This window comes from Dama dama, chromosome 29 (genome assembly GCF_033118175.1).
Source record: "Dama dama isolate Ldn47 chromosome 29, ASM3311817v1, whole genome shotgun sequence".
NCBI classification, from domain to species: Eukaryota; Metazoa; Chordata; class Mammalia; order Artiodactyla; family Cervidae; genus Dama; species Dama dama.
Genome location: NC_083709.1, coordinates 36,829,842 through 37,078,581, shown reverse-complemented (window position 1 = coordinate 37,078,581; position 248,740 = coordinate 36,829,842). Strand labels below are relative to the sequence as shown.

General features: G+C 44.9%; 1 long non-coding RNA gene across 2 annotated transcripts; it reads left to right on the top strand.

Moving 5' to 3' along the window:
* The first annotated feature begins 7,200 nt into the window (after nt 1-7,200).
* LOC133048405 (uncharacterized) lies at nt 7,201-147,511 on the top strand. Of its 2 annotated transcripts, none has more exons than XR_009691033.1 (6): nt 7,201-7,305; nt 8,420-8,488; nt 105,861-105,886; nt 107,474-107,566; nt 109,723-109,868; nt 146,779-147,511. It is a non-coding gene; the product is annotated as an uncharacterized LOC133048405 (long non-coding RNA). The 2 variants fall into 2 exon arrangements; XR_009691034.1 differs by lacking the exon at nt 7,201-7,305 and adding an exon at nt 8,199-8,317.
* The last annotated feature ends 101,229 nt before the right edge of the window (nt 147,512-248,740 follow it).

The following is a 248,740-nucleotide window of genomic DNA, read 5'->3' as shown; positions in this document are numbered from 1 at the left end:
GGACCGCCCTTCTTCCAGGACTGCCTACTGCACACCTGCAGCTCAGCTTCTCTTGTCTCAGAGCTGTGCTGTCGGTGATTCATTCCACCCTGGAGCCTCCCAGAGGCCAGGCCCGGGGAGAGACTGTGCAGAGAGTGTGTAGGGGGACTGTGCTCCATCTCTGCCATTCCCCAGCGAGGACTCCCCAGTGAGGAGGATGGAAAACACTGTCTTGCATGAATAATACACCTTCCTCTTTTTGAAGAGCTCAGAGCACCTAGCAGACAGGATGCTCTTCACCCTCAACCACTCCCTGAGGCTAAATCAGGTTTTGATTTACCCCTCCCTGCCTTTTTTTTCTTAAATAGATGAGGAAATGACAGCACAGAGCAATTGGTCCCTGGGAGTGAGTTGTGTTGGGGTAACAGGAAGCAGACCGGGAAGAGCTGATTTGGTAAGAGTCCTTTATAGAGGCAGAAATTCTCTCAGCTAACCCTATGCTCAGTCAGCACAGACACATGAAAGGGATCCCAATCATTTAAAAAGCTCCGGTCTACGTAATAGCTTACCCCAGATGCTGGTCAATGCACAGGGCTTTTTTGTCTGTTTTAACTCACAGGAGGGTTCCCTTCTAAGAGGACACTTCTAGGTCACATAGAAATAAAATTGAAACCACACCTAAGAATTGTAAAGACCACAAAGAGAACTGTGTATTCAAACTTCAGTTCTGTTGAGCTCAGGAAATGAAGGCAAAAATTCCCTGTCCCCAAATTTTTCTGCCAAATGAATGAAACAAGAAGGGAGACCCAGGAGTTTCTCTGTGGTAGACTCCCTGTTAGGTAGTGGTGACTAACCTCTAATTCTCTTTGGCCTTTATTGTTGTGCAAATTCTTACTAACCTTGTAGCTGCCCCCAATTGAGACTCAGTGGTAAAGAATCTGCCTGCCAAGTAGGAGATGTGTGTTCAGTTTCTGGGTCGGGAAGATCCCCTGGAAAAGGAAATGGCAACCTACTCCAGTATTCTTGCCTAGAGAAAGCAATGGACAGAGGAGCCTGGCAGGCTACACTCCATACGGTCAAAGAGTTGGACACAACTGAGCAACTAAACAACAAGTCTTTCCTTCACCATGCTACAGCAAAAATGATCTGTTACAAAACCAAACTCTTGTCATGTCATTCCTGGACTTAAAGCACTCTGTGGCATCCCATAGTCTTCAAAATAAAATTCAAACTCCTTAACATAGCATGAAAGACCCCTATCTGTCCCACCAGATGTCGGAAACAGCCTGCTACTTTTTATACTTGAGCTTATTAATTCATTCAAGACATCAGACTGTCATGGACTGGGTGTTGGATGTGTTAGTCTCTCAGTCATCTCTGACTCTGTGACCCAGTGGACTGTAGCCCACCAGGCTCCTCTGTCCATAGGATTCTCCAGCAAGAATACTAGAATGGGTTGCCATTCCCTTCTTTAGGGTATCTTCCCAACCCAGGGATTGAACCCAGGTCTCCTGCATTGCAGGCAGATTCTTTGATTAAGGACTTAATATTTTTCAGTAGGTTTGCCAGGCCCTGGAAATGTACTACTACACCTGGTAGAGCCTAGAACATGATCTGACCAAGACTCAAGGAATCCACCCCCAGCCCCAGAACTTACTTCTCTCTGCCCATAAATCCCTCCTCTTCTACCAGCTAGGTTTTTAGCTTCATGAATTTTCTTCATTTCTCCCAAATGCCTCTGTTGAATTTTCTGATAGCCTGTGGTGCTGTAATTGGGTACTTAGCTGTTTTCCCCCTTTGTGTATGAGATATTTGAGGACAGGAACTTTGTCTTGTTCATAGCACCTCACATAGGGCCCAGCTCATGGTAGGTGACTCTAGGGGTCATGGTTCCACAGCCACACTGGTTCTGGCCAATGTAGGGTGGTGTAGGGGCCCTGGAAGAGAAACCTCTAAACACACTGTCCCTTGTTTTCTCCTTGGTGTCATATCTAGACATGACGCCTGGCACTGCTGCAGCCGTCTTGCTGTCCAAGTGGCACTAGCTTTAGAAAGAAGCCAGTAATGAGGGCAGCAGGGCAGAGAGTTGCAAGTAACCTCAGCCTGGGATCCTCCTACATCTGGACCTGAAGTTATGTAAATAGCAAATTCCTCATGGTTTAAGCCATCTGATTCAAGGTCTTTTCTTTCCTTCTCCTTTTTCTTTTCCCTCCTTCATGTTCTTTTTCTTTTAGCTTTTATTTTTTGCTGCCCACATCTTTCTAACTGATTTGTGACTCAGTACCTGTCTTCGGTTGGGCTGGCAGTAGAGGACCTAGCCACCGAGTCCAGCTGACAGCATCTGCAATTAATTGTATTTATTTAAAGGTCTTATTTTCCCTGCTAAACTATAGATTCTTCTGAGGGGAGGAAGTGATTTTGTCTCATATTGTCCTATTATTCTCTTCTTTGAAGGATCTACCTAATGCCTATTACGTAATACAGAGTTCCAAAAATATTGAGTCAAACTGAATTGAACTGGCATCTTCAAATACTTTTTTCTCCTTTTTCTTAACCCTCAATATATCACTTATCTTTATACCACATAATTTAGTATTTTGTGCTATACGGTGGTTCTTACATTGACTTCCATTGAAAGTCTTGCACTCCCCATGAAGATGTTAAGGTTCTGGACAACAGCATCTGAGTCTCATCTCGTTATTTCTTTGATATCCCTTGTGGTTCGCATTTGTAGGGCTCATAGAGGCATCTAACAACTTCCTGATGAACTAATGCTCTGAAACCTTGCAAACATTACATCCTACCAAGATTTTCAGTTATGCACTCTTTCATGTTTGTTTCGGTTCCTTGATGGCAAAAGTTGTCACCATTTTTGCTAGACACCCTATAGACATAGAGTACCTTCTCGTCTTTCCCATGTGCATACAGGTGACATCAAATAAAGCCTTTGTGACTAATGGAGGAGAATATTAAAGTATTGTCTCCCCGCAGATCACAATTCCACAAAGCGATTTTGGTGAACTTAAACCTCTCAAGGACTTTTGTGGCGGAAGTGGAACTAATGTTCAGAATATTGTTTGGGATGGAGTGCTGTTTTTGGAAGTGACACCACACACTGATCACCTTGTTTAGCCGTTAAGCCTGCTTTGCTGTTAACTGTAGGTAGTTACAGAGCCTAGTTTTCTTTCTCATCTCCAAGACATTTCTATTTTTGAAGCTCTACTTCTTAGGTATGTCCCTCTGGATTTCTAAAGAAGTCTATAGTCACAATTACTGCTTGTTGAAAGGACACTTGGCACCCTGTTTTTTATCCCTTAGAAGGTCCTCTGACAAGATGCTCCAATTGACTGTTTTTCACACATTTTCCCATGACTGAGATTCAACAATACAACTCAGCAGTTTAAATTATTTAAACAAGCTCCCAACAAATAAAAAATCAGGGAGAGGTAAACATAGGCACCTGTACATTCTTATTTTTCAATGCCTCTTTGAACATCGCTTTCCCTCTCTTGGTGATGGATTTTGACTCTGGTTATAATAACAGTATCTCTTAGAGAAAATATTTTAAAAACCCTAAAACCAAGAGAAAGCAGGAATTAAGAATTGACAAATTTGTCCTCATTTCCCCCTCCTTATTTTATATATCTGAGTGGTTTTGCTCTTAGATCTGATGAACAAGTTTTCTTTTTGAAGAATGGTCATGCGTTCTTTGGGTTATTTAGTTTCCAGCCAGGTATGTGAAGGTGGTAATAAATTATATGTGTGCTTAGGTGTCAGGAGCATCCATAGTATAATTGAGGGGATGCCAGAGAGCAGGGCTTTTAATTTAATCTCCTGTGTCAAGTACTGTACAGTTCAGTTCAGTCGCTCAGTCGTGTCTGACTCTTTGCAGCCCCATGGACTGCAGCACTCCAGGCCTCCCTGTCCATCACCAACTCCTGGAGTTTACTCAAACTCATGTCCATTGAGTCGGTGATGCCATCCAGCCATCTCATCCTCTGTCATCCCCTTCTCCTCCTGCCTTCAATCTTTCCTAACATCAGGGTCTTTTCAAATGAATCAGTTCTTTGCATCAGGTGGCCAAACGATTGGAGCTTCAGCTTCAGCATCAGTCCTTCCAAAGAATATTCAGGACTAATTTCCTTTAGGATGGACTGGTTGGATCTCCTTGCAGTCCAAGGGACTCTCAAGAGTCTTCTCCCACACCACAGTTCAAAAGCATCAATTCTTTGGTGCTCAGCTTTCTTTATAGTCCAAGTCTCACATCCATACATGACTACTGGCTTTGACTAGATGGACCTTTGTTGGCAAAGTAGTGTCTCTCCTTTTTAATATACTGTCTAGGTTGGTCATAACTTTTCTTCCAAGGAGCAAGCACCTTTTAATTTCATGACTGCAATCACCATCTGCAGGGATTTTGGAACCCCCAAAAATAGTCTCTCGCTGTTTCCACTGTTTCCCCATCTATTTGCCATAAAGTGATGGGACTGGATGCCATGATCTTAGTTTTATGAAAGTTGAGTTTTAAGCCAACTTTTTCACACTTCTCTTTCACTTTCATCAAGAGGCTCTTTAGTTCTTTGCTTTCGGCCGTAAGTGTGGTGTCATCTGCATATCTGAGGTTATTGATATTTCTCCTGGCAACCTTGATTCTAGCTTGTGCTTCCTACAGCCCAGCGTTTCTCATGATGTACTCTGCATATAAGTTAAATAAGCAGGGTGACAATATACACCCTTGACGTACTCCTTTCCCTATTTGAAACCAGTCTGTTGTTCCATGTCTAGTTCTGAATGTTGCTTCCTGACCTGCATACAGATTTCTCAAGAGGCAGGTCAGGTGGTCTGGTATTCCCATCTCTTTAAGAATTTTCCACAGTTTATTGTGATCCACACAGTCAAAGGCTTTGGCATAGTCAATAAAGCAGAAGTAGATGTTTTTCTGGAATTCTTGCTTTTTTGATGATACAGTGGATGTTGGCAATTTGATCTCTGGTTCCTCTGCGTTTTCTAAATCCAGGTTGAATATCTGGAAATTCACAGTTCACGAACTGTTGAAGCCTGGCTTGGAGAATTTTGAGCATTACTTTACTGGTGTGTGAGATGAGTGCAATTATGTGGTAGTTTGAGCATTCTTTGGCATTGCCTTTCTTTGGGATTGGAATGAAAACTGACCTTTTCCAGTCCGTGGCCACTGCTGAGTTTTCCAAATTTGCTGTACAACCGATGGAAATAGCTTAAGGAAACTTGACATGTGAGACAGTGTGTTACATGCCCTAGGGGATAAAAGATATGTCAGACATATTCAAACCCTACAGGTATACTATAAGCAATCAAAAAAGGGGGGAAAAAAACCTTTTTTTTCAAAAATGGAAAAATTGTAGTATGTAAGTAATTCACTGCCATAAAATTAAGTTAGAGATAGATTTAGTGTAGAGACTGAAATGTCTAATTCTCCATCTGTCATTACAGAGATAGACACTATGAAGAGTTTTGTTGAGACTTTCAGAATTTTTATGTGTATAGTATAATACATGTGTATAGAAACGTGTATTTTTATGCAGTGGGATCATATTATATATATTGTTCTTTAACCTCTGTCAGTGCATATAATTATCTTTGCTTTATTTCTCACTGGCTGTGTACTATTCCATTGTATGTGTGTATCACACTGCCTCATATTGACAGTGGGACCCAGTTCTCTGAGCTTTTTACATTGAAGTATAGTTGATTTATGTTGTTGTTCAATCAGTCATGTCTGACTCTTTGTGACCCAGTGAACTGCAGTATGCCAGACTTCCCTGTTTTAGGTGTACAACCTAGTGATTCAATATATTCATAGATTATACTTATTTAAAGTTATCATAAAATAATAACTGTATTCCTCTGTGATGTACAATATGTCCTTGTTGCTTTCTCTGAGATATTTTTTACCCCATTAGAAACAGTGTTGTAGTAAATATCCTTGTTCATTTATTTATTTATTACACTTGTTAAACCAACTTCTTAGGAAGATCAGGGGAGATTTCAGAGAAGTGGAACTTTATTAGAGCCTGGAGGATGGTGTGGCATGAGCAAGGATGGAAACCACAAGATGTAGTCTGGGGTCTGTGAATAGATGTCTTTGGGTGAGGTGTAGATTTTGTGGTTTCCATCTTGGGCAATTGACTCACGATAAAAAGTTAAGATGAAGGGGGAGTTTGCAAAAGAACATGAAGTTCCTACAGTTTAGATGTTTTGAGTTTGCAGTGATGCCATGATGAAATGCCTAAGAAACATTAGATGTGGGAATGGAGGGTGTCAGGTAGATGGGAATCACCAGAGAGGAGGAGGCATCGGTTTCCAGGAAGCACTGGGAAAGCCATGGCACACAAAAGAGACATCATGAAGGATGGTTCAGCAGGGCTGGGGGACCGACTGGATGTGACGGAAGTCAGGAGGCCCTGTTTCCTTATCTAAAATTTGGGGGACGACAATTTCTGTCCCTCACGGTTAGTATGAGCACTAAGCGAAATAACAGGCAAACTTTTCGTAAGTAACAGTTACTCCTGTAATACCATTTCATTAGGTTATGAACTTTCTCTGTAGTCCCCCAAATAATGGTCATCCCAGCAGGGCTCTAGGAGTTGTTCGTTTATGGAACGAAGAGGGTGGATTACAATGACCTTTTCAGGGAGCAACTGTGAAGTCACCGAAGGGGGTTGGCTATGTTTTCCCAGTGATTCAGTGGAAACTTAAGAGTTTAACTTAAGAGTCACCTCCAAAGATGTGAATCTGGTCTAAATACTTTGGGGCACTTTCACATCTGTGGTTACTGAGTTAAATTTTCCCTTTTATCTATTTCAACACCTCCTATCCCACCCCACTCCCCATCAAATTACAGAGATTTGTTTTTGCTTTTAGAGCAGAAAGGAAGGATGGGAAGACACATTCCAAATATTTAGTTAGTTTCAAAAGTATGTGTTATTCAAAGCACCTTCAAGTACTAGGTTTCTTGAAATAAGAAACTCTATCATCTCTCTCTGCTGTGTTCCCTTGGCAGGAACAGTAACCATCTACTTCAAGTGCAAAACACTCAGCTCTTTGCAGGGAAAGAATAACAGTGTGAGAGTTGGGAGAGGGGAATTCCAGGCTCAGCTCTCCTCATCCAGGTGGGAAGACTTCTCTGGGCCTCATGATTCTGATCAGTAAAATGAGAGGGCTGAACAGGAAGCCTTTAGTGCCTTATTGGTAAGAAAGCACAACCTCTGGTTCACAGATCCCTTGTGAGGTTGATGGGGCAGTAGCATGAGCCTTGTTTTGCAGACTTGGAAATGGGAAACCCAAGAGGTAAGTGACTTGGCTAAGCAGAATGTGATTTCCCTCCTCAGAGATGAGACCAGAGCCAGTGTCTGCCAGCTGGTTTCTAGCGGCAAACACTGTCTTCTGAAAAACTCTGCCTTTGATTGGGATGGAGGCTTCTAGAAGGTCAGGGATCTGCTTCCTTCATGTGGAAATCACCTCCCATCCCTTGGCAGCCCCCATTATTTCTTCCCTTCCCACTCCCACTTTACACTCTTTATTCCAGCCTGAACTACTTTGAGTTCTTCATATGGCCCCACTTCCTCTCACGTCCTGCTCTTTGCATAAACTGGGTATATTTTTCTCTTCTCTGGGAAAACTTTTCTCCCCATGAACCTTTTTCCCTAGTTAACTCCTCGTCTTTTAGGCTTTTGTTCTGTCCTTGTCTCTTTCAGATAGCTTTCCCCAACTCTCCCTCCTAGCTATGTTGGAGATACTTTCTCTGAACTTTTCTAATCATTGTGATGATAGTATTTACCACTCTGCAAGGTAAGTGCCTGTTAACTTACCAAAGTATATGAAAAATATACTTGATGGTTGTCCCCAGATTTCAATGGCTTCAACCAGGTAAAAGCTTTTCTTTCATGTAACAAAAAATGTAGAAATATGCTCTCCAGAGTCAACGTGGTAGCTTAACAGTCAACAGGGACCAGATCCTTAAAGCTTTGTGCTTCAGTGTCCTTAATGTTGCCTCATGGTTCCAAGATGGCTGTTGGAATGCAAGCCATCACATCCATGAGAGGGGCAGGAAACAGGAAATATCTACCAGATGAGTCAGCCCCATTTATGAAACTTTCCTATAAGCTCTACCAGAAGTCATCTACTTGCCTATCCTAGGTTGGTAAATATAGTTTGTCAGTATCCTGAAAAACACTGGATGCTCTTGGGAAGCTACAGGAGAGAGGAGCTGTTTGGTAAACAATCTGCATTTCTGTCATCTAAACTACTCAAGATGTGGTAGGCCATCCATGTCAGTCTGTGAGCAGACAAGTGAGAAAATGTAAGAATTTATGAACTTTTATAACAGCTTGACATTGACATGATGTGGTATCTATCCACAATTATAGGCAGTAAAACAGTAACATTTGGTTCTTTCCCACAGAGTTTGAGAAGCCCTACCTGCCACAGGTCCTCTGTCTTCCCCACAAGACTGCAGGCATCAAGAGGGCAGGTAAGCTTTGCTCTCTGTTTTGTTCATGGGTCCTGCTGCTATAACACCTAATGAAGAGGTGGTTTACAAACCTGTGAGTCTGGATGATGCCAGAAACTCGGCCTCTGCACTGATGCTGAATTCAATCTTGAAGACAGAGTTTGGGATGAAATAGAAAAGAACAGGAAAAAAAAATGCTTTATTGCTTTGCCAGGCAAAGGGGCACACAGTGGGCTCCTGCCCTTGAAAACTGTGTGTACCTACCCAGGAGGATTTTTTGAGGAGTTTTATAGCAGTAGTTCAAGGGTAAGGTTGCTGATAAGATTAGGGTGTGTGAAGGTCCTGCACTCCCTTAATCTGGTCTCAGGTCACCTTAGTGATGAGCTGCTCTGGTTCCTTTAATCTAGTCTCAGGTGGTCTTCTGTGGCATGAAGACTGCTGATATCTTCCATTTATAGAAAGTTAATTCTATGAAGAACTTAAAAACATTGTTATGTGTATCATTTGAGGCTGAACAAGAACCCTGCCCCAATACTGCACTACTGTTTCTTGGCTTCTCCTCCCTGGACTCTGCATCCCCTCCCTTCCTGGATTAGCAACTGTTCAAATCTGTGCTTTGAAACTCAGGGAAGGTCATGGAGGCTGGAGTCTGTTCCCTATAAGAAATGGGGGTACACACAACAGCTTCTATACCCAGGAGCCCCACAGGGTCCTGGTGAGCTTCAAGGTTAAGCACTGATTACATTTGTCACCATCTGGTTCTTGCTCAGCTCACCTGCTCAGATGTGTCTGAATTTCTCTCCTCTTCCGTGTCCCTTCACGATCTCATGTTCTTGCTTCTCTCTTGCCCTACTGTCTGTATCTCTATGATCCCTCTTTCTCTTCCAACTCTTGAATATGCCAACTCAGCCCTGAGCCTTCCACTTCTCTCTCTCTACACCTTCTCCCTCTGGGCTTACCTACTTCATCAGCTTTCCTGCTCCTACAGGAGAAAGACCTCCAGATCTTGGCCTCAGGCTGAACTCTCTCTTGGCCCCTGGTATCTTCCAGGTGCTTGCTGGAGTACCTCCAAAACTGAAGTCTCTCTTCTCCTAAGTTAGGCTGACTTCCTGACTCTTTCCCCAGAAACCAGTGGGATTTGACGAAGACCCAAGAGAGGCCAAGCCTTGGGAACGGATAAATCTAAACAGTTGGGAGAGATAGGATGTGCTTCTACATATGAGCAAAGGAGGCTCCCCACGCTTAGACCAGGCCCAGAGGGGCCCCTCCTGCAGGGCTCTGGGAAAGTGGTGCAGGCCTTGCTCATGAAACTACAATGCTTTCTGTATTGGAGAGGGAGGTGTGATTGAAGATACTTCCTCCCTCAAGGATGACCCTTCATCACAGTGAGCAATTGCTCTTCTCTAATTAAGTGCAAAGCCCACCCACTGTGAACTTACTCCCCAGATCTGTCCAGGACTGCCCTGGCCTTCTCAGCTTGCTTCACAATCAATAGCTCTAGAAAAAAGGAAGCTTTATTCACTGAAATCGCAGATCAATGAGACAAGATTTGCATATGAGCTGAGTATATAAATCCTGGGCTGAGGTAATAATTTTTTTTTCACCTGCTATCTCCTTATTTTCCCTCCCTTTCTGTTTTCTCAGTTCATTCTCCTTTCAGCTCTTTTGTCCTTCTCTTCACTGATAATATCTTTTCCTTAAAGACTCCTACTTTTCCCCACCCCACTCCTATGCACTTCCCCCAGGCCCTGTGTGATGATTATCTGTGAATTTGCCACCTTCCACCCAACCCTGAGGGCAGAGATACTAGTTCCCTCTGGGTCTCCAGAGTGATGGCTTTCCTGATAGCTCAGTTGGTAAAGAATCTGCCTGCAATGCAGGAGACCCCAATTCAATTCATGGGTCAGGAAGATCCTCAGGAGAAGGGATAGGCTATCCACTCCAATATTCTTGGGCTTCCCTTGCAGCTCAGCTGGTAAAAAATCCACCTGCAATGTGGGAGACCTGGGTTTGATCCCTGGGTTGGGAAGATACCCTGGAGAAGGGAAAGGCTACCCACTCTAGTGTTCTGGCCTGGAGAATTCCATGGACTACAGTCCATGGGGTTGCAAATAGTCAGACACGACTGAGCGGCTTTCACTTTCACTTCTCCAGAGTGAGCTGGGCATGGGGGTTTGGGGGCTGCCTCATGGCCTATGCTCAGCACTGTTCTTTGAACCCATAAGTCTGTTTATTGAACAACCTCTCCTGTTCCTCTCTTTCTCCATTCTTTCCTCTTCTATCTCCCAGCTTCTTCTCCTTTCATTCATCTTCCTTAAGAGGAAGATTCCTAGTAGGTACCTTGACAAGGAGGAGCTAGTTTGTGTCACCATGGTTGGGACTTCCCTGTCCCAGAGGCCAAGGGGTCACCTAGGACAGTTGGGGATCATTTTCCTACCTGGCAGTGTTCCCCAATATGCTCCCTTACTCCCAGGGGACTTGAAAAACCTGAAGAGTATTTGTGCCCTTCTCTTGCCTGAAGGCTTTGAAAGCTTCTCTTAGACAGAGAGGCGGAAATGGTATGATGGAAACCCCAAAAACCTGATCCCAATGAGTCTCTCCAGAAGATAGTGCCCATAGGATTCTTGGGTTTCTATTTTCTGTCTTGACTAAGAAGTTGTAATGTGTGCACTCTTTCAAAACAGATACAGCTTTTGACTTTATTTTTGCCAGTTTAATCATGTTTTGTTGTAACTTTCTTTTCTTTCCTCTGGGATATCAAAAACTTGCATTGGCACATTTGGGGGTCCTCTTCTCGGTGTGATACTTATATATAGAGGTAAGTGATTGTTTGAATAAAAATTGGCATGGGTAACTGCCAACACAACTTCCTGCAGTGTTAGAGACAAGTCCAGATTGAAACGGAACCTGGGGTCCCGTCTTGTATGCTAGCTGCTTAAGATCAGAGGCTCCAGTGCTTGTGACTCACGACAGTGCTGGCCACTGACATTCCTGTAGTGTGTCACTAACAATGTGCCTCCATGTAGGATCTCATTTGAATCTTGTGTCAGTGCTCCTAAGGTCAGTTGTAATCACCTACATTGTCGGTGAGTGAGTTGAAGGTCAAATGTTATGTACTGAATAACTTGCCTGCAGTTCCATGGCCAGGAAGCACTTCCTAAGGCTCAAACCCACTTTTTGCTGCTAAATTCCTTGTTCTTCCCACTGAGCCACATGGTCCAGGTATGAGCTCTGCTCTAGGGTGATGAGCGTCATGGGATTCATGGGATGGTTCTTGACTGCCACTGCCCTTGCTGTCAATGTGAGAAATAGCTCCTGATGAAGTTCACTTTTCCTGGGAGAGAAGGAAGGTGAGTGATGTGCAAATAGCTGAACTTCCTTGCTCCAGTTTCCAGAAAATGCTGCCAGGGCCCATGGATAGGACCACTTTAAATCCTTCCCAGTCTCTCCTCTTCCTGTGCATACCTTCTCTTCCTTGCAGCCTCTCAGTACTGCCTTCCTTCTGCCTCCGGCTCTCTGGGCACCCCAAAGCCTATTAATACCCATTGTTGCAGTCAAAAATATTGTGCAGTTACTCTCCTGTCCCAACCTTTGCTGAGAAAGATTCTGGTTAATTAACATTGATTGCAATCCACCACTGCAAGTAAAAATCGATCGCTAGGGTCCCTAATTTGAATGTACTTCTCTCTCCTTATCTCTGGTGAGAAAAAGAGAGGCAGAGAGGGTGAGAAAGGGAAGAGGGGGAGAGGACAGAGGGTATTTCTTAAGCAGTCCAATTTCCAGGGTCCCTGGTGAGGGACATTAGTGATGCTGCTGGTCTTTAGATCTTGCCCACTCGCCTTCAGCGTGGCCATTTTTCAGTGTGACGTCTAATTGCCACAAATAGTCACTGTGCCCATTTGGGCCTTGTTCATAGCTCCCTACTTTATTGAGAGAGGAGTGCTAGTATTGATTCTGGATGGCCAGGGAGAGCACCAGAGAATATTAGTAAGGAGCGGAGAGAACACAGTACATAAACTTTTATGACACGATGTCAAGCTGGATTGTGAAGACATAAATGAAAAGGACAGCATGCTCTGTAATTACCGCAAGCACACGTCTTCTGTCTGCTGGGGAAGGCGGCCCAGGCTGGCTGGGGCAAATTGCAGAGGGGGATGAACTGTCCAGCTCACAAAAACAGTGGCCCGTAGTGGTTGCTCCTCATGCTTGAGAAAGAATATATGGAATGAAAAAAAAAAAAAGCCCTTCTTGTTGTGTGTGGCAGTGTGGTCCTGAGAAAATTGTGTGGGTTCTGATGTCAAGTTTGTCACTGACTTTGGCCATGTGACAGAGGGTTATTCACTTAACCTTCTGAGCCCCAATTCCCTACAGGGTAAAAAAGAGGTAATTATAACTACTTTGCAGGGATGATGTAAAGATTAAATGAGATAATGCATGCAAACATTTTGCATGGTATTGGAAAATAGCAGGCTCTCAGCATAGTTGGACTTTCCTGGTGGCTCAGCTGGTAAAGAATCTGCCTGCAGTGTGGGAGACTTGGGTTTGATCCCTGGTTGGGAAGAACCCCTGGAGAAGGGAACGGCTACCCACTCCAATATTCTGGCCTAGGGAATTCCATGAACTATATAGTCCATGGGGTCGCAAAGAGTCAAACATGACTGAGTGACTTTCACTTCCACTTTCACTTCTTTCAGCAGATAGTAGATATAATCATCATTATTCATTTTTGATTCAATAAATATTTATGGAATATTTGCCCTGTGCCAGCACTATGCTTGATGCCAGAGGTAGATGGGCACCCCAGGCTCATGGATCACACAGTTCTATGGGTGAGACAGACATTAATTAATTATCAACCCAATATGTTAGAAGCTGGGAAGAAGGCCATAGTGCTACATGACAAGGTGAGATTGAGGGCAGGAGGAGAAGGGGATGACAGAGGATGAGATGATTGGATGGCATCACCAACTCAATGGATATGAGTTTAAGCAAACACTGAGAGATAGTGGAGGACAGGGAAGCCTGGCATGCTACAGTCCATGGGGCTGCAGATTCGGACACCACTTAGACTGAACAACAATAACTCCTATTCCTGCCTTTTCAACACTCACATTTATTTGTTTATTATCTGTCTCACTCACTGAGAACAGGGACTTGGTTTGTTTGATTCTCTGCTCTGTCTCCATTGCCTAGAAGCACGAATGACATAGTGAGTGGGCACTCAGCAAATATTTACTAAGCCAATGAATAGCTATATACCCAGGATTCAGAGCAAGAATTTTGTACCTGACTTTTAAGAGCTTATAGTCAAATGAGGTACAGAGGAAATGCATAGTATTTAAGACTCAGTGAAACCATTATCAAGTTTAGTTACAAAATCACAATGGAATGTGTACCTAGAAAACTCTCTGCCTGGACACTGGCATCACATACCAGCATGGGCTGGTGACACAGATGTCACACGGTCAGTATTTAGTGAGGAGTAAGGAAAGGCAATGGACAAATAATGTAAGTGGTTGTCCCTTCTGAGGTTTGTGGCTGTGTTCACCCAGTGTGAGTAGTTAGTCAGGGTAGGTTGACTTGTTTAGCCAACAATGCCCAATCTCAGCAGTGAGGTCAGCACAGGGATTCCACTCCACCAATTATTCAGGACCCAGGCTCTGCTGGTCGGGTCTTGGGTGCCCCAGTGGAGCCTCCTTGTCCAGTTGGCTGGTGACTCACTGCAGCAGCCTGGAGCCTGCCAGGGAGCTGGCTCTGGCTCACGTTGTGTTGGTGAGACGTCACGCAGCCGATGCAGGGCGGACTGGGGAGTTCAGACAAGTGGTGTGTCCAGGAAGGGGAGCTGGTGGGCACCCTTGGTCTCTACCGCCATGAGTTCAGCAAACTCATGGAGACCCAACTGTGTGCCAAACAGCGGGTTCCAACATGGCCAGACCCCAGAGCCCTCCAAGAGAATGCCATCTAGTGGGCAAAACACTGAACAAAATCACCAACGGCAGGTCTTAATAAGAGCCATAGTAGAGGGACAGCAAGTACAATAGCAATGCAGAGGAAGGAAGGAGTTATTCCATACCAATTATGGGGCAGTTGCAATGGGCACAGTTAGACTGGAAAGGAAGTTAGGCCTGTAATCCCTGGGGTGGTGAGATAGCTACTCTACACCGTAGACTTGTGTTCCCCTCCCGTGGTACAGGCTGGTGACAGGTAAGCAGCTGTCCAGGGTGTCCATTTCACAGATCTCCTGGTGAGGTTTCACTAGCTCTGAACAGTGAAGTGTCAATCAAAAGGACAATGTTTACTTCTGGGTCAAGTCGGGAAGGAAAGAGGTGTTCTTTCTCCATCTACTTGTTCTCCACCCGCTGGCCAAACGTTGATACTGAGTTACCTTGTAAGCCTCATTTGGGGAGGCAGGGCTTCTAAATGACTGAGGAACAACCTCCCTTTAACACCCTGATTCGTTGGAATTACCCTGGAAAGTATGTGAATGAGAAAGAAAAATGTTATTGAGTTTAAAAATGTTATATATTTTGGAAACCAGTGCAATAGTTTCCTACCAGCTTAAAAATGCACCAGTCCTGTCTTCCAGCAGTTCTACTCCTAGGGATTTACCTAGGAGAAATGAAAACATATGTCCACAAAAAGACCTGTGCTAGAGTATTTATAGCAACTTTATTTGTAATAGCCAAACACTGCAAACAGTCCAAGTATCTGCCTGCAGGTGATTGGATAAAAACATTGTATATTGCATATTCATATATGGAATACTCTTTGACAATAATTAGTAGGTAAAGAATCAATTACCAGAATACTCAACCACCTGTGTCAATATTGAAAACATTATGTTGGGGAGAAGGAGTGGGACACGAAAGAGTACATGCTGTGTGATTCCTCTGTGTAAAGTTCAAAGCAGACGAACTAATTTGTGGTGACAGAAATTAGGATAGTAGTTTCCTCTGGGAGAGAGAATTGGCTAGAAGGGGACATGAGGGAACATTCTGAGATATGGAAATGTTAAGATTTGAAACACTGAATGATAGCGTACATTTATCCAAAGTCATCAGTTGGTACCCTGAAGATCTATGCATTTCATTGTATATAAATTTTACTTTAATGTTAACCAAGCAAAAAAAAAAAGTGTTCAGGCAAAATGAATGGATAATTTTGATTAAAGTGCGGGGTTCTAGATGGAGGGATAAGGGTAGAATACAGTAGTATTAGTACTTAGTATAGAATGCTAAGTAGTATTCTAAGACTGGTAAACAGCTGGGCTTCCCTGGTTGCTTAGATGGTAAAGAGTCTGTCTGCAATGCAGGAGACCTGGATTTGATCCCTGGGTTGGGATGATTCCCTGGAGAAGGAAATGGCAACCCACTCCAGTATCCTTGCCTGGAGAATCCCATGGACAGAGGAGCCTGGCAGACTATAGTCCATGGGGCTGCAAAAGAGCCGGACACGACCAAGGAACCAACACTTTCACTTTTCACTCACAGTAGCATGTAAGACTGGTCTACATTTTGGTCATCTAATGCCGAAGGAGTTGGATTTTATTACCTAAACAATAGGGTGCCACCCCAGGCTTTTGAGTAGTAGAGAAACAAGCTCACATGCAAGTTTTAGGAATGTAAGTGCTGTCGTGTGGAGAGGGAAGGGCAGTATGAGTAAGACGACTAGTCGCCTTAGGAGCCAGGGCCCCGTGAGTTATACGCAGAGTGGAATTTCCCTCTGCACGTATGCAGTGGCCAGTCCAGGGAGCCGGCCCGGGATCTAGTAGCTGTGTTGGCCAAAGGTCGAATTGTGAAACAAACAGTTTCTTTCATGCAGAGAATATTTTAATCCCTAGGACTCTTTAGTAAGATCAGGCCATGTGTTTTGATTGGAAATGATTTCTATTATTAGTTACTATTACTACTCTTGGACTGTTGAATGCCAAGGCTTGGGAGGAGCTGGGCAAGACCCAGAGAAAGAAATAGTCTGTGAAGTTTGCATTTTCCAGAGCTCAGCAGACAGGCCCTCAGCCTTGCAGCTAGTCATTTTACACTCATTCACCCACACCTCGGGCTGTGTCCTTCAGTTTGCATCAGAGATCAAGAACCTGGAAGCGGTGATGGTAGAGCCACAGGGCAGAGTTTCAGAGGTGAACAGCTACTTAGACCCATACTCAGCAGTTCATGTGTTCCTCAAAAATCCTAGGAAAGACTGTGGCAGAAGTGCCCCCATGCCATCCTGAATTGTCACCTCGATGAGCCTCCCATATCTCTTGAGGGTCCAGAAAAGATGAAAGAACTACCAAGTCAGCTCAAAAAAACTCTTGTTTATTAAGTCAAACATTGCATAGGTATTTTCTGAGTGTTGACTCTGTGTGGGCGATGGGACGTGGAAGTAGGTGAGATACGCGGGGCTCTTCACCTCTTCTGACTCCTTCCTATCACCCAGCAGCATCTCCATTTCAAGTATTTTCCATGACAGTCTTGAATGTATGTATTTAGGTCCTTTTCATCAGAGATGATTCATGAAATAGCAAACCAAATGTGGCCTTATTTTAGTACCATTGTCAGATTTTTCTCTTAAACACCTCTAGGAATCGGAACAACAAATCCTTTGTCAGTCTCTGAAGCAGAGTCTCAGAAGTAGTCATTGTAGTTGGACACACCAGGTGCTCAGTAAGTGCTGAAACTGTGCCTAACCAGGGACTCTCTGGAAGGTAAACCAGGTAGCTGCTTCCCAGGGTCCCAGTCATCCTGGCTGTGATGCCCCAGGGGGCTCCCATCCATGCTGACTGGGGGTGTCCAGCAATTTCATGGTATGAGTGCCCAGTGAATTGTTGCAGTGTTTGCAATCTCATGGTGCCAGGGGTCTTTCAGTGGTCTTTGGGGTGGGAGTGGCCCTCATGTAGTCTGCCAGCTGTCCTGAATGCGCAATGCTCATCAGCTTAGTAGTTCTTCAGGGGGTCCTTGCTTTGCCCTGAACAGCAGAGGCTTGGACATGAGGAATCAATCTTCCTGGAAGCTGCAGATGGTCAGCCTTCCTTCCAGACTCCCCTGGAGGCAGGACTGATTACCAAAGAAAACTGGCTTTCTCTGCCAGGGAGGCCTGTGTTCCCACTCTCGGCAAGTCTGTGGACCTCAGAACCTTTGCCACACGTGGACCTTTGCCGGGAAGAGACAGCAAAGCAGAAAAAAAAAAAAATTCTGGAGGCAGAGAGGCCTAGGTTTGCATTCTGGCTGTACTGTTTACAGGAGGTGAGACCTAGTCTATTACTCCAGTCCTCAGTTTTCTCATCAATAGGTGGAGGTAATAATAGTGATGACTTGTATTAGAGTAAGTAGTACTGGGAACCATGACCAACAACCTTAAATATCAGTGTCCTACCACGAGAAAAGTTTATTTCTCATTCAGGCACAGTCTAACGTGGATGGTTTTGACAGATGGCTCTCCTGGATCGCGCCTCTATGAGAATGGATTCAGAAGTCAAGATTCTCTCCATTGCCTACCTCTCCTCTTCTAGGGACGTGAAGTCCTGTGTCTCCAGCATTGGGACAGAGAGAGAGAGAGCCAACAACTTTAATAAGATAATCCAAAACAAAAACTGTCAGTACCTTTGCTCACAAAATGTGCAGAAATACAAGAGGCCAATGAATCATCTCCCCAAAGTTGGCAGCTTGAAATTGACCTCGATGGGAGTATTTACATCTCAGAAATCAGCAGATGCTACAACTGAGGACCATTCCCCAACTGGCTGTTAAACATTTCCGGAAGCATCCCTGGTCCCCTTCAGCTCTGAGTTAGATGGGCATCCTGAGGGCTGACCATCTTCCTCAAACACTTCGTGTCAAATGATGTTTGAGAAAGAAGTGATCCTATTCTTGAGTCTGTGCAGAAAAGCAGGTCCTGAGAAGCAAAGAGAACAAAGTATGGCCTCTACCAGGAGTCACATTCTGTTCATAGCCTCTGGAGGCTGCAGGCCTATCACTAAGCCATACTTTATCTCAGTGACAAAACCCAGAGCTGTGTCCATGGCATCTCACCTTCTGAACCCTGGAAGCAACACTTGCAAAAGCCATGGGCTCTCTGCCTGAGCTGTCAAACCTGCCTCATTGTCCTCCTGTCTTGACTGCTACCCCAGCGGTCTCCAGGCCAGCAGAACTGAGAGCTTTTCAGCAGTTGGGAAGCTCAGCAAAAGGCTCTCCTTTACAGCATCCCCCATAAAGAAGAGCTGTCTTTTAAAGATAATTATGGGTCCTGCAATACATGCACCTATGCACATTCCCTGTCTCCTAATGCTCACATTTCCTACTCTTGCCATTTTCTTTTCTGAGACCTCTGGGAGCCATTAACAGGGTTTTCCTGCTCCCCAGGATTTGCAGGAGAATGCAGATGGGCCCAGAGCGGCCTCAGTGACGTCTAGAAGGATGTGATAGAATTTGCTACTGGAACACTTGCTTTTCTTACCTGTGGCGAACATTCGTCACCACTCCCCAAAATAGTACAGGCAGAACCAAGGCTTCTGGGTCTCTGGGCTGGCCTTGGCCTGGGCCTGTGTGTGCTGGGTAGAGAGGGCTGGGGTTAGTTTCACTCACCGTTCCAGTGGAGGAAAGGCAAGGTTCAGTGCCTTTTGGTTTGTTTTCACAAACTCAGTGGGACCACCTCCATCCCTACTACCACCCAGTTTGCAATTAGACCCTCCCCAGACCCTGGAACACAGCCTCAGGCAGCCACAAGCTCCAAATGGCAGTGGATGAATGGCCAAGCCTGCAGTGATGTCAACGGCCTGTGCTGAGGCCAAGGAAAATATGCGGGGGCCCGGGATGGCTTCATCCCTGGGCTTGTTGTAATGCAGCTGCGAGTCGTAAGTTTTCCATCTGAGCAGACAGAGTATGGTATATCTGAATTAGACTCAGAACCTAGCATGCCGTCTCCGGAAGCCTTGCCCCCTCCCTTGACTCCTCATTCTCCTTGAAGAATCACAATTCTCCAAGCAAGTGGAGCTTGAAGGGGCTAGAGATGGAATGTGAGGTAGCTAGAACTGTCGGTAATTTGGAGATTTGGGGGAAGAAACCTTGAAGTCCACAAGTCATGGCAATGTGGGGTGGGAGTAGAGGCAGTGAGCAGGCAGGGCCATGGGGTGGAAGAGACAGAATTCTGGAATTCTTGACATGCAGCTGAGAGCAGACACGGCTGTTTTGATCATTCAAGCTCCTATGCCTACTTCTTCCTGATTTATATAAGTCGTTCCAAGTTGTAGTTCCTGTTTTGAAGGGGCAGAGGCTTGAGTGGCTTAAAATCATTGTTCCAATCTTTTGCTTGCCGCTCCCCATGAAGACACAGCCAGCGGGACTCTGAGCACCCTGTTCCTCCTTCAGGCTGCTGGTGGTGGAGCCATCTCCATGGTCAGTAATTCTCCTTTTGAATCTGCATCACACAGATGCAGCCCCAGGGGGACCATCCTTAAGTACCCAAGCGATGCATTTTATGGATCAAATGACAAGTGGAAACCGAATTGTTTTTCAGAGTCCAGCAAGGCCTTGGAGCCTGGGAGCAGTTTAGCATGACTCCCTGGCTGCCCCCTCCCCCTCCTCCTCCCAGTTGCCTCCTCCTCCCCCAAGTCTCTGAATTGCCCCAGCAGAGTAGAGGTTGAAGAAAGTAGGGTCTGTATGGCCTGACAGCCTGATGGGCTGCAGGGCCTTTCCTCCCCCACGCTGACCGGGGCTGGCTGGACACAGCCAGCCATCACCAGGATCACTGCCTCCCCCTTTCCTGCTATAACCCCACCATCACCGACACTTGGCTCTCCTTTTATGACTGTGTTTATACAGCAAACATACTTCGGAAAAAGGAAGAACCCTCCCGTGGCTGCTGGCCATTCCACCTTGTGGTTGCAGAAGCAAAGCAGGGCTGGGCCTGATCTCTGGATGCCACAGTGTCCTCCCCAGGGTCCTGGGGTGCTCTGAGACAGTTGGGCCTTTGACGCACATCTCCATCCCCTCTTCTGGGTCACCTGCCACCATGAGATGATGCTGGGGCTTTAAGTGTCCTGGGGAAGGTTCAAAGCTGAGCCACAAAGCTGGAGACCCATCTGTGTTTGTACCTGTAATACCTATTTGCTTCCCTGACCGAGAAGAATAACCTAGGAGCTTCCAGCTCCTGAGAACATAGTAAGTGCTCCCCAGACTTTGGCTCTTGTCATTCATTATCAAGGCTGTGCTGGGTATTGTCTGGGTGCTTTGTGTGTTTTTTCTAATCTTTATGCCATCTTAGCAGGAAAAGTACCATTAGCTTCATGTTAGAAGTTTGACTCAGAAAAGTTAAGTAACTTGCTCAAGGTAACAGAGCTAGGCAATGTTAGAGGCAGTCTAACTCTGAAGTCTAGGCTCATTATAGGAAAGCCTGCAGCCTCCTCATATTTTTTCTCATGCATGCATGCTAACTTGCCTCAGTCATGTCCAACCCTTAGTGACCCCATGGACTGTAGCCCGCCAGGCTCCTCTGTCCATGGGATTCTCCAGGCAAGAACATTGGAGTGGGTTGCCATTTCCTTCTCCAGGGGATCTTCTCAACCTAGGGATCGAACCCGCGTCTCCTGAAGCTCCTGCATTGTAGGCACATTCTTTACCACTGAGCCACTGGAGAAGCCCAATATATGTTTTTTCTGTCCTCTGTTTTTTCTCTGTCTTGATGGACTGCACAGGGGCTGACCACTCAATCCTCAGGGTCCACGAGCCCTTGGCCTCTCCTTGGAGAGCAGATGCCTTCATCCTGTGTACTCGCCTCCGGGACTGTTTAAAGAACCCCTGCTGGTTTCTGAGCAGCAGAGCTGTGATGAGTGGTGGTCTGTTGGCCAAATGCCCTTTCCAGCTCTCCTCATGGACTTGTTGAAAATTCAGCTCAGTCAGGGTGGGGTTGACTTGGGCCTCAGAGGGTTGCCTCCCAGGAGAGGCCTTCCCACGGAAGCGACTGTATCTCCACGTCCTTCCCACCTGTACTGGATGGTGAGACCCATTTGGCCTAGGGAGGCTCAGCAGGCCAAGCTCCAATAGCTGAGGACGTTGGGGAGATGGCCAGTGAGTGAAGGGGCCAAGGTCACACAGTTGGGCCCTGAGGAGTGGATCTGAGAAGGCAGGCAGCATGGAGGGCTGGGGTCCACCTGGAGAGTCCATCTAGGACCTCAGAAACCATGGCCACTGCAGCCACTGGGGTTCCAGGTTTAGTGGTCCTCTAAGAAGCAGAGGAAGAGAGAGAAGTCTGTGATCCCAAGATCTGTGGGAAGAAGGAGACATCTCTCACCATTCATTACCAACATTCTCTCTTTCATGGTGTGGTCTTCAGTTTGGCCAAAGCTGTGTGTGTATCTGTGTGTCTGTGTGTCTGTGCAAAGACCATTACATGCTCAGAGCTCAACCTCCTATGTCTAGAGTGTGGCTAGGAACTCTCCAACATAGAACCTGTGGCATTGTTTGGTGGGAGCTAGCCAGGGCACCCCACAAATCTGTAGTGGAATAAAAGAATGACTGTGTGAGTGAGTCCATGAGTGACTCAATGAACAGATGAGATGGGAGACCTGTGCTGGGCTCTTTTGCTTGTCCTTATCCTTTCTCTCTGTATACAAATTCCACATGCTACCTCGATTTCTACTTCCTCAATGAACACAATTTGGATCAACCTATCAACAACCCTCAGATATAGTATCCAGGGTCATTACCAAGGTGAATACTCTCTCCACGGCCTCTTCCAGGCAGTCTCGAGCGAGCACTGAACTGAATCAGGAGTCCCACACTTGAGCTCTGACTTGGTTCCCAGTTAACTGTGTGGCTTTAAGTAGAACTCCTGCCTTTTCCAGGCATTAGCCGCTGCCTCTGCCAAAGGAGGGTGGCCTAGGTGGTCTAGGGGCCATCAAAGTATGGTTCTCTGTATGGCCTTTGAGTGAGCCATAGCCAACACACCCTTGGCCTTTGGTGCAAGAACCACAGTCACTGAAAACCATACACTCCTTTGAGGCTTCAGCTTAATTATCAAGTATCTGAAGCTTGAACCTAGTCTTCCTATTCATGGAAAAGAGGCATTGAGGGAGCCTAGCACAGTGCCTTCAGGCTGGCAAACAGGTCTGTCTTTGGAGTTGTAACAGAGAGCGAGGGAAGAGGGATGGGGATGTGAGAGGAAGAAGGCCCAGGCTGGAGGGCAGTTACAGGGCAAGGCTCCTCTCAGAAAGGCAAGGAGAGACCAAAGCAGGCAGGGTCACTGAGGAACGTCAGGTGCCAGAAGAATGTGGCTCTTCTGGGCTCGGGGACAGAGAACAACAGGCTTTTCAGTGCTGCAGCATTCTCCTCTCTCCCCCTCTCCTCCCGTAAACACCACCCCTGCGAGGAAGGGGGCAAAAGGTGAGCTGGGAGTTTCTCTATCCTGTGTCAGTGGCTCTGGACCGAGTTGATGATTCAGATGATTTAGTGATGATAAAAGAGTCAGTGAGACTCTGGAAGAAAAGCACAGCTTACCAAAAAGCCTCGCAGGGAGTCTAGGTCAGTTAGGGAACAGCATCTGAAAGTAGAAAGGCCATGAGTAACCTGCAGACTGGGCTGCAGGCCTGGCATTTGCAGGTGCAGCTACCAAGGAGCCTGAGTCACAAATCATCTCCCTGGTGAGGGCTGAGGAGCTGTGAGAAGGGCAGGGGAAGAGGGGCTAGGTATGCCAGGGCTGAGGAGCCTAGCCTCCGCCCCGCAAACAGCAGATGTCCAGGCGACACCTCTCCCGGAGTGGGTGCTACCTAAATTGTATGCTTCAGTGCTGACAAGCAGATCTTCTGTTTTCCCTAATCCCCAACTCCTAATAACCTTCCCACAGGCACCTGGAGTTCTGTCCAGGTGTGGAAAGCTTTATCACTTAGGGAATTAATGATCATAAGAGAAAACTCTTCTTGAGCACAAACTGTGCCAGGAACTACACTCAGTACTTTGTAGATACTGTGTTAGTCAGGCTTCTCCAGAGAAACAGAACAAATAGATCTATCCATCCATCCTTTCATCCATCTGTCTATATCCATCTGTCCCTCCATCCATTCATCTAGAGGTGGGGAGAGAGAAAGATTTATTTTAAGGAATTGGCTCACACAGTTGTAGGGTCTGTCAGGCACGTTGGCAGGCTGGAAACCCAAGGAAGAGTTAATGTCACAGTTGTGAGCTCAAAGGCAGTCTGGGGGCACAATTCCTTCCTTTTCTGGGGATCCTCAGTCTTTTCTTGTAAGACCTTCAACTCATTGGATCAGGCCCACCCACATTTTAGAGGGTAATCTGCTTGACTCAAAATCTATTGATTTAATCTGCTTGGCTCAAAATCTACTTGGTCCTAGTGCTTGACCAAGTCACTGGGCATTATGGCCTAACCAAGTTGCCACATAAAATAAACCATCACACATACTTTATTTCTTTAATTCTCTGTGTGTGGATAGGTGCTAGAATTATTTTAAATCTTGTAACCAGGTTAAGCACAAATTTTGTTTTCCTTTATCCTCATTTATAGGCCTAAAGGAGATTAAAGGAAGTTAACAAGTCACCAAAAATAACACATCTAGTAGGCAACAGTCAGGATTCATGTTCAGGACTGTTTGATTCTAGAGCCTACCCCCAGCCACTATACTGCACTGCCTTCCTGCTTTGGCTCCCAAAGTGTTTGTTTAAAACTACCTATGTTTGGGAGGTGTGTCATGTTAAATAATGACCAGTGACTCTCTTGTTCATTCCCCTTTTAAATATTTGGGAGTATCTATGATAAGTAGGACATGCTAGTGAATCAGGCTGGTCAATCATCTCTTACCCATGGGGTCAGGAGTTTTTGACCTTTCCTATTGAGAGCAGCATCACTTGACTAGCATTAAGGGGGATGCCCAGCATTGGGGGTGGTGCTGCCTGCACACTTGTAGTTTCTCTTTTCTTTTATATTCCACTACAAAAGTACTTTCATTCCCAGAGCATTGCCTCTCTGAGACTCTTTACAAGGCCATACACCTCCTGCCTTCCCTGTCCAGAGTCAAGGCCCCATTGCTGCCCTCCTGCCTATGCTTGGAAGCCTGGGCATCCTTCTTCTAACTCCTAATCAAAGGTAAGGAGAGAAAAAGAGAAACTTAAATTCCCATGATGAGCCTTGAGAAATGATGGATTTAAACTGGAAAGCAAAACTTGTTTCCAGCTTCAGGCCCCCTAGAGAAGGATAAAGAGCCCAAGAAAATGAGGCAAGAAAGAAATCATCTGCCCTGTCTCTGTCTGCCAGCCTCCCCCTCACATGGCTCCTTCTCCCCAGGGTCTCTGGTCTCTTCCCCCTTGGCTTCCACCTTCTGTGTTGACCTGGATGAAAAGGGTCAATGAAATGACCACCCTGATTCCTATCAACTGAAGTCCCTCAGCCCATACATACACAGGAGACCAGTGGCTTTGCTCACTACAAATCATGATCCTGACAAGCTGCTCACCAAAAGTCAAGTACGCAGCAACTGTTGAGACTCCCACACTCTCTCTGCCATGGAGGAATTTGCCTAATAAATTTCCTTTCCACTGTGTGAGGGAGAAAGGGAAGAGAGAAGCCGGCCAGCTTGGACAGGAAGCCCTGAATGCTGACGGTGCGGCGTTTGCTGCTTTGTTGGGTCTCCCTTGTTCAGCACCAGCCACTGGCCCTTATTCAGCATCTGCTCCCTGGTAGTGCCCCACACTGGTTGATGGAAGAGAAGAAAGGCAGACAGATGTTGCTGCTCAGGTTTCAGAGTTTTAGGACCCACTGGCTCCCCGAGATTCTAATACCACAGGTGTTTCTCAACCCAAGCCAAGAAGGTCAAGTTACAGCAGGAGACAGAACCTCATTATGGGCAGAGATATGGTGGGGTGTGGGCCTCTCGAAGTAGCTACTTAAGTCTAAGTAAATCAATTGACTGGTCTTATCTTCTGCATAGAAACCTGAATTTCCTTTCCATTTTCTTTATCAGAGAACTTATTTGATAGCATTTTATCTGAATAATGATGTCTCCAGGAGGATCTCTCTGATCATAAGATCCACTCTCCTTACTCTTACTCATAAGGGTAAGGCAAACATAGAACCATTAGAAGATTCCCCTAGTGGCCAGCTATCTCATTGCCATGAGCTGGTTACAACGTGGAAGAGTATTTTGCCCTGTGAATGCCTATTAAGAAAGGTAGTTACACATACTCTCTCCACTCGTGTGGGAGGAAAATGCAGAAGAAAGTGTCTTTCAAAACAACTATTTGCTAAAGAAAATGGTGTGAGCAGTAAGGCTGACACACGAACCAGGGCCACCAAATTTTCTAGCCCCGCAACATATGGGTTACAATGGAGGATAGCAGGAAACTCATAATTTCCACTGATATTTGGAAAAGAAGGCTATTTTCTATCTCATGGATACTAATTGCACATTTTTAGGTCTTTCACTTCTTTCCTACCTTCCTCTCTCTTTCCTTCTCCCCTTCCTTCCTTCTTTTCTCCCTTACTTCCTTCCTTCTGCTTTCATTTCCTTGGTGAAAATAGAACAATATCACCATGAAATAGAACAATGCATAAAATAGAACAAATAGAAAATAGAACAATGCAATGAAATAAGTAAGACTGAAAAGATCACTAGCTTCCCTGGTGACTCAGTGGTAAAGGACCTGCTTGGCAATGCAGGGTTAGGAAGATCCCCTGGAGAAGGAAATGGCACCCCACCCCGGTATTGTTGTCTGGGAAGTCCCATGGATAGAGGATCCTGGCCGGCTGCAGTCCACGGGATCACAGAAGAGTTGGACAAGACTTAACGACTAAGCAACATCAAAGCAAAACCACTTAGAGTAGGTCTGGAATTTATGCTGGAATCTTCATGTTATAGGACTACATCACTGGCCTTGAAATGGGTTGAATTGGCTTATCTTTGAGTGTGAGTCTGAGAAACAGAATTTTAAAGCTGAATGCATCCCATATAAAACTATGTAGTCCAATTCCCTTTTCTTCTAACAAACAAGGCAGCCAAGGCCAGAGAAGTTAAGATTCTTGAAAATCATTGCACAGATAAGATAAGACCAATCCTGAATTCTGAGTTTGGAGAAATAGAGTCAATTGCACCTTAAGACTGAGGAGGAGGCCTTCTTTCTCCTGGTGGAGCATGAAAACCTTTTGAGGGCCATCACCATCCTCATAAACTCACCTCCTTTCGTGGCTGCTGCCTTTTCCCTTCACCTTTCTGTCCCTCGGACTCTAGTCTCCTCTAAAAACAGAGGATCGGGAGGTCTTCTGTCTTTTGCACATGTCTCCAAAGGCATGCTATCTTGTGAGATTCTTAGCAGGAGAAGAAAACTTGAACTTGGAGAACCTCTGACATATTTTATCCTTCCTTTGAAAAATGTCTTGATGCCAGCTCAAACTGGTAAAGAGGCAAACATCAGAGAAGGCTCACCCTTAGAGATACTGGGCGTTGCTCTGTGTCATCATTTTTCAGAGCTGAAAATGATTATTAATAGATAGAGGATTTAGGCTAGCTAGGCTAAAAGGGTGACATGAAGTCTACATTTATCCTCCCCTTTTCTCCTGGGAGCCCAGAAACTCCCCCTTGTGCTCTCAGATCCCTATGGGATGATCCTGGTATCCTGGTTTGGTATCCTGGTTCTGTGACTTTATTGCAGTGTTCCCACAGTGAGATTCTGAGAGAAAAGGATAATCACACAAAATGGATTCATTTGAAAATCAAACATACAGGACAGTGGTGATCATCCTGCCTTGAAATGGAAGTTCACTTATAATCTTAATCATCATCATGGGACTCAGTATAAACAGATTTAAGCCTTCCTTGTAACCCGCATTCTCGTTTTTACACTGCAGTAGCAGAAAATTTTTCAAAACTTAAATCCAGTCATGTCATTCTCTTGCTCAAAAACTTCCAGCAGCTCCCCTTCATTCTCAGAGTAAAATTCAAAGTTCTCAGCATGACCTAAAGGGCCCTACATGACCTGGTGCTTGCTACTTCTGTGGCTTCACTTCCTATCATCTGTCCTTCACTCTGTTCTAACTACATTGGCACATTTGTTTCTCTAATTCACAAAACAGGTTCTGCCTCAGGGCCTTTGAACTTGTTTTATCTTCCTAGTTTATTTTCTGGGCAAATAGCCCTGTATTTAACTCTTGATTCATTCCTGTTTCTATTCAGAGGGGCTCCCTTGACTGCCCTGTAATGCCCCACCCGTCATTTTCCATTACCTCATCTTTTCCCTTTATAAACAGCTGTTTTTGTTGTTTATTCCCGGTCTCCTTCATTCAAATATAGATATCATGAGTCTAGTAACTTTCTCTGTATTTCTAGACATGTACCTAGCACATGGTAGGCATTCAATAAATATTTGTAGAAGAAAGGAATGAAAAAAAGAAAGGAATGAATGCCTTGTATTTAGTGTTCACGTATATTTATATCTCTCTCTCTGTTTTTGTTCCAAGCACGCACACATACATCACATACCACAAATCAAACGTACACTAAGCACAAAACACTTAGGCAGGAGGTCATTTCAAACTCATTAAGCATTAATTGAACACCCTCTTAGGGCAAAGTCCTCTGCCAGGTACAGGAATGAGAGGAAAGTCCTAGGAAAAGAAACAAAATAATCTCTCTCTCCAGCAAAAGGCCACTAAAGCTATTTTACTTCTTGCAATTATAACACAAAACTTACATGAGAAATTATTTGTTTATACTCAAATATCTGAAATTTTACTTGGTTTTTAAGCATATCACTCCTTTTGGTTTTTCCTTTTTGTGTCATCCTGTCTTTGAGTTTATAATCTTTCTTTTACACTGAGTTGTGATTTTGGAATTCTCTATGAGGAATAATCCCAGTGCTGAGATCACACAATTAATTTTTCAAAATGAGATTAAGAAACTCTGCATTCTGGATGGGAGACCCTGTCTGGTGATTAGTTGCCTGGAAGAGCTTGTTACAAGCCAAATAGAAGGAGCTGTCATCCTGTTGATGGTTTCCAGGGACTGAGGCTCCAGGACCTGCAGTAATTTCATTTGTCATCATTGCAAAGCCAGAGAGTCACGTGAACCACCAAAGCCTGCAGCAAAGGAAGTTCACTTGCCAACTGTCCTCAGGAATCGGAACACAAGATAGACATGGCAACTGCTGGAAGTGAATTATATCCAGCAGTTATATTATCATTGTCATGAAAAATAGAGGCAGTGAGTTTGGATCTACTTGTAATAATTTCCGAACTCCAGGCAAAGACTTTTAGTGATGAAGATATCTTTAGAAATCATGATGTTAGCTCCTTTCCTTGTCATTATGAAAACAGGCTCCAAGAAAGCTTTGGTCAGCAGTAGGGCTGGACTGGAGGAAAGAAAGGAGAGTCATCTTACCAGCATGCTGTGTGAAAGGAGAAAAAGTACCTGCTTGAAGATTCAGCAGTATCCCAAGGGTATAAAAGTACAGGTGATGCTGAGTCAGTCAACAGAGTCAGTGAGCAGTGCAGGGCATCATGACCCCAGTGGCAGGCAGGGCTGCACTCTTCTGCTCAGTCTGTCCATCTGTTGATTCATGGAAACACCTCAGCTGATAACTGGGGATAAAAGGAAAGGACTTCAAGTGCCCAGGAAAGGGATTAGCAAAAGCTGCCAACCCTCACAGCCCAGACAAACTGAAATTATGTTGTAGGAACAAATAATACCCATGCTCAGTGACTTAAAACCATGAAGGTTTGTTCCTTGCTCACAGTAGTGGTGTTCGTCACTCAGTCTTGTCTGATTCTTTGAGATCTCATGGACTGTAGCCCCCCAGACTCCTCTGTCCATGGGATTCTCCAGGCAAGAACACTGGAGTGGGTTGCCTTTCCCTTCTCCAGGAGATCTTCCCAACCCAGGGACTAAGCCCAGGTCTCCCACATTGCAGGCAGATTCTTCACCATCTGGGCCACCAGGGAAGCCCTCCAGGCTCATACTATGTATGTGTTACACATCAGCCACAGGCTTAGCTGGTTGTGGTCATTCAAGGGCTGAGTTGCCAGTCTCCCTGCTTGAGAGAACAGAAGGCTCTGGCAGTCTTGTGCTCATAATGAAATGCTCCACTGTAGAAGTGACCCACAGACATTCCGCTTGCAAGTCACTGGCCAGTGCTAGTTATCCCAGCACCTGCACAAGAGAAAGTACAATCCTACTGATTGGGTAGGTTGAGGGCTGAGAACTGGAAACACTTGGTGAATAACATTAATGACTTGTGCAACCTCTTGTAGGTCCTGCGGGGTGCTCAGGAGTAAAGAGGAGAGGGTTGTCTTAGTCAGGGCTGGAAATCCAGGGGAGTTTGGGAGAATGAGGGGGAGAATAAGAAATGGAGGGGCCACAGCAGAAACCCAAGATTTGAGACCAAGTTTGCAAAGTGGAGGTGGGGGGCCCGAGGTGGTGGCAGCTCAGTGGCCATGCCTAGCCCAGGGCTGTCCCTGGGGTTTGGGTCTGGATGGTGACTAACTCACTTTCAGAGCCATCCTCTCCCAGTAGGAGACTGAGGTCAGGAGATATTCTTTCCTACAATCCTGAGTGGTTGTAGGTCCTCCAGGCCTTGCAGGAGGAGCCTGTCAGAAGACGTACTTGGGAGGGAGCCAGGGAAGGGAGGCAGTGGCTGACATCTGGCTCTTATCTCCCCCTGACTTAGAAAATGCCTTTATTTTCAAGGACTGTCATTCTAAGTCCTAACACCCATGAGAATAGACACAAGGAAGAATTTTCTGAAGCTTTTGAAATTCCCAGATGAGTTCCAAGGGAGGGAGAAGACTTTTGTTTGCTTAAGACTCCACAGCAGTATTTTTTTGCAGTATGTAGTTCAAGGCCACCTGCATCTGAATCATGGGGGAGCTTGTCAAAGACGAGGTTCCCTGGGCTTCTCCTCAAACTCACTGAATCATGACTCGTGAGGCTGGAGCCCAGAAAGTTGTGTTTTTGACATGTTCCCCTGATACAAATTAAAGTTGGAAAACCATTGCCTTAAAAAGGAATCAAATTGCCGTTGGAATGGCACAGGTTGGTCTTCCCTAGAAACAGAAACGGAAACCCTTCTAGTCCAGTGGTCATGTTTTCCAGGGCTGCAGTGTAAAGATTCCAGTAGATTTCACTAATTAGTCCTGTTTTCTGGTTCATAACCGTATTCTGGCTTCAACCTCTAAAACTGCTTCAACTTTCCCCAGCATTTGCTGAAGTCTGAGCACCCAGTTGCTGCAATGGGAACGACAGGTGGCTGGGCCTATGGGGTAGGGGGGTCTGCTCTCCGCAGGAGACAATTACATGCTCTGAAAAGGACAACCATGGCTTGTCCTAGGCAACAGAGGGGAACTCTTGTCAGCATTTTGAAAAGCTGGCGCCATGCTTGAAAGGGGCTGACGGGAGCCACTGATGGGTCTGGCTGCAAAACAATTGCTTATGAGGAGGATCGGTGTCAACTTTGAAGTGAGCCATGCTCGAATTAGCACCGACGTGGTAACAAGCAGAATGAGCGCAGCTGAAATGACATATTTAGTCAGGAGAGAAGCCTGTGTTTAAGGGAAGGACTCTTTCACAGGAAACAGTGTGTGAGACTTGGATGAGATGCTTCTGGCTCCTTGTTTGTCTGCCTTTAAGAAGCTTCAGCAAAGTTCGGACAGAACTGAGTGGCTCATTCCCCCAACTGAGTGACATGTGTATCTTCTGTATTTACGTAGTGGATGGAGCCTGCCCTTTCTGGATCGTGGTATGGGTTCCATCATTCATGCCCTGCATGTCCCTAGGAGTCCTGGAGCTCCTGTTTGCTCCAGAGTCTCCAAAGGTGGGATTCATGCCTTCCCCCACTGACTGAGGGGTCTCTACAGAGCGCCATGGAGGAAATGAACCATGGTTGCTGCACCTGGGAAAATTGGGTCCATTGTCCCCTCCTCCTTGGGGGTTGTCTCCCTCAGATGTATTTGCAGAGAGTGATGGTGTTGTTTTTGGAGGTGATGGTGGGCTGAGAGGGGGTTTCCAGGTGGCACTAGTGGTAAAGAACCGACCTGCCAATGCAGGAGACGTAAGATGTATGTTCAATCCCTGGGTTGGGAAGATCCCCTGCAGGAGGACTTGGCCACCCACTCCAGTATTCTTACCTGGAGAATCCAATGGACAGAGGAGCCTGGCAGGCTACAGTCCCTGAGGTTGAAAAGAGTTGGACATGACTGAAGCAACTTAGCACGCATGCACGCATGTGGAGGGAGAGGAGTGAGGGGTGATGTCACCTCTTCCCAGTCTCTGCAACTTTTCCTCCTTCTGTGGCTTTTTGCTCTGCCATGAGCTACACTCACAAACTCCTCTAAATTCCTGTCTCTTCACAGAGCCTTCTTGTGCATAGCAGTCATGGCCAAACTAAGTTCTTGGACCAGGTCTTTTCCTCTCAAGCTCTGGGTGGAAGGTGGAAAATGGGGCATGAAGTAGGGTATTCTTTCAACTATACCTTCATAAGCCTTTACTTTCTCAACTTCCCCATATATAAAACATAGGAATAATACCTCCCTTTAAAGATAAAATACAATCTCTAAGAAGCCTAGTCCAATATCTGGCAAAAAGTCAGCACATGATACATACTTATTGACTTTAATTGGGCTATTTTGATTAATATTACAAATGATATTATGATAATGACTTCCTATTTGGGAGTGGCATTGATTCAGGCTCCTACATCAGTCACATTACAGATGTCACAAAAGGCGGGATTTTTATTCTGTCTGTGGCATATAAAACAAACAACTCTACTTGTCTTCATTTAGGTGAAGTGTTTTTTGCCTCTTTTCTCTTAAAAGCATTCTTTAACAGAGCCCAAAGTGCACAGTTGGAATACAGTGTTCAGTTTATAATTGAAATCATTATTAGCTCAATTGAAATTGAAATCATTATTAGCTCTCTGGACTTGTAGAGACTAGTTACTTCTCCACCAGGTTCTCTCCATCTGGAAGATGGGGATAGTGTTCATTTTCCTGATGGTCATTTGTCAGTTGTGTTATAAAGATGAATAAAAGAAAATCCTTCAAACATTTTCAGTTCTTAACAATAACAACAAAAGTTGCCATAGCAACCCGAAGCATTAGTTGAGGTTTCAGTTCATCGTTGGAAAAGTCTCTCAAAAACTAGCTTCCATGTGGGGGAAAAAAGAGAGACATCATGTTACACTCACTCATTCAGGTAGCCCTTGGCACCTTTCATACAGATCAGGAATCACTTCCGGAAGGTTATAGAGTGCCTGTGCGAAGAGCAAGTTGCAGCAGAGAAACAGCTTAGCACAGCTCCTCACAGCTCAGCCATCTGGCTGCCCTGCTCTCCACCACCCTTCTGTCGCTCACCTGGTGGAGCGCCTGCCCGGGGACGGCAGGGGGCGGCCTTGCAGATCCAAGGCCAGGCTGCTCAGCTGCAGCAAGCGCAGCAGTCCAGCCACGAGACCAGAGAGTCCATTAATTGGCTAATTTTGCTTATAATGTTTGGTCACTGCCTGGCAGGCCCCACTGTCTCTCGGGTGGTTTGGGGCTCATTTGGAAAAACAGCCTGGCTTGGAATTGTTTTTTTGAATGGCTTGTGGCATCTTCTAATGGTGCCCTTTGCTCCACTCCCTAGTCTAGATCAAGTCTTCTGGTCCTAGGCTACCCGGCAAAGCCTGGTGTGAAGGTGAATCCCACTGCGTCTCTCAAAATGTCTGCTCTTTCTTAACTGAAGGTTCTCTGGTTTTGGGTGAAGGAGAATGGCTGGGAACTCTAAGCTACCTTGGGAATCCTCTTCAGACTAGACTCTTTAATCCAGCATGTCACTATCCCAGGGAAGTCCTGGGTTTCTCAAGTCATCCTACGTTTCCAGCAGCAAAGGAAATGAAGCCCCCAGGTGTTTGCTACAGTCAGGACTTCAGAATTTTCCTCCTGAGTTGTGTATGTGTGTGTTGTCTGTGTCTCCGTGTGTGTTCCTAAGGCATTTTTTGGTTCTTTGTGAAAATTTCCTAGAAATGGCTGAATGAGGCTGAGCCCGTCACTCCACCCTTCATTTGATGTTTTGCTTCAGTGCCAGTTACCCCTAGATGGTTTTTCTATTTTCTTAGCATTTTGTCTCTCAAACTTCTTACAGGCCTTAGAAACATGTTCTTTCCAACACAACTTCATCCCTAAACCCTACCCTTAAATTCTTCTTCCTTTAGACCTAGAGAGGGACCAAGTCTCCTATTATTGACTTCAAAGTCCTTAAGAACTTCATAGTCCTATCTTTCCCCTTCTTCTCCTTCTAAGAAATTAGTGTCACCACTTTATCTTTCTAGTCTTGTGCTGGAAATGGCTTTTTATTTCTTACAGTGTGCCTACCTTCTGCTTTTATCCATCAAAGATGTTCTGAAATCCCATCTCCTTCCTAGTGACCATTCTGCCCATTGGAGGGATGTTGGTGACTTATCTCAACACCCAGTGCACATGCATCCTTTTGTCTTTTCGGGTCCCTCAGCTTTCACATAATGAAAATTCCTTAATTTTCCTGTTTGCCTAATGCCTGCCCCTCAGTGTGTGACTTGCCAGCATCTCAGGTTTTCAGTAGGCCGAGTCCTGTCAGATGTTTTCTTTACCTAACCTCGTTCCCTAGCCCCTGTGGCTCCAGGTACTTGGGGTAATTTAATTTTCTTGCACAGTGATGAGGAGCTCTGGTTTACAAATGGCAAAATGAGGTGCAAATAGATTCCTTGGAACAAATGAGTGACTTGATTAGACGTGGAGTTAATCTTCCAGCTCATGAGTCATTTGGCCACGGTCCCCAGAGCTCCGCATTTCTTTCAGATCCCTCTCTGTGTGCAGAAAAGAGAGGGGCCATTTTTTTTAGTCTCTGTTCTGCTCCATTTCCCCTACCAGTTGGTGGACATTTTATAAATGCTGTTTGATGCAAATGAAAACCTCACATTACAAAGAGCAACAACATTTGAACCTTTATCTAATTCTTAAACTTCTAATAAGCTCTCAGAATGTGACTTGTTTTTCTGAGGGAAATAATTTAGTTAACAGTCCGTTACGGTTCTTCTCAAGGATAAGATAGTTTCATTGAAACCCAGTTCTTTTTGAAGTTATCCTTTTTAGTGAAATTGTTTAACTCTGGAGCTGGTGTGGGTATATGAGAGTGATATGTGTATGTATGTGTGATATGTTTGCGCTATGAGGTGTCTGTGATGTGTATGTACATATGTATGCTGTGTTTATGCTATGTATGTAAATATGCTATGCATGTAAATGTACGCTGTGTATACATGTGACATCCTTGTGCTGTGTGTGTGTGTACATGTGATGTATCTGTACTTTGAGGTGTCTGTGTGTTTATGTGTGATGTATTTGTGGAATCTGTGTGTGTGATGTATTTGTGCTGTGTGTGTGTGTGTGTGTGGTGTGTGTGCATGTACACATGTATGCTGTGTTTGTGCTACATATGTAAATGTGTGTGTACATGTGACATCCTTGTGCTGTGTGTGTGTACATGTGATGTGTTTGTACTTTGAGGTATCTGTGTGTGTGTATGTGTGATGTATTTGTGGAATCTTGTGTGTGTGATATGTGCTTTGTGTGTGTGTGTGTGTACTTTGTGTGCATATACACATGTATGCTGTGTTTGTGCTATGTATGTGTGTGTACATATGATGTGCTTGTGCTGTGGGGTGTCTGTATGCTGTGGGGTGTGTTGTGATGTGTTTGTACTATGTATTTGTGTGCTGTGTGTGTATGTGTGTGTGTGTGTGCGCTATGTGTATATGTACATATGTATGCTGTGTTTGTGCTATGTATGTAAATGCGTGTGTGTATGTGATGTGTGTACACGTGATGTGCTTGTGCTGTGGGGTGTCTGTGTATGCTGTGGGGTGTGTATGTGTGTGCTGTGTGTGTATGTACATATGTATGCTGAACTTCTGCTATGTATGTAAATGTGTATATGTGATGTGTGTACATGTGATGTGCTTGTGCTGTGGGGTGTCTGTGTATGCTGTGGGATGTGTTGGGATGTGTTTGTGCTGGGTGTGTATGTGTGTGCTGGGTGTGTATGTGTGTGCTGGGTGTGTGTGTACATATGTATGCTGAACGTCTGCTATGTATGTAAATGTGATATGGGTACATGTGATGTGCTTGTGCTGTGGGGTGTCTGTATGCTGTGGGGTGTGTTGGGATGTGTTTGTGCTGGGTGTGTATGTGTGTGCTGGGTGTGTATGTACATATGTATGCTGTGTTTGTGCTGTGTATGTAAATGTGTGTGTATGTGATGTGTGTACACGTGATGTGCTTGTGCTGTGGGGTGTCTGTGTATGCTGTGGGGTGTGTTGGGATGTGTGTGTGCTGGGTGTGTATGTGTGTGCTGGGTGTGTATGTACATATGTATGCTGAACTTCTGCTGTGTATGTAAATGTGATGTGTGTACACATGATGTGCTTGTGCTGTGGGGTGTCTGTGTATGCTGTGGGGTATGTTGGGATGTGTGTGTGCTGGGTGTGTATGTGTGTGCTGGGTGTGTATGTACATATGTATGCTGAACTTCTGCTATGTATGTAAATGTGATGTGGGTACATGTGATGTGCTTGTGCAGTGTGTGTTGGTGTGTATGTGTGATACATTTGTGCTGTTGGTGTGCACGTGTGTTGGGGGTTCCTGGTGAGGAGAACACAGCTCCAGGCATCTTGGAGGGAATGTTTGTAACTGAATTTGAAGTTAAGAGCTTTTCCTGGAGCTCAAGTTTCATGAAAACCCAAAGCATGGGCCAAATTCAGCAATAGGCTGATTTGCGGTTGTGACCCTTGAGGACCGGGCAAATCTGATAGTTCATCAGGATTGGTTTCTGGGGGAGCCCAGGTCAGTGTGTGGGAGAGAATCTGTGTCCAATTAGGACTTGATGGGTGAGAAGGGTTTGTTGGTGATCTGAAGAACAATTTAGGGTTCCTCTGAAGGGAAGCCACACAGGCCTGCACAGACAGACAGACACCATACCTGGGTTTTGGAAGATTTGCCTGTGAGGAACTGTCCCAACTACTTTTCAGATGGATGGCTTCTGGCTTAAAGAACTGCACTTAAAAATAAAGACATTTTCTGTGGTAAGATATTCAGAAACCAGAAGCAAAGGAGAGAGTGCACTGCACCCGCCCTGGGCTTCGGCAGCCCCCCTGTTCCTCCTCTGACTAGACCCTTCTGGGAAGAAGGGTGCTCGTCACAAGCTCTCACTTTGGAATTCCAACTTTAAAGAAACATTTCTGACACATAAATAAATTTGCAGACGCCGTATCTGGAAAAGCCTGGTGTGCCTTTCCAATTATTGAGTACAGACAACACTCATGCCTGCTTTGCTCCAGAGGTTCTTTTTACAGAAAATAATTATATCTGCTTATGTGTCTTGTCACTAGTTAAATCATTGTGTTAAAGCAAGACAAATGTATTCCTTGCATGAGGAAAAAGCATAAGTGAGTTATTTTGAAAATTTGATTGTGAGATGTATCTGGAGAGAGAGTGAGAATATGAAAGAATGGCGTTGAATGTCCATCTGTGTCCTGCAAACCCCAGCTTCCTGAACTAAGCTTCTTGTGTTTGCTGATAAATGATGCTCGAAAGAATTAGGCAATTGCTACTTTTTTGAAAGATCATGAAAAGTAACACAAAACCAAAGCAAAAGTAAAAAGCCAATAGGTGAAAAGAATGAAAAATCATTTCCAGGTAGTAGTTGGCTAAGGTATATGAAGAATAACATCTTTCTCTCTCATGTCCAGCAGTGTTTATCTCTTTGTTTTGACTCTGACCTCAGTTTTCCACATCTAGTGTGACAGGTGGCAAGAAGGCTGAATTCTTCAACATGGGTGACATCGTAAAGCAAGTTTCAGTTCCATGGTAGAAGTTTAGAAGAGCTTTTTCTTATACCAGAGGGAAGATAAGGAGGGGGGGCGGAAAGTGCCTCTGTCTCTGCATCCACTCAGGCAGAATGTGCCTTTAGAAACAGAAATCCTGTGTGTCTGGAAATAATTGAGACTGCACAAGATATATAAATCAATAAGAGAAAACAAATAAGCAATCCAGATAGCAACTGAGAAACAGATTAACATAAAATAATATAATTTGGTGACACGTTGGCTTCTGCCTTCTTTACAGGTAATGAAAACACATGTTTGTATAGTCTGGTTTCCAGGACATTCCTTTAAAGTATCTTCTAAAACCTTATCTTATCTCTGGCTCACTCCCTGCTTAACATTGGTCTGATGTCTGGGATAAGAATGGGGATGCTCCGGAGAACCAAAAAGCGGTATGTTAACCATACAGTGTTCAAAACTGCTCATCGGATGCAGTGTGTGCATATTTCGCAGTGCAGAGCAGAAAGGCTGGACGGAGGGCCTTTATGTTGTCTGATAATGCAGCTCTTTGAAACATTGCTGGCAGACTTTCTTCACATCATGTCACACAAGACAAGAAACGGGACAGGCCCTCTCTGCTTCTTGATTCATCGACCTGCCATACAATACAACAAACCAGCTTTTTCAAGGCCCCCTGAATGAAGGCCTGTGCCTGCAAGGGAAATTTAATTGGATTTCTTTATGGGTTGCAACAATCCAATGAAAAATTATGTAAGAATGGTATGATTCAGTTTCAGCATGCACTTGAATAATAATAATTTTTTTATTTATAACAAGAATTCTTTAAAAAATAAAAAGAAGAATTTTTAAATGAAAACACCCTGAAATAGCACTTTTCAGCTCAACGAGACCAGGCAGCCCAACTGTATCTGCAGCAGCTTGTGTTGTGTGGATGTTTGTGTCATTGTCCCAGCTCAGAAAATGATTTTAAATGCATAGATTACATTCAGAATGGAGTCAGAGCCTTTCAAAAGCACTTGGTTTGGCTTTCTGGAAGAATAATGTTGTCTTTAACAATGTCCCCTGCTTTGAACCCAAGTGTTCTTTATGAATCCTGGAGAGGAAGAAAATGGCCATCTCTCCATGCCTTCTTTGGAACATCTATGTGACAATTGAAGATTAAGTCTTCTGTAGTGTTTTGACATCTTCAGATTGGTTGAAACTGCACTGAAGATTATTTCTTTTCCTCCTCCTGGAAGTGGGCAAGTGGCTAGTATCTGCCTAAAATGCCTTCCTTGATATCCCTCCTATTTTCATGGTCACTGGGTACCCTTTTTGCTACTTGGGCAACATAAGGAGCTAAAAGCACCTCCTTGCACCCACCTCCATCCATAAATAGCCACATGGTTGAAATACAAGGTGGCAGATCACTTAGGCTTATTTCCTTTGTGACTGCAGCTGTCTCTTCATTTATTTGTTCTCTTTTATTCATCAAAAACCATGCTCTTCTCACTTCCTGTAATATACCTCTTTCACCTGGTTTACCTGGGAAACCCATATTCATCCCAAGACTGGGAGCCAATGTGTCCTCTGAAAGGCTCCTTATGATCCTTCACCCATTCCAAAATCAGCACCCTTCCCCCCTGTGCTTCTTCTGCTCCTTGTGCCTCTCCAGTGCAGTTCATACCACATCGTCGTAACTGTGGCTCACAGATTGGGCTCCCACACTAGACAAAGAGCTGAACACAAGAGCCACCGGCCATATTTATCATTGTCTCCTCAATAACTGATACAGTGCCCAGCACCAAACAGAAATTTAATAAATGGTTCTTCAGTGTATGAGGCTTCCCTGGTGGCTCAGATGCTAAAGAGCCTACCCACAATGTGGGAGACCCAGGTTCGATCCCTGGGTTGGCAAGATCCCCTGGAGTTGGAAATGGTTATGCACTGCAGTATTCTTGCCTGGAAAATCCCATGGACAGAGGAGCCTGGTGGGCTATAGTCCATGTGGTCGCAAAGAGTCGGACAGTACTAAGCGACTAACACTTTTTTCAGTGTATGAATGAATTGGTAAGTGCGTAAATAAAATGAAATGTCAGTAGCCCACATATACCTGCCCAATCAAAAAGAGAATCTATTTTTCTGAAGACACTACATTAAAATGCAGGATTTGATACTTTTGAATCAGGGCTCTTTGCTGAATTTCTTTAGAAATGTCTGAAATGTCTGAAACATCATACTCATTTATGTAGAAATGATGTGCCTAAAAACTGTACAGTGGAAAGTAAAGCTTTTTAAATACATATATAAATTGGTTGAGCAGGGTGGCCCCGTAACCAATCACTTGGTATTTGCATGATGTTTCATAATAATAATAGTATCTGACATTAGCATGTGCTTTACAGTTTTCAAAGTATTTTAAGATTCTTGTTCTTGCATTTATTCAGCAAATAACTACTGAAGGCTGCTTTGTTGTAATTGCTCTGACAGTGTGCTATGTGGAGCAAAATAGGCCTCATGGTGCTTACCATCTAGTGGAGGAAGAAGATGTGAAGCGAATCATTGAACAGATGATTTTAACAAAGACTATTATGCATTAGGATGGAATATTAAGAGAGTATCTGGTATGTCTTATGTTACTTGAGTTTTATACTTTTGTGAAGATTGAAGATCATTTTGTATAGTGTCATGTGTCACATTAAGCAAGAATGGATAGAGTTTACAGTGGCTAGCAAGTATGGAAGCAAGAGTAGAATCCAGTTGTACTTCCAAGTGGGAGCAGGCATTGAGAATTGCTGGAGGCTGAGTCACATAAGTTACTGGCCTGGGGCCCTCCAGAGATGTCTCCACTGAGGTAGAGGAAAGAGTTCCCAGCTTTGTGAATGGGAAGGAATTGGAGGCCAGAAAGTAGCTCTTATGGGAGTGTAGCACACCTGGGAGGCTTGGTTGGTCGGATGTGTGTGTGTATGTGTGTGTGTGTGTGTGTGTGTGTGTGTGTGTGGTTGAGATGGCTGGCGTTGGAGGGAACTGTGTTCATAACATCTTCTAGCTCCTGTGATGGAGTGATAATGGTCTCCATTTTAGCGCTTATTAGATGCAAGGTATTTACATACCTTAATCTCCATTTTACAGACCAAAAGGCAGAAAAGCATGAAAGAGCTTAGAAAAAGTAAGGAACCTTCCCGTGACCACAGAGGTAGAAGGCGATGGGACTGGGATTTGAACTCAGGTCTTGTTGCTGTCACCTATTCTGTGTCTACTTCCTGATCCTCAGATCTCACAGTTTTGTAAATTTGGCGGTTGCTGTCAAAAGAACTTTTCCATCATCTTTGCTATTACACTGGAGCATAGATGTTAAAGGATTCCCAGAACAAGTAGGTTGGCTGATTTTAAACTGTAAAGATTCAAAAATGGTAAGAATCTTCCACCCATGCAGTCTCGTACACACACACACACACCCACCCACCCACGCACGCACACATGCACACACACACACACCCTGCTCTGGAGATTGTCCTTACAACTCCACTATCTTTCCACCAAGGAGAGACTTCAAATGTGTTTGGAGCCTCTCCGACCTCAGTGGGATGCACATGTGTGCATCAGGAGACAGCATTTGGCTAGTGGAGAAGAAATGAACTGTCGCCATCAGTGACCGTGGAGGGAAATCTTGAACCAAGAGTCTCTTTTTACCATGGGAAGTAGCTTTGTTGGTAACAGTCCTAATCTTCTTTTTCAGTGGGTGAGCAGGGTAATGACACTTCTGGCTGAGGCTCATGGGGAAGTGTGGCACGTGGGGGAATAGTCAAGCATTCAAGGGGAGGAAATGTAATCACAGGAGCCATAAAACCACTGCCATTCAACCCCACTCCAACAGCCCCAGCCCCTCACATTTCAGCCACTCGTAACTTTACGACAAATTCTGCTTTGGGTATAAAATTTTCCAAGTTCAGTCTCTGCTCCCTGAGGGTCAGCTTTTTATGGGAAATTTGTGCTAAATCAGCATAGCTCTGTTCAAGTTGGAGAAATACAAGATATGATATGCTTTCCCTTCGCCAGCTTGAAAGAGACGACCAGCAGGGAGTGTCCCCTGAGGTCACCGTCTCAGGGATATCTCTCGTTTCTGAAAGTTCCGGGCTTGGATATGATCTCAGCCATGATGAGAAACAGCCTTGCCAATTTTCAGAGATGTCCGAATCAATGACAGAGCCAACAAATGGATATTGCCAGGGAACAGGGGCAGATGTGAGAGAAATTGGGAGGTAGTAACAAATGAACAGAGAGATTTTATAACACAGAAAATGTTAATTGAAAGGGCTGTCTCTGATGAAAAATAAAACTTTGAGGTTTAAATAGAGAAACATCCTGCAAGAACGCACCCATCTGTGCGCCAAAGCTTGTCTTTCAGTTGGGTATCTAATGTCTCCTGAGGATGTACCTGGTGTCAGACTCCACTTAAAGCCACTGGCATCATGTCCACTTGTTCTCAGCACGAACCTGTGTGGCAGAAATTCCTGTCCCCATTTTACAGGTGAGGAAACATTATTCATTTATTCAGCCAATAAATACGTTGGAGAGTTTAACATCGTTAAAAGCAGCAAACCAGACCACAGGTTTCCTCTCTCAAGAAGGTCCCATTCTCACAGGGCAGGGCAGAGAGAGACAACAGTTACATGTCAAGAAGCGATCAGAGCAGTGAGCAAAGGTAAAGCAGGATGTGCGCTGCCACTAGGGGCCAGGACCAGGCTCGCTGGTGAGGTGGCGCGTAAGCCGGGCCCTGAGGATGGTATTCTTGGTGGCTGGAGCATGAGGACAAGGGCAAAGGGGAGAAGAAAGGAAGGTAGAGAGTTTGTCAAGGGCAAGATCGCACAGGGCTCTGCGGGTCCCTGGAAGGTTTTAGCTTTTATTCTATTGGGTTGGCCAAAGAAAGCTCACTTGGGTTTTGCTATAACATCTTACAGGAAAAAACCCAAATGAACTTTGTGGCCAACTCAGTGATGCAGAATCAAGGCCCTGGAGGGTGTGAAGCTGGAGTTCACGTTCAGCTGCCGTAGGAATGGAACGAGATGCAAGTCTCGTCCTCTCAGGTGATATCCAGAGGTGGGAAGCCCAGGGTTGTCAGAGTGGCCATGTGAGGGTGGACATCACTGCACCAGTAGGCAGGGCTGAGAAGCAGTGAGCTGTCCCCGTCTTTCAATGCTTAGTCTGGACGTTATATGTGTTGCATCTGCTCATGGCACACGGACTCCAGCCTAGCTTCAGGGACACACCAGCTGCTATGGAGGTGGAAGATGCAGTCTTTACCCATTATTCAGATACATTTTGGAGAGTCTATTATTAGAGGAAGAAAGGGAGAATGGGTATTGGGAGGCAGCTGAGAGTCTGTCAGAGAAGGTTTTAAGTGGAGAAGTAGTGTAATCTGATGTATGTTTTTAAGAGACTGCTCTAAACACTGTCTTGAAAAAAAATCACCTGGAGGACCAGGGGTTGAAGTAAAGAAACTAGTTAGGAAGTGATTTTAATAATCTAGGTAATGAATAATGGCACAGGCTGGGGTGGCAGAAATGAAGATGGTGAGAAGCCTATAGATTCTGGATGTATTTCAAAGTAAAGCTAGAAAGATTTATTTTTTAATTAAAAAGTTTTATTGAAGTATAGTTGATGTATAATATTATGCAAGTTACAGGTGTACAATCTAGTGATTCAAAATTTTTAAAGTTTATACTCCATTTATAGTTATTACAAAATATTGGCAATATTTCCTGTGTTGTACAATGTATCCTTATAAGCTTATTTTATACATAATATTAAAAGTTTGTACCTCCTTAGAAAAATTTCTTTAAATTTTTATGGATAAAAGTATGAGATGTGATAAAAACAAAAAGAAGTCAAAGATGACGCCGAAAATTTTTGATGGTTTTGCGTACTGAAAAAATGGACTTATTGTTTACCAAGATAGGAAAGACTGGGTAAAGGGTAGATTTTGATGTAAAATTAAGAGTTTGCTTTCAGACTTATTGAGTTTGAGATGACTATCAGACACCGAAAAGAAATGTCTAGAAGGAAATTGGAATTTTGACCTTCCATTTGGGAGGAAGATTAGGCCTGGAGATACAAACTGGGGAGTTGTCAGTGTTTAGATGATGTTTGAAGCCACACTCAGATGTAGTGACCTTCTTCCAGTCACTGGTGTAGTTAAGATCTGTTTGTCTGTTTATGACAAAGCCTATGCTTTCCCCACTAGGCAACACTAGTGATCCAACTCTCCACCTCCTGGGAACGGCTAATCTGTCTTCTCAGACCCACTGTGAATCACTTCACCCCTCCTCCTCTCCCCCAACACCCATTTAAACTTTAGTTTGTGCCTTCACTATTTCACTAAAGAAAGGAAACAAAATAGATTCCAGTCAAGCAGAGAGACTGCACAGAAAAGGGTGCCCTCAAGTCCTTGTTATTCAGAAACTCCTAAAAGTTATCCATAGGGTGTGAGATGAAAGCAGAGCTGAAAGGAGAAGCTGGTGAAATGGGATCACCAGGGAAAAAGTACTGTGGGTCTCTGAAGGCACAAGGCATAAACAGAATATTGGGGTGAAGCGGTGGCTGGGGCAGGTGATGGAGGTTGTCAGGACAATAGAATGAAGAATAGTGCAGAGCTCAGGAAGTCCGATGACCAGCTTCTGGGACTTTGAATGCTGTGCAAGGGGTGGGACAGTCCTATATTTCAGAGCCCTGTTGACCTGGTCAAGACCACCACTGGAAGGGGCTGTCCATTGTGCAGCTATTAAGAACAACTTTTATAAAGGTATCATGGGAATTGAGGAAACACTGGAGCAGAGTTTGAGGACTTACAATAAATTTCCTTTAACTTTTAGCATCTCTTAGTTTCTACCCTGTCTATTTTAGCTGAAAAAGATGAGTGAGACTCTAGAACAATGGAGAAAATTGAGAATGCCATCCTGAAGCTTTGCTTCTGTGGTCTTTCTTCTGGAACTCACTTTCCTGATGACCTGCTTTCAGCTGGCTCATGGAGACAAGGGATTTTTCTGCCCTCCTACACTAGAGGCCTCATCATAGGTTGAAGAGTATCCCCCCCCCCCCCCTCCTCTACCAATTTCAGTGTTGAAGTCCTAGCTCCCAGTACCTCAGAATGTGACCTTATTTGGAAATTGGGTCATTGCACTTATAATTAGTTAGATTGAGATGAGGTCATTAATGTGGGCCCTAATCCAGTAGCACTAGTGTACTTATGAAAAGGGGAAATTAGGACACAAAGCCATGCATAGAGGGAAGATGATATAAGTAGACAGAGGGAGAAGAGAGTTATTTACAAGCTGCAGAGAGAGGCCTAGAACAGATCCTTCCCTCACAGCCCTCAGAAGGAACTTCAAAGTATAGTTGATATACCATGTTGTATTAATTTCTGATGTATAGCAAAGTGACTCAGTCTTATAATGCTTATATGTTTTTATATTCTTTTCCACCATGGCTTATCCCAGGATATTGAATATAGTTCCTTGTGCTATACCGTAGGACCGTGTTGTTCATCCATTCTATATATAATAGTTTGTATCTGCTAACCCCAAATTCCCTCCATTCCCCTCACCCCCCACCCCCTTGGCAACCAAACATCTATTCTCTATGTTTTTGAGTCTGTTTCTGTTTTATAGTTAACTTCATTTATGTCATATTTTAGATTCCACGTATAACTGATGTCTCATGGTATTTGTCTTTCTCTTTCTGACTTACTTAATTTAGTATAAAGTCACATCCATGTTGCTGCAAATGGCATTATTTCATTCTTTTTATGGGCGAGTAGTATTCCATTGTATATATGTACCACACCTTCTTTATCCATTCATCAGTTAATGGACATTTAGGTTGTTTACATGTCTTGGCTATGTGTATAGTGCTGCTATGAACATTGGGGTGCATGTATCTCTTTGAATTATAGTTTTGTCTCAATATATGCACAGGAGTGGGATTGCTGGATTGTATGGTAATTTGAATTTTAGTTTTCTGGGGAACCTCTATACTGTTTTCCATTGTGGCTGCCCTTATGTACATCCCCACCAACAGTGTAGAAGGGTTCTCTTTTCTTTCCCCACCACTCCAGCATTTGTTACCTGTAGACTTTTTAATGATGGCCATTCTGACTGGTCTTAGGTGGTACTTCATTGTAGCTTTGATTTGCATTTCTCTACTCATTAATGATGTTGAGCATCTTTTCATATGCCTATTGACAATTTGAATTTCTTCTTTGGAGAGATGTCTGTTTAGGTCCTCTCCCCATTTTTCAACTGGACTGTTTGTTTTATTGTTCTTGTTGAGTTGTATGTCAACACCTCGATTTAAGACTTAGCCTCCAAAAGTAAAAGACAATAAATTTCTGTTGTTCAAGTCACCCAGTTTGTGGTGCTTTGTAACAGTAGCCCTAGCAAACTTTTTACAGGCCTCCATACACATCACTGCAACAGGCATCCACAACAGGATACCAGACTTAGCCTGAGGACAAGGCATTTATGCAAAAAATGTTTCCTTCTCTCCAATATGTTGTGAAGTCCTGTTCTATGTACCCAAGATTTTGTCTTTGTTGATGCTTTTTAGAACCTGAGAATCTTTTTCCCAGCAGCACCATGGCCTTGATCAAAGAGAGTCATGGCATACATGTATACCTTAAAGAAAGCGGACTATACCAGTTCAGGGGAGAAAGAAGAGCAGTTTAAATCAGTGGTCCCAGCCTTTTTGGCACCAGGGACTGGTTTCATGGAAGACAGTTTTTCCACAGATAGGGAGAGGGATGGTTTCAGGATGATTCAAGTAGAATGATGGGGAGCAGTTGTACATACAGATGAAGGTTTGCTGACTTGCCTGCTTCTCACCTCCTGTTGTGTGGCCTGGTTCCCAACAGGCCATAGATTGGTACTGGTCTGTGGCCTGGGGGTTGGGGACCCCTGGTTCAAATGATCCTGGCAAGTTTGCCCACCATCCCACTCAGTAGATTTATGCTTCAGAATGAGTAGGAGCCAAGAGGCAGGAATCTGCTGTTCCAACCTACTGTTTCCTCCTGCTCTTGATTCTGGCCTGCCTTCACATGAGAGTCCCTTTCCAGGGAAGGGTGATTCATCTGTATAAAGACCTTTGGGGTTTAAATTTATTTAAATATTTATTCAAATATTATTTGGGGTTTAAATTATTTTGCTTTATAAGATGACTCTAACACCCGTCCCTGCATAGGCAGTGACCCCCATGTGAGTATTGTGCTCCATGGTGTGGATTAGAATAGGCTCAAAGGCCAATTAGAAGATGCCATGCAGGGAGTGTTTATGAAATTATTTTTTTCCTCATGCAAGTCAAAGACAACAATGAATGGATATTTCTTGTATGAAAGAGCAGGAAGATCATCTAAGTTTGATTTTCTTTTTAAATGTCTCTTTTATACATAGCAAACCTATGTGGAACCCAATGTAGAAATCAGATAAAGGGGGAACTTCCCAAGGCCAGAGTCACACTGGTCAAATATCTCAAGGTAGGTCATTCAGCTGAGTGAAGTGAGCTGGGTAGATCTCTGTTGAGATGGAGAGAGTGTCCCTGGTCTTAAGAGGCAGCCACTAGATGGCTTCAGCCCTGCAGAAATGGGTTCCAGTGTTACCAGATCTACTTCCAAGGGAAGCCAGGAAGCTAGAATATGTGAACGCGCCTGATTTCTAAACTGCTGCTCTGTGATGGACACTGCTAAAAAAGAAAATGAAAAGACCAGCCATAGACTGAGAGAAAATGTTTGTAAAACACACATCCAATAAGCAACTTTATCCAAAATCTACAAAAAAGTTGACAATAAGAAAACAACCCAATTTAAATGGGCCAAAGATCTGCACAGACACATCACTAAAGAAGATATACAGATAACAAATAAGCATATAAAAATATGCTCAACATCATATAGTATGACCCATGGGAATTGCCAGTAAAAACAGTGAGATGCCATTACACACCTCTTAGAATGGCTAAAATCTCAAACACTGCTGCTGCTGCTGCTAAGTCGCTGATAACACCAAATGCTGATAAAGATGTGGAGCAATAGGAGTTCTCGTTCACTGCTTGTGGGAATGCAAAATGGCACAGCCACGTTGAAAGACAGTTTGGCAGTTTCTTCCCAAACTAAACATAATCTTACCATATGCTTCAGCAATGATGTTCCTTGGTATTTACCCCAATGATTTGAAAACTTGTGTTCACACAAAACCCTGCACATAAATGTTTATAGCAGCTTTTTCATAATTGCCCAAACTTATAAGCAACCAAGATGTTCTTCAGTAGGTGAATGGATAAATAAACTGTGAGACATCCATAGTGCTAAAAAGAAATGAGCTATCAAGCCATGAAGAGACATGGAGGAATCGTAAATGCATATTGCCCAGTGAAAGAAGCCAATCTGAAATCACTACATACTGTCTGATTCCAGCCATGTAACATTCTGGAAAAGGCAAAATTATCAAGACAGTAAAAAGATCAGTGGCTGCTAAGGGTTGGGGGATAGAGGGATGAATAGGGAGAGCAAAGGGGATTTTTAGGGCAGAGAAACTAGTTTGAGTGATACTGCAAGGCTGGGTACATGGCATGACCATAAAATATACAACACGAAGAGTGAACCCCAATGTAAACTACGGACTTTAGTTAATAGTCATGTATCAATTCCGATTCATCAGTTGCAATAAATATATCATACTGATGCAAGATGCTAATAATAATAAAGAAAACTGGGAGCCAGAGAGAAGTGAGAGGAAAGAGTAGTATCTGGGAGCTCTAATTTTTGGCTCAATTTTTCTGTAAACCTAAGACTGCTCTAATATTGATTTAAAAACTCCTGATTTTGAAAGCTTAGCAACCAACTCAATAGGTAAGGAAAACAAAACCATTGTACAGGTCAAGGAAAAAACTCATCTGCAAGCTGAGCATGAGCTGCTTGATTTTGACCTCTGCCCCAGTCCCCTCTCCCTGGTGGCTCAGACTATAAAGAATCTGCCTGCAATGCAGGGGACCTGGGTTTAATCCCTGGGTTGTGAAGATCCCCTGGAGAAGGAAATGGCAACCCACTGCAGGATTCTTACCTGGAGAATTCCATGGATAGCAAAGCCTGGAGGGTTACAGTCCATGGGGTCGACTGAGTGACTAACACTTTCACCAGACCCTGCAGCAGCCCCATGGGCACTGCCGCCAGATGCCAGGCTCCATGGGACACAGCATGAAAACCACGTTGCTTCCCCAGTCTCCATCTATAGAGATAGGGAACTGAGGTCCAGAAAGCGGGGACTGGCCCAGGGTGACCTGGGTGATTAGTGACAGAGTTCAGACTGAGACCCCAGCCTTCTGCTTTCAATTTCTTACCCAAGAAGTCTTTCCTGAGGCCTCAGGCCCTCAGCTTCCTTTCCTTCCACTGCTTAATCAAAGAGAAAGGGCCGCCAGGTTCATTTTAATAGAGGCAAAACTGAATCCTTGAGGCTTGGACTTGGCAAAGGGAAGATAAAAATGGAGTGGAGAGATTAGCCAAACAGACAAAGATAAATTCTTTCAGTAGGGAGCTTCCTGCAAAGCCATAACGACACTCAATGTTTCAAACACAAGTCAGAGGTTGAGGCTGACTGTATGTTGAAAACAGTTGGGCGACACAAAGGATTTGAGGGGGAACAAAGCCTAGCATTTATGCAGTACTGGTGAGTAATGATAGCTATCGTTATGGAGCACTAACTCTGTGGCAGGCACTGTATATGTCCTAGGCTGTGTTACCCTCAGCAACACCGTACAAGGCAGGTGTCATTCTATCACTGCCATTTCATAAGACAACTGAAGCACATAGGGGTTAGTTGTTGGCCCAGTGTTATATAAGCACTAAACAGTAAGGCTGGGATTTGAATTCTGGTGGGGTGACTCCCTACCCCCTGCTATAATGCCTCTTTAACACCTATCAAGTGCCCAAATTGGTGGTGTGGTGTTTTGACTATGTAATTGAATGTCCACATAGCCCACTTGAGGCAGCTGCAATTGATTATAAACATTTGTGGTCAGATATTCTGGCTTCGGGCTTCCCTGGTGGTCCAGTGGTAAAGAATTCGCCTGCCAACACAGGAGACACAGGTTCGATCCCTGGGTTGGGAAGGAAATGGCAACGCACTCCAGTATTCTTGTGTGAGAAAACCTGTAGACCCAGAAGCCTGGTGGGCTACAGTCCATGGGGTTGCAAAAGAGTCAGATACGACTTAACGAGTAAACAAACACAACAATTCTGGCTTCAACACATACCAGCTGTGTTGTTTTCAGGCACCTGAAACAGCTTAGCCTCTCTGTGCCTCAGTTTCCCACCTGTAAAATTGGTCTGATAGCAGTGTCAACCTCTTGGGGCAGCTGTGAGGTTTAGAAGAGGTAATGTGCCTGAGAAACCTAGCACTTTTCCCCCCCATTTAATAAATGGGAAGAATAAGTTTCCGAGAGATTAAGTCACTTGCCAAAGATCACACAGCTGGTGAGTATATTGCCTTCTTGGACAGGGGGGAGAAGGGAGTTGGGGGCTGCTTCTGAAATGAATGTAATTCACTCTAAAATGAATGTAATTTGGACACCAAATGCAGCGGAGAGCATCGGACTCTAATAGAGAAAATATGATTTAGTGGTTGGTTTTTAAACTAAACAAATTTACTGTGGTCTCTAAATGAGTCTCATGACAAGACCAAAACATTTCTTTAGCCCCAGATTACCAATATCATATGTTAAGGAGAGAAAGCCAGATGGCTCTTAAGCTGGTGTCAGTAGAAATATATATAGGTGGGTTGTTTTTTATAGCTGTTGGCATATAAAATAAGTCATTATTCTAAATAGAAAAATATTGATGATGTCATCGAGGCCATTGAAAGAACATCAACCTGATCTGATGAACCGGGAAATCAATAGATACTTTCCAAACAAGATGACATGCCTTTTTAATTGGTTGTGTGAGTGTGATATACTGTGTACTGCAAAGTTCAAAGTTAATTCTCACTGGTTTGGGGTTTTGATTGTTGTTTCTGTATGCGGGCACTTTTGGATCCACTTAGTGTATTATTAATAGCGATAATAGTACCTGCTGTGTGTGTTTTCATTCCAGCAGGGACAAAGTCATAGGTATCTTTGTCAGCAACGTAATAAGAAGATTGGCATTTCTACGTAGTTCCTTGGAGTTCAAGGGAAGGCTGGTGTAGGTTTGACCTACATCTAACGCATGAGACACCAACCAAGAATTATCCTATTTTCCCTTAGGATGTTAATTCAGACGGCAGGTGTCTCAGTAGATAAACTTGACTGATTCTGGTTGTGGGGTCTCTGTGCTATTGCCTTGGCCCCAGATAAGGTCCATGTGAACTGTGTGTACACCCTTGTCACTGAAGCACCTGGTTGAAAAGGTCTTGGGATCAGAGAGAGAGAGAGGTTTATGGGTCAGGGAGGTGGTGTCTTGCTGCCATGCCTTGTGGCTTCTGGTCAGGAAAGTGAAAGTGAAAGTTGCTCAGTCGTGTCTGACTCTTTGTGACACCATGGACTATACAGTCCATGGAATTCTCCAGACCAGAATACTGGAGTAGGTAGCCATTCCCTGCTCCAGGGGATCTTCCCAACCCAGGGATCGAACCCAGGTCTCCCACATTGCAGGCAGATTTTTTTTTACCAGCTGAGCCACAAGGGAAGCCCTGTGTTCAGGACTTGTACAGTGATTTCTTGATGCACCTTCCTAAGAACCAGGGCCTGGTGAACATGAAGATGCTTTCTCCCCAAAGGACTTGCTAGCCTTTCCTATGTTTCTTGGTGTCTTTCCCTGATTTCACATGATTTGGTATACATTTCCTTTGAGAAAGTGACTGTACCTCTAGAGAGGCCCATTTCAAGGAAGAGGCATGAGTGGATTCTGAAAATTTCCTGGGAAGTCAGTGCTAGAAGGAACCTGAGAAATGATATAGTCAGTCCCCTCTTCATCAATGGGGAGGAGTTTCAGCTTATAAAGCAGCCTAAAAACGGGCTGTATATCAAACTAATTTTAAAAATTGTAATGTTTGCTTTTGTAATGATGTACGTAATTACGCAGTATAATTTGAATGGCAGTAGGGAAAAAATTAAATAACTTGACCTCTGTGAAACTCCAGAAAGGAGTTTCACATTTTGGAGAAAATGATATATGAAAGAAAGGGAGGAAAAGTCAGAGGATTGGAAGAGGGGAAGAAGAGGATAGGGGGATGAGAGAGAGAGGAGAGAGTGACAAGAAGGCTCCCACACCAGCATCTTAGTCCTCACACCCCCTGCCTCTCCAGTATCCCAGTGCTTTGACCTGGCCGCAGGAAATGGTTCCTGTTGACCACTATGGAAGCTTCCATCCCGTAGGCAAAGATACACTGATGTTTCTCTCTGCATCTCCTCAGCATCACTGGGTGATGTCTGATTGCTTTCCCCAAGGAAGTAAAAGCAGTAAGCCCCCAGTTGTTATGAAATGAAAGGGGGTAGAAATCTGGTTGACGGGGGTTGAGGAAAGTGGTATATGGAACCTGGAAAGGGGAGAGGTCAAAGACCGTGGCCAAGTGGGTGGGCTGGGAAGTCAGGCAGGACACTCCTATGCTCTCTTCAGAAAGTTCTTCAGCCCCTGCAGAGGGTCCCTGCACATGGAGTACTCATATTAGAAGACAAAGCAGCTGTCATGCTCCAGACCAACCCCATATTTATAGTGACCAACCCTGCCTGAGATTTACAAGCTCGGCCCTTAGGAGGGAAGCACCTAAGAACACACACCAAACCCTGAGATGAAGTGGGGCCATCACTCCACACCTTATCACCTCTTCATCCATCAGAATGACATTTTTTATAGCCTTCTTCCCAGCCCAAGGTCAGCCGGAGGGCAGTTGGGCTTCTCTTGTTTTCCCTCATACTGAGAATGTTCGGTGACCTTGCTGCACTCTTTCCCACCACGCCTCTTGGAGGATTTTTCCTGCCTACTCTTAGCTGTTGATTATTGATGTCCAGTCCTTGCTGTGAAGGTGGCGACCCATCCTGGGGGCGCTTTAGCTGGTTTTAGTTCAACCGATTACAGTTTCCAGTCAGATGTCCTTTCTCCCTTGAGTTATTGTCAATACCACTCTAGGTAACACCCTGCCAGAATACACCTGGAGGAAGTACCCTATCACGTTACAGAAAGGGGATTAAATGCAAAAGTTCATTATACTTTCTCTATAGAATTGTGACCTTGACCAAGTTCCCTGGAATTGAGTTTCCTGCTGTTGGACAGCAACAACAACAAGGCTAATCAGCAGAAGAAGCGCTAACATTTATGCTGTTCTTATGTGTCTGGCACTATTAGCACCTGTCTGTTTAGTGTGAGTCACATCTCTCAAGAACCCTGCCATGCAGGTATGAGTATTATACCCTTTTCACAGTTGATGAGACTGAGGCCCAGGGTGTTTAAAATGTCTCATCTACAGTTTATTCAGCAGAACTTGGGGCCCAGGTAGCATGACTTTGGTTTAGAGGCCTCAGAGAGTTTGGAAAGCTGTTTCACTGATTCCTTAATATAGTTCCAGAAAGGAAGCCCGATGAGGATGATAATTCCCATTTTTCAAATAAGAAAACTGACTCTCAGAATTTAAAAGATGTCCAAGGACAGCTGGCTTGGGCAGAATGGGAACTGGCACCTGTTCCTTTTTGGTAAATCTAGACCTCTTAGCTCTGAGGCCCTGTAGGGTGCAGCTCTTGGCCAGGCGATTCGTGAGGATCCTTCAGAGCCTCATTCAAGACTATAAATTGGAAAGTGTGAAAGTGTTAGTCACTCAGTTGTGTCCCACTCTTTGTGACCCCATGGACTGCAGCCTGCCAGGCTCCTCTGTCCATGGTTTTCTCCAGGCACGAATACTGGAGTGGGTTGCCACTCCCTTCTCCACATAAATTGGAGAATCCCCTCTCTTGGCCATTGGGACAAATGCTCCTTCCATTTTTTAAACAGTGATTAGAATATAGGAAGGAAATTCTTCTCAGTGAAATGAAACAAGTTGCTTTATGTAGAAAAATCTTGCTGATAACCTCCTTACCAACAACGACAACAACAACAAACCCAAAGCATTCGGTTGGATATTTATTTATTTATTTTTTAACAGAACTCTTTAAAGGAAGCCTAATATTTACTCAGGATTGCCCTATCTACAGAATATTAATTAGGAAATGATTAAAGGATATTGGATTGCCTTCCATTCATTGCCTCAATTATTTATGAGGAATGCATATTTATGGAAATGCTCATTTTGTCATCTTTGAATCTATTAGCTTTCATACTGAGTTGCATTTTGTCAGGTTGCCCCAAAATCCAGTGGCTAAATAGGACCTAAATCTATTAAATATTGACTCCAGCTCTGCCAGGCAGAAACATTCCTCCGTTAATAATGCAAGTCTATTAAGCATCATTGATACTGTAAGTGAGACAACTTCTTGTTTGAGTGGCTAAGTTTACTCTCAGGCAAGGGAGCAGAAAGGGGTTTTCCAATTTGATGTCAGCGAGTTTCTTCTACCATGGGATTCTTGTGAAAGAAAAAAAACTGACCAAATTAAAACTGGCCTGTGGGCTTTGTTTTTTATTTCCTGTAGCTAAAAGTGTATAAATGGAACTGCACTAAATAAAGCACAATAATTTGTTCTTGAAATTAGCAAGCACACGTTTCACCCATAAAACCATTGCTCTGTGATGTGAGGCTGGATTTCATTTCAGTGGTCTTGATTTATTGTTTGGTTTGTTTTATTTGGAGGAGGTGGGGATAAGACCACTGCAGGACAGATCTATTAAAATGGTTGACAAGAAGAGATTTGAGAAGGTTTATTAATCTTTAAAAATCTGAGTCAGTGAGTTGAAAATGTTTAAATGTTGGGAAGAATTATAAAATACCTTAAAGATGTATATATGCAATTTAAACCAAAAATATTTGATGGTAGTTTGGAGATATCTTCTTGTCTCTATTCCATTCTTCTTTTTAAGGTCATTTTCTATGCCCTTACTTTTTGTGCTTAAGGGAGATTGTTTTGCCATGCAGGTTGAGAATCTGGTGTATTAGGATACCTTGACTGGCTTTGAGAGAGCCTAGCTGCTGCCTGTATAAACAACCACCACCGCCATCACCCCAGCCCCCCTAGACCCTGTTCTTCCCCTGCTCATCACATCTGTATGCATTCTCTGATAGGAGCCAGTTTAAACGGAAGAAAAGGGAAGCATTTTGATTGGAAGTGCAAACCAGGGGGCAATATGAAGAGAGGGGCTAGAATTGCAGCTACTTTCTTGGGCTGGTTGTTAAGTGTCTCTGGAAAGACAGGTAAAAAGGCAGAAGCCATCAGAACAGCTCGAAAGTAACTCGGCAAATTGCTAGACACAAGTGTTAGTTGCTTTGGATCATAGATAATAGGGTTACTCTGCCAAAACAAATTATTCAGTTAGGATTCTGGGTTCCGTGATGACCTGACTCAACCCAACAGGCTTCAGTGAGTAGAAGAAAGAACATGTTGGTTCATGTGACTGAAAATTTCAAGAATCGGCTGGTTTCAGCTATAAGGTAGTCCCAGGGGCCCAAATGATGTCACCATCCTCCTTCTCTTCACTCTGTTCTTTCCCAGATGGTCTCATGATGAGGCTCTATGGAGTGGCAAGATGGCTGCTGGCAATGAGTCCAAGGGAAAAATGTTAGTCTCTCTCCCAGAATACCCAGCAAAAACGCCATTGTATCTCATTGCCTCTGGTTGGGCCACCTGACCGTCCTTGAACCCATCACCAGGTCTAGTGGAATAAATGCTCTCATTGGTCAGGCCTTGAGTCGTAGACCCACATTTGGGATCAAGAGAAACAAAATCTATCCAAGTACACAAGTTGAGAGAGAAGGATCAAGTGGTTTTGCAGAGGGAAAAAAGGATGGTTGAAAAACCACATGGCAGGAACAGCAGAAAGCATGGTGTTCTCAAAGAGGCAGGTTAACAGACAGAGCAGGGCCAACAGCAGGTGGCAGCTGCTGTCACAAGTTGGGACACACAAGGCACCCCTGTAGGGACACCAAGAAATAACTGAGAAACACTGCAAGGGGGCTCTGTCTGCCAATTAACTGGATGGGAGACTTGGGCCATTGTGACTTGAGTACAAAAACGATGGCTTGATTTTCCTTGCAAAAGCGAGGCCTAGGGCATTTGATTATACTTGGAACTCTAGAGAAGGCAGATGTCACTTAAAACAGAGTTGTATGAGTGTATGCAATAAAATCCCCACAACACTCTATTTAAACTCTAGTTATGGTTTGTTTTAGTGCAGTTTTTAAATGGTTCGTTCTGGTAGAAATACAAATCCATTTATAGGGCGATTTGGAGGAGCTGGAGACAAAGAAGTCTTTATCCAAGGCAGTTATTAAGTTGAAATTTTCCAAGGCAACCTCAGCAGCTCAGAGATATGATTGTATTTGTCTCTTGAAACGAATTTAGTCCTTTTGGTGTCTGTAACTGTGACTTTTCTTTCTCATTCCTCATGTTGTATGTTTTAGTTTCCTGTCTTAGGCTTGCTAAGGGTTGGTAAATTTTTTTTGTCTTTTTGAGGAATCCACTTTGATTTTACTAGTCATATTTATTTTGTTATTTAAATTTCTAAAATTAATCAACTCCAGCTTTTTTCCCCTATAATTCCTCTTCCAACTTCCTATTACTTTATTTCTTGCTGGTTTTGTTCTGTTCCATTGAGTTGCATGTTTAGTTTACTTATCTTCTTAATTAGTAAAGCTACATGTTTTCTTTTGAATACAGCTTTAGTCACTGTTCATTAATTTTTTATTTCAAGTGTCACTTTTCTGCCAGTTTCTGGGTAATTTGTCTTTCAATTTGATTTCTTCTTTGATTCAAGAATTTTTTAGAGTTATTTTAATTACCAGTGAATGAGTTTCATTAATGTTAATACTGGTTTCCAGTTTTCCTTCATAATGATAAGTGAATATGATCAACATTTTGGAGGTTTACAGTTTTATTTCTGGCCAAGAACACTATCAGTTTTTTTGTGAATATGTATTAGGCATAAGAAGATAAAGTAATTCCTTGTAACATATATTATACTTGTGCAAATATATGTAAATGTGCACACATAGGCACAAAAACACTTACACACATATATACTAGATAGACGCAAGACACTCATATACCGGATAGACTCTATAGATTGTTTTTCTAAACCTTTATATCCTTTTTTCACCCCAAAACTTAGACATTGAAATCTGAGAAAACCAAAGTCCCTCACTATGATCATGATTTTATCAAATTATTCTTACATGGTTAAAAGTTTTTGTATGATACACTTTACTGTCTTCAACAATTCGAACTATTCCTCTTTACCTAATTTCATGTTTTTGGTCTTAAGTTTTACTTTATCTGACATTAATATCACCATTGTTTCATTTGGTTTGTATTTGTATTTAATGAATAGTTGCAGCTAGTCTTTATTTTCAAACTTTGTTTTTCATTTTACTTAAGGGACATACCTTACAAACCAACTAAATTTTTGTATTGTTGCTGGTTGGTTTGTTTTTTTAACCTAATCTGCAAGTCTTTGCTAAATGGGCTTCCCTGGTGGCTTAGATGGTAAAGAATCTGCCAACAATGCAGGAGACCTGGGTTTGGATCTCTGGATCAGGAAGAAGGGAATGGCTACCCACTCCAGTATTCTTGCTTGGAGAATCCCATGGATAGAGGAGCCTGGTGGGCTACAGTCCATGAGGTCACAAAAAGTCAGACACAACTGGGCAACTAACACTTTCAAGAAAACCATTTGCATTGATTGTGATATCTGACATTTTTGCTCAGATCCCATCCATGTTATTTTAGATTTTCTTTTTTTTTTTAGTCTTGCTTGTTGTTTCTTCTTTTTTTTTTTCTGGTTTCATATTTTTTGCATTCTTTTTCTGTTCTTTAATATGAAGGTCAATTACGTTTCTTATTTTCTTCCTAAATAACTTTATATATCCAGCAGTAATATTTAAACATACCTCTCTAAATTCAGCAATAAAAAAATTAAATAATAATTGTACCCCTGCCTCTGCCCCCAGAGCACAAGATTTTTAGCGTGTTTTTGCTTCCCCGCTCTTTAGCCCTGTGCCTACTCCTTACCCTACTTTTATGCTTATGTGCTCATAAGCTTTACCCTACTTTTATGCTTATGTTGCTTTATTTGTATCAGACTCTTTGTGACCCTACGGACTGTAGCCTGCCAGGCTCCTCTGTCCATGGGATTCTCAAGGCAAGAATACTGGAGTGGGTTGTCATGCCCTCCTCTAGGGGATCTTCCTGGCCCAGGGATGGAATTCCCATCTCTTATGTCCCCTGCGTTGGCAGGTGGGTTCTTTACCACTAGAGCCACACGGGAAGCCCACCCTACTTCTGGGTACTGTTTAATTAATATGGCATTTTATTTCCAACCAATTATTAAATTTTTATTCCAGTTACCTCATTCTTTTCAAATATTTTTTATTAATACTTACATTATAATTTATGACTGCATTATTATGAGGATATTTATAGAGGTCTTATGGTGCAGAGGATAAGTGTGCAGGCTCCAGAGTCAATCCATCTGAGTTCAAATCCTGGCTATATGACCTTGGATAAGTTACCCACCCCTCAAATAATAGTAAAATTTGACTTTTTTCCTACAATATGAGGAAAGTAATAGTAAGTTATATATATAACATGCTTAGAAAAACACCTGAGACACAGTAAGCAGACAAAAACTTTTAGACAGTATCATTATTATCTAATTAGATTTAGTTGGAAATTATTGCATTAGGCATTTCGTCACCCCTAATTCTTATATTCCATTAGCTTCTATCTTGAGATCTATATTCTAATTTTATTTTTATTTGACATTTTATTAGGTAATTCTTTTAGAAAAAATACGAAAGTCTTCGTATGTGTGGAAAAGTCTTTTTAAAATTTTTGCTTCTCAATGCCTTGGTCAGGTGGATAATTTTGAAATTATCATCCTTTACTTACCAGATAGGAAAATCAATGACAGTCTCATTCTGTTTTCTGTGTAAGTGAATAGTTCTCTCTTTATCCTCTGATTTCAGATATGTCTAGAGTTTTTGGTCTGTTTATTTTAAATCTGCCTGGCTTTTAGTAAGCCTGTTTTGATATGAAAATGCAAGTCATTTTTTCTAGGTCAGGAAAATTTTCTTCTGTAATGTTTTTGATTATTCTCTTCAACCTGTTCTTTCTCTCCTCCTGGACTTCTGTTATTTCATGTTAGGTTTCCTGCGTCTGTCCTCCATATCACTTATCCTTTCACTCATTGCCATTTCTTTGCATTTTTGCTATGTTGTGAGACCATTTGTCTTATTTAATTTTCTAAATCACTAGTTTAATATCCATCACGGTCCAGTCTATTGTTCAATTTCCTTGTTCTATTTTAATATTTAGAGGTTTTTCTTTTTTTTTTCCAGAAACTTTTAGGGGCTTGGGTTGTTTTAGCAACATCAGTTTGTATCACTTTAGGAGTTTTCATTTTAGTTTACTATTTTGTTTCTATCATATTGTAGCTTATTTCTATCATTAAGTCATCCTTAGTATGTGCCACCTTTCTGATTTTCCCTTGGTCTCCTATTTTGGAGGCTACTGATTTCATTTGCATTCTTTCCTTGTTTATTTACATTAGCATATGTGAGTTGTTTTGGCACCTGAATAGGTCAGGCTACCAGTATCTCCTGACCATACACATATGGTTGGTAAGATTGGCTGGTGACCAAAGGGAAAGCAGCTTATTTTTCCCATCAGTTACCAACAGGACAGCTCACCGAGCTCTGTCGTGTAGGCTATGGGGACAGCCCTCAAGGATTTCATGATTCTCCACAGTGACAGAGATGTGCTGTCCCCAGCCATAGAAAGGGAGCTGTTCATTCCAAGACTGATGCTGCCCTTGAAGGCAGCCAGCATCAGGGGGATGAGAGGCGTCAGTGGGGAGGCCCAGGGCTGCGCGCAGCCAGCAGGTGGTGCAGCCCCTTTGCTGTGCTAAGTGCATCCTTGCGCTCAGCTGCCTGGCAGCCCTGGGAGAGGTAGTCTCTGTCCCAGAGCCCTTCAGAGGCAGCTCACACCTCCAGTTCCTTTCCCCACCAACCCCCTAGGGCTGAAAACATGGAAAGCTACCCCTCTTGGCCCCTCAACTGCACCTCTTCTCAAGAACCTTTCTCTTCCCAAACAAACCCTACAGATTTCCTCCATGCTCAGGAGTAGACCTCCTTCAGGATGAAGGACATATCCCTAAAGCCAGGGGTCTTCTAGAGTTGTATTTGACCTTAAGTAACTCCTAAGACACAATTTAGTGCTAGAAAATCCTGTTGGGAAGGAAAAAATATTTTTACGGAAAAGTAGGACATTATCTCTTTCTGATTCAGAGAGAGAGGTAGATTGAGATATACAGACTTATACAACAAAGCTATGCAGTTTCTTTCTGTGATACCTGAAGAGGGAGGACCCAGAGGAGCAAAAAAAGCAGAACATCCTACCTCTGTGCATATTAAACTGAATGTGGCTGGTGCTGTTATTTGCTGTTCAGTGGGCATCCCCACCTCCTTATTCCCAGTTAGCCATACTCCAGAGAAAGAGTTAGAACTAGCCTGAGTCAGTCATGGAAACTCCATCCCCCTTTGCCAAACTCACTCTCAAGCCTTCCTTGTGGCTAAAGAAGGTCATGATGAATTCTAGCCAAGGACACTTTAAGATACGTGTTTTGGAGGATTTCTTTGCCTCCCTTTCATTCTTCTTGGGATGATGGTTCAAAAAGTGATGCCAAAGCTTGGTAGTCATTTTCTGATCAGAAAAACAACAGCCACAGGATAATCATGAAAAACCAACACATTTAAGAGGTTGAATTAACCTATGTTGGAAAAATCAGGTTGTTGATGATAGAAGTGAATCACTAACCGTTATTAAGTATACTAAGTAATCATATAGATTACTTACGGCTTAGTCCACTATATTTGAGTATTCTATTATTTGTAATTTAAAGCATTTTTAACTGATACATTGACATTTGGATTAATGTGTTAGGATTATGCAAAGGCAGATAATAACTATTATTTTAAAACTAAAACCAATATATTATAGAGTATAACTCAAAACTCCTGTGAATTTTTTAAAATAAAATTTCATTAAGTCCTTGCAAGAATTCCAGAGCAATTCATATATAGGGAAAGCAGGACTTAGAAAAGTTATATAATTGGCAGATTTTAGTCTGCTGAGCCTATATTCTTAATGCAAAACTATGCCCTCTTCTAAAAGGCAATTTAATGCCACTCCTACCTATCAAACATATTTTAACCCAGTGGTCTGACTCCTTTAACCAATGTACCTGTTGATGGTGACATATTTAAACTTTTTTTACCTTTTTTAAAATGACTTCCTACATCTTTGAAATTGTATTGGCAAGATTAAACCAATCAATTATCAATAGAATGGCATGACACTTCTTTATTATCAGCCACTGGGGTATTTATTAAATAGTAACATGCATACTTTCATTGTATTAGATTCTTAAAATATTAAATGAAACACAATTCTGGTGGTCCTTGAGCCATAGGTTAAATGAAAAAAAAAATCAAATGTGTTGTGGGGCATGTCACAGATAATTTGGACATAGTGGAGTAGTTTTCTTCATAAGACAGTGCATATAGTCTCTGACATTTTTTCTATATTGACAAAAAATAATTCCAATTTTCACACTGTCATGGTACAAATAGAAGTGTGACTTACGTCTCATAATTTGCATAGCTGATTTCATGTCCTTTTGGCCATTCCATCATGTGCCTGACAGTTACAAAATTGTTTTTCTTTGGGACATCATTGGTATATGCTTATGTTGCAAGGAGTTTCCAAATTAAACCATGGGTTTATTACATGACACAAAGGGAACCTGATCCCGTGTGTACGAAAATCAGGTTTATTATGGATTTTCTGGGCCAAGGTACTCAGGTGCCCAGTTGTGAATGATGGATAGACTCAGCACTCCTAAGACCTGGGGTTAACCATCTCAGAATCCTATTCTCCTGTGTTCAGTCCTGAATATACTTTTCTTTAATTAAAAAAAAAAAAACATATTTATTTATTTATTATTCATGGCTGCACTGGGTCTTTGCTTTTGTACCTTCTCTACTGCTACTTTTTGTTGCAGTATGTGGGCTTCTCAATGCAGTGGCTTCTCTTGTTGCAGAGCAGGGGCTTCCGTAGTTGTGGCTTGCAGGCTCTAGAGTGTGGGCTCAGTATTTGAGCTGAGGGGCAACGAGTTTGGTTGCCCCATAGCATATGTGATCTTAGTTCCCAGACCAGGGACCGAACTCATGTCTCCTTCATTGGCAGATGAATTCTTAACCACTGGACAACCAGGGAAGCCCCTTGAATATGCTTTTAACTAGAACTCCATAAACCTGCAGATGGTGCCTAATGAAAAGCCAAGTTTGGGAGAGCTTAAAGGCCTTTACATTCTAACACAGGGATAATAAAAGAAACTTGAATGGCTCTGGCTTAAGGCCAGTCTCTCTACCTTGGTCACCTACTTCACCATGAGTACCTTGTTACAGCTCTATGACCACCTACATTCTCCCACCCCTCTTCTTAGAGGTGCTTTCCTGCCTATAGCTCTCAATAAAAGGCAGCCATATTTTATATCATATGACTTGTCTGAGGCACAGCTGATCAGAACAGAGGTGGTCACTGTCCCAAGGAAGCCAAGACAAAGCTTGCCAAAGACACAAGACATAGCCTGTCCCCCAGAAGATGAGCTGAGTCAACCAAGACCTCTGTTTCAGTTGAAAGAAGGGAGGGAAGTATCATTGATGGAGGCAAAGTAGAAAGGATATCACACGACAGAGAAGAGCTGGACAAGATCCTGGGGAAACAAATTCTGAGTGAGATGGGGAAGCCAATGCCAAGGAGGCAGGATCTATGAGGCAGAGGAAAGGTGTGGTGCCCAGGGTAAAAGCTGATCACTGAAAGGATAGATGAGAAAGCTGCATGGGGAGAAATAGAGAAGGAAGGAGGGAGGAGCAGAGAAAGCCTAGTTCCTAAAACTGTGGAAGGCTAACACTTTCCAATTCCTGTACATGATCCTGTGTATCTTTATATTAAACCCTCATTTCCCTAAGAATTGGTCTCTCCCCTACAATCCAGAGTCTGAATCACACAACAGGCAAATGAGGAGAGGAGGATGGAAAGCCTAGATACATCATGATGAATCCAGGTGAATACAAACCCTACAACCTGTCTCTGTGTCCTTTCCTCCGTGATCCAAGGCTCCATGGCCCAGTCTGCCCTAGAAGATGCTGGAATCTCAGTCCTGGAAAGGTCTGGGGTGCCAAATGGCTCACACTATGAGGACATATTCAGAGGCAGAGACCTTGAAAAACTCTCTGCATTAGGTCTCAACAGCCCAGATACTGAAGTTGGCCCCACTTGGGGGTGACCTTGGCTCTGGTCACACTGTTATCATTAAGAACAAACTATCCTGAGGAAGGGCACATCCTGTGACCTTAAATGAAGAGTCTAATTCAAAAAAGCAGACTCTTTGGGTTTTCAGGTCTTTAAGGAGAAACTCAACAGTTTGCTTGGTGGGGAATCATCTTCTGAATTGCCTGTGACCTAATTCTGTGAACAAAACCCCAGAGACCAGCCACTGTTTGTAGCTGAGGGAAGTATCTGTTCACTTAAATATAGCCCATCATGCTTGTAGCCAAATGCTTTGACAAGTGGGAAAGGACAGGTGAAATTATCTAAATGGCTCGGGCTATTTATCTATCTATTGAGAGTGCTGTTTCCTGGAAAGAAGCCGTGAGTTAAGAAAACAGTTTTAACTTGTTCTCTCAACTTCCTGGCTGTTCTGATACTCAGACCACACTTCAATATTTCTGGGTTTCGTCTGACAAAGTAGAAATGTGTGGGGAGGGGAGGAAGGGAAAGGATGTAGTGAAGACAAAACCATGAAACTGGAAGAATTTCAAGGGTTCAGAGGCGGCAGTCTCTGTTCACTAGCAGGGCTGCCTCGAAACAGGGATGAATATGCCTCTTGTTTAAAATTTGCAATGAGGGCATTATATGTATATACCACTCCTTTTTCCTCATCTGTCTCAAGTCATCAAAAGCCAAGAAGAGGTGATCTTACTTGGTGTCTGTGTAACAGGGTACCAGGTATTTGCCCGTCTTCCAAATCTCTCATCCTTTGTGGTCTAAAGTTTTGTAGACTGAAAGTCATTTCTTTGGATTACACATCTCCAAGCGTCTTCTTTTGATCTTTATATAAATGTATCAAATAACTTTTTCCCAAGGGCAATAGAGAATTACTAGTGAAGTTGAGATTACTGGGCATCTAGGTGATCTGTGGAGAAAAACGAAACACAGTTCTAATCTTTCTGCAGCACCTGAAATCTGTGGTTTGCAAAATGCTTCATATATAATCTCATTTCATTTCTGCAACTCAAAAGATAGGTAAGATAAATGTTCTTATTTTTCCCAAGTCTCAGATGAGAACATTGAGGCTTTAGGAGATTCTATGAGTTTTTCAAAGTGTATATGTAAGAAGCTGAGGCTAGATAAGACTCAACCCATTGAGTGTTTTTATTTTTTCCACTCTAGGCAGACTCTCCAGGAAAGTGAAGAGACTTACTTCCTAGACTGTTCTAGGTCAGCCTTTTAGCCAGTGGCCAGCAGCCTGGAGGGGGTTAAGTATAGTAGCAGGCAGTGGGTCCTCCTATCCCATAGGCAACTCTTCTCCATGAGGAGAGCATCCAGGAGCCCAAGGCACCCCCAGGTGAGTGGCAGGTTGGCTAGCCCTAATGAGAGGTGCTGTGAACTGTCTCTGTCCCCAAGACAGAAAGCTTTACAGAAATTACCACCCCTCCTTTCTGCCTTCTCATTTTCTACTTGAAGTTGCCCTCTTAAATTCATTGTCTACGTGGTCTAGTTTGCTCTTCTTTGATCCATTTCACAGACAGTGACCACAGCCAGCTGTGACCTGGCCGGCCATCCCACTGGTATGTCTAGCCAGTTACTCAGTGGTTAAACCTCATGTATTTTATTAGGAGTGAATGGGACGCACATCTTAATGACAAGAACCATCTTTCTATGTGAAGACACTCGATAATGAAGCACGTTATTGCCATATTAAACTCCTGTCTGGCCTAAGTAAGATTGTAGTTAGTTCAACATTTTGGTTAACAAAGGATTCCTATCGTTACCGATTTTCAAAGAATTAGAATCCAGTAAGACACTACTTTTTTCTAAAGTAACTCTGTGCGTGATTTAATATTTCTATGAAGACTCAATGCACTGCAGATATTAAAGGTTCTTAAAGTCCACATTGGGATGGCAAGGTTAGGTAGATGAAATTGAGAAGGAAAAAGAGGGAAAAGAACATTTTTCCTGTGGAAACCACCAACCTTGCTCTGGACTTTGAATGTGGAGGTCAGCTTAGGAAATCATGCATCTTCTAGGTTGTTCTGGGAATGAGCAGACTTTCAAAGAGGAACACAAGGCCATGCCGGAAGAAAGATGCTGCCACAGATAGAGTTTTAGAGCTTTCTGACCCATTTGTTGAAAACTTCCCTGCTAATCAAAACCAGCTTCGGAGGTGGGTCAGAGTGTGATTTCTAGAAGCATTGCTTCCTAAGGGCACTAGAACATTGCTGGGGTGCTACATCTTTCTGGAAATATAACAAGATGGAGAAAGTTGTATTTATCATAAGTGTCATGAAATTGAAATATTTAAAAGAAATGTTATTTGAAGGAGTTGCGGTTTCATAGTAGTTGCATGGTATGTCTTCAAAAGAGGGTAGGTCTGGTTGGCTACCTACATTTGTTTATCTGAGAGGGTTATGCAGATCTGGGACTGAGCAGAATTGTTCAGAGAACAGAGGAGGTACCTAAGGCTGTTATTAGTTTTCCCCTCCCTCTCTTCCCGCCCCTCCACATAGTGTTGAACAGATATGTAAAGAAAATCATTTTGGAGAAACACTGAATTATGAGGCATCCCACTAAAGGTTGTCATGTCTCTGTCTGGCTTTGTTCCTAATGCATTGATGCTTTAAAGCTCACTAGTTAACTTATCTTGTGACCCCAATCACCCCACTTTTTACTGTTTCAATGTTGACTATGTTTCCTTCAGAAAGTGGAAAAAGTTTTTTTTTTTTTAAAAAAGAAAAGGGATCAAAAGCAATCAATCAATTATTCTAGTTTTTAACAGCTCTTTTTTAAATAAGGGGGTGGGGAATGAATGGAAGAGGTTGCAACTGGTGTTTAAAATGAGGTTTGAAAATTGCCTATATCTGGTTTTAAAATACTTTGTACTAAAGAGGATCTTAAAAATGATGTAAGAAGCTTTGCGGATGAGGAAACTGCTCTCCAATATGACTTGCTGCAGGTCACAGTGCTATTACAATATGTAATTAAGTGATAATCAATGAGATCCAGGAAAAGTATCCCCAAGATAGAAAGACTTTGAAGGATGTGTCCATCTGGTCATCATTTGTGCTTTCCCTTCATTTACCTGATAAGAAACAGAGGAAGAAGAATTACTCATGATTAGTTGTGATTACCCAGGATTACTCTCGTGAAGAACACAACCACCTTGGACTATGCACCTTTGTTCGACCACATTTATATAGCACTTCTTCCATGAAAGGCATCATTCCAGGAAGATTCCAAACATGAACCCTTTTCACAATGGTAACAGCCCCCTGAGACAGGTACTCTTGGTATCTCCACTGTGCAGATGGAGAAACTGAGGCATGCAGTTAGCAACTTGACAAAGTCAAGTCAGGCTCAGAATCTGTGCTGGTAGCCACTAAATTAGCCTGGCTGCAGAGCTCTGGGCCTTCTCTAGTGACTCAGATGGTAAAGAATCCACCTGCAATGCAGGAGATCTGAGTTCAATCCCTGGGTCGGGAAGATCCCTGGGAGGAGGGAATGGCTACCCACTCCAGTATTCTTGCCTGGAGAATTCCATAGACAGAGGAGCCTGATGGGCTACAGTCTATGGGGTTGTCAGGAGCTGGACATGACTGAACTATTAACACACACACACACACACACACACACACAGAGAAAGAGAGAGAGAATGCTGCTACTTGTTTTTCCAGAAGTCTTCATTGTAATCCCCTGTGATCCACCTAAAGTAATGAAAATACAGTGAGCTATGCTAGTGAGAACACAGAACCCTTGCTGGCTGGGAAGGGGTCCCTGGAAGGGTCCTCAGGATGAAACAATAGAGCAATACCAGACATCCAGATGAGATTTTTTCCCCACAAAAACATCAGGTTTTTTGGGAACAAAGAGAGGAAGGTGGGTGAAGGCGAGACTGAGAATGTGTAATAAGATGCAGTCCATATGGGATTACATGAGGACATATGTATATATGTGTTTGGAAGTCTGCACACATGTGGTTCTAGTTGTGTGTGAAAGTGTTTATGCATTCAAGTTTTGATACCCACTGTGTGCATGTGTGCCTGTGTCCATGTGTGTGTGTGTGCACGCACGCACGCACGCACCCGTGGGCTTGCTAATATTCACAGAAGGTGCTAGAATAAACTCCTCCAGTGACTGGGAGTCTGCCTGCTCCATGATCTCATATCCACATCTGGGTTCATTCTGCCTCAGAAGTGCCTGGTCTTCTGTGTCTACTGAAGGAGGATTCTGCTCACCCTTCTCTTGGAGCCAAAACAAAATGAAGCTAAAGAGGAAAAGTAGAGAGAGAATTTATAAATTAGAACTTTTCATTTTTTCTGAAAGGGCCATTATTTGCTCAGAAATAGAAATGCATGGGATGAGCAGTGCAGTTGGAAAATTTTCCCACCTCTTTAAAGAAGCTGAGGCCCAGTTGGAGAGGACCAGAGTCCTCTGACGTCCCAGCCCCTCAAGCCCACAGCCCATCCTGTGGATGGCCAGGACCTTACCCCTGTGGCTCACACGTGCCAACCATCTGGCCAGGAACCAGGAGCCTGGGAGGGCCCTCAGGTCCTATTTCCCCAAACCCTTAAAATGCTAAGCCCCTGTTTAAGGCTAGCCCTGCTATCCCCAGAAACTCTGTGTGTACACAGCCTTTCAGGTTACTGCTGCCAACAGGCGGCCAAGCAGACAGGAGGAAAGAAACAGAGAATGCTGTGGCTGCTGCATTTTAGCACACACCCTGAACATAGCTGTGGGCTTGTGTCTGTCTACAGAAGTGGGCATCCAGGCTTCCTTCCCTGAAAGGGGATGGCAGGGGTGGTCTTCCCCAGGAAGGGGTGATTGCTTGGCAGCTGGGATGATAAGCAGGACCAGCAGAGGGCGCCACCGTGCTGACTCTCATCTCACTCCGAGTTACAGATCTGTAGGGGGGAAGCTCAGGAAGGCCAAAGATGGATCGATTCAATACTGTACCCTCTCCCCTGTCTCCCGCCTGCTCCCATCTCTTCTCTTCTCTTCTCCCTGCCCCCTCCTGTGTTCCCTCCTTCCCTCTCCTCTCTGTCTTTCTTTCCATCTCTAGCCCCCACACCCTCCCCCACTTGAGGAGTTCACCCCAGGGAACCTCAAGTCTAGTAACTGAGTGTTAATTATGTCTGAGTGGATTCTAGAGAAAAAGAAAACCATATACTGTATCAGCAGAGAAATGGTTTCACTATGAGGAAACTAATGATGCTTTTATCAGGAACAATATAAAGATTGCTTTTTTACTAGTGTGTGTCCCATAGGGTTCAGGGCTATGAGATATTTCTGTATCTGGCTTTAGGTTCCTCTGAGCTTTTACATAATCAAATCAATATAGCCATGATTCACCCTCTGGCAACAACTACTCCCTGCAAGTTTGCTGTTGTTTCTTTAGCGGCTAAAGAGAAAATAAATAAATATATGGAAAGGAACTTATTATGAATCTGTAAACATTGATTTGCTCGGTCTTCGGGCTTCCTTTTTAATTGCTCTGCATACACAAGCGTGCACACACACACAAGTGAGGGTGCGAGTTCATGGTCAGAAAACAAGGTGGCACGTACTGCCCGAGTGTTTACTGCTGCCTGGTTTTCACATTCAGAGATGTCTTGCCTGTCTATCTACCAGCATCCTTTTCATATCTTTTCTTTTCATCCATCGCTCCGGTGAGTTCCCTACATTCTGGGCGTGATTTTGGTTCTTGCCTTTCTCTTTGAGTCATATTGTTTATATCAGGAATTTCCCTCCCCTCTGCCAGGCAGAAATGATCCCCTTTAGACCTCTGTCTGGTCCCAGGGCTGTGGGAAAGAGAAAGAGAGCCCATGGCAACCTGCAAACGGGCTCACCGTTTCCTTAGGAAACACGTCTTCCCTTTGTGTGTTTTGGAGTCTCAGCCCAGCCTCTACAGTTCCAGAAGAAGCCCAGCTCGGAGAAAGGTTGACATCCTTCCTAGCACGTGCGGCGTGCCCGTGAGGCCTCCCCTCCCCTTCTCTAAGTAAATAAACACAGCCGTCTGTCTTTCACACTAAAGCCTGGGGGAGGGTTCCAGCCCTCTGTCATCCACTCTTCATAGGCGAATCGAGATGACAGAGGCCTCTAAAGATGGCTTTTTCAATGTCACTTGCCGCTTTGGATCCACAGAGAGTCAACAGAGGAAATCAGTGTGTTTAGCTGGATTTGGAGAATAAAGGTGGACTCTTACAGGCCTCTGGTCTGTAAGGGACAGGCAGACTATTCAGTCATTACCCCTCTAGTCCTGAGCCTTTGAGGCCTTGTTCATGATATGCTGTCTTTTCTCTGTCCCTCCAAAGAAGCAAAAACATTAGAAGTAACAACAGAGACAAGGCAGGAGAGAAAAATCACTTATGTAATCAGGTGTGCTGAGCCCTGGGGCTGATAATTATCACAAAAGTGAAATGGCTCCCTAATTACGAGGGAGTCTGATTATTGAAGCCATGCTTCCGTGACAGGGACGCCATACTCCTCTGAGAGGTCTGTGAGAGCAAAGTTCCTTAAAGCTCTTCCTTCTCTGGGTAAATATTTGCCACTGAAGTGCTCTCTGCTACTATACTGCAGGACTTCCAAGGCTCCAGGCAGAGGTGGTCTAGCCTGTAGTCTGGGAAGGGAGGGGGCATGCAAACAGTCCTGGGTGTGGTGATGCTGGCAGTGCAGTGTGTTAGCCTGTGAGGGTCCCAGAGGCTGCCGTCACTGAACATCTGCTCTGTACCAAAGACTGCTTTGTGTGCATTATTGCATTAAGTTAGTTCTTATCCTCTGGACAGTGTGGCAAAGAAAGTCGTCTTATTACCATTTTATGAAAAAGGAAAGTGAGACTCAACAAGTTAAATGATTTGCCCAAGGTTGCAAAGCTGGCATATGATGGAGTTTTTCTCTTTCTCTCTTTTTTTAATAAGTGTAATTAATTTTTAACTTTTTCTTTTAATATTTGTTTGCTTATGTAATTTATTTGGCTGTGCCGGGCCTTAGTTGTGGCACACAGAATCTTTATGGCAGCATGCAGGATCTTTTTAGTTGAGGCACACAAATGCTGAGTTAGTTGTAGCTTGTGGGATCTAGTTCCCTGGCCAAGGATCAAACCTGAGCCCCCTGTATTAGGATCATAGAGTCTTAGGCACTGGACCACCAGGGAAGTCCCGGATGGAGTCTCTTGAACTCCAGTCTGTGGACTTTGCACCATCCTGATGTCCTAAGAAGTGTGGAAAACATACCAAGGACAAACTTATAAAAATGATGTGATTATGTGTTTCTTCTGAACTCGTATTAAAAATCGTCCTGCTACCACGTTAAATCCCATTTCATAAATCTTATTCTTAGAAGGGGCTGTTTTTTGGTTAAAAAGAAAGAGAAGCAATGTAAAGCAATAAAGTAAACTATATTGAGATGGTGTGCTGATGCGGTAGACATCACAGAGGAGGTCAAGGCATGACTGGAGGTTGGCGAATGCCACTATTGGCCACATGGCCTCACAGAGCAGGAAAGTAGGGGGACTATTACTTGCTCCCTCGAGTTTTGTGTTGAGAAGGATTCTGAGGCCCCATGTGTTATCTATTTGTGATGCCTGCCTTGGGACACCATGCAGGCTTGGGGGAAACTAACAGTGAGTTGTGAGGCCTCTTTGATCAAGCCAACCTGCTCCTTTCCCAAAGGAAGATGAAGCCCAGAGAAATTAACTGAACCATTCAAGTGTTTTGAATCCATAATTCTACCAAGAGAAGCTTTTTTCTAACAGTTCCAAACATTTGCTCATCAATATCTTTTGTCCTTGGGGAAGAGATGGAGGTCATGAAATATGCATACTTTCTCCCAGTTGAAGTTATTTCCAGTGGATAGACAGGACTGGATTAAAATCCTACCCTTTTCCACATGTGATTGAGAGGAAGTGACCTTTGAAGTTTACTCCTCCATAGAGTTGAGATTAACATGGTTATGGTGCTGTTGCAAGGGTTGGATGAAATAAACTACATAAAGCACCAATTCTGATAAGCAGAGGAAAAGTTCAAGAAATGATACCTAATATTCAACTATTGCCTTATCCAAACATTGGGTACTTGTTTAGTGCCTCCTATGTGTTATTGACCAATAGGTTTGCACAACAGTGAAAAGATCAAGGCAGTTCATCCTTTGGTACAAACTTAGAAGGCTCAGCTGACATTTTTCCTGATGCCTTTATGGACGTCATCGCTCTGGCACACAGCCCTCCACCCTCACCAGCACATGAATGCGCAGATCCTGACCACATGCTCTCACACCAGGAAAATCAGAAAATACACTAAGAAAAATCCAATAATACTGACTTGAGGTTTTCAGACTCCTTGGGGGTAGATAGATACAAGGCAGTAAACCAGCGTAGGGAAAGAAAAACAGTTTTTTTAAAAAAACTAATAAAAAAAAATCCCATAGGAAGGAAATGGAAACCCCCTACCCTCCAAATGGAGCTAAATTGTGTGGTTACCAGAACTGCTTTCCTGGAAAGGGGACCAGAAGCTGAGCGCATGCAGCACTTAGACTGGAACTGTTTTCTAAACAGATTTTTCTCTTTTTTTTTTTTTTTAGCGTGTATTTTTCACATATTTTAACCTTTCTCAAAATGCCCTGGCCAAAAGCACTAAAAACGCTGTACTGCTAAACTTAAATTAGGGGCCTCTGTTGGTCGAGGCACCCAGCTGGGTTTTTTCTGGCAACTGGAGAAGGGCCCTGGGGGTGGTGGGGGAGGCACACAGCAGCCTGTCACCCTCAGGTCCTCACGGGGTGAGGAAGTATACTCGGCTCAGCGGCCCCTGGTGAATGACAGTAAAAGAAACTTAAAAAAATAATTAAAGGACATGAGTATGCTAAGAAGTTTGCTATTTGTTTTTTTTTTTTTTAAGTTTAATCTGCCTGTTTTCAGAACCAGCAAGAGAGGTTATGACTACAGTTTCATTTTGGATTCCTAATTACAAGAAGTGGGAGTGGGGGGTAAGACTTGGCAGGGGGTGCCTGGAGGAAGGGTATGAGAGTGGGTATGAGGTAGGGTAGGTGGAGAGTGGCCCAAGTTTTATTCACAACAGTAGGTTTTAGCTGAAGCCAAGTTGGGCAAAAGAGACATGTTCACAAGTCATCACCAGTTGTGGCCAAAGAAATGTCACTTTCCATCTCATGATTTTCCGCAGTCCTTGGGGACCAAATGGAAAACTTTCGGACTTCTTTCTTCAGGAAAGCATACCCTGGGTGAAGTTGAAGTCCTGGGTGACACAGTGGGTCACCAGGTCATGATGAGAGTCCATTCAGCACAGCCTGACTCAGTCAGAAAGAACCCGAAGGATATTCTGTAATCTGGGATGAGTGAGTTCATTGATCTTATTGGAAAATGGGCACTTCACCTTCTTTCCAGGGAATCAACCTGGACGTGTCAGCAAAAAGAGTCCCCTTGGACACATCGACCCAAGCTGAAAAATGTACTTAGGACACTTCACGTGTGCTACTGGCTGTATTGTCTGATGGGCCATGCAGGAGGAAAGGGAAGTGGCAGAGTTGGGATTGCCTCTCTCTGCAGCACTGGGCACCTCACAGCAGGCCCTGGAGCATCGGTGGAGGCTCTCAGGGACCTGCTGAACCTTGGCACAAAGATTGTTGCAGTTGGGAAGAGCCTTTGGAACATGGGAAGTGGTCCGCTGGTGCCACCAGGCCTCGTAGTTGGAATTGGGGCTCAGGCTGCTGCTAGCACATGACCAAAGGCAACAAATGTTTGACCAGACATCTGAGAACATCTGTTTTGTTTTGCTTGTGTGGATGAAGCTCGCTTGGCCTGAGATGTCTGCTTTTGGCCAAGATGCAAAATGGATGCCTGTGTGCAAACATGGGCAATGCCAAATATGGGCAAAGCCAACTTAGGTGACTGCATTTTCCCCTACTTAAATCCCTCAGTAAAGATGAGTTTCTTCCTGGTTTATTCCAAATGTAAATGTTCAGCGTATGAAGGGAGGTAGCACAAAGGGACCCGGGTGTCTTGGACACCAGCTATTCTCTGGGCTTTGAACGTTTTTTTTTTTTCTCTCCTTTTCCCAACTGTGGATGCTAATGGGCCTCAAGTCGCCGCTGCTTGGACCTCCCCATGAACCCCTCTTCTTCCCTGACCAGGACAGGAAGGTGATGGTTAGGGAGAGGATGTGTAATGGAGCTGTCTTGGGAGGAAGCACTGAAAAAAAAAAAAAGAAACAGAAGGAGCAGTGACATCCTGGTCATGATGCCATAGGCTTTTAAAGAATGCCCAGGCTCCCACCCAGGGGTGGCGGCCATTGCTCGGTGGCAGAGTGATGCCTGGTTTATTCTTAGTAAAGTGCTTGGTGAGCGTGAGCCCAGGAGTCCTAGAGTGGAAGAGCAACCACCAAACAGAAGAGGCTCACTCTGCCTGTCTTCTGGACTATTCAGAGCTGGGGAAGGGACGTAGATGGAGACCAAGACCCAGACATCATGGCATTATGAGTGCTCCCAGCCCCCTGCCTCCTGCCCCCCCAAATCATGATTGCTTTATGTGGTTCATTTTCCCTTTGGTGAGGAAAATGGGATGTGGTGTCAATTACTAGGGAAAAATATACAAAGTCCTAATGGCTAATCTATTCTTCTAAGTACAAGGAAGACTAGTACACCTAAGAGACTTGATCTAATTGTATAATAAAACTTGAATCATTTCAAGCAGGATTGGACCTGCCAGGTCTGTTGGAGAAAGCTCAGGCCGCCGCTGCTGCCCTGGGCTAGGAGAGCGGTGAGCTGACCCTGGAAATTGCTTGTGGGTAGAATCCGAGGAGGGACTGAAGGGAGGCAGGAATATGGCTGCAGGGAGCAATGAGGGACCGTTAAAGATGTTGGACCGTAAACAGCATCTTCTCATTTTATGTGTCTCCATGGTGGCAGTTGTTTTCTCAGCTCTAGTGTCTATGTCAAGAGTCTAACCTTGGAACGGAATCCACATGCTGCCTCTCGTTGGTCTCTCCTTCTTTCCACGTCCCGGCTCTCATCTTTTGTAGATTGATGTTTAGAAAACTTGTGGTGCTAAACCTTTTCACATAATTCTCTTGTTTAATTTAATCCTCCTGACACCCCTGGTTGGAAAATCCAATTATCATTTTACTGATTAAAAAAAGAAATCCAAGAAAGGCAAAGTTGTGCAAAGTTACACTGGTAAAAAGTGATGGTGCCAGGGCTCAAACGTGAACTTTCTAACCCATTCCTGGCCTCTGCCATGTCCCTGTTTGGGGGCAACATGCCTCTTTGCCAAGCCCTCTAAGCGATTTGGGTGTCAGGGCACTGTGGGGACTTCAGGAAGGTGGTGTGTGTACGGGAAGCTAGTGGCAACATGGATCCTAAAATTAGCTTTTCTCCTTTCAACTCTTTCTGATCCGATCTAAAAACATGAAAAGACTTGCAACTCCTTTGCATGTAAGTCCAGTGACAGCTTCTAACGCCACCACAAAAGGCAAAGCCTCTGTTTATTTAAGTGTTGGGTTTTTTTTTTTTTTTAAAGAAAAATACATCTGGGAGTAGAAGTCGCTGGGTTGTAAATGAGCTCTCACCCCACCAAAGAAAAAAATAATAATTATAATAAAAATAATGGCACCATATTCTCTGATAAACCAGTGCCAGAAAAGCTCTTGGGGATCAAGTTTTGTCAGTCCCCAGCTTTTACCAATTTAAATTCTTGGCAGAGTATTAAAAAAAAGTATAAGGTATTTGAAACTCCAGTCCCTCAGGTACTAAATCTAGTGTTTCCTGGCACTAGATGAATGTTACTGAAGTGAAAACCTAGCACCACAAGACCATATCTCCATGGCTGTTCATATTTATACTTAACAGACAAATATGTCATTCTTTCGGGATCGCTTTACAGGGCCAATTTTTTTTTTCTCATATGTTACCCACCCTTTTCTGATAAAAATGAAGGCAGACCAAGGCCAGGACACAAACTCCGAGTTAGTGAGATGCTCTTTCAGTATCAGAAAGCATGTTTCCCCAAAGCTGTGTCTAATATCCCAAGCCACAGATCAAATGAAGGAATAGGACAGGCAGGACCCTGTGAGATGATAAAGGGGAGCTGGATGGATGTAGTTTGGTGACATTTACTCCCTGGTCACTTCCCTTGTTTTTTTTTTTTTCTTTACAGTATAACTTTAATCCAAAGGGGGAGTAGGAACTCTATGGTCCCTCAGATGTTTTTGCCAGAAATCTGGCTTGGCAAAGGATGTTCAACTCCCTCTACACAGTTAGCAAAAAGATCCTTTTTTAATATCCATGTCTGCACTCCATTCATGAACTAGGGATCATCTTTTCTATCCTGGGCTCCTGCAGTTTGACCCCCTCATGGAGTCCACTAGTTACCTTTCAAAATTTTTTTCTACTCTTTGGCTACTGATCAAGTTTCTTCTCTCTCCTCTCCCCTAACTCCAGCTAATGAAAGTTTAGTCTAGAAATAGCTGGAAATATCTCAAATGACTCAAACTCTTCAAGTCTGTAGACTACATTTTAACCTTCATCATATAGCAAGGGAAGATGACATGTTCTTATTGAACACCTACTATGTTTGGGGCACTTAGTCCTTACTCAGTTTTAAAACTGGATGACGAATCTTATAAACTTCATGAAGAAAGGAATGGTATTAATATTTCAAGTACCCCGAAACCCTGAGAAGCACTGCATAAAATATTGCAATATGCCACTTCCATTGCTCTGTCTAATCTAAAGGTTCACATTTTTGCAAGTGGAAAATACATCCTTTAACTTTCAGAAAAATGAGTTTTTAGTCAAAGTGTTAAGATATCTCAAAGTACCCTCTGTACTTTGTAAAATATTTATATCCTAACCTGAGGGACACAGAATGGAAAATAACTGGAGTGAGGATTTTCAGCAAGAAGTTGCCACGGGAACTTTCCACATCTCCCGCGGGTACCACTTAAGCTTTAGCCCACATGGCAGGCTCATCTTGGCCCGGGCTGGTGAGATGCTACTCAACCGTCTAAAGCAACTGAGAATCACAGCATCAACCAGCAACGGCAATGAGGTCGACTTTTTCTTTTCATTGTCCCGCTCCTGAGGTAAGGCAGCTGCCCACCATAGCCCCCTGCTCTCCATCCTTTCTTTTCGTTCTTTGTTGGGAGTTGCTCATCAACTCTAAATTCAATCACAATTTCTATGCTAATCTCTACTCCCCATGCTGGCTTCTCCTTAGGGCATCTGTCCTGTGTGCTGCGTTGCCTGTAGGACATTTAAACATGGTGGCCATACCTCAAACTCAGAGTCCCCCCAAAGGAACCTCTTCTCTCCCAGCGCACCCTGCTTTAGCCAGTGTCCCCATTTTTCAATTACCCACCTCTGAAATACTAGACTGTTCTGACTCTCCAGTCTTTAGTCTTTCTTAGCATAAACAATAGCGGTATGCTTTGCCTTTTTTGGCTTCATAGTCTCATTGAGTCTTTATCACAATTCTATGAAGTAGATATTATTGTTATTTTTACTATATGGTTGAAGACTTAACTCAGAGATGGAACATGATTGGCCAGAGGTTACACTGCTGAGTAAAATACAAGTAGTGGCTTTCTATTCAGATTTTGTTCCTTTTCCAGAGCCTACACAAATCACTACATTATATGGCAAGCAGGTAGAGTCTGACCAGAATTCCTAATATCTCGTGAAGACATCTGTCCTGGTCTATTCCAAGTCTACCTAGCCCCTCACCATCTTTCTCCTAGACTGATTTCCTAAAACTACAATTTCCTTGGATTCAGCCTTTTCCTATCAGAAACATTATCCAGAGCTCATCTTGTTAAGATACTGTGTTTACTATTTTCAGCAAGAATCAACTTCCAGTGGTTCTCCATGAGTGCAGCCTTACCCAAGATGTTTTCTGGAACATTCCACATACATCTCATTGGAGGGTCAAGAGTCTGCTCTGTACCTGGAAGGGGTCAAGAGAGACTAATGAAGCTTTCAGTCTAATAAAAAGATAGGTATTAAATAATAGTTATAGAAGTTATGAATGTTTTTGAGGAAAAGCACAGAAAGCTTATGGAAGCCCCTGAGAGTACACTAATCTTATCTAGTCTGCTGGTCAAGGGGGCCTCTTTTAGGAAGATCCAAAGGGTTCCTCTTTCATAGGGATTTTTTCATAGCATGTTTTGTAGTTTTGGAGGTAAGCTTGTCTTCAGGGTCACTTTATGGAAATCCAGTGTGGTTTCCACTGAGGGTGTGACTCAATGGAGAGTTTTGTTGGTTCACAACTGTATTACATCATGGTCTAGAATCACCTTTTTATGTTACAATCTCATCTCCAAATATCCTTAGACCACATATGTAGTGTAAATTCAAACCTCAAATCCAAATATGGCATTAAGTTCTTGGTTGAGAATTCTTGACTAAGGCAAACTTCTTTGTACCCAGATCTCAGGTTAAGACAGACAAATTCCCTTGTCTCCTGTACTGATGGCTTCCCTGTCAATACCTGCCTTTGACCCAATAGGGAGTCTGCAACATGTAGGTCTCAGCATTCACAATTACTTGCCTTTCCAGTTCAACTTCCCAAGACAGTTAATGTTGTCCATTGGGCTTCCCTCAGGTGGCTCAGTGGTAAAGAATCTGCCTGCCAATGCAGGAGACACCAGAGATGTGGGTTCAATCCCTGGGTCAGGAAGGTCCCCTGGAGAAGGAAATGGCAACCCACTCCAGTAGTTTTGCCTAGAGAATCCCATGGACAGAGGAGTCTGATGGGCTACACTGCATGGGGTCGCAAAGAGTTGGAGACGTCTGAGCGACTGAGCACACATGCAATAGGGTGTCTACAGGTGAACCTAGGGATGAAGAAAATGAAATACATTTCCTTATTCCAGGTTTTCTCAAAGCCTGACAATGTGCTAAGTGTAGCTGGTAGTCAGCTTCAAGATGACTGAGCTTGCCTTGTCCACCTGTGTTCCAGGGCCTGGAAAGCACCTGGAACAGAGTAGACTCTCAATAAACATTTGTTCACAAGGCTCATCATTGAACAATGAAATGCTTTTGCATGCAATTAATGTAGAGATCATGCCACTTACAATATTTATTAAGATTCATTATGCCTACACTTTTGCGTCTCCTAAAAGATAAATTTCATCAAGACTTTGTTTCCTTTAGGTTCTTTACTCCAGGTTGAGTTTCAGGGGATTCAGAATGGAAGTCATGTAGGCCTGGATTTGAATCTTCCTCCATGTATTAGCTGTGTGAACTTGGGAGACTTACTTAACCTCTCTGTTCTGGTTTCCTTATCCATAAGATGAGAATTATAATCTCAGCCTTTCAGGGTGACTAGGAGGAGTAAATACAATAATGCATGTAAAATCCTTGGCATAGAGCCTGGCATAGAGTAATGCAGTAAATAGTCAATGTCATTTGCCATTGCAATTGTGATAGGTAGCTTGTCCTCAGCCTCAAAAGGCTTGCAGTCTAGAGGGGAGACACAGAGCACCCCAACATGCTCATCAACAGATGGCTCACACTCAAGTGTAACCAACACAGCAAGCTGAATTTTTTTCAGCCCCTTCTAAGGTCATGTTCACTGTCTACCCTGAAAGGAACTGACCTTACTCCACTTGCCGTGTACCCTTTAGACCCCAGTTGGAATCCTAACTCCCTAATTGCATAGCTGAGTGATCCTAGTAAAGCGAATGTACCTATTATCCTTTCTGGTTTCTGTTTCCATGCTTACGAAATGGTGCTAGCAATGCATATCACACTGGGAGATGGTGGAGATTAAATTAAAGAAGCTAGCATTTGTGAACAGGCCTTGTGTAGAGTAGGTGCACAATAGCTGTTAGCTGCCTCCCCTTCTTAGCCCACTGCCCCCTGCCTATGGGAAACAGCCCTCCTGTGGTGGCCCCCGTCCTCCTCCTGGGGCTGGGGTTTCACTCTCACCCTGTATAAAAATGCCAGGCACTGTCCAAATGTCCATGTGAGTTTCTGCATACTGTAAGAGGTAAAAGGATTCTTCTTATGAGAGTTTGCTCAGCTATCTGGACCATCAACAGAGGGCCAAATGCAGACCCTTCCTTCCCCAAGTCCTGACTTCCTGTCTTCCCTCCAATTAAACCTGCATGGTGGGCCTGGCTCCGAGGAGCCTGCAGTCAGAAGGGTGCAGTGTGGCCTGTTCTCTCTGCTCCCCAGCAGGCCCATTTCTGGCTCTCAGAGCCAACCGTGTGCCTCTTTAAAGATCCAGAAAGCCCCACTGGAAACAGCTCTACTGGTGTCCGATATCCAAGCTTTCTGATCAGACTCGCTCATCTCTGTGCCAGCGAGTATCTACAGAGAAGGGAGAGAAGTGCTATCTCCCTCCCCAGCCTCCTGTTTCTGGTTTCTGTGGTGGCTCCTCAGCATTTCTACCTGTGTGTCCTTGTGACCCTCAAGGTCCTGAAGGAACAGTTGGGAAGAGCTGGAGGAGGGTATAGACCCCGATTGTAATGTGACAACATTTGGTTCTCTTAGTAGGGTGCCTGGCAATGTCTCTGGAAGAGGGAAGTGATGTTGTGGAAGGAGTGGGGTGACTGCTTGAGGGCAGAAGCAAGAAGCTGAAGAATGTGTCTGAAGCCTGCACAGTTGCAGGGGAGGTGGAGGGGAACCAGAGGTGACACTGAGGAGGGACAACAGAGACCAGAAATGTGGATGGGAATTTAATTATCTGCTGTAGAGTCTCTGTGGACCCCTATCAAATTTTCAGTAAGATCTGTGCAGCTCACCGAAGCACTGTGCCAATGAATTCTTTCTGGGGAACTCCCATAGGAGCTGGATTCTGCCCTGGGTTGTGCAGGACAACAGTACAGCTTAAGGAGAGGTGGGAGGTAGAGGACCTCTGGCTTCCAAGGTGACCACAGCTACAATAATGAGGACAGGAGACACAGCCATGGCGGTTTCCTCAAAGGCTGCTCATTTTTAAATTCAATGCACTCTGAGAAACACCTACCTGCCTGCCCGTCGTGAAGAACTTTACAGTGTCTCTTTTCATGGAGCAGATGATCTAATGGAGAAAACAAATAAGCAGACACCCAACTTGGATCCACACACAGTGACCTCAAATCAATAATGGTGGGGCCATTAACTTCTGACCAGGAAAGTTGGCGAAGGTATCAGGAGCCTTAAGAGATGACGTAGGTGAAAATAGGTAAGGTTATACCCATGGGGGTGTAAAGGAGCATGTTGGTGATTATGGGAGCAGGATTGAGTATTATCATGAGACTCATATCAAGAATGGGGGCCCCCACCAGGAAGAGTCTTGAAAACACTCCTTGGAGCTAGGATTTTATTAGCCAGGCAGATGTTGAAGGTATTTAAGGACACAGGTGACATGATCCAACCATATTCGACAGCCAGTGTAGGATAGATTGGAGGAGTAGTACACAGGGGCTCAGAGACCAGCTAAGAAGTAACTGTAGTCATCCAGGTACCTGAATGAGTGACACTAGAAGGGCCCTCTTCTCAGCCAGACAGGCTGGGTTTAATTGTCCCCTGAGATACACCCGTGGAAGAATGCTTAACACTGAATAGTCAATCCTCAGAGTCCAGCTTGTGTATCTGAACACCAAATCTGGCTTTGGTTGTTCCCCTCACCCCTCCTTTCTCCATTCCCAACACATCCATCAAGGACACGAATCAAAAAGCTCCTGTCAAGCAGGTGATCAGCAGGTCGGAAATGATACTGGGAGAGGGTGTGGTCAGCCTGCCAGTGTGGGAGCTGGGTGCTGGGGGAGGAGGACTGATGTGAATCCACGTGTGAGATTCAGCTGCATATTGATCCAGCCCATTTGCACGTGCACCTCATCATCAGCTCCTGCTTAAGCCCTCGCTTCCCCGGTAATTGACTCTCGCATATTGATTAAGATGTTGATGTGTCCCAGGATTTCTCGGTGGCGATGCCGGCTTGCCTCCCGGCAGGCAGGCTGGGAAAGCTCTCACTGTACGCCTGTCACTGAACACTCCTTAATGGATAAAGCTGTCATCTGAGAGCTGGAATGTCTTGCAGGCACAAAGACGAAATTAACTGTTCAATAATGTATGGGACATGGAAAAAACTTTACCCAACAACTTGAATTGATTGCTCTAAGTGTTTTGACTGCACTTGCCTGCTTTGCATAAAGTCAGCGACTTTGGCCGATTTTCACATACAGCCATTTGTTGGCCGCTTTCAGAATAAGAATTGAGACACTTCCGCTGCTGCCAGGAATGGGCTGTCTGGAAGGGCGGGGGCGGGGGTTTCAGGGAGCAGGTGGGCATGGCCGACACTCACCCCTTGGGATTCTTGAGTGATCCCAGGTCTTTAAAGCAATGAATTCCTGGCAGTTCTGTGGAATCTTGCTGGAACTGATCATCCCGGGTGAGGTGGGTGAATCACTGGGTATGGAATTCCTGTGACCTCACTTGGCCTGTGGCTTTTGTCCTCAATTCCAACATAAAGTCAAAGGCTCCTGCAGAGAGAGGCTATGTGTCGGACCCATGGGTGGGGAGAGGGCAACTGGGTCACATATTTAACACCAGTTTGATAAACAAGTTTTGTATCACTTAAATTGGGCCTTGCTTATAATTTGGAATTCATACTCTTGAACTATCCTGCAGGTACTGGAACCCACGGTTGCTTCTCTCTGACTGTTACCCATTTCTAACCTGGAAAAGGGGGAAAGTGGGGAGGGAGCAAACCTATACTCTACATTTTTTCTGCCAAGCTCAGCCTTTTAAAAACATAACAAGATCCTTTGAACATAGCTCTGTTTTATCACAGGATCTTTATTGAAGTTTTAATCAACACAAGCAGCTGACAAAATAGGAGAGTGCAGATTCGGCTGTACATTATGTATCCTCCTTGTGAGTCTGAAAAAAAAAATCATAACATTAAAAGAAGAGAAAATAAACAGCCTCGTTTAAAAAACAAATGAAACCCACCAAACCAAGGAAATCCTCTTGCACCCAGAGGAAGGCCTGCCGTGTGGCATGCCGACTGCAGCCCTGGAGTTTGCAGCCTCATGGAGGTCATTACCATAAAACAAATAACCATCTCCTTTTTGTCACCCACTATGAGCGAAGTCGAAACCTCAGGCCCACGTCCAAAGATTCCTTCTTCTCAGGCCCAGCCAGCCATGGATCCGGATGACGCATCTAGAGGAGGAAAGGAGGGCACGGGCCTATGTCCCAATCCAGGTTCTCTTCTCAGTCCAGCCGCTGTGCCTTGGCCCATGGGCTCCTCTCATCACGACTGCCTTCAACTCCGTTGTTTCCTTTCTCTCCTTACTCACGGATGGGACAAACATCCCAGTCTGGGTTTATCCACTGAGTGTGTCGGGGAGAAACCACTAGATCAGGAGGGGTGGATGCGTTTCTTTTTCTGTTCCCAACTAGATATTTCTTTTTTAAAATTTATTCATTTTTAATTGAAGAATAATTGCTTTGCAATATTGATTTCTCATTCCAGGGAGATCAGCTTGTCTTTTTGGAGGCCTGGGGTCTTCTGCTGTTGTTTAGAAGTTGCTTTGTAGGCGTTGTTCCATGTTTTGATACGTTTATGAAGTATTTGTGGGAAGGCAGGCAATCTGGCCATCTAACTCCTCCACCATCTTCTCCCAACAGCCTATATTTCAAAAGAGCTGGGCTGCTGTCTTGAATTCCAGGAAGGGCATCCCCTGAATGTGTATAGCAATATAGCAATTTCACTTCAAAAGTGGTACATGGGAGCTACTGAAGAGAGAGACCCTCAGTTGGGTGGCCACAGCCTGACTGGTAGGACTCCTACCTTTGTGGCCAATGCTGTCTTTCTTGTCACTGAGATAGGAAGGAAACGCCAGAGGGGAATGGGACCCACTGCCCCAGGGAGGGCAGAGTAGTGTTGTGATGGAGAGCTGGACTCTCCTGTTGTCAGGACCTGGATTTGAATCTAAGTCCTGCCACTTAAAATGTGTGGGCCCAGCATCCACTGTGGCTCACTGAATTGGGATGCATTGGCAGAAAGAGTGACTGAGAACGAGGCGGATGGTGAGGTGTAGATGGGACAACAAGTAAGGCAGGGATGCAAAGTAGCAGGCAGATCAGCCGGATTATTGTCCTTTAGGAAGGTTTCTTAGAACAGTGCTTTAAATGGGTTATGAAGTAACAAATATACACCAGTTGGCAGGGAAGACTCTAGGTGGGACCAAGCAAGATGTGGTGAAAGAGGATTGGCCCTCAGGCCCTTGGGGAGTCTGGAGAGTCAGATGGAGTCACTGACAATGTTGAGCCTTGGATGCCAGGTGGGGCCTGGGAGTGAGCACCGGATTCTTGAGTAGAAGACGGGCAGCATCTGTCCTTAGGAAGTGATCTGTGGCCACAATGAAATGATGCTGAATGAACCACAGGGAGTCAGGACACATGCTTTGTCCTGGGTGGCCACCGGGGTGTGGCAAAACAAGGGCCCGAACTAAGGCTGTGGGGATCAATATAAAGAAATGATACAGTATTGGCAGATCTCAGGGGAGGCTGCCCGGCCATCCTGACCCACCCCCTAAGATTGGAGTGGCATTTGAAGCAGAGTTTCTACATTGGAATAAAGACTTTGCAGGTAGCTTTCCTAGAAGCTCTATTTCTGTGCATTTTCTTGCTTTGCAACCAGATCCAGAGAACTGGATCACCAAGCCAAGACTTCTTCCCATCATCCCTCCCTCGTTGCCTCTTCAGACACCTGTCCCACACACACTTGGGCAGGCAGCGGCATACACAAATGCAAGACACCAGGTCCCTCTTCCCACATGTTTGCAGACCACAGCAGACAGACAAACTGGTACACAGACATGGCCATGGTACTGCGGAGACCAAAGGGACAATGTCACTAACTCAAATGAGAGTCACGGTTCACAGGCACTCATACCTCTGGATCAGTAAAGTGCACACAGGAACTTGGTCTCTGCAAAACAAAAGTAAAAGAGAGGTTCCAAACCTGTTTCCTTGTAATGTGATGAGAGAAAGTTTGGGAGAAAGTGGAGTTAATACAGAGAAGGGCATGGTTGAGTCTGATCAGGTTTGGTAGCAAGCTACCCAACTTGGTAGAGAAGCCAGACTGGCCCAGCCAGGGCACCCCATATACTGTGGGCTCAGGCTTTCAAGAATCTATACCGCTGGGGTTGGGGGACTCTTGTAGAGATTTCACAATTTATTCTGGTCACCTTTCGCTTCTAGACTTTCTGAAGTACAGAGAGTACTTGCCCCTTAGCCATGGGGAAGAGCAGTAAATTAGGTCAGAATTGCAATTTATCTCCACAGGTGACTAGGGGGGATTGTCCTAGAGCCTGGGTGACCAATAGCTAACTCCCCAAATCTGTCTCAAGGCAATCACAGTAAGTGATTTGCAGTGGTGGGAATGGAAATGATTTATTCTGGGAACCCTGTCTGTGTTGCTGTTAAATCATTTGTATTTTGTTATGGGACATGAGTGGGCTAGCTGTTCCCCGAAGGATATTCCTGTGCTTGGGGGCCCCATGCTATTTCTAGAAACTGGTTATTTCAGGTGACAATTAACAGGAAATGATGATAACTGCCCCCAGGGTGGTCACTTTTTCGAGGGATGCTGCATATTAAGTTTCAATTACTTACAGTCTCTAATCTAGGTCTCCAAAAGGAAACGAGCTGCTTCTGCAGTTGTCAGAGAAAATCAGTTTCTTTTTTCCTATTTTGTCAATTTTCAGGAAGTTACAATAAGAGTTAAACTAAAGTTTCTCTGGGGTCTCATCTGTAAGAAACACATCTATTTCCCTCACCATCCAAACTCTAAAAGGCAAAGTAGGAAACCTAAGAAGAAGCAAATAAACCGAACAAAATGACGTTTATTTGCCCGTTTCCCTTCATGAGATGAATGCTGTGTTATTGAGAATGCTCCGGGCAGAGTCCCCGGGTGGAAACGTGACAATTGAGCACTCCCTGCCCTGGTGGATGACAGGCTCATTCATTCTCCTCTGAGGAACCACGTTTCTGGTCCCCAGAAGAGGATGTGCTAGTATTCAGATGAGACAGCGAGCCAGGGTCCAGCCTGGACATGCCGAATATGTGGGGTTTCTGTTGCCTGCTGCCTCCGAAGTTGGCATGGTGTTTCGCTGCCTCTGCTACGGCAGCGAGCAGTGTCTGTTTGAAGTCTGGTCTTTGGGAAGGAGACCCAAGAGAACATGAGCTGGGCTTGTCTGGATATCAAAGTCCAAATTAAAAATTTATTCCAGTGTTTGAAAAATTCCCGACCAAACCTTCATATGGATTAAAAAAAATACAGACTCCCATGTTTCTGCAGTGTCTCCAATTGAGAACTAGAGGATTTATTCTGAAAAAGGAAAATAAAAGCAAGGTCAAATAGCTCCATAAATGGACTCTGGTCAGACAGCTTCTTAGCTAAATCTGTAAGGAAAGTAATCTGTTTAACCATTTTGGGCAGTTGGGAAGCATTTTTTTAGTTATCATTTTTGAATCTTTTTTTAAAAATTTTCTCTTTTCCTATTATGTGTCAGATCACCTAGCTCCTCACTGCTGGAGCTGGAGAGTAGAGAATGATAAAGAATTTCTCCTATTCAAACCCCTCTCCCCACTCTACCCCATTAGACAAAAAAATTAGAGAGAAAGGCTTTTATTCAAAGTTGTGGATTTGAGGAGGAAAATGATGGCCAAGCAAATGATCAAATAATAATTATGAAATCATAGATAACAAGAACATAAAAGATGGTTAGTGAAAACAGGAAATAATTAAATAAAGGAGTAAACATTTAGACAATCCATTTACAACAAGATCATTAACAAAATTTGCAAAAGAAGTAGAACTAACCTGAAATGGCGACTTTTAGTGAAATATTGAAACAGAAGTTGAGAATAAGAAATCAGCTTCAAGTGCAAAACACCTAGATGAAGGATCTGGATCAATGTATCAAGTTCTGATTGAAAGCAAAGGGCAGAATAGAGGAAAGTGCTAGAACCATGTCAACAGAGAGAAGTGATGGAAACCATGAATGGAGGTAATGCTAGAACTACAAAGACATAAAGCAACCTGCAAAAGATGCATGCTGGGATGTAAATGCATTTACACTGGTCCAGGGTTTTTGCTGTTGTTGTTTTGATAAACTTTGGTGACTTATATGCCTATCATTAGTGTGCAGTTTGAAGAATTTCAGAGAGAGCATGCCTATTCAGATGTGGCCATGGAGCATCACCAATACCCCCAATGCTACTGTCTTGATTCCTGCTTTCAAAATGTCATATCTCATCAGACATCCATCATAGATTTAGCCTGCTCATTTGGGAAAGCCATGTAGAGTCTTAACAATATTTATTTCATTTTTATTTCTCCCTCTTTCATTCAATTTTGATAAGACCAATTTACCAATCTTTTGTTTTAGGGATAGTGAATTTCATGTCTTGTTCAAATTTACCTTCACCAAAATGAAGATATCCTCATGTATTACATTCTAGAAGCTTTATTGTTTAACTTTTTACATTGCAGTCTGTGATCCATCCATATTGTATCTTTATTTTCAAATCCATTCATATAGAATTATTTATAATATCCACTTAATTTTTTTAATGTCTGTACAGTGTGTCTTGGTAATTTATGCCAACTCTCTTTTTATCTAATTCGGTCTTCCCAGAGATTTCTTTTTCTTTCTCTAAAGGATATAGACAAATACGTAGAAATCCATTATGTGATAAAGAATTAAGAGAATGCCAACTGAAAGATGTATAGTGAGTTGGTAGTTTAAAGCAGGAGAATTGATTGACTGAAAAGCTCAAAAGAGACTTGTGAAGTGAGAAGTGTTTGAGATAATCCTTGAAGAAAAGGTAGAATTTGGGCAGTATAAATAGAAGCATTTGAGCATTGCTGGCAAAAGGGAAAACTGGAAATAGTCGTTTGGATAAAGTATAGCTGAGAGTTGGTAAAAATACAGGAAGTCTGACAGAGGATAGGTCCAGACTATCAAGAGATTTGAATCATAGATCACTGAGAAGACGGTAAATATTTTCAGTATGTTGTTAACTTGAAACCATGAGGAGTGATGTTGAGAAAAGACTCCAGGTTTTCTAGCCTGGTGATTGGGAGGATGGTGACATTTCTAAAAAAGGAAAAGCAGAAAGGAGAAAGAGCACTGCAGACTTTAGAGATGTAGATTCATGGGTACCAGCATAAAGCTGAAGCCTGGAGCTAAGTCTGAGTGAGTTATCAAGGGATGAAACAGCTCAAGGAGATAAACAGGCTAAGTCCGGCGTCGTTGACCAGCTCCCTTTAAATAGTAAGAGGAGTGTGGAGTCAGAGAGCACAGGAGAGAGGAACGTATGGAGGGAGGCCTGGGGGTCAAGAAAGCAGGATTTCAAGCTGAGGAGGGTTCATCAAATCTAGATTCGATGAACTACTGAGGAGCTAAGTGATGACTGGGAATGCTACTAGGCTTGGTATCCAGTGGGAAATCACTTTTGACCTTGGCAGTATTTAAGGAGATTGTGAATGTTTGGTGTCAGTTGAAAGAGGAGAAGATCCTCGTGTGAATGTTTGGTGTCAGTTGAAAGAGGAGAAGATCCTCGTTTGAATTGGTCTGCTCTTCCTAGCTGTGCAACTCCCATTTTTTTTTTAATCCATTCAGCAATTCTTCACTGACTCCTCCCTTTTGTTAGGCACCATGCCAGGTATTCATTGTATGGTGGTAAACAAGAGAAACAGGATTCCTCTCCTACTGAGCTTACATCTAGAAGAGGGGCTAAACATCTCACAAATATAAAGAAATGATTTAAAAAAAACAAAACATGATTAGTGGTCAGGGCAAAAGAAGAGAGGATTATGGGAGAGAATAAAAGGAGCTTGATTTAGGAAGCAGGGAGGAGTCAGGGAATGCTTTAGCATGGATGGCATATAGGAGCATAAATGGATTGTGACAGTATGGAAGTGACCTTGAGAGCCTCATTCAGGGGCCATGTGGACTATGAAGTTCTGAAATTTACAGAATATCACAAGTCCCCATCATATACCTATCTTTAAGAGATAGAGATCAATGGGAAAACTGTATAGTTTGAGGCAGAGTTTTCTTTGAAAACACATGGGGTATATGAATCTACCAGTGTTAAGTTATAATGCTGGGAGACTACGAAAGCTCATATGATTAAGTGTAATTATCATTTATAATGTATGCTCATAATCACATTGCTGCAAGAACATCTACATTATCTTTCACTTTTGAAATGCTTGTGTTTCCCAGCAGACTTGGGAAGGGGCTTTTATTAGGTCCATCAATCCAAACCTTTTAAGGTAAGGCTGTTGCTACCTTAGAAGGCAGAAATGCATTTCCTAGCCTCGAAAGAAAGCACTAAATAGTCATTAGCTTCTTCAGTCTGCTTACCAGACTGCCTATCATTGGGGTTAGACTGGCCTCAAATTAACACCCTGCTCTATTTGTCCACTGGCATCGTTGTCTCATAGAATGTGTTCTCAAGTGACCACACGCGCAGACCTTACCCCATGCCAGAGCTAAGTTCCTGGGGAAAAAATGTCTAAATTAAATTTAGTTTATTCAGTTCCATTTGAAGTGAAATCTGTGTTTAAAAGAAAGTCCTACTCAAACCTTTTTCAAGCCTGTATCCATCATTTGCACTGATTGGTCTCAGAAATCTTGATGTAGAGGGGGCTCACACCCTTCTGTTATCACCATGGTAACTTCATTCTCAGGATGCTTTCTTCTCTCCTCCTGTGCTCCCTTCACAGGAGCAAGGATGCTTCAAGGGGGGCCCTGCTCTCCCCAACCCCTGCATCTCTCTCTGCCATCTCCAGCCATCCTCTTCCTTTTTCTGTCTTGTATCGCTTGTTCGCTGGGCTCTTGGGTCTTGTCTCCCTGGGGAATCTCTCTGTGGAAGCCCTTGTGCTGGAGCATGGTGGCTGGCCCATTCACCTTGATCTGTCAGTGTCAAGACCCTTTGGAGCCCACAGGGACAACTCGCCAGTAACCAGGGGCAGAGCAGCTGTATCAACTCAGCTTGGGGAAGCTCAAGTATCCAGTGATCTTGGCTGTGTGGAGTTTGAAACTAAGCCCAACATATTACTCACGACAAAACTAGGGACCGGCCAAGTTAAATACAGCTCTCCCCAAAACATTCACAGACTGAGTGGAGAAGGAAGCTGTGATGTGAAGAGAGGCTATTTTGTGCCTGCTTTTATTTTTTAAAACAACACACTCTCCATAAGTGAGATGAGAAAAGTAGGAACCTCAAAGAGCAATATCTATTACTTTAAAAAGTTTGGGCCTATGGCCATATGCTATGTCCCTCTAACTTCATAAGCTTGGTCACAATTGTAGTAGTAGTGTCTTCTTTTATCCAGAAACTGTGCTAAGGTGAGTTACAAACACATCCTCATCTAGTCTTCATGGGTACCATTGCTATCTCCCTTTGCAGATGGGCAGGCTAAGACCCTGGGGTAGTACGTGCTGTTATATGGCTGTTAAATGATGGAGCTGGAATTTAAACCCCAGTAATCTGCCTCCATGGGCTTCCCAGGTGGCTCAGTAGTGAAGAATCCTTGTGCCAATGCAAGAGACGCAAATTTGATCCCTGGGTCAGAAGATCCCCTGGAGGGAATGGAACCCACTCCAGTTTTGTCGCTTGGAGAATTCCATGGACAGAGGAGCCTGGCGTGCTACAGTCCATAGGTTTACAAAAGAGTACACCTTAGCGACTAAAACAGCAAAACAAAAAAATCTGTCTCCATATTGGTACCTGTCTGCAGGTACCAGTGCAAACAAACGCAGGTAACCAGGAGCTTTCACAAAGAGGACACGTCAAGAGAAAACCATGATGCCACCTCTTGGGTCTGTGAATAGAAGCCCATCTGTGTTTGAGAGAAATTGGAAGTTCATAAAAGTTGGGCATGCCCCATTGAACCAAGCAGGGCTTGAGTCTGCAGATTATTTTCCAAACCAGAGGGAGTTCATTAAGCTGGAGGAAAAAAGAGGATCATTTAATAGACACAGAAAATATTTTTCAGATTTTTCCCCTAGCAGAACGGGTCAATCTTCCCAAGTCATAGTTCATACCTCTGCTGGCCTTCCTACCTGGGATTGTTTCGAGAGGCCTGAAGCAGAGGCCTGGGTCCCCAGCTGGTCAGGCCTGCCCCTTCGCCAGATTGGGGCACCCACACGGCCCTCTGGAGCAGCTCATCCACACAGACACTGTTTATTCGAGCACTGAGAATCTCATTTCTCAAAAGTCCGGGGAATTAGATTGTTTGTTTTCCACACTGAAAGTTTTCATTTGAAAAATAACCCTCTTTGTTTAACTAATGAAAAGGTGGGGGGGTTGGGGTGGGGGAGCCGCTTGCTTCTTAAGCTGGGTAAGAATTCCATGGGCAGTAATTCTGTTTCTCAGTGGAAAATGTTTCGGTTTCTTAACGCTGTTTGGCAGACTGGCCGCTGCCCGGCCCTCGCTCCACGGACCACACATACACACTTGTGCACACTCTTCCCACCCTTCCCTGTTGGGGGCTGGGGATGGCTGCCTCCTCTTTCCAACACCTGCAGAACAAAAACGAGGTGGGTCCACGGCTGACGGCCGGCCAGAGTTATCCCCGTCTGTTTGGGAACAGAACTCGTTCCGGGGCCACGCTTTCGACCCCAGAGGCTGGGTGGGCCACAGAGGAAGGAAATTGGACTCCGAACGTCTCTTGTTTCTGTGCATCTCCACGTCAAGCAATTCTCTCACACCATGGAGGGGGTGGTCTAACATTCCCTCCTCATTAGGTTAGTATGAGATGGTGATAAACACAGTGCTGTCATCATTGGCTTTCCAGCACGGTTGGCGTGCTGCTGAGTGGTCTGCATAACCTATCAAAACATGGCCCCAGAGGCAACTTAGTGGAGGGAGAGAAAGCATGGATACTCAGATCAGACAGATCTACTCTGTCACTTAGCACCTCAGCCCACAGGCAAGTGACAACCAAGCCACTCGGAACCTGTGTCCACGACTGTGGACGGGGAAAGTTTTTTATTTCGCAGGGATGTGCAGTGCGGGGGATGGAGTTCATCACATTGTAAATGTCCAAGCAACGTCAATCTGGTTCCCTCCTTTGTTCTCTGAACACTGCCTGTCTCTGGTCCGCTGAAATGACAAACCCCATTCCTGTGGAATAAGCTACCAGCCATTGAGTGCTGTCCATGCAGAGGTGAGCACAGAGCAGGGCACCCTTGCTGAGATCCACAGCAGAGGTGGGGGGCACAGTGGAGCCAGTCCTGGAAGCACTAGGGACTTGAGGCTCTGTCACCAGTGGAAACAGTTTTGTCTGTTATCCACGGAATTTGAAGACTTCCCTCTGTCTAGATTCTTCATGTGGGAGAGATCCATCTGTTCTGAGAGGCATGGCTGAAACACTGCTCTGCTTCAGGCAAGCAAAAGAGATGGGCAAGATGGCTGCAGTGTAAAAGTGGACATTTAAAAGATCCACACATGTAAGGCGTTAAGGAGAGAGTCAGCAGTTAGCATGGAGTAAGTGAATAGCTTCCAAAGGGGATATAACATGGAACATGTGGGCTTCCCTGGTGGCTAAGTTGGTAAAGAATCTGCCTGCAATGAAGGAGACCCAAGTTTGATCCCTGGGTGGGGAAAATCCCCTGGAGAAGGAAATGGCAACCCACTCCAGTACTCTTACCTGGGAAATCCCACGGACAGAGGAGCCTGGCAGGCTACAGTCCATGGGGTCACAAAGAGTTGGACACGACTGAGTGACTAAACCACCACCACCACAGGTGTACTAGTGAGAGCACTTTGGGTTTTAAGTGATAGAAACCCTCTTCTAATATGACCTTAAGTAAATAAATACCTAAGACAGTCATATCACTAAGACATTCTGGGTTGATCTTCAGCTAGGGCTGAATACCCAGTCATAGTATGTTACTGGAACTGGCTTATTTGCTCGCTTCTCTCTCTCTCTCTCCCCCTCCCTCTCTCTCACTCACCATCTCTTCATTTTGTCTGCTAACCTTATTCTCTCCTCTTTGTGATTAACTTCCTACTTTCACCTTAGCAACTCTGCAGAGAGAGAAATTCTCTCTCTCGAGATCTGTAGATCAAAGCCAGGGAAGATTCTAATTGACCCAGCCCTGAACTTCTCCCTGGCTGGAGCATAAGGGACTAGATTTTGCCGAAGTCAACCAGAGTGCTGATGGAGTACCGGTTCTGTGCGAAGCACTGTTCTAGCCGCTGGGGACCTGGTGGTGAGCAGCAATGCTCCCTGCCCCCGAGGAACTTGGTCTTGTGAGAGGCCAGGATTTTAGTTGAATCCTGCTGCTTCCTGCTCTGCAGTGTCAGGAGCCAAACAGTAGGAGCAAGTCTTCACTCTTGACAAAGAAGCCAGTTCCTTGGCAAGTTTAATACAAAGTCACCAAGTACCATTCTACGTGCTGAAGGTTCCCATACAAAAGACAAGGGTACATGTGGTCTCTCCACATGCCAGCCGGCAGGACAGCCTCAGTGTGAAGGGTGCCTCCTGGAGGTGAGCTTAGGCAGCACCACTGGCCAGAGTGGCTTAGGTTCTGAGGAGACGCCATGGCTGTGGGGTTTCTTGCAGGAAACTCTCACAAGGAATGCACATGGTTTCCGTCATGGGTAGGGGCAAAGCGGGATGACCTTATAGCTCATGACATCTCTGGCTGTAGAAGGGCTTAGAGTTGTGCAGCTTCTGCTGAATTGTCAGCATCTCCTGAGGACCCCATGAAGACCTTAAAAACTCTAGTATTCTTTTTAAGGTGTGGAGGGGTACATATGTGTGCATGCATCAGTCTTTTCAGTTGTGTCTGACTCTTTGTGACCCCATGGACTATATAGCCCACCAGGCTCCTCTGCCCATGGGATTCTCGAGGCAAGAATACTGGAGTGGGTTCCATTTCCTCCAGGTTATCTCCCTGACCCAGGGATCGAACTCGTGTCTCTTCTCCTGTATTGATAGGTGGGTTCTTTACCACTAGCGCCACCTGGGAAGCCCAGGATATATATATGTACACATATACATATATAATTATTTGCTTTCTGGTCAGAAGATGGGATGCTCTCTAAGTAGCAGCAGAAATGGACTCAGCCCTGTACCTGTTGGAGTGCTCTGTAATGGGCATTGTGGTTTTAGGTTAGAGGGAAAAAATAGCTTTTCGAACTGTATGTAGACAGAACAGTAGATTTGTGTGTCTTGGTGACTTGGCTATGTGATGGGGTGGGAGGGAGGACTCACTACATGTAATTGATTCAGTGTTTATTGAGTACCTACTATGTGCCAATCCCTGGGTATATATAATCCAGGCTGTCTGCTTCAGGATGGAGTGACAAGCACAGGAAGCTGCATATAGACTGACCAAACTACCGTGTCTAAGAGAGGTGGCAAGTGATGCCTCCTGTGTCCCAGACACATGGTGGGGAGGTTAATGCTTATGGCGGATATAAATGATTTCCCCCTCACTTCCGAAAGGCTGCCTGAAGCCCCCAGCAAGGAGGCCTGGCTGGAAGCCAGGAGGTTTGGGAGAAAGGTGAAGGCAGACTTTCATGTCAGGCTGTGGAGTCATCTGAGGCCACCACCCGCTGAGCACGCTTAGCCTCTGCAGGCCCAAGGTGCTGTGTGACAGGGCTCCCGGGGGCCTGTGGACAATCATTACTTTTATTACGCTTCTCACTGTCAGGGCTTCCGAAATCCACACGGACTGCTCTTATGATTTCAGGTTGTCCCCAAAGAGAAGCTCAAGAATCAGTGATGAGCACAGCGGGAGAGGGAGCCAGCTGCCTATCTCAAAAGGGCACATCACCATAATCACGGGGACACGGGGAGCATATGCAGAAAGAATGAATGGGGCGGGGTGGGGGTGGGGTGGGGCTGTGTGTGTCAGGAGCAGCCCAGACGGTGTACAAACCAGGCGTCCCCTCTCTGCATGCCTCCCCCCTCCACCACCAAAGGGTGCCTTTAAAATACGTGATGGGCACCCGCGTCTTCTCCTGGACCCTGCCTGGCCCCCTCCCGTAGTAGCCACCTTGCCTGCTATTCCAGTCAATTCACCCTCGGTCTCCCCAGGGCTGGCTGTTGCCTTCATATTTCATGCGGAATGTGCAGCCTCCCAGGAGCCCGAGGCATGCCCTGCATTCAGATGCATCGGCCGACTCTGACACCAGCCAGCCACGGAGCATGCCTAATGAGGAGGCCGACACCGAGGGGGAAGAGTCCGCCCAGCTGCGAGGGCCTGCCATGGACCTGGAGTGGGGCGGCAGGAAGGCGGTGAGGGCAGACTAGGGGAGAGACCACATTCCATCACCAGATACTACAAGCGCGGGCCCATTTAAACAACACTGGGAATGGATCAGAGCCTCAAAGGAGGAGCAGTGCAGTTCAAACGGGAACGAGCTGGGGGAGAGCTGTGGAGACTAAGAGGAGGGTGACGCGCTGACTCGCACGGGTTTCGGTAGGCAGGGCTGTGCCTTTTCAGTGTTTCCTACTGTGTAGGGTTCCTTCAAGCTTCCTTAGAGACCGCTTCATCAGCTCAAAGATCCTGCCGAACAGAAGTTTTTCCTTTGGTTAAAGCCTCATTTACCTTAATTTCATGCACTACTCCTCCTTCTGACTGGTTCTGTCAGGATAACTGGGCCCTGGCCTCCCCTGGGACTGAGGGCAGTTATACTTGGGGGCAGACGGAGCGCCTACAATCTCCATCCCAGAGCTACAGGGATGCAGTGCTGACTCCGCCCCCTCCCTGACATTGAGCCCCGCCTACTTCTGATGGGTCATTCCCATGCCAAGGAAGTAGTGAGGCGGGTTCCAGTGTACAAACAAAAAACCAGGAGAGAGAGAAGATCACACACCAGAAATAAGCTGTGCGTGCGTGCCAAGTCTGTCTAATTCTTTGTGACCCCCTGAACTGTAGCCCGCCAGACTCCTCTGTCGCTGGGATTCTCCAGGCAAGATTACTGGAGTGGGTTGCCATTTCCTCCTGCAGAGGATCTTCCCGCGGGATCTTTGAACCCGCCTCTCTCACATCTCCTGTATTGGCAGGTGTCTTCTTTACCACTCGCACTACCTAGGAAGAAGCTGGTCACCCCTAAAATCTTGTCCACCGTTCCTCTTGAAATATGTGTGAAATGAGGTAGCAAAGCATGATTCCCAATAATTTCACTTAGACATACACTGAGAAAGAGTGAGATGTTCACATTTAATCGAAAAAAATCATTTTTAAGTCATGAATGTAACAAAAAATTTCCTTTAAAGCTCTGATTTCTGTCATCCCTCTGTGTGTGTGTAATCAGCCTTCTGTTTGGGTGCTGGGGACAATGATTTCATAACAAGAATAGTAATCCCTTATTGAATTCTTACTATGTGCCCCATACTTTTCATTAATTACCTGATGTCATCCTTGGAACACTGGGAACCAGGTGATATCGTCCTACCCTTGCAGGTGAGGAAATTCTTGCTCAGAGGAGTTAAACAAATTGGCTAAGGCCACAAAGCTCATGAGTGGCAGGAGAGGAACCTGTTTGCCTTGCAACTCCATGCTTTTAACCCCTACAGCTAATGCCCAGATTAAGCCACTTTGGTTTGCAGCCACATCACATAAATACATTTTTAATATAATTCATTGCCCCCTTTACTTTCAGCATCACCGTTCCTCATGTATTTCCTGCCTACTGTGTTCTTGAAATACCTCCCTTGTTAATACCTATACTTTTTCTCATGTGGAATCATAGCTTACTGGTTCTGATTTTATGCTTCTTTAGATTCTGTCCTGAAAACAGTAATTTCCACTTTCAAGCAGATGTTTTATTGTCATGGAATTCCTTTAGAACTAGAACAATAAAAATTCTATTGGAATTCCTCTAACTGGAGGAAACCTTGGAGACGATCCATCCCTGTGTCACTGCTGAAGCAGGAATTGCTCGTACGTCATCCTAGGCAGGTGGTCATCTCCACATAAGCATCCTCAATGCTAGAAAGCACGCCGCACAGAAAGTAGCTCAGCCTGCTTTCAGGCTGAGAGGTGGGCAAGGTCTCCCGCTGCCTCCTGTTGAGTGCCTGCTTCCCACAGCCACTGAGAGTCATGTCTACCACCCAAGGACTTCGGCCGCTGTGTGCGTTTCCTGAGGATGTCATAACAGAGCACGATGATCTGGGTGATATCTCACAGTTCTGGAGCCTGGAAGTCATGATTCAGAGGGTTGTCAGTGTTGGTTCCTCTGAGCACTGTGAGGCAGAATTTCCTCCATCCTACTCTCCTGGCTTCTGGTGGCTCATTGGCAATCATTGGTATTTCTTGGCTTATAGGTCTCTGCCTTCATTTCACCTGGCATCCCACCTGTGTGGGCTTCTGCCTCCAAAATTCCTCTTATCAGGTCACCAGTCATATTGGGTTGGGGACCCTCCTTATTCTGTGTGTGTGTGTGTGTGTGTGCATGCGATTAGTCATGGAGTCGTATCTGACCTTTGGCAAACCCATGAACTGTAGCCCACCAGGCTCCTCTGTACCTGGGAATTTTCCAGGCAAGACTATTGGAGTGGGTTTCTCTTTCCCCCTGCAGGGTACTCTTCCCAACCCAGGGATTGAACCTGTGTCTCTTGAACCTCCTGCATTGGCAAGCAGGTTCTTTGCCACTGTACCACCTGGGAAACCTTCTTCTTGCTCTAGTATGACTCATTTTAACTAATTACATCCTACAACAACTCTGTTGCCAAATATGGTCATATCCTGAGGTAAAGGGGTTAGGGTTTCAACACGTGGATGGGGCAGAAGGGGGTCATAGTTTGACCTGTACCAGTCCCTCTTCTGCAAATCAGCCTTTCAGACATAAGAAGACACTTGGGTTGCCCTGAGGCTTCTCCTTCTTATTTTAACAACCTCCAGCTTTTGGCCAGATTCTCCTGTCCTGGGAGTCTCTTCCAAACACGCCCCTCTCTTGGTCAGTGCCTGAGAGGGTGGCACCCTGCCAGGTGGGCTCTGAGGGCCCACTCCCCCAGCCCAAGACTCTGCTCCTCCAGGTCAGCTCTGTGGGTCCACACCCTCGACTGCTGGAATGTGCAGAGCTTGACTCTACTAATCCTTCTGGTCTCTGTCAAATGGATTGCTCTTAAACCTGAACTCCTCCACCCACAAAGATGCTGGTTGACTCCCTTTGAGAACATCAGTGAAACAACCCTGGCCAGGAGAGATCCTTTTGGCACTTTGCTGAAAACTTCTTGTCCAGATCAGAGGTAGTGCCACCTATTCGTGGGTCATTTAGTCACTCTCCATGTCCATCACTGCAAACCCTTTTATAGTCTTGGTATCAAGTCCATCACAAAAACAAAGGAGTATGGAGTGCTTTGAAGCCACCTCATTTGTTAATCCTGAAGCTGAAATGTTAGAAGATATCCAGTGTGTTTGGCAAGCTCGGTTTTTCATAAACACGCTGTGTTAAGTTCTCGCTGCCCTGTTGTCTTGCTCACTGAGCTTTTCTCACTTAAGATTTGTTCCATTTTCTTGCAAAATAGTGAAATTCCCAGTTCTCTGTTTTCCCTGGATTATTTCCAGGGAGATAATGCTTTTCTATTTTGGAAATCGGTCCCACATGTCTTCTTTTAATACTTCTGATAAATCCCCTGATCATGATTCATGGTTTTCAGTCCTTTAATAAGTGGGCTTCTTAAGCAATTTTTTGATCAGTTTTCTAATTTGGGCTTGGGGAGGGCTGTTGCTTCAAATCTACCGATCTGAATTCTTTCCAAGGGCACCATTTTTTGGGTAGTCTTCCTTGGTATATATCAAAGAACTAAGGCAGGGCCTAACAAAACTTGGGAGTGGAAGTAGGATAAAACAAGTGGCAGGCTTAAGAGGGGAAAAAAAGAATAGCCAGCTCTGTTTTCCCAAATTCTTTTGGGGAGAATATGAGATAGGGGAACCAGATGGGGTTCTGAGTGGAAAACACCGGGGAACAAGATGGAGAAAGGTAGAAAAGACAGGAGATAAGGGAACCTGGATTGCCTTGGTGTATGAAAATGAGGTAACCCCACCAACCCAAGTGACATTCAGGGGAGAGTTCAGGCCCTAATCCTTCCAGGACAAGTTCTGGGGTCTCTGGAGAGCTGTGGTGTCACTGGTGTTTGACATCCAGAGCAGGGCATTCTCACCCCCTCCTCTATGCTACAATATTAATTTTTAGGAATTAGCATGTAGTATTCTACATAGTAATTATTTCTAGTTCTCACTTAGTTTTAAAACTAGAAATTTAAAGAAGAAAATCTCAATTTTGAAGATATTATTTAAAGTCAGCAAAATACTTCGTGTATGCACCAAAATGTGGGCTACCCAGGTGGCGCTAGAATGGTAAAGAACCTGGCTGCCAGTGCAGGAGATGCAAGAGACACAGGTTCTATCCCTGGGTTGGGAAGATTCTGGAGGAGGGGATGGCAACCCACTCCAGTATTCTTGCCTGGAGAATTCCATGGACAGAGGAGCCCGGGGGGCTACAATCCATGGGGTCAGATACAACTGAAGCAACTTAGCATGCACACACTAAAATGTATGTGTGTTAAACAAAATATCACGCCTTACAGTTTGCACTCTGTTTCACTGCCTTGACTTTGCAAAACAAAAACTCTGTAAGAGGTCACATAAAATAACAGAATTTTGTTCTTTCCTCCTCACAGTCTTTTACTATTGCTCTTATCTTTTGCTTTTATTGTTCAAATGCAGAGATATATTCTATCATAGGAGTTGAACACATTAATAGCACCAGTGTGAATTCAAAGGCTCCCTAAATAAGAATTTACTCTCAAAAGCAACATGAATGTGTATCTGCCTGTATTGGAGACTACCTGGATGAAAATTTCTGATTATATTTTTATATAATATATTATATAAAATATAATATATATTTCTGATATATTTTTCCATGAAAATATATCTGTTAAATGATAAGCAATAAAATAAATAAAAAATAAAAAATGTGCATATATATGTATGTATATGTCCATATATGTACACACATGTATATAACAAAAATGCCACAGTAATGGCGACAATTGTGTAACTCAGACCAACAGAAGATTTTGGGGGTGTGGGAACAGGACTATTTTGTCATTGGCAGTTTTTAGCATCACTGGCACATGGTGAAAATAAAAGCTGACCAACCTCACACTGGTAGCTGGGGCATTCTGTTCCCCCTCACTTCGGGGACCATTGTGGGGGAGGCAAGCAGGAGAGTGTACTCAGATGAGCCTAGAGGACTGTTGCGGGCAGGCAAGAATTAGGGCCTGAGATAAGGGTCTATGTTGTTTGAACGGTAAAATGACACATGGTTATTTTGTTCCGCATATTTCTACTTTGTCTCTTTAGCTCTGCAAAAATCTCCAGGGTCCCCCATCGAGAGCCCTTGGAGGGCACAGGCCCTGTCTGTACGTCTCTATATTACCCACCTCCTCTGCCTGTCCCCTGGAAGCAGCGCAGCACTTGGTTCATTCTAAGTCCTCTGTAAATGTCCACTGATAGTGAGATTTCTCTAACCCGTATCGTCAACAGTTTAAAAGCAACTCATCCTGTCTGTGCATGTGAACTCAGGAATTGCGGCCTCCTGCTCTTGCATTCATTACCCACACCAGCGGGCTCGCTCTTCCCCAACATGGTTATATAATGGTCTTGATTCTCCAAAACCCTGTTAGCTCACCTTCACCGCCTTGACTTCTGCTGCCTCAGGAGACTGACACAGGGGAAGGGAGAAAGAAGGCAGGAAGTAGAAAGAAGACCCCTGAAGACTTCAGCGAGTTGGCTCCACCCATGATCATTCAGATACAGGTTCTTAGACCCCCAGGCCTGGCGAGGTTCCCATTATCTTTACAGAATGGAAAATGACATATCCACAGAGGAGTCCCAGGGCCCTGGTGGGAGTGCCTGAGGGAACTGGAGGATGGAGCCTTTTGGAAACTCTGCAGGCCCTCGTCTGCCTGCCTGCTGGGGGGTAGGGAATCAGCGCTGCGATTTGGAGCACTTCCTCCTGCCCACCTCCAGACCCCACAGTTTAGTTCTTCATTAAAAGAAGGTCCGTAGAGGCGCTTAAACACAAAACTCCCCATAATGGTGAATACTCAGAATTACTTTCCACCTGATACTGCTTCATTTAATTGGACTAAAGCAGGCTCCCCTGGCTCCAGGCTCCCTTGAAATCCTGCCCAAATTTGCCTGGCTCCTGCGTGGGCCTGGGTAAAGATGAGGCAGGTGCGCCGAGGGGCTGCTAGCTGGGCTCCCATGAACTGTAATGGTTGCTGCATGACTGATTCCCCAACTCCTCCGCCTTCCCGCCAAATCCCAGGACCCCCCCGCTTATGCAAAGAGCAGGCTCCCTAGTGCCACCTTATGAAGAAGTGGTAGAGCAATTTCATTTAATATTGCTAGTGCTTCCATTAACCTGACTATATTGCTCTCCATCCTCAATTTAAGACTCTCTCTTTCTCTTGATTATCAATGTATTTCGGAGCCTCTGAATGTCCTCTCCAGACCTCTAAGCCAGCCTGGAATAAGTTGATAATCGAAAGCTTCAGTTCCTTGAGGTTTCCTGGCTTTAGAGTAATGCAACCTTCCCATGCCCCACCACCCCCAGGCCTTAGAAGCCATCCTGGGGTCTCCATTTTGCTCTAGTGTGCTCTGATGGTCTCTGTATTCCCTCTTGCCTCTATTTCTCTTCCTCCCTTCCACCTTCCCTCCCTTCCTTCCTTCCCTCTTTCCCTCCCCACCTTTTTTTTTTTTTTAATTGGTCTTTTCTTTTTGTTGTTAAGATTTACTCAATAAGAAAGTTTTCTAGAGTTATCTTGGAAACAGGTAGACAGAAGTGTATTATGGACCATTTTTACTCTATATGATTGATTGATTCAATTGTTAATTCAGTAAGTATGCATTAAGTGTCTGCTATGTGTCAGGCACTCTTGTAGGTTCTGTAGATGAATCAGGAGCCAAAGGTTGTGCTTTCATGCAGCTTAAATTCTAGCAGAGAGAGAATAAGTTAAAAAACAACAACAACACATTTACAGCAGATGAAGATAAAAAGTGTGAAGAAAACTAATGTAGTGTAAGGGGCTGGAAAGTGATGGGAAACCCCCCATGCCTGCCCTTGTGTCCATACATGCTCCTTTGAATGGCAGAGGCCTCTCTACATTTAAATTCTACAATAAGGATGATGTGGGAGTGAGATAGAAATACTCTCTCCGGGGGGGAGTGTACAACTGGCAGAGTAAATAAGCTTACACCCCCCCTCCCCATGACTTCCCTGCCATGGCATGCAGAAAGCTGGGGCAGGGCCCCTAGGAAAACAACCCCAAGCTTTCCTCTGGAGTGCAGCCCTGGGAGGATGAGGCATCGATATGACCACAGAAAAAAGATGGTGAGTCACCCTGCTCCATCCTGTCACCGCATTAGAGCTCTCACTCCATCACCGCTCAGTTACCAAGGTCTGAGAGAAGGCCATCACCCCCATTCCTTGCATCCTGTGGCAGCGCACGATTGAATGAAAGCTGGCTTTTCAGACCTGTGGGAATCGGGATAAAGGCTGAAGCTGGGTTCCTGCAGCCTCTAATGCCTTCAGGGAGTGGTCCACTGTAACCTGGCCAAAGGAGAGCGTAGTTCTCTGACCTCAGCAAAGAAGGGAAACCTCAAATGCTCGGACCAGAGGATGATTCTGTAAGAATAGCAGGCCAAGACTAAAGTAGGGCTCAGAGCATGAGAAGAGTTACATGCTTTCCATGAAAATGGGTCCCTAGGCCTCTGTATGCAGTGAAGGAGGGATGGAGGGAAAGCTTTGGACTTGGTCAGACTTGCGGCTGGATCCTGGATCCGCAGGTCTCTGCTTTCTAGTTGTGGATAGTTTACTAACCCTCTATGGGCTGTAGTGTCCTCACTGGTAGAATGGGCCAGTCATACCTTATTCATAGACTTCTTGTGAGGACTAAAAGAAAAATGTAAATGGATAAGTCCAGGCATTGGGAAAGGAACCTGGCACTGAGTTAATGACCATAAATGTCCTTGTCTGGAATTTCACTTAAGTAGGAGTATGTCCTCATTTATTTGAAGCCTGATGAATTTAGGGGTGAATAGCATGTCTGTAATTTACTTTTAAAATTCAAAAAATATTGTGAAGTAAATAGTACCTTTTCTGGAGAGTCTCTAGCCAATACACTTATCCACTTTTATTCAAAATCTAGGTAGTGTCATTCATTGTCTAGGTTTAAAAACCATCTACTTGCCAACAGTGCCTTATTTTTATCTCCAAGCCAGTCCTCTCTTAGGAACTTCAGACTCACATATTCAACTTCAGACTCACATATTCAACTGCTAATTTGACATCTAAGAGCGTGCATATCCCAAACAAAATGCTTGATTCCACATCCCAACCCTACCCCCATAACTTGGTGCCCGGCCCAGCCCTGCCTCACCTTTTCCGTGTCAGTAAACAACCACCACAATTCACTCAGACACCTCAGCCAGAAACCCTCCTCACTCCTCCTCCTCCATGCCCCTCAGCCAGCCCATCTGCATTCCTTGCTGATCCTACCCAGGATCTTCCTAATCCATCTCCTTCCCACCACCTCCATGCCACCTTCAACTGGATCACAACAGCAGCCTGTGAAATTCATCTCCCAGCTTCCACTCTTGTGCACTGTAATCCAACCCCTGCACGGCCAGCACCATCCTTTTAAAGCACAAACCAAGTCTTGTCATTTGCCCCCCTAAAACTGTCAGTAATTTCCCTTGTACATAGAGTCAAATCTAAACACCTCCCCACAACCCGCCACACTGGGAGTGTGTACCATCTTCTTTTCCACCTTTCTCCCCCTCCTTCCCTTGTCCATCCTTCTGCTTTTCTCACTGCACTCCAAACACACCACCCTCCAGATACATTGCCCTTCTTTCCGTTTCTTTGACACACCAATCCCCTTCCCCGCTGGGCTTTCCGCTAGGCTGTTTCCTCTAGCTTGAATTCTCTCTCCCTTTCTCTTCCCATACCCAGTTCCTTCACATCCTTCAGGTCTCAACTTACATTTGACCTGTCTGAGTATTCTTCTGTGACACCCCAAGTTCCAAATAGGCCCCTCAGTTATTCTCATAGCACATGGCTCTGCTAACTTTCAGAGAGGGAAGGATTGTCTATTTACCAGTGGATAGCCAAAGCCTTGCATAGAGCTCATTAAAATTTAATCTCATAATAAATGAACCAATTAAAAATCACACTGCCCTCATTCTAAATCCCCATCTCTAGGGCCCCACGCCTTGCTTCTCAGCCACAGGTATACCGGGCCATTCCTTTTGCCAGGCCCCCGTGGCTTCTTTGTGAGACCCTCACACTTCCACCTAAGCCCATCACTGCATCAGCCTCCCAGTTACTCTGCCAGCATCCCAGTGCTCTTGAAAGGCAGGTTGGCCAACCTGGGGCATGAAGGGTAGCTACGTTCTGCACGCGTGTGTATGTGTTTATCACACATTTCTTACTCAGTCTTTTATTTCTCCTGCAACAAATGCGGTCTTTGTTTGCCCATCCAGCAACCCAACCCCTGCAAAATGAGATGGTGCCAACATTGACAGCAGACCACAGGCCCTTGCTTGCCATGTTGGCTCCCTCGGAGGCCTTCTCCTTACACTTTCTGAGGTGGTTTCCTGTTGTTGCTGAGGTCAGCATTCAGACCAGCTTTGCACATGGAAGCCTCACCCATCCCAGGGCGACTCTGGCTTTCTTATCAGACTCTGCCCTAATGGGAAGTGAATGCTGCAATCGCGGGGCGCACTCCGAGGTCACAATTACGTAAGGATTATTAATGAAGCAACGATGTCAAAATTGTGTGAAATCAAACTCAGATTTAAGTACTTAAAATAAACAGATATAAAGTAACAGATGTCCCATTTTGTTCTCAGATGATTTCATCCCTTGTTAAAAATAAATGTCTGGCTTGAAAGGAGAAAAAAAAAGAAAAGGGGAACTTTACTTCCATGTTAAAAATTAATTGAATCCAGAAGTTGGTAAAGCAACTAAGTGGTGTGGGTTTTTTTTTTTAAGGCAAAGACATATTTGTGTTGATTTTTATTTCAGCGAGTAATAAATTCATTGCATAGCCCCAACTTTGATAGACCAAGCTCACGTCCTTTGAAACCCAAAGGGAAAATTTCTCCATAGTTATTATGTAGATAAGAATGGGGCCCAGTGTATCCATCTGAGGAGAATTTAGTTCCATGCTTAACCCCAAAGGATGCAACAGCAGGGGCTTCAAATACCACAAGTCCTGACTGTCACGCTTGCAGCCATCAGAAACCCATGGAGGTGGACTTGCCTTGGAATTTCAGTGTGGAATTCCCAGAGAAGACGCCTACTGAAATTAGTAATGGGAAAGGCAAATTAGGTCATCTTGTCCGTCCCCCTGCCAGCTTCCTACACTGTGGTTAATTTTCTCCTCCTTTGATCAGATACATTTTAAATGTTTCAAGAGATGGAAATTGCACCAGTTGGCTCCCTCTAGAGTTCCACAGTCTACTGAAGTAACAGGACTCGATTTTCTGCCTGTGAGACTCAGTGGGAATTTTTCCAAGAGTGGAAGGTTGTTTGTGAACGGGGGGCTGCCTTTACATCCCCCAAATATCTCTTCCTCATTCTGTTTATGGCCCAATTCAGAGGATTTAGAAATCCAGAGAAATGTTCATCTGTCCAAAATCACAAAATGGCCCCGGGAACATTCAAAGGAAATAACTTATTTGTAGATTCTGAGTAAAAAAACACAAGGGGATTGGTATTGATGCCCTTGAATAAAAGATGGAGCAGCTCATAGCCCCGATGCTGGCTGTCTGTGCAAGAGAGTTGCATGAAGCACCATTTATTGAAAGGGATAAATAATCCAGATAAAAAACCATATGTTTCCAGGCAGAAAATACATGTTACTAAACTGTTAGCCACTTTGAAACGTAAAAATACTTGGTTTTTCAATCGGTCAAAATTATATTGCCTGTATTTCCAGTCCCCATCTCTGAACCCCCATGCCTGAACAAACCAACATTAGATTAGCAATGAAAAGTGAAGAATGGGGTAGTGGTGACAATTGCACAACATTGTCAAGGTACTTAATGGCTCTGACTTGTATGCTTAAAAATGGTTGAAATGTTTTTTTAAAAGGGAGGGAGGTAAAAAAATGAAGCCATTCTGATTGTGTCAGAGGTAAGGAGTGGACAGTTTATGCAATAGGTAGAGTGGGCGGGAGGGATGGGGTCTAGTTTTGCTCAGATTTGTTTCATTTCTCTGCACTTGCCTCTGCAGCTTCTGCACAGACTGAGGGTGGGCCAAGATGTCCCTGAAGTGTCCCCAGGCCCAGCACGTGCCTGCTTTGTGGCGGACACTGCTGTTGCCAGCTACCCAGTCATTCTCCTTTCCTACAATAGAACCTCGCGTGGGTTTTGAGTGTTGCTTTGCTGAACCACTCAAAATAAAAACTCAGAGCTCACTTACCGCCTCCCTTGCAGCTGGCGACTTGCTGTGTGACTTAGCTCTGAGTGATGAGATGCAGGCAGCATCCCCAGGGAGGTAACCTTCCAAGTCCCACTCTGCGTCCCTTTGCCTTCCACCTTCTTCCTTCCGCTCCTTTGTGGTTGTGATGCTGGGAGGAGCAGCAGCATCCAGCAGCTATAGGGATGACGCAGACAGGGAGAAGGCAGCTGGTGACGTTACAAAGTTGCCCTTCAAGCCCTTGTAGGGACAGAAAATGCCCCCTTCTTCACTTATAGGTTCTTTGAATAGTCTTATAATTAAGTTGACAAAAACAGATTGATGGGGAAAAAAATTTAATTCCATATTTCCAGAAGTCCCAAGGATATGAGACTCAAGACCAAGTCAGGCAGTTGAGCTTATGTGCCAGCCTCAGCTAAGGAATGGGATAGGGGTCAGGGGCTTCAAGTGAGGGCGGAGGGAGGATAATTCACAGAACAAGGAGATGAGCAGATGTTTGCTAATTAGAAATTTGCCATGCCCTGCAGATATGCCTTTCAGATAAAAACGTTATCTCTGGTAATAATCCTTTTTTTTTTTTTTTTTTTTTGGTACAGGTCCCTATCTAAATTCTTCAAGGCAGGTAAGGGAGAAGTAAAAGTTTTTCCTGAGTCTCTAGGTCTTGATTGCCTTCAGCTCAAAATAATTCACATGCCTAAGTGGCATATTTTGGGATAGCATGTTTTGCTCCCCTTCATCCTGGGCAAATCAACACTCATGTGTGTGTGTGTGTGTGTGTGTGTGAAAGAGATGTGTGTTTTCCTATAACAAATAAACACTTTTCCTTGTTTAAGCCAGGGCAGCAGGGTTCTCTGTTATAGCCAAATGCATTCTTAACTGATACAAGTTCTATGTCATGTCCTTTGAAATTCCACATTACTCACTCCTTTTAATTAAGTGCTGAAGGCCAATGTTAAAACATAAATGCTCATTGAGAGAAGAACATTTTAAGTTGTAACAAGCCATTGACATCTTACTGAAAGTGAGTTCATCAGAATAGCTCTCTGGTCCAGTAGCAGGGGGCTGAAGGATAGGCAGAGAGGCAGGTGGGCTTTGATGGGAGGGAGGGGGTTCTATTCCCACTGGGTCACTATAGTGACAGTCCTGGGGTCTGGGAGTTGGGGATCTTAGGGGAGGTGGGCAGTGCTTGAGGGAAGGTGAAGGACTGGAAAGAATATGGAAAAGACCAAAAGTGGCCTTGAATTCATCTTCTGAAGAGAACACCTCAATCCTGAGCAGCATCAGAACTACCCTCAGACGTCTACAGGGGAGATGGGAGAGCTGCATAAATGTTGTCTGGAGAGTTTAGACTTCAACAGGAGATAATTCTGATTACAGTTTCTTTTCTCAGGGAAAAGGTATTTCCCTCCCCTGTTGCCATCTCTTCACACCTACCCCACTTTAAGAGCCTGCTCAAAGCCTAGAGCCTGCCAGGACCCCTGCCCTTCCCCAGGACACTGACAGCATGCCTGTGCTGGCTTCCCAGCCCTTTGCTCCCAGCTGCATGACTACGAGTCTCAGCCTCTCCCGGTGGAATGTCCTCTTTGGCTGGATTGCCTTTTTTGTTTGTCTTAGTGTCTCTTGCAGTGCCTTATGCCCGGTGGCCTTTTTTTAAGCTAACATTTGTTGAGTGCTCATGGTAAACTGGGCTTCCCTGATAGCTCAGTTGGTAAAGAATTTGCCTGCAATGTAGGAGACTCCGGTTCCATCCCTGGGTTGGGAAGCTTCCCCTGGAGAAGGGATAGGCTACCCACTCCAATATTCTTGGGCTTCCCTTGTGGCTCAGGTGGTAAAGAATCTGCCTGCAGTGTGGAAGATCTGGGTTCGATCCCTGGGTTGGGAAGATCCCCTGGAGAAGGGAAAGGCTACCCACTCCAGTATTCTGCCCTGGAGAATTCCATGGACTGCATAGTCTATGGAGTTGCAAAGAGTCAGTCAGACACGGCTGAGCGACTTTTGCTTTCATGGTAAGCCAGGCACCATTCTAAGCCATTTACGGAAACTTCTCATTCAGTCCTCAGTCCCCGATTCAGCCCCACCCCCAGCCAGGTCCTCAGTGTTGGCCTGGCAGAGAAGGGGCCCATGTACTAACCCTGGTTCTGTTCATCCCACCCCCTCCTCTTCTCTCAGACCCTCACTCAAGTTAACCACCCTGCTTTCCCGCCAACAGAGCTGGACCCTTAGCTGCTCTACTGCTAAAAGATATACCATCCCTATAAAGCTTTTAATGGAGGAAATGACTTCATCAGGCTCAAGTCAAGAGGTAAGAAAACAAAGGGTCCTGGAGAAAGAGCATTTAAAGAAGACAGCCCACTAAAATCAGTCCCACACAGCACAGGGGAGGAAGATCCCAGCACTGTGAGCCTCTGTGCATGCGTGTATGCCAAGCTGCTTCAGTCATGCCTGACTCTGCGAGCCTATAGACTGTAGCCCACCAGGCTCCTCTGTCCATGGGATTCTCCAGGCAAGAATACTGGAGTGGGTTGCTATGCCCTCCTCCAGGGGCTCTTCCTGACCCAGGGATCAAACCCACCTCTTCTATGTCTCCTGCATTGGCAGGCAGGCTGTTTACCACTAGCAACCTGGGAAGCCCTGGTGAGTCTCTAAACCACCTCAATAGAATAATCTGATGGGGAGCAGGCTTGCTCTTGAGGTGTAGAGTTAAATATGGGAATTTTAGGCATCAGGTAGCCCTGTTTTATGTCCCTGCTCTGCCCCCAGACCTTGCTGTGTGATCTTGGGTCAGTCACTTGGTGTCTCTCAACCTTAGTTTTCTCATCTGTAAAACAGGAGCATAGTTTTATTATAATAGCTCACATCTTCTATGTTTCTATGAGAATTCAATGAGAGAATCCATACGAAGCACTTTCAGTGGTTCATCAGGGGAGATTTAATACCAGAGATTACTGGGGTTTGGGGTGGGCTGTTGGAACAAAACTAAGGAGACAGTCTTACCCAGAGGGAGGTTAGTAACTGCAGGAAGACCCTACCCTTTGAGACAGGAGGAGCAAAAGAGGAGAGGAGTTACCCTTGCTTACAAGCTCTATCTCATGAGGCCACCACTGCCCCTTCTGCTGGAGCCACCACTGCTGCTGCAGTGAAGAAGCAGAACTCTGGGCCCTTGCAGACACTGCAGGACCCCAATAAACCCGAGGGTGCTGCTGCTCACCAACCAGGCACAGCAGCCTGCGGTCACCTGAACCAGACCAGGAACTAGTTACAATATTGATATAATGACTTCTCCCTAGTCTCTGTGAGTGCTTCCCCATGATAGAACCTAACCCAAGCTAGCAAGGAAGTCTGGGAAATGTAATTTTCAGGCTTCTGAATCCTGGATACTGAGGAGAAAATAAGAGTGTGAAGGAAGCAAAGAACCAACTAAGAAATCACCAACACTGAGTTTACACTATCCGAGCACTTGATTATGTTCATTATTATCGTCGTCATCATCATCCTTTTTTAAATTTTTATTTCTGCAACCAGCAAGTAGTGGGACCTCAATCATGTTGTTTCACCTCTCTGGGCTTCCCTGGTGGCTCAAATGGTAAAAAGTCTGCCTGCCAACGCAGGAGACCGGAGTTCAATCCCTGGGTCGGAAAGAGCCCCTGGTGAAGGGAATGGCTACCCACTCCAGGATTCTTGCTAGGAGAATTCCAGGGACAGAGGAGCCGGGTGGGCTGGTCAGGGTCATTTAGAGTTGGACACGTCTGAGCAACTAACATTAACTGATTAACCAGGCTTTTATTTCTTTATCTTTAAAGTGAACAATTTGGGCTGGACACGTAATGGGTCCCTCCCAACAATTTTCTTCTTTCCCTCATGTACCGAATCAACAAACATTTTGCTGAGGTCCCAAGTGTGAACTGGGCACTGAGGTAAAATCAGCAAGATTAAGTTTGAACTAAAGGTCACTTGTAGTGACAGAGACAGACAAATGCGTAATCTCAAACTCATCCAGCTAGTTAAGGGCAAAACAAACTGACTTCCAGGCCAGTGCTCTTTCCTGTTTATCACCTTACTTCCCTAATTGATCTAATAAATTCCGCACAGAAGAATTTCTTCTTCTGGCTCTGGATGTGCACAGAACCAATAGTCCTTTCTCTGATAAGCTCCATTTCCCATTGTCCATCATCTACCTCCTCCCCGACCTGTACCCCAATATCAACCTGTCAAGAATGTAGCAGACAGGTGAGCTGCAGAGTGGGTCATCTGCCTGGGGTCCTGGTCAGCACCTGCGGAGCTCTCAGAGTAATAACGGGTGTGAAAATGTGAATGCTCTGGGTCTCCGTGATTTCCCTGTTTGCCCCCTCTGTCATTGTGCTGCCTACAGATTTCCCACTATTGCTGATGACCCTGATGTGGAGTAGGAGACCCTGTGTATTCCATCTCTTACTCCTGCTCACTCTGAATGTATTTCAGATATTGCCGTGGAAACGTCAATTCCCCAAGCCAAGAAGACCCTGTTTCCCAGAAGCTGCTTCTACAGACTCTAGAATATAGATGAGCCTGGCCCAATCACACACTATATCTTGACCCAGTGGATTTGCAGCATACCTGCATTGGAGGTAAATCGATTGGTGCTGCTTAATCCTGGCTACTACCAGGCAGGTTCTCCCCTACTCATTGAAGCTTAGTAGCAACAAGCCCTTCACTGTAAAGAGAATTTTTTGTCCTCTCACTTGGGACTAAAGGTCAAAGTTTAAATCTATATTTAATGCCATTTTCTGAAAACTGGATTTGTGATTCCCTTTATGTTGGTATTACATATCTTAAGGGATTTCAAGGGGAGAAATCTGGGAAGCCCAGTTTCTGAGAATGACCTTTACTTTAAATGTGTAAATAGGATGGAGCTTGTGTTTCTGCTTTTTAAACCTTTTAATTGTGCTTCCAAAGACAATTCTGGAAAGCATGGGCTGTGCTGAGTGGTTACCTGGAAGCCACTTTGAAGAGACTCAGATTTTTGTCTTATACAGAAAGGCCAAAGGTTAATGGCTCCTGCTCTGTTGGCCTGCTAGGGACAGTCTCTCTTGAAGCTTTGTACCTTGAGCTATGGTGATCCCATATTAGAATATGCAAATAGTACGGCCTTTAACTGCCTCGGAAAAGGGAAAGTTCAAATTTACTTAATTCTATTTTTCCTCTGAATTTTATAAAACATTATTGAAGTGGTATCAGAATATCATTCAGAATGTCAGTTTTAGAATATTTCAAATATTTACCTAAAGTTGTTTTTAAAGGGCCGCTTTCACTGTCTGAATATAGCACTAAAGGCAGTTATAAAATTGACTTTCCTTGCACTTCATAAGCTCAGAGTTGCATGTTTAAAAAGTAGTGATGGGAATTTCTCAGTTTGCAAACAGCCTCTGGGCATGGCCAGATAGATAGATACATAGACAGACAGGAAGAAATAATTCTAACATTTAATAAATATACCATGACAAGCTTAAAAAAAAAAAAACGTTGATCCTCATGTTATTATCACATAATCTCCAATACTTCCGACTCCTAAAATTTGGAGCTTGTTATTTTGAAGCTAGATGTGGTTTGTCCTCCATGGTCTCTGTATGGTCAGGCCACCCAGCATGGCTGTCCTCTTGCTGTCTATCCATCACCTGCTCCACCAGTACCTGCTTCACCCGACCCTACTCACAGGACAGACCTTCCTAAATAGCTGCCTCCACCCCAGCTAGTGATTGCTCTAACCTTTAGATCAAAACATCTCCAGCTGTTATCAATGTGGTGGTGAAGGGCATGGCCTCTGCTGGTTTCCCTGGTAACTGATGAGCCCACCTGATGTCAATTCCCCCTGGACCCTCCCCTTCCTCCAGGGAGCAGAGACTGCCACCCTGGCCTGCCCATCATCCGCCGCACACTTTGGGGTGTTGCTCTAGGACCTGGTTCAGACGTGTAAGTCCCCCACTCATTGAACCACTGATGGCTCGGTCACCCTCTCTGGAGCCCTTTCTTTGGTCTTGAAGCTGGGCAAGCCCAGGGCTCATAGGCTTGTGGGGTGAAGCCCAACAACTAGCGGAACAGCCAGGAGACTGAGGAGACTCCAGTGAGCACTGACACTTTGGGAAACAAGGATGGGGGATGGGGAGTTGCAGGGGACCGTGCACTCACATGTGGGACCTAAAAGTTGCAGGGGTGATCCTGGGGTGGCCGTTCACTTGCATACGGGGCACAGAGGTTCTGGGGTGATCCCAAAAGTTGTGGGGAAATCCCGCATGGCTGTCCACTGGTATGCAGGAACCAGGGGTAGATGCGCCAAGAGGGTTCAGAGAGCTCATAGAAAACCCTAAGGCTAAAAAAAAAAAAGAAAGAAAACCCTAAGGCTGTTGTTGTTGGCCACAGCTCTGGGGCTGGCCGCTGGTTTTCACATAAAGAAAGACTACAGGGGCTAACTGCCGAGGCGAGGGTTAACTTAAATGCTGATTCTTGTTGCTCTGAAAGTGAAGCACGTGAAAGTGAGTGAATATGTATTATATTCTACTACTGTTATTTGTTTAAACTGAATTGGCTATCTAGAAACGGAAAAGAAATCCCTGAAAATGTCCAAGATGGGACTCTTGACATTGTGAAACTGGTTTTTATTACCGATAGAGGAATTTAGCTTTCTAGACGGAATGGGTGTTTCTATTCTTGTGCCTTTGAGATGTAAATGATCTATCTAGCTGGGCTCTCGGGAACTTTCATCAAATCCCTATGAGTGAAGGGGGGGAAAGGAGGCCTTTTTAACTCTCGCAGGAAAATTGTGAGATTTCTGTGTCTGCTACAGATACCTGTATATCTATGTGTACCTTACAAACCTGAGGTGTCTCTGCCTTCAAATGGCTTTGCCAAGATCAGTTTGTGGATGAGCTCTGTTTCCCTGGGTTAAAAAAAGATTGTGTGATGCCAAAAACTGCCTCAGTTCACCAGTGCTGAATCGAATCTCAGAGACAGAATTCTGAGTGAAGTAAAAAAAGAATAGAGTTACTGCTTTGCCAGGCAAAGGGGAACAGAACAGGTTCACGCCATTAAAATTGTGTGTCCCAGGGACTTGGGTGGTGGTCCAGTGGTTAAGGCTTCACCTTCCAATGCAGGGGTTGAGGGTTCAATCCCTGGTCAGGGAGCTAAGATTCCACATGCCTCATGGTCAAAAACCCAGAGCATGAAAAAAAATAAAAGCAATATTATAACAAATTCAATAAAGAATTTTTTAAGAAAAGAAATTGTGTGTCCCAACCCAGGGGATTTGGTGAGGAGTTTTTTGATGAGCATGGTTCAAGGGTGGGGTTGCTGTTAACGATCAAGTTACGTGCAGGACCTGCAGTCCTTTAATCTGGCTTTAGATGGTCTACTGATGAGTTTCTGTGGTTCTTGAGGTTTTCAAACTGTGACCTCTCTGGACTAAAGAATGCTTAAACAAGTAGCAGTAGTAGTTGTTGTTCAGTTGGTCAGTCGTGTCCAACTCTTTGGGACCCTATGGACTGCAGCATGCCAGGCTTCCCTGTCCTTCTCCATCTCCCGAAGTTTGCTCAAACTCATGTCCATCGAGTCCTTGATGCCATCCAACTATCTCATCCTCTGTGGTCCCCTTCTCCTCCTGCCTTCAATCTTTCCCAGCATCAGGGTCTTTTCCAATGAGTGGGCTCTTCTTATCAGGTGGCCAAAGTATTGGAGCTTCAGCTTCATTAAGTAGTCAACATCTTCCACTTGTTGGGGTTTTAATTCTGCAGAAAAGTTCAAAGATTTTGGTACAGTTATCCCTTGAGGCAAAAGAGGACTCTGTCCCAAGCCTACACTATTGTTTTTTGACTGCTGCTTCCTTGTCTCTGCATCCCTTCCCTTCCCTGATTAGCAACTGTTTGAACCTGCCCTATGGAACTCAGGGAAGGTCATGGAGGCTGAGGCCTATTCCCTACCAAAAAAGAAATGGGGGACACAGAAAGGTTTCCACGCCCAGGAGCCCTGCAGGGCCCTGCTAAGTTTCAAGTGCTAATATAAATTCTGAGGATTCATTCCTGAAGCTGGGCAAGTATAGGGCTTGTAGACCTGTGGAGTGCAGCCCAATGTCATATGGAAAGGAGGGTGGCTCCCATATTAGACTTTTCATTACTCAGCAATGTAACAAAATCTAGCCCTAGGAAGTTGTTTCTCTGGGTCCTTCCAGACGGTTCTGCCCCCATCATTCCTATGGCTGACTTGCCCACCCATCTCCAGGTGCTTTCTCTCTGCACAATATCTATCCATGATGCCCTGTCAGGGGTGCTTTTGTACGGATGAGGCCCAGGAAAGGGGCACACCTGGCCCAGGTGCAATTCAAAAGTGGCAGGACCAGGTTTTAACCTCTAGCCCATCTGACCCAGAACCCACACCCTTCCCTTGACTCCACTCTGCTCCAAAATGAAGTTCACTGGGCTCTCTCCTCTGAAAAAAAAGAAAAAAAAAAAAAAAAACTTTGTTTTATAAAGAGAACCATTTCCTGTAACATTTATTTTTTCCCCCTTTCATCCATACCTGTTGCTCAAGTGCCTCCTCTCAGCCCCATGCTTCCTCCCTCAGAAACCAAAGTCACAGACAGGTTGAGGAAGAAGTGTGCTGGTGTTTCAGTCACTTTAATAACCAGATCAGGTGTCTTTGTGGTCAGCACTAAGCTAGCCAGATGGAACAAAGCTGTACATGCCTGGGGCAATTGTGTTCATAGGTCATAGCCACGGTGAGCTTCAGTTCTGCAAGGCGCATCTAAATATTCACTTTATGCTTGCCCCAAACTTTCCCCTGCTTCTGTGGTCATTTATGCCTTAACGTTGCTCTCCTGCCAGCAGCCAGCAACTTGCAGCTCCTGAATAGCCCCGTAGGGAGATGGCTACTCTCCTGCCTCAGTCCCTTCTTCATTTTCCTGGCTGGTCTTTGTCTCTTCATTCTTGCAGCTGGGCTCCTCCCACTGTCTCCCCACCGTTGTCCCCTGGCCCCCAGATAGCTGTCGCTGAGACCACTGTTGACCCTGGCCTCTCCAGGACCTGTGTTCCTCCGCCCGGCATCCTTTATTTAACTGCGGCTGCCTTAGGCAAAGCTGATTAAACTCGCCTCCTCCACTGCCATGCTCTTTCCCCGGGGCTTTGTGCTACCTCTGGCTTTCTTCTTACCTCTCCTGTGATCTTTTACCTTCTGTTCTCCCAGCTCCCTTCAATTCTCCCTCTGCACTTTGTTTCTGTCTGACCCCCTCTATCCCTTCACTTTTAACTATAGCAGACTCAAGGGAATGTCTTAAAAAAAAAAAAAAAAAGAAAAGAAACCTGAAACACTATCTTCCCTCTATTCCCTGCCATCTCTCTCACAGCTCCTCCTTTCTCTTTTAAGGCAAGTTGCCACCATGTCAAACTAAAATCGAGTTTTATTGTTTTTGCCCGAGGCCCTTTCCTCTCTCATTCCTAATTCCTAAACTCCAAGCCTAAAGTACTCATACGGTTTCTCAGATTGAGACCCTCTTTTTCTTTTTTCCAGAGATCTCCAGAAATCAGTCTTCTGCTCCATCCTCAGCAGAAATGTCTTCATTCAGGGTCTGTGTAGTATACCTCGGCTAGCAGAATTCTTGGCTTTTCATCATGTAGCCCAAGACAGAAACCAAGACTGCCACCTCTGAGGCCCTCTTGGATGGCTAGTACAGATGTAAACACAAGAGAAGTGTCTTGTTCGCGGCAGGCATGTAATAAATACTGATGGAGGTAGGAGTGTGATTTCTGGAGTCAGACAGATGGAGGTTCCAGTCCTGCTGGATTCTGTAAAATCTCCCCATTCCTTCCTCTATGAAGGATAAATTATAATGACTGCCTACTTTATGTGCTTGTTGTAAGGATTGAGTGACGTAATGTGTACAAAAGTTGAGCCGGTACAAAATACTATTCAAAAACATTAGTTGTTATTAATAGACAAGGAACAAATTCCAAGAGACAGAATTGTAGCTTCTTACAGCTTAACTTCTAACTCTAATTTTAAAAAAAATTAAAAATCTCAGCTTATTGCTAGGTTTAATTGACTAAAAATGGTTCCCACTGTGTCTTAGGCCTGTTTCTAGTTCTTATATGTAATACACATTTGGAGTATGAGCAGTTCAGCATGAATCAGGCAGCCCCCACCCCAGCTTTATCTAAAAATCCCACAACTCACCTTGTCGCTTTCCACTGGTATCCCCTGTCAGAGAACTTTGAGGTGCCTAGGCTTCCCTGGTAGCTCAGCCAGTCAAGAATCTGCCTGTAGTGCAGGAGACCTGGGTTTGATCCCTGGGTTGAGAAGATCTCCTAGAGAAGGGGATGGCAATCCACTCCAGTATTCTTGCCTGGAAAATTCCATGGACAGAGAGCTTGATGGGTTACAGTTCATGGGGTCACAGAGAGTCTGACATGACTGAGAGACTAATACTTCAGGGGTCAGTTGCGGAGACAAGTTTATGCCTTAGGAAAGAATTATTTTAACTTGCTTGACCACCCACCCCCAACCCAGCCCTGTGCATTATATGTTGCTTAAGACAGTCACAGGAAAGGCATGGACACAATTCTTCCACAGGAGAGGTTGTACTCTTTTAACTCTTTTAATTAAATTGGCCAGTAAATTCAATAAGCATTTTAAAGAAGGATCAATGCAATCAAAGAAATAAGGAATTCAGTATAGCCACAGGTTTTGGGGTTTTTTTTTGTGTGTGTGTGACTTGTGGATGAGCCACTACTTCAGTTGAGACGAAATGGGAGCATCTGGATTTCATCAACTTCCTTTAAAGCACTTGCAAGTAAGTTGCCTTGACCAAGGAGCTCAGAAGTCGGCCTTTCACTACCTTCTCAACAAATGATAATTTTTTTCATCAGCCCTGTAAAGTCAATGTCTGAAGCCAAAGTGTTTGCCATTATTCCCAGAAGAAGAAAAGGGAGCCCAGTGCTGTTGCCTGAGCCAAGAACCGGCTGCCAAGACTTGGAGCTTTTGGGTTCTGTTGCATGATCAAGGCTCTATGAAGACGCACGGCTTCCTCTCCCTCACCTTCTGCATCGATGAAATAGGAGTGAGTGATGTCTAGAATGGACAGAGACTCAAGGAGAAACAGGCGTCAGTGAGGCCCTGTGTGAAATGTTTGGTGAGATTCTTGGATAAAGAATTGCCAGGGATTACATATGCGCCTGCCCACTTCCAGATTTACCAAATCTGTTATGTTAATGCATAGTCAAATTCAAGGAGAGCAAGTCCAAATTGTATTAGAAGGAAGGACTTTAGGTGCAGCCAGTTTGGGAAAGCTCCTCTGACCATCTGGGCTCATCCTACTTGCTCTCCCAGGTCAGGCACTAGTCTCTGTGTGTGATGGGTCCCCCAGGCCTGCAGTCTCAGGGTCACCCACTCCTCACTGCCCACCACCTCCTGCAGCTTTGTGCTGTGTCCTCCGATCTTATTTCACAATAGGAGATCACAAGGCTGCCTTTTTGCTGCTAAGTCTCAAATACCCCTGATGTTAATCCTTGGAGGCTACAAAAGAGTATCATTTTTTTCAGTGCCATCCTCTGTTCTTATCAGTGGGTCATCTAAGCTCAAGAATATACACACCATGTGCTTCACCCTCAACTCCATGAAGCCATTTTTCCTTTGAGTGAGAGAGTAAGATGCCTCCAAAAATGTATTTTTTTTTTCCCCTTAACTGACATTTTTGTGAAGAAGTTATGTAGCATTTGCCCTGCTCTCAGATTGTCTCATGCAGTGAGCCATGTTACAGAGACAGCCTTTCCCAAATATCCTCCCACACCTCATGCATCCCCTCTGAAAAAAGCAAAGATATGTGTGCTAGACTTTGGGGAATGGAAATAGTTCAAGGCCCCCACTCACTCAGAAGGCACCTGGTCTTCCAGTTCCCCAAACCTCATCCTTACTCCCCTTACTGTTTTTCTTTGTCCTGTTTCTTAAAGGAGCCAATTCAGAGCATGTGTGAAGCTGGTCTCCAGGGAGAAGCATTCTCTCTCTAGTGAACCCAACTAGGGGGGGAAGCCAGACAGGGTCACGTCCCCCCATCCCCTTGGTGGAACCAAGCCAGCAGTCAGCTTGGAATGTCTGCGGAAGAGGACTCTGGCAGCCAATCTAATTGCACAACCCTGCAACTCCCCTGGGCCATGAGTCACCCTCCTGCTGTGAACCCACAGCGCTTTGATGCAGCCCTTCTCAGATCCCTGGGCCTGCTGCTCTCATGCCTGTCTAGCCCATTTCCCTGTGAGTCCAGGCAGGCAGCATTAAATGCTTTTCACTGTGTCCCTCTGTGCCTAGCACCGTGCCTGATGCTTTGGAAGCCTTCCCTAATTGTCAGATGAACGAACACAGATAAAATATCAGTTGACAATTAACCCACTTCAAAGGATACGAAACTCTATTTCTGGAAACTGTATTGAAGTAATTGGTTCACAGCTTAAATTACTAAAAGTGCTTACTGAATAAATGAGTGACTTTCTTGGCACACTTTATAACAAGTGACACATCTTTGACCAGTCACCAGAAATGTGAGTTTACCCCTCCAATGTATATTGAGATCCATCTGTGCACCCACTGTTATTTAGCACATGAGAAAGGGGAAGACAGAAAGGGAGACATAACAGAAAGGGAGACCTCAGCCTTGTCCTCAAGAACATCTTAATCCTAATGAAGAGGGGCAGATTCAGAAAACTCTTTGCAGAATCCTTCTGATATTGCAAGCTGGTCTCAGATCCTCAGACAAACTTTCTGGGATTTAGACATTGCTCAGCCAGCCAGATTGGTTCTGGTCACAATGTCTCAAGAGCTCATCGTGTCATGATGTTTATGGTCACATCACTAAAATATTCAGACAGGCGTTCAACCATTATGAAGCCAAACCAGTGTCTGTGGGGAGATGAGTGGTTTCCATGTAATCCCAAGTCTGAAAGCAGAAAAAGCAAATGGAAAACTTCATCAGACATACCAACTGAAAGAGGAGGAGATGTGCCAGCCTCTTCCATCAGAACTGTGGTCTCTTCCTTATGTCTGTCTAGATCCCCTAACCATCTCTTAAAAGGATAGTGTGGCTAAGTTTTTTGATGACACCTATTTCCAACCCCCTTTTCTTTCACATTCCTCCCCTTTAGAGGCTGGAGAAACTATCATTGTTCTCAGCCTGCATTATGAGGAAGGGTGGTCATTTGATCTTTGTGGCCAAGAGATGAAAGTCTTCTAGAGGCTTCTGAGAGTGCTTCTGCTTTCCTGACACTACCTCCATTCAACCCCCAATTTTCTGTCTTTTTAAAAATTATTATTTATTTGGCTGCACCAGGTCTTGGTTGCGGCACATAGGATCTTTAGTTGCATCTTGTGGGCTCTAGTTCCCCAAGTAGGGATGAAACTTGGGCCCCTTGCTTTGGGAGCATGGAGTTTTAGCCACTGGACCACCAGGAAAGTCCCCTACTTTCTATCTTGAATACAGATATGATGCTTCATGTTGGACAGTCTTTTTGTAAACATGAGAGATAGATGAAGAAAAACATCAGTCTCAACACCCTTGAATCGCAAAGCAACCTTCAGACTTTCTTATGTAAGAAAAAAATTGACTTTTGTAAAAGGCATGGGTAGATTTCCTGTTACTTGCAACTAAATATGTTCCTAACTGGATTAAAATTTCAAATGTGTTTTTAACTTTTCATGAGGAATAATCAACAAAACATTAACAGTGAACAACAACTGGGAAAGAGGAAAATGGTAACAGAGACTCAGCTGGTCTCTCTGGGAGGCATTTATGAAAGAAGAGCCCATCGTGACTGCTAGTGGATATGCAAGAGGGGGCCTTTTCTTGTTTCCCAATTAATACACCATGGAAACTTTTTTCAGTTTTAATATTTTTTTTAATTGAAGTAAAGTTGATTAACAATGTTGTGTTGATTTCTGCCGTATAGCAAAGTGATTCAGTTTTTTGTTGTTGTTTAGTCACTAAGTTGTGTTGGACTCTTTGTGACCCCATAGGCTGCAACATTTACACCAGGTTCCTCTGTCCTCCACTATCTCCCAGAATTTGCTCAAATTCATGTCCATTGAGTCAGTGATGCTATCCAATCATCTCTTCCTCTGCTGCCCCCTTCTCCTTTTGCCTTCAGTCTTTCTAAGCATCAGGTTCTTTTCCAATGAGTGAGCTCTTTGAATCAGGTGGCCAAAGGATTGGAGCTTTAGCTTCAGCATCAATCCTTCCAATGAATATTCAAGTTTGATTTCTTTTAGAATTGACTAGTTTGATCTTCTTGCTGTCCAGGGGAGTCTCAAGAGTCTTCCAGCACCACAATTTGAAAGCATCAATTCTTCAGCCCTCAGCCTTCTTTGTGATCCAGCTCTCACATCTATGCATGACTACTGGAAAAACCATAGCTTTGACTATATAGACCTTTGTTGGCAAAGTGAGGTATCTGCTTTTTAATATGCTGTCTAGGTTTGTCATAGCTTTCCTTCCAAGGAGCAAGATATACATTCTTTTATAATATTTTTTCCATTATGGTTTATCATAGCATATTGAATATAATTCTCTATGCTTTAGAGTAGGAATTTATTGTTTATCCATTCTATATATAAAAGCTTACACTTGCTAACCCTGAACTCCCAATCCACATCCCTTGCTCAACCTTCTTCCCTTTGGCAACCACCAGTCTGTTCTCTATGTCCAAAATTCTGTTTCTGTTTCATAGATAGGTTCATTTGTGTCATATTTTAGGTTCCACATATAAGTGCTATTGTATATTTGTCTGTCTGATTTACTTCACTTAGTATGATAATCTCTAGGTCCATCCTTGCTGCTGCAAATGGCATTATTTTATTCCTTGTTATGGCTAAGTAGTATTCCATTGTGTGTGTGTGTGTATGTATGTATATATACCTCATCTACTTTATCCATTCATCCGTTGATGAACATTTAGATTGTTCCCATGTCTTGGCTGTTGTGAATAGTGCTACTCTGAACATATGGGTGCAGGTATCTTTTTTAATTATACTTTTATCTGGATATATGCCCAGGAGCAGATGGCTGGATCACGTGGTAATTCTACTTTAATTTTCTGAGGAATCTCCATACTGTTTTCCATAGTGGTTGCACCAACTTGCAGTCACACAAACAGTGTAGAAGGGTTCCCTTTTCTCCACAACCTCTCCAACACTTATTATCTGTAGACTTTTTAATTATGGTCATTCTGACCATCATTGTGTAAGACGAGGTGGTACCTCATTGTACTTTTGATTTGCATTTTTCTAATAATTAGCTATGGTGAGCATCTTTTAATTTGCCTAATGGCCATCTGTATTCCTTCTTTGGAGAAATGTCTATTTAGGCTTTCTCCCCATTTTTCAATTGGGTTGTTTTTTGTTGTTGAGTTGTATGAGCTTTTTATATATTTTGGAATTTAAGCCCTTATCAGTCACATCATTTGAAATATTTTCTCGCACTCCATCGGCTGTCTTTTCATTTTGTTATGGTTTCCTCCGTGCAAAAACTTTAAGTTTGATTAGGTCCCATTTGTTTGTTTGTTTTTCAATTACCTTGCATACTGACCTAAGAAAACATTGGTACAAGTTATGTCAAAGACTATTTTGCCTATGATCTCTTCTAGGAGTTTTATGTTTAAATCTTTAAGCCATTTTGAATATGTGTGTGTGTGTGTGGTGTGAGGGTGTATGTGTGGTGTAAGGTTGTGTTCTAACTTCATTGATTTATATACATGCAGCTGTCCAACTTTCCCAGCACCACTTGCTAAAGAGACTATCTTTTTCCCATTGTATATTCTTGATTCCTCTGTCAAAGTTAATTAACAGCAGGTGAGTGGGTTTATTTCTGGACTAGGTATTATGTTCCATTGATCCATATTGTTGAGTTTTTGTGCTGATCCCAAACTGTTTTGATTCCTGTAGCTTTTTAGTATTGTCTGATGTCTGAGAGGGTTATGGCTTCTGTTTTGTTCTTTTTCTTCAGGATTACTCTGGCAATTCTGACTCTTTTTTGGTTTCATATGAATTTTAGGATTCTTTGTTCTATTTCTGTGAAAAATCCCATGGGTAATCTGATAGAGATCACATTAAATCTAGGTTGCTTTGGGTAGTGTGGTCATTTTAGCAATATTAATTTTTCCAATCCAAGAGCATGGGATATCCATTCATTTCCTTCAGTCTTCTTCAATTTCATGGAAACTTTTAAATAATGTTTTTAACAACAAAACTTCAATTAGCTAGCTCATTGTCTTCAAGTATCTAATTATAACTCTCAAATAATTGGCCAAGCTCACATCATTGATGACTAATATTTGGATCAATGCTTTCAGGTATTAGAAAGCACTTTTACATATGTCATCTGGTATGATCACCATATCCTTCATCAGCGCCATGGATACAGATGTATATAGGCAGGCCTGCCTGGTATTAGAAGGGCAATTTTGAATCCTAAAGGAAATAGACCTACTAACTAATTATTTACTGCATGTGAAATATATGCTGGTTTTATGTTTTTAAAAGCTTGTGGTAGTCATTATAGTATGCTGGTCCATAGTACCATTACTTATGATAGCCAAAAAGTAGAAACAAACCCATGTGTCCATCAACTAATGAATTGATTTTTAAAATTTAGTATTTCACACCACAAGATGTTATTTGGCCATTCAAAGTATTTAAATACTGATACATACTCCTACATGGATGAACCTTGAAAATATCTTGCTTGGTGAAAGAAATTGGACACAAACGACATATTGTATGACTCTATTCTATTTTTAATTCCATTTATATGAAATGTCCAAAATAGACAAATCCATAGAGACAGAAAGTAGATTAATGGTTATCAGGGACTGGACAAAAAGAAGAATGGGAAGTAATGCTCATGCTTACCAGCTTTCTTTTCGGTGGTAAAGGTGTTCTAAAATTAAATGGAGATGATAGTTGTACTAGCCTGGGAATATACTGAAAACCACTGGATTGTATACTTTAAAAGGATGATTTCATGGTATATAAATTATCTCAATAAAATTGTCATTATCTATATCTAGAGAGATATGAAAGCTCAGACTCTAGAGCCCAACTTCTTGGGTTTGGATTCCAGCTCTGTCACATACCAGCTGTGTGATTTTGGCCAAGTTACTAGCTTCTCTGTGCTTCAGTTTCCTCATCTGTAAACCAGAGATAATAAGATTCATGTCTCATAGGACTGTTGGGGGGATTAAAAATATAGATAAATTGCTTAGAATCATGCCTTACATATAGAAAGTACTATGTATTATTATATTAAATATTATTTCTTATTATTGTTATTATTAAAACCCAAGTGTCTTATTTGGTACAAGAACCGTTATTTATATCAAGTTGTAGATAAATTTATTTGAAAAATAGATAAATTTTAATGTATAGATTTGGTTTCCCTGTCTTCATCCATTTACTACCTAAATGGGTATCTGTTATAGACTTAGTTGTTTGTAGATACAAAGGTAGTAATCACCAGCTAGTGATTTTACACACACACACAGACACACACACTGTGACTTTGAACTCCACATATGTTCAAGTATAAAACTTCAAAGACCCCTCTTTTTTTTCTGGAAGTCCCAACAGGGAGCTTGCATGAGCCCTCAGTCTATCAGTCAACTTCCATGGGTAGCAGGTGCCCACTTTTTCTTTCTCTCTCCCTCTGGCTAGCATAGAGCTGCCTGAAGGATCCCCATCTACACTGGGACAGTGAGCATCTGCAGTGCCATTTCTCACCTAGACTGCTATCTCCAGTGTGCCCAGAGTAGGCGGGGGACCTATACAGAAGAGAGAATAGAGACCTTTCCTGCCATACCACCCTCTATGCTGCAAAGCTGCAGTCCACACCCAGAATCTCACAGAATAGTCTCAGGAGAAGCCTTCTCTCCTGCTTTTACTCTTCTTCCTCTGAGGTGAATTCAAACCTTATCCCCCAGACCATACTGAAAATGGTTATTCCTACCATCTTAGCCAACACATTCTTTTCTCTCTTGCCTCTTTCCCCTGCTAGTTAAAAAAAAAAAAAAAAATTCCCCATGCAATTAAAGGAAGGATCAGAAATAGATACAAGTAGCACATAAAGAGTAGGCTTGTCTATACTAGCAACACCCAGGAATGGGGATCCAGTTTGGTCAGCAAAGTGTTCCACCCACTTCTGGTAGAGAACTGCTGTCTGAACCCCTCTTGAGGCTGAGAGCCTGTAAGGCAGTCTTTTAAAAGGTCAGGCCATGCTAATTCATTCAGTGAATTGTTACTGATCACTTACTAAGTGCCTGGCATTGGGCTAGTGCAGGGGTACCATGATGCATAAACATAGAATCTAACCTAAATCATAGTTTTCAGTGAGGTGAAAACATGGGTGAATTTGCACATGCTTCCTTTCCCAGTGAAGAGCACATCAGTGATGTGCTCTCCCTTTTGGATGAATAAGACACATTCCCAGCCTGGACTCTCCAACTCCCCCCATAGAGAACAGAAAGATAAACATTCTTTTATTTGCAGTTGACATGGTTTTATTTTCATGAACTAGGAGTGGCCTTAATAGACAACAGGCCCTACTCTCCAATTACTGCCAAAAAGAAGAGCTACAGAACATCTTTTCCGAAACCATCTCTCTGAGCATTTAACTCACTCAAAGTTCACAGTCCTATACAGTTACCTTTTGGTCTATAGTGTAAATACATATATTTGATACCTTCTAATCTAAATTTTCAGGATAGCACATTAGGTACCTAGTGTAGTCCCCGGGTGCTCATTTTATAGAATTCCTCTAGGATAAAGAGAAGTCCTCCTAGGAAAGGCTGCATAACTCATCTAAAAAACAAACCAAAATGTTTGGGAAGAATCTCAGCAAGAGTGATTGGAACAAAAATGGAGAATTCTAACTAACCCTCCATTAACCAGACTATCCTCTGCCTGTAAGCATTCTAAGTTTTATTATACTCTCAAGAATTTATAGTAAATCCTTAGGGGGCCCACTTCAACATCTAATGGTATATACTTCACCTCCTGGTATATATCCCAAAGAATTAAATGGGGGGTTCCAAGAGATATTTGTATGTAAACACATGAAAAGATGCTTAACATCATTAATTATTAGGAAAATGCAGATCAAAACTACAATGAGGTAACACTCTACACCCACTGGGATGACTACTATAAAAAAAATGGAAAATGACAACTGTTATTGAGGATATGGAGAAATCAGAACCTTTTTGTACAGTTGGTTGAAATATAAAATAGTGCAACTGCTATTGTGGTTCCTAAAAAAAATTAGAACTTGAACTATGTATGATCCAGCAATTCTGCTTCTAGGTATATACCCCAAATGTTTGAAATTAAGGTCTGAAAGAGGTACTTATGTATCCATGTTCATAGCAGTACTAGTCACAGTAGAAAAATGGTAGAAGCAATTAAAATGTACATGGATGGATGAGTGAATAAAAACAATATGGGATATATATATTATGGAATATTATTCAATTTTAAAAAGGAATAGAATTTTGATACATTCTACAATAAGTGTGAATCTTGAAGACATTTGTGTTAAATGAAATAAGCCAGACACACAATGACAAATACTGTATGATTCCATTTATATGAGACACCTGGGGGAGTCAAAATCAGACCAACTGAAGGTAGAGTAGTGGTTCCCAGAGGCTGGAAAGGGAAGTATAGTGGAGTTTTTGTGTAAGGGGTACAGAGTTTCAATTGGGGAAGATGAAAAATTCAGGAACTGGATGGTGGTGTTGATGTACCATGTGGATGTACCTAATGTCATTGAATTGTGCACCTAAAATGATTAAAGTGGTATATTTCATGTTATTTATATTGTACAAAAAATTAAAAATTAAGGGAATTCCCTGGTTGTCCAGTAGTTAGGACTCCACAATTTCACTGAACCTGGGTTCAGTCCCTGGTCAGGCAGCTAAGATCCCCAAAGTCACAGAGCAGCCAAAATAATCAATAAATTAATGAGATTTTTAAAAATTAAAGAGAGAATGGGTGTACTTAGAATGCCACTTGCATGTATGTGCATGAATAGAACAGGCCACTTGTTTCTTCAAAATCTGAAGACCTTTGCCTTCTCAGGTCTGTTTATCCTATAGCAGGATCCTTGGCCATCGTCTCTACGTCCACCATCCAGTAAGGAGTGTCTGATTAAGTGACACTGCTGTATCCACATGTGATTCACAAAAACCCTTTCCGTCTTCACCATCAGTACTGTTTGTGGCAGCACACTGAATAGGAATAATCAAAAGGTTCCAGCTGGCCTTCCTCAAAAGGTAAAGAAAATCCAGCATTTTTAAGGTCTCTCTAATCTTTTGTTGTTTCAAGTGAATGCTTCCTCTGAAGGACTATTTCAGCATTTCTGGGATCTATTAAGAAGAGCGTAATGAATGTTATAGAACCAGTCAACTTAAAAAAGAGAGATAGAGAAGAAAATACTGCCGACTTCCAGACACCTCCCCTACTCCTTTTATACCAAAGGAGCCATATCTTCATGCCATAATAAATGCAAATTTGGAAAGGCTCGCAAACCTGCCTGCCTCTTCAGCTGACAGCCTCAATTATGGGGCCTAATCCTGCATTCCTGACACTCCCCTTACCCCTGCATAACTTCCAGAGGAGTCAAAGGACCCTCAGCCCTGGCCCTGGCAGGGAGACATTAGTTATGCAGGAGCAGTGCCTGGGGCGTGCTGGCAAATTTAAGGGTCTGTTCATATAATGACACACACTTGGAAGCCTTAAATCCTCATGCTTTGGACTCTTCACCTTCTACTGAAATAAAAAGCCGCAGCAACTCCATTAAAAAATATAAAATTGCTCCACAGGAAATGAACACTAGTTTGCTTCCAATTTACATGGGTTTTAGGTTTCTTCTTCCTTGCCCCTCCCCACTTTTACTTTTAATGTCAGTGTCCAGTTTTATGGAAAATATTTTCTTTAAGGAAAAGAATAAACACAGGCCTCGTGCTGGGTCTTTGCTTTTTATTTACTGAAGTGGGCAAAACAGCTTTGACTTGCTGGCTCTCACCCTCCCGTAAATCAGTTGGAATTCCTCGCAAGTATCCACACAGGCTACCCCCTTATGTCACCCTGTGAGGACACCTAATGACCTCTGGCTTATTGAGAAGTGGCCTTGTTTTATATAAACAAATCATCCATCCAGCTATATTAATAACGAGGCTATAACTCATTTTCATCCCAGGCACACGCTGTACATTATCAGTCTCCTAATTAATCCCAGGCAATTCAGGGGGCAGGGATTATTCCTTCCAATTTTCCTCACCACTTCTCACTCCCGAGACCCAGCCAACAGAGGGTCAGGCTCTGCGTCCCGCAGCCACGGCCCTGAGTCCCGACCCAGAGCCTAGCCCACCCCAGACGTGCTCCCTCTGCCCTGGGGAAGCCTGGGAACTCGCACACCCCTCACCCCTGCTGATCTCAGAGGCGGCAGGGCCGCCTCCAGGGAAAAAAAACCTGGGGTCAGCAAACATCTGGCAAGCCTGCCGAACGGACAAAGTCCACAGCTGCTCCCCTGAGTCAGAAAATAAACTCAGAGTCTTGGGGCAGAAAGCAGAGCTGGGCCCCATGCTCTGGGCAGCTGAGATATTCACCATCCGCCCAGAAGTCCACCTTGCGGGCACCTTTGTCCTTTCTGGGCACAGGTCGGGGCAGCTCCAGGTACCCCACCCGCTACCTCAGTCCAGGCTGCTAGCTGTTCAAAGTAAAGTCCAGGGATTGAATGTTCAAACCTCTCCAGCACATCTCCCCACCTCACACAGGGAAAATCAGAATCCTTTGATGACATGGTGTCCAGAATATTGAATAGATTCTTAGGCTTACTGAGAAAGGAGTTTCTCTTCCTCTTCCTCCTTGGTTCTCAGAGCCTGTGTCTGACAAGGTGACGTGTTCAACCATGAGCATGAGCATCTCTAAACATCTTTGAAGGACAAGGTCCCTTGACTCCCAGGGTGCTTGAGCACTGAAAAAGCTTCCCTTGTTTCATTTGAAAGACCGCAGGGTCTGGAGTGGTGGTTTAATCACTAAGTCATGTCTGACTCTTGCAACCCCACAGACTGTAGCCTGCCAGGCTCCTCTGTCCATGGGATTCTCCAGGCAAGAATACTGGAGTGAGTTGCCATTTCCTTCTCCAGGAGATCTTTCTGACCCAGGAATCGAACCCAGGTCTCTTGCATTGCAGGCAGATTCCTTACCAACTGATCTACAAGAGTCTGGAGACCTGTGTGCAAGTCCCCACTCTCCCATTAACCTGGTGCTTACTTGACCTCCACAAGTCTAGGTTTTCTTATCTTTAAAGTGGGGATAATAATGCCCTCTTCCTTTGCAGGGTGCTTGTGAAACAACAACCTTTTCAGGCTCCTTTGTAAACTTTTCTTTGGATCAGCCAGCAATTTTGAAGTTCCTGAGCACAGGATCCCTGACTCTCCTCCCTTCTCACTCTCTCCCTGGCAATCCTGTCTGCCCCAGTAATGACCATGTCAGTGTTCCACCTGGTGGGATTTTGATCCTTTTTGAGAGTTCTGTGCCTTACCTGTGGCTCCTAGGACAAGGAGGAGGACTGCCCTCAGGCTGACTGCATGGCAAAGAGAGGGACATGCCTGGGGAGGTATCACACCATATGTGGTTCCTACATGGTGGGCGGGAAAGCTGTGAGGCTTAATGGGTTCTCCAGAATTCCCTTTAAGGAATCAGGCTGACACTGATGCCAAAAACTCAGCCTCTGTGCATCAGTGCTGAATCAAGTCTCAGAGACAGAGTTTGGGCTAAAGTAGGAAAGAATAGCTTTATTGTTTTGCCAGGCAAAGGGTACGCAGCAAGCTCATGCCCCTGAAAAGTGAAGCGTCCCAACCTATGAGGGTTTGGTGAGGAGTTTTGTAGCAGTGGTTCAAGGATGGGGTTGCTGATAAAATTTGGGTGTGTGCAGGGCCAGCACTCCTTTAATCTGGTCTCAGATAATCTCTTGATGAGCCTCTCTGATTTCATTAATCTGGCCTCAGGTGGTCTTCTCTGGAATGAAGAATACAAATCCTTTTGTCAGAGGTTTTCTTCTGTAAAGAGCTCAAAGATATTGTTCTCTGCATCACTTGAGATAGAATCAGGACCCTGTCTCAAAGCTACACAATTGTTTCTTGGCTATTCCTCCCTAGTCTCTGCATCCCCTTCCTTCCCTGATTAGCAACTGTTTGAATCTGTGCTTTGGAACTCAAGGAAGGTCCTGGAGGCTGAGGCCTATTCCCTACAAACAAGAAACAGGGGACACGAACAGGCCTCCACGCCCAGAAGCTCCACAGGGTCCTGTCGATTTCAGGATCAGGCTCACACCTCCCCTCTGCGAGTTTGCCTCTATACGCTTTTGTGAAATGAAATGTGACTTCTGTCTCATTATACTCTTATGTTAAGACAAAATATTAGAAGTTTCTGGTTCCACTTAGTTTCCTCTCTCAGCATTCAGCTCATTTTCCAGACTAAGAGCTTGACTGGTTTTGGGGAAATGAAACCGGACCTTTGGAAACATAAGAATGAAGTTTTTTCTCTTTAATTGTTGCATGACCCAATCACAATGATTAATTTGGCCATGGGCTGGAGTAAATTTCAGACAGGGCTGATGCTTTTGAGCAGGGAAGTGAATCCATGCCGCTTCATTTTTTACCCTAGAACCTTGACAGCCCCAGGTAAGCAGCACGTCCCAAGGCACTTCTTCGTCTGGGACTTTGAGGATGGCCGCACACAGGGACCACGGCCTCAGAGTCCATGTGACAAGGGAGGCCTGCTTCTCTTGGAATCCATTTTATATTTCCGTAAATGTTGGGTGCTTTGTACTTCTTTGTTGCCAGGCTTGTCTTGCCGAAGTCTGCCTTGATTTGACACTTCCCTATAGTTTACTCAGATTGGGGAGCTGGGTTGAAAATCAAAGTCTCAACCTTGGACAAAGCTCTTGATATCACTCAGGACCAACACTTCGGTGACTGTACAGTTTATACAATGCTTTTTTATATATTAACTTTGGGGCCTAGTCTGGCTGCCCTCTTTCTGGTAAGTTCTATCCCAGGTCTTCCCTCCTCTTAATTCAGATCTCAGTGTCACCTTCCCTGACCAATGCAATGAGCAGGCCCTTATACAGCTGTGTATTTTATTTCCAAAGCTCTCATCACTCTTCTGAAATGATCTTGTTTACTTTTCTGTTTCCTTGCTGAATACCTCTCTCCTCATACCAGAATGTCAGCCCCACAAGGGCAGGGACCTGTCTTATTAATCCTGCCTCTCTGGGGCCAAAAACAGTGCCTGGCCCTTTAAAACACTCAGCATTTTTTTTTTTTTTTTTTTTTTTTGCTGTATTAGTGGATAAGTAAATGATTTTATTTGAGTATTGTGGTCATGTAAGGTAGTTGTTATCTTCATTTTTGAAATGAGTTACCTACATCTTCATGAGATTAAGCAATTAGCCTGAAGTCCCCTGGAATAGGAAATGGCAACCTGCTCCAGTAGTTTTGCCTGGAAAATTCCATGGATAGAGGAGGCTGGCGGACTAGAGTCCAGGGGTTCGCAAAGAGTTAGACATGCCTAAGGATGCATGCACACACACACAGCTGGTCTGTGACAGAATAATACCTCAAACCCAGGTTTTCTACCTCTGTTCTGGAGTCTTCTTATGGGAAGGAAAGTGAAGTTTTACCCAAAACTGGATCATGCTTGGTACTTTTAAAAACAAGCACCCCCTCAGAGATCATTGTCAACAGTTTGGAGTGTAACAACTTGATAAAACCCTGACTGTATTCCCTTTATCAAAGATGAAAAAGCAATCTACAAGATGGGCTTATAAAGCAGAGCCCAAGACTGCTTCCTACACCAGCCCCTGGGTGGATCACTGCCCTTCTCCTCTGACATACTGTGGACCCTCTCCCATCCCTCCCTTCTCTGGCCTTGGACCTCACTGGCCTCTGGGTCCCTCATTCCAGGAGGCCCTGGCCTGGGTTTCTAGACTTTCTGCAATTTTTCTGATGTCCTAATTTCTTGATCACCTGTGCTGACACGATCCTGATTTCCTTCAATATGTCTTTTTTCCACTCCTGGGAAATTTATGTCTGTTCTGGCATATGTCCCCATCTTCCTTTGTGAAAAGAGAGGTAAGAAGGGGAAGGAAAAATGCCTTTTAATATTTTTTCACAATGTCTTCATGTTCTGTCAATAAATTACCTCTGTCAGCTTTTAGAGGCCCTACTGGCTCTTGTACTGACCTCTTGTTCCTCCTGTACTTGAAAAATGCCTTATTATTTATCTCAGCCTCTCTCGCAATCTTCTTTTCATTCTTCACCTTTGCTTTCCTTATCATGTTTTTGCACTTTCTTAACTTTGTACTATAATTTCTCCAGCTGAGTTGCCATTTGGTTTTTTTTTTAAATACTTTCTCGCTTTCCTAGTTTTGATTACTTCCCCTACCACTGCCACATCCTTTTTAGAGCTATTTGTTTGGCCTGTTTTCTATGCAGCAGGTTGCTAAGGGAGCACGCATTTTCTTTGGGCAGTTTCTATTCATTTCTCTCTGATTACACTCTTCCGTCAGCGGCTTTTCTTTCCAATCTTTCAGTGCCCTTGGCTTTTCTTGGTAGGACCTGACAACTTCTGTTCCTTCAGGAATTACTGCATGTCCTTCTAAGAGGGTCCTAATTCCTGCGGGGCCTTACTTGGAATGAGCAGTTCCCCCAGACGGCAGGCTATAGGTCAAGAGGAAGCTGGGCACTTTGACACATCGCTCAGGCTTCCCCACATCAAACTGCCTGCGGGTACAAGACCTTATAGCGAGTGTAGGTACCCTGTGCATGCTGGCAGGAACTCAACCCTGTGCGAAGAGCTTGCCTCAGTAGTTGGGAGAATCCCGTGGGCTCACCAACAAGACCAGTCAGGTGTGAACAATGCCCTCGGGACTCCTTGGCCAGTGTCTGCCTTCTGGATGCCTTTTTATCTGCTCGGCACTGTTGCTAACGCTGGGCACTGCCGCCACCTCTGTTGGGTGTTGTCACATGGACTGCTGTCACCACCTGGCCACCACCAGACTGCTGCTCTGCCATGGCGAAGACCACAGCTCTCAATACCTCAAAGCCACACTGTGTTTGGACAGACTTCTGCTCTCCTCGTTATGCCATGGGTGTCGAGTCACCCTTGCTTATAGAGACTTCGGGGAGGCCGAGTGTCTCATCATTACTTCCGGCACTCCTTTACTGGAATGAGAGCCCTGAGAGACTGAGTCAGATGTACCCTCAGGATGATGGTACCTTCCTTGAGAGGGCGTAGGGAACTGGCCCTGATGTAGATGGCGGAGCAAATCAGGGCCACTTATGAGGCAAAGCTACAGAATTGTAAGGACATGAGTAAACAGAGAGAGGAGGGGACCTCAGGAAGATGGAGGACTGAGGCAGATACACAGGGCATGGGGGGTCAGAGTCCTTGTGCGCCTCTGACACATTAACATCCCTGATTCGCTGGTCGGGCCCTCACACGGTACAACAGCACTTTTTTCCTCTTACTTTCCTGTAACATTCTGTGTTGTACATCTAAAGTAACATTCCTCTTCACTTCAGCTAGTTTAACTGGAGACTTTTGCTTTGCAGCCAGAATCTTAACTAATATAACCTCCCGGTTACCCAGCTGTGGCCTTCTGGTGCAATTTTTCTGGTGCGAATGCCTGCTTAGGCTTCATTATCCAACTTCATTGTCACCTCCTCTCTGAAGTCTTTCCTGACAGCGCCCTCTCTTGTGACACTTCAAAACTCTGCTCATAACCACTATAGTGTGATTCATCTATTTATAAACACTCCGCTTGCCAGACCATGAGGTCCTCAAAGACAGAACCGTGTCTTAGTGCCTGAAGCCCAGAAGGTGTTCAGTCAATGTTTGCAAAGATGCCTCAGTGGCTCTAAGTGGATTCTGGGAGCCACCTGCCAGTTGGCACCACGCTGCCTGCTGCTCAACCTTCCAGGCACTCGAGGGGCCTGAATTTCTGCTGACTTTGCTAACTTAGCCCTTCACTCTCAGTTCCATCTTTGCCTAGTCCTCCCTGGGGTCCAGGATTGCTTGCCTGCTGGGACCCTCCTGCTCTGTGCAAACTTCACTACCTCTGGATCGGTGACAATTCCAAGGTGACCCCCTCTGGGGCAGAGCACACACTGTTTCCCAGGGTTCTAGAACTCTATGCTGAGTTTTGGCTCCTCTTAATGGCTTTGTGTGGTTGCCTGGGGCCCGTGCTACCTGTGTGTCTGCTCATGACAGCATCCCCCACCTGATCCAGCCATCTGTTTATTTTGGCTGCATCTCCTTCTTTATTCTCTCACTCCTGAAAGATGGTGAACAGTAGCTACTTCCTTTAATCAGCCAGAAGCCCTGGTTGCCTTGTCCATGGTAGAAAAATTGTCTCCAGATCAGTTGCAGCTTTCTTATATGAGAAAGAACATCAGTGCTCATTTGCTGAGGAAAAGCAACAACAAAACCCTCTCGCTCTGTTTAGACCATTTTTCCTTTATGGATTACAATGCCCCTAGCACACCCACCAGGTTTCCCTGCCGACTGCCAGCCATGTATCCAAGTTGCTGTTTCACTCCCTGGCAGCGTGGGGCAAGGGAAGAGCTTCACAGCCTTGGGTGAGGGGCTGTTTGCTTTACTCAGGTTCTCACATACAGAGTGTTTTGCAAGAAGGGTTTCTGCCAGTAACTGATACTCTAACCTCTGTACCAATAGGTGTGCAGTTGCCTGGGGCATCAGGTGGTTTAAATGCTCTGGAGTTGTAACCCCTTTGCCCCTTCAAGTCTTACTTTTCTGACCTCTGCTTTCAGCCAAAAAAGAAAAAAAAAAGTGATACCCAGGCTTAGTTCATCCTCAGGAATTTCAGAATGGTCTCCCTCTGGGCCCCGCCTCTTATGCTGATAGACATGGCTTTCTGAGATTCTGTGATAGCCACATGCCGTGGTCTGAAAATAGAATCAGAACTTTGGGCAAAACAGTGCCTGCTGGGGACCCAGGTTCAGGCTGTTTCTGGTCCCCATGATGGATAAGGATGTCCACTCAGGATGGGCTCATATCCAAAAGAGCTGCTCCTCGCTTGAGAGGAAAGAAACAGCACTTCTGCGCCAGGCAGTGGCCTTTGGGCCTGTTGCTGCACGATGGACACGGAATGAGAAATGAAAGGCCATCTCCAGCCAGGCTGAGGCTATGAGAGATGAGCATGGCGGAGGATGGTGTTGTCCTGACTCTTTCTCTCCTCGGCTAACTGCCTTCAGTAGAAGATTTCAATGCATCAGAGTATTAGCTAAGGAGATACTTTAATCTGGGGACAAAAGGACACCCATTTAAACCTATTTACCAATGAAGGCAGCTAGAAGTGGTTTGTATCTGAGCATAAATTACCACCCCACCCCAACCACCACCACCTGCCCCACTCCCAAGCTGATCTTTTAAAGTGAAAACCTGGTTTGGTGATTTGGGGCAGCCTAAAAGCATGTGTAATAGAAGAGAAAGAGCAACTGGACAGGGAATTGGGCCTTGTCATTTCTTTATATACATATGTATAATTTATTTGTTTTATTTTAGTTATTTGGGGCTGTCCTGGGTCTTTGTTGCTGCACACAGGCTTTCTCTAATTGCAGCCAATGGGGGCTACTCGCAGTTGCAGCTTGCGGGCTTCTCATTGCAGTGGCTTCTCTTGTTTCAGAGCGTGGGCTCTAGGGCACGTGGGCTCCAGTAGCTGCTACGCCTAAGCTCAGTAGTCGCAGCTCTCAGGCTCTAGAGCACAGGTTCAGTAGTTGTGGCACACAGGCTTAGTTGCTCTGCAGCCTGTGATTCTTCCCAGATCAGGGATTGAACCAGTGTCTCCTGAATTCCAAGGAGGACTCTCAACCACTGGATCACCAAGGAAGCCCAGTGTCTCCATTTCTAATGCCAGGCTCATTAGTAATGATGTCATTTGGGGCAAATCATTTCTCCAGCTTCAGTAGTGACCTCAGTGGAAGCAGAAAACACTGACATTCTAATTGCCAGATCCATAGGCTAAGTTTCATTCCTCATCCTACTTAACAACTCCATTGCACATGGTGGTCTTGATTGCTCCTTCCTTCTCAAAACTTAGTCTCTGCTCTTAGTTCCTGGGGCTCGCCTCTATGAACCCTCTTCCCATCTCTCTCCTTGCCCTTCACACTCCTTTCTTGAACCCCTCCTGTCTCACTCCTGCCCATCCATTGCCTGCTGGTGTTTCCCAGAATTTCCCCATTGGGCCTCTTCTCATCAGTCATCCATTTTGTAAGCAATTCCAAGGATCCAACCACCATATGGCAGCTTAGCTGATAGCTGCCATATCTCTACCTCAGAGCTCTCTCAGCCTCTCTCCTGAATGCCAACCTCTCTTTCCAACTTTAGATGTCAAGCCCCTCCAGCTTAGCCTGTCCAAACTCAGTTCATTGTCTTCTTGTATATGTCCCATATGTCCCCTGAAACCCAAGTCCTTGTAGCCTGTTCTGCCTTGTGTATTTCACTTGGTCTCAGAAGCTAAATGATCTTTTGTGCTTCATTCTCTCTAAATAGATGTTGTTGCCTAGTTTACCTGAGGCATGTAGGAACATGAAGATATTCCTCCATCTTCATGCCATTGCAGCTGGCTCTTGTCCACAGGGTCTGTCACCTGAATCTCTAAAATAGTACCGGAAGTAGTTAAGGATGGGTGTAGCTGACATAATAGAAAGTGACTTGCCATGGCTTACCCAGAGAGTTTTGCGCTTTTATTTATTTTTTTCATGCAATAAGAAATCCAGATACAGAAGATCCAGAATCAATATGGCAGCCCCATTATACCTCCAAGGCATGCCCTAATTTCCTTCTATCTTTCCATTCAGCCATCCTTGACTGGTGCTGTCATCTGTGGGCTGGTCACCTCATGCTCACTAAATGATTGCTCCTCTTCTACATCCACATTCCAGGCAGAAGAAGAGGAAAGGCAAAAGGCAAATGCCTCTCAAGTCTGTTCCCTTTCAAAGAGCTGTCCTGAAAGCTCCATCCAGTGACCTGACTTACCTTCCATTGGCCAGAATGTTGTGGGACCACTCTCTGCAAGGAAGACTGGGAAAGGCCATGGGAGTTTTGTTTGTTTTTTAAGCAGGGCACATTGCTTCCCTGGGGGGAAATTGAGGATGGTTCTGTTAGAAAAGAAGGGAAGGAATGAAAGGAATCAACACTGCATAAGCAAATATCTGTGACTGCAACAGCCTGATCTTGGTCTCCTGGCCATCTGAATCTTCATCCACTACTCTGTCCTCTATATCCCCTAAAAGAAATCTGACCATACTGTGCCCCTGTTTAAAATATCTCTGTTGAGTCCTCAGTGGCTGCAGAATGAAGAACAAACACTTTGGTCCATGGGGTCCCATCTTCTTTTCTACGCTCTTCTGTTGTCATCACCGTCTGCTCAGAACACACTCTAAGATCCCACAGAACCCATAATAGTACGACTGCTCCTACTGCCCAAATGCCCTTCCCATTGCTGGAGATATTTCTTCAACTTTCATCCCTGGGGAGGGTGTAGGCATATATCAACCCCTAGACTCAAGCTTCTTCCTTAATCCTTAGAAGGGAGACCTTCCTCATGCCTCTGAGTCCTCCCCATCCCACACAGCTTGTGATCCTTGGGTACAGACAGTGGTGTGTTGGTCAGTGTTTAACAACCAGCTCTCTGGGGATGGGCTTCCCTCATAGTTCAGTTGGTAAAGAGTTTGCCTGCAATGCAGGAGACCCGGGTTCAATTCCTGGGTCAGGAAGATCCCCTGGAGAAGGAAATGGCAACCCACTCCAGTGTTCTTGCCTGGAGAATCCCATGGACAGAGGAGCCTGTCAGGCTACAGTCTATGGGATTGCAAGCTTCAGACATGACTGAGTTACAAAACACTCTCTGGAGATGGGAGGCTCTGGTCTCTAGAGTTTACTGAGTCCTGTAGTATAAATACTACCCCCGTGGCCAGATTCAAGCTACTGACATGATGTAACCCAGCCTGTACTGAAAGAGGCATGGTTGGCTCCCAAGAGCCATTTTGAGTACAGCAGGAGACCCCCCCCCCCCCAACAGGGAAGAAGGGTTCGTGATTAGGTCACAGCACCAAAACCACAGGCAAAGCTTAGCAGCCACCCCCTCACCATCATCTCTGAACTAACACTCCCCCCACCCCTGCCCTGCCAAATACATCTCTTCTTTCCCCGAGTTCACACTGCTCTTTGGTGATTCTTCTCCCACAGTAGTGTTTTTCTTAAATCTTCTTCTGTGTGAACAAGTGTACTTTTTCATACTGTGCGTTCCCTCGATCATTTACTCCACACACGGGGCACTGAGCCCCTTTCATCCATGATTCCCTGGTGAATCCTCACCTCCCTGGAGAGGCTGCCACACCTCAGGTCACCACCAGGAGTTACTCTTCAGCATCGGATGCAGACACAGAACCTGAGCAGCAGGCAGCACATAGTGGGACTAAATGCCCACTGTTTAAAGGATGAAGGAGGGAAAAAAAAACTGATTTTTCTCTACCTGGAGCCCAGTCCCACCTCCCTGATATCCTAGGAATGTTCACTTATCATTTGGGGCTCAACTTAAATGATTCATTCTCTAGGAAGCCCTTCTTGGACCAGCTAACCCTCATCCCCACCACCAAAGGTGGGCTAATACCCCTTCTTTGGGCTCTCAAAAGCCTTGGCCATCAGTAGAATTGATCACCCTGTATACCTGTGTTTCAGTTTTGACAGCCTGCGGACCATCTGCTTCCTGAAGGCAGGGACCTTGTTTGCAGTGCCGCGAAGGATGTCCTTACTGATCACTTGCAGAATGGGGATGGGGCAGAATGTGTAGCATGTTCAAATATTCCCTGGGGAGGTTTAGTTTCATTTCTTTTGCCTTTGTCTTTTGCTCTTGCTATCCAAATTATTGTTTTTCCCACCAAATCCCTCCTTTCAATTGGTAATACCCAAAGAAAAAAAGACAAAAGATTTCAATGAATTGCAGCTTCCAGCTGGTTATCATTATTTAAATTCTGGCTTTATCTCTGTGGGCAACTGAAGCCTATGATTTAAGCTATCTCTAGCTAAGCGAGGAGGTCCGGTGCCCGCCCAACCACTCATATTTCCAGAGTGCACTTTGCTGTGTCAATACACATTACTTGTCACATTGCAAAGAGTCTGAGGAGAAGTTTGATCTCTGCTGTTAGATTGTTGTCATGTGTCAAATCACACAGCCCAGGGGGAATGACTACAAATGCACAAGAAAAGCAGATGCTGAGCCATGGTTGGACTGTCTGAAAGATAAACACCTTGTAGAGACCGGGAAAAGAAAGGTCAAAAAACAATCAGAAGCCACAGACATTGTAAGGTTTACTTTCATCTTTTTGCCCCTCTGAGCGTCTCATTTTACCAGCCTGGGCAAATATGCATTTTTCATCCAACTGGCCTTCCAGCTGATGCTCCCTCAAGCAGGGCCTAGTTTGAGTATGTAGTAGCATCACTGGTAACCAGGGTGGCAGCTGCGATACTCTCACAACACAGCTGAGGAAACAAGACAGGTGACTGTGCAAGTTCCTCCCTACCGGCTCCTTCCCAAGGAAAACTCAGAGAAAATGGGCAAATAGAACTAGACTCAGGGAAGAAAAACCCACTTCAGGGAGTATGAGCTATCCAAGCAGGAAGGCTGGAATAATTGTTTGCTGCGGCTGGTGATTGTTTTTTTCTTTTTTTTTCTTGTTTCTTTTAAGTTGGCTGGAAAAAAAAAAAAAAACAAAAAAAACCAAATGGGTACTAGCTGTTCCATATTAAAGAAGGAATGGGCGCTAGTCAGTCACCCCATTTCAAAACGCCCACGCGCTTGAAATAGTTTCCTAGAAAGGCAGATATAATTTAACTGGGTGTAGCTTAGCACACTGGCAGGGCATTTTTACGACACCTTCCAAATCCTCGATGGCTGATCTCGTGGTATGACAGCAGCACACCACATTCATTGCACCAGACAAGGATTAGGGGAGTAAAATTAGTCATGTATGTAAATTGTAATCACGTTGGACGGTTGTATGTGCTCATTTAGGCATTTTAACAGTGTGTGATGCTATCCTCTCCACAGGACTAATAAGCATTAGCCATAATGAGGTCAGTCAGTCAGCCAGGCATTCTCAGGGGATTTAATTGGGACATGGGTCTCTGCTGAAGTGAAAATTAATAACTTTTGTCAATGTTCTGGTGAAATGTTCTGTCTTATTAAACTATGAGGGTCAATTAGAAAGCATTATGTAATAAAGTCCCCAGCAGCAGAACTCAAATTGAGTTATACCACAGTCATTATTCCAGGGCGAATGCATTTGAAAATGGAAAACCAGAGCGCCATATGGAGGATTCGGGTCAGATTTACAAGCATCGCATGTTAAGGCTTCAACAAGAAGGAAACAATTAAACGTAATACCGAAATAAATCAGTGCGCCCGGCGTGCTGTGCAGGGCGGGGCGCCTGGGGCCAGCGCAGCCCCGGAGCCGTGACACCGCGCAATGGCAGCACAGGCGAAAGGCTTGTTTGGGCTGTATCAGGCAGCGCCGTCCCCGCAGATCTCTCTGAGTGCTTGCTTCAAATCTGGGGCACACCTGGAAGGCTTGGGCCAGCACTCCGCCTCCTATAAATAACTCTTTATTGTCTGGCTATTAAGACGAGAGATTGCTTTTTATTAAAGTGCAAGTTATTGTGGTACAGCAAATTAAAGAATTTTAAAGTACACTAAACAGCCTCCAATAGTCCCCATTCAGTCATGTTTTATGGTGCTTAATTTAAAAAAAAAAAAAATCGTAACTCCCTCAGGAAAGAGTTCCACAGGGTTCCAGTAAGGTTGATTGGCCTGCCGCCTCAGGACCCTACTGGGGTCAGGGCACTAGATCTGTTTTTCAGGAGTGCCACAACCTCCATCCTACGAATGATGGAGCCTATCAGCATCTAGAATGCTTCTAGCTTCCGCCAATCAGTGCTCACGAATCCTACGCCTTTTCCTGTTTTCTTTTGGATCTGCTTTTTATGGGCATCACAAACTCCTTCCTGCAAATGGCGGAGCCAATCAGCATCCAGAATGCTTCTGGCTTCGGCCAATCAGTGCTCACGAATCCTCTGCCTTTGCCGTCTACTGTCGCTTTGCTCTAGGAAATGTGGTAGAAGCCTCTAAGGTACTTGAAATGAGCAGTGTGTTATGAGGGAGAGAGTCTAGGCCAAGATTTGGGATTTGACATAGAACTGTTCAGGCACTTATAACGAAGAGGGATTGGGAAGAATGGATGCTGGGGACACGGCCTCAGGCCTAGGTGTGCGGGGGTGTGGGAGGTGGGGCGCTGGAGCCACCGGACTGCCCTGTCTCTACTGGAAGCCTGGGGAGGAGGCTTGTCTGCTGCACTCTTCAAACAGATATTTAAAGATGCGCTGCACCTAAAACAGCTAGGGAGTAGAAGAGAGGGAGGGGAGCAGAGGCAGGCGGATGGCGGAAAGGGAAAGAGATACACAGAGTATCCTTACTCTGCCCGTGCTGAAGGACTACAACTTCCTTATCTGTCCCGCCCACTCTTTTCTGAACTTTCTCTTCCCTAGTGAAGTGATCTGGGATCTGATTATTTCCCCTTTCCCATAATCACGTATGTTGATTGTGTTTCTCATTAAACGCCAATTATAACAGTGCCCCTTTCTTGATTCCAGACCACTGTAGAAGCCAGTTCATTCCCCTCACCCTCATCTCCATAGCCACATTTACGGTCTGAGTCCCTGTCACCTCCCACCAGGGCCCCTTTTCCAATGCTGCCCCTTCCCACCCATTTTTTCACACCAGTCACAGTAATATTTAAAAAGACAAACACACACACAGATACGGTCAAGCTGTTTAGACTTTTCGTTTGCAAATAGGATAAATTCCAAAACCCCTGCCGCAGCCCACGAAATCTCTCCCGGATGTGTCCAACGCTCACCGGAAGCCATGCTTCCTCTCACACCGCTCCTGTGGCTTCTAGAACGTGTGATGTTGTTGCCCTACTTGGAGTTTTTGCGCATGTAATTTTCTTAGTGTGGAATTTTCTTCTTCCTGGTTGTGAATGACTGGTTCCTCTTAAGCTTAAGTAGCACCATCTGGGAGGCCTTTCCCAACCATTCTATCTAAAGTAGACCCATCTAGAACTCTATCATCATCCTGTATGTTCCCAGTACAATACTTTCCATAGTGTTTAAGTTTAAAAACAACTTAGTTTGGGCTGTTCTCTTTTTTTTTTTTTTTTTCCTGATTCCTTCTAAGTTCTATGATGGCAAAGCCCAGATCTGTTCTATTCTCAACTATGTAGTCAGCAGTGGGGGGAAGTGACACTTGCTGTGTGCTCAGTCAATGAAAACCTCACTGATTTAAAGGGTTGCCTCGGAGGGAAACATTAAGTTTTTCCAACTCCTTATTTTGTAGAAACTATTTCTGAGGATGGAGAAATAATATGCACAAGAAAGTTTTGGAAGGGTTGGGACCAGTACCTGATTTTTCCTCAATATATTTCTTTATTACTTTCTTTTACCACATCACCAGTCCTATCTATTAAACACATCTTGTCTTTTTCCCTATTTGAATAAACACCACCAAATCCTATGGTGAAAACATGTTTAAAACCATTTTAAAAAGTAAAGCTGCTTCATCAATAAGAGAACAGATTATTTGATTCTAGTATATTCACATAAGGGAATGAAAATGAATGAACCAAAGCTATGGGCCTAAAAATGGTTGAATCACAAACACATAATGTTGAATAAGAACAGCTAGTTACAAAATAATATATATTGTGATAGCACTTATATAGAGTTTAAAACATAAGCAAAACTAAATAGCAAGTGGTTAGTGGATATATGGTCAAGCTCTAATTAAAAATAGGAATAAGGAATGTTTTTTTGAAAAATAATAAAAGCAACATTCAGATGGTTACTTGCCAAGTGTAGAGAGAGGTGGGAAGGAAAGGAGCCTGTGAAAGGAAGAGCATGGAGATGGGGTGGGTGGTGATACATTAGTTGGGTAGCAGTTTCATGATTACCCATTTATTTTTTATGCTTAATAATTGGCAAGCTTATATATATATAAAGGACTTACCAGGTGGTTCAGCAGGCAATAAAATCAGGAGACATAAGAGATGCACTTTCAATCTCTGGCTCAGGAAGATCCCCTGGAAGAGAAAATGGCAACCCACTCCAGTATTCTTGCCTGAGAAATTCATGGACAGAGGAGCCAGGTGGGCTACAGTCCAAAGGGTGGCAAAGGGTTTGACATGACTGAGCAACTAAGTACATGTAGGAGAAATTGATTAATTTTTAAGAATTAAAATTGACATGATTTCAGCTTTGCCTGACTATACCCAATCTCAGAAAGGAGTTCTTTCTCCTTCAGGAGTGCCTCAGAGGGCTTCCTCCAGCCTCACAAACCTGGCAAACTGGAGTTATTGGGGCCTGTTCCTGAGCCAGGTCAATATTGTACAAAAAACATGCAATAATCGTTCAGACTGTGTGGAAGATGACTTTGGAGTTAACTACCCAATGGGGGTAGAGCCCTTGAGCAAAGTAACCTCTTTATTTGTCTTTCCACAATAACAGACTTTTCTTTACTCTCCTCGGGGCTTTTGCTCATTTTCTATCCTGTGATTACAATGCAAACACCCCTGGGAGTATCCATATCAAAATCAACACCCTAACGATCTTCACCGATGCTGAGCGAGTGGTATGTTTAAGAGAGGCATGGCAGTGGTTAAGGGAGGTAAGAGAGCCTCAAAAGCAGGTCAGGCCACTCTCCTCTTGTCCAGGTGTCCTTACCTGTTTTTTTTGCACAACCTCATTAATTGAAGGAGAAGGGGGTGACAGAGGATGAGATGGTTGGACGACATCATTGACTCAATGGACATGAGTCTGAGCAAACTCCAGGAGATGGTGAAGGACCAGGAAGCCCGGCATGCTGCAGTTTACGGGGTCGCAGAGAGTTGGACACGACTGAGCGACTGAACAGCAACAATTTTATTTCACATTCTTCGTCTCTGATTTGAGCCCTAGACTTGTTACCTGTACACAGTACCCCCAGATAGCCAGCAAGTGTGCCCCTAGTGGTGTTGCCACATGCTGAAATTAGCCTCCTTAAGCAATTCCTTTTTCTAATGTTAGTGGAGGGAGTTCCCACCATAAGGGTTTCTGGTTCATTTGTGTTACTGGGTCTCTCAGGGCCACACTTCTGTTTTGAGAGAGAATTTTGGCATCGGGCTCCTTCTGACATGTCAGGCTGAAAAGTGATTTTGAGCCAAAAGTTCTGTTGCTTCATTTCAGTTATTTATGAGAAGCTGGTATTTTCTGCTAACAAAGACAATGGGAAATTTCAAAACCTAAAAATTATCAAGCTGTTGGGATAATGGTGGGAAAATAGACATTGCAAAGTATTTCTCAACAGTTGGAGTAACTTGCCTTCCATATTTTTTCCCAAGATAATTATGAAGATAAATGCCACTTGCCTTTTGGAATCTTTTTGCTGATAAGTATGAAACTATTCCAGGGAGATTCTGGATGCCGGGTCCCCATGACCACACACTTCTATAGGAAAATGCAATCTGCCTGCACTTTCATCTGTTGGTTAGTGAACAAATGGAAGAATAAATGAATGAGAAAATCACTCAGCTACACACACACACTTTGCCACACATACTCATACATTACTATCTTAGTTTAAGGTTAGAGTGTTTCTTTATCTTAAAAAATGTGGGGGTTTTCTCTGATTATAAAACTAATGTGTCATTATAAAATGCTTGGAAAATACAGAAAAGTATAAAGAAAAAAATAAAAGCATCCATAATCCAGCCTCACAGAAAGATCTTATTAACACTGAGGTTTATATCACGCTATTATTTTTTTGAGCATGTAAATGTTGCATGGCTGAGATATGACTGTGCATACTGTTAATGTCCGTGTTAGACAGAATTCTAAGATAATTCCCCAATGCCCAACACCCTTGATTTATCTCCTCCTCCTGGAGCATGGGCAGAAGTGACCTGCAAATGGGAAATAGATATCACATCCATGACTGGGTTATGTTACAATGGGCTTTAAGAAAAGGAGATTATCCCAGGTGGGTCTGACCCAATCAGGTGAACCTTAAAAGAGACTGGACTTTTCCTGGACACAGAGATATGAAGCATGAGAGGGATTTAAAGTGAAGGAGGTTCTCTCTTGCTGGCCTTGAAGATACAAAGGCCCACAGGGCAAGTAATTCTGGAAGATTTCAGAAGTTAAGAGCAGTTCTCACTGATATCCAATAAAGAGACAGGGACCTTGGTCCTAGAACCACAAAGATCTATATTCTCAAAATAGTTGAATGAGTTTAAAAGAAGACCCCAACTCCAGATGAGGACTCAGCCAGGCCAACACATTCATTTTGCTCATGAGACCCCGAATCTACAGAACCACAAAATAATAAGTGCCTACATTTGTAGTAATTTTCCATGTTGCAATAGAAAAATGACCAAATATTCTTTTTCATTCACATTACAACTTAAACCTTTTTTTCCTATTATTGTTAACTAAAGTTTTCATATTTTCATCTAACATGTGTACAGATCATTTGTTGTTGTTCAGTCACTCAGTCCTGTCTGACTCTTCATGAATCCATGAACTACACCATGCCAGGCTTCCTTGTGCTTCACCAACTCTCAGAGTTTGCTCAAACTCAAGTCCATTGTGTTGGAGATGCCATCCAACCATCTCATCCCCTGTTGACCCTTCTCCTCCTGCCTTCAATCTTTCCCAGCATCAGGGTCTTTTCCAATGAGTCAGTTCTTCACATCAGGTGGTCAAAGTATTGGAGCTTCAGCTTCAGTATCAGTCCTTCCATTGAATATTCAGTACTGATTTCCTTTAGGATTGACTGGTTTGATCTCCTTGCAGTCCAAGGGAGTCTCAAGAGTCTTCTCCAACATCACAGTTCAAAGGCATCAATTCTTCATCCCTCAGACATTTTTATTGTTCAGGTCTCACATCTGTACATGACTACTGGAAAAACCATATATGGACCTTTTTCACCATAGTAATGTCTCTGCTATCTAATATGCTGTCTAGGTTTGTCATAGCTTTTCTTCCAAGGAGCAAATGTCTTTTAATTTCATGGCTTCAGTCACTGTCCACAGTGATTTTGGAGCCCAAGATAATAAAATTTGTCACTGTTTTCCATTGTTTCCCCATCTATTTGCCATGGAGGGATGGGATCAAATGCCATGATCTTAGTTTTTTGAATGTTGAGTTTAAGCCAGCTTTTTCACTCTCCTCTTTCACCTTCATCAAGAGGCTCTTTAATTCCTCTTCCCTTTCTTCCATAAGGGTGGTGTCATCTGCATATCTGAGGTTATTGATATCTCTCCCCACAATCTTGATTCCAATTGTGCTTCATCTAACCCAGCAATTTGTATGATGTACTCTGTATATAAGTTAAAGAAGCAGGGTGACAATATACAGCTTTGACATACTCCTTTCCCAATTTGGAACCAGTCCATTGTTCCATGTCCGATTCTAACTGTTGCTTCTTGACCTGCATACAGGTTTCTCAGGAGGCAGGTAAGGTGGTCTGCTAGTCACGTCTCTTGAAGAATTTTGCACAGTTCATTGTGATGTACACAGTCAAAGGCTTTAAGGTAGTCAATGAAGCAGAAGTAGATGTTTCTCTGGAATTCTGTTGCTTTTTCTATGATCCAACAGATGTTGGTCATTTGATCTCTGGTTCTTCTGCCTTTTCTAAATCCAGCTTGTGCATCTGGAAGTTCTATACACTGTTGAAGCCTAGCTTGGAGAATTTTGAGCATTACTTTGCTAGCATGTGAAATGAGTGCAGTTGTGCAGTAGTTTGAACATTCTTTGGCATTGCCCTTCTTTGGGATTGGAATGAAAACTGACCTTTTCCAGTCCTGTGGCCACTGCTGAGTTTTCCAAATTTGCTGGCTTATTGAGTGCAGCACTTTCACAGCATCATCTTTTAGGATCTGAAATAGCTCAGCTGGAACTCTATCACCTCTGCTAGCTTTGTTCATAGTGATGCTCCCTAAGGCCCACTTGACTTCGCACTCCAGGATGTCTGGCTCTAGGTGCGTGATAACCAACATGGTTATCTGGGTCATTAAGATCTTTTTTGTATAGCTCTTCTTTGTATTTGTCTTAATATCATCTTCTTCTGTTAGGTACATATCATTTCTGTCCCTTATTGTGCCCATCTTTGCATGAAATGTTCCCTTGGTATCTCAAATTTTCTTGTAGAGATCTCTAGTCTTTCCCATTTTATTCTTTCCCATTCTATTGTTTTCTTCTATTTCTTTGCATTGTTCACTTTAAAAGGCTTTCTTATCTCTCCTTGCTATTCTTTGGAACTCGGCATTCAGATAGTTATATCTTTCTTTTTCTCCTTTGCCTTTTGCTTCTCTTTTTTACTCTGCTATTTGTAAGCACTCCTCAGACAACCATTTTGTCTTTTTGAGTTTCTTTTTCTTGGGGATGGTTTTGATCACTGCCTCCTGTACAATGTTACAAACCTCTGTCCATAGTTCTTCAGGCATTCTATCAGATCTAATCCCTTGAATCTATTTATCACTTCCATTGGATAATCATAAGGGATTTTATTTAGGTCATATCTGAATGGCCTAGTGATTTTCCTTACTTTCTTCATTTTAAGGCTGAATTTTGCAATAAGGAGTTCATGATCTGAGTCACATTCAGCTCCCAGTCTTTTTTTTTTTTTTTTTTTTTTGCTGACTATATAGAGCTTCTCCATCTTTGGCTGCAAAGAATATAATCATAATTGATATTAACCAGTCTGTATTATTGGGCATTTAGGTGTTGCCATTATCATGTTGCCATTATATGTCAGTACAGTCAAAGTATGGTTTTTCTGGTAGTCATGTATGGATGTGAGAGTGGACCATGAAGAAGGCTGAGCACCGAAGAACTGATGCTTTCAAACTGTGGTGCTGGAGAGGACTCTTGAGAGTCCCTTGGACAGCTAGGAGATCAAACCAGTCAAAGGAAATTAACCCTGAAAATGTATTGAAAAGACTAATGCTGAAGCTCCAGTCCTTTGGCTACCTGATGCAGAGAGCCAGCTCATTGGAAAAGCCCCTGATACTGGGAAAGATTGAGAGCAGGAGGAGAAGAGGGCAACAGAGAATGAGATGGTTGTATGGCATCACCAACTCATTGGACATGAGTTTGAGCAAACTCTGGGAGATAGAGAAGGACAGGGAAGCCTGGCGTGCTGCAGTCCATTGGGTCACAAAGAGTTGGACATGAATGAGCGACTGAACAACAACAATTATAGGTGTTAGAGATGTGTTACTTAAAAATTAAGTGTTGTCTTCTTATTTTGTAACTGTGCTTTTTATTTCATTTTTTGTCACATGAAAGAAAAATGAAACATCTGCTAAGCTTCATTGCCTCTGAGAGAAAGAGACAGAGAAACAAACAGGGACACGGTATGTCTAAAGTTTTCTCTTTGCTCCTGAACGGAAGGTAAAGACCGTGTGTTTCAAGGATGGAAGTCCTGAATACCTGCAGGCTACATTGTTCAAGGGGAGGGATGAAGGCTGAGAGCTACAGAGGTTAAAGACTGGCTTCTGCCTAGCTAGTGGTTCCCCAGAGCTGAAGAGAAATATGGGTTGGAGCCCTTATGGAGCTCTGGTCCCGTCTGAGCCTGGTGCTCTGGGTCACCTCAGAGTGGGCCTGCTGCATGACCGACTATGGGACTGATGAGGCTCTGCCAAGGTTCTCAAACCCAGTTTGAGGGCAAACTGAGAACTCATCTCATTATGCTTGGTTAATACTGGTTTCAACCAAATTTAATTTCACTTTGAAAAATAATTATGACATTTCATACTTAAGAGATATTGGGCATTGCTACCTGTTACATAAATGGTACTGTGATAAATAGTCCTACATAAAAGTGTCTCTCTATTTATTACTATTTATTTGAACAGATTTCTAGAGATAGGTTAAAGGATATAAGTATTTTGCCATCCTTTATATAAATTGATGCTTTTGAACTGGGGTGTTGGAGAAGATGCTTGAGAGTCCCTTGGACTGCAAGGAGATCCAACCAGTCCATCCTAAAGGAGATCAGTCCTGAATATTCATTGGAAGGACTGGTGCTGAAGCTGAAACTCCAATACTTTGCCCACCTGATGCGAAGAACTGACTCATTGAAGAAGACCCTGATGCTGGGAAAGACTGAAGGCAGGAGGAGAAGGGGACGACAGAGGATGAGATGGTTGGATGGCATTGCCAACTCGATGGACGTGCCTTTAAGAAAGCTCCAGGAGTTGGCGATAGACAGGGAAGTCCGGCATTGTACAGTCCATGGGGTTGCAAAGAGTCAGACATGACTGAACAACTGAATGGAACTGAACTGAACTTATATAAATTATCAAATTACAGGCTTTTAGATTTCTTAAGCTAAAATATATAGAAGACACTAGATGCATAATAAATTCTCCCTTTGGCCTCTTCCCACAAGCACCCCAGTGTACCAACCACAGAAGATTCAAGCCCAGTTGAGCAAGTGTAGGCACTGTATATTTCCTCCTGGTGAAGGTGCTAGCCTGCAGCCTAGGCTGTGTAACAACCGGCACAGACATGGCCTGATACGCACCCACCTATGCCAGTAACTGGCTGTGTGGCCTGGTGTATGTGTTTCTTGGGGCTGCCATGACAATCTACCACAGCTGCATGGCATGAACTACATAAATCTACCATCTCACAGTTCTGGAGGCTAGAATTCCAAGACCAAGGGTCAGTAGGATTGGTTCTTTCTGGAACTGTAAGGGAAGAATCTGCCGAACCCTCTCTCCCAGCTTCTGGTGGCTTCCTGGCAATCATGGCTGTCTTCTCCCCATGTCTTCATATGGTCTCCTCTCCACTCCAAACTCCCCATTTAAAAAAATAATTTTATTTGTTTATTTATTTTTGGCTGTGCTGGGTCTTCGTTGCTGAGCAAGCTTTTCTCTAGTTGTGGCAATCAAGGGCTACTCTCCAGTTGCGGTACATGGGCTTCTCATTGCAGTGGCATCTCTTGTTGGGCAGCATGGCTTTAGGGTGTGTGGGTTTCATTGTGCAGTGTATGACAGTCTCAGGAGTTGTGGCACACCGGCTTATTTGCCCCATGGCACGTGGGATCTTCCCAGACCAGGGATTGAACCCGTGACTCCTGCATTGGCAGGCAGATTCTTTACCACTGAGTCACCAGGAAAGCCCCCATTCACCTTTGCATAGGGATACCAGTCCTATTGACCTCATCCAAACTTGAGCATCTGCAGAGACCCTTTTGCCGTACAAGGTTACATTCACAGATCCTGGGGGTTAGGACTTTAGGGGGACACAGTTCAATTCATGACACTTTGGAGAGCCATATACACTCTCTGAGGCTTTGTTTCTGAGGAACAAAACAGGAATGATACTACCCTCCCTATAGTGAGGATTCAATTTACATGATAAATGGGAAGAGAGGTAAGTGATAGAGCAGTTACTCGGTGCCTGGCACACAGCACTTCCTTAATAATATTGACTAAGTTACCAAGTAAAACTGTTGCTCTAACTGTTGCGGTGCACTCACATGGGTACAGAGACCCATCTCTAATTATTGAGTGGAGATGTGTGTTTATGTGACCGCTCCAGCACCCCTGCAGAGGAGAGGCAATCTCACTTTTCAAGTATCTGGTATGTTTTCCTGGTCCAGTCTTCATAGGCTGATTGTTAGCCAGACACAAACCTCGCCTCTGCCACAAAGCCCACTTGGGAGATTGGTGCCTGCCTTCTGCTGCTAGTTCGTTGTTTGAAAAGTGCAAACGCCCCTGTTCATCCACAGTGCCAGGACCCTGTGCAAAGTTGCCCACCCAAGTGAGGCTTCCCTGAACTCCAGGGTTTCAGAAGGTGGACCTGGCACCAACCAAATGTAGTGAGAGAGGCCTTTGTGATTACACACATGTGCATGCACACACACACACACACACACACACACACACAAGCCAAAGCAAAGACCCCAATCAGTGCTTAAAGCAACTTTTAAAAGGAATAGAAATTGCTCAATCTCTTTGATGATATTCAAAGAGTCTTTTTTAATATATGAGAAAGCCCATTCTAAATTCTGAACACATCTGGTGTCCCCAGCTCTTTCTCCCCCCACTCTAAACCCTCTTAAGTCCATAATTTAGAAGGTCTGAAGACACACAAGGATCTCACTGCAGCATAATTGGGCATCCTGAGCCCTCTGTGTTGGTTTTGGTGCCCCACCTCAGCCTGGAGAAACTTTTTCACAGAGTAGGAGAGGGAAGCTTGAGGCAAGGGGCAGGGAGCAGGGGGCGTGGACGGTGGCCTGCCTTTGATGGGAGAGCTAAGCCGCCTGCAGGAAAATGTTTGCTATTCATTTCGCCCTGACACTCCAGGAGAGGAGCACAATTTCTTTTGTGATTGGAGGTAATGTAATCTACAGGAAAATCAATGTGGGCTGACAGGAGAATCGCCCAGCTGATCCGCAGACCAGAGACACTGAATCACAGCAGGCTGCAGGCGGCCGCTCGCTCTGTACTACTGCTGCCTCTGGGAGAACGAGGTTTTGGAAAAGCTCACACCCTGGGGTGCTCCTGACTCCGCTAGGCTGTCAGCCCGGCTGGCTGGGCTGCTAGAAGTTGAGTGACAAAGCAGTCGGTTGGGGGGACGGTGTTGGGGGCACAGAGGGCCAGAGCATGAGGCAGGGTTTCTGTGAGGAGGGAGACAGAGAGGCTCATATTGCAAAGAGATGAGAGAGACAGACCCACACACAGATACACGTACACACACACTCAGTTTTAAATGATCTTCGTGAGCCTGTATTACTTTACTGCTTTTTAAATTAAAAAATTCAGACTCTCTACCTCTGCCCCCAAACATGCATTACTCTAGTAATCAGAGAATAAAATGTAAAAATAAATCAGAGAAACTTAACGACTACAGCTCTTGCCACCCTCAAAACACCTGCACATCTGCTGGGCCCCTCTGCTGGCCTGGTGCAGCAGACCTCAGCACCCATAGTCACCACAGCGGCAGCAGCAAGGTTAGCAAGTGTCACCCCACTATGGCTGCGAATCACATCCTTCAACCTGGAGCCATAGTCAGGATCCTAGGCACATGCTGTCCCCACCCCAAATGCCCCTTTTACTTGCACCACGGCCGCAGACAGCCTTCTGGTCCCTGGGTGTTTGATTTAAGGCATTACCAACGCTTCCCCTTTGGGGGTAAGGGGACTTGAGATCTGTGTAGTTAAAACATGTAGTCTGTTGCAAGAAGCATGTGGAAAATGGCATTTGAGAAAGTAAGGGGTTAAGAACCAGAACCCAGAGATTGAGTCCTGGTGGTGCCCATTGGTACCCAAAACCGATTCCCAGACCCAGGAGGCCGGGCGCCCCAGAGGAACTGGCGAGCCTCACAGGCCTCTTGTGACCCCTCCCTCTTGGCTTAGCAAAACCACGTCTCTCACAGACACTGGCTCCTCCACATCTCTCCTGTCTCCTGCCTCCCAAACTCCCTGGCAGAGGCTTTCTACTTCACCTACTCCGTTCTTAGCACAAGTGTTTAAGGCCGTAGAGGCATCAGCCTCAAGCCTGCTCTATTCCAAGATCCGGGGGCAAGTCTTGGTCTGAACTGGCGCCCATTCCTTCCTTTCCCCCCTGCACAGTCCCTGCTCTGCAAGGAGCTGACAAGGGCTCTGGACAGCGGGACAGCGGGATCCAATAAATCTGAGGCCTGTCTAGGTGCTTCATTTATCAAGAGGCCTAATTTACCCAGGCCCTTTAGACTAATTGCAGATTTGCAAAAACTGCTGAGAGTGTAGAACAGAGTATTGTGAGTGTCCCTTGCCATATTTCTGCTAATGTGTTTCATCTGGAGTGCATAAAGAGGCAGGGATGCTGATTTTAGACACAGCACTTTGGGGCTAATCCAGCTAAATGATTAGCCCTAAAATTCTGCAGTGATGTCATTTTCCCTACAGTGCTCTGCCAGTCGGCTTGTTTGCTTTATAGTGAGAAATATGTACTCGCAGCCCCTGCTAGCTGTCTCGGCTTCAGGGAAATCCGCCCTCCGTGGTTTATTTGGGGCAGCAACGCAGCCCACTCGTCAATCTCTGGGTCTCTTCCCGGGTTGACAAGGATTGCCAGCAGACAGCAATAATGGCAAAATGTAACTTCTTCAGGGGACTCTTGGATATACTGCAGTCTCCTCCATCACCCTAGGCATGCCTGTGGGCAGGTTCTGCCAACCAGGGATGCCATCCAGATTCTGAGCTCCAAGCCAGATGGGTGTGCATAAGAGGTGGGGGTCTCAGCTCTGCGCCCAGCTGTGTTGGCACCTGCCGGTTCCATGACCTCTCTGAGTCTCAGTTTCCTCCCTCTAGGAAACAGACATGAACACCTACTGAGAAGCTCAAAAGAGATAATATGCATTCAAGGGTTACCCAAGGGGGCAGCCCTCATGGCAAGGATGAACAGGGAGCTTTGGAGTCAGATGGCTGAAGTTCGAGCTCAGTCACTTCTGAGCCCTAAGATCCTGATTACTCATCTGCAGTGAGCTCTAGGCTCCTCCTACTTCAGATGCACGAAGTAGCCTTGCGGGATGGTTGAACTCAGCATCCACTCACGCCAGCTCCAGGTCTGTGTTCTACACATGACGGGTGCTCAGAAAACAGTGCGCTGATTTGGGTTTATGCATGTCCTCAGTGTTGGGCCCATGTATCTATTTCAGAAGTAGTTAATGGTTGTTTCACAGCCTAGCAAGTTACTTTCCCAGTAAGTTCAAACATGTCTGCATTTGGCATAACCTCAGAGTTGAAAAATAAAATTTCTAAAGCTGGTTAGACTTTCTGGAATTCCTTGCTATGTTTTGGAGGAGGGGTAGCAATATCCAAATTGCCTAAGTCTTTGCAAGTTCCAAAGCACATATCCTCCTGAGCATTTGTAACAAACATGTATAGAGTGCTTAGTACATGCCAGGCACTGTAATAGAAGCATTTTATATACAACTGCCCATTTCCATCTTAACCACACCTCTGTAAGGCAAGTGTTATTATTATGTCCATATTAGTGATGAGAAAAAAAAAAAAACTTTGTAAGAGTGAAGACTTAAACCAAAATTGCTTTCTCTGTTAAGGAACAGAGAAGAAACTCAAACCTTTGGGTCCAGCTCCCCTCAAACTGATGCTTTATCTAGAACATCACACAGGGGCAAAGACACACGAAGGGAAACCTGCAAACACAGGCTCCAACCCAGCAGTGGTCTACAGAGCACTGGTTATTAAGCTGGGTGCTGTCCACATAGCACCTCTAATCTTCCCAACAATGCCACAGAGTGGGAAGTAATATTGATCCAAGTTACAGATGAAGAAAGGAATGCTTCTGTGTTTCCCCAAGTTACTGGACTTGAAATGGGAGGAGCTGGGAGTAGAATCCAAGGCCAGCTCCCTCTAGAGGCTACTTCTTTGTGCTAATCTGGGAGGAGGATGAGCCCCGCAAATGGGCTCATGAAGCAGACGCCCATGATGGAATCGCTGGGCCCGTAATCTTTAGAAACTGGCTCTTGTTCAGTTGTGAGCATGATCTTCGTAACTAGGCCAGAATAAATGAGGCTGTGTCTTTGACACCTTCACAAGGCCCCTCGCTTGCCTAAAAACTCTGCAGCATGATCCTTTGGCCTAGAGAATTGTTAAATAGCAGCCCTGGAGAAGCTGAGGGCAAAGAACAACTCTGTGTTGTGAGAGGCTGGGTGTAAAGCCATCTTATTAATTGGCCCGCCTGGTGGGAATGTTTGTCCTGACGGATCAAAGCTTGAAGCTGAGACACAGCACCCAAAGCCATGGAGGCAACATTTGTCTTGCATCTCCCATCTCTGATTAAGAAGCCGGGGGCATGGGCCAAATTGCATGATGGATTCCTCACACATCATACCATAAATTTACCCCCGAGGGCCCAGTGCCGTGGGTCCCGCCTGTGTCAGCATGCTAACACACAGCCTCAGAGCCATAACATAGTGTTCTAGGGGGAGGCTGAAATTAATGAAACCCTGGCTGACATTTTGAGCACGCACACACATATCTCAAGATTATCCCACAAGTATATTTCTTGTAGAGAGAGTAGTTTTTCCATATTAAAAGATGGCATTAACCTTCAATAGTCCATCACTTGCGTTAATCCTTTCCACCTGTAAATATTTCAGATAAAAATATCACACTGGCTGTGCCTGTGTCTTACAAATGTGGCTTAGTTCTGGACATGGGGGAGATGATAGGTTGAATTTTTCACTTGCAAATATCCATCAAAACTAGAAGCAGTGGGTGGTGGTGGAAGGAGCATGGGATTTGGGGTCTGCAAAGCCTAGATTCAAATACCAGCTTCATTACTAGCCCAGGGACTTTGGGAAGGTTCCTTGGCCAGTCACCCGCTACATGTGTGGAGTTTATGCCTTGCAAAAAAGGGCTTTGTGTAATTAGTCCATCCAGAGGGCTGAGTTTTTATAATTCATCTGCCTGAAGTGGGTGGTTTCAATACTTACACCATTGTAAGCATGACCACAGTCCTTGCTGCCCTGGCTTTTTCAAGGCTCAGCAGCCTCTTCTGTAAAACCAAGAGCATGCCTTCTTTTCCAGGTTCTGAGCTTGAGTGATGCTGTATGTATAAGCCCAGACCCATATTTCTATCATGGAAAGGAGGCCCAGTGCATTCATTGTAGCTAGAACCAGGATTATAAAATGGCAGCCTGTGTGCAAGGGTCATTCCACATATGGGTTTTATTTGGCTCACACGTGATTTTAAAAATGTTGAAGCCAGATCCTTTAAAAACCACAATAATCAGGAGCCTAAAAACCTTTTAAAATCAAGAGTTGTTTGTTTTTATAAAAACTGTACTTCCAGTTGTTTGCTGTTCAGTCGCTAAGTTGTGTCCGACTCTTTGCAACCCAATGGACTGCACCATGCTAGGCCTCTGTGTCCTTCACCATCCCCTGGAGTTTGCCAAACTCATATCCATTGAGTCAGTGATACCATTCGACCATCTCATTCTCTGTCACTGCCTTCTCTTCCTGCCCTCAATCTTTCCTGGCATCAGGGTCTTTTCCAATGAGTTGGCTCTTTGCATCAGGTGGCCACAAGATTGGAGCTTCAGCTTCAGCATCAGTCCTTCCAATGAATATTCAGGGTTGATTTCCTTTAGGATGGACTGGTTTGATCTTCTTGCAGTACAAGGGACTCTCAAGAGTCTTCTCCAGCACCACAATTTGAAGGCGTCACTTCTTCAGTGCTCAGCCTTCTTTATGGTCCAACTCTCACATCCATACGTGACTACTGGAAAAACCATAGCTTTGATTATATGGACCTTTGTCAGCAAAGTGATGTCTCTGCTTTTTAATATACTGTCTAGGTTTGTCATAGCTTTTCTTCCAAGGAGCAAACATCTTTTAATTTCGTGGTTGCAGTCACCGTCCACAGTGAATTTGGAGCCCAAGAATATAAAATTCGTACTTCCAGTTCCTCTTGACAATTGGAGTGTCTCGGCACATGAATGGCACCCCCCAAGAGTGATAATCACCAGGACCTGTGAAAGGGTGCTTCTTGCAGAAAGGCAAGCTCATTGCAGGTCTCACATCCCCTGCTCTCAGCCTGCACGGGCGCCATGCAGGCCATCTCCCTCAGGCATATTCACCACCAGTTCCTGTTCCCACTGCCATTCAGATGTCCAGGCTCCTGCTCCCTGAAGTGTGATCTCCTGGCCAGCACCTGGGAGTATGGGCAAGATGAGGAAGCTCAGGCCCCAGCACAGACTTCTGGATCAGGATCTACAGTTTAACAAAGTTCCCGGAGTGATCCACAGGCACACTAAGGTTTGAGAAGCCCTCAACTAGGAAGAGGGTGGCAGTCTGTGGTCTGCAAGCCAAATCCAGCCAACTGCCTGTTTTGTCAGTTAAGTTTTATTGGAACACAGCCACGCCCATTTGTTTATATGGTCTCTATGTTGAGTAGTTGCAGCACGCCCTCAAAGCCTGAGATATTTACTGTCTGGCTCTTTACAGAAAAGATTGCCAACTCCTGCTCTAGAAGAAAAAAAAAAGCAAAATATATTTCTAAAAGAATATCTTATTATAGGTTCAAATTGGACATTCTGAGTGCTATAGATGCCACAGAGGGAGTAACTGTTCAGGAACATTTCTTCATACAAACTGCTAGTTTCACCTTCTCTGGTTTCTCTTGATTTGGGGTTCTGAGTTCTCAGTCCTTAGGGAGACCGCAAAACTGTATCCCTCACGTTGGCAGAGGAGCCTCTTCCACTTGGATCTCCGGGCTCTTCTTTATCTCTCTCTCAGGCTTCCAGGCATTTAACCCCTTTCTCATCTCTTCCTCAGGACTTGCTTCTTCTTTTCTTGCCTGTAACACCTTCAGCTAGGCCAGGTTTCTTCCTGGATGATTTGGGTAAGTACAGCCCTGGGCCGGTCAGGATGGGGAGGACAGGCCAGGTTGTCAGTGCAAAACCCGTGAGATAAGCAGGCCTTTCACCAAGCCTCAGATTCATAGTTCATCTTCTACACTGGTGCTTTGCTATAAGCATGTCTCTCTTTACCTTATGCCAGCCGTGTGTGTACAGACCCCAGAGGACAAAAAGAGCAACGCAGAGACTCATCCTGCAACCTGATGAAATAGCTGGCCCACAGGAGGCCCTTGCTGCCGGTACCTGGGGGCCTTCCCACCTGAAGCAGTGTGGTGTTCTTTTTCTTTTACTGATCTGAAGGTAGAAAACTGTGAAATCCTGCAAAGTAAAATTGTTTTGGAGCCAAAAAAGTGTCTAGAGCCACACAATTTCCATATGTGGGTATGATGAATTTTCAACTGACCAGTCAACAAAGACTCTTCATCTTCAAAGTGGAATTCAGCATTTCAGAAGGTGTGCCAGCCAGCAAGGTGTTCACCACATGGGGAGCCTACAGTGATGGAAAACTTCAGGTGGGCCTCAGGCCTTCACAGAGGATCTGGAGTGTTAGGCATGGTCCCAGACCTCCCCTTGGCACCCAACAAGGAGACTGGAAGCCTCAGAGGCTGGGGGGCATCACACTGGATTGTAGTGTCTGAGCCGGGAGAGGCTCTCACTCCTGCCTTTCTGCCTCTTTGTCTATTTGGATGTGAGTCCATCAGGGGAAGACTTCCAGAGATTCACGCAAATCCTTTGTATTACTGAACCAACAGAGGGTCTCACAGCCCACTCTGGAACTCTTCATCATCTCTGTCAGGAAAGGATTCTTAGAGAGAACCTAAATCCCTCTTGCTGCTTTCTCTGCTTTCTATTTGTTTTCTCTTTGCTAAAGAAGCATCGGTTGCTACTCTCCCCCTGCCTTTTAAAAAACTCATTTATTTATTGCTGTGACTGCACACGCTTTTCTCTAGTTGTGGCAAGTGGGGGCTACTCTCTAGTTCCAATGCGTGGGCTTCTTGTGGTGGCTTCTCTTGTTGCAAAGCACGGGTTCAGGGCACACAGGCTTCAGTAGTTATGTGCGTGGGCTCAGTAGTTGCAACTCCCAGGCTCTAGAGCACAGGCTCGGTAGTTGTGTTATATGGGCTTAGTTGCTCCGCAGCATGTGGAATCCTCCTGGACCAGGGATTGAACCCATGTCTCCTGCATTGACAGGTGAATTCTTTACCACCGAGCCACCAGGGAAGTCCCCATTCTCTCTTTGATAATCTTTTGTCTATAGGGAGAGGATAGCACCCCTATCCTCTCTGCCATCTCTTCTCCAAGTTATAATTGTACTTCCTTTCATCTTTCCCCATTAGTCTTGTTTTACAACTCTTAAGTATCACTACCCTGGAACCGTTTCCAAATTCCCTGCATTCCTACAAACCTCATTCTTATCTTGAAAATTATATAAAAATGTATGAAGTCAACATAGGAAGAGGATGGTTGTATAGGTATTAAACTCTATCATGTTATGGATGTGGCCAGGATTTCTTCTGAAGGAAGTGTTCAGGAGTAGTGAAAGTGGGGATCCAGAGCTGGAATTTTCTCACATTTGTTTCTTGGAGTCAGGGGATGTAGGAGATGGTTAACAAAGGCCTACTAAGAATAATGGTAAAGTTAATAATGATGACAATCATATTGAATGCTTATGATGTACAAGGCTCTGAACTAAGGTTGACACGTAGTATTTCACTCAGTCCTTATAATAACCTTTGGAGAAAGCACCGTTATTATTTCTGTATTCCAAACAAGGAAATTGAAACACATAGAGATTAAGCAACAGGCTCAAAGCCCTCCTGTAGTAATTCCAGATGATCTCACAGAAAGGTTCCCTTGCTGCTAGGAAGGATATAGAATTTCCCTGATTGTAAGAGAGGCATTGAGAAGCCTGTTCAGGGAAGAGGCAATCTTTTTATTCCCCACTGGACCCCCAGCACCTAGCTGCATGCCTGGCACACAGTGGGTGCTCAGCAAATGTATGTGGGGTGAGTGGGTAAATAAACTTCACTGCTGGCTTTGAGTGTGGTGTCAGGACTCAGCAGAGGCCTGTAACTGAGACCCAGATGATGATGCATGCTTACAAGAATATAACTGAATTAAGGGGTTATCCCTCTACCTGAGCAGCAGAACCACCCAACGCATGCGCAAGGTGCAGCTCCTCTGGGCTCACTGTGGGGCTCCTGAATTGGAACCTTCTCGAAGCAGCCTGGGAGTCTGCTTGCTATCAGACCTCTCTAGGTTATCATCAGGCAGGACTGCCCAGGGACTCCTTCACCCTGCTTTGTAGCCAGGGAGGGGGACTCTACAGACTACTCGTGTGCAGACTACTTCTATGGGCTCCTGCCCTCTGACTGCTGACTGGGCCCAGGCATGGCAGGGTACCAGCAGGGGATCAAACGAAGGAGCGCATCCGTGCAAGTTGCTCTGACAACAGCTGCTTCCCCTCCCGGAGGCCATGGCTCAGCAGGCACCCGGTCGTGGCTCCCTCCCGCCCTCACCCCTTTAGCCTTTCTGGTTCTCTGTTGTTGTTAACCTGGGTGCCCCCAGCACCCCTTTTAGATTCCCCTGGGGGCACCCCTCCCCACACCTTTGAAGACAGTCACTGAAGTGTGCAGTCTGCTCCCTCTTGGGACCCTGACTGGCCATGTGTGACTGCGAGGTTAGGCACACTCACACACATGGGGGGTGGTATGAAGGGGGCTACCATGGGTTCCTTTCTAGGGAGTCTGCTAATGGAACTATTCTAAGCCCTTTATCCTACTGCTGGGACCCAGAGGCTAACCGTTGACAAGGTCTACCTGTGTTCCAATTTGCAGTTTTCAACCCAGATCTGATTTATCAAATTTTTGTTCAAAGTAAGCTGGGAAAATCCTAACACCGTCTTTTGGAGTACTGACCTGTACCGTCTTGAGCCTGACTTGAAACATTCTACTGAAATGAAAACCTTTCTCTTGTGAAGTTTCTGTGTCCAGGTTATTGCAAAGCCACTCTGTTCACTCACTCCCTGCATCCTGGAAGGTTGGGGTTGTGGGTGAAAGTAGATGAGCCTTATAAGAATGAACGTGGGGAGAAAGGGCCAGCATTCCCTCCAGGAGGTAAAACTCGGGCTTTAGTCACTTTCCCAAAAACCTCAAAGTGAAAACTGCTCACAGCCCCAGGCTTTGCCTGTGTTCTGCCCAAATTCAGTAAATCAGCCAGTTTGCATACCACCCAGACCAGCATCTGCTGAAACAGGCTCAGACCCTGAAGAAACCCAGGCTGAGAAAGCCCCCTCCAAACCTAGTCTAGAGTTTTCGAACCTTGGCCAACCTTTCCCAAGCGTTTGGCCCAACACACAGGCCTGGGCCCGGTTTAGGGTTTCAGAGTGGCAGTTTCAAAGCCGTCTCATTATTACTGATGACCAGGGCTTGCCGAGAGCAATAGTGTTTTATAGCCCGCTGAGCAGAGGGCCCCAGGAACTGTGGGGGATACGCTGCCTCTGAACTTGCACAAGAACTGTTCACAAAGGGGGTGGAGACCACATGCTTAGCTGAAGCTACTCCAAGTAAAGGTTGCAAAAAGCAGACAACCAACTCTTAGGCTCCCACACAGCAGCCCAGACAAACAGCGGTATCCAGCTGTGGCCTCTGACCTTGTCTGTGGGCCTCTCAACTGTAGGGAAAGCAGAGGGAAGCTGTAGGCAACTGCATGGTTTTGAAGGCAGGTTTTGGTCCTTCCGGACATCATCAGATGCCCTTAGGATTACTGTTGTTCCAAATTGAATGATGCTTGTACATCTTGCTTAGATGTAGACCTGAACTCTCATTCTTTACCAAAGTCGATTTCTTTCCTGTCACCACTCACCCTCTGCTGTCCTGGCCCAGTAGAAGTCCTGAGAAAAACTGGAGTGTGAGTTTCAGGGAGCAGAAGGAATAATATTTATTGATGCCAGACTGTTTTCATCCTTTGAGTTTCACGTTTATTCGTCATAGCAGTCTTAGGAAGTAGCAGGCATGATCATTCTCATTCTCATAGCTAAGGCTGACACATGGGTTTTTAGGCACAGTCACATAGCTGCGGGCCTCGCTGGTGGCTTAGATGGTGTGTCTGAGACGTACGGAGCCAGCTTTGCTCTGTTAGCTTCATGGCAGATTCTAGAGGGAAGCACTGGGCAATCTGTTTTCCCCAGTGCTGTTCTTGGGAACTGTTTATGCAACTTTTGTTATCACACAAACTCCCTTGACAGACTCTCTAATACAGGTCCTCCGGTTGGCAACAGGGCGTCAGTCTTGACCGTGGACCTCAGATCTGTGGTGACAGGATTTGAGGGTGTCTCCCAGAGGAAGTCCACGAAGGCAGCAGGGACCAAGGTGACCTCCCACGCTACCTCTCTGTATGAGATTGTCTGTTCCTTGAAAAGTCAAACAGGGCTTGATTATGGTGGGTTGGCCCACAGGTTTCCCCGCACCAGCCTTTGTGGCACGTGGTGCCTCCCTCAGCATCAGATTTGAAGGCGAAAGTGAGCTTAAAAGATGCAGTTTGTGCCTTCTGGCTTTACCCTGTTCTGCCTGCCTCTCCCTCTTTCCATCGTCGCTGACCTGGGGACAGTTTAGACAGTGGACTCTGGAGCCACCTGTCTGTTACTTACCAGCTGTGTAACTTAGCTCAAGATACTTAAAGTCTCTGTTCTCAGTGTCCTTACTTGAAAAATAGGAATAACAGTCATAACCATACCTACCTTGTAAAACTGTTGCGAGTTGTTACACGTAAAGCACTTTGAACAAAATCTAGCATATGGTAAGCCCTTTGTAATAATAGTAATAATACCAGTATTATTATTCATTCTTACACATCATTGCAAACTCTGGTGTCCCAGGCACTGAGGAGATCAAAATAAATGAGCAGCTGTCCTCGCTCTCAGGAAGCACATGGTCAAGGAGGGGAGGCAGAGAAGTAAACATAGATAGGCAGTGACGCATTCCGAGTACCGTGGAAGCCTCTGTACAGAGCCCCATGGAGGACTGCGGTGGGAAGGGTGGTTACCCTGCAGACCGCCCTTGCTCACTGTTTCATCCCCTGCCCCAGCAATAGCTGCTCGTCCAGGGTCAGCATTCTGCTGGCCTGAAAACAAAGTCAGGAGCTGAGCCTGAAAAGGAGCTTACCAGAGAGGAGAGTTGGAACTGACTCTGGGTTTTCTAGGGGAGCAAAGGGGAAGAGGTGAGGAACAGCCATGAGCAAATGTGCCCTAGCGTGAAACAGCCTGGAACATTCTGACAACTTCTAGTTCAGTGTGGCTGACCCTCAGAGGGTGGGGGTGGTGGGAGGGCAATGTGAGTAACAGGATCGAAGTAAGAAAACCAGTTAATAAACCTAGTGTTAATACGGAGGAGAGCTAATGAGGACCCAGATTAAAGCAGGCCAGTGAGGAGAGCTGGGAAGGCTGGCTGGGGGACTGTGGAGGAGGTAACCCTGGTGGTAAGCTGGGGGTGCAGTCAGCCCAAGGAGGCCGCCCTAATATCTCGGAGCTCAAGGGGACAACATGCAGATGAGGACTACTGGGACCCTCGTCTACATGGATGAACAGATTTTGCTCAGATAGAGCAGCACTTTCTGTTCAGCTAGTAACTTTGCAAGACAGTTCTTTTATCAGGTATTTTCTCTGAGGAAAAGAAGTCATGTCATTCCATGTTTAGAAATAGGATGCATGTGCCCAGTCAGAGCTTCCCAGGTGGCTCAGTGGTAAAGAATCTGCCTGCCAATGCAAGAGACGTGGGTTTGATCCCTGGGTCAGGAAGGTCCCCTGAAGGAGGAAATGGCAACCTACTCCAGTATTCTTGCCGGGAGAATCCCATGGACAGAGGAGTCTGGTGGGCTACTGTCCATGGGGTCGCAAAGAGTCTGACACCACTGGAGTGACTTAGCACCAACAGGGTTCACAGTCAGGGTTACAGGAATGCTCTCTGGCCCCGGGACTGCCTCTCACTTTCTGACCCAAGGCGCCCCCTACTGGGGGTGTGAAAAACACCCATGGCTGCAGGTCAGTCAGGGCCATGAAGTCAATCAGATGTCAGATGTAACCAAGATCTCAGAATCTGTACTTTTGTAAGCTCCCCCTCAGGTGTGAGAACTGGCTCAGGATTTCAGAAATGAACCTGTACATTCACAGCATTGCTGCTGTTACGATGCAGGAGGCAAAGGGGATGTGGCTGGGTGGTCTGTTTGGAGTCACCCACCCGTGAGTTACTCTACCCCAAACCAACAGCATCGATGCCGAGAGACACATAGGGAGCAGACAGCCCACATGGAGAGCTGCCTCAGCCTCACCTCAAGGGAAACATCTTGTCCTCAGAGTAGCAAACATCTCTTGTCTCTGTTGTTTTAAATGGTGAAATCCCTCCCTCAAAAAATGAGTGAAAACGTATCTCAGTGTGTCGTCATCTATCATCACAAATGAACAATAGGGGAGAGCACTGAATCCTAGCAAGTTCATTTTGTCCACTTTCATTTGGTTATTAATTTTTAATTCGTAAAGCAGTTCACCATTATAACAATTTTAAATAATCCATTAAATTGTTCTGGGCACTGCTAGCATTAGAATATTTTTAAAGTAAATTTATTATCGACAGCCATTAAATTGTGTTGGTAGTCTTTTGATCATATGTTCCATTCAATACACTTTTCTGAGATGCCTTTCAACAAGTACATGTTGTCAAGGTTGCCTGTCTTTCTGATCCTATATGTTAAAATATATTAACATTTGTTTAAAGTACAGTAATGAGACAAACAGCTGAATTTACCTTACTTTATGCAGTATGTATACACGTAAAAAGTTGCACCTACATGGCATTTTTGTAAGTTTTCTCAAACTTTAGTATTCTTGCTGGGAGAATTCCATGGACAGAGGAGCCTGGCGGGCTACAGTCCATGGGGGTCACAAAGAGTCAGACACAACTGAGCAGCCAACAACACTTTCACTTTTTTTATGTTCTTTTAGAAAATAAAAAGATCAATACTAAACTTTTTTTTTAATACATAAATTGAGATTCCCCATCTCCAGTGTGCTTAAACTGAAGTATACCTAAGAATCATTTTAAAAATTATGTTAACAGTGAATGTATGTATGTGTATTTAGCCTTCATTCAATACATATTTACTGATTACCTACTGTGTGCCAGGCCCTGCTCTAAGAAGCTGGGAATTCAGCAAACAAACTAATGTCCCTTCCCTTGTGGAGATGATATTCCAGTGGGACAGTCATACTAGCCAAGTAAATAATTGTGTAATGTAATTTCAGCAGCAAAAAAAAAAAAAAAAAGCTATGAAGACAAATAATACAGGATAAAGAGAACAGTGGTGGAGAGGGTATCTTAGATGTTGTGTTCATTTTCCATTGCTGCCTAACAAATTACCATGACCTCTGTGGCCTAAAGCAACACAAATATATCATCTCATATTTTCCATGGTCAGGAATCAAGGCAGGGTTAGCTGGGTTCTCTGCCTAGGTCTCAAGGCTGTAGGCAAAGGGTCAGCCAGGGCTGGGTTGCATCTGAGCCTTGGGGTCCTCTTCCAAGCTCCTGTGTTTGTTGGCAGAATTTAATTCCTTGCAGCTGTAGAAATCATGGAGGCAAAAGGAGAAGGTCTGTGACTGCTCATCTGGTTAGGTCAGATCCACCCAGGATAATCTCCACTTGATTAACTCAAAGTCAAATGATTAGTAACCTAATCATGGCAGTTATATCCTATTAAAGTACAAGTTCCCAGGGGGGAGATCTCGAGGCCATCTTAGAATTTTGCTTATTACAGAGTGGTCAGGAGAGAACTTTTCATGGAGGTTACATTTGAGCAAAGACATGGGGAAAAAATCAGAGACTGCGTGGTGTAAAGGTCTGGGACAAAAATCACATTGGCATGTGCAAAGGCCCTGTGGCAGGAATGGTGTATTCAAGGATTGCAAAAAGGCCAGTGGAGCTGGAGGTTAGTGAATGAGAGGAAACATGATATGAGGTCAAAGAGGGAAGCAGGCCACAGATCATGGAGAGTCTTGCACGTTATGGTGAGGAGTCTGGAGGTTTCTGGGTTGGAGGTGATTTATGATCTGATTTATATTTTAAAAGCCTGACATATTTATATTTTATATTTTTATATTTATATTTATACTTATATTTTAAAAGCCTGACTTCTTTATGAAGAAGGAATTGTAGGGAATTATAGAATAGAGAAAGAGAGACTATTTTTAAAACTTTGGCTGAAGTCCAGACTGAAGTCCAGGCGCAAGGAAGGTGGTTTGAACTAGGGTGGCAGCTGTTGGTTAGAGAAAAGGAATTCAAGGTGGGTTTTTGAGGTAGAATCAATTAGATGTACTTAACATGTAATGATTTAAAAGCATATACTCTGGATCCAAACTTCCTGGGTTCAAATTCTTGCCCTGCCACACACCAGCCATGGGAACTTGGACAAATTATTTAACTTCTCTGTGTCTTAGAGTCCTCGTCAGAAAAATGGGATTTATAATAACACCTACCTTGTGGGGGTTTGTGAGTGTTTGGTGAAATAATTCTGATAATAACTGTATGAATGTCATTTACGTGTATATGAATGGTGGCTGTTATTATATTTATTGATGATAGATGTGGAATTTGAGAGAAAAAGATATCATGGGTGTTTCCAAGGCTCTTATTCTGAGTAACTGGAAGAATAGTGGAATGGAAAAGACTGAAGGCTGCACCATGTCAGCTTGTCTAATATTTTAGTGATTAGAATACAGTTACACAGTGCATGCATTAGCCACTGACTAGAAGTTGGATTCTCACTGAATCCAAGTTCATGACCCCTCGAACCTCAGTTTCCTCATCTGAAAAAATAAATAGGGTTAGTAATAGTCATTGAGTTAGACAAGGCTGTGATCCATGTGATCAGTTTGGTTAGTTTTCTGTGACTGTGGTTTTCATTCTGTCTGCCCTCTGATGAATAAGGATAAGAGGCTTGTGGAAGCTTCCTTATGAGAGGGACTCCCTGTAGTCTGGCCTAAGGCCAAACTATGGTAGGGGTGATGGCAACCTCCTTCAAAAGGACTTATGCCGGCATTCAGGGGCTCCCAGGTCTGTTGTAGTCAGAGCCTTGACCCCACAGCGGGCCACTGTCAACCCACACCTCTGCCGGAGACTCCAGGATGCTCATAGGCAAGTCTGGCTCAGTTTCTTGCGGGGTCACTGCTCCTTTCTCCTGGGTCCTGATGTGAACAACTTTCGTTGTGCCCGCCAAGAGTCTGTTTCCCAGTCCTGTGGAAGTTCTGTAATCAAATCCCACTGGCCTTCAAAGTCAAATTCCCTGGGGGTTTTCAGTTCCTTTGCCAGATCCCCAGGTTGGGGAATCTGTCGTGGGCTCTAGAAATTTTGTAACAGCACAAGAACTTCTTTGGTATAATCGTTCTCCAGTTTGTGGGCTGTCCGCTTGGCAGCTCTTTGGTGGGGCTAATGCCAACCTCCTCCAAGAGGACTTATGCCACATGCTGCACCTCCAAGGCTCTGCTGCAGCCAGAGCCCCTGTCTCCGAGGCAAGCCATTGCTGACCCATGCCTCTGCAGGAGACACTCAAACACTCAAAGGCAGGTCTGGCTCAGTCTCCTGTGGAGGTCACTGATCCTTTCCCTGGGCCCCTGGTGTGCACAAGGTTTTGTTTGCACCCTCCAAGCGTCTCTGGCAGGTACAAGGTTTGATTCTAAACACAACTGCGCCCCTCCTACTGTCTTATTGGTGCTTCCTCTTTGCACTTGGATGTGGGGCATCAAAAACAAGACTGGAAGCTGACTGTGGATCAGATCATGAACTCCTTATTGCAAAATTCAGCCTTAAAATGAAGAAAGTAGGGAAAATCACTAGGCCATTCAGGTATGACCTAAATCAAATCCCTTTTGATTATCCAGTGGAAGTGACAAATAGCTCCAATACTTTGGCCACCTGACTGGAAGAGCTGACTCGTTAGAAAAGACCCTGATGCTGGGAAAGATTGAAGGCAGGAGGAGAAGGGGACGACAGAGGATGAGATAGTTGGATGGCACCACCAAATCAATGGATTTGAGTTTGAGCAGGCTCTGGGAGATGGTGAAGGAGAGGGAAACCTGGCATGCTACAGTCTGTGGGGTCGCAAAGAGTCAGACACGATTGAGCGACTGAACAACAAAAGTAGTATTTATCTTGCAGAATAGAATGAGGTAGCCCCCAGCACACCGTAGGGCAGAAGGAAATGTAAGGATCTCTTGCTTCTAGAAAGCAGTGGACTATAGGGCAGTTCTTGTGCTTTTATTACAACTGTTGTAAGAGCTGTCTCCTTTATACTTGCTTAGCCAGGGATTTTGCAGTGTTTCGGGCTCTCACTTAAAAAGCCTGAGATCACTACAAGGCCTGTCACTGGAAAGCTACTAGGTAGAAAGAGCTTTTGGCTTCTACTATCATTAGGGCTAGCTGGAAATCTAGCTACAACCTTTCTGAAAGGAGACATCATAGACTTTCTCCCCAGGGTGTTATTAAGAAGCCCTCATCTCCTGATCTGATCGTTCTGGGACCCTGCAGGCAGTGTTGGGACCCTTTCAAATGTGTGTAACCTTATACACTCTAGAAAACAGGAAATAACGGCTAGACCTGAAGAATCAAGAATGTACGTACCCTCTCTCTGCTGACCTATTCTGGCCATTGCTAATTCTCAAGATAAAATGTTCATTTCTCCTTACTAGTCCTGGGATGAAGTGGTCCTCACAGAACATAAGAACAGGAGAGAGCCCTGGATTCACTGTCTGGGGTTCTCCCAGTGCTCCTTCAAGATTTCAGCATTCTGAAACCAGCTGGGGTTTCAAAGAGTAGGACGCAACTGAGCACCTCCCCTGCCCTCTTAGGCAAAGTCAAGATTTCTCATTGTGTGTCCTCAAGACTCACTGTAATATGTCTTCATGGTCAGAGGTCATCATTATTGCTTAGATTACGGTCTGTGTCACCACCTAAACTATAAACTTTGTAGGGACAAAGACAATCTCAGCTTTGTTCACCACAAATGTCACCAGCCTGTCATAGACAGTCAGCTGATGCAGTTCTGCATCCACCATTGAGCACCAGCTGTTTGTCAGGGCCTGTGCACTGGGAATATGGTGGTTTGCAAGATAGACTCCTTCTCTTTAAAGGGTCTATAGGCAATGCAGTTGTTAACACTCCTGCCAGTGGTCAGCTGGGATGGAATACTAGTAGAAAGGCATATATGTTATTGCTGGTGTTTGAGAGGTTTGGAGGAAGTAGAAGGAGTATTATATAGCACTGATCAAATGCGTTCTAACAGCACTGAAAATAAGCACTATTGTGTTCCTGTTTTACCAGTAAGAAAGCTGATGTACCAGGAGGTTAGCTAATATCCTGGGGAAAATGTGGAAGTGTGATAAGACCATGATATGAATCTAGGCCAGGGACAGAGCTACAGGGCAGATGCATGGGAATGCAGGTGCAGGGGTCCCCATGCTCAGGGGGACCCGGTGCTGGGCTTAATGCTGTACAGTGTCCACGGTGGGATTCCTCGCAATTTTGACTTTGAACTTGGGTGTGTAAGTGAAGTCTGACAGGACAATAGAGCAGGTACGTGAGGAGATGCTCATGATCTATCTGCCAGTCCTTGTCCCTCTATTTACATATAGCATTTGGGATGCCCTGTGGCACAGAATTTCAGAGGCGCCATCCTGTGTGAGGGTCAGGGAGACTCCAAGCGAGTACAGGGTAAGCATGTTCTGTCTACGGCTGGATAAACGAGGGTGCTGACAGCCCTAAGGACCTGCATCGTTTTCATTTGAACCAGAACTTACTTCTAACACAGGAAGGGAATAACAGCATTCTAAGAAACAAACAATCAGTGAACCCTATCATAGCCTTCCTTACTCTTGCTTCTTCCCATACACTGAGAAAGATGCCAGAGAAGGAAAGAGAGAGAGAAGTCAGTCCACACTTGCTTTTCTTCTCAGTCCTTCTCGCTCAGCAGTGAGCCAGACGCGGAGTGTTGCTGAAATGCACACAGATCAAGCCAATGAAATTTGTGTCGTGATTCTACTGTTCTAGCAACAATGAACCACATGTGTGAGCTATGAAATAGGGATGTGTCATTTTGATGACTCCTCGTGAGTTAAATGCTATTATGTTTACATTTAAAATTCCATGACATAAAGTTCAATGGTAAAAGGGATGCTAATAGTTTAAGATTTTAATTTCTCTTTACCTTTAATAGCATTTTTTCTCTGCTTTTTAAGCAAGAGACCCTGCATTTTCATTTGGCACTGGGCCCCCCAAATATAGGTGGTCTTGGAAGGGAAGTACTGTAGCTGGCACTATTCAGTGCTACACATTCCTAAGACAAGTTCCATTCTCGTAACTATAGTGTGTAGCTTGATAAGAAGGGTTGTGTAACCACCATTGTCACATGTACACTCCCCGGGAAAGGCAAGACTGTCACTGTGATCTAGGTAGAACCAGTCTGGGAGGAGCCAGTGAGCAGAGCTGGTGGTTGGTTGATTAGCAGACACGAGCTGCTCTCACTTTGAAGCCTCTCATAGAGACTGCATCCTATCCAGAGTTTTGTGGAGGAAAAGTGACTGCCTGTCACATCCAAAGAATGGAGATGAGAATGCTGCCCAGAAGGTTAGAGAAGGTCGACAAGACACCAGATCCTGAGCACCACTGAGTCAAAATCTTCCATCTAGAAACCCCAGCGATTCCCCAGCCAAACCCACCAGTTGAAAAGTTCATGTGAACTTTGGGGTTTTGTTGCAAAACCTATAATCAGGCCAGGTTTCAGGTTCCATAACAAAGTGCTTCCCAGCCTGGTGACCGCAAGCCAGACTGACATTTGTGAGTGCATTTCCATGGAAAAAGAAGGTGCTGCTTAATTGCATTAGGAGAATTATACCACAGTCCATGGGGGAACATTGACAGGCTTTGACAAGCATGAGGAAAACGTACTCTTTTCTGCTCCATGTCCATTTTCTTTGGGTCATGGCCATTACCGTGGAGATGATATGCAAAGAAGAACTAGAATTTATTCCCCTAATGAAAACTGAGTTGGCTGTTCTTTCTTAGTAATTATCACAGCAACCACCCAGTATATTGCTACCAAACCATCCTACTTCCTTCTAGTCATGTGGATTATAATTCGGTTCTGCACAAAGCTATTGTAACTTATGAGTTTCCCAGAGGGAGGGGCATGCTAAGCATGGGGGGAAAATCTAGGATTATAGGAAGGGAGCAGATAGAGAGATAATACTGATGATTCAGTGTTGTTTGTTAACCAGGAAAGTATAGAAAGCATGTGAAATAAAATCCTTCAAAGACAGTTTTTCAGAGTACATACGACTCTAGGGAAAGTGTTTTAGGAAGGAAGTCGAAAATTATGGATGTTTCAAACAGGAAAATTGTATAAATGGACATTTCCTAAAAGGGAAGTGTGTAACTCTGCTCCCTGAAAGCTCAAAATTGTATTTCTGTAGCAGGGATAATATTTTGCAAATATTACGCTCTTCTAACTTTTGGGTTTTCTCTTAAATCACCTTCCCCTGCCGTCTTCCACCTCCAAGGCTGAGGCTTGGGGCTTCTGGCCCCAGGGATACTGCCTAGAACAAAGAGACCATTGATCAGTTTGAATCTCAAAGCTGACTTTCTTGACCTCTTAAGCAAGAAAATCATCCTCAAAGCCAGGCATTGTTGAGAAGGAAAGAGATTTTCTAAATTCCTTTAGCTGCCATTAGTATATCAAGAGCCAGGCCTGGTGGAATAGGCCCTAAAGAGATTTACTCCACACCATCGTGATGGGCTATGGAGTAGTGGGAAGCTGGCTTCTCTGAGCCAAAGAGGTCGGACAAAGAAGGCAAAGGAGGCAGGCAGACATGGGAACCAGCGGTGTACTGGACTCTTCTCTCTGGTCCTAAGTCCTGGACCTGGGGTCCTTGGTAGAAAGACCTAGGGAAAGGCTGAGAACATCAGGAGGACTGTGACTCACTTCTTGTCATGCTTCTTGGGGGATTCTTCGGGGTGGCTGTGAGCCTCAAGAAGTCCCCTGTATGGTCACCTCTGATAGGATACAAGGCCATGAAACACGATGGAAGCAGAAGGGAACAGGCCTGTGAGCCTCAGGTGATGCTCAGGTTCCTCGTGCCCTTGGTTGTCACATGGAGGATCCAGGGTATAGTGATGAGACGGTGGGAGCGATGAAAGCAAGGATCGGCCTGAAAAGGTCATAACAGGCCCTCAGAGCAGGAAGAATGGCCAGAAGTGGGTACCATTCCATCACCCCAAAAGGCCAGGTGGACACTGATCCCAGTACAGGGAGCAGGCCAGCCCTGCCACTTTGCAACAAAGACCAGCAAGAGTCTAGAGGATCCACCTGGTCCCCTCTCTCCCCTCCCACTGAATTACACAGAAACCTCTCTAGCCACCCCTTAAACCACCTTGAAATGGAAAAAGAGTGGGAGAGAGGACAAAAAAGTCCTCTTACATACACAGAGGACACTCTGTATGTAAAGGGAAAATTTAAACCAACCCTAGAAAGGAGTTGAATTTCTAATAAATAAAATATTTAAATGAGAAAATTTAAATTGGAAGAGACTCATATTGTTAATTGGCAAGTGGTGGGGAGGGGTGGTTGTCAGAGGAAGATCAGACCAGCTTTGGGAAGTAGAGAGACCATTTGATATTGCGCATCTGAGTGGAGTGTGAGTGAGTTTGCAACGCGGCTACATCTTTATTCCTCCCTCCTCCTTACCATTCTATTGAGCATACACATGTCATCTTCCTTCAAGTCAAAGCAAAGTTGGTGTTTGGAAGTGTCCTCTGGGAAGCCTAGGGGCACGAGAAACTTTCTTTAATGTCCCAAAAAGGCAATAGCAATTTGAAGTTTGCAAGATATCCTCCTGAGAAGTCCTCGGTGCTCTCATCACTTGAATTAAAATCAAAGCTGCTGCGAAGACTCGCTGAGCCCCACTGAGCTCCGTGTAAAAGTGGAGGTCAGCATTCTTTAGGGTCGGGGGAGGAGAATTTGTTGGGAGGAAGTGGGAGACGTGGAATGAAAAATCATTAAGAGTTTATCTCCCTGTAAAAGTCTCAGTTGAACCTGCAATGTGTTGAAGCCAACTAGACAGACTCTAGTCTGCATATGAGAAAGAGACTAAATTTTATGATGAGAGGTAGCTAGTAACAGTTAGTGAGCAGAGCTCCATTTTCCATCAGCATCTCTGCTCCCTCCATCCCTGGAGCTGTGCAGGGCAGTGCTTGTGTGGCTGTGTGCACATAGATATGTGGCCCAGGCAGAGCCCAAGAACTCTTTTAAGGATGCTTAAAAGCTGAAGTTTAAGAGCAAAGCTGAACCTGAATCAGGAAAATGGTTGCACATGTTAAGTCATCTCTAAGGTGTTTGACTGTAACTGAATGCCCACTTTATGGTCACAGGCTGTTTTATGAAGGTACCCATCCTGAGAAGCTGCCCTCCCCTGCCTCTGCCAGCCCTCCTTGATGTTCAACAGTTTCTGAAAATCATGCTGGATACTTGGAGCAGCCTGACTTCTTACAAAACACACAGAATCTCAGAAAGATTCAGCTAAAGGTTATAGGTAGACTTGAGCATTGAAGATTAAAGTATGACCTGGTCTGTTTTATTGCTGAACATCAGATGTTCAGCAGCACAGAAACGTTTAGAATAGCAGTTCTGCTGCCTTGTACTTGTGTGCCACCAAATTCTGATCAGTGTGTAAAATTGATTTTTGTTAAAACAGGGATGTATACTGTTCCAGTGATGTCTGTCAGACAGGTGAGCAGAGCTCCATGCAGGAGTGTGGAAGGGATCACCCGCCTATGAAAGTATACATGTTGAGGCATGACAAAGAGCCAGTGCTTGGTAGACTGGTATTGGCTGAAATGTGGGACATCTTTCCTCAGGAGTGTACAACAGTGGGTGACCGAGGTGGTCAACAGCTCTATTCAGGGACAACTCAATGCCGAAGGTCAGGCAAGTCAACTGTGAAATAGCAGTAAATGTAACCACCCCATCACTTGAGTGCTACTACATCTCAGATTCAAAGAGCACAGACTGCAAGCCAGGAGCAGGGAGGGAAAGCGTTGGTTCCGTGAAATATATTCTTGAGGAAGGAAGTCATGGGTCCCACGTACATCGTTGTCTTAGGCTGATGTACATTCATGTGATGGTTAGTTTATGTGTCGCCTGTGACAGAGGTGCCCAGATTTACCTTGCTCCTGGTTGTGTCTGTGAGAGTGTTGCTGGATGGGCTTAGAATAGAAAGTGGTGGACTCTGTAGAGTAGGTTGTCCTCCCCAAAGTGGGTGGTCATCATGCAGTTCATTGAGGATCTGAGTAGGACACAAGGAAGGAGAAATGGGCCCTTCTTTTTCTCCTGTCTCCCTGCATCAGCTGGGACATGATCTTCTCCTGCCCTTGGGGTTTACACCATCCATGACCCAGACTGAGAAATACTACCTGCTTTCCTGGGTCTTCAGCTTGCAGGTGACAGATCATGGGACTTGTTGGCCTCCATAAACATGTTAGCCAATTCCTCATGATACATCTTGCACATTTATATACAGATAGACACTAGGATATCCATATCTAGTTACAGACTTAGAGATATGTATCTTATTGGTTCTGTTTCTCTAGAGAATTCTAATAGAGTTAATTCACAAACTCCCATCTTTGTGCTATAAAGGGTATCAGAAATCATTCAATCCAATGCATTCATGTTTCCGTACACATTAATTATATGTCCTGTGGACTGTGCTAAAATACGGTATAACCCTGCCTTCATTGTGCCCTCATTTAAGACGACATTGCATACTTTATGTCATAGTATCATAGGTTCTTCAATTGGAAAGGAATAAAAAATTCACATCCAACTCCCTGCATTTTATAATAAGATTCCAACCAAAACATTCCCATCAAGTGGTCCTTTAGCACTTCAACTTCAAACACTTCCAGTGACCAGGAACTCACTACTTCCAAACACAGCCCATCCTAGCCTTGGAATTACAGTTTTAAATAACTAAATCACTCTTTGGAATTTTTATGCTTTGTTAGAAAGCATCAGAACATTAGCTAATTTTTTTTTTTTACTATTCTCTGCAAAATATTATATGCATATGTACAAATGTACACAGTAAAACATAGAATCAGCTACTATAGTACTTCTCAATAGGATTAATTAGGGAAATGGATTCCACTTGTGTGTGTTTGCATACACATAAGCACACACATGCACACATATTGTTACTCCAGTTCTTAAATTGTCATCAAGAATGGTTTATTTATACAAGCATTGGCTGCTCTTCTCTTTGGAAATTATTAACAGACCCAAAAGAGTTTTGTGTTTTTTTTTAAAGCTCACCAGTTTACCTTGGAGCAGAAAAAAATGTAAGTGCAATTTATCATTTTGCCAAAATAAGTAAGCGTTGAGGAGGTGAGCGCCAATCAGTTGCTTAAGTGAGTTAATAATGGGAAGGTCAATATGGGCACCATCCATTCTTTGTCTGGATATCAGTGAACAGAGCCAGTTCATGGTCTCTCACCCCAGCATGTACCCAGATCATCAATGCACATGCTTCTAGCCATGTGCAGACCTTCTCTCCATGAGGTATGCTGTGGAACAAATGATAGGTCTCTTTGGCATATTTAAAAGATTCAGTACCTTCTTCCCTATTGTATTTCACTGTTGCAAGCACAGTGGTTGACTGGAAGACAGGCCGTTGGTTTTATATCACATTTTAGGGGGCACTGATATATCTGATGGACAAGTACACTGTACGCTGTAAGCCTCCAGATTTCGGAAAGGTTGAGTCGTGGGAACATCCGTTGCAGTTAAGGAAATACAGTTTACTTTCCTGAGCATCAGAGAAATAAAATGCAAGGAATTTCTTCAGCTGAACCACCACAAAGAGGAATGAGTTTAGGTTTGTCTGGTGTTTCTATCACTTGCCGCATTCCCTCTGGCTGTTCTTTCAAGCCCCGCTGTTCTCATGAACGTTATGCTTTCACCTCTGTTAGCATCTTCTTCTCGGTATGTTTACTTTTACCACCTTTATGTTTGGCAGCGGTGCTGAGTTTTTTCCAGCCAACCAAAACAGGGCCAGCTCTCATCTGAAGGTGTATCAGTTGGGTTTCTTTAAGCTCCTAGGCAGAAACATCCTGAAAACCAGTTGTATCAGGAGAGATACAGCCCATGAATTATGGACATAAATAGTATTGGGGAAGATTGACCTTCACACAGACAGATAAATAAGTGATAACAGTGAGACAAATAAGAGCATGTAGATAAATAAGTGATAATCTCAAGAAAACTTTTCTTCTCCCTACATCTGCAACCTGAAAACGGGCGTTCTCTATTCATAGGTCTCCAGAACTCTAGAACAGACCCCTCATTTTTATTCCAGGAGATGGGCCAGTGAAACTGAGACAATGCCCAAGCTTCTTTGTGAACGGTGGCAGAGTATTGGTGGGGAGTGATGGACACCTTTTTTCTCATTATGAAAAAGCCACAGGTGGAGGCTAGGGATGGGGTAGAGGGTTTCCCTCTTCCCTTGGGATAAACTTTGCTAAATATTTGCTTAAATCCTGAGAGGAAATTAAGAGCAGGTCAGGTGCTCTCCAGGTCACTACTTTTTGCCAGTTTTACTGGCAGCCCCTTGCCCAGTTTTGTTCAGCTAATTAATCCCCCCAGACACTCGCATTCACCACATGCAAATTACGGCAGAAAGGAGCTTCTTTCCCCTATTCTATTTTTCTTTAACATACACTTGAATTATACTCTTCTGACATCAGCTTCCAGCCCCACTGAGGGGTTTCCAACAGCCTAATAACAAACAGATTAGAGCCAGAAGAGCGTGTATTCCTCAAGTCCCTCTCTGCATCCAGCTGTGAGGCTGCATGGCCGTTACAGGCAGAGGCGAGCCCGGGCTGCGGCTCCAACTCTGATGTTAAAATGGAAACTCGGTGTGAAGGCCTCGGGGGGATTAGAGAACACTAACTTTGCTGCCCATCAGAAATGGATAATGTTCCCCGTTCTGTTCCTGCTGGTATCAGTTCCAAGTTGGAAAGCCGCCTCCTCTCCTAATTCAAGCTGGGGCCAGAGTAGAGCAAGCCCTCTCAGATATTGTAAGCCAGTGTGAGCTCAAAAAAGAATTCACCGCTCAAGGCCAAATAGCTTCAAAGCTAATAATCCTCCAGAGTCGGTGTGAGAGTGCTACAACTGTCAATGTCAACTTACACGAGGCATGGTGAGAGCGAAACTTCAATAATGACATCATGGAGGAGAGGGCAGAGGGCAGCCGCTGCGCAGGGAAGTGCCGGGGCCCTTCAGATCTTTGAAACCTGCAAGGATTTATCCGGACTAACGTGTCTCCATGTAGTCATTGCGGTCTTAGGCTACTCTGATTAAGGATTTAACGTATTCAAAGGGTTTCGGCAGCAGCAAGATGACACGTCTTCGGGAGCTCTATTGGATTCCATTATCTTCTCCTCTCTTCTCCTGCGGACGCCCTCCCTTCCACCCTGTCCCGTCTCCTCCCAGGCCCCTAGACAGACCTCCTCAAACAAGAGGCTGATCCATTTTGGGGTCTGTACTGGCCCCCATCTCGCCACCTCCTTTGTTTCGTGCCTGGGTTTGATTGTCAAACAGGCCTGGCCACACTTATGTACTTGAGTGTCAGGATGCAAACCCCAGCAGACCTGAGCAAATTCCTCCAGGATTCCCTGGAGTCTCACATAACTTCCTTAGCCAGCCCTGTGGTGGAAAGAACGCAGGTTCTCGTTAGAATACACCCAGAGATATATACGGTCATGGTCACAGTTCAAAAGAATAAACTTCGCAGCATCCCAGGGGAGGGAGGAGGAGGGAAGTAAAGCTCAGGGCAGGAGTGGAAGGTCAGGGAGGAAACTCCCCCCACCCCCATCCCCGAGGCCCATGAGGACAAGGCAGTTCAACTCTGCCATTGGTTGCTGGCCATAAATGGAGCGCCTGTCTGCCAGGCACAACAGCAACTGCAGGAAAGAGGGAGTTTAAGAAGGCTCACTGGGGAAGAGAGATGCCCTGAAGATGTTGGCAGCACAGGGAACTTCAGTACTTTGCAGTGGCAGCCATGTCTAGCGCCCCCTTTGGAGGACTATGTGGTCTGGTTCACTAGGCCGCGATGGGTCCAGTGTCAGAGGCCCTGGACTGCAGGGATAAGAGCTCAAAGTCTGAATCAGACAGACTTGAATGCCAGTCCTGGTCTGACTTGCTGTGTGCCCTTGGCAAGAGCCTTCACCTCTATGAACCGGGGTCCTGATCTGAAAAATGAGGATAATACCTCAGGGAATCAGGGTTATGTGAAGATTACTTAAAATAATGCAGAGTATCTGGCCCTAGTAAATATTCAGTAAATGTTAGCTGTTATCATCATCATCCAAATGGCAGTTTTCCCTACATCTAAAGGAATTTTCCTGGAGAAGGAAATGGCAACCCACTCCAGTATTTTTGCCTGGAAAATCCCATGGACAGAAACGCCTGGTGGGCTACAGTTCACGCAGTCACAAAGAGTCAGACATGACTTAGCAACTGAGCACAAAGGAATTTAAAATATAAGAACTTGAGAGAAGCATAAAAACACTTCAGAGGGAAGAAATAAAAAATGTCTACAGATTAAACTATACACAGCTTTCCATAATGGTTAATGTCAATGTATATCCAGATTGAAAATTCCAAGTGTGGTCTACAGGAATGTCTCTGGAATGTTGATGGAGTCCTACTCAAGAACAGCCATGAACAGCTTGGGATGTATTCTCAAATTAATCAATATCACAACCTTATTAAAACACTATTTACACATAACGAAATACATACATTTTTGGTACACAGTTCTGATGAGTTTGGGCAAAATGTGTTCACTCATGGAGCCACCACAACAATCAATTACAGTCATGAATGCATGCTCAGACACTCAGTTGTGTCCGATTCTCTTGTAACCCCATGAACTGTAGCCCTCCAGGCTCCTCTGTCCATGAAAATTTCCCAGACAAAAATACCTGAGTGAGTTACCATTTCCTCCTCCGGGAGGTCTTCCTGACCCAGGGATTGAAACTGTGTCTTCTGCATTGGTAGGCAGGTTCTTTACCACTGAGCCACCTGGGAAGCCCCAGTTACAGGCAAACCCTGTTTTATTATGTGTTGCCTTATTGTGCTTTAACGATACTACATTTTTTTTACAAATTGAAGATTTATGGCAATACTACAAATCCCAGCTCTATTGGTGCCAATTTCAAACAGCATTTGCTCACTTCTTGTTTCTGTCATATTTTGGTAATCCTCACAATATGTCAAATGTTTTCATTACTATTGTATTTGTTAGGGTGATCTTTGATCAGTGATCTTTGATGTTACTACTCTGACTTGTTAAAGGCTCAGATGACAGTGTCTTTTAGCAATACGTAATTTTTTAATTAAGATTGTACGTTGTTTTTTTAAAACATACACTTGATAGGCTATAGTACAGTGTAAATATAACTTTTCTGTGCACTTCACGTGGCTCAGTTCATTTCTATATTCATTTTATTTCCATGGTTGGAACAGAATCTGCAGTATCTCTGAGGTTGTAATGAGCACTAGCCACACACCAGAAAGTTCCCTTATATTTATTCCTAGTCGATACTCACCCTTGGCCCCGGTCTCAGGCAACCATTGTTCTGCTTTCTGTCACTATAGATTAGATTTCCTGTTCTTGGTCTTCAAATAAATGAGATCAAAGAGTGTATATTCTTTTGTGTCTGGATTCTCTTGCTCAGCATAATATTTGTAAGATTCATTATTTTGTTGCATGTATTGGTACTTTGTTTTCCGTTTCTGGGTAGCATTGCCATGTATGGATGTATCATGTTGTTGAGTCATTCAGCCTATTGATGAACCTTTGGATTGTTTCCATTTGGGGTTTCTTATAAAGAAAGCTGCTTGTGAACATTTACTCCATGTGTTTTCGTTTCTCCTTGGTAAATATGTAGAAGTGCAATTTTGTAATTTTAAAAGAAACTACCAAGCAGGTCTCCAAGGTGGTCATACCCTATGACACCCCCACTCTTGAAATGTTTCCCCATCTTGCCCAAGAGTGAGGTATCAAGGGAGAAGGGAGGGGGCTGTTGGGGGGGGAGGCCCTAGCCAGGGAGGAGAATGTTATCACTGACATTGTGTTGCATGATGATAATAAAAATTGGACTGACTTTTAGTGGTTTTGTTACTGATTTTAAGTTCTCTGCAGACAGTGCACCCCCTCATTGTCCTGGCCAATAGACTGTTTGCACTGCCTTGCCATTGTCACTGGTGCTCACTGTTCCCCGAGAGGTGTCATGGTCAGTCTTTTTCATCTTAGCTACCTTAGTGCCTGTGTGGTGGTATTTTATGTGGTTTGAGTTTGCCTTTTCCTGATGGCGGATAAACTTGAATTTTTTGGCTTCTCATACATCTTTTTTTTTTTTTTTTTTTGGCCAGGTGTCTTTTCTAATCTTTTGCCTATTTTTAATTGGATTACACATTTGTCTTTTTTTTCTGCTGCCATAGTAGAAGTTCTTTATGTATCCTGGGTGCAAGTCCTTGGCCAGGGGCACGTATAGCAAATATTTTCTCCCGAAGTGTGTGGCTCCTTAAATTTTCGTTTTTGTGTCATCCTGCTAATCTTTATCTCACTGACCTTCATGGACATCAGATTTCTGCCTCAACACCCAACAGTCCACCAAGTACATTTCTGTTGCAGAGACATAAATGCCACGGTGTCACTGACCTAAAGGGGGTGCTCTTCTTTGTTCCTTCTTGTGGTGATTCTTGCTGCTGTCAATGCCCTTTAACAGATGCTGGTTAAATTAGGAAGCTCTGCCTTCTGGCCTGCCTGCTGCCAGAAACACTTCCCACCCTCCTGCCTTTTCCCGTCTCTCTCCCAATCCCCCAGAATGCTTCATGTGGACTTTTTCAGGGTCTTGCTCCTCAAAGTCCTACTCTCACAGTCCCTACCCCAGCCACACCATGACTAAGGGTCTGTGCTGGGCTTAGTCTTCCTGAACACTTCCCACTGGTTTTCTGTCTTTACCACTCCCACCCCGCCCTTGCCTCTTTACCTCTGCTTCTTCATACCTCTGCACGAAGCCCAGAACTTAACTGCAGTATTCTGAAGCAACCAAACTCCCCTGCGCCTACCCCCCACCCCCATAGAGCCATCAGGGGAGGTCAGAGTGTTCCAGGGGAGTCAGGGAACTCCAGGCCCTCCACCAGGAGGCTGTGAGGAAGCCTGGCACTTGTTTATAGAGGCGCGATTCAGTAACGGGCTACTGGCAGGCAAAAGAAAGAAGGCAAGTGGGAGGCAGGAGAGTCCAGGACTTGTAAAAACTGGCCCAAGTGCTACCACAGGATCACGTCAGTATCTCACTCAGGGGTAGATTGCGAGGATTAAAAGAGATGCTACATAAAAGGCACTTAGTTGATGTCTGGCACCAAATAATTGCTCAATAACTGTTAGCTATTAGATCAGGATCCCTTTTATCTGACACAATATGGACTGGTGTTGGTCAGTTAATGGAAAAAGTTGGTTGAAAAGGGAAATCAGAGAAAATTATACTACACACCTTCAACATTTTATTTTAACTTAAAACGTATAAACATACATCCATTCACTGTTGTTTGATGTAAGTCCAGCACCTTTCCTTTGAGTGTGGGTCCATGGATGGGCATGTCCAGCCGCCTTTCCTGAGTCAGCCACACCCAGTAATGTATCATCTACCATTTCCCGTTCCTTTAAAGTGGTTCGAGAACTTACTTGGCAAGTTCTCTGAGTGAAGAATCATTATAGATGTGTGCATTTCCCCCAATCTTTAATGGTAGTTTACGCACACCTAACTCATCAGCAATACTTTAGCAGCCCAGCATCATTTGCTCATCTCAAACCCAACTCAGTTTGCATATGAATAAAGACTCTTTTTCTTTGCACTCTCATTGTATCATCTGTTTGCAGAAGGTTTCATCTAATTGCTTATTTGCATTAGTGTTAGTGAAGTCTCTTAATCGTATCCCCCACTTTGCGACCCCATGGACTGTAGCCTACCAGGCTCCTCTGTTCATGGGATTTTCCAGGCAAGAGTACTGGAGTAGGTTGCCATTTCCTTCTCCAGGGGATCTTCCCAATCCAGGGATTGAACCCAGGTCTCCAGCATTGCAGACAGACGCCTTATCGTCTGAACCACCAGGGAAGCCTTTCACAAAGACAGGTGAAGCAAGAATAAGACAGGCCCCATATAAAAAATCCACTGATGCTTATAATGCAAGGGTACATTCACCTGGGGGGAGCAGCAATGCAGGCTGGAGAAGGGTATGCTGGTGTGCAGGGACATAGTCAAGGCACCGGAGGCTGCAGAATGGCTGCCAGCCAGGCTGGTTCCCTGTGACATGGGCATCAGTTAATTTAGGAGGGGGTTGAAGAGCAGCTGTTATCTAGCAGGTTGGTTAAATAGAAGCCATTGAGAGAAGCTCTGTGTAACTTGGGTCAGATGCTATTTGTCATCAAACTTTGTCCGGACCTTTGATATTATAATAGTCCCCTCTCACCCTAGGGAGATACATTCCAAGACCCCCAGTGTTTGCCAAAGCTGTACTCAATGCCATATGTACTATTTTTTTCCTATACATGCATACCTATGAGAAAGTTTAATTTATAAATGAGACACAATGTGAGATTAACAATGACAATTAATAATAATATAGAACAGTCAGAACAATATACTGTGATAACAGTTACGTGAATGTCTCTCTCTCAAAGTATTATGCAAATGTGTTGCCTTTTTCATCTTAACTAAGCCCTTAGCACACACTGTGGCTATAATAGTTTGCGACACAACAGAAAAACTAGCAATGATTTCTTTTTTCTTCTTCACAATTTTCATAGATAGAAGACTTGTTCTCTAGTGGGGTGGGAAGGGGAGGGAGGTGGGAAGGAGGTTCAAGAGGGAGGGGACGTATGTATACCTATGGCTGATTCATGTTGATGTTTGGCAGAAACCAACACAATACTGTAAAGCAATTATCCTTCAACTAAATATAAATAATTTTTTTTTAAAAAAAGATTTGCTCTTACCGTAGACCTTAGCAACCTCAGCATACAATTTCCCTTCTTTCCTCTTTGAGGTGAAAACATTCACCCTTTTACTTAAAGGAAGCACGTTATGGCCTCTCTTTGGCATACCCGAATTGCCAGCCTCACTCTTCTTGTGCTTTGGGGTCATTAGGAAGTCAAATAAGGTTTGTTTCAACACAGGCACTGTGATACCATGACAGTTGGTATGATAACCGAGGAAGCTACTAAGTGACCAATGGGTAGGATGCTGTACATAAAGGGAGATTCACTTCCCAGGCAGAACATAGTGCAAGGGCAGGAGATTTTGACAGGCTCCTCAGGACAGCATGCATTTTAAAAGTTATAAACTGTTTATTTTTAGAATTTTCCCTTTAATATTTTTGGACCACAGTTGACCGCAGGTAACTGAGACCGTGGAAAGCAAGATCACAGATACGGGGTGGGGGGAACTACTGTACCTCCCACCCTTCTGGAAATCCACCGGAGGAGGCACTGGGAGTTAGAAGACTGTGTTCTGGTCCTGGTTCTATCAATACTTACACACTTGTGATCTTGGCAATGACATTCACCCTCATTTCCTAGGAGGAAGGTTTGATGCTTGGGGGGTGAGTGATTTTCTTCCATATCAATCTTGAGGACCTAATGAGATCGTCTGAGTAATGCTTTGTCCGAGTTATGACAGATCTCAGTTTGAGCAGTTTCCCTTGTCTTTCCACAAGTTGCCATAACCCAGAGGCTGAAGGTCAGGCCATGCCACATTTTTTTGTTGTTGCTCAGTCATGTCTGACTCGTGACCCCATGAACTGTGCCACGCCAGGCTTCCCTGTCCTTCGTTATCTCCCTTAGTTTGCTCAAACTCATGTCCATTGAGTCAGTGATGCCATCCAACCATCTTATCCTCTGTCACCCCTTCTCCTCTTGCCCTCCATCTTTCCCAGCATCAGGATCTTTTCCAGTGAGTCAGTTCTTTGCGTCAGGTGGCCGAAGGATTGGAGCTTCAGCTTCAGCATCAGTCCTTCCAATGTATATTCAGGACTGATTTCCTTTAGGATTGACTGGTTTGATCTCCTTGCAGTCCAAGGGACTCTCAAGAGTCTTCTCCAGCTCCACAATTCAAAAGCATCAATTCCTCAGTGCTCAGCCTTCTTTATGGTCCAACTCTCATGTCCATACTTGACTACTGGAAAAACCATACCTTTGAATATACAGACCTTTGTCAGCAAAGTAATGTCTCTGCTTTTTAATATACTGTCTAGGTTTGTCATAGCTTTTCTTCTGAGGAGCAAGTGTCTTTTAATTTCACAGCTGCAGTCACCATCCACTGTGATTTTGGAGACCAAGAAAATGAAATCTGACACTCTTTCCACTTTCCCCCCACCTATTTGCCTTGAAGTGATGGGACCAGATGTCGTGATCTTCATTTTTTGAATGTTGAGTTTTAAAGCAGCTTTTTCACTCTCTTCTTTCACCTTCATCAAGAGGCTCTTTAGTTCCTCTTCAATTTCTGCAGTTAGGACTTTCAGATTCCAGGCACCAGTCACTTAGGACAGGAAAGGGCAGAGGCCTGCTCCTCTGTTAGTTCCTCTTAGCATCTTGCATTTGCCTTCCTCCTTGCCTTTTCCTTGCTTCCAGAGCATCGTTTATCAGGCAGACCCCGGTGCAGCACCTCAGGCAGTGGCTGCCACCAGACAACCCTCTCCTGGGTCAGCACACCTGTTGCCCAGAAAAGCACAGTTAACTACAGCCAGATCCATGCCATTCTCTCTGCATCTCTTTGCAGGAGGGCGAGTGTGGGGAGAAGGTGCTATATAGAATGTAAAGAAGGAACCTGTGTTAAAGACTTCTACCCACCAAGCTGAGCCAAAGCAAAAACAATGCCCAGCTGTGGATGTGACTGGTGATGGAAGTAAAGTCTCATGCTGTACAGAACAATATTTCATAGGAACCTGGAATTATAGGTCCATGAATCAAATAGATTGGAAGTGATCAAACATTTTAGGAATCAGTGAGTGGACCAAAATGGGAGAATTTAATTCAGCTGACCATATATCTACTATTGTGGGCAAGAATCCCTTAGAAGAAACGCAGCAGTGCTCATAGTCAACAGAAGAGTCCAAATGCAGTACTTGGGTGCAGTCTCAGTAATGGCAGAATGATCTCAGTTCATTTCCAAGGCAAACCATTCAATATCAGTAATCCAAGTCTGTGCCCCAACCAGTGATGTTAAAGAAGCTAAAGTTGAACAGTTCTATGAAGACCTACAAGATCTTCTAGAACTAACACCAAAAAAAGATGTCCTTTTCCTCATCGGGGACTAGAATGCAAAAGTAGGAAGTTAAGACATAGCTGGAGTACAGGCAAGTTTGGTCTTGGAGTACAAAATGAAGCAGGGCAAAGGCTAACAGAGTTTTGCCGAGAGAACGCACTGGTCATAGCAAACACCCTCTTCCAACAACAGAAGAGATGATTCTACACATGCACATCACCAGACAGTCAATACCAAAATCACATTGATTATATTCTTTGCAACCAAAGATGAAGAAACTCTATATAGTCAGCAAAAACAAGACCGGTAGCTGACTGTGGCTCAGATCATGAACTTCTTACTGCAAAATTCAGACTTAAATTGAAGAAAGAAGGGAAAATCACTAGACCATTCAGGTATGACCTAAATCAAATTCTTTATGATTATACAGTAGAAATAACAAATAGACTCAAGGGATTAGATCTGATAGATAGGGTGCCTGAAGAACTACAGATAGAACTTCATGACATTGTACAGGGGCAGTTATCAAAACCATCCCCAAGAAGAAGAAATGCAAAAAGGCAAAATGGTTGTCTGAGAAGGCCTTACAAATAGCTCAGAAAAGAAGAGAAGCAAAAGGCAAAAGAGAAAAGGAAAGATACATCTATCTGAATGTGGAGTTCCAAAGAATAGCAAGGAGAGATAAGAAAGCCTTCCTAAGTGATCAGTGTAAACAAATAGAGGAAAACAATAGAATGGGAAAGACTAGAGTTCTCTTTAAGAAAGTTAGAGATACCAAGGGAACATTTCATGCAAAGATGGGCACAATAAAAGGACAGAAACAGTATGGACCTAAATGAAGCAGAAGATATTAAGAACACGTGGCAGGAATACACAGAAGAACTATACAAAAAAGATCTTCATGACCCATATAACCATGATGGTGTGATCACTTACCTAGAGCCATACATCCTGAAGTGCTAAGTCAAGTGGGCCTTAGGAAGCATCACAAAGCGAGTGGAGGTAATGGAACTTCAGCTGAGCTATTTCAAACCCTAAAAGATGATGCTATTAAAGTGCTGCACTCAGTATGCCAGCAAATTTGGAAAACTCAGCAGTGGGCACAGGGCTGGAAAAGGTCAGTTTTCATTCCAATCCCAAAGAAACTCAATGCCAAAGAATGTTCAAACTACTGCACAACAGCATTTTATCTCACGCACTAGCAAAGTAATGCTCAAAATTCTCCAAGCTAGGCTTCAACAGTGTGTGAACCGAGAACTTCCAGATGTTCAAACTGGATTTAGAAAAGGCAGAGGAACCAGAGATCAAATTGCCAACATCCGTTGGATCATAGAGAAAACAAGAGACTTCCAGAAAAGCATTTACTTCTGCTTCATTGACTACGCTGAAGACTTACACTGTGTGGATCACAACAAACTGGAAAATTCTTAGAGAGATGGGAATACCAGACCACCTTACCTGCCTCCTGAGAAATCTGTATGTAGGTTAAGAAGGAACAGTTAAAACCATACAAGGAACAATGGACTAGTTCCAAATTGGGAAAAGAGTACATCAAGGCTGTAATTGTCACCTTGCTTATTTATGTTCAGAGTACATCATGAGAAATGCCAGACTGGATGAAGCACAAGCTGGAATCAAGATTACCAGGAGAAATATCAATAACCTCAGATATGCAGATGACACCATCCTTATGGCAGAAATCAAAGAGGAACTAAAGATCTTCTTGATGAAGGTGAAAGAGGAGAGTGAAAATGCTGGCTTAAAACTCAACATTCCAAAACTAGGATCATGGCATCCAGTCCCACCACTTCATGGCAAATAGATGGGGAAACAATGGAAGCAGACTTTATTTTCTTGGGCTCCAAAATCATGGTGGGCGGTGACTGTAGCCATGAAATTAAAAGACACTTGCTCCTTGGAAGAAAAGCTATGACAAACCTAGACAGCATTTTAAAGAGCAGAGACATTACTTTACTGACAAAGGTCCATCTTGTGAAAGCTATGGTTTTTCCAGTAGTCATGTATGGATGTGAGAGGGACCATAAGGAAAGCTAAGCGCTGAAGAATTGATGTCTTTGACCTGTGGCGCTGGAGAAGACTCTTGAGAGTGCCTTGGACTGCCAGGAGATCAAACCAATCAATCCTAAAGGAAGTCAGTCCTGAATATTCATTGGAAGGACTGATGCTGAAGCTGAAGTTCCAACCCTTTGGCCACCTGATGCAAAGAATACCTGATGCTGGGAGAGATTGGAGGCAGGGGAGGAGAAGGAGACAACGGATGCTGAGATGATTGGATGGCATCACTGACTTGATGCACATGAGTTTAAGTTTTGAGAGTTGGTGATGAAAGGGGAAGCCTGGCGTGCTGCAGTCCATGGGGTTGCAAAGATTCAGACATCACTGAATGACTGAACAACTGAACTGACCCACCAAGCACGTTCGCAGCCTTCGGGGGTGGTTCCAAAGAGCCAGGAGCACCTGGTGAGAGTTGTAACTCAGAGAAGTCCTTTTGGGATAATGGGGCTAGCAGCCCTCTACATGGGGTGCTCTGTTCCTAGGATGTCTTCATGGGACTTCCCAGGTGGCTCTAGAGGTAAAGAACCTGCCTGCCGACACAGGAGATGTGAGTTCGATCCCTGGATTGGGACGATCCCCTGGAGAAGGGAATGGCAACCCACTCCAGTATTCCTGCCTAGAGAATCCCGTGGTCAGAGGAGTCTGGCAGGCTATAGTCCATGTGGTCACAAAGAGTTGGACACGTCTGAGTAGACTTTGCACACACACACAGGATGTCTTTTGCCCCCCAACTCATGACTCCTTACCAGCTCCCGAGGCAAGATGCCCCACACACTCATGGCCAATTGTCCTGGGATCATGCCCTCCAGGAAGGGGACACATTGAGTTCTCTCCTCATGTCCCCTGCAATCTAAGTAGCTTGGAGACTTTCTGCAGACTTAATTTTTGTTGGGCTGAACGAGGAAAACATGGGGACACAGAAGAAAAAGAGAGAGGCAGTATTTGTGGGAGGAAAAAAAGAACACAGAAAGGAAGAGGTCCAAGGAGACTGCCCAGGACTAGAATAGAAGAAAAGCCTGACAGTGAGCCAGGTGTCTCAGCAGTGCCCCCGACATAGCAGCTCACAGATGCAAACAGCCATCCTGTGTGTGTGCCTGTGTGTGTGTGGTGTTCCCCCCAAACCCCTCAAATCATGCAATAATATTGTAAGTTCTTTTACAGGATGAACAAATTGACATTTGGTGAATTTTTTTATCCCCATCTAAACCCAGCCCTGATTTTTCTCTCTCCATCTGTGTTCCTTTGGCAGAAACTTGTACCAAAAAAAAAAAAAGAAGAAGAAGGAGCAAAGGGTCATTCTGGGAAGTGACGGGACGCTGGCCAAGCTGGGAATGTTCCGTGGCCGTGGTGCGCTTCTGCTGAAGGGGCCCAGCCACCGGCCACCCCGGGAGACGTACGTGATGGAGGAGTAGAACCTGGTGAGGGGCTTGAGCTGCGGGTCCGTCTCTCGTGTGCTCACTCTTATGTAAGGGTCACAGCAGCTCCACTTTGGGGTTGTTGTGCAGTTATGTTTTGTTTTTGTAAGGCTTCAGCCCTGCCATCCATACCACATGCTTCTTGCCGGGGGAGGGGTGGGGGGTGTGGGGTGGGCATCACATGAGCTTCCTGAGCCTGGAATTTCCACCCTGGTTGTCCCCACACATCGTGGAAGTTGAGGAATAAATCCTGCAGGTTTGCGTTTAACCACTGAGTGACTGGGTAGGCCCTGAAGGGAGGGTCAGTGTGACCTCCAGAGAGCTGACATTGGTTGTTCACTTGCCATGGTCCTTCAGGAGGAACCCATCTTCCTGACCAGGCCAAGCTGGGACTCTGACCTGAGTCACTCCACAGGGTCCTCCCCAGTAGATGCAGTGGAGACAGCATCTCCAAGGTGGCTTGTGGAAGTGGAAAGAGTCTGACTTGTGGAATCCCAGTTCTGCCCTGTCTGTGACCTTGAGCAAGTCACTTAATTTGTCTGAGCCCCACGTTGAAATGTATCTGAGACTTGACTGTGGGATTAAGCGAGACTGAGAACAGTTCCTGGCACAGACACCGAAAGTGACGGCCAATTATCTTACAGGCCCTGGCCTCCTCGTCCTTGTCCCTGGAGATTGCCCAGTGCCCATGGACGAGGTTAGGGCAGAGTGGGGTAGGGAGGGCTGACATTCAGTGGAAGATTCTGAGTTTTCAGCGTTTCCCCCTCGGCCTGACTCCCTCTGCTCCCAGGAGCCTCTGTGAGGAGGGTGTAGCCCTGAGTGCAGTCGTTACAATTATAAGTGAGCCAAAGAGCAGCCTGTGGCTGCCTGTCACCATCAGAACGGCCAGGTTGTGCTAATAGGAAGTGATGGTTGGTCCCATTTAGTAGAAAATGTCCAGGAAGGCAGGATTTAAAGGAGGCTCACATTCCTACGGTGCTTCTCCTGGGAGCTCAGGCTCAGGGGTGAGCAGCCTGGACTCAGATGCAGAAGGGCCTTGCAATTTGGGTAGAAGGAGCGGTGGGGCTTGCAGGCCCTGCACTGGCCCCGCCACTCACCAAGGATTGTTCTATTTCTGTAAACCCTTTATTCAGGCTGAAAAGGGGGAAAGTTTGGGGGAATATTTAGGAAGGATGGAAATGCTCTTGGGCTGGTGTAGCATTCCCAGAGGGGCAGAAATGGTGGGGAACAGACACACAGGGTCTCTGTGCTGCTACTATGGGGTCACCCAAACAAGGGCAAATCTGAGTCTTGGCAGTTTGATGCCTGGACGGATGAGATGATCCACAGTTTCATCAGCACACAGTTAAACAGTATCACCATCACTCTGCTGGCTCAAATGGATGACGGTGTTGTTCATCATTTCTTGTGACCCATCCAGGCTCTTCTGAGGCAACTCAGATTTGATGTCATTGTTCAGTCTCAGGGAGGAAAGATCACTGGCTTGCTCAGGGATCCCTCTGCATCACTGATGCGATCCTAGAGCCAGACCTTCCTGCAAGATGGGTGTGTGTTCATGTGTTACTAAGTCATGTCCAACTCTTTTCAACTCATGGAGTGTAGCCCACCAGGAGCCTCTTTCCCTGGGATTTCCTAGGCAAGAATATTAGAGTGGGTTGCCATTTCCTCCTCCAGGGGATCTTCCCAACCCAGGGATCAAACCTATGTCTCCTGCACTTAGGTGGATTTCTTTACCACTGAGCCACCCAGGAAGCCTAAGATGGGTACTAGGGCGTAGTTCAAGGCAGGCTCAACTCTTTCTCCACCCACTGCCCGCTTCCCAGATGAGCTAGTGGGAATTACTTGACTTCTCAAGGAATAGCCTCCTGGGGCCCAGATCAGCAGTTCTTGCCCACTGACAGGTCAGGCAAAGTGGACCTAAGGAAGGCCACTTTCACTGGGGCATAGAATCCCCTGCTCACAGGTCTGCCTAGTCCTCTGGACTCTGCACCTTTCAGTGGGGACACACGCTTCCTTCTAGCAGGAGGCCTGGACATTCTGGGTGTGCATTTTGTTACAGAAACTTGGATACATAGCATAGGCTCTGGCCATAAGGATCATTTAGCCAAGCTGAGTGTCTTAATCCTTTGAGCTGCTATAACAGAATACATTGGCCTGGGTGACTTATAAACAGCAGAAATTTATTACAGTCCTAGAGACTGGGAGATCCAAGATCAGGACACCAACCAAGATTTGGTGTCTCATGAAGGCCTGCTTCCTGGTTCTTAGACAGCTGTCCTGTTATTGTGTCCTTGTGCGGGGGAAGGGGTGAGAGAGCTCTCTGCGGTCCCTTTCAGAAGGGCACTGATTCCATCAGCAGGGCTTCATCCTCATGACCTAATCACTTCCCAGAAGTCTTGCCTTCTAATGCCATCATACTGGGGGTTAGGACGTGAACATGTGAATCTGGGAGGGACACATCCAGTCCATTGCCCTGAGCACAGCAGGTAAACTAGTACCTGTTGTATGTTAGAACAACAGAAGGTAGGTGCCTATTCCTGTGATGGCAGCCATGGTGTAGGGTCACAGCAGGGTGGAAAAAGAAGGCACATCAGTGGAAAAGCATGGATTCAGAAAGGTCAAGTAATTTGTCCCAGCCTCACAGTAGATTTGTGGTAGAAATGGGACAAGTTATACAGGTTTCCTGCACCCCAGTCAAGGCATGGTTCAGTCCTGTCTCCCATACCATAGCTCCACGTGAAATGAAGAGCTAACAGGGAAGCCAGCACAGGGTGATGGAAAGGTCTGAGCTTTGAGGCCAGAGAATCCTGGGCTTGAATCCTACTTACTCTTCAGGACGATATGGCCTGGGTCCATAAATGATCATGGCCACTCACAGGCAGTGATGGAGAACCTTCATTGAGAGGACCCGCGAAAAGAATTTATGAGTGTTTACATTTCCTGAGCCTAGGTTTCTGCATCTGTGAAATGGGAACAGCAGGGTCCCCCTAAGTTGTGCCTATGGAGGGGGAGTCCATGAGAGAACTCATCATGGAAAGCACACACAGTGCGTCCTGCCGTTCCACAGACTTATTGTTTACCAGGCTGTCAGTTAAAGCAAAAGCCACATCTTGCAGAAAATAAGGTTAGAAGCAGGTCTGAAAGAGGAGAGATTGTCAGAGCCCAGAGGAGAAAGCTCTCCAGGAGATGAAGAATGACCTTGCCGAGGGGCTCACCAGGGAGGAGTCGGCCAGGTGAATGGCTGGCGTTTAGCTGAGCCAGGCATTCTCGGCCTCGCTCCCGGCCCCCTCGGCCTGGGAAGAGTGCCCTGCGTGTTGGCTGCCAGCGCTCCGAGGTGCCGTGTAATTACTTAGCGGTTTACTAGCATTGGAGACACCCAGGGTGCACTTGAGCCATCAATTAGCTCCCGCTCACAGCCCCCCTGTGAGGCCCAGTGGTATCAGGACTCCCATTTTTCAGCCAAGGAAACTAAGGTGTAAACAGGTTAAGCAACCAGCCCAAGGTCACACCTCGAGTCAAGCGGTCACGAGGCGCCAAGGCCTCGTCCTTCCTGGCTCCCCGGCCTGTCCTTAGCCCACTGGCCCATGCTGCTGCCCATAAAATCTGCCGTTTATATCTCGTCAGAAAGCCAGGTAGTGCACCGGGGACCTTAGGAGATGTACAGAAAGGCCATTCAGCTGATTTCCAAGGCACTGCAGGGTTTTTAAGGAGATGTTTAACCCCTTGCTTTGAGAGGTCGATGGGGGCGACAGGACCTGAGTTGGCAGTTCCTGTGCTGGGCGGCTGGCTTGCCTCCCACGTCACAGCTGACTTGGGGGCCTGGCTCTGCTTTCTCTCCACCTGCTCCGGGAGACCTGCATGCTGGCACCATCTGGGGACCACAGAGAGCATCTCCTAGGAGATGCTGAGATGGTGAGTACGAAGTGCAGGCCCCACACCAGCTGGCCCATGGTTCCAGGACTCTCCCGTTGGTTCACACTAATAGGAGAGAAAAGTGGCCTGAGGTTGACCAGCTTTCACAGGTGTGTGGGTGAGCCGGCAGGAGCGGTGAGGCCCGGGGAGCTCTCTGTGGCCTGATGGTTCTGGCCGCACAGAGCTGCTCCTGATGGTCCCTGGCCCCAGCCAGCCACCTCGCTGACTTGCCTGTGTTCCAGACCTCTTCTCTCTCAAGGGCACTAGCCTAGCCCATGTCCTGTTCTTTCCAGTCCTTTCTAGGTCACCAGCCAAATATTCTTGGTTTCTCCCTCTCCCTCAGCATCCCTTCCCTAAATCCAACTACTTGTCTCCCTAAAATATCTCAGGGATATTTCTGGAATTTCTACCCAGACAGTTCTACCCTAGACCGTTGTAGGTAAATCAACAGATTAGAACTAGATGAGTGGTCTTCAGACTACATGGGGAAGCCCAGATGAGGGGCCTTTGGTCCTGCTCTTGGGGTGAGGGAGAGCTCAGCAGGTAAGACCGGAGGGTCTCCCAACATATATCCTTCTTCCATCAGATAGTCTGCTCTTGTGAATTTTATCAGTTGGGCTTCTACATAAGATATCATTTGAATGAAAGATCTTGCAGCGAATGAAAGTTAAGGAAACTAGCTAACCAAAGGCAATGCCAAATGGGGGCATTTCAGATAGAACTGGGGTATCTTTTTTAATATGGGCTTCCCAGGTGGGGCAGTGTAAAGAATCCACCTATCAGTGCAGGAGACCTGGGTTTGGTCCCTGGGTTGGGAAGAGGCCCTGGAAAAGGGAATGGCAACCCACTCTAATATTCTTGCTTGGAGAATCCCATGGACAGAGGAGCCTAGTGGGCTGCAGTCTATGGGGTCATAAAGAGTTGGACACATCTGAGCACACACAGCAGTGATCTTTTAATGTCCCTCCAGTCATACGCTTATAACCTGAAAGAGGGAGCCTCCTTGAATATAAGCAGGGAGCCCACAGAAGCATCTCTTTTCTTGTAACTTTTGGGAGTCTCCTGGGACCTCAGGCAGCAGAGGCTACTTTGGGCAGAAAAGTTCAAGCTGTTAGCTGAGTCTCTGGGCTAGGGAGGCTGCTTATAGCAGAAATCAGTCAGGCAGGGCGAGTAGGGAGGGTAGGCAGGGACTACCTGGCAATAAGAGGACTTGGCCCAGACCCCACTCCAACCTCCAGCTGCATCAGCCATGGCCTCACAGAGAGTTCGTCAGAAAGGGACATGGAAAGATGCCAGAGTCATCCTATTTGTCCGGAACCCAACCTGAGCCATTTCCAGGCATTCGCAGGCATGAGTCCCTTTTTCCAGGTACAGACTGGGTGTGTTCAGGGTAGAGTGAGTGATGTGGGGAGCAGCACAGCCTCTTTCTCGAAGGGCCACCCAGCGCCCTGCCTCCTGGTCTCTAGTCTATGGGTGGTCTCTGGTCTCACCCCCTTGGCCATGTCTGTGGTACACATGGGCCAACCAGAAAACCTCACCCTTGTTTCCTGGGTCCTGAAGGGCACAGACCACGGGGCCAGACACATCTGGATTCTTTCCACTCTGCAAACTCTGAGACCTTCGTTAGGCAAGCGAATGGCTTTGAACCTCAGTTTTTCACCCGGTAAAATGGGGAGAAGTCATTTAAACAATCTGTACTTTAGTTTTCTCGTACATAGATGTACAAATAAAAGCAAAACCAATATCCGTGTTTGTAAGGATCAAAGGAGATCATGTATGAGAAGAAAGCTCTGAGGACGAACCTGACTCTGGTGAGTTCAGTTTATCAGGATGGAGATCTGGTTGCTGGCTGAGTCTCCTCTCTCTGCTGGCCCCGGGCATGTCACTACGTTCTCCTGGGGCCCCCCAGCAACTCTCCTGTGCAGAGTTGTCTGTCCCTCCTCCTCCCATTTCTCACCCCTGACGCCCCATCTGTCCCCACTGGTGGCTGGGTCTAGGATGTTCCCCTCAGGCTTTCCTGCCCAGAGGAGTGCCTATAAACACACCTGGGACTAGTTACCATTGCTCGTTTCAGCTGTTAGTGGGCATGCAGGCCTATTATTGGCAAATCACACTTTGTTAACAGAAGCCAAAAATTAAGCGTTTTAATGTGAACGTTTTGACTTTTGAAGCATTGACTGTTTCTTAAGCACTGTGCAGGTTAAGCAGAATATGTCTGCTGCCGGATGGGCCCACATCTGTTCCAGTGCCTTTGGTCTCATGCCAACCTCCCCGGGGCTGTGATCAGGAGCCGGCTCCTGCCTGCCTCTCCTCAGCGTGTACCTGGAGGAGGAGGGATGTTGGTGGGGAAGGAAGGTGGTTGGGGAGAGAGGGAAAGTGGAAGGCCTGTGCAGCTGGGTGGCAAGTTCTCCCACTCAGAACATTGATCAGCCAACCCGCGTGATATATTGAGTTCGTTTCCACAGGTAATTGTTTAAATGTTATAGCAGCTTTAACGTGTCGTCTGTTAAAGCGTATTGGTTAGGCAGCCATTGCAGACTTGTAATGTGGGTAATATTTAGATGATTTACTAGGTGAAGTGCAGCTTCTGATTCAATCAGAGTTGCCTTTGATTCAATAGGTGATGCATCTAATCCGACTGGGAGCCCATCGAATCCAGAGGTGATGTGTTTGATTCACTGGCTGATGTACCTGATTTAGAAGGTGATGGATCTAGTCCATGCTGAAGGATTCCAATTCCCCCATGCCGGGTGTTTGCTTCAGTGTGTGATGTATGAGTTTTAATAATAAGACACGCTTTGGGGACGGTGAGGGTACCGGCTCCTCCACACCTGGCACTTCTGTGGCTATAGCCCACTTCCTACAGAGCTGGTCTCAGCCTCATGGACCAGAGGGACAACATGGGGGCAAAACCTAGTTTCCCAAGTGTGACCTGAGCCTCCCCATGCTGTGTCACCGCCACCCTTCTAAGATCCATACCTGGTCTTCTGCCTGTTTAATTGTCCAGGGGTCCACGGGCAAGGCCATCATGCTTAGGACCTGGTTCCTTGCATGTGAGGGGACACCCTGGTCAATTAGGAGATGCTCACCTGTGTAAACTCTGCTCTTGGCGGCCGGAGGTTCCTGGAGCCTCACCTGACACTTCATAGGGTCCCAGTGCAAGTTTTCCCAGGCTGGGCAGAGAGCTTTCACTGAACATTTGAGGGATTGGATTTTCACATCCCAGCTGGGGAGAGAGGGAAACCACCTTTCTTCCCCTCCCCCATCACCCCTCCCTCCCCTACGTGACTGGTGACCTCCATCCTCCCAAGAGGCAAGATGTCCTGTTCCTGTCCTCCTCTCTGCCCAGAATGCCCCTCCCCTTCTTCCTCCTCATGTCAGCAAGCTGTGCACCCTGTCCAGAGTCAGCACCTCCTGTCACCCTCCCTGGCAAGCCGCCCCTGCCCCACACCTCAGCTCAGCCCCAGAAGAGCACCCTCCCCGTGGTTTTCCTAGTCTCTGGCCGCATCCCTGGGATAACATTTGTCACATACGCTGTCCTGTGGCGGGGAGGTCTCTTCTTCACCCTGCTGTCCCAGGCCCTGCTCAGCACCTGGCTGGGTTCTGGCAGACTGGCACACATGCCACTGACATGGCAGACACGCAACCGCAGAGGGGGAGGTAAAGTTTTCATTAATAATGTTAATAGTGAGAGCTCGTACATATGGAGCGCCACGTGTATTCTAATTGTTATAAGTGTAAAGCCCTGATACTTCACTGGTATCACCTCTTTATCTCTCTTAATCCTCACAGCACACCATAAGTGGTAAGAACCATCATTCCCTCCACATGTACAGGTGGAGACACTGAGGCTCGGCAAGGTTAAATGATTTCCTCCGGGTTCACCTTAGCCAAATCAGAGTTGACACTAGATTTCTCAGACCCCAAAGCCAAGCTCTTAATTGTCGCATCATGATCTGGCCCCCAGGAACAGAGAGACTGCTCTGTCCTCACCCAAGACAGGGAGGCTGGAGTCCCTGGAGATGCAGAGATGCCCTCAGGGAGACGAAACCATGACACAAGGCAGAACAACCTGATTTAGCAAACTGAGGCACAGGGGGAGGGGCAGAAAAGGCAGGAGTAATTAGGGAAGGCTTCCTGGAGGAGGTGTTTGATCTCACCCTGGAGGAAGAGAAGAAGAAAAGTGGCACTGCTGGCTGTGCTGATGCCTATTCTCAGCTGCTTTTCACCCAGCTCTTGGGTCCTCAGGCCACCTCTAAGCACAGGGGAGTCAACAAGGCTGAGTCTGTGGCAACTAGTCTTTCGGGTAACAACTAGTCTTTCCCCTACCAGGAGCTCTGTGTGACCAGGAGCTGGACCAGGGCAGCCGGGCAGTAGGAGCAAACAGCGATCCTATCCCCGCCCACAAGACACGAGTCGTCTCACCAGATTCCAGGAGGGAGAGATGATGCCCTGAGCCCACACTCAGGTGAGTCCTGGATGCTCCGCAGCCACAGGAATCATCCAGGTCCCGCTTCTCTCACTCCTGCTCCTCCGGTACTGACCCCACAGTTTCCCCCTCACTCGTTCCCGTCACAGCCTTGTGTCCCAGAGCCCTGGCCCCGCTTCAGCCTGCGGTCCGTTGTAGGATGCCGTCATCCGCGGAGTGGGGTTTTCGGAAGACAGACTCATAGAGTTTAACCTGCCGCCTCCCAGGCCTCTGTCGTGTTGGGTCTGAGGAGGAGGCGGGAGGTGTGTGAGGCAGGGCTCTGCTTCCAGGTGACCTGGCCCACTTCCTGTCACAGGCCCCACAGTCTGTCCCCCTGAAGCTGGCATCTGCATTGACCCAAGCTCTCCTCTGAAGTTTGACCGTGGCTGTGTTAGGCCAGGTGTGGACTAGCACCTGGTTGCAGGTGCCTAGGGACTGGGCCCTGGCCTCAGAGATCTCAGGGCCCGCCCCCGGCCCAGTTCTCCACTGTTCCAACGTCACAGCTCCCTGGGCCCTCCACCTCCATACTCTCCATCCCAGCTCCCAAGAGAGCAAACCTGACTGGTTCAGAGCGGCCCAGAGGTTGACCCCTGGGGAGCGGGGTTACAGCAAGCACAATAGGCAGTAGTCGGGGGAGAGTGTGCAAACCAGAGAGGTCAAGGAGGGGCCAACGGACATCTCTGTCTGGGAAAAGAGGCTTTCCTTGCTACCTGCTGTAGGCCAGAAACTTCCCCGTTCTCCACCCCGTCTGACTCCTCAGCCCTGAATTCTACCCCCGTTTTACAGAGAGAAAACTGAGGCTTGGAGAAGTTAGTGGGCTTAGCCAGGGTCATCTATCACAAGTGTTGAAGAATGAGGGAGGGAAGTTACACATGCCAGCCCCAGGCTGCCCACCCTGTCTTTCTCTGTCTCTGTGCATCTCTCTTTGTGTCTCTGTGTCTCTGTGTGTGTCTGCCTCTGTGCATCTCTCTGTGTATCTCTGTATGTCTCTGTGTTTCTGTGTGTCTCTCACGGTGGGCTGTCAGGCCCTGTGACAGGCTGGTGTGGGAGATTTTGGACCAAGTACATCTCTGTGTCCTCCGGGCTCACCACCCAGGCAGAGGCCTGCTCTAGCCCAAGGTTGGTGACGGGCCAGACAGGCTGATTCCTGGGAGGCTCGGTGCAGAACAGCTGCCGGTTCCGTTTCTGCTGCTTCCGGAGGCTGCCGCGGCCCTGACTGCACACATTTTCCCAGGCTGCGCCCGAGAGTGGGGGGTCCTCACATGCAAACAAAGGAACAGCTCAGCCCTGCAAATGGCTTTGAAAATGGGGCCACAGGGATTCCACTTGGCTGACACACTCCGCCCTGGCCCAGGCTTTCTCCCCCAGGGGCATCCCCCGGCCCCTGCCGGCCAGCTGCGTCTCCCACCGCCACCCACTCCAAAGCCCTGACCACACGGACGTGGTGGCTCAGTCCAGAATTCCCTGCACACCCCTTCCCACGCAGGGAGGGGCGGGCAGCAGGGGTTGTGGGGGCTGACTCACCGCCAGAATCCAACACCGGTCACAGAGCCTCGCGGGGCATCCACACCCACCCTGGGCTTAGCCCTGCCTGAGCCGAGCAGGGTACGCACATGCGACTCGCCTGTCGTTCTTGTCTCAGATGAGACCTCCAGCCTGAGCCAGAGGGTGTTAATCCCCCCACACGCTATTGAAGGGTGTCAGAGCATCTGTGCAGAACTTGCTAAGGGGTGACCGCAGGAGACACAGGCACCTGTTAGCCCAGCAGGCTTCCTGTGGGCTGTCCCTGGGGACATACAGACACATTCATAAGAGTACAGAAGCACTGATGGTTTTGAAGCCGTCACTTTCCAGCCCCTCTGTTTTAGGTATTCGCTCCTAAAACCTGTGTGTCTGAGCATACACTGGTGGTTTCCAGTTTTCCCACAAAACAAAGAAAGGCCTTGCCCATCCTGAATCGGGCTGTGGTACATCTCCTCAGGATGTAAAGTGCTCAGCACCAAACAGCACTGCAGACTCCAGTGATCATCCAGACCAGGCATGCTCCACACAAATGACAAGTCCCTGCAAACTCTGCACCTGGCTGCCTACCACCCATTTATCTTGGGCTGAGAATGCAGATGTCTCCAGTACATCTTAATGTATACATTTGAACTGAAAAATAAAATCAGAAGTTTTCCTTTATTACAAAAAGTTATGATCTAGCTATTCGCTTTTTTCCGAGTTACATTATAAGGTGGCTGTTTTCCATAAATTAAGTAACCCAGATCTGCAACTTCAAGGTTTTGATGAACAATACTTAAAGTGTATACATCATATTCAATACACCAGACATTTTATCCTTTATAACTATTTAAACTTGTGATGTAACATCTTGGACATCAATCTCAAATGCTTAATAGTGAAAGCATTTTAAAATGCTTAAAGATATTTGAAAGGTGACATGGTTTTCCAAAATGCTTTTAGAAGATCGTCAAACAAGAAACGTTGAAGGCCTTTCCCTGAATCCACCCTTCACACTTCAGTAAGCCACAGAAGAGGATTGGTCAATAGTGACTGATGGGGACAATTTCCTCAGAGCAAGAGTTGTCTTGCGAGTCTGCTCTATGGCCCTGGATCCTCAGGAGAGAGTGACCTCAGCCCTCTGGACAGATGCTTACTGAGCTACAGGAATCTGAGTCATGGTGACAAAACTAACTGGAACCTCTCAGGAAGGGAGCCCTCGAGGGAGCCTGATGTGAACCCAGGAGCTGGAGACACTGTGTCGATGCCTGGAGCACATCTGGAGAGGCCTGAAGGTGAGCGGCTGGGTGAGGGTGGAGAAGGCAACAGTGGGGAAAACCATGCTTCCACCCAAAGCAGGAGAAGGATGAGGACGCAGGCCATCTTTTGTGGGCTAGGTGTGCCTACGAAGGCAGCAAGTAAGATTTTGTCTTGGAGAGTCCTCCATCCAAGCAGGCTTCCTGCCAGGGCCCAGGCAACCCCAGGAGAAAGAGTCTGGAGGTGACCCCCAGAATGCAGAGCTTGAGAGGGGCGGGTCATAAGCCGTCAGCTAGAGATCGCATCTCCCCAGCCATGTAAAGGTGCAGTGGGGACCCCAGGAGGACCCACAAATGCCCATCACAAGAAAATGAGCCAGTGTTTGTACATGTGCTACAACACGTGGCACCAGGGGCCCGATTATAACAGTCCAGGCAAGAAGGATCTTCCTGCTCTCTGTCACACCTCTTCCTCTGCTCCAGCCCTGAGGAGCCAGAGGCTGCACGGCTGGTAGAAAAGGAGATGGAAGGGAAAACAGTGAAGCTGACCACAGTGTTCCCCTGAGTCCGGGAGGAGCTGGGAACAGGGAGAGGCTTTAAAGTGGGTGGGAGAGTGAAGCTCTGGGATTAGACTGGACTGGGCTTCTTAATACACTATTTGAAAATGTGTGAGAATAAGATAAAGTGATGAAATCTACCAAAGTTGGGATATGACCCAGGCTAGTGGAAAGACAGGTCGTGGTAAAACCATACAAAGTCATGTTCCATTTTTCGCTACCTTCCCGTAGAGCCAGACTTCACAGGCAGGGAGAGGGGTGATCAAAGTCTGGTGCTCATGGTTAGGCTTCAGAGAAAGCAAACCTCCACAGGTGACGTCAGGCAGAGAGAGGAACAAGGCAAGGGGTCCATGCTAGAGGAAAATGATGGTGCAGATGCGGCAGGGCGAGAAGGGTCACTGAGCAGCTTTGATTGCACAGCGTGTGGCGGAGAGGGGGAGCAGCAGGCAGAGTCAGAACTGCTCCAGCAGCATCCCCACCCTCAAGCGTCCCCCCAGTTTAGTAACCATGAGTCACAGGGGGCCATCTGTGACATGTGCCGAGAGTGTGGTGCAATGTGTTAGAAGAATCTGGAAGAGAGACTTCACCTGAGATGACTGAACCTCTGAGTTGGACTTTGGGAGATGGGAGGCTGGAGATGCTGAACAAGTTTATGGAAGAAAAGGGCAGACTTGCTGAGTCCTGGGCGATGCCCACACGGCCCTGCTAACCCTGTGGTCTCCCAAAGCCCAGATAGCGCTACCTACAAGCACGGATCCATCTGCCACCCTCCAGAGCCCCAGCCTCTGAGCTGTCACCGCAGTCACCTGGGCTTAGGCACCCAGATGAGTTGAGGCCACAGGTGGAGCTTTCAGACGTGCCTAGAAGCCTGCCCTGCTAGGTCCACTCAGTCTTCCTTCTTCTCAGCTCCAGAGCCAGTGCACCCACAGATGCAAACATGTGTACATGTCCACACACACACACATGCATGGTGATGTGTCCACACACTGCGTGTGGTACTTGTCTCAGGGACCAAGCTCTTTGGGAAGAAGCCAAGTCAAGCACAGGCAAATACCTTTTGCCTCCTAGTCCCTAACTCACCAGACATAGCCATTTTGATGAAGGCAGCCAACGATGAGGAAGAAAATAGCCCAGACTCATCCCACCCAAGGATGGGCTTGGTGTACAGACAACTGCCGAGTCTTGCCTTGATCCTCTCCCTCCATCACATGAGCCCTGTTAACTTCTCGTCCCTTAAGCATTCTCTCCACCTGCAGAGGAGGCCACGGCTATCTCAGGAGCATCTGGAGCCCCAAGGTCTCTGGCTTAGAGGTGCTCAGTTCTCCATGCTCATGCGGGCTCCCCCAGAGTCCGGACTTGGACATCTGGTTCCCCCATCTGTCCAATCTGTATCTCCTGAGTCAGTTCTAGGAAGGAGAAGCCCTGTGGGGAAGGGAGGTTGACCAAGTGACGTGCACTTTCCCTGAGTTTGACCTTCTCTTGGGCTCACTCGCATTTCCACCAGCATGTAACCCCATGGGAGTATTGTTCCGCTGATTGCTCTGAACAAGAACACTTGGTTGTCTGGAAGGACCTTGGTGCTCATTCTCAGTTACCTGGACAGTTAACTTGCTGGCATCTAGGGCTCCAAATTTCCTGGAGGGGAGAGCCTGGGCCAAGGTCGGTTGCCCAGAGTCATGGGTCTCAAGGCTTCCAGGTGCTGGGAGCTGGTGTCCTTGGACACCTCTGGTAAGTGCTGGACCCCAGAGCCAGCCTGCATTGTGCTAAAGTGGTCTGATTGCTGTCCCCAAAGACGGTTTTTCTCTTGCTTGTCCTATAAGAAGAGACCTTCAGGAAGGACAGAATTCCTATGTGGAAGTGAAAAAGTTTGCTAACCCAGAAAACCTCCCAAACCCATGGGCCCAAATGGGAGAATGGGGGCCTTTGCTCCGGGACTCCTTATAATTTTCCATTCTCTGTAAAACCTGTCCATTAGCCCATGCACTAGGACATCTGTCTCTACTCTTGTGCATGATAAGCAGTGCCCACCAACAAGCCAGCTAACTGTGCCATAACAAGATACTGTCGACCGAGTAGCTCAAACAAGGAAAGCTTATTTTCTTACGGTTCAGGAGTCTTAAGATCAGGGTGCCCACAGGGTTGGGGTGCTGGCTGCTGGGGGTGGGCAGAGCAAGGAGGTTTCCAATACTGTTCTTTGGTCTTGTGTTGGGAACAGAAGTCTCGGGTTTATCTTTGTTTCGGTCTCTACCCAGGCATTGCTGGGAGTGGTTACATAATGTTGTCATAATGTTGTCATAATGTTGTCATAATTGTGTGATATGTGCTTGTTTCCTGTACACTAGCATCTCTGGTGCAATCTGTGCATCTGAGACCCAGAAGGATGAGGTGTTAGGACTCAAAAGAACACCAGGGAAAGACTAGAAAGTGTTTGCTGCCCTTAAGGCTCTGCTTGCCTAGAGGAGAGTCACATAGCCTTTAAACAACACTGTCACAATGTGTTAAGTCCCCTGATGAAGTGATGCTTTGGGGGTCCCAGCAAGGGACCAAGGAAATGGCAACCCACACCAGTATTCTTGCCTGGAAAATTCCATGGACAGAGGAGCCTGGTGGGCTATAGTCCGTGGGGTTGCAGAGAGTCAGACACGACTGAAGTGACTGAGCAGGGATGGAAGCAGAAAGGATTTCCCACTTTTTGGATGATTAAAGTGAGGCCTGGGGAGGCAAGGTGATGACAAGTTTTTTTGTTTATTTTCTTGTTTGTTGGTTGGTTTGCCAGGCCCAGGAGAGCCCCGAGCACTGCAGTGCTCTGTCTCTCTCTCCAGAGCTGAGTCTGTACATGGCGTTGCCTCCCACCCTTTGGTAGCCCTGACACTCAGCATCCCCAGAGAAGACGCTGGCAGGGCTGCCCTGAGCACTGGCTGAGTACCTGGAGCCGTACCAGACAGTCGATGCCCACCCTGTACTGGGGCCACCCGGACAGTGTGGTGGCCTCTCGGGGTTGGGGGGGGCGGTGTGCAGGGGCAGGGAATCCACCTGGTCTGGTCTCCCGGCCACAGGAAGTGACAGCTCCTGGGCTCATGTCAGCAGCTGTTGCTCAGTCTGCGTGGCTCGGATAAACAGGCTGATGTCCTCAAGGCGACCTCCCTGACTCAGAGAGTTTGGGAACTGAGGTATTCGTTCCCTGGTGGGCAGGGAGGAGGCAAGGACAGGACTTGAGCGGCTGACTCACCCTCTCTTGCTATCGCTCTGTTCCCATTCTTGAGGAGTCAGGAGAGAACTAGGCAATGAAAGCACTCTCTGCGAAGGACAGGTTCCAGGACAGGCTCTCATGCCGCCCCTCGCCTCTTCCAAGATGGCAGCAGCTCGGGGCGCTGTCTCACCTTAGGGAGGCAGCCTTCCTCACGAGGCCTCTGGGTGGTCAGGCGAGCGGGGGAGGGGAGAGATGATCCCACAGGGTGTCAGCCGGAGGCACAGCTAGGTAGACTTGCCACAAATATTTTTGGGGTGACATATGAATTGTAAATAAACGAGGTGGGGATAATAGCAGAAACAGCCTGGAACTTTAGTGAACAGAGGAGCCTGAAGGGGCATGAGACAGTGTAGGGTCTCAGCCCATGGCCAGGGCCGACTTCTTGGGCAGGTGACCTCTGCAACCATATAGGGCCCCACGCTCAGAAAGGCCCTACTCTTGGTTTAATACTCTGTTGCTACCATCTTGAAATTCACAATAATTTTCTAACAAAAGACCCACATTTTCATTGCACACCAGGCTCTGCAAATTATATAGCCAGTCCTGTCCATAGCCTTCCAGGTGAAAAGAGCCCAAGAGGGATCATGGCTACTCAGGGTCACACCTTGTTTGTTATAAAGTAGTAGTGAAAGTGGTAGTCACTCAGTTGTGTCCAACTCTTTGTGACTCCATGGACTGTAGGCTCCTCCGTCCCTGGAATTTTCCAGGCAAGAATACTGGAATGGGTTGCCATTTCCTTCTTCAGGGGATTTCCCCGATCCAGGGACTGAACCTGTGTCTCCTGCATCTCAGGCAGATTCTATACCATCTGAGCCATCAGGGTTTGTTATAAAACCAGGATGGACCCCCCCCCCCAGTCCTGTGTTTTTTATCACACACTGAATCTCACTCTGCTGTTCATCTCTGTTTGGGGCAAGAATGTCAGACTCTTGACTCCTCAGCCCCGAGGCTCTGTGCTCTGTCGCTCTGTCCACACGAGATAGGCCTTGGCCAGCGCTGTGGGCCATGGCATCATGGGTGGGGCTGGGTGGTTGTTAGTTGTTGGCAGCCCACAGCTACAGGGAACTGGAGTTCAGGCAGCGATGTTGGAATCTCAGCTCAACTCTTTGTTCCTTTCAACCTCTCTCTGACCATTTTGGGTAATAGTACCTATTTTTAGCAATAACACAACAGTTAAAGATAATGTATGTCAGGAACCCAAGATGTCAGCTCGTATATGTTTTGGAGAAGGAAATGACAATCTATTCCAGTATTCTTGCCTGAGAAATCCCAAGGACAGAAAAGCCTGGCAGCCTACAGTCCAATGAGGTTGCAAAGAGTCGGACATGACTTAGCAACTAAACCATCACCACCACCACTAGGTTTTCAGTAGTCACCACTGGTAGGAATCAGTGTTCATTCTCCATCCTTCCTTCACCTTCAGACTGTCACAGCTTCTCAGACCTCCACATCTCTGAGTGGCAGGTGGGTTAAGAGAACTAATTTTGGAACAGAGAGAGATTTAAGCTGCAGTTCCACCATTTCCTAGCTGGGTAAGCTTGGGTCAGTTCCTTTATCTTGCTGAGCCTCAGTTTTCTCATATTGGAAGTGGGAATAATAATGGGATTCCGTGTGTGGAGTTATTAGGAGGATTGAGTCTGTGCAAAGCGAGGATTTAGTACAGCATCTGGCATAGATCAAGTGCTTGATGAAGAACACTGTTGCTGTTTTCTATAGCTCAGCTGGGCCTGGCCTAAGGGGAAACCCCTGCCTTAGTTTTTGAAGCTGTCTTCTTGAACCCTCCTACTCACACCATAATCTAGGGGCCAGCAGGATTGGCCTCACCTTGAAAATCATGAGAAATGCAGAATCTCAGGCCCCGCCCAGGCCTACTGCAACAGAATCTACAGTGTAACAAGATTCCCAGGTGACTCATGGGCATTCACTTTTGAGAAGCAGTGTGACTTCCAATGCATGCAGCTGGCCTTTCTTGCTCTGCCCAAAGGGAGATGAGTCACTTCCTAGACCCAGACAGAATTCTTCTTAAAAAGGCAGAGCCCAAACCTGCCATGGTGGATTTGACTAGAATCTCAGGCCCTTCCTGAAGGCTTGCAATGTAGCTGGGAGACTAGGCGAGTAAGGCAGTGATGTGAAGGCTGTATTGAAGCATACATGAGGGAAACTACTGCTGTGGTCCAAACAGGAAGTGAAGGGCCTGAATTAGGACAGGGTCAAGAGTGTGGGGGAGAAAGGGCTGAGTTGTAGAAATTTGTCCATCTAGAATTCAGCAGACTTAGCACCCAGGTTACAGGTAAAATAGGATAAGGAAGGCTCAGGGACAACTCTGAGGTTCTAGATGGAGATAATGGGATGATAACACATTGATAGGGACAAGGTTGGCCAGAAGGAGGAGAAGAGGGTGATGATTAAGAGAAAGGAGGTATGCTTTCCATCCAGGACATGATAATTCTTTTTTGTTTTTTTAATTGAAATATAGTTGCTTTACAATGTTGTGTTAGTTCCTGCTTTACAACAACTTGAATCAGCTATATGTGCACATATATTCTCTCCCTAGGGAGCCGCCCTCTCCCCAGTCCCACCCCACTAGGTCATCGTAGGACTCCAAGCTGAGCTCCTAGTGCTATACCGCTTCTCACTAGCTAGCTATTTCACACCTAGTAGTTTATATGTTAGGGGCTTCCCTGGTGGCTCAGCTGGTAAAGAATCTGCCTGCAATGTGGGAGACCTGGGTTCGATCCCTGGGTTGGGAAGATCCCCTGGAGGACGGCATGTATTCTCGCATGGAGAATCCATGGACAGAGGAGGCTGGCAGGCTGTAGTCCATGGGGTCGCCGAGTCGAACACAAGTGAGTGGGCACAGCACACTGTATATGTCAGTCCTAGTCTCCCAACTTGTCCTACCCACTGCTTCCCTCTCTGTGCTGGACACTGTGATTCTGATGGACAGGTGGCAGATTAAAGGTTTTCCATGAGAAGAGTGGGCTTCCCATGGCACTAAATTCCCATCTCTTTCCAGCATTCATTGTTCTGTTGAGTGCTTCAGGGCACTGAAGTGAAAAGGCTTTGGGTTCAAATCCTGACTCTCCCTCTTAGGAGCTGTGCACCTTGTACAAGTTAACAGACCTCTCTGTGCCTCAGCTTTTACATGTACAAAACTACCTATCTCAGACCCCTGCAGAAAGGATTAAATGAATTGATATTTGCCTTAAACCTTGCCTGGACCATAGCAAACACTCAGATATTATCCATTATTATAATGGCCTGTTTATTTGAAATTGTGAGGTCCTTGGGGACAGGGACCTCAAATAAAATCATCCTTGTGTTGCATAACACTAAACACAAAGCAGGTATACAATATGGTCCCTGACATATGTTGTTCATTAAAGGTGGCCCGGTGGGCCGATGTGGTATCTGTACACAGATGAGTACAGATGTTGTATCCCTTTACAAATGTTCATCCCTTCCCCACTCCCTTTTTTCTAATCACAACTTAATGACTTGCAGGTAATGAGAATCTGTGCTCATTCACAGCCTAAGCTTGGCTGTGGGTTACTCCAGTAACTGAGCTGGCTGTTGGGTAAATCCACTCTTCCCAGAGGACGATACTGCCCCTTGAGCAGGGGCAGCCTGTCCTCTGAAGATTCTCTCGTTCATTTGACAAAGATTATCCATGTGCCAGTCAATAATAATGATATTCACTGCCATTTCTTGAGGTCAGACACCAAGCTGAGTTTGAGTAGGACCAAGGCGCTGCACCTTGCTCTAGAGCTCACAGTCTTATCAGGGAGAGAGACGGGAAGACAGGAGATTGTAAGAGAGTGTGAGATATGTGACATGGGAGGTAACACTTGCTGCCAAGGGTCGGGCGGACTCAGAGGAGAAAGAGCACCCCAGTCTGCTCACTTGAGATGTGTCTTCTTCCAAAAGAGGACCAAAATGGCACCCCTGAATGCATGCCAGCCCCACCCCAATGCTGCACACATTTTCTCTTTCACTGTCACCCTGGGCTTGGTGACACTGGTCAGGGTTAGAGACTGGAAGCAAAAGGAAGGCAGAGGTCAGGTGCCAGGCACACGTGCATGGAGGAATTCAAGGCTGGCACAGATCTTAGTCAGAGTGTCTCAGGTCCTCTTTACTAGAAGTAGAGCTTGAGATCTGGGTAGAGTACAGCTGAATTATTGAGGGGGTGCTCCTCAGGGAAAACTAAGGAGGGAGAAGGGACAGAAAATCAAGGAAGGAGAAAGAACCGAGCAAGAATGTGGTCTCAGCTGGAGTGTAGTCTTTTCCCAGATCCTCAGGGTCGGGGCTGAAGAAGCCTCACCCAGGCAAGGCACTCCCTTGGTCACTCAGCTGAGAAGGCAGGAGACTCTGAGTTGTCAAAGGCCAGCAGGTGGAGCATCTAGGTGGGCACACTGATCCAGACAAGGGGACCTGGGTGTGGCCTCAACGCCGCCAGCACAGGCAGGTACAAGTCCAAGGTACCAGCATTCCACAAGGTCCACTTACCCCCGGATCACTTTGGTCTATCTGTGACCTCTTAGAGCATGCGCTTTGTGAACTGGGGTATTCTACCAGGCTCCTGGAAGAATCTCAGGCTACACTTGGTGTAGAGCTTCAGTTCAGTTCAGTTCAGTCGCTCAGTCATGTCCGACTCTGTGACCCCATGAATCGCAGCACGCCAGGCCTCCCTGTCCATCACCAACTCCCGGAGTTTACTCAAACTCATGCCCATCGAGTCGGTAATGCCATCCAGCCATCTCGTCCTCTATTGTCCCCTTCTCCTCCTGCCCCCAATCCTTCCTAGCATCAGGGTCTTTTCCAATGAGTCAGCTCTTCACTTAAGGTGGCCAAAGTAGAGCTTATTGGTGACCAATTCTTCCAAGTCTTTTCCACAAATGCTGTTGCTGAGCACATCTACCTCATCCTGCTTGTGCATCCAGAATACTCCTAAGAACCAAGACTTTGAGTGTTCGAGACAAGCTGGTTAGCCCCACACGATTGGGTCTGGACACCCTGGAAGTTGGAACGTACTCAGAAGAGCACTAGAATGAAAGTCGCTACAACTGGCTTGCTGTGTGACCTTGGGCAAGTCCCCCCAGCATCCCAGCACTCTCAACTTTGGTTTCCTCACCTGAAAAATAAGGAACTAGACTAGAAAGTTTCCAAAGTGAGATATCCCAGAGAAAGCGGACCGACAGATGTATACAGCAGATATTAAATTTACATCAGTAGTTCACACACATCTGTAAACTGATGTATGTAGTTCTGCATGTGGAGTAAAAGGAGAGTATTTGCAAGCCAGAGTGCTGGGACCTTTTATTCATATGTATTTAGACCCTTTGCTGTTTGTACTTGGCCAGCTCTGGATGGCAAAACAGTCTATTCTCTGTGGAAATTCTGACTTATTTTTCCAGCTGGTCTGCCAATTGCCAAGAAATGTCATCTGAATATCATTATTTAATCAAAGATTAGTCCACGCCTGTGATATAGGCTGTAACTATTATCTTCTTTGAATCTTTACATAAGCACACATTTTCTTCCAGGATTAGACCTCATATTCATAGAGGTAAATGCTACCCCATCTTTGACCAAATGGCCAGGAGCATGATGAAGTAACCCAGTGGGATTGTGACCCTCTTATCTGTGTGTGTGTGTGTGTGTGAGTGTGCATTGTATATATGCGTGTGAGTGGGAGGATGTATAAGTGAGTATGAGTGAGAAAAATACCTTTGGATTCATTTCTTACAGAAAGAAAGAGGACCTTCCTTGATCGTTGGTCATATCACCATAGCCTTCTTGCAGCTGATTTCCAGTATTAGTTTTCAGGTCAGAACATGTGAGAAATAAAACCCAGCCAAGCCTGCTGGGAGGTAAAGGGATGGACCAGACTCTATTTGCAACCCAGTCATATTGCAGATCTCTTGGGTAAAGCAGAGGAGGAGAGGGCAGGGAGGGCATGAGTTCAAGCTGTAAATGTTGGCTTGGGTGTTGGAAAACTCTAGACTGAATGACCTTAGGAGGCTCCCACTTAGCCCTGGAATGTCTCCAGACTTCTTAAGCTCCATGTGACATCTAAGCTAATCTACTGCTTTCAGGGTTTCCTAGGACAATTTTCTCATTGGCCTTGGTCTAGCTAGTTGAGGTAATAACATTTTATTTCAGTTTGTTTTTTTTTTTTAATCAGGTTGCTCCCAGTAAAGCTGGGCCCCCACCTGCCCTCAGAATAGAGCTCATTACAAAGTTAGGACTGGCTCCCCGGTTCATAAAATCCCTTTAGATTCTTCCCTTTTTTCCAGTCTCTTGGCTTCTGCCTGGTGTTAGGGCCACACTATGGCCAAACATCTAACACCACTATTCCCAAATTATTGGCTAAATGATTATCTGCCAGAAAAAGAGAGTCCAGGGACAAGACCTTGGACCTACTAGGCTGCGTGACTATTCCCATACACCATAGTCGGGGCAGAAGAGGTCACTGGCTTCATCTGCAAGGGCTGTAGGGACAGCAAACCTGGACCTAACAATCAGAAATTCTCAGAGCTCACTTATTCTCCTCTCCACTTCCTTTCCTTAAACTTTTTTTCTTTCCAAAAGCAGTTCATAGACGTGTGTTTGTGGGCGCATGATGCTCAGTTATGTCTGACTCTTTGTGACCACATGGACTGTAGCCCACCAGGCTCCTCTGTCCATGGAATTTTCCGGGCAAGAATACTGGAGTGGGTTGCTATTTCCTCCTCCAGGGGTTCTTCCCCATCCAAGGATCAAACTCGCGTCTCTTGCATCTCTACCTTGGCAGGCAGACTCTTTACCACTGGTGCCACCTGGAAGGTGCAGTTCATGGATGTGTCAACTCGGAGAGGATCATAAACATCACGATGATCACATGCATGCCTCCAACACTTCACCACAGGCCTGGCCTGTTGTAGGCCCACAAATACATTTTTTTAAATAATGAATGGGTGAGTGCATGCATGCGTGGAGTGGGTGGATAGATGGAGATAGATTTTAGAATAGATCTTCAAGATAATCTTCTTTGGAAAGGGTAGAGTTGGGAAAAAGTCCTTCATCTGCATTTGTTACACTGTTACAGGCATAAGTGTTTCCTACCCTACTGAGTGATCCAACCTTCAAATCAAATTGGAAAGCTCCTTTGAGGTTCCTCTGGGTGCATGAGAGTTGGAGGAGGAACAGAGGCAAATGGGGAAGAAGTGACCAAGGTGAAGGTCAGACCTCAGTTCCCAGTTGAGCTATATGTACATTTCAGGTCTTTTCCCATACTACTCTGCACATTCCTCCCCCTGGTGCTCCCACAGGTAATGACGGGGGAAGATGACTCGATGGAGAAGATAACCAGAAGCCCAACCAGATTTTTTTTTTTTTTTTTTTGGTCCAGTTGCTCAGTATAGAGTGACTTGTAAGAACTCCAGACAAGGATGACGATGGAAAAGGAGTCTAGCAGTTCAGGGGAGGGTTGGGGGAAAGAAAGGGGGACCCTGGAGGCTGGGAGAGAATGGGAAACATGTTTTGTAAGATTTCCAAGATTTTTGGGGGCTGTTGTTAAGGACTTTTTCGTAAGACCTGTTATCCTGCTGGGGTTTGCATCACTATTTGATCTAAGCCCCAACAGGACGACTACATCTGCTACTAAGCTGTGTTGTAAATGTCTTTAATTTTTATATTTCATCTGAAGGGAGTTGTTAAAGTGAGTTTACAGGGTGATGGCTCTTTGAATAAAGGCCATCAATACCGGAGCAGGGCTCTGTGTGACACTTAATTTTCGCTCTAATAAGCCCTCCTAAAACATTACAAGATTTAGAAGAGGTGTGGTTTTTTTTTCCCCATCCTTTCTTCCTTTCTCCTTTAACTTTCCTCTTCACATTTTGCCTCCCCTCTCAATCTCTCATGCTCTCCTTTTCTGCTTTCCTTAAAGGACACATTTGAAGAGAATATTTCTGCCCAGATGACACCACTTCTCTTTTCACCGCCAGCCAGATGTGCTCTTGACTTCTGAACAGGAGAAATTGTTTCTTTGAAGTTTTTCAAAGACGTTGCTTTTATTTAGAATGTTCTTCCCTTTTCTTTCTCTCCCTCATGTTTAACTGGTTGGGAAGCCCTGGGAGGGGTTTTCACAGGGGCCTCTTTTCCTTTCTTGGGGGGTATAAAAGGACTGGGATCAGAAGCACTTTATTCCCAGAGAGCCTTCTATCTTCTGCCCCAGTGATTCCAAGTATTTGCTGGTGGAGCTGCTGTCCCCCAATGCAAAAAGAAGACAGCATTGCATTTATCCTGGAAGCACGTTTCTGAGATGAACAGAATAGTTCTGTTGGGGGTGCATTTTTCTGAACATCTATCTACCTTCCATAATGTTGGACAAAAGAGGCTTTTTCTTTCTGACTATGGTGCAGTAGCTCAGACAGCCAAGAATCTGCCTGCAATGTGAGAAACCTGGGTTCGATCCCTGGGTTGGGAAGATCCCCTGGAGAATGGCATGGCAACCCACTCTAGCATTCTCGCCTGGAGAATCCCCATGGACAGAGTTGCTTGGCAGGCTGCAGTCTATGGGGTCGCAAAGAGTCAGACACGACTGAGTGACTAAGTGCCCATGGTGCAGTCATGGAGGCTCAGATGCTCTTGTTCGGTCACTAAGTCCCTCACCGTCCCCAGGGGTTTGCCCAAGTTCATTTCCAGATGCTCTTGCGTTGGCCTGAAATTCTGTTAAAACAGAGATCGGTGATGGGAATTCAGGGGATACTTCAGAAAAGGATAGATTGGCACCCCAAAAATAGGTCAGAAGCCCCTCTGAAAACAAGAAGAGAGCTTTTTTCTGTCTTTATCTCCCTCAAAGCAGCACAGTTCAGCATGCTACTGGGCTGACCAGTGTTTTAAAAGGGAATTGGGAAGAGTTAGTGCTTCAGGAGATGTAATGATAGGAAGCTGCAAGATCCATTTGGAGAACCGGCCCATCTTTAACATGACATGTTAGTGCAGAAGATTTGGAATATGAAATCCTAGTTAAAGTTCCAGCTGTGTGCAGACAACCTGTGTCTCTACCCCCATTGAATGTAACTTCCAAAAAGGTGACATACTCTGGGGCCTAAAAGAATGCCTGGAACTCAGTAAGCACATGGTAAATCTTTGTTGCCTACGTGAATGTGTCTGTCTAGCAATAGCCGTGATTCTTTGGGAGGGAAGGGCATTCTAGACTTAGGAAGAATTTTTTGCCTTAGGGTTTTCTCAGAGGAAATAGTTACAGTAAACCCCCTACATATGAACCTTCAAGCGATGAACTTTCAAAGATGCAAACGTGCATTCACATACCCAATCACGCAGGTTAGTTCACATCGTCGGGTGTGCATTGTCATGTGTGTGCACCCCCTAAAAGTGGTTGTGGTTTTGTGTACTTTGCGGTATAGTACTATATGGAGGACAGTAGCTCAGATCTTTATTTCAAGCTAGATCTGCAAGAGGAGGACTTCTTTGAACTACTTCCTGTGCAACACAAGGAGCTTACTAATGAAGACCTAAAGGAATGGGAGGCCCAGGGAAAGGTTGAAGAGAGACAAGAGGAAGAAGTAACTGAAGAATTGAAGAGGTTCACAGCACAGGAAATGTCAAGGGGATCTTGTTTATCTGAGGAGGCACTGTTAGCTTTTGAGGCGAAGGACCCAGCGGTAGAAGGATCCACGAAGGTTGCAGCAGCCGTTAAGAATGCAATCAGTGCCACTGTGCATCTATGAGGAGAAATGAAGAGTTACTAGCCAGACGTCACTGGATTGTTCTTTCAAGAGAGCAGATAGAATTGAATCCAGCAAGGAACCAGAACCTGTGCCATCAACATCAGGCGTGAGTGAAATTGCATCTTGCCTTGCATCTCCTATTGCTGATGATCCTTCGGCTCTCCCATCTCCCACCTCCTCGCCCTCCTCCAGTCAGAGACTATGTTCACTCGATGCCAACACTTGTATGCTAGCCGTTATACTGTACTTTTCAAGGTGCCGTACTATAAGATTAAAAATGTTTTACTTTTTTGTGTTTGTTTTTATGTATTATTTGTATGAAAAGTATTATACACCTATTACCATACAGTACTACATAGCCAGTTGTGTTAGTTGGGTACCTCTGCTAACTTTGTTGGACTTACGAACAAATTGGACTTACGCACTCTCAGATTGGAATTTGCTCCTATACTGGGGACTTACTGTATTCAGGATTTTCAGATGACTTCTTACTCTATCAAAATACTTAGTTTCTGAGGTTGTTGACAAAGATAAATAGACTTGGTATTGTGGATTTTATGTTTGATTTATGTAAAAATGTGTTCATTAAAACCCAGAAGTGTTTGTGTACATGTGTGCACATACACATGTACTGGTTTCTGTCTGTCTTGTGTGAAGTGTGTTGACTTCTACAGATAATCACAGTCAGGCAATCCTTTGACTAACTCCTGGTGACTAACAAAGACCCAGTCAGATTCAGGGTATGCCACCTCCCATCTCCCTGAAATCATACTATTCCTACAAGTGACTGGGTGAGTTAATAAAAGTTATTCTCCAGTCTCTCTTTGTACCTACTTACCTGTGTTCTTAGGGGCAAGTTTCATATATGACTTTTATTTCTGAATTTTGGTGAAATCCTGAAATTACCCTAGAATTACCCTAAAAAGGGGAGGCTACCATATTTCCCAATCTCCTTTATAGTTACTAAACACATTGTCCTAATAATATATTATATTTATTATATATAATAATATATTAATGATTGTAATTTATTAATATAATAAATAATATTAATGATAATATTAATGATAATAAATAATAATATAATAACTATAATATATTATTAGGACAATATGATTAATTCAGTACAGCAGACTGTGAGGAGAAGTGATGCTGATCACTTCCCAGTCAAGTCAGTTGAAGGTCTTTATGCCTCTTCCATCCCTCTTTCTGTTCCTCTTTAGCATCTGGAAGGCCACATCCTTCAAATGGTACAGAAAAACAAAACAGGACCTCTTTCAACCTGGGTTCCTGAGTCTGGGATGTACAACATAAGCAAGTAAAAATTTGTTACACTGTGTATTGAGATTTCAAGAATCATTTGTTATTGCAGCATAGCCTAGCACATCCTTACTAACGTGCCTTTGGTAGTCTGCCCAAGCTATCAAACCAGCAAAGCTGATGGCTCCCCTTTCTTAAAGTCTCTCACATCTGTTCCTTTCCATTTCCACTGCCGAGATTCCAGCTCACACACCCAACCTCTCACTTGTACACTTGCAATAACACTGCACCACCTCTAAGCCTCCAGCCTCTCCCACTCTATTCCTTCCTCCTACCTCATTTTCATATCCTCAAACATAGCTTAGCATCATGCCACTCTCTTGCTCAAAATGGCTCCGCATTGCCTACAAAATAGTCTAAACACTGAAGCCAGAGCCACAAACCCTTCTGTAATGAAAATTTAATCCTATCTTTCAAAATTCTTTTCTCAGATCCCTCTTCCTACCTTTGATTGAATTAATCACTCTCTCTCTCTTCATGCTCCCATGCTGCACTTTCTCACCTCAACTATTGCTGTATTTTCCCCCCATAAGTCTTAACTCTCCTCATTCCACGCCCCAGTTATTCTGACCTGACAAAGGCTTCAGGGACAATTCCTCCATGACATTCTCTCTGTTTTTAACTTTTATTTATATTTGAGAATAGTTGATTAACAATGTTGTTAATTTCAGGTGTATGGCAAAGTGATTCAATTTTATATGTATACACACACACACACATCTTTTCTTTTTCCAAATAGGTAATTACAGAGTATTGAGCTGAGTTCCCTGTGCTATACAGTAGGTCCTTGCTGGTTATGTATTTTAAATTTAGCAGTGTGTACATAGCCATCCCAAACTCCCAGCCTATCCCTCTCCCCCACCCTTCCCTCCATAACCATAAGTTCTCTAAGTCTGCAAGTTTGTCTCTGTTTAGCAAATATGTTCATTAGTATCATTTTTAAAGATTCTGTATATAAACTGTGTCACATATTTGTCTGTCTCTGACTTCACCTAGTATAATAATCTCCCTGTTGCTGAAAATGGCATCATTTCATTCTTCTAAATGGATGAGAAATATTCCATTGTATGTTTGGACCACATCTTCTTTTTCCATTCATCTGTCATTGGATAGTTAGGTTGCTTCCTTGGCTTGGCTATTGTAAACAGTGCTGAAATGAATATTGTGTGTTACGTGTATCCTTCTGAACCATGTCTTTCTCTAGATATATGCCAAGGAGTCGAATTGTTGGATCTTATGGTAGCTCTGTTTTTAGTTTGTTAAGGAAGCTCCATATTGTTCTTCATAATGGCTGTACCAATTTACATTTCTACCAACAATGTAGGAGGGTTCCCTTTTCTTCACACCCTCTCTAGCATTTATTGTTTATAGATTTTTTGATCATGGTCATTCTGACTGCTGTGAGGTGCTGTCTCATTGTATTTTTTAAAAAATACTTATTTACTTATTTATTTGGTTGGACTGGGTCTTGGTTGCACCACACAGAATTTTCGATCTTCTGTTGGAGCATTTAGGATCTTTTAGTTGCAGTGTGCAAAATCTTAGTTGCAGCATATGGGATCTAATTCCCTGACTGGGGATCGAACCCAGGCCCCATGTATTGGGAGTGCAGATTCTTAGCCACAGGACCCACCAGGGAAGTTCCTCATTGTAGTTTTGATTTGCATTTCTCTAATAATTAGCAATGTTGAGCATCTTTTCATGTGCCTCTTGCCCATTTGTGTGTCTTCTTTGGAGAAATGTCTGTTTAGGTCTTCTGCCCATGTTTTGATTGGGTTGTTTGTTTTTTTGATATTGAGCCACATGTGTGGTTTGTAAATTTTGGAGACTAATCCCCTGTCAGTCACATCATTTGCAAATATATTCTCTCATTCTGTGGGTTGTCTTTTCATTTTATTTATGATTTACTTTGCTATGCAAAAGCTTTTGCTTTTAATTGGGTCCCATTTGTTTATTTTTGTTTCTATTTCCACTAATCTAGGAGATGGTTTGGAAAAGACATTGCTGCAATTCATGTCACAGAGTGTTCTGCCCATGTTTTCCACTAAAAGTTTTATAGTATCCTGTTTTACATTTAGGTCTTTAATTCACCTTTTGCATTTATTTTTGTGTATGGTGTTTAAGAATGTTCTAATTTCACTATTTTACATACAGATATCCAGTTTTCCCAGAACCATTTATTGAAGAGGGTGTCTTTTCTCCATCACATAGTCTTGTCTCCTTTGTCATAGATTAATTAACCATAAGTGCATGGGTTTATTTCTGGGCTTTCTATCTTGGGCTCTCTGTCTATGTTTCTACCCTGGGCTTTCTATCTATGTTCTGTTAACCTGTGTTTCTGTTTTTGTGCCAGTCCATGCTATTTTGATAACTGTATCTTTGTAGTATACTCTAAAGTCAGGCAGCCTGATTCCTCTAGCTCTGTTTTTCTTTCTCAAGATTGATTTGTCTATTTGGAGTCTTTATGTTTCCATACAAATTTTAAGATTTTTTTTGTTCTAATTCTGTGAAAATCCATTGGTAATTTATTAGGGGTTGAATTAAATCTGTAGATTGCCTTAGGTGGTAGAGTCATTTTGATTTTTTATTTTTCCAATCCAAGAACATGGTATATCTTTCCATCTGTTTGTGTCTTCCTCAGTCTCTTTCACAGCACATGATAATCTCTCTTTCTAGCTCCCTCACATAAAAGTGATCCTATTTGTCTCTGAATTCCTAAAGACCTGGTCCTTTCTTGTCACATTAGTCCCTACCTCAGAGCATTACTTGTGTTTCACAGAGAAAGTCTGAGAACTCTTTATTTGCACCATCCTCATCTAATTCACAGTGACTAGCTCAAAGCCTACACACAGTAGCTCCATAAACTGCTGAAGAATTCACAAAGAATGAGCCAATAGCTCAGAGACCTAGTGGGAAGGAAGCTCTTTATTCTACTGTGTATACTAGCTTATCGAGTATTTTAAACTGTTATTTTGAGACTATTCTGATTCCACAGCTTTAGAGTGGATCTCCGCAATGTGTATTTTAGTAAGGACACAAGGGGATTCTGATGCAAGAGATCTGCAAACCACATTTTGAGAAACACTGAGGTATACAAACGTGTGAGTATGTGTTAGTGAATGCTCTCAGTATATGACTGAAGTGCAATGGTAGTTTGGGTCATCAGAGTGCGATCTTTTCCAGGGATGGCAAATACACTTTATCTCACTTGTCAACACCAATACATTTGCTGGGGCTGTCCACAGTGCTGTTTTAAGTAGGTCTCTAGGGCCACATCTGGACTGCACAGGAAAAAGTCCTGTGATTGATGGATGATGTCTGCCGTAGGACCAAGAAGGAAATGTGGCGGCCTGTGTGCCAGGTGTCAGCCATCACTGCCAGGTCCTTGTTTTGGAGACAGTGAGCCAGGACGTGGAGATGGAGATCAAAGGATCATCTGACTCTTAATCCAGCCTGCAACCAGAACTGACATCAGCCATTGACTCCCTCAGGTGACTTTGTGGCAAAAGAAAATAAAATCAAGATGTGTAATAAAAGGCATCATTTAACAAGGAACTACAAGTTGTTGGAGCGAATATTTGTTGTTTACATCCAGGCCTCCATTGTCCCCCACCATTCAAGAGCAACTTGGTTTTCCCCTCATGCACATACCCCTCTCTGTTCTCTTCTGTTCTCACTGGATGTGGAATGACCACACTCCCTGTTCTGATGTGGGCTCTGACTGGCTTAGGCCAAGCAGCATATTCCATCTCTCCAAGAACAGGAACAGAAGACAGATTCCCAGGACTCTTGGGAACTTGAGGAAGACTCTCTCCTTACTACTTGAGGAGAGATATGAGGGTGTGGAACTGGACACGGCTAGAGTAATTTTGTTACCATAAGACGAGGAACTGCCGCTGCTAGGGGGCCACTCTGAGTCTGAGCAGTTGAGGATGAAGCCAATACCACTGAGAATGAGAGATGGGAAAGAGGGAAGTGGGTCCCAAGTAACATTATCTGGGCCACTGGATAAAGTCTGACATAGCATTAATCTTACCACTAGACTATTCAGTTATATGCACTTTCTTTGTTATCTAACTAGTTTTTTTTAGTCATTCAACACCAAACGAATCCTATCTACCTGTTCATTGAAGGAAGATGGAGATTCAGTGGTATTTGGTCCTAGCACAGGCCAGACACAATAGTGACCCAGACTCAAGGCCCCACCTGGAGTCCATCTTCGTCTAACTGTGCACACACGACTTCACTTCATTCCTTTGGTGCTTCTGCTGCCATTACCCTGGAGTGAGCCATTCATTTCAGGAGGAAGGGAAACAGAGGGAAGTCAGTCCCCCAAGGTGGTTTTCTCTGGGCCGCCAGACTTGAGCTCTGCTTTCAGCACCTAGACCTCATCTGAGTCACCGGGCAATAACGCCTGAGCTTTCATTACTTGTATTGGTACTGGTCTTTGAAGGTGAAAATTGCCGAACATCAGTGTTTTGATTCTTTTGAACTTGGGAGCATGTTATTACACATATAAAATAAAAAATCAATAGCCACTGAATTATACACACTAAAAGTGGTTGGTTCACACATCAGCATATAGATGTAAAACAATTGCTTTCATGGGATGGAATTTAAATTTTTGTGTTTTAACAGATCCTATTGTAACTAGAATATTTTATTAGTCACCTTTTTTACTATAGCCCCAGCTAAAAAGAAAGAATTTATTTCTACACAAACTTACTTGTCTATGTGGGGTTTATTCAAAATCACATTAGTAGAAAACACTTTGAATGAAAAAACACTCTGGAACATAAAGACACAGACAGACCTCTATTGTGGGGTATTTTTTCTTCCCTCCATTGGTTATCATTTCTCTTCTAAATTAAAGGTGAAATTGATGAGAATTAGACTGTCTGCAAGCTGGAAAAGCAATCACTTAAATAATGACATTCAAATAGATCATTTGGTATCATGTAAATGTTGAGCGAGGGTCATTTTTCAAAATAACACCTTTGTTCAACTGGGTCAAGAGTACAGACACACCATGTCCAGCTGCGGTGGGTAGAGCCCTCCCTCTTATTTCTGTTGCTCCTTGAACAGAAGGGCACCGCCTCTCATTAGAGCATCCTGTGCCCTGTGAGTGTGTGTGTGCATGTGGGTGAGTGTGGGGAGGGGAGGAGTCAGCTCAAGAAAGAGATCTTCCACTTCTTAAAATGATATTGTTAATTTCTTCAGTTTGGGAAAAAGAAAAGGTTGTCAAGATGAAGAAAAAACAAAAACAGAACAATTTCTTTCCTCCCTTTTGAAATTCAGTCTTATGTCTTTAAACCACCCTTTGCTGTTTTCGTCTCTCCACCAAAATCGTGCCGTCTGGTTTCTTACCTTATGAAATGTTATCGACCAGCTTGAAATGCAAGTGGGCTGTAAATTAATGCAAGCTCCCATCGGACGGGTGGGGCTGGAAAGCCACAGCTTTTAGAATGTTAAATATTTATGGTTATCATTTGAACCAAAATATGAACTTGTACAGAGAAGAACATGATGCAGATCACATTGAAAAGGTTTGCCTCACATTATGTCATGGAGAAACTTCAGAAAACTAGGGCTGGTGCAGATTGTGCAATTCGGCTATGAGCCCATAAAGACTCCCAGAAGAGAAATGCAGGACTGGGTTGCAAATGACTGGGAAGAGCCGCCAGTCTCCCTGAGGAGCGTTTCCCTTGCTTCCCGGTTGAGAGATGAGTGGCTCATTTAGATGATCCACTTTCCCATCCTTACATCTGGCTGAGTTCTTCATACTCTCCATCTGACCCCCCATCGTGGAAATGAAAGTCGCTTATCAAGTATTCTTCTAAAAGTCATTGCTATGGATCATTTATTGCAGACAGTAATTGCTTTGTCTTTGTTATTGTTGGACCTTTTAATCCCTAAAGTGGGAGAGTCTTAGTCACTCAGTCGTGTCTGACTCTCTGCAACCCCATGAACTGTAGTCCACCAGGCTCCTTTGACAATGGAATTTCCCAGGTGAGAATACTGGAGTGGGTTGCCATTCCCTTCTCCAAGGGATCTTCTCGACCCAGGTTTCCTGCACTGCAGGCAGATTCTTTACCATCTAAGCCACTAGGGAAGCCCTAAGCCTGAATATTTAAGATTTGTTGTTAACTACAAATCTCTCAGCAACTGCAGGTTTGTGAAGGCTTGAAGATTTTTTTTTAATTATTTTTCTTTCTTTATTTTTTGGCTGTGCTGGGTCTTTGTTGCTACAAGGGCTTTTCTCTAATTGTAGTGAGTGGGGGCTACTCTCCAGTTGTGGGGCACAGGATTCTCATTCCAGTAGCTTCTCTCGTTGTGGAGCATGGGCTCTAGGACACAAGGGCTTCAGTAGTTTTAGTGCCTAGGTTCAGTACCTGGATTCCTGGACTCTAGAGCACAGACTCAATACTTGTGGAGCCCGGGCTTAGTTGCTCCATGCCAGGTGGGATCCTCCTGGACTAGGGATTGAACCCAAGTCTCCTCCCTCAGTGGATTCTTTACCCCTGAGCCAGCAGGGAAGCCCTGAAGATATTTTGAACATAGACAAACACTATAGGAGAATAAACTGTTCTCTTTTGGACTTCATCATCACAAGGAAGTGAATTTACCTCCCAGGTCAACAAAGAAACACAAAATAACTCCAAGTATGCTGTTTCTGTGACCAAAAATATTATGAAGAAAAGTCAATAAATTCACAATGTAATTTGAAACCAAAAAGTGGCAGGTGAGTTTAGAAACCCCTGAAAGGCACAACATAAGGATGTCCCCAAGATATGAACTGGGTTCTGAAAGGATCAGCACTGTATATGTTGTGTCCTACTCCACTGAGATGTTTCTGCCTGAAAGGCTTCAAAACCTTTGCACTCAAGGCCAAATAATACTCATATCTCCACCTTAATCTTAAAAGAAATTTAAGTGGCTTACAAAGATGTAAATATTACTCCAAGATTAAATAGCTGTTACATAGATTCAAAGTTTGAGACAAGGGGAAATAGTGTCAGAGAAGTAGAGTGGCGTCAAGAGATACGTGTGTAAACTAAACATCCACAATTAAGCATTCAAGTTTGAACTACTGGCAGTTGTAAATTTTCTCTGCGCTTCCCAGCAGCCACCATGAGGAGGGAAACATGAAAGGCCATGGAAATTTAGTCTGTAAAGTAAAAATAAGCCAGTTTTTCAGGGAAGCCACATAGTCATTGCTGGTACTGAGACCAATCCGATAGTTCTCCCGAGGGTCCTTATAAAATAATAGGTGTCATCTTCTGCAGCATCATTGATCGTAGCAATAAGCTTCATAGACTGTTTCTTATGAGAAGAGGAGGCTATGTTTTTGGTCAAGGGCACACAAGTAACTGGTCTTCCGAAGATGCTTTCAAGGTCTGTCTGTAGGTTGGAGAAGGAGAATTAGTCTTTCTGAATATTACAGTCCATCAATCTTACACTTCTACAAAGTACAAATGCAGTCGGATAGGACCTCACTGAGTTCTCGAATAGCAGTGTTTTGAAGGTTCAGAATTCTGCAGTGAGGACACACATTTCCTTTCAGAGTAAGCTGTCTGTAAAATGACATGTTAGCCCTCACCAAGACAGTGGATGGACTTCCCTGGTGGCTCAGACGGTAAAGTGTCTGCCTACCATGTGGGAGACCCGGGTTCAATCCCTGGGTCAGGAAGATCTCCTGGAGAAGGAAATGGCAACCCACTCCAGTATTCTTGCCTGGAAAATCCCATGGACTGAGAAGCCTGGTAGGCTACAGTCCATGGGGTCGCAAAGAGTCAGACACGACTGAGGGACTTCACTTTCAGACAGTGGATATGATATAGTTTTGTGGCAGTCCTGTTATTGATAAATGGATTAAATTGGTCTGTTATAGTGATAAGTCATAAGATTGCTTTGTTGCTAGCTAAACCTCAAAGGACTTTTCTTCCTCTTATCATGCAATGGGAGGGAGGGCTTTTATAAGAGTAAAATGGTAATGAGATGCATCATTTGTCTGCCAGAACCCCTACCTTTCTCTGCAATACAATCCACCCCATTTAGGACATTGTTCCTCCTCCTGTCTCAAATCCTTTATTTGTAGCTGGGGTCAAAAACCATAGTCTCGTAGCCCCTTGACCCCAATTGATTTCTCTAAGTGTGGTACCTGATTCAAACTGGGCCAATCAGGATTCTTCCCTGGGATGTTTCAGACTAGAGCTAAAGAAAGGGATTCAGGCTATCTTTGGTGGTAAAATTGTTAAATAGGGGCCTCAGGAGCTGTCTGCAACCACAATCTTGGTCATGTGAAGGCAACCAGCCTGCATAGAAGGTGATGAAAGATGGAGAGAGGCAAAGAGAAGGCACAGAATAGTCATCCTGGCACCATCATGTTCCAAGGTCTCTGGGCATCTTTTAGACCTTTTATGATTCCCCTGTAGTCAGTTAAATTTGAGTTTCCACCACTTTGCAACCACATGGCTTGACTAGTTCATGCTCTTACCTTTCTCCTAAAACCTTTCCCCCAGTTTGAATAAACACAAGTAAGCAGATTATCCTGAAGCTCCCCCAGAAATGTTGTATACATGTTTTCCAGGGGGGGGGGTGTTCCTCGGTTAGGAGATAGTTTATGTTCACATAGCTTATTCTCAAGAACTATACAAATAGTAAAATGGAGAAGAGGGTGAATTCCAGGCTTCTGAGCATCAGCTTGGGCCTCATGTTCTACAATTTCCAGCCCAAAGCTGACATCCAACAACACAGCTTTACTGTGTCACACACAGAATCACAGGGCTCCCTGACCTTAACATATTTCTAGCAAGTGTTTAATTTAGGCTGTTTGACAGTTTATATGATTTAGAGCCAGTTATATCTGGACCAACAGTCAAACTGGTGTTTTCATAGTCATTGTAAATTGGGACAGTCTCCCCTTAAGAACCATATCTCTCCAACTTCAGTTACCAAGTAAGAATGGGAGGCCAGATTTTTGTGTTAGGTATCATGGAAATTAATGAATTAACAAACTGGTCTATAACCCAAGAAAACACATTTTTAAATTATTTATATGGGAGTTAGTAACTGGGAGCTAGATCTTTGTCATAATGTTCACTGATTCTAAAATGTTGTTTCTCCAGCATTTTGACATCCTTGATAACAGAATATAATTGATACTAGATGGGGGACTATAGTTGCAGGACTTCTTTCTTAATAATGCATAAAGTGATAGGATATCTTACAAACAATGGCATTTTTTATTTTATAAAACATTGTGTTTGATCAGGAGAGCGTGTTTTCTTTGCTGTAGTATTTTCAAATATTACTTCCTTTTCTCCTCACAAAAGTTCTGTGATGTCAGACAACTTCAGAAAGGTCCGGGTGTGAGCCTAAAGCCCCCCAGCTGTTACTGGCAGAGCCCAGCTTAGAACTCGCCTCTCTGGGGTCCCATGCAGGGTTCTGCACATGGGTTCAGAGTGAGCAATTCCAGATGAGAAGTGTATTCAACAAGAGCTCTCTAGCTACCCCCAAATATGTTTGGTTTCACTATTTCCAGGCATTTCCAATAAAATTGGTATGGGGTAAGGGGGATAGAAGTAATTGGCACCATAAAGGAATCAGTCTCTGGACCTCAGAATGACCAAATGTTTAGTAAGAATTTGGGGCATGTACCTCTGACTAAGGCCCAGCCACATTGTCCTCTCTCAGAGTTTTTGTTGAATGTCAGGACCGGAAGTGAGATTGGTGAGTCTCTGCCTATGGTGGACACTGCTATGGGATCCAGTTCTCTTTCCCATTGACTCGGTGTGTTCTGCACACAAAACAGCTGGGAGAGTCACTGCCAATCACATACAGCCCATGAGATGAAACCCTTTTGTTACCCTTGACCTTCAGCAGAGAATTCAATCCTCTCAGCCCTTTATAGTCTGAACACAGCCTCCATGATGTCCCAATTTCATGCCATAGTCAATGGAATTGCTCACTGTCTCCAGTTAGATGCTGAATTTTCAGTCACCCTGCCCTCCAGAATCTCCTTACTTCTCTTTTACATGTTCACTTGTCCTTTCACAGTACCCCCCCCCCAAAAAAAACAACTTTTTTTCCATCAAAAGTAAGCTGTTTGAGCACTAAGCTCCTATAGCGTTTTATCTTCTGTTTCTCTTGTATCAGATTTGAATTTGTTTCATGATATTAGGTGCAAATAACATTGCGTTTAATTCTCACTCTTCCTCCAAATAAAACTAGCTGATGACCACTAAGGGCTGGGCCTCAGGATCTACAGGCACTGTAAAATTGGGCATTGGCATAATGGCTGAGGGCAGAGGTCTAGGAGCCAGCATCAGTTCAGTTCAGTTCACTCACTCAGTCACGTCCGACTCTTTGCGATGCCATGGACTGCAGCACGCCAGGCCTCCCTGTCCATCACCAACTCCCGGAGCTTACTCAAACTCATGTTCATCAAGTCAGTGATGCCATCCAACTGTCTCATCCGCTGTCGTCCCCTTCTCCTCCCGCCTTCAATCTTTCCCAGCATCAGGGTCTTTTCCAGTGAGTCAGTTCATCACATCAGGTGGCCAAAGGATTGGAGTTTCAGTATCAGTCCTTCCAATGAATATTCAGGAATTTCCTTTAGGATTGGCTGGTTGTTGGTTATTCAGAAGTGTGTTGTTTAGCCTCCATATAAAATAGACAAACCATTAGCCAGACTCATCAAGAAAATAAGATTGACTGATTGGATCTCCTTGCAGTCCAAGGAACTCTCAAGAGTCTTCTCTAACACCACAGTTCAAAAGCATCAATTCTTTGTCACTCAGCTTTCTTTATAGTCCAATTCTCACATCCATACATGACTACTGGAAAAACCATAGCTTTGACTAGACAGACCTTTGTTGGCAAAGTAATGTCTCTGCTTTTTAATATGCTGTCTATGTTGGTCATAGCTTTTCTTCCAAGGAGCAAGCGTCTTTTAATTTCATGGCTGCAGTCACCATCTTGCAGTGATTTTGGAGCCCAAGAAAATAAAGTTTCTCACTGTTTCCATTGTTTCCCCGTCTATTTGCCATGAAGTGATGGGACCAGGTGCCATGATCTTAGTTTTCTGAATGTTGAGTTTTAAGCCAACTTTTTCACTCTCCTCTTTCACTTTCATCAAGAGGCTCTTTAATTCTTCTTCACTTTCTGCCATAAGGGTGGTGTCATCTGTGTATCTGAGGTTATTGATGTTTCTCCCTGCAATCTTGATTCCAGCTTGTGCTTCATCCAGCCTGGCATTTCACATGATGTACTCTGCATATAAGTTAAATAAGCAGGGTGACAATATGTAGCCTTGACGTACTCCTTTCCCGATTGGGAACCAGTCTGTTGTTCGATGTCCGGTTCTAACTGTTATTTCTTGACCTGCATACAGATTGAGAAGGAGCAATCCTGCTTCTGCTACTTCCCACCTATAAGAACTTAGAAACGAGAGCCAACTTCTTTCCACTTCAGTATTATCATCTATTGAAAGAGGCTGAGAATGGAACCTATTTAGAGAGATTTTATAGGAATTCATTACAATATACATAGAAAACTTAGTATAGTGCCTATCACAGAGTAAAGCTCAGTAGGCATTATTTATTATTATTATTATGAGGCTTCCCTCCTGTTATATGTTGGGTCAAACAAGAAATTTAGGACTAAAGGAACTAAGGTGGGCCTGGTTCTCCATCTTTGGTGGCCACGCCATCACCCTGGCGCCTCCTACTATAGGGCAGCACAGGTCAGTAGCAGTCAGTCCTCTGCCACCGGTGGCCCTGATGCAGCAGGCAGGCTCCAGAGGTGCACTCCTAGAGCGTACAGTGCAGCCACAGCCCCTCCCCTGCCCAGGCTTCCAAAACACAGGAGCTCAATAATCAGTCCAACAGCCGGGGTCTGCCCTTTCAGAAGTGATGCAGTCTGGCCCAGAAAGGACAGCAAGGAAGCCCAGCAGTTTCTACCCTCAGACCGTCAGCCCACGTGGTCCTCTCTCCACCTCCTCCACTTTCTGCCCAAGCTCCAGCCGTGACTCCTGCCGCTTCACGAGTCCTCTCAAGTCCCCAAAGACCCTATGTGGGGACTCTCCTGGAGTCAAACATTTTGGGGGTGAGTGGGAAAAATTACATTTTCATTCTTCTGTGCCTCCTCTAACAGCAAAAATGAATATCAACTTCGGTTTTCCTGGCCCACCTATGTCCCAGTGTGGAGAAAAGTGTTTCTCTCTGCTATTAGAAGGTAAGCTCTGGTGGGTTATATCCACGTCAGGTTCACTCTCTGGTTTTCCCTCAGTGTTGTGCACAGTTCAGCTCAGTCATGTCCGACTCTTTGCAACCCTATGGACTGCAGCATGCCAGGCTTCCCTTTCCATCACCAACTCCCGGAGCTTACTCAAACTCATGTCCATTGAGGCGGTGATGCCATCCAACCATCTCATCCTCTGTTGTCCCCTTCTCCTCCTGCCTTCAATCTTTCCCTGCATCAGGGTCTTTTCAAATGAGTCAGTTCTTCACATCAGGTGGCCAAAGTTGTGCACAAAGAATCCTTATTCTATGAGTATTTGTAGCAAAGAACCTCCATGGGGGCCAAGACACTTGATACCTGCTTCCCCTACAGCCACCCCTTCACCCCAAGCCACTGGGTTAAAATACTGCCAAGACGTGCTGCCATTGGGTGAGGGCAGACCAGCTTCTGGGTCCCTCAAGCCAGCTTTAAATCTGGGGAGAGGGGCCTGCCATCAGTCCCCCTCGCCTTCCTTACCTCAACTTAATGAGCGAATAAGGAAAGAAAATTAAAGCAAAAAAAATTAAACAGCTTTAGCTAAGATCAATAGAATTCTATAAAGCTCTGGGCTGTGGTATTGAGTGAGCCCAGAGTAATCCCCTGCATATTGCATGTTAAGTTAACTTGTAAGAGAAATATGCTCCTTGCTCAGCCTCACACCTTCCCCTCCACTGTGAATGAGGAAGCAGAGAACACAAATTAAAATAATGTTGATTTAGTTTTTAAAGGGAGTGCCCGGGAGCGTTTTCTGCATGGCCAGCTGAAAACCCCGGCCCCAGATGCACGGTGCCTCCCTCTGCACAATACAAAGAGAATATTTGATACCCAGAGTTCAGCCCATGAGTGGATTTTTATTTTGTTTTTGGCTTTTGTTTCCTTTACGCATTCCTTTGGATTTCAAACTTTTAAACACCAACTCGAAAATTCCTTTTTTTGCAAAAGGTCTCTACTCTACCCCTGCAGGGTTCCCTGGAATCAGTCCTCACCCATAGCTGTATGTGATCTGGACGCTTTGCATATGGGAAGCAGGTGGGGAAGTTGACTGCCTATGCACAGGTACAGTGTAGGTCACTGTGTCTTTTCATCCGCTTGGGTGCCCCCAGGTGATGGAGAGCTCAGGAAATCAGGTCTTCAGGCTTGTTATTGGCAATTCAGCCACCTCCTCAAGTCCTGCCGACGCCAGGTTTAAATTCAGACCGTGGCAGGCACTGGAAGCCAGTGAGGCCCCTGGGATGATTCCTTGTGAAATGAAGGCGGTCATGGTCAGCCATGGTGAAGAACTCTCAGGGCTGGAAAAGGAGGCTGAGTACTCAGGCAGACCTCTGTCATACCCCTAGCTCCGCCACTAATTAGCTGCATACCCCTAATGAAGTTATTTAACCTCTCTAAACCTCAGTCTCCCATCTTTAGAGCAGGAGTTGTAATGCTCCCCTTGCAGAATGGCATGGAAGATTAAGTTAGATAAAGTTGTCAGGCCACTCAAGATGACTGTTTTCATGCTCTTTGTGCATCTCTGGCTCCACCAGCACCTGCTACACTTACACCCTACTTACATGACTGACCTTCCCACATTCCTGCCCCAGCCACTGATCCTTCTAACCTTTAGATCAGAATACCTTCAACTATTGGCTTATTAAAGGAGTGGTGAGGGGCATGCCCCTCTGCTGATCTCCCTGGTAACTGATGAGCCAACCTGAAGTAATTCTCTCAGTAACTAGTAACCTCCCCTTCCCCAGAAGTAATGAAGACTGCTGCCCTGGCCTGTCTGCACACTCTGGGGTGTCGCTTCAGTACCTGGCTTCAGACGTGTAAGTCTCCCACTCATTGAACCATTGATGGCTGTGTCACTGACTCTAGGCCCTTTCTTTGGTCTTGCAACTGGGCAAGCACCGGGCTCATAGGCCTGTGAGGTACAGGCCAACATCTGGTAGAGTGGCCAGAAGACCAAGGAAACTCCCATGCGATGTTGGGAAATAAGGATGGGGGATGGGAAGTTGCAGGGGGCCATGCACCGACATGTGGGGCCTAAAAGTTGTGGGGGTACTCTCAGAAAGGCCGTCCACTAGAACATGAAGTCATATTGAATGTGGAGTACTTTAAAACTTTAAAGACATAATAAAAGAGGAGTAGTAAAAATCCATAATCTTCCCAACCAGAAATAGGTACCATTATTGTTTTGGTGTAAGCATTCTGGATATTTGTTAATTTTCAGAGATACAAATATTTGTTAAAGCAAAGATGGGACCATCCTGAAACACTTTTGGTGTAACCCATTTCATTTATTTAACAACAGATCATTAACATCTTACTGTGTCATTCAATGTCCTTCTATTTTGTGACTTTTGTTAAGAACTGAATAGTTCTTAACTGATTGAACATATCTTCATTTTTTTAACTAGGCTCCTTCTTGAATATTCAGGCTATTTGCGCAAAGGCTATTCAGGCCTTTTACGAATGAAAGCATGATGAATTCCTTAGACATCTGTCTTTGTGACCAGGTTTGAATACTATCTAAAAATGAGTTTCTAGAAGCAAAATTCTGGGTTAAAGATACTGGAAAAGTCTAAAGTCTACCAGAAAAGGAGCTTGAAATAATGACATTGTGGGAGCAAGATCCAAACAAATTTCATAGCTACCTGACCTCCCTTTCTGACCGAATGAGGCCCCAGGCCTTGGACCAAGGCTGGAACTTGGGAACTAGAGGCGGCCAGAGCGGGGAGGCCTCCTCTGAAATGGCCTGGGGGAGGGGGTGGAGAGATGAATAGAGGCAGAATTAGGTGATGTGCCATCACCACCGGTGGCTGTTTGACCCCAGGCAAATGTTTTAATCTTCATGAGGCTCTGGGAACTCTGCAAAGTAAGAATAGTAGTTTTTTCCCACCCACTTTGGGGGCTTGTTATGAGGATCTAATGAAAGGATATCTGTGAAAATGCTTTGCGAAGAGCAAATGAAACTAGGGAGGAGCTGTTCTATGGGCAACTCGGGAAAATTGAACAGTTTTTCCAAACCTCCAGAGACTAGCTTCTCAGTGTGTGGCTCTGAGCTTTTATTTGCAATGATATGAATTCCCAAAACATCAGACACACCCACAGTCAGATGTAAGTACAGAACACACCCGAGCCAAGGGTGCTGGGAATCCTGGCCCCTCTCTATTCAGGGTTATTCACCCTGGACCCGCCTTCCTTCCACCAGGGCCGTCAGCTGCCTGAGATACAGATTGCAGATGCCACATCACCAGCCCCCAAAGCACCAGCCTGGAACCTTTGTCCATCATCCATGTCACCCAGTTATCAGGTAGAAGGAAAAAGGAAGAAGACAAAAGCATATTTGCCAATTTATCCAAGTCTTCTAGGCTGTTGAGGACATTACCAGATACCCCTTAATTCTGGTCTTGTGAAACTTTCCAGAAAGATGGCTGAGGCTGGCTTTCCTTTCTGCAGCTTGAGCTCTCAATCTGGCACAGTGTCTGCTACCATCTCTCCTCCAGGGCATGTTCTTGTGTCTGGAGGAGTGAGAGGTGCATCTGAAGAACCAAGACCAGCCACAGCGAAATACAGCAGCTCTCCCCTGGTCTGCCAGAGCAATAATCCAAGTTTGTTTGGCTCCAGACAGTCTAGTTTTGCCCACCCATTGGGGGCTTTGGCTGGGGGGGAGGGCAGAGCTGGGCTACTGCTGGAGAGAGTGCATTCACTCACAAGTCAGTAGAGGACTTTCCCTGGATGCTGGGGCCAGAGCTAAGCACTGCTGCAGAGGTGTGAGAGACAGCGTCTTCTCAAGGAGCGTATAGAGCTTCTTCCTTGTGGAAGAAGCAGCCCTCAGACTCTGGGTCGATGCACCACATCCACCTCAGCCCCTTCTCCTCTGTCAGCCTTTCTCCTCTGGACCTTTCCAGCCTCAGTGCCTCCAACTGCCAAGGGGTATAGGTTACGCTTTCTAAAATCTCTCACCGTGTCCATTCCCCTCAAAGCTTCAGAAGGGTCAAGACATTTCTTCAGTTCAACAGTCACTCAGCTGGAACATTGGGCAGAGTGACACATGAGCTATTAGTTCCCCTCTGGCAAACAACCCATACTTGGGGTTCACACACCAGGAAATGCAGCCAGCTTTCCTCAAAGAGATCTTCCTGTGATGACAGCTGACTCAGGTCCTTGCAGTGAGCTGGGCCCTGTTCTCTGTGTTCTGTTGATAGTTATAGAACTTCCCAGTCTCTATACGGTGAACCATTTAATCCTCACAGCACCCCCAGGAGGTAGATGCTCTCATCACCCCCATGTTACAGACAAGCAAATGGAAGTACAGAGCGGTTAAGTAACTTGGTTGAAGTCTCACAGCTCGGATGTGACCCAGTCGGGATTTGAAGCCAGGCTGTTTGGCTCCAACTTCTGGCTCCTGATCACAATTGTCTAGTGCCTCTCCATCTTTCTCTTTTATAGGCTGAAGGTGAAGAATGGATCAAGGTGTCAGAAAATAATTTAGTCATCTCAGTATGTGAGCAAATATGTGTAGCACCAATCTCTGGAATTCAGGGGGTATTTGTCACGCGTTGACGTCAGCTTTCAGTGAACCAAAATTCTATAGACAGCAGTCAAGGTCCCACTTAACAAACTGTTACATATATATTTAGAAATTTGCCAGCCATTTCTTTATAATAAATGGAAGCTTCAAGGCTCATGATTTAGAAAGGAGAGAACTAGCCAGGACAAAAAGTATCATAATGCTGTGTAGATGCTGTGTTTTTTATTTTGTGTCATGAATTTCACAAATATTTACTAGACACCTGTTATGGTCTGTTAGTGGCTAAGGATGTAGTGATCAGAATGGACAAGGTCCCTGCCTTGTGGAAAGCCCCTGTAGTTGGATGGGAAAGTGTCCTCTGGAAAGAATTTCTATTACCTTTTGCTGCACAAATAACGACTCCAAACTTAGTGGCTTTAGATGACAGCAGCCATTATTTGCTCATATTCTGTAACTTGGAGAGGCTCAGAGGGGATGGCTCAACTCTGTGGCATGTGTATCTGCTGGAGTCTCTTAGGCTGCTGTATTTACCTGGGGAGATGTCCATGGAGGTGTCACCCACAGGTCTGGTAACTAGTGCTGGCTGCAAGCTACAGTGCCTCGGGTTTCTCTCTCCCTCTGGTAGTCTATATTGGCTTCTTTACCAAATAGTAGCTGGTTTCCAAGAGGGAAGTCCCAAGAGGATGAGCCCCATTGTGCAAGACTCTCTGCTTGCATCTGGCTTGCTTATGTCTCATTGACCAAGCAAGTCACAAGGCCCAGCCCAGAGTCCATAGGAGAGGGGACCACACAGGGAGGCATGGTTCATGGGGGGCCAGTGGTGGTAAACCTCACAGGCTGTCTGAACCCACCAACAGCCTCTCCCAGGTAACTGAATCTGGCTGTGTTCCTGGCTCCCACCCTCCCCGTGGAAATTCCAACCTGGAGACTGACACTAGAGAGAAGCTTCTGAGCCAGTGGGGAAGGGCCAGGAACCTCTTTCCATCAGATAAGAAATGTACCTTCTGTATCATCACCTCTGTGGATCACTTTCAAGATACACCCTCAGGGTCCCCATCTCAAAAATAATCGCACCCTCCGCCATCTCTCCATTATAGCTGCATTCTTTGGAGAATACATTCATGTCTGAGTGGAATAGAGACATCTTTAGTTACTGAACCCCAGCCCAGCTGTTTGTGATTTGGTTCATAACACATAATTGTAACAGGATCTGTCTGGACCACTGTTAGCCTGGAGGAGAGCTTAAGGGCAATTCAAACAGAATTAATCAAATGGTTGGAGTGAAGTCGCAGAGTACAGAGAACAACTTCCCTGTGGGCTGGTCACGGACATGCTGTGAAGGCAAGTCCTTGGCAGATGGCAGGAAGAAGAGGTCACAGGGCCCTGGGTGGGCCAGTGAGAACCAGAGGGTGGGCTGACTGCAGGGATTGGGATGAGGGTGGCTGAGGCACACCCCCATTAAACATCTCCTCCATCACTTTCCCTTTCCGCAGTTTCCCCTAATCCCAGTGATTTTTCTAGTGGGGTACAGGCAGGAATGGGAATCCCTGGAAGCTCAGTCATAAAGAATCCACCTGCCAAGGCAGAAGACCCAAGTTCGATCCCTGGATCAGGAAGATCCCCTGGAGAAGGAAATGGCACCCCACTCCAGTCTTCTTGCCTGGAAAATTTCATGGACAGAGGAGGCTGGCAGGCTACAGTCCATGGGTTTGCAAGAGTCAGTTACGACTTAGTGACTAAACCACCACCACCACACGCAGGTACATCTTGCTCTTAATCCCGAATTTCTCCTCTATCTTTTGTCAGTTAGTTCTTTCTTTCCTCACAGGGTCTAGCATTTGGACCTCAAAGCCAAGAAGTTCTCTTTTTCTCTGCCTTCCCCTATCATATTCTTTCCTGAGGGAATGAATACAGAAAGACTAGCCTAATTGAAGGGGGCAAAGGGCCAGAGAAATTATAATGGGGAGAAAATTTTGTTGACATTTCCAAAAATTGTTATCCCATTGTGTAAGAATGCATAACCTAACCATATGCTGAAACTTATATTGGTCTCATCCCTTTGGGTGGGTTCAACCATGATTAACAAACCCTTGTATTGTCTTCTTAAGTTCAAGAACCTCTCCAGGTATTTTTATAGCAAGAGTGGGCTAAGTGGGAGTGACCTGCCTCTTGTAGTCAAGATTCTGGCATCCAGATAGGAAAAATGAGGTAAGTAACTCCCCTTACAAACAGATTTTTCTCTATTGGCAACAGCAGTGTTTGCAGGAGGATAGGAAGTGACATGATCAAAATTGTATTTGGGGAAGATTAATCTGGCAGCAACATATTAGGCTGGTCTGGAGGTGAGGGATCTAATAATAATATCTATGAATTATATAGTATCTAATGTGACCCTGTAGTAGACATTTGATGTAGTCTTTCCCATTTCATCCTCACACACCTTCAAGGCTATGCATTGTTTTCGGAATTGTGCAGATAAGGAAACTGAAGTCAAAGAAAGCTAGACATGTGCCCCAGAGTTTCACTGTACTTCGATGGGTTAACACTCTGTTCGATGCCAACAGAGTGTTAGCCGCTCTCTAGTGTCCGACTCTTTGCGACCCCATGGCTGTAGCCCACCAGGCTTCTCTGTCCATGGTATTCTCCAGGCAAGAGCACTGGAGTGGGTTGCCATGCCCTTCTCCTGTAGATCTTCCTGACCCAGGAATCAAACCCAGGCCTCCTGCATTGCAGGCAGATTCTTTACCATCTGAGCCACCAGGGAAGCCCTGCCCCAGAGTTTAACTGCAAATAAGTGGTAGAGTCAAGATCAAGTTTAGATCCATGTGGCTCAAAAGCTCTCTTGTCTCTCTGTTCAAAAACACTACGATAGCATAGATGAGAAATGATGACAGCCAGAACTAGGGATTGAGAAAGGTACAGTGAAGAGCACAGTGGGACAGAAGACCTGGGTCAGAGGAATCCAACAGGCCCAGTATCAACTTGAAGTCAGATTGAGCTGAGGCATCTCTGAGTCCTTCTGCTTGGACCACTGACCACAGACATTGAAACTGCATTGGCCCTGGACTCCAGAGACAGCTTCTCAAGGAGGGAGACAGGCTAGGAGGAACAAATTCAATCAGATTTTCCTGGTGGTAACTCTGTTCTGTTTCGGAAAAACTGATAAATCCTACACATTTAATAGGCTGGGAATGAAGAGTAATTATTTACTAATTATCCACTATTTTAAACCCATCTCTTCATTTGTGTATGCCTGCTATGCTAATTCACTTCAGTTGTGTCTGACTCTTTGTGACCCCCATGGTCTGTAGCCCACCAGACTTTCCTCCGTCCATGGGATTCTCCAGGCAAGAATACTGGAGTGGGTTGCCATTTTCTTCTCCAGAGACATTTGTGTGTTCTCTTATTCAAATAATCAGGGTGGGGTAGGGGTGCATGGCATAAACAGAAAGCAGGAAATCCTGGAAAAGACATTAGTTACTATTCCATAGTGAAGGCAGTGCCCTGCTATAACTTGCCAACCACTGAAGAGGCCAACCCTGATGCACTCATCTCTTTTGGTTTCTATCACTGACCAACATAGCACCCCTCCCAGAGTAGACATTTAGCACGAGCTTTGAGATCATGATATTGACAAGGCCTCCCAAGAGACATCAGACTGTCTGGTCCAGACCCTAGATTCATGGATGGGTTATGGGTCTCTGAGCAAGTCATTTAATTCACTCATGCCTCTATTTCCTCATCAAAAGAACAGGAGAAGAGTGGGACTTACCCCACTGGGTAAGTAAATTTAGTGAGCTATATGTAGAGGGCTTAAAGCAATGCATTCTAAAAGTATTAGTTATTATTATTATTAAACACCTGGCTCCCATTAGGTTCAACTACCTTGTCTCCACCACAGGCTCCTGGGGGTGCTCTCAGGGACCCGTGGGTTACTAGACGCAGGACTTTTATTAGACCGAGACAGAAGCTCATTGATGTGAAGAAGCTCACAGCTCTCTGAACCGGCTTGCCTCCCACCTTCGTGGCCTCCCCGCCTATGAGGCCGCTCAGCTCTGTGCCTAGACTGAGCCTGTGGTGGTTCGGGGAGCCTCCCACTCTGAGACTGTCTCCATTGTCCCAGGCACCTCCTCTCTTCCCGGGACACCCTCACTGAACCCTGCTTTGATCCTCTCAGCCATGCTGAGAAAATCTACTTCAGCTGCTTCCAGCCCCTCCAGCCAAGTGGCCCATAAGTGCTTCAGGAAAGTACTCGGGCTTCCCCAGCAGACGAGAAAGGAGGTGAATGGTAGCCCTGGCCGACACTTTTGGAAGGACCCTGGAAGCACCCTGTCTTGCACCCCTGCTGGTCACCTCTCCCCTTTTGAATTTCCTGCCAGGAGCTCTTTGATCTACTTGTGAGAAAGCCACTTTCACTTAGTACAAGAAGTTCCATCCTCTCTCTGGTTTCCTACCTCTCCTTCACCAGTCATCCTCCTGCTCATCCCTACTAGCTCAATGTCTTCTTGTCTTTGCTGAGGTCACCCCTCAGGTCACCCATCCTAACTCTTGAAAGCATTTTGTCCGTGACTCACTTTTGTCCACTCTTGGGCTTCCCTCTCTCATGCTTCTCTGGTCACATTCATCTGATATGAATACCTAGCGTGTGTGTGTGTTAGTCACTCAGTCATGTCTGACTCTTTGTAATCCCTTGGACTGTAGCCCACCAGGCTCCTATGTCCCTGGGATTCTCCGGGCAAGAATACTGGAGTGGGTTGCCATTCCCTTCTTCAGGGGATCCCAACCCTGGGATCGAACCCGGATCTCCCACATTGCAGGTGGATTCTTTACCGACTGAGCCACCAGGGAAGCCCAAACACACGGCACTCATGCCAACTTGAGAGGCTTAACCCTGACCCCACTGACCTGGTTAGCCTGCATCATTATTCCTTTTCTGTTTTGAACCTTTGGATCTAGAAGTAGTTATGTTTGCAGCAATAGCCTCCTCCTCTCCCATTGTCTCCCTAAACCCTCTTCTCCAACTGGTGTCCACCTTCTGGTGCTACTGACAGTTCTCTCTCAAGAGTTGTCAGAAAAACCCCAACCTCCAAGCCAAATGACTGTTTCCTAATCCTTAATTCTCCAGACCTCTCAGAAGTATGTGGCTGCATTGGACACATACTCCTCCTTCAAAACCTGCTCTTGGTTCCCTGGTGCCTCACTTCTCTGGTTCTCCTGCCTCTCTGAAGGCTCTTCATCTCTGTTCTTAGTGGACTTATTCCAAAGCCTGAGACTGTTCCCTTCAGTGATCCCATGTCAGCAACTCTCCAATCTAGAACTGCCTGCAGGATATTTCCACTTGGCATCTGATGACCAAATCCAACCCAGAAGTCTAAAATGTAGTGATTTGGCCCCCGACCCATTGGCTTTTCCATTTTCCATCTGTATTTCTCTCAGTGGTACTGTGGTGTTTGAGGAACTCAGCTTGCAATCTGCAATTACCAGTGATCTGAGTCTTCTCTCCAATTTCCAGGTCCCTCAGATGTCAGGGTTCATCCCCTAAGAGTGTCTTTCCATTTCCCCTGCTGTCACTGCCATCAGGGCCTCCACATTTTTCCCTGGATCATCACAAACTGACCTCTCCCTTCCCATTCTGTCCCCAGCCCTAGTCAGACTTAAACTCTCTCTCTTTAGTGGTTATGGAATGATTTCCAGAATTCAGGTCTCATTTCCCTAAGACTGGAGGACAGTGATGGCATCACCTCCATTCACCAGTCCCAGCATGGAGCCAGGTCCATAAAAAAAAATTGTCATTAGCTGTGGCCCAAGACATGTCTTTACAGTAGTTGTGTCCAGGGCAATGATTGTGACTGGTCTGTACCATCCCCTTTCCCTGGTAGCAATGGTTCTATGACATCAGTCAACTTCTAGATTCACTCTGACCACCACCAATGATCTTTGCTTACAGTCCTTAGACTCCCTAATCTCTCTTCGAACTATCCTGCTACTTGCTCTAAATGTCTTCTGCTGTAGACTGTGGTCCTTTATTTAGTTATGAGAACTTTTTAAAGGCAGGAACTACATCAATTTTGCCAATTCTCTGAATGGAGAATTGTGTGTGTTAAGAAAGGTGATAATCTCCAGGGCCAGCACACTAACATTTAAACATTTATGCTCACATTATTTCCCCAGTTATCCCAAAGTTCTCTATGCAAAATGACAATATCTCACATTTTTCTGAATGTTCCTCTTTGTGTGTGTGTGTGCAATAGGAAAAAATTAGTTTCCACAGACCAAAGTAAAAAAAATCCAAGTTGGAAGGATTTTAGTTTTGCTACCATTGGCTTAAAAAAAGACCGATTAAAGACAAATGTGCCCATGAGTCCACAGGAGGTGATTAAGCAGTCACGCTCCTCGCCCTCGGGGAGGTCATTACCTTGAAGAATGAAGCAGCCACTGCAGTTCCTATTAATGGTACATATTGACTATATCTGTTTTCGAAATCCCTTCCCTTAAGTACGGGGCACGTCCCCCAAGGCCACCACGCTCTGCGCAGCCCACCCAACCTCAGTGAAGGTTATGACCTGTAGGCTGCCCTGATGCCACCTTGCACTTGACCTCACAGTGGTGAACAGGGAGGCTCAGTCTGTAGGGATCAAACACATACAGAGGGTAAAAACACAGGTGTCAGTGACTGCAAAGGAGATGGCAGACCCCAGGCAAAGAGCCTAGCGAGCACCATTCACTTGAGATGACTCTGAAGACTCAGAAGTATCAGCAGACCAGAGGCAGTGTGGCTGGAAGCAATCTCTGCTCTGATACTTGGTAGCTGAGGGACTTTGGGTAAAGCATTTGTCCTCAAGTCTCAGCTTCCTCATCTGAAAAACATCTACCTTGCAGGGCTGCTGTAGGGATGAAAGAATGTCGAACAGGATTTCAGTGCGTCCTTCATGCCCGGCACAATTCTAAGCGTCTATAGGCATTAAGTCATTTAATTCTCTCAACAAACCCTGAAACAAGTAGTATTATGATCCCCATTCTACACTGGAAGGAAATGAGAAGCAGAAGGGTAAGCAAATTGCCTCAGGTCACCCAGATGACAACTGACGACTATGCACAAAGCCACTAGCACAGAGGAGCAGCTGCTCTAAAAGGCTCGGATCAGTAGAGGAGACCAGCTTGGAGGGGGTCCAGAGCAGTGACATGTGTGACACTCCCACGGTCTAGGAACAGAGAGCGCATTGGGCAAAGATTACCCTCTGATGTGTCAAAATCAAATCTGACTGTTTTTCCCCCCTTCCTCTTAATGTGATTGTGTAAGTGTGTGCACATGTGTGTGTGCATGTGTGTGTGTGCATGTGTGTGTGTGTGTGGCAGGAGTGAGGAGGCTCAGGAATGGGGTGACACCCTCAATGTATCTTTGGCCCCTCCACAGCCACTGCCCTGGAACCTCTGCCTTCAGACAAGCAGAGGTGATAGGAGCCTTAGGGAGAAGTTTGCTTCATCCCTGACTCCCTCTCTGGCTACTGGTCCATCTCTTCTCCTCCAAACTAGCTCCTGTGTGATCTGTTTATACTTTGGGGATTCAGGTTAGGTCTTGTTGGGGAGGAAAGAGTTCTGCCACTTTATAAAAACTTGAAAAATCACCAGTGAACACATATTCTTCATATAAGGGTCATTTAGATCAACCAGGTTTTTTTTTTTTGTTTTGTTTTCAACCAGGTTTTTAAGAAAAGTTGGGGCCAGTAGTTGGAAGTTTAAGAGTTCCTGGGAAAGAGCTGAGCTTATTAAATAGAGATGTCCATCCATCTTGGAAATAAAATGCCTGTTATCTGCACGTGTGCTCAGTTACTAAGTTGTGTCTGACTCTTTGCAACCCTATGGACTTAGGAACTAAGATTCAAAGTTGCCTTGATGAGGCCCTGGTTCGCAGGGGGGTTTCAGGTAGGGGGAAGATAAATACATGGAGAGGAGTGTGAGGAGGGGATTAAACAGGTGCTGGGAAGACCAAGGGTCGGGGTGCTGAAGCCTCATGCAGTGAAAATGCTAGAACACCTGGTTTGGTCAGTTGCTTCCCCAGCAGCCCTGCTAGGAATAATCCTGTAGCTGACTTTACTCACCCTAAGACTCCAGAAGTTCTCCACTCAAGCTTTCCTGGGACTGATCCAATTCATGACTCTGCCTCTCTAGGACCCACGCAAGGAACTGAAAGCCTGATATCAGCCTGTAATCTGTATTTTTCACCATCAATGTACTGGGATTTGTACTGGGTTCATTGCTATAGATAAACACAGCCTGAGATACAGTAATAAGTAGTCACTGAGGTTTCCCTTCTGGCCAGAGCAACTCTGAGGGGCAGGGGAAGGTGATGAGCTGAAGAGGAAAGGCAGTTTCCTTAATGAAGGAACCAGGGTTGGATAGGGTGGGGAGCCTATTTCCTTCTACTTTTTCTTTTCTTAAGGTGGAGCCCCCCACGGTGGGATTAGTGCTCTTCTAAGAGGAAGAAGAGGCCAAAGCCCACTCTCTCTGCCATATGAAGGCACAGCAGGAAGGATGTTGTCTGCAAACCAGAAGAGCTGTCACCAACCCTGAATCTGCTGGTGCCTTGACCTTGGACTTTCCAGAACTGTGAGAAATGGCTGTTATTTAAGCCAGCAGGGGGTGGGAGGGATAGTTTTGGTTTTGCCCTCTGCTGCTTATCTCTTGCTGTGCAGCCTGGTTCCTAACAAGCCTCAGACCAATACCACTCTATGTCCCAGGGGTTGGGGACCGCTGGTTTAAGCCACCCAGTCTGTGGTGTTTTGCTACAGAAGCCTATAGGAAGGGTAGGAAATTTCCTGCAGATAAGAACTAGGATCTGGTATGGAAGGAGCTTGGGAGAGTGGGGAGTCTTTGTCTTCTTGCTGATTTTAATACCCCATCAAAGGTCTCCTTCCCACACCAGCAGGCCAGAATCAGTCAGCCCCAACTTTGCTAGGCCTTGAGGGCTGGTTGTCATGTGTTGGTTGGACAGTTGTGTCCGACTCTTTTGCGACCCCATGAACTGCAGCCCGCCAGGCTTCTCTGTATGGAATTCTCCAGGCAAGAATACTGGAGGGGCTTGCCTTGCCCTCCTCCAGGGGATCTTTCCAACCCCGGGATCAAATCAGAGTCTCTTGCATCTCTTGCATTGGCAGGCAGGTTCTTTACCACTAGCGCCACCTGGGAAGCCCCTTGAAGGCTGAGCTCCTTTGAAAGAGGCTTTGTTTTGTAAACCTAGGAGGCTGAAAACTTGAGCCCTTCTGAGAACAGATCAGAATGGAACTCCCTCTGGAGACAGTGTGTGGCTCGGCTTGGACACAGAGAAACACAAGGAAGAGAAGAGAGCCAGCGGGTTAGATGGAAGAGAGAGAGGAAATATCTCAGGACTCCCACTGGAGGCTGTCCCCCTCCCCTCCCGCCCCCACCCGCAACCAGAGCACTTCATTTCCAGCGAAATATGAATCAAGAAAGAGTGTTGGGCACACACGGTAATGAAAATCCATGATTCAACTATGCGTTCATAATTATTTCATAAATAAATGGCTTCTGGAGAACTGCATCTGTCTCTGGCCACGGAGCATCTGTCTTTCACTAATGTATGCTGGCCTGCACAGAGCCGGCCCATGAGCCCCACTCACGGCCGCCTCTCCTTCTCTCCATCACTGTCCACCCAGAGGTTCTTGTGGTTCAGAAGGAGCTGCAGCCCCACACTCCTCCTCGAGGCTGATGGCTCGTCAATAACATTAGCCGGCATTACGGGCCGCATCGGGGTAGAGCAGAATCAATACGGCCAAGTAAAAAGTCTAATCAGTTGACATGGCCATCCTCAGCAGGCCTCGCATTACAAGAAATGAGTTTTCTTAAGGAATCAGCGTCAGGGTTGCTTAGGTGTTCCACACCCAGATGTCCTAAGATTTATAGCTTTGCATTAAGCAGGGTCGGTGGGGGAAAAGGGAAATGGTAACTGGGGTTAACTGCAAAATAAATGGGGGAACCTGGGCCACTCCACTGATAGGGAGGGAGGCACGTGGCTGGAGGAGCAGCCTTCGTGGGACCATGCTCCCCACAAGCCAGCTGATCCTGCAGCTCATACCTCTGTTCCATTCCCAGGGGCGGCTCCTGCTGAATGATGGGAGGTCACTTCCCCTTCGAGGGGCTGCTTAGCACTCAGGCACTGCCGCGGTCACCCCTCCTCCTCTCCTTTCACCTAGAGTCACCCTCATGCCACCGGAGCAGAGAGGAAGATGCAGTAGATCTGTCACTCTTATGAACTCAGACACTCATCTTTGTCCATTTGTCTGGTCAGTGGTAAAGAACCTGCCTGAAATGCAGAAGACCTGGGTTCGATCCCTGGGTCGGGAAGATCTCCTGGAGAAGGGAATGGCAACCCACTCCAGTGTTTTGCCTGGAGAATTCCATGGGCGGAGGGCTACAGTTCATGGGGTTGCAAAGAATCAGACATGACTGAGCAACTAACTCTTTCCTTTTCTGGTGATCAGAGGGAAGCCACATTCAGTCACTTGACATGCAAGTGTCAGCAGGAGCCTTTACTGGGCTGTCATTTTTGAGACAACCTATCAGAGGTAGGTTTCACCACAGATTTGCCGTCTTCCTCTTAAAGGGACAGCCCCATGGTACAAAGCCAGGGGGAGAATTCCAGTAGCCCCAGGAGAGCACTCACCTCTTGTGAGCTCACACAAGCCTTTTGTTATTTATTTATTAATTTTGGCTGTGCTGGCCCTTCGTTGCTGCATGTGGGCTATTCTCTAGTTGTGGTGCACAGGCTTCTCATTGCAGTGGTTTCTCTTGTTGCAGAGCACAGCCTCTAGGGCACTGGGCTCAGTCATTGTGGCACATGGGCTTAGTTGCTCCATGGCATGTGGAATCTTCCTGGACCAGGGATTGAACCCATGTCCGCTTCATTGGTAGGTAGATTCCCAACCACAGGACCACCAAGGAAGTCCCACACAAGGCTTCTGACCTCAAGTTCACAAGCAGAGATCAAGGGTGAGGGAAGGTGAAGGCAATTCAAAAGAATGAGAAATGGTCTGTTCCCCAAATTGCTGGTGGAATAAAGGGAGGACACAGGCAAGGGCCAAAAATGGCTATTATATCAGGAAGGCTGAGAAGGAGTCTCTTTCATTCATTCTTATAGGAAACAAATATATTGAGGACCTACTATGTGCTGGCATTGTTCGAGGTGCTTCAGTAGATCTGTGACAAGGTCCCTGTCCTGGGGAGCTCAGACTTTTGAGGGGGTCAGCAAACAATGAACAATTTCACAGGTGAACATAGAGTTTCAGGAAAATTCCATGAAGAAAAATAAGGCAGGTGATGGAGAGGGTGGTGGAGATGAAAGAGGAGCTGCTGCTGTGAATGAGGATGGTCAGTGAAGGCCTCGCTGAGGAGGCACATTTGAGTAAAACTGTAAAATGAGGCCTGGCTGAGAAGACAAAGTGCAAAAGTCTTGAGCAAGCCAGGCATGTCCCTGGGGAGTTTAAGGAGGCATTAGGAGGTCAATGCGAGGAAGGAGAGAATGGCAGGAGATGGCACTGGGGAGGGAGCCAGGGGCCAGAGCCCATAGGGTCTTCTGGGCAAGAACTATGGATTCTCTCTTGAATATATTGGGTTGACCAAAAAGTTCCTTCATGTTTTTCCATAAACTTTTATGGAAAAACTTGAACAAACTTTTTGGCCAACCCAATAGTAGGAAGCCATTAGAGAGTTTTCAGTGGGAAGTTGACATCACGTGTTTTCACTTTATCCAGATCCTTCTGGCTGTTTCATGAGAATAGTTTGGGACAAACTGGGTAAGAGATGATGGACTCAGCAGTGGAGAGAGTGATAGGAAGTAGTAGGATTATTTTGTGGAATGGTGAAATCAAGAGACGACTTGGGGGCGTATTGAGTTTGAGATGCCTATTAGTGTGTGACAGAGAGAAGTCAAGGATGAGGCCGGGGTTTTTTGCCTGAGGGATTGAGCAAATGCTGGGTTCTTTTCCTCAGATGGGAGCAGATTTGAGCAGGCAAAATCAAGAGATGATTTGCGGGCATGTTGAGTTTGAAATGCCCATTAGCATCCAAGCAGTTTAGAAGGTGTGGCTGTGTGTTCAAACCTGGAGTTCCATGAGAGTTCTAGATTGAAGAGATTAACTTGGAAGTCATCTGCATACTGATGATAACGTTTAATATTATATTCCTGGATGAGTCACTTTGAAAAGGAGTCCAGAGAGAGCAGCCATGCAAAGGGATCAAGGACTCTGCTTGGAAGTACTCCAGCACTTGGGCGGCAGAAAGATACAAAGGAGCCAGCAGTGAGGACTGAAGGTGATCGGGGAGGTGCTGAGGATTTGGACAAAGTGCTGTGAGATCAGTCCAGAGAGAAACTAGTTTAATTTGGAGATGGCAGAAATTGGATGTCAGCCTTGAAGGATGAGATAATTGTGATTAGATGGGAGTGGGAAGAGGAACGTTTGTCAGGAAATGAGGGTGGAGAATGAGGGTGGAAAGAACAGCAGGAAGAGACAGTGTGGGGGAAATGGCAGGCTGTCCAGACAGGCTGGCACAGGTAATGCATGGGGGCAAGGAGAGGTGGGAGAGAGGAGAGCCCAGATCAGCAGAGTCTGCAGCCAGATTCTGAGTGAACATGCATGACTGGACACGATGGAGAAGTAGTAGCAAGTTGTGTCCAAACTGCGTCAACAGCCATCAGAGAACATGGAAATCATAGCTTTTCCTAGTTTACTTAACAGGTAAGATCCCTGAGCTAAAGTGCCTTCTACACTATGTCGAATATCACCCACATCTCCACTTCCCATTCCCTGGTGGCTCAGATAGAATTTGCCTGCAATGCAGGAGACCTGGGTTCGATCCCTGGGTCAGGAAGATCCCCTGGAGAAGGGAATGACAGCCCATTCCAGTATTCTTGCCTGGAAAACCCCATGGACAGAAGATCCTGGTAGGTTGTAGTCCATAGGGTCACAAAGAGTCAGACACGACTGAACAGCTAACACCTTCACACTATGGGAAATGCTCATGTAATTCCAATAAGCCTAAGCAATTTAAAACATAAGGAAAAATTAAGTTGCCAACTGAACAGAATGAATCGAGTCTCTATGTGTACCCATCCCTTGAACAAAACTGAGCTAAAGCTTCTTGAAAAATGTGATCCATTTGCCTGATGATTTATCCCATGAAACAAATACTAACATATTGTTTCTTTCCCCCAAATATCTACATTGATTTTGTCGTACATTCATCTTATGTTGTATTTTAAAGACCCAGTGATTGTCAGTTCTGCGGATAGCTTTGGCCAAAAGCAATAACATTCTGACCTGTGAAAAGACCTTGTTGGGTCTTTTGGGAAAATAAAGGCTTATGGAACAGTGTCTCCAGGGAACTTAAACTCCATCAGGGGAGAGAGCACAAGAAATAAGGAGCAATAATTGCTCTAGAAAGAAGAGACTTAGAGTGGGGAGATATCACCAGCTGAGGGTGGCCGGGAAAGCAAAGGAACCCAAGGGACCAGCATTTGGAAAGGAGGAGCGGCTGAGGGAAGCAGTGAGAAATCATTTGCTGAATGCCCATTTGAGTCAGGGACTGTTGGGTGCTTTACAGAAAAAATAAACAAACCCCAAAACAACTCTAGAGTAAATATTATTTACCTTCATTTTAGAGAAAAGCCGAATAGGAAGGTTAAATTCTTGTCCATAGAAGTAGAGCTGTGAGAGGGGAGGCAGGTTTCCACTGCAGGTCTGTCTGGCTCCAAACCTTAATCATTTATCCTCCAGATTCTCACAGAAGAACTGGCTTGAGTGAGTGGGCACATGAATGCAAGGAAGGAGCAAACAGCTTAGAAGAATCTTTGGGGTGGGAGAGCCTTAAACTTCAGTGCTTTGTTAAACTATGTGATGGCACCATGAACACTTTCTTTTTTTTTTTTTTTTTTATTAATTTTTTTTTTATTATTATTATTATTTTTTTTTCCAGTGGGTTTTGTCATACATTGATATGAATCAGCCATGGATTTACATGTATTCTCAATCCCGATCCCCCCTCCCACCTCCCTCTCCACCCGATTCCTCTGGGTCTTCCCAGTGCACCAGGCCGGAGCACTTGTCTCGTGCATCCCTCCTGGGCTGGTGATCTGTTTCACCATAGATAGTATACATGCTGTTCTTTTGAAATATCCCACCCTCACATTCTCCCACAAAGTTCAAAAGTCTGTTCTGTATTTCTGTGTCTCTTTTTCTGTTCTGCATATAGGGTTATCGTTATCACCTTTCTAAATTCCATATACATGTGTCAGTATGCTGTAATGTTCTTTATCTTTCTGGCTTACTTCACTCTGTATAATGGGCTCCAGCTTCATCCATCTCATTAGGACTGGTTCAAATGAATTCTTTTTAATGGCTGAGTAATATTCCATGGTGTATATGTACCACAGCTTCCTTATCCATTCATCTGCTGATGGGCATCTAGGTTGCTTCCATGTCCTGGCTATTATAAACAGTGCTGCGATGAACATTGGGGTGCACGTGTCTCTTTCAGATCTGGTTTCCTCAGTGTGTATGCCCAGAAGTGGGATTGCTGGGTCATATGGCAGTTCTATGTCCAGTTTTTTAAGAAATCTCCACACTGTTTTCCATAGCGGCTGTACTAGTTTGCATTCCCACCAACAGTGTAAGAGGGTTCCACCATGAACACTTTCCACCACCAACAATAGAATGGAATAGAGGCTACAAATAATCCCCAACCACAACTTCAGTGGACTGAAAACATGCAGACCCCCGAAACACGGGGCTGTCAGTGACCAGAGCTACCAGAGCTACCAGTGACAGGACACCAGAGCCTAGCCCTCCTTAAGACTAGCTCCATCAGTCAGGAAATCTTCAGACAACTTGAATTCAATAAGAGTGAGACACTTTGTTGTCATGTACTAGAGAATTTTAGTAATAAATGTATACCTCCAAGATATGAAAGTTTCCTCTTAAATATGGCACCCTGGATTGGTAACTGAGAATCTCATGCTGAAGAAACTATGAGAAACAAAATTACTGGTGGAAAGGCAACAAGGTTTAAACTTTACAGAGGTCATTTGTAAATATGTGTTAAAACTTTAAGCATATATATTCTTGGACCCATCAATTACTATGGAAGAATCGATTCTAAGAAAATAATTGGGTAGGTATATTAATTCATGTGCAAGACTGTTCATTGCTAACTGTTAATATTAATAATGAAAATCAGAAACATCTACATTTTATAAATAGAGAACTCATTAAATTATATTTAGAGTATTTAGTGGAATATCAAATCACTGTTTTAAAAGTGAGTTAAATCTCTGTATGGAAAAAACACTATCAATATCTAGTTAAATAAAAATAAAATCACATATTACCATTATTTTTAAAAGTTTATACATGAAGAAAATCTGGAAGGAAACCAACCAAACTATTAACAGCGGGCATTGTTGGAATGTGGAGGTAATTGTAGGTAACCTTCCCTTTCTTGTTTTTCTCTTTACTATTTGAATTTTCCACTAAACAAATATCACTTTTATAATAAAAATAAATAGCTAATTCTCTACTGAAAAAAGAAATCAAGTTCATAAATGAGAAGGCTTTGAGGGAGGAAGTTTTTCAAATTAGTTTATCATTAACCAAAATAAATTCTAGTTGGATTAGAGTTAGATATACAGTCTGTGTTAAGCAACTATATTCCAATAAAAAATAATAATACTAAGTGGAAAAATAAAATGATAAATAAAAGCAGTTTATAAAAACCAGAAAGAGACCAAATATTGAATAATCTCTGGAGAGAAAAGAATGTCTTAAATGTAAGAGCAATGTAAGAACTAACAAAGGAATTTCATTTTTGTGTATTTAATTAAGTCAAAAGTTTGAAACTATCTTCTGTACATCAAAAATCATCATGAGTAAAACTGGGGAAAATATTTTCCACAACAAAGAGATAGTGACTACTGCCTTTGATATACAAAAAACTCACTGAAAATGTTAGGAGAAACATTATGAACTCAATATTTTAAATGGAGAAACATAAGGTGATAAATATGTTCATAACATATGTTTACCTCATTGGTAATTTACAAAAGGAAGACTACAGAAGCTTATAATTTCTCTGTTGTTTTCTCTATTGTTTTATCAACAAAGACTTTAATGTAATAATAGCACTGGAGAACATGAGCCTGGCATTTTCCACGTATGGCTGGTGAGAAGGTTAAATGTTCCTAATCTGGGGGAGAGCAACATGGAAATATACAGCTCTTTTCAAGGGTTTTTCACCTGTTGGTCTTAATTCAGAAATATTTCCTAGGGAAATAGAGAATAGATAACAAAATTTCTTGTACATCCTCATGGTAGTATGTTACGTAATAGCAAAGAAACAAACAGAACTGAAATGTTCAGTAGATGAACAACTGACTATATAATGCAATAAACATACTATGGAGCATTGTGCAACTGGGATAAAAGCAAGTAAGACAGTTTTCCAGATTTTTCTTTTTGAGAATATGGTCCTTATCTGCAAGAATACAATTTTGCTGTGGAGGCAAGTTGTACTTGTAGAACTAGTGTATGGTTTTGAGCTAGTATATGGTTCAGGCTACAGGTGCTATCAGAATTTCAGAGACAGAATAGCCCTGTCACACATACACACACCTTATATTGTATAACTGTGTGTCTATGTGCATGTCGCTCAGTCGTGGCCGACTCTTTGTGACCCCGTGGACTGTAGCCCACCAGGCTCCTCTATCCATAGGATTCTCCAGGCAAGAATACTATAGGAGCATCATTTTTCCTGCTGCTCCATCCTATGATTTTTTTTGCCTTCATTCTTCAAGGAAAGATGGCTGGACATAAGGTGATAATTGTTTCTCTTTCTGACTTACTACACTTAGTATGGTAATCACTAAGTCTATCCATGTTGTTGCAAATGGCATTATTTCATTCTTTTTATGGCTGAGTAGTAGTCCATTATATATATAGATATATAATGGAAGAAGATGTGGTGTATATATATATATATATATATATATATATATCCATTCATCTATTGATGGACATTTAAGTTGTTTCTGTGCCTTGGCTATTATGAATGGAGCTAGAGATGGAGTACTTCTAATGCAACCATTTCTGCCTTCTAGGAGGGAGAGAATTCATCATGAATGAGGCTTTTGCTGAGAGACCACAGTGAGACACTATTCCAGTCTGTTCCTTGGTATATTAGGATTCAGCTGATATAGGGAAAAGCCAATTTATTCTTCATAATAAATAAAAAGTGTCCTACTTAGGCGGACAAATTGTTCTTCACGGAGGAGGTGGGATGAGGCCACCAGCATGGGTCTAACCCAAAGTGCGAAGAGAGAATATAAGTATTCGACTGCTACTGTAACAATTTATCACAAATTTGATGGCTTAAAACAATGCAAATTTATTATCTGAAGATTACAGATCAGAAGTCTGACAGGGATTCTCTGGGTTAAAATCAAGAAATTAGTAGAGCTATATGGTGAAGACCAGACGCTCTGCATGAAAATCTGCTTCCAGGATCATGGCAGAATTCGGTTTCATGAGGTTGTAGACTGAGGTCCCCTTTTCCTGGCTGACTTTCATTGGAGGTGCTTCTCAGCTTTTAGAGAAAGTCAGCTCCTGCTCTTCGTCCTCCATCTTCAGAGCCAGCTAAGATGCTTGTCCCTGGTGATTTAATCAAACACTAACCTAGGTACTGTTGTGAATGGGGTTTTACAGATACACTTAAGCTTACTAATTAGCTGGCCTTTAAAAAGAAGGCAGCCCAACTGAATCACTTGAGCCCATAAAAGCAGAGAAATTTCTGGAGCTGGAGGCTGAGAGATGTGGTCGAAAATGAAAGCAGAGGGTAGATAAGGAAGAGGAAAGATTAGAGAGCTGACACGTGAGAAGAGCTTAGCCAGTGCTAGACTCCATAGTCTGTGCCTTCCCATCTATTGTGCTTTTGATTTTCCAAGTAACCATCTCCATGTACTTTTACAGTCTCTCTGTAACTCTGCTCAGCTGTGAGGAGATTCCCTGGGGCCAGGCAGCCCTCTGGGAGGATTTCTACAGCATTAACTAATGATAACAGTCTTTGCCATCCCAGGATTTGACCATTTCCCCACCTTAGGTTGGGGTTCACAGAAGGAATTGTGTCTTAGAGACTCTGTCTAAGCTGTCAGATGTATCTTAAGTGGCTACTCTCTTTAAACCACACCAGCCTAAGGAAGTCCATCCTCTGTCCAGTGTTGGTCGGCAAACTAAATAACAACCAAAATGGCCCAACATGGACAATCTTGCTAGAAGCCAGCCCCAAACAACCCAACAGGCATACTGTACGAAACATGAGCCCTGTCTCCATCTATCTTCTGATCATGGTCCACACGGAAGGGCTTCCTTCATTCCTCTTTTTGGAGGTTGAATATGGTTCCTTACACAATGAACTCGCTATTTTCCAGAGGCTTTGCAGTTCATTACAAGAGAAAAGACATCCTTCTGGAGATTGTGCTGTCTGGAAATTTCCTGTGGTCACATTCAGAGGAGGCATTAGCATATACTACTCTTCTTTGCCTCGGGCAGTTGGAAGGCACAAAAGAGAAGGGAGTTCATTGGGGCAGGAGGCAGGAGACCTGTATTTTCATTGCATGGCCATTCTTTACAACCTCAGGTGTGATGGATCAGTTTAACACGTTACTTGGCTCAGGTATAAGCCTCAGTTATTCAATCAAACATTCTGGGTGTTGCTGTGAAGTTATTTTGTACCTGTGACTGAAGTCTACAGTCAGTTTACTTTAAGCAAAATTATTCTAGATTATCTGGATGGGCTGGCTCTATCAGTTGAAAAGCCTTAAAAAACAGGACCAAGTCTTCCTTGAAGAAGAAGAAATTCCACCTGTGGAATGCAGTTTCAGATCATGCCTGAGCCTTCTGGTTGCCTTTCCTGAGAGCCTGCCCTGTGGTCTTCAAGCTTGCCTAACCAGACTTCACAATCACATAAGCCAAGTCCTGGAAATCAATCTTTATATAGATTTTTACATACATAAAAGCTAGTCACCTGGGTGTGTTCCCTGCACTCCTGCAAGCCTGCAAACAAGTCTGGGGCCCCTTCATTGGGGGAACAAGGCCCGTGACC